The sequence below is a fragment of the Harpia harpyja genome, chromosome 7 (assembly GCF_026419915.1).
Source record: "Harpia harpyja isolate bHarHar1 chromosome 7, bHarHar1 primary haplotype, whole genome shotgun sequence".
Lineage (NCBI taxonomy): Eukaryota > Metazoa > Chordata > Aves > Accipitriformes > Accipitridae > Harpia > Harpia harpyja.
This window is the reverse complement of record NC_068946.1, coordinates 11,194,001-11,464,626: the sequence shown is the minus strand read 5'-3', so window position 1 is coordinate 11,464,626 and position 270,626 is coordinate 11,194,001.

The following is a 270,626-nucleotide window of genomic DNA, read 5'->3' as shown; positions in this document are numbered from 1 at the left end:
GCTGGGCCCTTCCTTGTGGGAGAAGGAGCCGGACGTTTGCCTTTTCGGCAAGAGGCTCTGCCGCGGCCGAGCGCCATGAGAAGCTGCGTCTCTGGGAAAGCCCAGATCCCCAGTGCTGTTGTGCCTGTAGATAGGGCGCCATGGTTAGGTGAAGAGCAGCAACAGCTTTCAGGGCTGGGCCCTTCCTTGTGGGAGAAGGAGCCGGACGTTTGCCTTTTCAGCAAGAGGCTCTGCCGCGGCCGAGCTGCATGAGATGTTGCGCCTCTGGGAAAGCCCAGATCCCCAGTGCTGTTGTACCTATAGATAGGGTGCCAAGGTTAGGTGAAGAGCAGCAACAGCTTTCAGGGCTGGGCCCTTCCCTTTGGAGAATGAGCCGGACGTTTGCCTTTTAGGCAAGAGGCTCTGCCGTGGCCGAGCACCATGAGAAGCTGCGTCTCTGAGAAAGCCCAGATCCCCAGTGCTGTTGTGCCTGTAGATAGGGCGCCAAGGCACCGTGTAGAGCAGCAACAGCTTTCAGGGCTGGGCCCTTCCCTCTGGGAGAAGGAGCCGGACGTTTGCCTTTTCGGCAAGAGGCTCTGCCGCGGCCGAGTGCCATGAGATGTTGCTTCTCTGGGAAAGCCCAGATCCCCAGTGCTGTTGTGCCTGTAGATAGGGCGCCAAGGCACCGTGAAGAGCAGCAACAGCTTTCAGGGCTGGGCCCTTCCTTGTGGGAGAAGGAGCCGGACGTTTGCCTTTTCGGCAAGAGGCTCTGCCGCGGCCGAGCGCCATGAGATGTTGAGTCTCTCGGAAAGCACAGATCCCCAGTGCTGTTGTGCCTGTAGATAGGGGGCCAAGGCACCGTGTAGAGCAGCAACAGTTTTCAGGGCTGGGCCCTTCCCTGTGGGAGAAGGAGCCGGATGATTGCCTTTTCGGCAAGAGGCTCTGCCGCGGCCGAGCACCAAGAGATGCTGCGTCTCTGGGAAGATACAGATCCCTAGTGCTGTTGTGCCTGTAGATAGGGCGCCAAGGCACCGTGAAGAACAGCAAGAGCTTTCAGGGCTGGGCCCTTCCCTGTGGGAGAAGGAGCCGGACGTTTGCCTTTTCGGCAAGAGGCTCTGCCGTAGCCGAGCGCCATGAGATGTTGAGTCTCTGGGAAAGCACAGATCCCCACTGCTGTTGTGCCTGTAGATAGGGCACCAAGGCACCGTGAAGAGCAGCAACAGCTTTCAGGGCTGGGCCCTTCCCTGTGGGAGAAGGAGCCGGACGTTTGCCTTTTCGGTTACAGGCTCTGCCGCGGCCGAGCGCTATGAGATTTTGCTTCTCTGGGAAAGCCCAGATCCCCAGTGCTGTTGTGCCTGTAGATAGGGTGCCAAGCTTAGGTGAAGAGCAGCAACAGCTTTCAGGGCTGGGCCCTTCCTTGTGGTAGAAGGAGCCGGACGTTTGCCTTTTCGGCAAGAGGCTCTGCCGTAGCCGAGCGCCATGAGATGTTGAGTCTCTGGGAAAGCACAGATCCCCACTGCTGTTGTGCCTGTAGATAGGGCACCAAGGCACCGTGAAGAGCAGCAACAGCTTTCAGGGCTGGGCCCTTCCCTGTGGGAGAATGAGCCGGACGTTTGCCTTTTCGGTTACAGGCTCTGCCGCGGCCGAGCGCTATGAGATTTTGCTTCTCTGGGAAAGCCCAGATCCCCAGTGCTGTTGTGCCTGTAGATAGGGTGCCAAGGTTAGGTGAAGAGCAGCAACAGCTTTCAGGGCTGGGCCCTTCCTTGTGGGAGAAGGAGCCGGACGTTTGCCTTTTCGGCAAGAGGCTCTGCCGCGGCCGAGCGCCATGAGAAGCTGCGTCTCTGGGAAAGCCCAGATCCCCAGTGCTGTTGTGCCTGTAGATAGGGCGCCATGGTTAGGTGAAGAGCAGCAACAGCTTTCAGGGCTGGGCCCTTCCTTGTGGGAGAAGGAGCCGGACGTTTGCCTTTTCAGCAAGAGGGTCTGCCGTGGCCGAGCACCATGAGAAGCTGCGTCTCTGAGAAAGCCCAGATCCCCAGTGCTGTTGTGCCTGTAGATAGGGCGCCAAGGCACCGTGTAGAGCAGCAACAGCTTTCAGGGCTGGGCCCTTCCCTCTGGGAGAAGGAGCCGGACGTTTGCCTTTTCGGCAAGAGGCTCTGCCGCGGCCGAGCGCCATGAGATGTTGAGTCTCTCGGAAAGCACAGATCCCCAGTGCTGTTGTGCCTGTAGATAGGGGGCCAAGGCACCGTGTAGAGCAGCAACAGTTTTCAGGGCTGGGCCCTTCCCTGTGGGAGAAGGAGCCGGATGATTGCCTTTTCGGCAAGAGGCTCTGCCGCGGCCGAGCACCAAGAGATGCTGCGTCTCTGGGAAGATACAGATCCCTAGTGCTGTTGTGCCTGTAGATAGGGCGCCAAGGCACCGTGAAGAAGAGCAAGAGCTTTCAGGGCTGGGCCCTTCCCTGTGGGAGAAGGAGCCGGACGTTTGCCTTTTCGGCAAGAGGCTCTGCCGTAGCCGAGCGCCATGAGATGTTGAGTCTCTGGGAAAGCACAGATCCCCACTGCTGTTGTGCCTGTAGATAGGGCACCAAGGCACCGTGAAGAGCAGCAACAGCTTTCAGGGCTGGGCCCTTCCCTGTGGGAGAAGGAGCCGGACGTTTGCCTTTTCGGTTACAGGCTCTGCCGCGGCCGAGCGCTATGAGATTTTGCTTCTCTGGGAAAGCCCAGATCCCCAGTGCTGTTGTGCCTGTAGATAGGGTGCCAAGGTTAGGTGAAGAGCAGCAACAGCTCTCAGGGCTGGGCCCTTCCTTGTGGGAGAAGGAGCCGGACGTTTGCCTTTTCGGCAAGAGGCTCTGCCGCGGCCGAGCGCCATGAGAAGCTGCGTCTCTGGGAAAGCCCAGATCCCCAGTGCTGTTGTGCCTGTAGATAGGGCGCCATGGTTAGGTGAAGAGCAGCAACAGCTTTCAGGGCTGGGCCCTTCCTTGTGGGAGAAGGAGCCGGACGTTTGCCTTTTCAGCAAGAGGCTCTGCCGCGGCCGAGCTGCATGAGATGTTGCGCCTCTGGGAAAGCCCAGATCCCCAGTGCTGTTGTACCTATAGATAGGGTGCCAAGGTTAGGTGAAGAGCAGCAACAGCTTTCAGGGCTGGGCCCTTCCTTGTGGGAGAATGAGCCGGACGTTTGCCTTTTAGGCAAGAGGCTCTGCCGTGGCCGAGCACCATGAGAAGCTGTGTCTCTGAGAAAGCCCAGATCCCCAGTGCTGTTGTGCCTGTAGATAGGGCAACAAGGCACCGTGTAGAGCAGCAACAGCTTTCAGGGCTGGGCCCTTCCCTCTGGGAGAAGGAGCCGGACGTTTGCCTTTTCGGCAAGAGGCTCTGCCGCGGCCGAGTGCCATGAGATGTTGCTTCTCTGGGAAAGCCCAGATCCCCAGTGCTGTTGTGCCTGTAGATAGGGCGCCAAGGCACCGTGAAGAGCAGCAACAGCTTTCAGGGCTGGGCCCTTCCTTGTGGGAGAAGGAGCCGGACGTTTGCCTTTTCGGCAAGAGGCTCTGCCGCGGCCGAGCGCCATGAGATGTTGAGTCTCTCGGAAAGCACAGATCCCCAGTGCTGTTGTGCCTGTAGATAGGGTGCCATGGTTAGGTGAAGAGCAGCAACAGCTTTCAGGGCTGGGCCCTTCCCTGTGGGAGAAGGAGCCGGACGTTTGACTTTTCGGCAAGAGGCTCTGCCGCGGCCGATCGCTATGGGATGTTGCGTCTCTGGGAAATCCCAGATCCCCAGTGCTGTTGTGCCTGTAGATAGGGCACCAAGGCACCGTGAAGAGCAGCAACAGCTTTCAGGGCTGGGCCCTTCCCTGTGGGAGAAGGAGCCGGACGTTTGCCTTTTCGGCAAGAGGCTCTGCCGCGGCCGAGCGCCATGAGATGTTGAGTCTCTGGGAAAGCCCAGGTCCCCAGTGCTGTTGTGCCTGTAGATAGGGCGCCAAGGCACCGTGAAGAGCAGCAAGAGCTTTCAGGGCTGGACCCTTCCCTATGGGAGAAGGAGCCGGACGTTTGCCTTTTCGGCAAGAGGCTCTGCCGTGGCCGAGCGCCATGAGATGTTGCTTCTCTGGGAAAGCCCAGATCCCCAGTGCTGTGGTGCCTGTAGATAGGGTGCCAAGGTTATGTGAAGAGCAGATACAGCTTTCAGGCCTGGGCTCTTCATACTGGGAGAAGGAGACGGACGTTTGCCTTTTAGGCAAGAGGCTCTGCCGTGCCCGAGCGCCATGAGAAGCTGCGTCTCTGAGAAAGCCCAGATCCCCAGTGCTGTTGTCCCTGTAGATAGGGCGCCAAGGCACCGTGAAGAGCAGCAACAGCTTTCAGGGCTGGGCCCTTCCCTCCTGGAGAAGGAGCCGGACGTTTGCCTTTTTGGCAAGAGGCTCTGCCGTGCCCGAGCGCCATGAGATGCTGCGTCTCTGAGAAAGCCCAGATCCCCAGTGCTGTTTTGCCTGTAGATAGGGCGCCAAGGCACCGTGAAGAGCAGCAACAGCTTTCAGGGCTGGGCCCTTCCTTGTGAGAGAAGGAGCCGGACGTTTGCCTTTTCGGCAAGAGGGTCTGCCGCGGCCGATCGCTATGGGATGTTCCGTCTCTGGGAAAACTCAGATCCCCAGTGCTGTTGTGCCTGTAGATAGGTACCGAGGCACCGTGAAGAGCAGCAACAGCTTTCAGGGCTGGGCCCTTCCCTGTGGGAGAAGGAGCCGGACGTTTGCCTTTTCGGCAAGAGGCTCTGCCGCGGCCGAGCGCCATGAGATGTTGAGTCTCTAAGAAAGCCCAGATCCCCAGTGCTGTTGAGCCTGTAGATAGGGCGCTAAGGCACCGTAAAGAGCAGCAACAGCTTTCAGGGCTGGGCCCTTCCTTGTGGGAGAAGGAGCCGGACGTTTGCCTTTTCGGCAAGAGGCTCTGCCACGGCCGAGCGCCATGAGATGTTGCGTCACTGGGAAAGCACAGATCCCCACTACTGTTGTGCCTGCAGATAGGGCGCCAAGGCACCATGAAGAGCAGCAACAGCTTTCAGGGCTGGGCCCTTCCTTGTGGGAGAAGGAGCCGGACGTTTGCCTTTTCAGCAAGAGGCTCTGCCGCGGCCGAGCGCCATGAGATGTTGCTTCTCTGGGAAAGCCCAGATACCCAGTGCTGTTGTGCCTGTAGATAGGGTGCCAAGGTTAGGTGAAGAGCAGAAACAGCTTTCAGGGCTGGGCCCTTCCCTGTGGGAGAAGGAGCCGGACGTTTGCCTTTTCGGCAAGAGGCTCTGCTGTGGCCGAACGCCATGAGATGCTGCGTCTCTGGGAAAGCACATATGCCCAGTGCTGTTGTGCCTGTAGATAGGGCGCCAAGGCACCGTGAAGAGCAGCAACAGCTTTCAGGGCTGGGCCCTTGCCTGTGGGAGAAGGAGCCGGATGTTTGCCTTTTCGGAAAGAGGCTCTGCCGAGGCAGAGCGCCATGAGATGTTGCGTCTCTGGGAAAGCCCAGATCCCCAGTGCTGTTGTGCCTGTAGATAGGGCGCCAAGGGACCGTGAAGAGCAGCAAGAGCTTTCAGGGCTGGGCCCTTCCCTGTGGGAGAAGGAGCCGGACGTTTGCCTTTTCGGCAAGAGGCTCTGCAACGGCCGAGCGCCATGAGATGTTGCTTCTCTGGGAAAGCCCAGATCCCCAGTGCTGTTGTGCCTGTAGATAGGGCGCCAAGGCACCGTGAAGAGCAGCAACAGCTTTCAGGGCTGGGCCCTTCCTTGTGGGAGAAGGAGCCGGACGTTTGCCTTTTCGGTTACAGGCTCTGCCGCGGCCGAGCGCTATGAGATTTTGCTTCTCTGGGAAAGCCCAGATCCCCAGTGCTGTTGTGCCTGTAGATAGGGTGCCAAGCTTAGGTGAAGAGCAGCAACAGCTTTCAGGGCTGGGCCCTTCCTTGTGGTAGAAGGAGCCGGACGTTTGCCTTTTCGGCAAGAGGCTCTGCCGTAGCCGAGCGCCATGAGATGTTGAGTCTCTGGGAAAGCACAGATCCCCACTGCTGTTGTGCCTGTAGATAGGGCACCAAGGCACCGTGAAGAGCAGCAACAGCTTTCAGGGCTGGGCCCTTCCCTGTGGGAGAATGAGCCGGACGTTTGCCTTTTCGGTTACAGGCTCTGCCGCGGCCGAGCGCTATGAGATTTTGCTTCTCTGGGAAAGCCCAGATCCCCAGTGCTGTTGTGCCTGTAGATAGGGTGCCAAGGTTAGGTGAAGAGCAGCAACAGCTTTCAGGGCTGGGCCCTTCCTTGTGGGAGAAGGAGCCGGACGTTTGCCTTTTCGGCAAGAGGCTCTGCCGCGGCCGAGCGCCATGAGAAGCTGCGTCTCTGGGAAAGCCCAGATCCCCAGTGCTGTTGTGCCTGTAGATAGGGCGCCATGGTTAGGTGAAGAGCAGCAACAGCTTTCAGGGCTGGGCCCTTCCTTGTGGGAGAAGGAGCCGGACGTTTGCCTTTTCAGCAAGAGGGTCTGCCGTGGCCGAGCACCATGAGAAGCTGCGTCTCTGAGAAAGCCCAGATCCCCAGTGCTGTTGTGCCTGTAGATAGGGCGCCAAGGCACCGTGTAGAGCAGCAACAGCTTTCAGGGCTGGGCCCTTCCCTCTGGGAGAAGGAGCCGGACGTTTGCCTTTTCGGCAAGAGGCTCTGCCGCGGCCGAGCGCCATGAGATGTTGAGTCTCTCGGAAAGCACAGATCCCCAGTGCTGTTGTGCCTGTAGATAGGGGGCCAAGGCACCGTGTAGAGCAGCAACAGTTTTCAGGGCTGGGCCCTTCCCTGTGGGAGAAGGAGCCGGATGATTGCCTTTTCGGCAAGAGGCTCTGCCGCGGCCGAGCACCAAGAGATGCTGCGTCTCTGGGAAGATACAGATCCCTAGTGCTGTTGTGCCTGTAGATAGGGCGCCAAGGCACCGTGAAGAAGAGCAAGAGCTTTCAGGGCTGGGCCCTTCCCTGTGGGAGAAGGAGCCGGACGTTTGCCTTTTCGGCAAGAGGCTCTGCCGTAGCCGAGCGCCATGAGATGTTGAGTCTCTGGGAAAGCACAGATCCCCACTGCTGTTGTGCCTGTAGATAGGGCACCAAGGCACCGTGAAGAGCAGCAACAGCTTTCAGGGCTGGGCCCTTCCCTGTGGGAGAAGGAGCCGGACGTTTGCCTTTTCGGTTACAGGCTCTGCCGCGGCCGAGCGCTATGAGATTTTGCTTCTCTGGGAAAGCCCAGATCCCCAGTGCTGTTGTGCCTGTAGATAGGGTGCCAAGGTTAGGTGAAGAGCAGCAACAGCTCTCAGGGCTGGGCCCTTCCTTGTGGGAGAAGGAGCCGGACGTTTGCCTTTTCGGCAAGAGGCTCTGCCGCGGCCGAGCGCCATGAGAAGCTGCGTCTCTGGGAAAGCCCAGATCCCCAGTGCTGTTGTGCCTGTAGATAGGGCGCCATGGTTAGGTGAAGAGCAGCAACAGCTTTCAGGGCTGGGCCCTTCCTTGTGGGAGAAGGAGCCGGACGTTTGCCTTTTCAGCAAGAGGCTCTGCCGCGGCCGAGCTGCATGAGATGTTGCGCCTCTGGGAAAGCCCAGATCCCCAGTGCTGTTGTACCTATAGATAGGGTGCCAAGGTTAGGTGAAGAGCAGCAACAGCTTTCAGGGCTGGGCCCTTCCTTGTGGGAGAATGAGCCGGACGTTTGCCTTTTAGGCAAGAGGCTCTGCCGTGGCCGAGCACCATGAGAAGCTGTGTCTCTGAGAAAGCCCAGATCCCCAGTGCTGTTGTGCCTGTAGATAGGGCAACAAGGCACCGTGTAGAGCAGCAACAGCTTTCAGGGCTGGGCCCTTCCCTCTGGGAGAAGGAGCCGGACGTTTGCCTTTTCGGCAAGAGGCTCTGCCGCGGCCGAGTGCCATGAGATGTTGCTTCTCTGGGAAAGCCCAGATCCCCAGTGCTGTTGTGCCTGTAGATAGGGCGCCAAGGCACCGTGAAGAGCAGCAACAGCTTTCAGGGCTGGGCCCTTCCTTGTGGGAGAAGGAGCCGGACGTTTGCCTTTTCGGCAAGAGGCTCTGCCGCGGCCGAGCGCCATGAGATGTTGAGTCTCTCGGAAAGCACAGATCCCCAGTGCTGTTGTGCCTGTAGATAGGGTGCCATGGTTAGGTGAAGAGCAGCAACAGCTTTCAGGGCTGGGCCCTTCCCTGTGGGAGAAGGAGCCGGACGTTTGACTTTTCGGCAAGAGGCTCTGCCGCGGCCGATCGCTATGGGATGTTGCGTCTCTGGGAAATCCCAGATCCCCAGTGCTGTTGTGCCTGTAGATAGGGCACCAAGGCACCGTGAAGAGCAGCAACAGCTTTCAGGGCTGGGCCCTTCCCTGTGGGAGAAGGAGCCGGACGTTTGCCTTTTCGGCAAGAGGCTCTGCCGCGGCCGAGCGCCATGAGATGTTGAGTCTCTGGGAAAGCCCAGGTCCCCAGTGCTGTTGTGCCTGTAGATAGGGCGCCAAGGCACCGTGAAGAGCAGCAAGAGCTTTCAGGGCTGGACCCTTCCCTATGGGAGAAGGAGCCGGACGTTTGCCTTTTCGGCAAGAGGCTCTGCCGTGGCCGAGCGCCATGAGATGTTGCTTCTCTGGGAAAGCCCAGATCCCCAGTGCTGTGGTGCCTGTAGATAGGGTGCCAAGGTTATGTGAAGAGCAGATACAGCTTTCAGGCCTGGGCTCTTCATACTGGGAGAAGGAGACGGACGTTTGCCTTTTAGGCAAGAGGCTCTGCCGTGCCCGAGCGCCATGAGAAGCTGCGTCTCTGAGAAAGCCCAGATCCCCAGTGCTGTTGTCCCTGTAGATAGGGCGCCAAGGCACCGTGAAGAGCAGCAACAGCTTTCAGGGCTGGGCCCTTCCCTCCTGGAGAAGGAGCCGGACGTTTGCCTTTTTGGCAAGAGGCTCTGCCGTGCCCGAGCGCCATGAGATGCTGCGTCTCTGAGAAAGCCCAGATCCCCAGTGCTGTTTTGCCTGTAGATAGGGCGCCAAGGCACCGTGAAGAGCAGCAACAGCTTTCAGGGCTGGGCCCTTCCTTGTGAGAGAAGGAGCCGGACGTTTGCCTTTTCGGCAAGAGGGTCTGCCGCGGCCGATCGCTATGGGATGTTCCGTCTCTGGGAAAACTCAGATCCCCAGTGCTGTTGTGCCTGTAGATAGGTACCGAGGCACCGTGAAGAGCAGCAACAGCTTTCAGGGCTGGGCCCTTCCCTGTGGGAGAAGGAGCCGGACGTTTGCCTTTTCGGCAAGAGGCTCTGCCGCGGCCGAGCGCCATGAGATGTTGAGTCTCTAAGAAAGCCCAGATCCCCAGTGCTGTTGAGCCTGTAGATAGGGCGCTAAGGCACCGTAAAGAGCAGCAACAGCTTTCAGGGCTGGGCCCTTCCTTGTGGGAGAAGGAGCCGGACGTTTGCCTTTTCGGCAAGAGGCTCTGCCACGGCCGAGCGCCATGAGATGTTGCGTCACTGGGAAAGCACAGATCCCCACTACTGTTGTGCCTGCAGATAGGGCGCCAAGGCACCATGAAGAGCAGCAACAGCTTTCAGGGCTGGGCCCTTCCTTGTGGGAGAAGGAGCCGGACGTTTGCCTTTTCAGCAAGAGGCTCTGCCGCGGCCGAGCGCCATGAGATGTTGCTTCTCTGGGAAAGCCCAGATACCCAGTGCTGTTGTGCCTGTAGATAGGGTGCCAAGGTTAGGTGAAGAGCAGAAACAGCTTTCAGGGCTGGGCCCTTCCCTGTGGGAGAAGGAGCCGGACGTTTGCCTTTTCGGCAAGAGGCTCTGCTGTGGCCGAACGCCATGAGATGCTGCGTCTCTGGGAAAGCACATATGCCCAGTGCTGTTGTGCCTGTAGATAGGGCGCCAAGGCACCGTGAAGAGCAGCAACAGCTTTCAGGGCTGGGCCCTTGCCTGTGGGAGAAGGAGCCGGATGTTTGCCTTTTCGGAAAGAGGCTCTGCCGAGGCAGAGCGCCATGAGATGTTGCGTCTCTGGGAAAGCCCAGATCCCCAGTGCTGTTGTGCCTGTAGATAGGGCGCCAAGGGACCGTGAAGAGCAGCAAGAGCTTTCAGGGCTGGGCCCTTCCCTGTGGGAGAAGGAGCCGGACGTTTGCCTTTTCGGCAAGAGGCTCTGCAACGGCCGAGCGCCATGAGATGTTGCTTCTCTGGGAAAGCCCAGATCCCCAGTGCTGTTGTGCCTGTAGATAGGGCGCCAAGGCACCGTGAAGAGCAGCAACAGCTTTCAGGGCTGGGCCCTTCCTTGTGGGAGAAGGAGCCGGACGTTTGCCTTTTCGGCAAGAGGCTCTGCCGTGGCCGAGCGCCATGAGATGCTCCGTCTCTGAGAAAGCCCAGATCCAAAGTGCTGTTTTGCCTGTAGATAGGGCGCCAAGGCACCGTGAAGAGCAGCAAGAGCTTTCAGGGCTGGGCCCTTCCCTGTGGGAGAAGGAGCCGGACATTTGCCTTTTCGGCAAGAGGGTCTGCCGCGGCCGATCGCTATGGGATGTTGCGTCTCTGGGAAAACTCAGATCCCCAGTGCTGTTGTGCCTGTAGATAGGGCGCCAAGGCACCGTGAAGAGCAGCAACAGCTTTCAGGGCTGGGCCCTTCCCTGTGGAGAAGGAGCCGGACGTTTGCCTTTTCGGCAAGAGGCTCTGCCACGGCCGAGCGCCATGAGATGTTGCGTCACTGGGAAAGCACAGATCCCCACTAATGTTGTGCCTGTAGATAGGGCGCCAAGGCACCGTGAAGAGCAGCAACAGCTTTCAGGGCTGGGCCCTTCCCTGTGGGAGAAGGAGCCGGACGTTTGCCTTTTCGGATACAGGCTCTGCCGCGGCCGAGCGCCATGAGATTTTGCTTCTCTGGGAAAGCCCAGATCCCCAGTGCTGTTGTGCCTGTAGATAGGGCGCCAAGGCACCGTGAAGAGCAGCAAGAGCTTTCAGGGCTGGGCCCTTCCCTGTGGGAGAAGGAGCCGGACGTTTGCCTTTTCGGCAAGAGGCTCTGCCGCGGCCGAGCGCCATGAGATGTTGAGTCTCTCGGAAAGCACAGATCCCCAGTGCTGTTGTGCCTGTAGATAGGGGGCCAAGGCACCGTGTAGAGCAGCAACAGTTTTCAGGGCTGGGCCCTTCCCTGTGGGAGAAGGAGCCGGATGATTGCCTTTTCGGCAAGAGGCTCTGCCGCGGCCGAGCACCAAGAGATGCTGCGTCTCTGGGAAGATACAGATCCCTAGTGCTGTTGTGCCTGTAGATAGGGCGCCAAGGCACCGTGAAGAACAGCAAGAGCTTTCAGGGCTGGGCCCTTCCCTGTGGGAGAAGGAGCCGGACGTTTGCCTTTTCGGCAAGAGGCTCTGCAGTAGCCGAGCGCCATGAGATGTTGAGTCTCTGGGAAAGCACAGATCCCCACTGCTGTTGTGCCTGTAGATAGGGCACCAAGGCACCGTGAAGAGCAGCAACAGCTTTCAGGGCTGGGCCCTTCCCTGTGGGAGAAGGAGCCGGACGTTTGCCTTTTCGGTTACAGGCTCTGCCGCGGCCGAGCGCTATGAGATTTTGCTTCTCTGGGAAAGCCCAGATCCCCAGTGCTGTTGTGCCTGTAGATAGGGTGCCAAGGTTAGGTGAAGAGCAGCAACAGCTTTCAGGGCTGGGCCCTTCCTTGTGGGAGAAGGAGCCGGACGTTTGCCTTTTCGGCAAGAGGCTCTGCCGTAGCCGAGCGCCATGAGATGTTGAGTCTCTGGGAAAGCACAGATCCCCAGTGCTGTTGTGCCTGTAGATAGGGCACCAAGGCACCGTGAAGAGCAGCAACAGCTTTCAGGGCTGGGCCCTTCCCTGTGGGAGAATGAGCCGGACGTTTGCCTTTTCGGTTACAGGCTCTGCCGCGGCCGAGCGCTATGAGATTTTGCTTCTCTGGGAAAGCCCAGATCCCCAGTGCTGTTGTGCCTGTAGATAGGGTGCCAAGGTTAGGTGAAGAGCAGCAACAGCTTTCAGGGCTGGGCCCTTCCTTGTGGGAGAAGGAGCCGGACGTTTGCCTTTTCGGCAAGAGGCTCTGCCGCGGCCGAGCGCCATGAGAAGCTGCGTCTCTGGGAAAGCCCAGATCCCCAGTGCTGTTGTGCCTGTAGATAGGGCACCACGGCACCGTGAAGAGCAGCAACAGCTTTCAGGGCTGGGCCCTTCCCTTTGGAGAATGAGCCGGACGTTTGCCTTTTAGGCAAGAGGCTCTGCCGTGGCCGAGCACCATGAGAAGCTGCGTCTCTGAGAAAGCCAGATCCCCAGTGCTGTTGTGCCTGTAGATAGGGCGCCAAGGCACCGTGTAGAGCAGCAACAGCTTTCAGGGCTGGGCCCTTCCCTCTGGGAGAAGGAGCCGGACGTTTGCCTTTTCGGCAAGAGGCTCTGCCGCGGCCGAGTGCCATGAGATGTTGCTTCTCTGGGAAAGCCCAGATCCCCAGTGCTGTTGTGCCTGTAGATAGGGCGCCAAGGCACCGTGAAGAGCAGCAACAGCTTTCAGGGCTGGGCCCTTCCTTGTGGGAGAAGGAGCCGGACGTTTGCCTTTTCGGCAAGAGGCTCTGCCGCGGCCGAATGCCATGAGATGCTGCGTCTCTGAGAAAGCCCAGATCCCCAGTGCTGTTTTGCCTGTAGATAGGGCACCAAGGCACCGTGAAGAGCAGCAAGAGCTTTCAGGGCTGGGCCCTTCCTTGTGAGAGAAGGAGCCGGACGTTTGCCTTTTCGGCAAGAGGCTCTGCCGCGGCCGATCGCTATGGGATGTTGCGTCTCTGGGAAAACTCAGATCCCCAGTGCTGTTGTGCCTGTAGATAGGGACCAAGGCACCGTGAAGAGCAGCAACAGCTTTCAGGGCTGGGCCCTTCCCTGTGGGAGAAGGAGCCGGACGTTTGCCTTTTCGGCAACAGGCTCTGCCGCGGCCGAGCGCCATGAGATGTTGAGTCTCTAAGAAAGCCCAGTTCCCCAGTGCTGTTCAGCCTGTACATAGGGCGCCAAGGCACCGTGTAGAGCAGCAACAGCTTTCAGGGCTGGGCCCTTCCCTGTGGGAGAAGGACCTGGACGTTTGCCTTTTCGGCAAGAGGGTCTGCCACGGCCAAGCGCCATGAGATGTTGCGACTCTGGGAAAGCCCAGATCCCCAGTGCTGTTGTGCCTGTAGATAGGGCGCCAAGGCACCGTGAAGAGCAGCAAGGGCTTTCAGGGCTGCGCCCTTCCTTGTGGGAGAAGGAGCCGGACGTTTGCCTTTTCGGCAAGAGGCTCTGCCACGGCCGAGCGCCATGAGATGTTGCGTCACTGGGAAAGCACAGATCCCCAGTGCTGTTGTGCCTGTAGATAGGGCGCCAAGGGACCGTGAAGAGCAGCAACAGCTTTCAGGGCTGGGCCCTTCCCTCCTGGAGAAGGAGCCGGACGTTTGCCTTTTCAGCAAGAGGCTCTGCCGCGGCCGAGCGCCATGAGATGTTGAGTCTCTCGGAAAGCACAGATCCCCAGTGCTGTTGTGCCTGTAGATAGGGGGCCAAGGCACCGTGTAGAGCAGCAACAGTTTTAAGGGCTGGGCCCTTCCCTGTGGGAGAAGGAGCCGGATGATTGCCTTTTCGGCAAGAGGCTCTGCCGCGGCCGAGCACCAAGAGATGCTGCGTCTCTGGGAAGACACAGATCCCTAGTGCTGTTGTGCCTGTAGATAGGGGGCCAAGGCACCGTGAAGAACAGCAAGAGCTTTCAGGGCTGGGCCCTTCCCTGTGGGAGAAGGAGCCGGACGTTTGCCTTTTCGGCAAGAGGATCTGCCGTAGCCAAGCGCCATGAGATGTTGAGTCTCTGGGAAAGCACAGATCCCCACTGCTGTTGTGCCTGTAGATAGGGCACCAAGGCACCGTGAAGAGCAGCAACAGCTTTCAGGGCTGGGCCCTTCCCTGTGGGAGAAGGAGCCGGACGTTTGCCTTTTCGGTTACAGGCTCTGCCGCGGCCGAGCGCTATGAGATTTTGCTTCTCTGGGAAAGCCCAGATCCCCAGTGCTGTTGTGCCTGTAGATAGGGTGCCAAGGCACCGTGAAGAGCAGCAACAGCTTTCAGGGCTGGGCCCTTCCTTGTGGGAGAAGGAGCCGGACGTTTGCCTTTTCGGCAAGAGGCTCTGCCGTGCCCGAGCGCCATCAGAAGCTGCGTCTCTGGGAAAGCCCAGATCCCCAGTGCTGTTGTGCCTGTAGATAGGGCGCCATGGTTAGGTGAAGAGCAGCAACAGCTTTCAGGGCTGGGCCCTTCCTTGTGGGAGAAGGAGCCGGACGTTTGCCTTTTCAGCAAGAGGCTCTGCCGCGGCCGAGCTGCATGAGATGTTGCGCCTCTGGGAAAGCCCAGATCCCCAGTGCTGTTGTGCCTATAGATAGGGTGACAAGGTTAGGTGAAGAGCAGCAACAGCTTTCAGGGCTGGGCCCTTCCTTGTGGGAGAAGGAGACGGACTTTTGCCTTTTAGGCAAGAGGCTCTGCCGCGGCCGAGCGCCATGAGATTTTGAGTCTCTGGGAAAGCCCAGATCCCCAGTGCTGTTGTGCCTGTAGATAGGGCGCCAAGGCACCGTGTAGAGCATCAACAGCTTTCAGGGCTGGGCCCTTCCCTCTGGGAGAAGGAGCCGGACGTTTGCCTTTTCGGCAAGAGGCTCTGCCGCGGCCGAGTGCCATGAGATGTTGCTTCTCTGGGAAAGCCCAGATCCCCAGTGCTGTTGTGCCTGTAGATAGGGCGCCAAGGCACCGTGAAGAGCAGCAACAGCTTTCAGGGCTGGGCCCTTCCTTGTGGGAGAATGAGCCGGACGTTTGCCTTTTCGGCAAGAGGCTCTGCCGTGGCCGAGCGCCATGAGATGCTGCGTCTCTGAGAAAGCCCAGATCCCCAGTGCTGTTGTGCCTGTAGATAGGGCGCCAAGGCACCGTGAAGAGCAGCAAGAGCTTTCAGGGCTGGGCCCTTCCTTGTGAGAGAAGGAGCCGGACGTTTGCCTTTTCGGCAAGAGGCTCTGCCACGGCCGAGCGCCATGAGATGTTGAGTCTCTAAGAAAGCCCAGATCCCCAGTGCTGTTGAGCCTGTAGATAGGGCGCCAAGGCACCGTGTAGAGCAGCAACAGCTTTCAGGGCTGGGCCCTTCCCTGTGGGAGAAGGAGCCGGACGTTTGCCTTTTCGGCAAGAGGCTCTGCCACGGCCGAGCGCCAATGGATGTTGAGTATCTAAGAAAGCCCACATCCCCAGTGCTGTTGAGCCTGTAGATAGGGCGCCAAGGCATCGTGTAGAGCAGCAACAGCTTTCAGGGCTGGGCCCTTCCCTGTGGGAGAAGGAGCCGGACGTTTGCCTTTTCGGCAAGAGGCTCTGCCACGGCCGAGCGCGATGAGATGTTGCGTCTCTGGGAAAGCCCAGATCCCCAGTGCTGTTGTGCCTGTAGATAGGGCGCCAAGGCACCGTGAAGAGCAGCAACAGCTTTCAGGGCTGGGCCATTCCCTGTGGGAGAAGGAGCCGGACGTTTGCCTTTTCGGCAAGAGGCTCTGCCGCGGCCGAGCGCCATGAGATGTTGCGTCTCTAAGAAAGCCCAGATCCCCAGTGCTGTTGAGCCTGTAGATAGGGCGCTAAGGCACCGTGAAGAGCAGCAACAGCTTTCAGGGCTGGGCCCTTCCCTGTGGGAGAAGGAGCCGGACGTTTGCCTTTTCGGTTACAGGCTCTGCCGCGGCCGAGCGCTATGAGATTTTGCTTCTCTGGGAAAGCCCAGATCCCCAGTGCTGTTGTGCCTGTAGATAGGGTGCCAAGGCACCGTGAAGAGCAGCAACAGCTTTCAGGGCTGGGCCCTTCCTTGTGGGAGAAGGAGCCGGACGTTTGCCTTTTCGGCAAGAGGCTCTGCCGTGCCCGAGCGCCATCAGAAGCTGCGTCTCTGGGAAAGCCCAGATCCCCAGTGCTGTTGTGCCTGTAGATAGGGCGCCATGGTTAGGTGAAGAGCAGCAACAGCTTTCAGGGCTGGGCCCTTCCTTGTGGGAGAAGGAGCCGGACGTTTGCCTTTTCAGCAAGAGGCTCTGCCGCGGCCGAGCTGCATGAGATGTTGCGCCTCTGGGAAAGCCCAGATCCCCAGTGCTGTTGTGCCTATAGATAGGGTGACAAGGTTAGGTGAAGAGCAGCAACAGCTTTCAGGGCTGGGCCCTTCCTTGTGGGAGAAGGAGCCGGACTTTTGCCTTTTAGGCAAGAGGCTCTGCCGCGGCCGAGCGCCATGAGATTTTGAGTCTCTGGGAAAGCCCAGATCCCCAGTGCTGTTGTGCCTGTAGATAGGGCGCCAAGGCACTGTGTAGAGCATCAACAGCTTTCAGGGCTGGGCCCTTCCCTCTGGGAGAAGGAGCTGGACGTTTGCCTTTTCGGCAAGAGGCTCTGCCGCGGCCGAGTGCCATGAGATGTTGCTTCTCTGGGAAAGCCCAGATCCCCAGTGCTGTTGTGCCTGTAGATAGGGCGCCAAGGCACCGTGAAGAGCAGCAACAGCTTTCAGGGCTGGGCCCTTCCTTGTGGGAGAATGAGCCGGACGTTTGCCTTTTCGGCAAGAGGCTCTGCCGTGGCCGAGCGCCATGAGATGCTGCGTCTCTGAGAAAGCCCAGATCCCCAGTGCTGTTTTGCCTGTAGATAGGGCGCCAAGGCACCGTGAAGAGCAGCAAGAGCTTTCAGGGCTGGGCCCTTCCTTGAGAGAGAAGGAGCCGGACGTTTGCCTTTTCGGCAAGAGGCTCTGCCACGGCCGAGCGCCATGAGATGTTGAGTCTCTAAGAAAGCCCAGATCCCCAGTGCTGTTGAGCCTGTAGATAGGGCGCCAAGGCACCGTGTAGAGCAGCAACAGCTTTCAGGGCTGGGCCCTTCCCTGTGGGAGAAGGAGCCGGACGTTTGCCTTTTCGGCAAGAGGCTCTGCCACGGCCGAGCGCCAATGGATGTTGAGTATCTAAGAAAGCCCACATCCCCAGTGCTGTTGAGCCTGTAGATAGGGCGCCAAGGCATCGTGTAGAGCAGCAACAGCTTTCAGGGCTGGGCCCTTCCCTGTGGGAGAAGGAGCCGGACGTTTGCCTTTTCGGCAAGAGGCTCTGCCACGGCCGAGCGCGATGAGATGTTGCGTCTCTGGGAAAGCCCAGATCCCCAGTGCTGTTGTGCCTGTAGATAGGGCGCCAAGGCACCGTGAAGAGCAGCAACAGCTTTCAGGGCTGGGCCATTCCCTGTGGGAGAAGGAGCCGGACGTTTGCCTTTTCGGCAAGAGGCTCTGCCGCGGCCGAGCGCCATGAGATGTTGCGTCTCTAAGAAAGCCCAGATCCCCAGTGCTGTTGAGCCTGTAGATAGGGCGCTAAGGCACCGTAAAGAGCAGCAACAGCTTTCAGGGCTGGGCCCTTCCCTCTGGGAGAAGGAGCCGGACGTTTGCCTTTTCGGCAAGAGGGTCTGCCGCGGCTGTGCGCCATGAGATGTTGCGTCTCTGAGAAAGCCCAGATCCCCAGTGCTGTTGTGCCTGTAGATAGGGCGCCAAGGCACCATGAAGAGCAGCAACAGCTTTCAGGGCTGGGCCCTTCCTTGTGGGAGAAGGAGCCGGACGTTTGCCTTTATGTTAGAGGTTCTGCCGCGGCCCGAGCACCATGAGAAGTTGCGTCTCTGGGAAAACACAGATCCCCAGTGCTGTTGTGCCTGTAGATAGGGCGCCAAGGCACCGTGAAGAGTAGCAAGAGCTTTCAGGGCTGGGCCCTTCCCTGTGGGAGAAGGAGCCGGATGTTTGCCTTTTCGGCAAGAGGCTCTGCCGCGGTCGAGCGCCATGAGATGTTGCTTCTCTGGGAAAGACCAGATCCCCAGTGCTGTTTTGCCTGTAGATAGGGCACCAAGGCACCGTGAAGAGCAGCAAGAGCTTTCAGGGCTGGGCCCTTCCTTGTGAGAGAAGGAGCCGGACGTTTGCCTTTTCGGTTACAGGCTCTGCCGCGGCCCGAGCGCTATGAGATTTTGCTTCTCTGGGAAAGCCCAGATCCCCAGTGCTGTTGTGCCTGTAGATAGGGTGCCAAGGTTAGGTGAAGAGCAGCAACAGCTTTCAGGGCTGGGCCCTTCCCTTTGGAGAATGAGCCGGACGTTTGCCTTTTAGGCAAGAGGCTCTGCCGTGGCCGAGCACCATGAGATGTTGCGTCTCTGAGAAAGCCCAGATCCCCAGTGCTGTTGTGCCTGTAGATAGGGTGCCAAGGCACCGTGTAGAGCAGCAACAGCTTTCAGGGCTGGGCCCTTCCCTCTGGGAGAAGGAGCCGGACGTTTGCCTTTTCGGCAAGAGGCTCTGCCGCGGCCGAGTGCCATGAGATGTTGCTTCTCTGGGAAAGCCCAGATCCCCAGTGCTGTTGTGCCTGTAGATAGGGCGCCAAGGCACCGTGAAGAGCAGCAACAGCTTTCAGGGCTGGGCCCTTCCTTGTGGGAGAAGGAGCCGGACGTTTGCCTTTTCGGCAAGAGGCTCTGCCGCGGCCGAGTGCCATGAGATGCTGCGTCTCTGAGAAAGCCCAGATCCCCAGTGCTGTTTTGCCTGTAGATAGGGCACCAAGGCACCGTGAAGAGCAGCAAGAGCTTTCAGGGCTGGGCCCTTCCTTGTGAGAGAAGGAGCCGGACGTTTGCCTTTTCGGCAAGAGGCTCTGCCGCGGCCGATCGCTATGGGATGTTGCGTCTCTGGGAAAACTCAGATCCCCAGTGCTGTTGTGCCTGTAGATAGGGACCAAGGCACCGTGAAGAGCAGCAACAGCTTTCAGGGCTGGGCCCTTCCCTGTGGGAGAAGGAGCCGGACGTTTGCCTTTTCGGCAACAGGCTCTGCCGCGGCCGAGCGCCATGAGATGTTGAGTCTCTAAGAAAGCCCAGTTCCCCAGTGCTGTTGAGCCTGTAGATAGGGCGCCAAGGCACCGTGTAGAGCAGCAACAGCTTTCAGGGCTGGGCCCTTCCCTGTGGGAGAAGGACCTGGACGTTTGCCTTTTCGGCAAGAGGCTCTGCCGCGGCCGAGCACCAAGAGATGCTGCGTCTCTGGGAAGACACAGATCCCTAGTGCTGTTGTGCCTGTAGATAGGGGGCCAAGGCACCGTGAAGAACAGCAAGAGCTTTCAGGGCTGGGCCCTTCCCTGTGGGAGAAGGAGCCGGACGTTTGCCTTTTCGGCAAGAGGCTCTGCCGTAGCCAAGCGCCATGAGATGTTGAGTCTCTGGGAAAGCACAGATCCCCACTGCTGTTGTGCCTGTAGATAGGGCACCAAGGCACCGTGAAGAGCAGCAACAGCTTTCAGGGCTGGGCCCTTGCCTGTGGGAGAAGGAGCCGGACGTTTGCCTTTTCGGTTACAGGCTCTGCCGCGGCCGAGCGCTATGAGATTTTGCTTCTCTGGGAAAGCCCAGATCCCCAGTGCTGTTGTGCCTGTAGATAGGGTGCCAAGGTTAGGTGAAGAGCAGCAACAGCTTTCAGGGCTGGGCCCTTCCCTTTGGAGAATGAGCCGGACGTTTGCCTTTTAGGCAAGAGGCTCTGCCGTGGCCGAGCACCATGAGATGTTGCGTCTCTGAGAAAGCCCAGATCCCCAGTGCTGTTGTGCCTGTAGATAGGGTGCCAAGGCACCGTGTAGAGCAGCAACAGCTTTCAGGGCTGGGCCCTTCCCTCTGGGAGAAGGAGCCGGACGTTTGCCTTTTCGGCAAGAGGCTCTGCCGCGGCCGAGTGCCATGAGATGTTGCTTCTCTGGGAAAGCCCAGATCCCCAGTGCTGTTGTGCCTGTAGATAGGGCGCCAAGGCACCGTGAAGAGCAGCAACAGCTTTCAGGGCTGGGCCCTTCCTTGTGGGAGAAGGAGCCGGACGTTTGCCTTTTCGGCAAGAGGCTCTGCCGCGGCCGAGTGCCATGAGATGCTGCGTCTCTGAGAAAGCCCAGATCCCCAGTGCTGTTTTGCCTGTAGATAGGGCACCAAGGCACCGTGAAGAGCAGCAAGAGCTTTCAGGGCTGGGCCCTTCCTTGTGAGAGAAGGAGCCGGACGTTTGCCTTTTCGGCAAGAGGCTCTGCCGCGGCCGATCGCTATGGGATGTTGCGTCTCTGGGAAAACTCAGATCCCCAGTGCTGTTGAGCCTGTAGATAGGGCGCCAAGGCACCGTGTAGAGCAGCAACAGCTTTCAGGGCTGGGCCCTTCCCTGTGGGAGAAGGACCTGGACGTTTGCCTTTTCGGCAAGAGGCTCTGCCGCGGCCGAGCACCAAGAGATGCTGCGTCTCTGGGAAGACACAGATCCCTAGTGCTGTTGTGCCTGTAGATAGGGGGCCAAGGCACCGTGAAGAACAGCAAGAGCTTTCAGGGCTGGGCCCTTCCCTGTGGGAGAAGGAGCCGGACGTTTGCCTTTTCGGCAAGAGGCTCTGCCGTAGCCAAGCGCCATGAGATGTTGAGTCTCTGGGAAAGCACAGATCCCCACTGCTGTTGTGCCTGTAGATAGGGCACCAAGGCACCGTGAAGAGCAGCAACAGCTTTCAGGGCTGGGCCCTTGCCTGTGGGAGAAGGAGCCGGACGTTTGCCTTTTCGGTTACAGGCTCTGCCGCGGCCGAGCGCTATGAGATTTTGCTTCTCTGGGAAAGCCCAGATCCCCAGTGCTGTTGTGCCTGTAGATAGGGTGCCAAGGCACCGTGAAGAGCAGCAACAGCTTTCAGGGCTGGGCCCTTCCTTGTGGGAGAAGGAGCCGGACGTTTGCCTTTTCGGCAAGAGGCTCTGCCGTGCCCGAGTGCCATCAGAAGCTGCGTCTCTGGGAAAGCCCAGATCCCCAGTGCTGTTGTGCCTGTAGATAGGGCGCCATGGTTAGGTGAAGAGCAGCAACAGCTTTCAGGGCTGGGCCCTTCCTTGTGGGAGAAGGAGCTGGACGTTTGCCTTTTCAGCAAGAGGCTCTGCCGCGGCCGAGCTGCATGAGATGTTGCGCCTCTGGGAAAGCCCAGATCCCCAGTGCTGTTGTGCCTATAGATAGGGTGCCAAGGTTAGGTGAAGAGCAGCAACAGCTTTCAGGGCTGGGCCCTTCCTTGTGGGAGAAGGAGCCGGACGTTTGCCTTTTCGGAAAGAGGCTCTGCCGTGCCCGAGCGCCATGAGAAGCTGCGTCTCTGAGAAAGCCCAGATCCCCAGTGCTGTTGTGCCTGTAGATAGGGCACCAAGGCACAGTGAAGAGCAGCAAGAGCTTTCAGGGCTGGGCCCTTCCCTGTGGGAGAAGGAGCCGGACGTTTGCCTTTTCGGCAAGAGGCTCTGCCGCGGCCGAGCGCCATGAGATTTTGAGTCTCTGGGAAAGCCCAGATCCCCAGTGCTGTTGTGCCTGTAGATAGGGCGCCAAGGCACCGTGTAGAGCATCAACAGCTTTCAGGGCTGGGCCCTTCCCTCTGGGAGAAGGAGCTGGACGTTTGCCTTTTCGGCAAGAGGCTCTGCCGCGGCCGAGTGCCATGAGATGTTGCTTCTCTGGGAAAGCCCAGATCCCCAGTGCTGTTGTGCCTGTAGATAGGGCGCCAAGGCACCGTGAAGAGCAGCAACAGCTTTCAGGGCTGGGCCCTTCCTTGTGAGAGAAGGAGCCGGACGTTTGCCTTTTCGGCAAGAGGCTCTGCCACGGCCGAGCGCCATGAGATGTTGCTTCTCTGGGAAAGCCCAGATCCCCAGTGCTGTTGAGCCTGTAGATAGGGCGCCAAGGCACCGTGTAGAGCAGCAACAGCTTTCAGGGCTGGGCCCTTCCCTGTGGGAGAAGGAGCCGGACGTTTGCCTTTTCGGCAAGAGGCTCTGCCACGGCCGAGCGCCATGAGATGTTGAGTCTCTAAGAAAGCCCACATCCCCAGTGCTGTTGAGCCTGTAGATAGGGCGCCAAGGCATCGTGTAGAGCAGCAACAGCTTTCAGGGCTGGGCCCTTCCCTGTGGGAGAAGGAGCCGGACGTTTGCCTTTTCGGCAAGAGGCTCTGCCACGGCCGAGCGCCATGAGATGTTGAGTCTCTAAGAAAGCCCACATCCCCAGTGCTGTTGAGCCTGTAGATAGGGCGCTAAGGCACCGTAAAGAGCAGCAACAGCTTTCAGGGCTGGGCCCTTCCCTCTGGGAGAAGGAGCCGGACGTTTGCCTTTTCGGCAAGAGGCTCTGCCACGGCCGAGCGCCATGAGATGTTGCGTCTCTAAGAAAGCCCACATCCCCAGTGCTGTTGAGCCTGTAGATAGGGCGCCAAGGCATCGTGTAGAGCAGCAACAGCTTTCAGGGCTGGGCCCTTCCCTGTGGGAGAAGGAGCCGGACGTTTGCCTTTTCGGCAAGAGGCTCTGCCACGGCCGAGCGCCATGAGATGTTGAGTCTCTAAGAAAGCCCACATCCCCAGTGCTGTTGAGCCTGTAGATAGGGCGCCAAGGCACCGTGTAGAGCAGCAACAGCTTTCAGGGCTGGGCCCTTCCCTGTGGCAGAAGGAGCCGGACGTTTGCCTTTTCGGCAAGAGGCTCTGCCACGGCCGAGCGCCATGAGATGTTGCGTCTCTGGGAAAGCCCAGATCCCCAGTGCTGTTGTGCCTGTAGATAGGGTGCAAAGGTTAGGTGAAGAGCAGCAACAGCTTTCAGGGCTGGGCCCTTCCTTGTGGGAGAAGGAGCCGGACGTTTGCCTTTTCGGCAAGAGGCTATGCCGCGGCCGATCGCTAAGGGATGTTGCGTCTCTGGGAAAACTCAGATCCCCAGTGCTGTTGTGCCTGTAGATAGGGCACCAAGGCACCGTGAAGAGCAGCAACAGCTTTCAGGGCTGGGCCCTTCCCTGTGGGAGAAGGAGCCGGACGTTAACCTTTTCGGCAAGAGGCTCTGCCGCGGCCGAGCGCCATGAGATGTTGAGTCTCTAAGAAAGCCCAGATGCCCAGTGCTGTTGTGCCTGTAGATAGGGTGCCAAGGTTAGGTGAAGAGCAGCAACAGCTTTCAGGGCTGGGCCCTTCCCTGTGGGAGAAGGAGCCGGACGTTTGCCTTTTCGGCAAGAGGCTCTGCCGCGGCCGAGCGCCATGAGATGCTGCATCTCTGGGAAAGCACAGATGCCCAGTGCTGTTGTGCCTGTAGACAGGGTGCCAAGGTTAGGTGAAGAGCAGCAAGAGCTTTCAGGGCTGGGCCCTTCCTTGTGGGACAAGGAGCCGGATGTTTGCCTTTTCGGTTAGAGGCTCTGCCGCGGCCTAGTGCCATGAGATGTTGCGTCTCTGGGAAAGCCCAGATCCCCAGTGCTGTTGTGCCTGTAGATAGGGCACCAAGGCACCGTGAAGAGCAGCAACAGCTTTCAGGGCTGGGCCCTTCCCTGTGGGAGAAGGAGCCGGACGTTTGCCTTTTCGGCAAGAGGCTCTGCCGAGGCAGAGCGCCATGAGATGTTGCTTCTCTGGGAAAGCCCAGATCCCCAGTGCTGTTGTGCCTGTAGATAGGGCGCCAAGGGACCGTGGAAGAGCAGCAAGAGATTTCAGGGCTGGGCCCTTCCCTGTGGGAGAAGGAGACGGACGTTTGCCTTTTCGGCAAGAGGCTCTGCCGTGGCCGAGCGCCATGAGATGCTGTGTCTCTGAGAAAGCCCAGATCCCCAGTGCTGTTTTGCCTGTAGATAGGGTGCCAAGGCACCGTGAAGAGCAGCAACAGCTTTCAGGGCTGGGCCCTTCCCTGTGGGAGAAGGAGCCGGACGTTTGCCTTTTCGGCAAGAGGCTCTGCCGCGGTCGAGCGCCATGAGATGTTGCTTCTCTGGGAAAGACCAGATCCCCAGTGCTGTTGTGCCTGTAGATAGGGCGCCAAGGCACCGTGAAGAGCAGCAACAGCTTTCAGGGCTGGGCCCTTCCCTATGGGAGAAAGAGCCAGACGTTTGCCTTTTAGGCAAGAGGCTCTGCCGCGGCCGAGCGCCATGAGATGTTGCTTCTCTGGGAAAGCCCAGATGCCCAGTGCTGTTGTGCCTGTAGATAGGGCGCCAAGGCACCATGAAGAGCAGCAACAGCTTTCAGGGCTGGGCCCTTCCTTGTGGGAGAAGGAGCCGGACGTTTGCGTTTTCGGCAAGAGGCTCTGCCGCGGCCGAGCGCCATGAGATGTTGCGTCACTGGGAAAGCACAGATCCCCACTACTGTTGTGCCTGTAGATAGAGTGCCAAGGGAACGTGAAGAGCAGCAAGAGCTTTCAGGGCTGGGCCCTTCCCTGTGGGAGAAGGAGCCGGACGTTTGCCTTTTAGGCAAGAGGCTCTGCCGCGGCCGAACGCCATGACATTTTGAGTCTCTGGGAAAGCCCAGATCCCCAGTGCTGTTGTGCCTGTAGATAGGGCGCCAAGGCACCGTGTAGAGCAGCAACAGCTTTCAGGGCTGGGCCCTTCCCTCTGGGAGAAGGAGCCGGACGTTTGCCTTTTCGGCAAGAGGCTCTGCCGCGGCCGAGCGCCATGAGATGTTGCTTCTCTTGGAAAGCCCAGATCCCCAGTGCTGTTGTGCCTGTAGATAGGGCGCCAAGGCACCGTGAAGAGCAGCAAGAGCTTTCAGGGCTGGGCCCTTCCTTTTGGGAGAAGGAGCCGGACGTTTGCCTTTTCGGCAAGAGGCTCTGCCGCGGCCGAGCGCCATGAGATGTTGAGTCTCTAAGAAAGCCCAGATCCCCAGTGCTGTTGTGCCTGTAGATTGGGCGCCAAGGCACCGTGTAGAGCAGCAAGAGCTTTCAGGGCTGGGCCCTTCCCTGTGGCAGAAGCAGCCGGACGTTTGCCTTTTCGGCAAGAGGCTCTGCCACGGCCGAGCGCCATGAGATGTTGCTTCTCTGGGAAAGCCCAGATCCCCAGTGCTGTTGTGCCTGTAGATAGGGTGCAAAGGTTAGGTGAAGAGCAGCAACAGCTTTCAGGGCTGGGCCCTTCCTTGTGGGAGAAGGAGCCGGACGTTTGCCTTTTCGGAAAGAGGCTCTGCCGTGGCCGAGCGCCATGAGATGCTGCGTCTCTGAGAAAGCTCAGATCCCCAGTGCTGTTTTGCCTGTAGATAGGGCGCCAAGGCACCGTGAAGAGCAGCAAGAGCTTTCAGGGCTGGGCCCTTCCTTGTGAGAGAAGGAGACGGACGTTTGCCTTTTCGGCAAGAGGCTCTGCCGCGGCCGAGCGCCATGAGATGTTGAGTCTCTAAGAAAGCCCAGTTCCCCAGTGCTCTTGAGCCTGTAGATAGGGCGCCAAGGCACCGTGTAGAGCAGCAACAGCTTTCAGGGCTGCGCCCTTCCCTGTGGGAGAAGGAGCCGGACGTTTGCCTTTTCGGCAAGAGGCTCTGCCACGGCCGAGCGCCATGAGATGTTGCGTCTCTGGGAAAGCACAGATGCCCAGTGCTGTTGTGCCTGTAGATAGGGTGCCAAGGTTAGGTGAAGAGCAGCAACAGCTTTCAGGGCTGGGCACTTCCTTGTGGGAGAAGGAGCCGGACGTTTGACTTTTCCGGAAGAGGCGGCCGAGCGCCATGAGATGTTGCGTCTCTGGGAAAGCCCAGATCCCCAGTGCTGTTGTGCCTGTAGATAGGGCACCAAGGCACCGTGAAGAGCATCAACAGCTTTCAGGGCTGGGCACTTCCTTGTGGGAGAAGGAGCCGGACGTTTGACTTTTCCGGAAGAGGCGGCCGAGCGCCATGAGATGTTGCGTCTCTGGGAAAGCCCAGATCCCCAGTGCTGTTGTGCCTGTAGATAGGGCGCCAAGGCACCGTGAAGAGCAGCAACAGCTTTCAGGGCTGGGCCCTTCCTTGTGGGAGAATGAGCCAGAAGTTTGCCTTTTCGGCAAGAGGCTCTGCCGCGGCCGAGCGCCATGAGATCTTGCGTCTCTGGGAAAACACAGATCCCCAGTGCTGTTGTGCCTGTAGATATGGCGCCAAGGCACTGTGAAGAGCAGCAAGAGCTTTCAGGGCTGGGCCCTTCCCTGTGGGAGAAGGAGCCGGACGTTTGCCTTTTCGGCAAGAGGCTCTGCCGCGGCCGAGCGCCATGGGATGTTGCGTCTCTGGGAAAGCCCAGACCACCAGTGCTGTTGTGCCTGTAGATAGGGCACCAAGGCACCGTGAAGAGCAGCAACAGCTTTCAGGGCTGGGCCATTCTCTTTGGCAGAAGGAGCCGGACGTTTGGCTTTTCGGCAAGAGGCTCTGCCGCGGCCGAGCACCATGAGATGTTGCGTCTCTAGGAAAGCCCAGATCCCCAATGCTGTTGTGCCTGTAGATAGGGCACCATGCCACCGTGAAGAGCAGCAACAGCTTTCAGGCCTGGGCCCTTCCCTGTGTCAGAAGGAGCCGGACATTTGACTATTCGGCAAGAGGGTCTGCCGCGGCCGAGCACCATGAGATGTTGCGTCTCTGGCAAAGCCCAGATCCCCAGAGCTGTTGTGCCTGTAGATAGGGCGCCAAGGCACCGTGAAGAGCAGCAAGAGTTTTTAGGGCTGGGCCCTTGCCTGTGGGAAAAGGAGCCGGACGTTTGCATTTTCGGCAAGAGTTTCTGCCGCGCCGAGCGCCATGAGATGTTGCTTCTCTGGGAAAGCCCAGATCCCCAGTGCTGTTGTGCCTGTAGATAGAGCGCTAAGGCACCGTGAAGAGCAGCAAGAGCTTTCAGGGCTGGGCCCTTGCCTGTGGGAGAAGGAGCCGGACGTTTGCCTTTTCCGCAAGAGGGTCTGCCTCGGCCGAGCGCGGTGAGATGTTGCGTCTCTGGGAAAGCTCAGACCCCCAGTGCTGTTGTGCCTGTAGATAGGGCGCCAAGGTTATGTTAAGAGCAGAAACAGCTTTCAGGCCTGGGCCCTTACCTGTGGGAGAAGGACCGGACGTTTGCCTTTTCGGAAAGAGGCTCTGCCGCTGCCGAGCGCCATGAGATGTTGCTTCTCTGGGAAAGCCCAGATCCCCACTGCTGTTGTGCCTGTAGATAGGGCACCAAGGCACGGTGAAGAGCAGCAACAGCTTTCAGGGCTGGGCCCTTCCCTCTGGGAGAAGGAGCCGGACGTTTGCCTTTTCGGCAAGAGGCTCTGCCGCGGCCGAGCGCCATGAGATGTTGCGTCTCTGGGAAAGCCCAGATCCCCAGTGCTGTTGTGCCTGTAGATAGGGCGCCAAGGCACTGTGAAGAGCAGCAACAGCTTTCAGGGCTGGGCCCTTCCTTGTGGGAAAAGGAGCCGGACGTTTGCCTTTTACGTTAGAGGTTCTGCCGCAGCCGAGCGCCATGTGATGTTGCGTCTCTGGGAAAGCCCAGATCCCCAGTGCTGTTGTGCCTGTAGATAGGGCGCCAAGGCACCGTGAACAGCAGCAACAGCTTTCAGGGCTGGGCCATTCCTTGTGGGAAAAGGAGCCGGACGTTTGCCTTTTAGGTTAGAGGCTCTGCCGCGGCCGAGCGCCATGAGATGTTGCTTCTCTGGGAAAGCCCAGATCCCCAGTGCTGTTGTGCCTGTAGATAGGGCGCCAAGGCACCGTGAAGAGCAGCAAGAGCTTTCAGGGCTGGGCCCTTCCCTGTGTCAGAAGGAGCCGGACGTTTGTGTTTTCCGCAAGAGAGCTTGCCGCGGCCGAGCGCCATGAGATGTTGCGTCTGTGGGAAAGCCCAGATCCCCAGTGCTGTTGTGCCTGTAGATAGGGCGCCAAGGCACCGTGAAGAGCAGCAACAGCTTTCAGGGCTGGGCCCTTCCTTGAGGGAGAAGGAGCCAGAAGTTTGCCTTTTCGGCAAGAGGCTCTGCCGCGGCCGAGCGCCATGAGATCTTGCGTCTCTGGGAAAACACAGATCCCCAGTGCTGTTGTGCCTGTAGATATGGCGCCAAGGCACTGTGAAGAGCAGCAAGAGCTTTCAGGGCTGGGCCCTTCCCTGTGGGAGAAGGAGCCGGACGTTTGCCTTTTCGGCAAGAGGCTCTGCCGCGGCCGAGCGCCATGGGATGTTGCGTCTCTGGGAAAGCCCAATCCACCAGTGCTGTTGTTCCTGTAGATAGGGCGCTAAGGCACCTTGAAGAGCAGCAACAGCTTTCAGGGCTGGGCCCTTCCCTGTGGGAAAAGGAGCTGGTTGTTTGCCTTTTTGTCAAGAGGCTCTGCCGCGGCCGAGCGCCATGGGATGTTGCGTCTCTGGGAAAGCCCAGATGCCCAGTGCTGTTGTGCCTGTAGATAGGGCGCCAAGGCACTCTGAAGAGCAGCAACAGCTTTCAGGCCTGGGCCCTTCCCTGTGTCAGAAGGAGCCGGACATTTGACTTTTCCGCAAGCGGTACTGCCGCGGCCGAGCGCCATGAGATGTTGCTTCTCTGGGAAAGCCCAGATCCCCAGTGCTGTTGTGCCTGTAGATAGGGCGCTAAGATACCGTGAAGAGCAGCAACAGCTTTCAGGCCTGGGCCCTTACCTGTGGGAGAAGGAGCCGGATGTTTGCCTTTTCGGCAAGAGGTTCGGCCGCGGCCCGAGCGCCATGTGATGTTGCTTCTCTGGGAAAGCCCAGATCCCCAGTGCTGTTGTGCCTGTAGATAGGGCGCCAAGGCACCGAGAACAGCAGCAACAGCTTTCAGGGCTGGGCCCTTCCCTGTGGGAGAAGGAGCCGGACGTTTGACTTTTCCGCAAGAGGGTCTGCCTCGGCCGAGCGCGGTGAGATGTTGCGTCTCTGGGAAAGCCCAGACCACCAGTGCTGTTGTGCCTGTAGATAGGGCAGCAAGGTTAGGTGAAGAGCAGCAACAAAATTCAGGACTCGGCCCTTCCCTGTGGGAGAAGGAGCCGGACGTTTGCCTTTTCGGCAAGAGGCTCTGCCACGGCCGAGCGCCATGAGATGTTGCTTCTCTGGGAAAGCCCAGATCCCCAGTGCTGTTGTGCCTGTAGATAGGGCAGCAAGGTTAGGTGAAGAGTAGCAAGAGCTTTCAGGGCTGGGCCCTTCCCTGTGGGAGAATGAGCCGGACGTTTGCCTTTTCGGCAAGAGGCTCTGCCGCGGCCGAGCGCCATGAGATGTTGCGTCTCTGGGAAAACACAGATGCCCAGTGCTGTTGTGCCTTTAGATATGGCGCCAAGGCACTGTGAAGAGCAGCAAGAGCTTTCAGGGCTGGGCCCTTCCCTGTGGGAGAAGGAGCCGGACGTTTGCCTTTTTGGCAAGAGGTTCTGCCGCGGCCGAGCGCCATGGGATGTTGCGTCTCTGGGAAAGCCCAGACCACCAGTGCTGTTGTGCCTGTAGATAGGGCACCAAGGCACCGTGAAGTGCAGCAACAGCTTTCAGGGCCGGGCCATTCCCTTTGGCAGAAGGAGCCGGACGTTTGACTTTTCGGCAAGAGGCTCTGCCGCGGCCGATCACCATGAGATGTTGCGTCTCTAGGAAAGCCCAGAACCCCAGTGCTGTTGTGCCTGTAGATAGGGCACCATGGCACCGTGAAGAGCAGCAAGAGCTTTGAGGGCTGGGCCCTTCCCTGTGGGAGAAGGAGCCGGACGTTTGCCTTTTCCGCAAGAGGCTCTGCCGCGGCCGAGCGCCATGAGATGTTGCTTCTCTGGGAAAGCCCAGACCACCAGTGCTGTTGTGCCTGTAGATAGGGCGCTAAGGCACCGTGAAGTGCAGCAACAGCTTTCAGGGCCGGGCCATTCCCTTTGGCAGAAGGAGCCGGACGTTTGCCTTTTCGGCAAGAGGCTCTGCCGCGGCCGATCACCATGAGATGTTACGTCTCTAGGAAAGCCCAGATGCCCAGTGCTGTTGTGCCTGTAGATAGGGCACCATGGCACCGTGAAGAGCAGCAAGAGCTTTGAGGGCTGGGCCCTTCCCTGTGGGAGAAGGAGCCGGACGTTTGCCTTTTCCGCAAGAGGCTCTGCCACGGCCGAGCGCCATGAGATGTTGCTTCTCTGGGAAAGCCCAGATCCCCAGTGCTGTTGTGCCTGTAGATAGGGTGCCAAGGCACCGTGAAGAGCATCAAGAGCTTTCAGTGCTGGGCACTTCCCTGTGGGAGAAGGAGCCGGACGTTTGCCTTTTCGGCAAGAGGCCCTGCCGCGGCCGAGCCCCATGGGATGTTGCTTCTCTGGGAAAGCCGAGATTCCCAGTGCTGTTGTGCCTGTAGATAGGGCACCAAGGCACCGTGAAGAGCAGCAACAGCTTTCAGGGCTGGGCCCTTCCCTGTGGGAGAAGGAGCCGGACGTTTGCCTTTTCGGCAAGAGGCTCTGCCGCGGCCGAGCGCCATGAGATGCTGCGTCTCTGGGAAAGCCCAGATCCCCAGTGCTGTTGTGCCTGTAGACAGGGTACCAAGGCACCGTGAAGAGCAGCAACAGCTTTCAGGGCTGGGCCCTTCCCTGTGGGAGAAGGAGCCGGACATTTGTCTTTTCGGCAAGAGGCTCTTCCGCGGCCGAGCGCCATGAGATGTTGCTTCTCTGGTAAAGCACAGATCCCCAGTGCTGTTGTGCCTGTAGATAGGGCGCCAAGGTTAGGTGAACAGCAGCAACAGCTTTCAGGGCTGGGCCCTTCCCTGTGGGAGAAGGAGCCGCACTTTTGCTTTTTCGGTTAGAGGCTCTGCCACAGGCGAGCGCCATGATATGTTGCTTCTCTGGGAAAGCCCAGATCCCCAGTGCTGTTGTGCCTGTAGATAGGGCGCCAAGGTTAGGTGAAGAGCAGCAACAGCTTTCAGGGCTGGGCCCTTCCCTGAGGGAGAAGGAGCCGGACGTTTGCCTTTTCGGCAAGAGGCTCTGCCGCGGCCGAGCGCCATAAGATGTTGCTTCTCTGGGAAAGCACAGATCACCAGTGCTGTTGTGCCTGTAGATAGGGCAACAAGGCACCGTGTAGAGCAGCAACAGCTTTCAGGGCTGGGCCCTTCCTTGTGGGAGAAGGAGCCGGACGTTTGCCTTTTCGGCAAGAGGCTCTGCCGCTGCTGAGCACCATGGGATGTTGCGTCTCTGGGAAAGCCCAGACCCCCGGTGCTGTTGTGCCTGTAGATAGGGTGCCAAGGTACCGTGAAGAGCAGCAACAGCTTTCAGGGCTGGGCCCTTCCCTGTGGGAGAAGGAGCCGGACGTTTGCCTTTTCGGCAAGAGGCTCTGCCGCGGCCGAGCGCCATGAGATGTTGCTTCTCTGGGAAAGCCCAGATCCCCACTGCTGTTGTGCCTGTAGATAGGGCGCCAAGGCACCGTGAAGAGCAGCAACAGCTTTCAGGGCTGGGCCCTTCCCTGTGGGAGAATGAGCCGGACGTTTGCCTTTTAGGCAAGAGGCTCTGCCGCAGCCGAGCGCCATGAGATGTTGCTTCTCTGGGAAAACACAGATCCCCTGTGCTGTTGTGCCTGTAGATAGGGTGCTAAGGCACCGTGAAGAGCAGCAACAGCTTTCAGGGCTGGGCCCTTCCCTGTGGGAGAAGGAGCCGGACGTTTGCCTTTTCGGCAAGAGGCTCTGCCGCGGCCGTGCGCCATGAGATGTTGCTTCTCTGGGAAAGCCCAGATCCCCACTGCTGTTGTGCCTGTAGATAGGGTGCCAAGGTTAGGTGAAGAGCAGCAACAGCTTTCAGGGCTGGGCCCTTCCCTGTGGGAGAAGGAGCCGGACGTTTGCCTTTTCGGCAAGAGGCTCTGCCGCGGCCGAGCGCCATGAGATGCTGCGTCTCTGGGAAAGCCCAGATCCCCAGTGCTGTTGTGCCTGTAGATAGGGTACCAAGGCACCGTGAAGAGCAGCAACAGCTTTCAGGGCTGGGCCCTTCCCTGTGGGAGAAGGAGCCGGACGTTTGCCTTTTCGGCAAGAGGCTCTGCCGCGGCCGAGCGCCATGAGATGTTGCTTCTCTGGGAAAGCACAGATCCCCAGTACTGTTGTGCCTGTAGATAGGGCAGCAAGGTTAGGTGAAGAGCAGCAACAGGATTCAGGACTCGGCCCTTCCTTGTGGGAGAAGGAGCCGGACGTTTGCCTTTTCGGCAAGAGGCTCTGCCACGGCCGAGCGCCATGAGATGTTGCTTCTCTGGGAAAGCCCAGACCCCCAGGGCTGTTGTGCCTGTAGATAGGGCAGCAATGTTAGGTGAAGAGTAGCAAGAGCTTTCAGGGCTGGGCCTCTCCCTGTGGGAGAAGGAGCCGGACGTTTGCCTTTTCGGCAAGAGGCTCTGCCGCGGCCGAGCGCCATGAGATGTTGCTTCTCTGGGAAAGCCCAGATCTCCACTGCTGTTGTGCCTGTAGATAGGGCGCCAAGGCACCGTGAAGAGCAGCAAGAGCTTTCAGGGCTGGGCCCTTCCCTGTGGCAGAAGGAACCGGACGTTTGCCTTTTCGGCAAGAGGCTATGCCGCGGCCGAGCGCCATGAGATGTTGCTTCTCTGGGAAAGCCCAGATCCGCAGTGCTGTTGTGCCTGTAGATAGGGCGCCAAGGCACCGTGAAGAGCAGCAAGAGCTTTCAGGGCTGGGCCCTTCCCTGTGGGAGAAGGAGCCGGACGTTTGCCTTTTCGGCAAGAGGCCCTGCCGCGGCCGAGTGCCATGAGATGTTGCTTCTCTGGGAAAGCCGAGATTCCCAGTGCTGTTGTGCCTGTAGATAGGGCACCAAGGCACCGTGAAGAGCAGCAACAGCTTTCAGGGCTGGGCCCTTCCTTGTGGGAGAAGGAGCCGGACGTTTGCCTTTTCGGCAAGAGGCTCTGCCGCGGCCGAGCGCCATGAGATGTTGCTTCTCTGGGAAAACACAGATCCCCAGTGCTGTTGTGCCTGTAGATAGGGTGCTAAGGCACCGTGAAGAGCAGCAACAGCTTTCAGGGCTGGGCCCTTCCCTGTGGGAGAAGGAGCCGGACGTTTGCCTTTTCGGCAAGAAGCTCTGCCGCGGCCGAGCGCCATGAGATGTTGCTTCTCTGGGAAAGTCCAGATCCCCACTGCTGTTGTGCCTGTAGATAGGGCGCCATGGGACCGTGAAGAGCAGCAACACCTTTCACGGCTGGGCCCTTCCCTGTGGGAGAAAGAACCGGACGTTTGCCTTTTCGGCAAGAGGCTCTGCCGCGGCCGAGCGCCATGAGATGCTGCGTCTCTGGGAAAGCCCAGATCCCCAGTGCTGTTGTGCCTGTAGGTAGGGTACGAAGGCACCGTGAAGAGCAGCAACACCTTTCACGGCTGGGCCCTTCCCTGTGGCAGAAGGAGCCGGACATTTGTCTTTTCGGCAAGAGGCTCTTCCGCGGCCGAGCGCCATGAGATGTTGCTTCTCTGGGAAAGCCCAGATCTCCACTGCTGTTGTGCCTGTAGATAGGGCAGCAAGGTTAGGTGACGAGCAGCAAGAGCTTTCAGGGCTGGGCCTCTCCCTGTGGGAGAAGGAGCCGGACGTTTGCCTTTTCGGCAAGAGGCTCTGCCGCGGCCGAGCGCCATGAGATGTTGCTTCTCTGGGAAAGCCCAGATCCCCAGTGCTGTTGTGCCTGTAGATAGGGCAGCAAGGCACCGTGAAGAGCAGCAAGAGCTTTCAGGGCTGGGCCCTTCCCTGTGGGAGAAGGAGCCGGACGTTTGCCTTTTCGGCAAGAGGCTCTGCCGCGGCCGAGCGCCATGAGATGTTGCTTCTCTGGGAAAGCCCAGATCTCCACTGCTGTTGTGCCTGTAGATAGGGTGCCAAGGCACCGTGAAGAGCAGCAAGAGCTTTCAGGGCTGGGCCCTTCCCTGTGGCAGAAGGAACCGGACGTTTGCCTTTTCGGCAAGAGGCTCTGCCGCGGCAGAGCGCCATGAGATGTTGCTTCTCTGGGAAAGCCCAGATCCCCACTGCTCTTGATCCTGTAGATAGGGTGCCAAGGTTGGGTGAAGAGAAGCAACAGCTTTCAGGGCTGGGCCCTTACCTGTGGGAGAAGGAGCCGGACGTTTGCCTTTTCGGCAAGAGGCTCTGCCGCGGCCGAGTGCCATGAGATGTTGCTTCTCTGGGAAAGCCGAGATCCCCACTGCTGTTGTGCCTGTAGATAGGGCGCCATGGGACCGTGAAGAGCAGCAACACCTTTCACGGCTGGGCCCTTCCCTGTGGCAGAAGGAGCCGGACATTTTTCTTTTCGGCAAGAGGCTCTTCCGCGCCGAGCGCCATGAGATGTTGCTTTTCTGGGAAAGCACAGATCCCCAGTGCTGTTGTGCCTGTAGATAGGGCGCCAAGGCACCGTGAAGAGCAGCAACAGCTTTCAGGGCTGGGCCCTTCCCTGTGGGAGAAGGAGCCGGACGTTTGCCTTTTCGGCAAGAGGCTCTGCCGCGGCCGAGTGCCATGAGATGTTGCTTCTCTGGGAAAGCCCAGATCCCCAGTGCTGTTGTGCCTGTAGATAGGGCGCCAAGGCACCGTGAAGAGCAGCAACAGCTTTCAGGGCTGGGCCTCTCCCTGTGGGAGAAGGAGCCGGACGTTTGCCTTTTCCGCAAGAGGCTCTGCCGCGGCCGAGCGCCATGAGATGTTGCTTCTCTGGGAAAGCCCAGATCCCCAGTGCTGTTGTGCCTGTAGATAGGGCGCCAAGGCACCGTGAAGAGCAGCAACAGCTTTCAGGGCTGGGCCCTTCCTTGTGGGAAAAGGAGCCGGACGTTTGCCTTTTAGGTTAGAGGTTCTGCCGCAGCCGAGCGCCATGTGATGTTGCGTCTCTGGGAAAGCCCAGATCCCCAGTGCTGTTGTGCCTGTAGATAGGGCGCCAAGGCACCGTGAACAGCAGCAACAGCTTTCAGGGCTGGGCCATTCCTTGTGGGAAAAGGAGCCGGACGTTTGCCTTTTAGGTTAGAGGTTGTGCCGCAGCCAAGCGCCATGTGATGTTGCGTCTCTGGGAAAACACAGATCCCCAGTGCTGTTGTGCCTGTAGATAGGGCGCCAAGGCACCGTGAAGAGCAGCAAGAGCTTTCAGGGCTGGGCCCTTCCCTGTGGGAGAAAGAGCCGGACGTTTGCCTTTTCGGCAAGAGGCTCTGCCGCGACAGAGCGCCATGAGATGTTGCTTCTCTGGGAAAGCCCAGATCCCCACTGCTGTTGTGCCTGTAGATAGGGCGCCAAGGCACCGTGAAGAGCAGCAACAGCTTTCAGGGCTGGGCCCTTCCCTGTGGGAGAAGGAGCCGGACGATTGCCTTTTCGGCAAGAGGCTCTGCCGCGGCCGAGCGCCATGAGATGCTGCGTCTCTGGGAAAGCCCAGACCACCAGTGCTGTTGTGCCTGTAGATAGGGCACTAAGGCACCGTGAAGAGCAGCAACAGCTTTCAGGCCTGGGCCCTTCCCTGTGTCAGAAGGAGCCGGACGTTTGACTTTTCCGCAACAGAGCTTGCCGCGGCCGAGCGCCATGAGATGTTGCGTCTGTGGGAAAGCCCAGATCCCCAGTGCTGTTGTGCCTGTAGATAGGGCGCCAAGGCACCGTGAAGAGCAGCAACAGCTTTCAGGGCTGGGCCCTTCCTTGTGGGAGAAGGAGCCAGAAGTTTGCCTTTTCGGCAAGAGGCTCTGCCGCGGCCGAGCGCCATGAGATGTTGCGTCTCTGGGAAAACACAGATGCCCAGTGCTGTTGTGCCTTTATATATGGCGCCAAGGCACTGTGAAGAGCAGCAAGAGCTTTCAGGGCTGGGCCCCTTCCCTGTGGGAGAAGGAGCCGGACGTTTGCCTTTTTGGCAAGAGGCTCTGCCGCGGCCGAGTGCCATGGGATGTTGCGTCTCTGGGAAAGCCCAGACCACCAGTGCTGTTGTGCCTGTAGATAGGGCACCAAGGCACCGTGAAGTGCAGCAACAGCTTTCAGGGCCGGGCCATTCCCTTTGGCAGAAGGAGCCGGACGTTTGCCTTTTCGGCAAGAGGCTCTGCCGCGGCCGATCACCATGAGATGTTGCGTCTCTAGGAAAGCCCAGATCCCCAGTGCTGTTGTGCCTGTAGATAGGGCACCATGGCACCGTGAAGAGCAGCAAGAGCTTTGAGGGCTGGGCCCTTCCCTGTGGGAGAAGGAGCCGGACGTTTGCCTTTTCCGCAAGAGGCTCTGCCGCGGCCGAGCGCCATGAGATGTTGCTTCTCTGGGAAAGCCCAGACCACCAGTGCTGTTGTGCCTGTAGATAGGGCGCTAAGGCACCGTGAAGTGCAGCAACAGCTTTCAGGGCCGGGCCATTCCCTTTGGCAGAAGGAGCCGGACGTTTGCCTTTTTGGCAAGAGGCTCTGCCGCGGCCGAGCGCCATGAGATGTTGCTTCTCTGGGAAAGCCGAGATCCCCACTGCTGTTGTGCCTGTAGATAGGGCGCCATGGGACCGTGAAGAGCAGCAACACCTTTCACGGCTGGGCCCTTCCCTGTGGCAGAAGGAGCCGGACATTTGTCTTTTCGGCAAGAGGCTCTTCCGCGCCGAGCGCCATGAGATGTTGCTTTTCTGGGAAAGCACAGATCCCCAGTGCTGTTGTGCCTGTAGATAGGGCGCCAAGGCACCGTGAAGAGCAGCAAGAGCTTTCAGGGCTGGGCCCTTCCCTGTGGGAGAAGGAGCCGGACGTTTGCCTTTTCGGCAAGAGGCTCTGCCGCGGCCAAGCGCCATGAGATGTTGCTTCTCTGGGAAAGCCCAGATCCCCACTGCTGTTGTGCCCGTAGATAGGGCGCCAAGGCATCGTGAAGAGCAGCAACAGCTTTCAGGGCTGGGCCCTTCCCTGTGGGAGAAGGAGCCGGACGTTTGCCTTTTCGGCAAGAGGCTCTGCCGCGGCCGAGTGCCATGAGATGTTGCTTCTCTGGGAAAGCCCAGATCCCCAGTGCTGTTGTGCCTGTAGATAGGGCGCCAAGGCACCGTGAAGAGCAGCAACAGCTTTCAGGGCTGGGCCTCTCCCTGTGGGAGAAGGAGCCGGACGTTTGCCTTTTAGGTTAGAGGTTCTGCCGCAGCCGAGCGCCATGTGATGTTGCGTCTCTGGGAAAGCCCAGATCCCCAGTGCTGTTGTGCCTGTAGATAGGGCGCCAAGGCACCGTGAAGAGCAGCAACAGCTTTCAGGGCTGGGCCATTCCTTGTGGGAAAAGGAGCCGGACGTTTGCCTTTTAGGTTAGAGGTTGTGCCGCAGCCGAGCGCCATGTGATGTTGCGTCTCTGGGAAAACACAGATCCCCAGTGCTGTTGTGCCTGTAGATAGGGCGCCAAGGCACCGTGAAGAGCAGCAACAGCTTTCAGGGCTGGGCCCTTCCCTGTGGGAGAAGGAGCCGGTTGTTTGCCTTTTCGGCAAGAGGCTCTGCCGCGGCCGAGCGCCATGAGATGTTGCTTCTCTGGGAAAGCCCAGATCCCCACTGCTGTTGTGCCTGTAGATAGGGCGCCAAGGCACCGTGAAGAGCAGCAACAGCTTTCAGGGCTGGGCCCTTCCCTGTGGGAGAAGGAGCCAGACGATTGCCTTTTCGGCAAGAGGCTCTGCCGCGGCCGAGCGCCATGAGATGCTGCGTCTCTGGGAAAGCCCAGACCACCAGTGCTGTTGTGCCTGTAGATAGGGCACTAAGGCACCGTGAAGAGCAGCAACAGCTTTCAGGCCTGGGCCCTTCCCTGTGTCAGAAGGAGCCGGACGTTTGACTTTTCCGCAACAGAGCTTGCCGCGGCCGAGCGCCATGAGATGTTGCGTCTGTGGGAAAGCCCAGATCCCCAGTGCTGTTGTGCCTGTAGATAGGGCGCCAAGGCACCGTGAAGAGCAGCAACAGCTTTCAGGGCTGGGCCCTTCCTTGTGGGAGAAGGAGCCAGAAGTTTGCCTTTTCGGCAAGAGGCTCTGCCGCGGCCGAGCGCCATGAGATGTTGCGTCTCTGGGAAAACACAGATGCCCAGTGCTGTTGTGCCTGTAGATAGGGTGCCAAGGCACCGTGAAGAGCAGCAAGAGCTTTCAGGGCTGGGCCCTTCCCTGTGGCAGAAGGAACCGGACGTTTGCCTTTTCGGCAAGAGGCTCTGCCGCGGCAGAGCGCCATGAGATGTTGCTTCTCTGGGAAAGCCCAGATCCCCACTGCTCTTGATCCTGTAGATAGGGTGCCAAGGTTGGGTGAAGAGAAGCAACAGCTTTCAGGGCTGGGCCCTTACCTGTGGGAGAAGGAGCCGGACGTTTGCCTTTTCGGCAAGAGGCTCTGCCGCGGCCGAGCGCCATGAGATGTTGCTTCTCTGGGAAAGCCGAGATCCCCACTGCTGTTGTGCCTGTAGATAGGGCGCCATGGGACCGTGAAGAGCAGCAACACCTTTCACGGCTGGGCCCTTCCCTGTGGCAGAAGGAGCCGGACATTTTTCTTTTCGGCAAGAGGCTCTTCCGCGGCCAAGCGCCATGAGATGTTGCGTCTCTGGGAAAGTCCAGATCCCCACTGCTGTTGTGCCTGTAGATAGGGCGCCAAGGCACCGTGAAGAGCAGCAACAGCTTTCAGGGCTGGGCCCTTCCCTGTGGGAGAAGGAGCCGGACGTTTGCCTTTTCGGCAAGAGGCTCTGCCGCGGCCGAGTGCCATGAGATGTTGCTTCTCTGGGAAAGCCCAGATCCCCAGTGCTGTTGTGCCTGTAGATAGGGCGCCAAGGCACCGTGAAGAGCAGCAACAGCTTTCAGGGCTGGGCCTCTCCCTGTGGGAGAAGGAGCCGGACGTTTGCCTTTTCCGCAAGAGGCTCTGCCGCGGCCGAGCGCCATGAGATGTTGCTTCTCTGGGAAAGCCCAGATCCCCAGTGCTGTTGTGCCTGTAGATAGGGCGCCAAGGCACCGTGAAGAGCAGCAACAGCTTTCAGGGCTGGGCCCTTCCTTGTGGGAAAAGGAGCCGGACGTTTGCCTTTTAGGTTAGAGGTTCTGCCGCAGCCGAGCGCCATGTGATGTTGCGTCTCTGGGAAAGCCCAGATCCCCAGTGCTGTTGTGCCTGTAGATAGGGCGCCAAGGCACCGTGAACAGCAGCAACAGCTTTCAGGGCTGGGCCATTCCTTGTGGGAAAAGGAGCCGGACGTTTGCCTTTTAGGTTAGAGGTTGTGCCGCAGCCGAGCGCCATGTGATGTTGCGTCTCTGGGAAAACACAGATCCCCAGTGCTGTTGTGCCTGTAGATAGGGCGCCAAGGCACCGTGAAGAGCAGCAACAGCTTTCAGGGCTGGGCCCTTCCCTGTGGGAGAAGGAGCCGGTTGTTTGCCTTTTCGGCAAGAGGCTCTGCCGCGGCCGAGCGCCATGAGATGTTGCTTCTCTGGGAAAGCCCAGATCCCCACTGCTGTTGTGCCTGTAGATAGGGCGCCAAGGCACCGTGAAGAGCAGCAACAGCTTTCAGGGCTGGGCCCTTCCCTGTGGGAGAAGGAGCCGGACGATTGCCTTTTCGGCAAGAGGCTCTGCCGCGGCCGAGCGCCATGAGATGCTGCGTCTCTGGGAAAGCCCAGACCACCAGTGCTGTTGTGCCTGTAGATAGGGCACTAAGGCACCGTGAAGAGCAGCAACAGCTTTCAGGCCTGGGCCCTTCCCTGTGTCAGAAGGAGCCGGACGTTTGACTTTTCCGCAACAGAGCTTGCCGCGGCCGAGCGCCATGAGATGTTGCGTCTGTGGGAAAGCCCAGATCCCCAGTGCTGTTGTGCCTGTAGATAGGGCGCCAAGGCACCGTGAAGAGCAGCAACAGCTTTCAGGGCTGGGCCCTTCCTTGTGGGAGAAGGAGCCAGAAGTTTGCCTTTTCGGCAAGAGGCTCTGCCGCGGCCGAGCGCCATGAGATGTTGCGTCTCTGGGAAAACACAGATGCCCAGTGCTGTTGTGCCTTTATATATGGCGCCAAGGCACTGTGAAGAGCAGCAAGAGCTTTCAGGGCTGGGCCCTTCCCTGTGGGAGAAGGAGCCGGACGTTTGCCTTTTTGGCAAGAGGCTCTGCCGCGGCCGAGTGCCATGGGATGTTGCGTCTCTGGGAAAGCCCAGACCACCAGTGCTGTTGTGCCTGTAGATAGGGTGCCATGGCACCGTGAAGAGCAGCAAGAGCTTTGAGGGCTGGGCCCTTCCCTGTGGGAGAAGGAGCCGGACGTTTGCCTTTTCCGCAAGAGGCTCTGCCGCGGCCGAGCGCCATGAGATGTTGCTTCTCTGGGAAAGCCCAGACCACCAGTGCTGTTGTGCCTGTAGATAGGGCGCTAAGGCACCGTGAAGTGCAGCAACAGCTTTCAGGGCCGGGCCATTCCCTTTGGCAGAAGGAGCCGGACGTTTGCCTTTTCGGCAAGAGGCTCTGCCGCGGCCGAGCGCCATGAGATGTTGCTTCTCTGGGAAAGCCCAGATCCCCAGTGCTGTTGTGCCTGTAGATAGGGCAGCAAGGTTAGTTGAAGAGCAGCAAGAGCTTTCAGGGCTGGGCCTCTCCCTGTGGGAGAAGGAGCCGGACGTTTGCCTTTTCGGCAAGAGGCTCTGCCGCGGCCGATCGCCATGAGATGTTGCTTCTCTGGGAAAGCCCAGATCTCCACTGCTGTTGTGCCTGTAGATAGGGTGCCAAGGCACCGTGAAGAGCATCAAGAGCTTTCAGGGCTGGGCACTTCCCTGTGGGAGAATGAGCCGGACGTTTGCCTTTTCGGCAAGAGGCCCTGCCGCGGCCGAGCGCCATGAGATGTTGCTTCTCTGGGAAAGCACAGATCCCCAGTGCTTTTGTGCCTGTAGATAGGGCACCAAGGCACCGTGAAGAGCAGCAACAGCTTTAAGGGCTGGGCCCTTCCTTGTGGGAGAAGGAGCCGGACGTTTGCCTTTTCGGCAAGAGGCTCTGCCGCGGCCGAGCGCCATGAGATGTTGCGTCTCTGGGAAAGCCCAGATCCCCTGTGCTGTTGTGCCTGTAGATAGGGTGCTAAGGCACCGTGAAGAGCAGCAACAGCTTTCAGGGCTGGGCCCTTCCCTGTGGGAGAAGGAGCCGGACGTTTGCCTTTTCGGCAAGAGGCTCTGCCGCGGCCGAGCGCCATGAGATGCTGCGTCTCTGGGAAGACACAGATCCCCAGTGCTGTTGTGCCTGTAGATAGGGTACCAAGGCACCGTGAAGAGCAGCAACAGCTTTCAGGGCTGGGCCCTTCCCTGTGGGAGAAGGAGAAGGACATTTGTCTTTTCGGCAAGAGGCTCTTCCGCGGCCGAGCGCCATGAGATGTTGCTTCTCTGGTAAAGCACAGATCCCCACTGCTGTTGTGCCTGTAGATAGGGCGCCAAGGCACCGTGAAGAGCAGCAACAGCTTTCAGGGCTGGGCCCTTCCCTGTGGGAGAAGGAGCCGGACGATTGCCTTTTCGGCAAGAGGCTCTGCCACAGGCGAGCGCCATGAGATGTTGCTTCTCTGGGAAAGCCCAGATCCCCAGTGCTGTTGTGCCTGTAGATAGGGCGCCAAGGTTAGGTGAAGAGCAGCAACAGCTTTCAGGGCTGGGCCCTTCCCTGTGGGAGAAGGAGCCGGACGTTTGCCTTTTCGGCAAGAGGCTCTGCCGCGGCCGAGCGCCATGAGATGTTGCGTCTCTGGGAAAGTCCAGATCCCCAGTGCTGTTGTGCCTGTAGATAGGGCGCCAAGGCACCGTGAAGAGCAGCAACAGCTTTCAGGGCTGGGCCCTTCCCTGTGGGAGAAGGAGCCGGACGTTTGCCTTTTCGGCAAGAGGCTCTGCCGCGGCCGAGCGCCATGAGATGTTGCTTCTCTGGGAAAGCCCAGATCCCCAGTGCTGTTGTGCCTGTAGATAGGGTGCCAAGGCACCGTGAAGAGCATCAAGAGCTTTCAGGGCTGGGCACTTCCCTGTGGGAGAATGAGCCGGACGTTTGCCTTTTCGGCAAGAGGCCCTGCCGCGGCCGAGCGCCATGGGATGTTGCTTCTCTGGGAAAGCCCAGATCCCCAGTGCTGTTGTGCCTGTAGATAGGGCACCAAGGCACCGTGAAGAGCAGCAACAGCTTTAAGGGCTGGGCCCTTCCTTGTGGGAGAAGGAGCCGGACGTTTGCCTTTTAGGCAAGAGGCTCTGCCGCGGCCGAGCGCCATGAGATGTTGCTTCTCTGGGAAAACACAGATCCCCAGTGCTGTTGTGCCTGTAGATAGGGTGCTAAGGCACCGTGAAGAGCAGCAACAGCTTTCAGGGCTGGGCCCTTCCCTGTGGGAGAAGGAGCCGGACGTTTGCGTTTTCGGCAAGAGGCTCTGCCGCGGCCGTGCGCCATGAGATGTTGCTTCTCTGGGAAAGCCCAGATCCCCACTGCTGTTGTGCCTGTAGATAGGGTACCAAGGCACCGTGAAGAGCAGCAACAGCTTTCAGGGCTGGGCCCTTCCCTGTGGGAGAAGGAGCCGGACGTTTGCCTTTTCGGCAAGAGGCTCTTCCGCGGCCGAGCGCCATGAGATGTTGCTTCTCTGGGAAAGCCCAGATCCCCAGTGCTGTTGTGCCTGTAGATAGGGCGCCAAGGCACTGTGAAGAGCAGCAAGAGCTTTCAGGGCTGGGCCCTTCCCTGTGGGAGAATGAGCCGGACGTTTGCCTTTTAGGCAAGAGGCTCTGCCGCGGCCGAGCGCCATGAGATGTTGCTTCTCTGGGAAAGCCCAGATCCCCAGTGCTGTTGTGCCTGTAGATAGGGCAGCAAGGTTAGGTGAAGAGTAGCAACAGCTTTCAGGGCTGGGCCTCTCCCTGTGGGAGAAGGAGCCGGACGTTTGCCTTTTCGGCAAGAGGCTCTGCCGCGGCCGAGCGCCATGAGATGTTGCTTCTCTGGGAAAGCCCAGATCCCCAGTGCTGTTGTGCCTGTAGATAGGGCGCCAAGGTTAGGTGAAGAGCAGCAAGAGCTTTCAGGGCTGGGCCCTTCCCTGTGGGAGAAGGAGCCGGACGTTTGCCTTTTCGGCAAGAGGCTCTGCCGCGGCCGAGCGCCATGAGATGTTGGTTCATTGGGAAAGCACAGATCCCCAGTGCTGTTGTGCCTGTAGATAGGGCGCCAAGGCACCGTGAAGAGCAGCAACAGCTTTCAGGGCTGGGCCCTTCCCTGTGGGAGAAGGAGCCGGACGTTTCCCTTTTCGGCAAGAGGCTCTGCCGCAGCCGAGCGCCATGAGATGTTGCGTCTCTGGGAAAGCCCAGATCCCCAGTGCTGTTGTGCCTGTAGATAGGGCGCCAAGGCACCGTGAAGAGCAGCAACAGCTTTCAGGGCTGGGCCCTTCCCTGTGGGAGAAGGAGCGGGACGTTTGCCTTTTCGGCAAGAGGCTCTGCCGCGGCCGAGCGCCATGAGATGTTGCTTCTCTGGGAAAGCCCAGATCCCCAGTGCTGTTGTGCCTGTACATAGGGCGCCAAGGTTAGGTGAAGAGCAGCAAGAGCTTTCAGGGCTGGGCCCTTCCCTGTGGGAGAAGGAGCCTGATGTTTGCCTTTTCTGCAAGAGGGTCTGCCGCGGCCGAGCGCCATGAGATGTTGGTTCATTGGGAAAGCAGAGATCCCCAGTGCTGTTGTGCCTGTAGATAGGGCGCCAAGGCACCGTGAAGAGCAGCAACAGCTTTCAGGGCTGGGCCCTTCCTTGTGGGAGACGGAGCCGGACGTTTCCCTTTTCGGCAAGAGGCTCTGCCGCAGCCGAGCGCCATGAGATGTTGCGTCTCTGGGAAAGCCCAGATCCCCAGTGCTGTTGTGCCTGTCGATAGGGCACCAAGGCACCGTGAAGAGCAGCAACAGCTTTCAGGGCTGGGCCCTTCCCTGTGGGAGAAGGAGCCGGACGTTTGCCTTTTCTGCAAGAGGCTCTGCCGCGGCCGAGCGCCATGAGATGTTGCGTCTCTGGGAAAGCCCAGATCCCCACTGCTGTTGTGCCTGTAGATAGGGCGCCAAGGCACCGTGAAGAGCAGCAACAGCTTTCAGGGCTGGGCCCTTCCCTGTGGGAGAAGGAGCCGGACGTTTGCTTTTCGGGAAGAGGCTCTTCCGCGCCGAGCGCCATGAGATGTTGCTTCTCTGGTAAAGCCCAGATCCCCAGTGCTGTTGTGCCTGTAGATAAGGCGCCAAGGTTAGGTGAACAGCAGCAACAGCTTTCAGGGCTGGGCCCTTCCCTGTGGGAGAAGGAGCCGCACTTTTCCTTTTTCGGTTAGAGGCTCTGCCACAGCCGAGCGCCATGATATGTTGCTTCTCTGGGAAAGCCCAGATCCCCAGTGCTGTTGTGCCTGTAGATAGGGCGCCAAGGCACCGTGAAGAGCAGCAACAGCTTTCAGGGCTGGGCCCTTCCCTGTGGGAGAAGGAGCGGGACGTTTGGCCTTTCGGCAAGAGGCTCTGCCGCGGCCGAGCGCCATGAGATGTTGCTTCTCTGGGAAAGCCCAGATCCCCAGTGCTGTTGTGCCTGTACATAGGGCGCCAAGCTTAGGTGAAGAGCAGCAAGAGCTTTCAGGGCTGGGCCCTTCCCTGTGGGAGAAGGAGCCTGACGTTTGCCTTTTCTGCAAGAGGGTCTGCCGCGGCCGAGCGCCATGAGATGTTGCGTCTCTGGGAAAGCCCAGATCCCCAGTGCTGTTGTGCCTGTAGATAGGGTGCCATGGGACCGTGAAGAGCAGCGACAGCTTTCAAGGCTGGGCCCTTCCCTGTGGGAGAAGGAATTGGACGTTTGCCTTTTCAGCAAGTGGCTCTGCCGCGACCGAGCGCCATGAGATGTTGGTTCACTGGGAAAGCACAGATCCGCAGTGCTGTTGTGCCTGTAGATAGGACGCTAAGACACCGTGAAGAGCAGCAACAGCTTTCAGGGCTGGGCCCTTCCCTGTGGGAGAAGGAGCCGGACGTTTGCCTTTTCGGCAAGAGGCTCTGCCGCGGCCGAGCGCCATGAGATGTTGCTTCTCTGGGAAAGCACAGATCCCCAGTACTGTTGTGCCTGTAGATAGGGCAGCAAGGTTAGGTGAAGAGCAGCAACAGGATTCAGGACTCGGCCCTTCCTTGTGGGAGAAGGAGCCGGACGTTTGCCTTTTCGGCAAGAGGCTCTGCCACGGCCGAGCGCCATGAGATGTTGCTTCTCTGGGAAAGCCCAGATCCCCAGTGCTGTTGTGCCTGTAGATAGGGCAGCAAGGTTAGGTGAAGAGTAGCAAGAGCTTTCAGGGCTGGGCCTCTCCCTGTGGGAGAAGGAGCCGGACGTTTGCCTTTTCGGCAAGAGGCTCTGCCGCGGCCGAGCCATGAGATGTTGCTTCTCTGGGAAAGCGCGGATCCCCAGTGCTGTTGTGCCTGTAGATAGGGCGCCAAGGCACCGTGAAGAGCAGCAAGAGCTTTCAGGGCTGGGCCCTTCCCTGTGGCAGAAGGAACCGGACGTTTGCCTTTTCGGCAAGAGGCTATGCCGCGGCCGAGCGCCATGAGATGTTGCTTCTCTGGGAAAGCCCAGATCCCCAGTGCTGTTGCGCCTGTAGATAGGGCGCCAAGGCACCGTGAAGAGCAGCAAGAGCTTTCAGGGCTGGGCCCTTCCCTGTGGGAGAATGAGCCGGACGTTTGCCTTTTCGTCAAGAGGTCCTGCCGCGGCCGAGTGCCATGAGATGTTGCTTCTCTGGGAAAGCCGAGATTCCCAGTGCTGTTGTGCCTGTAGATAGGGCACCAAGGCACCGTGAAGAGCAGCAACAGCTTTCAGGGCTGGGCCCTTCCCTGTGGGAGAAGGAGCCGGACGTTTGCCTTTTCGGCAAGAGGCTCTGCCGCGGCCGAGCGCCATGAGATGTTGCTTCTCTGGGAAAGTCCAGATCCCCACTGCTGTTGTGCCTGTAGATAGGGCGCCATGGGACCGTGAAGAGCAGCAAGAGCTTTCAGGGCTGGGCCCTTCCCTGTGGGAGAAAGAGCCGGACGTTTGCCTTTTCGGCAAGAGGCTCTGCCGCGGCCGAGCGCCATGAGATGCTGCGTCTCTGGGAAAGCCCAGATCCCCAGTGCTGTTGTGCCTGTAGGTAGGGTACGAAGGCACCGTGAAGAGCAGCAACACCTTTCACGGCTGGGCCCTTCCCTGTGGCAGAAGGAGCCGGACATTTGCCTTTTCGGCAAGAGGCTCTTCCGCGCCGAGCGCCATGAGATGTTGCTTTTCTGGGAAAGCACAGATCCCCAGTGCTGTTGTGCCTGTAGATAGGGCGCCAAGGCACCGTGAAGAGCAGCAACAGCTTTCAGGGCTGGGCCCTTCCCTGTGGGAGAAGGAGCCGGACGTTTGCCTTTTCGGCAAGAGGCTCTGCCGCGGCCGAGCGCCATGAGATGTTGCTTCTCTGGGAAAGCCCAGATCTCCACTGCTGTTGTGCCTGTAGATAGGGCGCCAAGGCACCGTGAAGAGCAGCAAGAGCTTTCAGGGCTGGGCCCTTCCCTGTGGCAGAAGGAACCGGACGTTTGCCTTTTCGGCAAGAGGCTATGCCGCGGCCGAGCGCCATGAGATGTTGCTTCTCTGGGAAAGCCCAGATCCCCAGTGCTGTTGTTCCTGTAGATAGGGCGCCAAGGCACCGTGAAGAGCAGCAAGAGCTTTCAGGGCTGGGCCCTTCCCTGTGGCAGAAGGAACCGGACGTTTGCCTTTTCGGCAAGAGGCTATGCTGCGGCCGATCGCCATGAGATGTTGCTTCTATGGGAAAGCCCAGACCCCCAGTGCTGTTGTGCCTGAAGATAGGGCGCCAAGGCACCGTGAAGAGCAGCAACAGCTTTCAGGGCTGGGCCCTTCCCTGTGGGAGAAGGAGCCGGACGTTTGCCTTTTCGGCAAGAGGCTCTGCCGCGGCCGAGCGCCATGAGATGTTGCGTCTCTGGGAAAGCACAGATGCCCAGTGCTGTTGTGCCTGTAGATAGGGCACCAAGGCACCGTGAAGAGCAGCAACAGCTTTCAGGGCTGGGGCCCTTCCCTGTAGGAGAAGGAGACGGACGTTTGCCTTTTTGGCAAGAGGCTCTGCCGCGGCCGAGCGCCATGAGATGTTGCTTCTCTGGGAAAGCCCAGATCCCCAGTGCTGTTGTGCCTGTAGATAGGGCGCCAAGGTTAGGTGAACAGCAGCAACAGCTTTCAGGGCTGGGCCCTTCCCTGTGGGAGAAGGAGCCGGACGTTTGCCTTTTCGGCAAGAGGCTCTGCCGCGGCCAAGCGCCATGAGATGTTGCGTCTCTGGGAAAGTCCAGATCCCCAGTGCTGTTGTGCCTGTAGATAGGGCGCCAAGGCACCGTGAAGAGCAGCAACAGCTTTCAGGGCTGGGCCCTTCCCTGTGGGAGAAGGAGCCGGACGTTTGCCTTTTCGGCAAGAGGCTCTGCCGCGACCGAGCGCCATGAGATGTTGCTTCTCTGGGAAAGCCCAGATCCCCAGTGCTGTTGTGCCTGTAGATAGGGCAGCAAGGTTAGGTGAAGAGCAGCAAGAGCTTTCAGGGCTGGGCCTCTCCCTGTGGGAGAAGGAGCCGGACGTTTGCCTTTTCGGCAAGAGGCTCTGCCGCGGCCGAGCGCCATGAGATGTTGCTTCTCTGGGAAAGCCCAGATCTCCACTGCTGTTGTGCCTGTAGATAGGGTGCCAAGGCACCGTGAAGAGCATCAAGAGCTTTCAGGGCTGGGCACTTCCCTGTGGGAGAATGAGCCGGACGTTTGCCTTTTCGGTAAGAGGCCCTGCCGCGGCCGAGTGCCATGGGATGTTGCTTCTCTGGGAAAGCCGAGATTCCCAGTGCTGTTGTGCCTGTAGATAGGGCACCAAGGCACCGTGAAGAGCAGCAACAGCTTTCAGGGCTGGGCCCTTCCTTGTGGGAGAAGGAGCCGGACGTTTTGCCTTTTCGGCAAGAGGCTCTGCCGCGGCCCGAGCGCCATGAGATGTTGCGTCTCTGGGAAAGCCCAGATCCCCTGTGCTGTTGTGCCTGTAGATAGGGTGCTAAGGCACCGTGAAGAGCAGCAACAGCTTTCAGGGCTGGGCCCTTCCCTGTGGGAGAAGGAGCCGGACGTTTGCCTTTTCGGCAAGAGGCTCTGCCGCGGCCGAGCGCCATGAGATGTTGCTTCGCTGGGAAAGCCCAGATCCCCAGTGCTGTTGTGCCTGTACATAGGGCGCCAAGGTTAAGTGAAGAGCAGCAAGAGCTTTCAGGGCTGGGCCCTTCCCTGTGGGAGAAGGAGCCTGACGTTTGCCTTTTCTGCAAGAGGGTCTGCCGCGGCCGAGCGCCATGAGATGTTGCTTCTCTGGGAAAGCCCAGATCCCCAGTGCTGTTGTGCCTGTAGATAGGGTGCCATGGGACCGTGAAGAGCAGCGACAGCTTTCAAGGCTGGGCCCTTCCCTGTGGGAGAAGGAATTGGACGTTTGCCTTTTCAGCAAGTGGCTCTGCCGCGACCGAGCGCCATGAGATGTTGGTTCACTGGGAAAGCACAGATCCGCAGTGCTGTTGTGCCTGTAGATAGGGCGCCAAGGCACCGTGAAGTGCAGCAACAGCTTTCAGGGCCGGGCCATTCCCTTTGGCAGAAGGAGCCGGACGTTTGCCTTTTCGGCAAGAGGCTCTGCCGCGGCCGATCACCATGAGATGTTGCGTCTCTAGGAAAGCCCAGATCCCCAGTGCTGTTGTGCCTGTAGATAGGGCACCATGGCACCGTGAAGAGCAGCAAGAGCTTTGAGGGCTGGGCCCTTGCCTGTGGGAAAAGGAGCTGGACGTTTGCCTTTTCGGCAAGAGGCTCTGCCGCGGCCGAGCGCCATGAGATGTTGCGTCTGTGGGAAAGCCCAGATCCCCAGTGCTGTTGTGCCTGTAGATAGGGCGCCAAGGCACTGTGAAGAGCTGCAACATCTTTCAGGACTCGGCCCTTCCTTGTGGGAGAAGGAGCCGGACGTTTGCCTTTTCGGCAAGAGGCTCTGCCACGGCCGAGCGCCATGAGATGTTGCTTCTCTGGGAAAGCCCAGATCCCCAGTGCTGTTGTGCCTGTAGATAGGGCAGCAAGGTTAGGTGAAGAGTAGCAACAGCTTTCAGGGCTGGGCCTCTCCCTGTGGGAGAAGGAGCCGGACGTTTGCCTTTTCGGCAAGAGGCTCTGCCGCGGCCGAGCGCCATGAGATGTTGCTTCTCTGGGAAAGCCCAGATCTCCACTGCTGTTGTGCCTGTAGATAGGGCGCCAAGGCACCGTGAAGAGCAGCAAGAGCTTTCAGGGCTGGGCCCTTCCCTGTGGCAGAAGGAACCGGACGTTTGCCTTTTCGGCAAGAGGCTATGCCGCGGCCGAGCGCCATGAGATGTTGCTTCTCTGGGAAAGCCCAGATCCCCACTGCTGTTGTGCCTGTAGATAGGGCGCCAAGGCACCGTGAAGAGCAGCAAGAGCTTTCAGGGCTGGGCCCTTCCCTGTGGCAGAAGGAACCGGACGTTTGCCTTTTCGGCAAGAGGCTATGCTGCGGCCGATCGCCATGAGATGTTGCTTCTATGGGAAAGCCCAGACCCCCAGTGCTGTTGTGCCTGAAGATAGGGCGCCAAGGCACCGTGAAGAGCAGCAAGAGCTTTCAGGGCTGGGCCCTTCCCTGTGGGAGAAGGAGCCGGACGTTTGCCTTTTCGGCAAGAGGCTCTGCCGCGGCCGAGCGCCATGAGATGTTGCGTCTCTGGGAAAGCACAGATCCCCAGTGCTGTTGTGCCTGTAGATAGGGCGCCAAGGTTAGGTGAACAGCAGCAACAGCTTTCAGGGCTGGGCCCTTCCCTGTGGGAGAAGGAGCCGGACGTTTGCCTTTTCGGCAAGAGGCTCTGCCGCGGCCAAGCGCCATGAGATGTTGCGTCTCTGGGAAAGTCCAGATCCCCAGTGCTGTTGTGCCTGTAGATAGGGCGCCAAGGCACCGTGAAGAGCAGCAACAGCTTTCAGGGCTGGGCCCTTCCCTGTGGGAGAAGGAGCCGGACGTTTGCCTTTTCGGCAAGAGGCTCTGCCGCGGCCGAGCGCCATGAGATGTTGCTTCTCTGGGAAAGCCCAGATCCCCAGTGCTGTTGTGCCTGTAGATAGGGCAGCAATGTTAGGTGAAGAGCAGCAAGAGCTTTCAGGGCTGGGCCTCTCCCTGTGGGAGAAGGAGCCGGACGTTTGCCTTTTCGGCAAGAGGCTCTGCCGCGGCCGAGCGCCATGAGATGTTGCTTCTCTGGGAAAGCCCAGATCTCCACTGCTGTTGTGCCTGTAGATAGGGTGCCAAGGCACCGTGAAGAGCATCAAGAGCTTTCAGGGCTGGGCACTTCCCTGTGGGAGAATGAGCCGGACGTTTGCCTTTTCGGCAAGAGGCCCTGCCGCGGCCGAGCGCCATGGGATGTTGCTTCTCTGGGAAAGCCGAGATTCCCAGTGCTGTTGTGCCTGTAGATAGGGCACCAAGGCACCGTGAAGAGCAGCAACAGCTTTAAGGGCTGGGCCCTTCCTTGTGGGAGAAGGAGCCGGACGTTTGCCTTTTCGGCAAGAGGCTCTGCCGCGGCCGAGCGCCATGAGATGTTGCGTCTCTGGGAAAGCCCAGATCCCCTGTGCTGTTGTGCCTGTAGATAGGGTGCTAAGGCACCGTGAAGAGCAGCAACAGCTTTCAGGGCTGGGCCCTTCCCTGTGGGAGAAGGAGCCGGACGTTTGCCTTTTCGGCAAGAGGCTCTGCCGCGGCCGAGCGCCATGAGATGTTGCTTCTCTGGGAAAGCCCAGATCCCCAGTGCTGTTGTGCCTGTACATAGGGCGCCAAGGTTAAGTGAAGAGCAGCAAGAGCTTTCAGGGCTGGGCCCTTCCCTGTGGGAGAAGGAGCCTGACGTTTGCCTTTTCTGCAAGAGGCTCTGCCGCGGCCGAGCGCCATGAGATGTTGCGTCTCTGGGAAAGCCCAGATCCCCAGTGCTGTTGTGCCTGTAGATAGGGTGCCATGGGACCGTGAAGAGCAGCGACAGCTTTCAAGGCTGGGCCCTTCCCTGTGGGAGAAGGAATTGGACGTTTGCCTTTTCAGCAAGTGGCTCTGCCGCGACCGAGCGCCATGAGATGTTGGTTCACTGGGAAAGCACAGATCCGCAGTGCTGTTGTGCCTGTAGATAGGACGCTAAGACACCGTGAAGAGCAGCAACAGCTTTCAGGGCTGGGCCCTTCCCTGTGGGAGAAGGAGCCGGACGTTTGCCTTTTCGGCAAGAGGCTCTGCCGCGGCCGAGCGCCATGAGATGTTCCGTCTCTGGGAAAGCACAGATCCCCAGTACTGTTGTGCCTGTAGATAGGGCAGCAAGGTTAGGTGAAGAGCAGCAACAGGATTCAGGACTCGGCCCTTCCTTGTGGGAGAAGGAGCCGGACGTTTCCCTTTTCGGCAAGAGGCTCTGCCACGGCCGAGCGCCATGAGATGTTGCTTCTCTGGGACAGCCCAGATCCCCAGTGCTGTTGTGCCTGTAGATAGGGCGCCAAGGCACCGTGAAGAGCATCAAGAGCTTTCAGGGCTGGGCCCTTCCCTGTGGCAGAAGGAACCGGACGTTTGCCGTTTCGGCAAGAGGCTATGCTGCGGCCGAGCGCCATGAGATGTTGCTTCTATGGGAAAGCCCAGACCCCCAGTGCTGTTGTGCCTGTAGATAGGGCGCCAAGGGACCGTGAAGAGCAGCAACAGCTTTCAGGGCTGGGCCCTTCCCTGTGGGAGAAGGAGCCGGACGTTTGCCTTTTTGGCAAGAGGCTCTGCCGCGGCCGAGCGCCATGAGATGTTGCGTCTCTGGGAAAGCCCAGACCCCCAGTGCTGTTGTGCCTGTAGATAGGGCGCCAAGGCACCGTGAAGAGCAGCAAGAGCTTTCAGGGCTGGGCCTTTCCCTGTGGGAGAAGGAGCCGGATGTTTGCCTTTTTGGCAAGAGGCTCTGCCGCGGCCGAGCGCCATGAGATGTTGCTTCTCTGGGAAAGCACAGATCCCCAGTGCTGTTGTGCCTGAAGATAGGGCACCAAGGCACCGTGAAGAGCAGCAAGAGCTTTCAGGGCTGGGCCCTTCCCTGTGGAAGAAGGAGCCGGACGTTTGCCTTTTCGGCAAGAGGCTCTGCCGCGGCCGAGCGCCATGAGGTGTTGCGTTCCTGGGAAAGCCCAGATCCCCAGTGCTGTTGTGCCTGTAGATAGGGCACCAAGGCACCGTGAAGAGCAGCAACAGCTTTCAGGGCTGGGCCCTTCCCTGTAGGAGAAGGAGACGGACGTTTGCCTTTTTGGCAAGAGGCTCTGCCGCGGCCGAGCGCCATGAGATGTTGCGTCTCTGGGAAAGCCCAGGTCCCCAGTGCTGTTGTGCCTGTAGATAGGGCAGCAAGGTTAGGTGAAGAGCAGCAAGAGCTTTCAGGGCTGGGCCTCTCCCTGTGGGAGAATGAGCAGACGTTTGCCATTTCGGCAAGAGGCTCTGCCGCGGCCGAGCGCCATGAGATGTTGCTTCTCTGGGAAAGCCCAGATCTCCACTGCTGTTGTGCCTGTAGATAGGGTGCCAAGGCACCGTGAAGAGCAGCAAGAGCTTTCAGGGCTGGGCCCTTCCCTGTGGCAGAAGGAACCGGACGTTTGCCTTTTCGGCAAGAGGCTATGCCGCGGCCGAGCGCCATGAGATGTTGCTTCTCTGGGAAAGCCCAGATCCCCAGTGCTGTTGTGCCTGTAGATAGGGCGCCAAGGCACCGTGAAGAGCAGCAAGAGCTTTCAGGGCTGGGCCCTTCCCTGTGGGAGAATGAGCCGGACGTTTGCCTTTTCGGCAAGAGGCCCTGCCGCGGCCGAGCGCCATGGGATGTTGCTTCTCTGGGAAAGCCGAGATTCCCAGTGCTGTTGTGCCTGTAGATAGGGTGCTAAGGCAACGTGAAGAGCATCAAGAGCTTTCAGGGCTGGGCCCTTCCCTGTGGGAGAAGGAGCCGGACGTTTGCCTTTTCGGCAAGAGGCTCTGCCGCGGCCGAGTGCCATGAGATGTTGCTTCTCTGGGAAAGCCCAGATCCCCACTGCTGTTGTGCCTGTAGATAGGGCGCCAAGGTTAGGTGAACAGCAGCAACAGCTTTCAGGGCTGGGCCCTTCCCTGTGGGAGAAGGAGCCGCACTTTTGCTTTTTCGGTTAGAGGCTCTGCCACAGCCGAGCACCATGATATGTTGCTTCTCTGGGAAAGCCCAGATCCCCAGTGCTGTTGTGCCTGTAGATAGGGCACCAAGGCACCGTGAAGAGCAGCAAGAGCTTTCAGGGCTGGGCCCTTCGCTGTGGGAGAAGGAGCCGGACGTTTGCCTTTTCGGCAAGAGGCTCTGCCGCGGCCGAGCGCCATGAGATGTTGCTTCTCTGGGAAAGCCCAGATCCCCAGTGCTGTTGTGTCTGTAGATAGGGCAGCAAGGTTAGGTGAAGAGCAGCAAGAGCTTTCAGGGCTGGGCCTCTCCCTGTGGGAGAAGGAGCCGGACGTTTGCCTTTTCGGCAAGAGGCTCTGCCGCGGCCGAGCGCCATGAGATGTTGCTTCTCTGGGAAAGCCCAGATCCCCAGTGCTGTTGTGCCTGTAGATAGGGTGCCAAGGCACCGTGAAGAGCAGCAAGAGCTTTCAGGGCTGGGCCCTTCCCTGTGGGAGAAGAAGCCGGACGTTTGCCTTTTTGGCAAGAGGCTCTGCCGCGGCCGAGCGCCATGAGATGTTGCTTCTCTGGGAAAGCCCAGATCTCCACTGCTGTTGTGCCTGTAGATAGGGCGCCAAGGCACCGTGAAGAGCATCAAGAGCTTTCAGGGCTGGGCCCTTCCCTGTGGGAGAAGGAGCCGGACGTTTGCCTTTTCGGCAAGAGGCCCTGCCGCGGCCGAGCGCCATGGGATGTTGCTTCTCTGGGAAAGCCGATATCCCCAGTGCTGTTGTGCCTGTAGATAGGGCACCAAGGCACCGTGAAGAGCAGCAACAGCTTTCAGGGCTGGGCCCTTCCTTGTGGGAGAAGGAGCCGGACGTTTGCCTTTTCGGCAAGAGGCCCTGCCGCGGCCGAGCGCCATGGGATGTTGCTTCTCTGGGAAAGCCGAGATTCCCAGTGCTGTTGTGCCTGTAGATAGGGTGCTAAGGCACCGTGAAGAGCAGCAAGAGCTTTCAGGGCTGGGCCCTTCGCTGTGGGAGAAGGAGCCGGACGTTTGCCTTTTCGGCAAGAGGCTCTGCCGCGGCCGAGCGCCATGAGATGTTGCTTCTCTGGGAAAGCCCAGATGCCCAGTGCTGTTTTGCCTGTAGATAGGGTGCCAAGGTTAGGTGAAGAGCAGCAAGAGCTTTCAGGGCTGGGCCTCTCCCTGTGGGAGAAGGAGCCGGACGTTTGCCTTTTCGGCAAGAGGCTCTGCCGCGGCCGAGCGCCATGAGATGTTGCTTCTCTGGGAAAGCCCAGATCTCCACTGCTGTTGTGCCTGTAGATAGGGTGCCAAGGCACCGGGAAGAGCATCAAGAGCTTTCAGGGCTGGGCCCTTCCCTGTGGGAGAATGAGCCGGACGTTTGCCTTTTCGGCAAGAGGCCCTGCCGCGGCCGAGCGCCATGGGATGTTGCTTCTCTGGGAAAGCCCAGATCCCCAGTGCTGTTGTGCCTGTAGATAGGGCACCAAGGCACCGTGAAGAGCAGCAAGAGCTTTCAGGGCTGGGCCCTTCCCTGTGGGAGAAGGAGCCAGACGTTTGCCTTTTCGGCAAGAGGCTCTGCCGCGGCCGTGCGCCATGAGATGTTGCTTCTCTGGGAAAGCCCAGATCCCCACTGCTGTTGTGCCTGTAGATAGGGTACCAAGGCACCGTGAAGAGCAGCAACAGCTTTCAGGGCTGGGCCCTTCCCTGTGGGAGAAGGAGCCGGACATTTGTCTTTTCGGCAAGAGGCTCTGCCGCGGCCGAGCGCCATGAGATGTTGCTTCTCTGGTAAAGCCCAGATCCCCAGTGCTGTTGTGCCTGTAGATAGGGCGCCAAGGTTAGGTGAACAGCAGCAACAGCTTTCAGGGCTGGGCCCTTCCCTGTGGGAGAAGGAGCCGCACTTTTGCTTTTTCGGTTAGAGGCTCTGCCACAGCCGAGCGCCATGATATGTTGCTTCTCTGGGAAAGCCCAGATCCCCAGTGCTGTTGTGCCTGTAGATAGGGCGCCAAGGCACCGTGAAGAGCAGCAACAGCTTTCAGGGCTGGGCCCTTCCCTGTGGCAGAAGGAGCCGGACGTTTGCCTTTTCGGCAAGAGGCTCTGCCGCGGCCAAGCGCCATGAGATGTTGCGCATCTGGGAAAGTCCAGATCCCCAGTGCTGTTGTGCCTGTAGATAGGGCGCCAAGGCACCGTGAAGAGCAGCAAGAGCTTTCAGGGCTGGGCCCTTCCCTGTGGGAGAAGGAGCCGGACGTTTGCCTTTTCGGCAAGAGGCTCTGCCCGCGGCCGAGCACCATGAGATGTTGCTTCTCTGGGAAAGCCCAGATCCCCACTGCTGTTGTGCCTGTAGATAGGGCGCCAAGGCACCGTGAAGAGCAGCAAGAGCTTTCAGGGCTGGGCCCTTCCCTGTGGGAGAAGGAGCCGGACGTTTGCCTTTTTGGCAAGAGGCTCTGCCGCGGCCGAGCGCCATGAGATGTTGCTTCTCTGGGAAAGCCCAGATCCCCAGTGCTGTTGTGCCTGTAGATAGGGCAGCAAGGTTAGGTGAAGAGCAGCAAGAGCTTTCAGGGCTGGGCTTCTCCCTGTGGGAGAAGGAGCCGGACGTTTGCCTTTTCGGCAAGAGGCTCTGCCGCGGCCGAGCGCCATGAGATGTTGCTTCTCTGGGAAAGCCCAGATCCCCAGTGCTGTTGTGCCTGTAGATAGGGTGCCAAGGCACCGTGAAGAGCAGCAAGAGCTTTCAGGGCTGGGCCCTTCCTTGTGGGAGAAGGAGCCGGACGTTTGCCTTTTCGGCAAGAGGCTCTGCCGCGGCCGAGCGCCATGAGATGTTGCGTCTCTGGGAAAGCACAGATCCCCAGTACTGTTGTGCCTGTAGATAGGGTGCTAAGGCACCGTGAAGAGCAGCAACAGCTTTCAGGGCTGGGCCCTTCCCTGTGGCAGAAGGAGCCGGACGTTTGCCTTTTCGGCAAGAGGCTCTGCCGCGGCCAAGCGCCATGAGATGTTGCGCATCTGGGAAAGTCCAGATCCCCAGTGCTGTTGTGCCTGTAGATAGGGCGCCAAGGCACCGTGAAGAGCAGCAAGAGCTTTCAGGGCTGGGCCCTTCCCTGTGGGAGAAGGAGCCGGACGTTTGCCTTTTCGGCAAGAGGCTCTGCCGCGGCCGAGCACCATGAGATGTTGCTTCTCTGGGAAAGCCCAGATCCCCACTGCTGTTGTGCCTGTAGATAGGGCGCCAAGGCACCGTGAAGAGCAGCAAGAGCTTTCAGGGCTGGGCCCTTCCCTGTGGGAGAAGGAGCCGGACGTTTGCCTTTTTGGCAAGAGGCTCTGCCGCGGCCGAGCGCCATGAGATGTTGCTTCTCTGGGAAAGCCCAGATCCCCAGTGCTGTTGTGCCTGTAGATAGGGCAGCAAGGTTAGGTGAAGAGCAGCAAGAGCTTTCAGGGCTGGGCTTCTCCCTGTGGGAGAAGGAGCCGACGTTTGCCTTTTCGGCAAGAGGCTCTGCCGCGGCCGAGCGCCATGAGATGTTGCTTCTCTGGGAAAGCCCAGATCCCCAGTGCTGTTGTGCCTGTAGATAGGGTGCCAAGGCACCGTGAAGAGCAGCAAGAGCTTTCAGGGCTGGGCCCTTCCTTGTGGGAGAAGGAGCCGGACGTTTGCCTTTTCGGCAAGAGGCTCTGCCGCGGCCGAGCGCCATGAGATGTTGCGTCTCTGGGAAAGCACAGATCCCCAGTACTGTTGTGCCTGTAGATAGGGTGCTAAGGCACCGTGAAGAGCAGCAACAGCTTTCAGGGCTGGGCCCTTCCCTGTGGGAGAAGGAGCCGGATGTTTGCCTTTTCGGCAAGAGGGTCTGCCGCGGCCGTGCGCCATGAGATGTTGCTTCTCTGGGAAAGCCCAGATGCCCAGTGCTGTTGTGCCTGTAGATAGGGCGCCAAGGCACCGTGAGAGCAGCAACAGCTTTCAGGGCTGGGCCCTTCCCTGTAGGAGAAGGAGCCGGACGTTTGCCTTTTCGGCAAGAGGCTCTGCCGCGGCCGAGCGCCATGAGATGTTGCGTCTCTGGGAAAGCCCAGGTCCCCTGTGCTGTTGTGCCTGTCGATAGTGTGCTAAGGCACCGTGAAGAGCAGCAACAGCTTTCAGGGCTGGGCCCTTCCCTGTGGGAGAAGGAGCCGGACGTTTGCCTTTTCGGCAAGAGGCTCTGCCGCGGCCGAGCGCCATGAGATGCTGCGTCTCTGGGAAAGCCCAGATCCCCAGTGCTGTTGTGCCTGTAGATAGGGTACCAAGGCACCGTGAAGAGCAGCAACAGCTTTCAGGGCTGGGCCCTTCCCTGTGGGAGAAGGAGCCGGACGTTTGCTTTTCGGGAAGAGGCTCTTCCGCGCCGAGCGCCATGAGATGTTGCTTCTCTGGTAAAGCCCAGATCCCCAGTGCTGTTGTGCCTGTAGATAAGGCGCCAAGGTTAGGTGAACAGCAGCAACAGCTTTCAGGGCTGGGCCCTTCCCTGTGGGAGAAGGAGCCGCACTTTTCCTTTTTCGGTTAGAGGCTCTGCCACAGCCGAGCGCCATGGGATGTTGCTTCTCTGGGAAAGCCCAGATCCCCAGTGCTGTTGTGCCTGTAGATAGGGCGCCAAGGCACCGTGAAGAGCAGCAACAGCTTTCAGGGCTGGGCCCTTCCCTGTGGGAGAAGGAGCCGGACGTTTGCCTTTTCGGCAAGAGGCTCTGCCGCGGCCGAGCGCCATGAGATGTTGCTTCTCAGGGAAAGCCCAGATCCCCAGTGCTGTTGTGCCTGTAGATAGGGCACCAAGGCACCGTGAAGAGCAGCAACAGCTTTCAGGGCTGGGCCCTTCCTTGTGGGAGAAGGAGCCGGACGTTTGCCTTTTCGGCAAGAGGCTCTGCCGCGGCCGAGCGCCATGAGATGTTGCTTCTCTGGGAAAGCCCAGATCCCCAGTGCTGTTGTGCCTGTACATAGGGCGCCAAGGTTAAGTGAAGAGCAGCAAGAGCTTTCAGGGCTGGGCCCTTCCCTGTGGGAGAAGGAGCCTGACGTTTGCCTTTTCTGCAAGAGGGTCTGCCGCGGCCGAGCGCCATGAGATGTTGCGTCTCTGGGAAAGCCCAGATCCCCAGTGCTGTTGTGCCTGTAGATAGGGTGCCATGGGACCGTGAAGAGCAGCGACAGCTTTCAGGGCTGGGCCCTTCCCTGTGGGAGAAGGAATTGGACGTTTGCCTTTTCAGCAAGTGGCTCTGCCGCGACCGAGCGCCATGAGATGTTGGTTCACTGGGAAAGCACAGATCCGCAGTGCTGTTGTGCCTGTAGATAGGACGCTAAGACACCGTGAAGAGCAGCAAGAGCTTTCAGGGCTGGGCCCTTCCCTGTGGGAGAAGGAGCCGGACGTTTGCCTTTTCGGCAAGAGGCTCTGCCGCGGCCGAGCGCCATGAGATGTTCCGTCTCTGGGAAAGCCCAGATCCCCAGTACTGTTGTGCCTGTAGATAGGGCAGCAAGGTTAGGTGAAGAGCAGCAACAGCTTTCAGGGCTGGGCCTCTCCCTGTGGGAGAAGGAGCCGGACGTTTGCCTTTTCGGCAAGAGGCTCTGCCGCGGCCGAGCGCCATGAGATGTTGCTTCTCTGGGAAAGCCCAGATCTCCACTGCTGTTGTGCCTGTAGATAGGGCTCCAAGGCACCGTGAAGAGCAGCAAGAGCTTTCAGGGCTGGGCCCTTCCCTGTGGCAGAAGGAACCGGACGTTTGCCTTTTCGGCAAGAGGCTATGCCGCGGCCGAGCGCCATGAGATGTTGCTTCTCTGGGAAAGCCCAGATCCCCAGTGCTGTTGTGCCTGTAGATAGGGCGCCAAGGCACCGTGAAGAGCAGCAAGAGCTTTCAGGGCTGGGCCCTTCCCTGTGGCAGAAGGAACCGGACGTTTGCCTTTTCGGCAAGAGGCTATGCTGCGGCCGAGCGCCATGAGATGTTGCTTCTATGGGAAAGCCCAGACCCCCAGGGCTGTTGTGCCTGTAGATAGGGCGCCAAGGGACCGTGAAGAGCAGCAACAGCTTTCAGGGCTGGGCCCTTCCCTGTGGGAGAAGGAGCCGGACGTTTGCCTTTTTGGCAAGAGGCTCTGCCGCGGCCGAGCGCCATGAGATGTTGCGTCTCTGGGAAAGCCCAGACCCCCAGTGCTGTTGTGCCTGTAGATAGGGCGCCAAGGCACCGTGAAGAGCAGCAACAGCTTTCAGGGCTGGGCCTTTCCCTGTGGGAGAAGGAGCCGGATGTTTGCCTTTTTGGCAAGAGGCTCTGCCGCGGCCGAGCGCCATGAGATGTTGCTTCTCTGGGAAAGCACAGATCCCCAGTGCTGTTGTGCCTGAAGATAGGGCGCCAAGGCACCGTGAAGAGCAGCAAGAGCTTTCAGGGCTGGGCCCTTCCCTGTGGAAGAAGGAGCCGGACGTTTGCCTTTTCGGCAAGAGGCTCTGCCGCGGCCGAGCGCCATGAGGTGTTGCGTTCCTGGGAAAGCCCAGATCCCCAGTGCTGTTGTGCCTGTAGATAGGTCGCCAAGGCACCGTGAAGAGCAGCAACAGCTTTCAGGGCTGGGCCCTTCCTTGTGGGAGAAGAAGACGCACGTTTGCCTATTCGACAAGAGGGTCTGCAGCGGCCGAGCGCCATGAGATGTTGCGTCTCTGGGAAGACACAGATCCCCAGTGCTGTTGTGCCTGAAGATAGGGCGCCAAGGCACCGTGAAGAGCAGCAACAGCTTTCAGGGCTGGGCCCTTCCCTGTGGGAGAAGGAGCCGGACGTTTGCCTTTTCGGCAAGAGGCTCTGCCGCGGCCGAGCGCCATGATATGTTGCGTCTCTGGGAAAGCACAGATCCCCAGTGCTGTTGTGCCTGTAGATAGGGCGCCAAGGCACCGTGAAGAGCAGCAACAGCTTTCAGGGCTGGGCCCTTCCCTGTAGGAGAAGGAGACGGACGTTTGCCTTTTCGGCAAGAGGCTCTGCCGCGGCCGAGCGCCATGAGATGCTGCGTCTCTGGGAAAGCCCAGGTCCCCAGTGCTGTTGTGCCTGTAGATAGGGCAGCAAGGTTAGGTGAAGAGCAGCAAGAGCTTTCAGGGCTGGGCCCTTCCCTGTGGGAGAATGAGCAGACGTTTGCCTTTTCGGCAAGAGGCTATGCCGCGGCCGAGCGCCATGAGATGTTGCTTCTCTGGGAAAGCCCAGATCCCCAGTGCTGTTGTGCCTGTAGATAGGGCGCCAAGGCACCGTGAAGAGCAGCAAGAGCTTTCAGGGCTGGGCCCTTCCCTGTGGGAGAATGAGCCGGACGTTTGCCTTTTCGGCAAGAGGCCCTGCCGCGGCCGAGCGCCATGGGATGTTGCTTCTCTGGGAAAGCCGAGATTCCCAGTGCTGTTGTGCCTGTAGATAGGGTGCTAAGGCAACGTGAAGAGCAGCAACAGCTTTCAGGGCTGGGCCCTTCCCTGTGGGAGAAGGAGCCGGACGTTTGCCTTTTCGGCAAGAGGCTCTGCCGTAGCCGAGTGCCATGAGATGTTGCTTCTCTGGGAAAGCCCAGATCCCCAGTGCTGTTGTGCCTGTAGATAGGGCGCCAAGGTTAGGTGAACAGCAGCAACAGCTTTCAGGGCTGGGCCCTTCCCTGTGGGAGAAGGAGCCGCACTTTTGCTTTTTCGGTTAGAGGCTCTGCCGCGGCCGAGCGCCATGAGATGTTGCTTCTCTGGGAAAGCCCAGATCCCCAGTGCTGTTGTGCCTGTAGATAGGGCACCAAGGCACCGTGAAGAGCAGGAAGAGCTTTCAGGGCTGGGCCCTTCGCTGTGGGAGAAGGAGCCGGACGTTTGCCTTTTCGGCAAGAGGCTCTGCCGCGGCCGAGCGCCATGAGATGTTGCTTCTCTGGGAAAGCCCAGATCCCCAGTGCTGTTGTGTCTGTAGATAGGGCAGCAAGGTTAGGTGAAGAGCAGCAAGAGCTTTCAGGGCTGGGCCTCTCCCTGTGGGAGAAGGAGCCGGACGTTTGCCTTTTCGGCAAGAGGCTCTGCCGCGGCCGAGCGCCATGAGATGTTGCTTCTCTGGGAAAGCCCAGATCCCCAGTGCTGTTGTGCCTGTAGATAGGGTGCCAAGGCACCGTGAAGAGCAGCAAGAGCTTTCAGGGCTGGGACCTTCCCTGTGGGAGAAGAAGCCGGACGTTTGCCTTTTTGGCAAGAGGCTCTGCCGCGGCCGAGCGCCATGAGATGTTGCGTCTCTGGGAAAGCCCAGACCCCCAGTGCTGTTGTGCCTGTAGATAGGGCGCCAAGGCACCGTGAAGAGCAGCAAGAGCTTTCAGGGCTGGGCCTTTCCCTGTGGGAGAAGGAGCCGGATGTTTGCCTTTTTGGCAAGAGGCTCTGCCGCGGCCGAGCGCCATGAGATGTTGCGTCTCTGGGAAAGCCCAGATCTCCACTGCTGTTGTGCCTGTAGATAGGGTGCCAAGGCACCGTGAAGAGCAGCAACAGCTTTCAGGGCTGGGCCTCTCCCTGTGGGAGAAGGAGCCGGACGTTTGCCTTTTCGGCAAGAGGCTCTGCCGCGGCCGAGCGCCATGAGATGTTGCTTCTCTGGGAAAGCCCAGATCTCCACTGCTGTTGTGCCTGTAGATAGGGCGCCAAGGCACCGTGAAGAGCATCAAGAGCTTTAAGGGCTGGGCCCTTCGCTGTGGGAGAAGGAGCCGGACGTTTGCCTTTTCGGCAAGAGGCCCTGCCGCGGCCGAGCGCCATGGGATGTTGCTTCTCTGGGAAAGCCGATATCCCCAGTGCTGTTGTGCCTGTAGATAGGGCACCAAGGCACCGTGAAGAGCAGCAACAGCTTTCAGGGCTGGGCCCTTCCCTGTGGGAGAAGGAGCCGGACGTTTGCCTTTTCGGCAAGAGGCTCTGCCGCGGCCGTGCGCCATGAGATGTTGCTTCTCTGGGAAAGCCCAGATCCCCACTGCTGTTGTGCCTGTAGATAGGGTACCAAGGCACCGTGAAGAGCAGCAACAGCTTTCAGGGCTGGGCCCTTCCCTGTGGGAGAAGGAGCCGGACGTTTGTCTTTTCGGCAAGAGGCTCTTCCGCGGCCGAGCGCCATGAGATGTTGCTTCTCTGGTAAAGCCCAGATCCCCAGTGCTGTTGTGCCTGTAGATAGGGCGCCAAGGTTAGGTGAACAGCAGCAACAGCTTTCAGGGCTGGGCCCTTCCCTGTGGGAGAAGGAGCCGCACTTTTGCTTTTTCGGTTAGAGGCTCTGCCACAGCCGAGCGCCATGATATGTTGCTTCTCTGGGAAAGCCCAGATCCCCAGTGCTGTTGTGCCTGTAGATAGGGCGCCAAGGCACCGTGAAGAGCAGCAAGAGCTTTCAGGGCTGGGCCCTTCCCTGTGGCAGAAGGAGCCGGACGTTTGCCTTTTCGGCAAGAGGCTCTGCCGCGGCCAAGCGCCATGAGATGTTGCGCATCTGGGAAAGTCCAGATCCCCAGTGCTGTTGTGCCTGTAGATAGGGCGCCAAGGCACCGTGAAGAGCAGCAAGAGCTTTCAGGGCTGGGCCCTTCCCTGTGGGAGAAGGAGCCGGACGTTTGCCTTTTCGGCAAGAGGCTCTGCCGCGGCCGAGCACCATGAGATGTTGCTTCTCTGGGAAAGCCCAGATCCCCAGTGCTGTTGTGCCTGTAGATAGGGTGCCAAGGCACCGTGAAAAGCAGCAAGAGCTTTCAGGGCTGGGCCCTTCCCTGTGGGAGAAGAAGCCGGACGTTTGCCTTTTTGGCAAGAGGCTCTGCCGCGGCCGAGCGCCATGAGATGTTGCGTCTCTGGGAAAGCCCAGATCCCCAGTGCTGTTGTGCCTGTAGATAGGGCGCCAAGGCACCGTGAAGAGCAGCAAGAGCTTTCAGGGCTGGGCCTCTCCCTGTGGGAGAAGGAGCCGGACGTTTGCCTTTTCGGCAAGAGGCTCTGCCGCGGCCGAGCGCCATGAGATGTTGCTTCTCTGGGAAAGCCCAGATCTCCACTGCTGTTGTGCCTGTAGATAGGGTGCCAAGGCACCGGGAAGAGCATCAAGAGCTTTCAGGGCTGGGCCCTTCCCTGTGGGAGAATGAGCCGGACGTTTGCCTTTTCGGCAAGAGGCCCTGCCGCGGCCGAGCGCCATGGGATGTTGCTTCTCTGGGAAAGCCCAGATCCCCAGTGCTGTTGTGCCTGTAGATAGGGCACCAAGGCACCGTGAAGAGCAGCAACAGCTTTCAGGGCTGGGCCCTTCCCTGTGGGAGAAGGAGCGGGACGTTTGGCCTTTCGGCAAGAGGCTCTGCCGCGGCCGTGCGCCATGAGATGTTGCTTCTCTGGGAAAGCCCAGATCCCCACTGCTGTTGTGCCTGTAGATAGGGTACCAAGGCACCGTGAAGAGCAGCAACAGCTTTCAGGGCTGGGCCCTTCCCTGTGGGAGAAGGAGCCGGACATTTGTCTTTTCGGCAAGAGGCTCTTCCGCGGCCGAGCGCCATGAGATGTTGCTTCTCTGGTAAAGCCCAGATCCCCAGTGCTGTTGTGCCTGTAGATAGGGCGCCAAGGTTAGGTGAACAGCAGCAACAGCTTTCAGGGCTGGGCCCTTCCCTGTGGGAGAAGGAGCCGCACTTTTGCTTTTTCGGTTAGAGGCTCTGCCACAGCCGAGCGCCATGATATGTTGCTTCTCTGGGAAAGCCCAGATCCCCAGTGCTGTTGTGCCTGTAGATAGGGCGCCAAGGCACCGTGAAGAGCAGCAAGAGCTTTCAGGGCTGGGCCCTTCCCTGTGGCAGAAGGAGCCGGACGTTTGCCTTTTCAGCAAGAGGCTCTGCCGCGGCCAAGCGCCATGAGATGTTGCGCATCTGGGAAAGTCCAGATCCCCAGTGCTGTTGTGCCTGTAGATAGGGCGCCAAGGCACCGTGAAGAGCAGCAACAGCTTTCAGGGCTGGGCCCTTCCCTGTGGGAGAAGGAGCCGGACGTTTGCCTTTTCGGCAAGAGGCTCTGCCGCGGCCGAGCACCATGAGATGTTGCTTCTCTGGGAAAGCCCAGATCCCCACTGCTGTTGTGCCTGTAGATAGGGCGCCAAGGCACCGTGAAGAGCAGCAAGAGCTTTCAGGGCTGGGCCCTTCCCTGTGGGAGAAGGAGCCGGACGTTTGCCTTTTCGGCAAGAGGCTCTGCCGCGAACGAGCGCCATGAGATGTTGCTTCTCTGGGAAAGCCCAGATCCCCAGTGCTGTTGTGCCTGTAGATAGGGCAGCAAGGTTAGGTGAAGAGCAGCAAGAGCTTTCAGGGCTGGGCTTCTCCCTGTGGGAGAAGGAGCCGGACATTTGTCTTTTCGGCAAGAGGCTATGCCGCGGCCGAGCGCCATGAGATGTTGCGTCTCTGGGAAAGCACAGATGCCCAGTGCTGTTGTGCCTGTAGATAGGGCGCCAAGGCACCGTGAGAGCAGCAAGAGCTTTCAGGGCTGGGCCTCTCCCTGTGGGAGAAGGAGCCGGACGTTTGCCTTTTCGGCAAGAGGCTATGCCGCGGCCGAGCGCCATGAGATGTTGCTTCTCTGGGAAAGCCCAGATCCCCAGTGCTGTTGTGCCTGTAGATAGGGCGCCAAGGCACCGTGAAGAGCAGCAAGAGCTTTCAGGGCTGGGCCCTTCCCTGTGGGAGAAGGAGCCGGACGTTTGCCTTTTCGGCAAGAGGCCCTGCCGCGGCCGAGCGCCATGGGATGTTGCTTCTCTGGGAAAGCCGAGATTCCCAGTGCTGTTGTGCCTGTAGATAGGGCACCAAGGCACCGTGAAGAGCAGCAACAGCTTTCAGGGCTGGGCCCTTCCTTGTGGGAGAAGGAGCCGGATGTTTGCCTTTTTGGCAAGAGGCCCTGCCGCGGCCGAGCGCCATGGGATGTTGCTTCTCTGGGAAAGCCGAGATTCCCAGTGCTGTTGTGCCTGTAGATAGGGTGCTAAGGCAACGTGAAGAGCAGCAACAGCTTTCAGGGCTGGGCCCTTCCCTGTGGGAGAAGGAGCCGGACGTTTGCCTTTTCCGCAAGAGGCTCTGCCGCGGCCGAGCGCCATGAGATGTTGCTTCTCTGGTAAAGCACAGATCCCCAGTGCTGTTGTGCCTGTAGATAGGGCGCCAATGTTAGGTGAACAGCAGCAATAGCTTTCAGGGCTGGGCCCTTCCCTGTGGGAGAAGGAGCCGCACTTTTGCTTTTTCGGTTAGAGGCTCTGCCACAGCCGAGTGCCATGATATGTTGCTTCTCTGGGAAATCCCAGATCCCCAGTGCTGTTGTGCCTGTAGATAGGGCACCAAGGCACCGTGAAGAGCAGCAAGAGCTTTCAGGGCTGGGCCCTTCGCTGTGGGAGAAGGAGCCGGACGTTTGCCTTTTCGGCAAGAGGCTCTGCCGCAGCCGAGCGCCATGAGATGTTGCGTCTCTGGGAAAGCCCAGATCCCCAGTGCTGTTGTGCCTGTAGATAGGGCACCAAGGCACCGTGAAGAGCAGCAAGAGCTTTCAGGGCTGGGCCCTTCCCTGTGGGAGAAGGAGCCGGACGTTTGCCTTTTCTGCAAGAGGCTCTGCCGCGGCCGAGCGCCATGAGATGTTGCGTCTCTGGTAAAGCACAGATCCCCAGTGCTGTTGTGCCTGTAGATAGGGCTCCAAGGCACCGTGAAGAGCAGCAACAGCTTTCAGGGCTGGGCCCTTCCCTGTGGGAGAAGGAGCCGGACGTTTGCTTTTCGGGAAGAGGCTCTTCCGCGCCGAGCGCCATGAGATGTTGCTTCTCTGGTAAAGCCCAGATCCCCAGTGCTGTTGTGCCTGTAGATAAGGCGCCAAGGTTAGGTGAACAGCAGCAACAGCTTTCAGGGCTGGGCCCTTCCTTGTGGGAGAAGAAGACGCACGTTTGCCTATTCGACAAGAGGGTCTGCCGCGGCCGAGCGCCATGAGATGTTGCGTCTCTGGGAAGACACAGATCCCCAGTGCTGTTGTGCCTGAAGATAGGGCGCCAAGGCACCGTGAAGAGCAGCAACAGCTTTCAGGGCTGGGCCCTTCCCTGTGGGAGAAGGAGCCGGACGTTTGCCTTTTCGGCAAGAGGCTCTGCCGCGGCCGAGCGCCATGAGATGTTGCGTCTCTGGGAAAGCACAGATGCCCAGTGCTGTTGTGCCTGTAGATAGGGCGCCAAGGCACCGTGAAGAGCAGCAACAGCTTTCAGGGCTGGGCCCTTCCCTGTAGGAGAAGGAGACGGACGTTTGCCTTTTCGGCAAGAGGCTCTGCCGCGGCCGAGCGCCATGAGATGTTGCGTCTCTGGGAAAGCCCAGGTCCCCAGTGCTGTTGTGCCTGTAGATAGGGCAGCAAGGTTAGGTGAAGAGCAGCAAGAGCTTTCAGGGCTGGGCCTCTCCCTGTGGGAGAAGGAGCCGGACGTTTGCCTTTTCGGCAAGAGGCTCTGCCGCGGCCGAGCGCCATGAGATGTTGCTTCTCTGGGAAAGCCCAGATCTCCACTGCTGTTGTGCCTGTAGATAGGGTGCCAAGGCACCGTGAAGAGCAGCAAGAGCTTTCAGGGCTGGGCCCTTCCCTGTGGCAGAAGGAACCGGACGTTTGCCTTTTCGGCAAGAGGCTATGCCGCGGCCGAGCGCCATGAGATGTTGCTTCTCTGGGAAAGCCCAGATCCCCAGTGCTGTTGTGCCTGTAGATAGGGCGCCAAGGCACCGTGAAGAGCAGCAAGAGCTTTCAGGCCTGGGCCCTTCCCTGTGGGAGAATGAGCCGGACGTTTGCCTTTTCGGCAAGAGGCCCTGCCGCGGCCGAGCGCCATGGGATGTTGCTTCTCTGGGAAAGCCGAGATTCCCAGTGCTGTTGTGCCTGTAGATAGGGTGCTAAGGCACCGTGAAGAGCAGGAAGAGCTTTCAGGGCTGGGCCCTTCGCTGTGGGAGAAGGAGCCGGACGTTTGCCTTTTCGGCAAGAGGCTCTGCCGCGGCCGAGCGCCATGAGATGTTGCTTCTCTGGGAAAGCCCAGATCCCCAGTGCTGTTGTGTCTGTAGATAGGGCAGCAAGGTTAGGTGAAGAGCAGCAAGAGCTTTCAGGGCTGGGCCTCTCCCTGTGGGAGAAGGAGCCGGACGTTTGCCTTTTCGGCAAGAGGCTCTGCCTCGGCCGAGCGCCATGAGATGTTGCTTCTCTGGGAAAGCCCAGATCCCCAGTGCTGTTGTGCCTGTAGATAGGGTGCCAAGGCACCGTGAAGAGCAGCAAGAGCTTTCAGGGCTGGGCCCTTCCCTGTGGGAGAAGAAGCCGGACGTTTGCCTTTTTGGCAAGAGGCTCTGCCGCGGCCGAGCGCCATGAGATGTTGCGTCTCTGGGAAAGCCCAGACCCCCAGTGCTGTTGTGCCTGTAGATAGGGCGCCAAGGCACCGTGAAGAGCAGCAAGAGCTTTCAGGGCTGGGCCTTTCCCTGTGGGAGAAGGAGCCGGATGTTTGCCTTTTTGGCAAGAGGCTCTGCCGCGGCCGAGCGCCATGAGATGTTGCGTCTCTGGGAAAGCACAGATCTCCACTGCTGTTGTGCCTGTAGATAGGGTGCCAAGGCACCGTGAAGAGCAGCAAGAGCTTTCAGGGCTGGGCCTCTCCCTGTGGGAGAAGGAGCCGGACGTTTGCCTTTTCGGCAAGAGGCTCTGCCGCGGCCGAGCGCCATGAGATGTTGCTTCTCTGGGAAAGCCCAGATCTCCACTGCTGTTGTGCCTGTAGATAGGGCGCCAAGGCACCGTGAAGAGCATCAAGAGCTTTAAGGGCTGGGCCCTTCGCTGTGGGAGAAGGAGCCGGACGTTTGCCTTTTCGGCAAGAGGCCCTGCCGCGGCCGAGCGCCATGGGATGTTGCTTCTCTGGGAAAGCCGATATCCCCAGTGCTGTTGTGCCTGTAGATAGGGCACCAAGGCACCGTGAAGAGCAGCAACAGCTTTCAGGGCTGGGCCCTTCCTTGTGGGAGAAGGAGCCGGACGTTTGCCTTTTCAGCAAGAGGCCCTGCCGCGGCCGAGCGCCATGGGATGTTGCTTCTCTGGGAAAGCCGAGATTCCCAGTGCTGTTGTGCCTGTAGATAGGGTGCTAAGGCACCGTGAAGAGCAGCAAGAGCTTTCAGGGCTGGGCCCTTCGCTGTGGGAGAAGGAGCCGGACGTTTGCCTTTTCGGCAAGAGGCTCTGCCGCGGCCGAGCGCCATGAGATGTTGCTTCTCTGGGAAAGCCCAGATCCCCAGTGCTGTTTTGCCTGTAGATAGGGTGCCAAGGTTAGGTGAAGAGCAGCAAGAGCTTTCAGGGCTGGGCCTCTCCCTGTGGGAGAAGGAGCCGGACGTTTGCCTTTTCGGCAAGAGGCTCTGCCGCGGCCGAGCGCCATGAGATGTTGCTTCTCTGGGAAAGCCCAGATCTCCACTGCTGTTGTGCCTGTAGATAGGGTGCCAAGGCACCGGGAAGAGCATCAAGAGCTTTCAGGGCTGGGCCCTTCCCTGTGGGAGAATGAGCCGGACGTTTGCCTTTTCGGCAAGAGGCCCTGCCGCGGCCGAGCGCCATGGGATGTTGCTTCTCTGGGAAAGCCCAGATCCCCAGTGCTGTTGTGCCTGTAGATAGGGCACCAAGGCACCGTGAAGAGCAGCAACAGCTTTCAGGGCTGGGCCCTTCCCTGTGGGAGAAGGAGCCGGACGTTTGCCTTTTCGGCAAGAGGCTCTGCCGCGGCCGTGCGCCATGAGATGTTGCTTCTCTGGGAAAGCCCAGATCCCCACTGCTGTTGTGCCTGTAGATAGGGTACCAAGGCACCGTGAAGAGCAGCAACAGCTTTCAGGGCTGGGCCCTTCCCTGTGGGAGAAGGAGCCGCACTTTTGCTTTTTCGGTTAGAGGCTCTGCCACAGCCGAGCGCCATGATATGTTGCTTCTCTGGGAAAGCCCAGATCTCCACTGCTGTTGTGCCTGTAGATAGGGTGCCAAGGCACCGTGAAGAGCAGCAAGAGCTTTCAGGGCTGGGCCTCTCCCTGTGGGAGAAGGAGCCGGACGTTTGCCTTTTTGGCAAGAGGCTCTGCCGCGGCCGAGCGCCATGAGATGTTGCTTCTCTGGGAAAGCCCAGATCTCCACTGCTGTTGTGCCTGTAGATAGGGCGCCAAGGCACCGTGAAGAGCATCAAGAGCTTTAAGGGCTGGGCCCTTCGCTGTGGGAGAAGGAGCCGGACGTTTGCCTTTTCGGCAAGAGGCCCTGCCGCGGCCGAGCGCCATGGGATGCTGCTTCTCTGGGAAAGCCGAGATTCCCAGTGCTGTTGTGCCTGTAGATAGGGTGCTAAGGCACCGTGAAGAGCAGCAAGAGCTTTCAGGGCTGGGCCCTTCGCTGTGGGAGAAGGAGCCGGACGTTTGCCTTTTCGGCAAGAGGCTCTGCCGCGGCCGAGCGCCATGAGATGTTGCTTCTCTGGGAAAGCCCAGATCCCCAGTGCTGTTTTGCCTGTAGATAGGGTGCCAAGGTTAGGTGAAGAGCAGCAAGATCTTTCAGGGCTGGGCCTCTCCCTGTGGGAGAAGGAGCCGGACGTTTGCCTTTTCGGCAAGAGGCTCTGCCGCGGCCGAGCGCCATGAGATGTTGCGTCTCTGGGAAAGCCCAGATCCCCAGTGCTGTTGTGCCTGTAGATAGGGCGCCAAGGCACCGGGAAGAGCATCAAGAGCTTTCAGGGCTGGGCCCTTCCCTGTGGGAGAATGAGCCGGACGTTTGCCTTTTCGGCAAGAGGCCCTGCCGCGGCCGAGCGCCATGGGATGTTGCTTCTCTGGGAAAGCCCAGATCCCCAGTGCTGTTGTGCCTGTAGATAGGGCACCAAGGCACCGTGAAGAGCAGCAACAGCTTTCAGGGCTGGGCCCTTCCCTGTGGGAGAAGGAGCCGGACGTTTGCCTTTTCGGCAAGAGGCTCTGCCGCGGCCGTGCGCCATGAGATGTTGCTTCTCTGGGAAAGCCCAGATCCCCACTGCTGTTGTGCCTGTAGATAGGGTACCAAGGCACCGTGAAGAGCAGCAACAGCTCTCAGGGCTGGGCCCTTCCCTGTGGGAGAAGGAGCCGGACATTTGTCTTTTCGGCAAGAGGCTCTTCCGCGGCCGAGCGCCATGAGATGTTGCTTCTCTGGTAAAGCCCAGATCCCCAGTGCTGTTGTGCCTGTAGATAGGGCGCCAAGGTTAGGTGAACAGCAGCAACAGCTTTCAGGGCTGGGCCCTTCCCTGTGGGAGAAGGAGCCGCACTTTTGCTTTTTCGGTTAGAGGCTCTGCCACAGCCGAGCGCCATGATATGTTGCTTCTCTGGGAAAGCCCAGATCCCCAGTGCTGTTGTGCCTGTAGATAGGGCGTCAAGGCACCGTGAAGAGCAGCAACAGCTTTCAGGGCTGGGCCCTTCCCTGTGGCAGAAGGAGCCGGACGTTTGCCTTTTCGGCAAGAGGCTCTGCCGCGGCGAAGCGCCATGAGATGTTGCGCATCTGGGAAAGTCCAGATCCCCAGTGCTGTTGTGCCTGTAGATAGGGCGCCAAGGCACCGTGAAGAGCAGCAACAGCTTTCAGGGCTGGGCCCTTCCCTGTGGGAGAAGGAGCCGGACGTTTGCCTTTTCGGCAAGAGGCTCTGCCGCGGCCGAGCACCATGAGATGTTGCTTCTCTGGGAAAGCCCAGATCCCCACTGCTGTTGTGCCTGTAGATAGGGCGCCAAGGCACCGTGAAGAGCAGCAAGAGCTTTCAGGGCTGGGCCCTTCCCTGTGGGAGAAGGAGCCGGACGTTTGCCTTTTTGGCAAGAGGCTCTGCCGCGAACGAGCGCCATGAGATGTTGCTTCTCTGGGAAAGCCCAGATCCCCAGTGCTGTTGTGCCTGTAGATAGGGCAGCAAGGTTAGGTGAAGAGCAGCAAGAGCTTTCAGGGCTGGGCTTCTCCCTGTGGGAGAAGGAGCCGGACATTTGTCTTTTCGGCAAGAGGCTATGCCGCGGCCGAGCGCCATGAGATGTTGCGTCTCTGGGAAAGCACAGATGCCCAGTGCTGTTGTGCCTGTAGATAGGGCGCCAAGGCACCGTGAAGAGCAGCAACAGCTTTCAGGGCTGGGCCCTTCCCTGTGGGAGAAGGAGCCGGACGTTTGCCTTTTCGGCAAGAGGCTCTGCCGCGGCCGAGCACCATGAGATGTTGCTTCTCTGGGAAAGCCCAGATCCCCACTGCTGTTGTGCCTGTAGATAGGGCGCCAAGGCACCGTGAGAGCAGCAAGAGCTTTCAGGGCTGGGCCCTTCCCTGTAGGAGAAGGAGCCGGACGTTTGCCTTTTCGGCAAGAGGCTATGCCGCGGCCGAGCGCCATGAGATGTTGCTTCTCTGGGAAAGCCCAGATCCCCAGTGCTGTTGTGCCTGTAGATAGGGCGCCAAGGCACCGTGAAGAGCAGCAAGAGCTTTCAGGGCTGGGCCCTTCCCTGTGGGAGAATGAGCCGGACGTTTGCCTTTTCGGCAAGAGGCCCTGCCGCGGCCGAGCGCCATGGGATGTTGCTTCTCTGGGAAAGCCGAGATTCCCAGTGCTGTTGTGCCTGTAGATAGGGCACCAAGGCACCGTGAAGAGCAGCAACAGCTTTCAGGGCTGGGCCCTTCCTTGTGGGAGAAGGAGCCGGACGTTTGCCTTTTTGGCAAGAGGCCCTGCCGCGGCCGAGCGCCATGGGATGTTGCTTCTCTGGGAAAGCCGAGATTCCCAGTGCTGTTGTGCCTGTAGATAGGGTGCTAAGGCAACGTGAAGAGCAGCAACAGCATTCAGGGCTGGGCCCTTCCCTGTGGGAGAAGGAGCCGGACGTTTGCCTTTTCCGCAAGAGGCTCTGCCGCGGCCGAGCGCCATGAGATGTTGCGTCTCTGAGAAAGCACAGATCCCCAGTGCTGTTGTGCCTGTAGATAGGGCGCCAATGTTAGGTGAACAGCAGCAACAGCTTTCAGGGCTGGGCCCTTCCCTGTGGGAGAAGGAGCCGCACTTTTGCTTTTTCGGTTAGAGGCTCTGCCACAGCCGAGTGCCATGATATGTTGCTTCTCTGGGAAATCCCAGATCCCCAGTGCTGTTGTGCCTGTAGATAGGGCACCAAGGCACCGTGAAGAGCAGCAAGAGCTTTCAGGGCTGGGCCCTTCGCTGTGGGAGAAGGAGCCGGACGTTTGCCTTTTCGGCAAGAGGCTCTGCCGCAGCCGAGCGCCATGAGATGTTGCGTCTCTGGGAAAGCCCAGATCCCCAGTGCTGTTGTGCCTGTAGATAGGGCACCAAGGCACCGTGAAGAGCAGCAAGAGCTTTCAGGGCTGGGCCCTTCCCTGTGGGAGAAGGAGCCGGACGTTTGCCTTTTCTGCAAGAGGCTCTGCCGCGGCCGAGCGCCATGAGATGTTGCGTCTCTGGTAAAGCACAGATCCCCAGTGCTGTTGTGCCTGTAGATAGGGCGCCAAGGCACCGTGAAGAGCAGCAACAGCTTTCAGGGCTGGGCCCTTCCCTGTGGGAGAAGGAGCCGGACGTTTGCTTTTCGGGAAGAGGCTCTTCCGCGCCGAGCGCCATGAGATGTTGCTTCTCTGGTAAAGCCCAGATCCCCAGTGCTGTTGTGCCTGTAGATAAGGCGCCAAGGTTAGGTGAACAGCAGCAACAGCTTTCAGGGCTGGGCCCTTCCCTGTGGGAGAAGGAGCCGCACTTTTCCTTTTTCGGTTAGAGGCTCTGCCACAGCCGAGCGCCATGAGATGTTGCTTCTCTGGGAAAACACAGATCCCCAGTGCTGTTGTGCCTGTAGATAGGGTGCTAAGGCACCGTGAAGAGCAGCAACAGCTTTCAGGGCTGGGCCCTTCCCTGTGGGAGAAGGAGCCGGACGTTTGCCTTTTCGGCAAGAGGCTCTGCCGCGGCAGAGCGCCATGAGATGTTGCTTCTCTGGGAAAGCCCAGATCCCCACTGCTCTTGATCCTGTAGATAGGGTGCCAAGGTTAGGTGAAGAGAAGCAACAGCTTTCAGGGCTGGGCCCTTCCCTGTGGGAGAAGGAGCCGGACGTTTGCCTTTTCGGCAAGAGGCTCTGCCGCGGCCGAGCGCCATGAGATGTTGCTTCTCTGGGAAAGTCCAGATCCCCACTGCTGTTGTGCCTGTATATAGGGCGCCATGGGACCGTGAAGAGCAGCAAGAGCTTTCAGGGCTGGGCCCTTCCCTGTGGGAGAAAGAGCCGGACGTTTGCCTTTTCGGCAAGAGGCTCTGCCGCGGCCGAGCGCCATGAGATGCTGCGTCTCTGGGAAAGCCCAGATCCCCAGTGCTGTTGTGCCTGTAGGTAGGGTACGAAGGCACCGTGAAGAGCAGCAACACCTTTCACGGCTGGGCCCTTCCCTGTGGCAGAAGGAGCCGGACATTTGTCTTTTCGGCAAGAGGCTCTGCCGCGGCCGAGCGCCATGAGATGTTGCTTCTCTGGGAAAGCCCAGATCCCCAGTGCTGTTGTGCCTGTAGATAGGTCGCCAAGGCACCGTGAAGAGCAGCAAGAGCTTTCAGGGCTGGGCCCTTCCCTGTGGGAGAAGGAGCCGGACGTTTGCCTTTTCGGCAAGAGGCTCTGCCGCGGCCGAGCGCCATGAGATGTTGCTTCTCTGGGAAAGCCCAGATCTCCACTGCTGTTGTGCCTGTAGATAGGGTGCCAAGGCACCGTGAAGAGCAGCAAGAGCTTTCAGGGCTGGGCCCTTCCCTGTGGCAGAAGGAACCGGACGTTTGCCTTTTCGGCAAGAGGCTCTGCCGCGGCCGAGCGCCATGAGATGTTGCTTCTCTGGGAAAGCCCAGATCCCCAGTGCTGTTGTGCCTGTAGATAGGGTGCTAAGGCACCGTGAAGAGCAGCAACAGCTTTCAGGGCTGGGCCCTTCCCTGTGGGAGAAGGAGCCGGACGTTTGCCTTTTCGGCAAGAGGCTCTGCCGCGGCAGAGCGCCATGAGATGTTGCTTCTCTGGGAAAGCCCAGATCCCCACTGCTCTTGATCCTGTAGATAGGGTGCCAAGGTTAGGTGAAGAGAAGCAACAGCTTTCAGGGCTGGGCCCTTCCCTGTGGGAGAAGGAGCCGGACGTTTGCCTTTTCGGCAAGAGGCTCTGCCGCGGCCGAGCGCCATGAGATGTTGCTTCTCTGGGAAAGTCCAGATCCCCACTGCTGTTGTGCCTGTAGATAGGGCGCCATGGGACCGTGAAGAGCAGCAAGAGCTTTCAGGGCTGGGCCCTTCCCTGTGGGAGAAAGAGCCGGACGTTTGCCTTTTCGGCAAGAGGCTCTGCCGCGGCCGAGCGCCATGAGATGCTGCGTCTCTGGGAAAGCCCAGATCCCCAGTGCTGTTGTGCCTGTAGGTAGGGTACGAAGGCACCGTGAAGAGCAGCAACACCTTTCACGGCTGGGCCCTTCCCTGTGGCAGAAGGAGCCGGACATTTGTCTTTTCGGCAAGAGGCTCTGCCGCGGCCGAGCGCCATGAGATGTTGCTTCTCTGGGAAAGCCCAGATCCCCAGTGCTGTTGTGCCTGTAGATAGGTCGCCAAGGCACCGTGAAGAGCAGCAAGAGCTTTCAGGGCTGGGCCCTTCCCTGTGGGAGAAGGAGCCGGACGTTTGCCTTTTCGGCAAGAGGCTCTGCCGCGGCCGAGCGCCATGAGATGTTGCTTCTCTGGGAAAGCCCAGATCTCCACTGCTGTTGTGCCTGTAGATAGGGTGCCAAGGCACCGTGAAGAGCAGCAAGAGCTTTCAGGGCTGGGCCCTTCCCTGTGGCAGAAGGAACCGGACGTTTGCCTTTTCGGCAAGAGGCTCTGCCGCGGCAGAGCGCCATGAGATGTTGCTTCTCTGGGAAAGCCCAGATCCCCACTGCTCTTGATCCTGTAGATAGGGTGCCAAGGTTAGGTGAAGAGAAGCAACAGCTTTCAGGGCTGGGCCCTTGCCTGTGGGAAAAGGAGCCGGACGTTTGCCTTTTCGGCAAGAGGGTCTGCCGCGGCCGAGCGCAATGAGATCTTGCGTCTCTAGGAAAGCCCATATCCCCAGTGCTGTTGTGCCTGTAGATAGGGCGCCAAGGCACCGTGAAGAGCAGCAACAGCTTTCAGGGCTGGGCCCTTCCTTGTGTGAGAATGTGCCGGACGTTTGCCTTTTAGGCAAGAGGCTCTGCCGCGGCCGAGCGCCATGAGATGTTGCGTCTCTGGGAAAGCACAGATGCCCAGTACTGTTGTGCCTGTAGATAGGGCGCCAAGGCAACGTGAAGAGCAGCAACAGCTTTCAGGGCTGGGCCCTTGCCTGTGGGAAAATGAGCCGGACGTTTGCCTTTTCGGCAAGAGGCTCTGCCGCGGCCGAGCGCCATGAGATGTTGCGTCTGTGGGAAAGCCCAGATCCCCAGTGCTGTTGTGCCTGTAGATAGGGCGCCAAGGCACCGTGAAGAGCAGCAGCAGCTTTCAGGGCTGGGCCCTTCCTTGTGGGAGAATGAGCCGGACGTTTGCCTTTTCGGCAACAGGCTCTGCCGCGGACGAGTGTCATGAGATGCTGAGTCTCTGAGATAGCCCAGATCCCCAGTGCTGTTGTGCCTGTAGATAGGGCGCCAAAGGCACCGTGAAGAGCAGCAAGAGCTTTCAGGGCTGGGCCCTTCCCTGTGGGAGAAGGAGCCGGACGTTTGCCTTTTCGGCAAGAGGCTCTGCCGCGGCCGAGCGCCATGAGATGAAGCGTCTCTGGGAAAACACAGATCCCCAGTGTTGTTGTGCCTGTAGATAGGGCGCCAAGGCACTGTGAAGAGCTGCAACATCTTTCAGGGCTGGGCCCTTCCCTGTGGCAGAAGGAGCCGGACGTTTGCCTTTTCTGCAATAGGCTCTGCCGCGGCTGAGCGCCATGAGATGTTGCTTCTCTGGGAAAGCCCAGATCCCCAGTGCTGTTGTGCCTGTAGATAGGGCAGCAATGTTAGGTGAAGAGTAGCAACAGCTTTCAGGGATGGGCCTCTCCCTGTGGGAGAAGGAGCCGGACGTTTGCCTTTTCTGCAAGAGGCTCTGCCGCGGCTGAGCGCCATGAGATGTTGCTTCTCTGGTAAAGCACAGATCCCCAGTGCTGTTGTGCCTGTAGATATGGCGCCAAGGTTAGGTGAACAGCAGCAAAAGCTTCCAGGGCTGGGCCCTTCCCTGTGGGAGAAGGAGCCGCACTTTTGTTTTTTTGGTTAGAGGCTCTGCCACAGCCGAGCGCCATGAGATGTTGCTTCTCTGGGAAAGCCCAGATCCCCAGTGCTGTTGTGCCTGTAGATAGGGCGCCAAGGCACCGTGAAGAGCAGCAAGAGCTTTCAGGGCTGGGCCCTTCCCTGTGGGAGAAGGAGCCGGACGTTTGCCTTTTCGGCAAGAGGCTCTGCCGCGGCCAAGCGCCATGAGATGTTGCGTCTCTGGGAAAGTCCAGATCCCCAGTGCTGTTGTGCCTGTAGATAGGGCGCCAAGGCACCGTGAAGAGCAGCAACAGCTTTCAGGGCTGGGCCCTTCCCTGTGGGAGAATGAGCCGGACGTTTGCCTTTTCGGCAAGAGGCCCTGCCGCGGCCGAGCGCCATGGGATGTTGCTTCTCTGGGAAAGCCCAGATCCCCAGTGCTGTTGTGCCTGTAGATAAGGTGCCAAGGTTAGGTGAAGAGCAGCAACAGCATTCAGGGCTGGGCCCTTCCCTGTGGGAGAAGGAGCCGGACGTTTGCCTTTTCGGCAAGAGGCTCTGCCGCGGCCGAGCGCCATGAGATGTTGCTTCTCTGGGAAAGCCCAGATCCCCAGTGCTGTTGTGCCTGTAGATAGGGCGCCAAGGTTAGGTGAACAGCAGCAACAGCTTTCAGGGCTGGGCCCTTCCCTGTGGGAGAAGGAGCCGCACTTTTGCTTTTTCGGTTAGAGGCTCTGCCACAGCCGAGCGCCATGATATGTTGCTTCTCTGGGAAAGCCCAGATCCCCAGTGCTGTTGTGCCTGTAGATAGGGCGCCAAGGCACCGTGAAGAGCAGCAAGAGCTTTCAGGGCTGGGCCCTTCCCTGTGGGAGAAGGAGCCGGACGTTTGCCTTTTCGGCAAGAGGCTCTGCCGCGGCCAAGCGCCATGAGATGTTGCGTCTCTGGGAAAGTCCAGATCCCCAGTGCTGTTGTGCCTGTAGATAGGGCGCCAAGGCACCGTGAAGAGCAGCAACAGCTTTCAGGGCTGGGCCCTTCCCTGTGGGAGAAGGAGCCGGACGTTTGCCTTTTCGGCAAGAGGCTCTGCCGCGGCCGAGCGCCATGAGATGTTGCTTCTCTGGGAAAGCCCAGATCCCCAGTGCTGTTGTGCCTGTAGATAGGGCAGCAAGGTTAGGTGAAGAGCAGCAAGAGCTTTCAGGGCTGGGCCTCTCCCTGTGGGAGAAGGAGCCGGACGTTTGCCTTTTCGGCAAGAGGCTCTGCCGCGGCCGAGCGCCATGAGATGTTGCTTCTCTGGGAAAGCCCAGATCTCCACTGCTGTTGTGCCTGTAGATAGGGTGCCAAGGCACCGTGAAGAGCATCAAGAGCTTTCAGGGCTGGGCACTTCCCTGTGGGAGAATGAGCCGGACGTTTGCCTTTTCGGCAAGAGGCCCTGCCGCGGCCGAGCGCCATGGGATGTTGCTTCTCTGGGAAAGCCGAGATTCCCAGTGCTGTTGTGCCTGTAGATAGGGCACCAAGGCACCGTGAAGAGCAGCAACAGCTTTCAGGGCTGGGCCCTTCCCTGTGGGAGAAGGAGCCGGACGTTTGCCTTTTCGGCAAGAGGCTCTGCCGCGGCCGAGCGCCATGAGATGCTGCGTCTCTGGGAAAGCCCAGATCCCCAGTGCTGTTGTGCCTGTAGATAGGGTACCAAGGCACCGTGAAGAGCAGCAACACCTTTCACGGCTGGGCCCTTCCCTGTGGCAGAAGGAGCCGGACGTTTGCTTTTCGGGAAGAGGCTCTTCCGCGCCGAGCGCCATGAGATGTTGCTTCTCTGGTAAAGCCCAGATCCCCAGTGCTGTTGTGCCTGTAGATAAGGCGCCAAGGTTAGGTGAACAGCAGCAACAGCTTTCAGGGCTGGGCCCTTCCCTGTGGGAGAAGGAGCCGCACTTTTCCTTTTTCGGTTAGAGGCTCTGCCACAGCCGAGCGCCATGATATGTTGCTTCTCTGGGAAAGCCCAGATCCCCAGTGCTGTTGTGCCTGTAGATAGGGCGCCAAGGCACCGTGAAGAGCAGCAACAGCTTTCAGGGCTGGGCCCTTCCCTGTGGGAGAAGGAGCCGGACGTTTGCTTTTCGGCAAGAGGCTCTGCCGCGGCCGAGCGCCATGAGATGTTGCTTCTCAGGGAAAGCCCAGATCCCCAGTGCTGTTGTGCCTGTAGATAGGGCACCAAGGCACCGTGAAGAGCAGCAAGAGCATTCAGGGCTGGGCCCTTCCTTGTGGGAGAAGGAGCCGGACGTTTGCCTTTTCGGCAAGAGGCTCTGCCGCGGCCGAGCGCCATGAGATGTTGCATCTCTGGGAAAGCCCATATCCGCAGTGCTGTTGTGCCTGTACATAGGGCGCCAAGGTTAAGTGAAGAGCAGCAAGAGCTTTCAGGGCTGGGCCCTTCCCTGTGGGAGAAGGAGCCTGACGTTTGCCTTTTCTGCAAGAGGCTCTGCCGCGGCCGAGCGCCATGAGATGTTGCGTCTCTGGGAAAGCCCAGATCCCCAGTGCTGTTGTGCCTGTAGATAGGGTGCCATGGGACCGTGAAGAGCAGCGACAGCTTTCAAGGCTGGGCCCTTCCCTGTGGGAGAAGGAATTGGACGATTGCCTTTTCAGCAAGTGGCTCTGCCGCGACCGAGCGCCATGAGATGTTGGTTCACTGGGAAAGCACAGATCCGCAGTGCTGTTGTGCCTGTAGATAGGACGCTAAGACACCGTGAAGAGCAGCAACAGCTTTCAGGGCTGGGCCCTTCCCTGTGGGAGAAGGAGCCGGACGTTTGCCTTTTCGGCAAGAGGCTCTGCCGCGGCCGAGCGCCATGAGATGTTCCGTCTCTGGGAAAGCACAGATCCCCAGTACTGTTGTGCCTGTAGATAGGGCAGCAAGGTTAGGTGAAGAGCAGCAACAGGATTCAGGACTCGGCCCTTCCTTGTGGGAGAAGGAGCCGGACGTTTGCCTTTTCGGCAAGAGGCTCTGCCACGGCCGAGCGCCATGAGATGTTGCTTCTCTGGGAAAGCCCAGATCCCCAGTGCTGTTGTGCCTGTAGATAGGGCAGCAAGGTTAGGTGAAGAGTAGCAACAGCTTTCAGGGCTGGGCCTCTCCCTGTGGGAGAAGGAGCTGGACGTTTGCCTTTTCGGCAAGAGGCTCTGCCGCGGCCGAGCGCCATGAGATGTTGCTTCTCTGGGAAAGCCCAGATCTCCACTGCTGTTGTGCCTGTAGATAGGGCGCCAAGGCACCGTGAAGAGCAGCAAGAGCTTTCAGGGCTGGGCCCTTCCCTGTGGCAGAAGGAACCGGACGTTTGCCTTTTCGGCAAGAGGCTATGCCGCGGCCGAGCGCCATGAGATGTTGCTTCTCTGGGAAAGCCCAGATCCCCAGTGCTGTTGTGCCTGTAGATAGGGCGCCAAGGCACTGTGAAGAGCAGCAAGAGCTTTCAGGGCTGGGCCCTTCCCTGCGGCAGAAGGAACCGGACGTTTGCCTTTTCGGCAAGAGGCTATGCTGCGGCCGAGCGCCATGAGATGTTGCTTCTATGGGAAAGCCCAGACCCCCAGTGCTGTTGTGCCTGTAGATAGGGCGCCAAGGGACCATGAAGAGCAGCAACAGCTTTCAGGGCTGGGCCCTTCCCTGTGGGAGAAGGAGCCGGACGTTTGCCTTTTTGGCAAGAGGCTCTGCCGCGGCCGAGCGCCATGAGATGTTGCGTCTCTGGGAAAGCCCAGACCCCCAGTGCTGTTGTGCCTGTAGATAGGGCGCCAAGGCACCGTGAAGAGCAGCAAGAGCTTTCAGGGCTGGGCCTTTCCCTGTGGGAGAAGGAGCCGGATGTTTGCCTTTTTGGCAAGAGGCTCTGCCGCGGCCGAGCGCCATGAGATGTTGCTTCTCTGGGAAAGCACAGATCCCCAGTGCTGTTGTGCCTGAAGATAGGGCGCCAAGGCACCGTGAAGAGCAGCAAGAGCTTTCAGGGCTGGGCCCTTCCCTGTGGAAGAAGGAGCCGGACGTTTGCCTTTTCGGCAAGAGTCTCTGCCGCGGCCGAGCGCCATGAGGTGTTGCGTTCCTGGGAAAGCCCAGATCCCCAGTGCTGTTGTGCCTGTAGATAGGTCGCCAAGGCACCGTGAAGAGCAGCAACAGCTTTCAGGGCTGGGCCCTTCCTTGTGGGAGAAGAAGACGCACGTTTGCCTATTCGACAAGAGGGTCTGCCGCGGCCGAGCGCCATGAGATGTTGCGTCTCTGGGAAGACACAGATCCCCAGTGCTGTTGTGCCTGAAGATAGGGCGCCAAGGCACCGTGAAGAGCAGCAACAGCTTTCAGGGCTGGGCCCTTCCCTGTGGGAGAAGGAGCCGGACGTTTGCCTTTTCGGCAAGAGGCTCTGCCGCGGCCGAGCGCCATGAGATGTTGCGTCTCTGGGAAAGCACAGATGCCCAGTGCTGTTGTGCCTGTAGATAGGGCACCAAGGCACCGTGAAGAGCAGCAACAGCTTTCAGGGCTGGGCCCTTCCCTGTAGGAGAAGGAGACGGACGTTTGCCTTTTTGGCAAGAGGCTCTGCCGCGGCCGAGCGCCATGAGATGTTGCGTCTCTGGGAAAGCCCAGGTCCCCAGTGCTGTTGTGCCTGTAGATAGGGCAGCAAGGTTAGGTGAAGAGCAGCAAGAGCTTTCAGGGCTGGGCCTCTCCCTGTGGGAGAATGAGCAGACGTTTGCCATTTCGGCAAGAGGCTCTGCCGCGGCCGAGCGCCATGAGATGTTGCTTCTCTGGGAAAGCCCAGATCTCCACTGCTGTTGTGCCTGTAGATAGGGTGCCAAGGCACCGTGAAGAGCAGCAAGAGCTTTCAGGGCTGGGCCCTTCCCTGTGGGAGAAGGAGCCGGACGTTTGCCTTTTCGGCAAGAGGCTCTGCCGCGGCCGAGCGCCATGAGATGTTGCTTCTCTGGGAAAGCCCAGATCCCCAGTGCTGTTGTGCCTGTAGATAGGGTGCCAAGGCACCGTGAAGAGCAGCAAGAGCTTTCAGGGCTGGGCCCTTCCCTGTGGGAGAAGAAGCCGGACGTTTGCCTTTTTGGCAAGAGGCTCTGCCGCGGCCGAGCGCCATGAGATGTTGCGTCTCTGGGAAAGCCCAGACCCCCAGTGCTGTTGTGCCTGTAGATAGGGCGCCAAGGCACCGTGAAGAACAGCAAGAGCTTTCAGGGCTGGGCCTTTCCCTGTGGGAGAAGGAGCCGGATGTTTGCCTTTTTGGCAAGAGGCTCTGCCGCGGCCGAGCGCCATGAGATGTTGCTTCTCTGGGAAAGCCCAGATCTCCACTGCTGTTGTGCCTGTAGATAGGGCGCCAAGGCACCGTGAAGAGCATCAAGAGCTTTCAGGGCTGGGCCCTTCCCTGTGGGAGAAGGAGCCGGACGTTTGCCTTTTCGGCAAGAGGCCCTGCCGCGGCCGAGCGCCATGGGATGTTGCTTCTCTGGGAAAGCCGATATCCCCAGTGCTGTTGTGCCTGTAGATAGGGCACCAAGGCACCGTGAAGAGCAGCAACAGCTTTCAGGGCTGGGCCCTTCCTTGTGGGAGAAGGAGCCGGACGTTTGCCTTTTCGGCAAGAGGCCCTGCCGCGGCCGAGCACCATGGGATGTTGCTTCTCTGGGAAAGCCGAGATTCCCAGTGCTGTTGTGCCTGTAGATAGGGTGCTAAGGCACCGTGAAGAGCAGCAAGAGCTTTCAGGGCTGGGCCCTTCGCTGTGGGAGAAGGAGCCGGACGTTTGCCTTTTCGGCAAGAGGCTCTGCCGCGGCCGAGCGCCATGAGATGTTGCTTCTCTGGGAAAGCCCAGATCCCCAGTGCTGTTTTGCCTGTAGATAGGGTGCCAAGGTTAGGTGAAGAGCAGCAAGAGCTTTCAGGGCTGGGCCTCTCCCTGTGGGAGAAGGAGCCGGACGTTTGCCTTTTCGGCAAGAGGCTCTGCCGCGGCCGAGCGCCATGAGATGTTGCTTCTCTGGGAAAGCCCAGATCTCCACTGCTGTTGTGCCTGTAGATAGGGTGCCAAGGCACCGGGAAGAGCATCAAGAGCTTTCAGGGCTGGGCCCTTCCCTGTGGGAGAATGAGCCGGACGTTTGCCTTTTCGGCAAGAGGCCCTGCCGTGGCCGAGCGCCATGGGATGTTGCTTCTCTGGGAAAGCCCAGATCCCCAGTGCTGTTGTGCCTGTAGATAGGGCACCAAGGCACCGTGAAGAGCAGCAACAGCTTTCAGGGCTGGGCCCTTCCCTGTGGGAGAAGGAGCCGGACGTTTGCCTTTTCGGCAAGAGGCTCTGCCGCGGCCGTGCGCCATGAGATGTTGCTTCTCTGGGAAAGCCCAGATCCCCACTGCTGTTGTGCCTGTAGATAGGGTACCAAGGCACCGTGAAGAGCAGCAACAGCTTTCAGGGCTGGGCCCTTCCCTGTGGGAGAAGGAGCCGGACATTTGTCTTTTCGGCAAGAGGCTCTTCCGCGGCCGAGCGCCATGAGATGTTGCTTCTCTGGTAAAGCCCAGATCCCCAGTGCTGTTGTGCCTGTAGATAGGGCGCCAAGGTTAGGTGAACAGCAGCAACAGCTTTCAGGGCTGGGCCCTTCCCTGTGGGAGAAGGAGCCGCACTTTTGCTTTTTCGGTTAGAGGCTCTGCCACAGCCGAGCGCCATGATATGTTGCTTCTCTGGGAAAGCCCAGATCCCCAGTGCTGTTGTGCCTGTAGATAGGGCGCCAAGGCACCGTGAAGAGCAGCAAGAGCTTTCAGGGCTGGGCCCTTCCCTGTGGCAGAAGGAGCCGGACGTTTGCCTTTTCGGCAAGAGGCTCTGCCGCGGCCAAGCGCCATGAGATGTTGCGCATCTGGGAAAGTCCAGATCCCCAGTGCTGTTGTGCCTGTAGATAGGGCGCCAAGGCACCGTGAAGAGCAGCAACAGCTTTCAGGGCTGGGCCCTTCCCTGTGGGAGAAGGAGCCGGACGTTTGCCTTTTCGGCAAGAGGCTCTGCCGCGGCCGAGCACCATGAGATGTTGCTTCTCTGGGAAAGCCCAGATCCCCACTGCTGTTGTGCCTGTAGATAGGGCGCCAAGGCACCGTGAAGAGCAGCAACAGCTTTCAGGGCTGGGCCCTTCCCTGTGGGAGAAGGAGCCGGACGTTTGCCTTTTTGGCAAGAGGCTCTGCCGCGAACGAGCGCCATGAGATGTTGCTTCTCTGGGAAAGCCCAGATCCCCAGTGCTGTTGTGCCTGTAGATAGGGCAGCAAGGTTAGGTGAAGAGCAGCAAGAGCTTTCAGGGCTGGGCTTCTCCCTGTGGGAGAAGGAGCCGGACGTTTGCCTTTTCGGCAAGAGGCTCTGCCGCGGCCGAGCGCCATGAGATGTTGCTTCTCTGGGAAAGCCCAGATCCCCAGTGCTGTTGTGCCTGTAGATAGGGTGCCAAGGCACCGTGAAGAGCAGCAAGAGCTTTCAGGGCTGGGCCCTTCCTTGTGGGAGAAGGAGCCGGACGTTTGCCTTTTCGGCAAGAGGCTCTGCCGCGGCCGAGCACCATGAGATGTTGCGTCTCTGGGAAAGCCCAGATCCCCAGTGCTGTTGTGCCTGAAGATAGGGCACCAAGGCACCGTGAAGAGCAGCAACAGCTTTCAGGGCTGGGCCCTTCCCTGTGGGAGAAGGAGCCGGACATTTGTCTTTTCGGCAAGAGGCTCTGCCGCGGCCGAGCGCCATGAGATGTTGCGTCTCTGGGAAAGCACAGATGCCCAGTGCTGTTGTGCCTGTAGATAGGGCGCCAAGGCACCGTGAGAGCAGCAACAGCTTTCAGGGCTGGGCCCTTCCCTGTAGGAGAAGGAGCCGGACGTTTGCCTTTTTGGCAAGAGGCTCTGCCGCGGCCGAGCGCCATGAGATGTTGCGTCTCTGGGAAAGCCCAGGTCCCCAGTGCTGTTGTGCCTGTAGATAGGGCAGCAAGGTTAGGTGAAGAGCAGCAAGAGCTTTCAGGGCTGGGCCCTTCCCTGTGGCAGAAGGAACCGGACGTTTGCCTTTTCGGCAAGAGGCTATGCCGCGGCCGAGCGCCATGAGATGTTGCTTCTCTGGGAAAGCCCAGATCCCCAGTGCTGTTGTGCCTGTAGATAGGGCGCCAAGGCACCGTGAAGAGCAGCAAGAGCTTTCAGGGCTGGGCCCTTCCCTGTGGGAGAATGAGCCGGACGTTTGCCTTTTCGGCAAGAGGCCCTGCCGCAGCCGAGCGCCATGGGATGTTGCTTCTCTGGGAAAGCCGAGATTCCCAGTGCTGTTGTGCCTGTAGATAGGGCACCAAGGCACCGTGAAGAGCAGCAACAGCTTTCAGGGCTGGGCCCTTCCTTGTGGGAGAAGGAGCCGGACGTTTGCCTTTTTGGCAAGAGGCTCTGCCGCGGCCGAGCGCCATGGGATGTTGCATCTCTGGGAAAGCCGAGATTCCCAGTGCTGTTGTGCCTGTAGATAGGGTGCTAAGGCAACGTGAAGAGCAGCAACAGCTTTCAGGGCTGGGCCCTTCCCTGTGGGAGAAGGAGCCGGACGTTTGCCTTTTCCGCAAGAGGCTCTGCCGCGGCCGAGCGCCATGAGATGTTGCTTCTCTGGTAAAGCACAGATCCCCAGTGCTGTTGTGCCTGTAGATAGGGCGCCAAGGTTAGGTGAACAGCAGCAACAGCTTTCAGGGCTGGGCCCTTACCTGTGGGAGAAGGAGCCGCACTTTTGCTTTTTCGGTTAGAGGCTCTGCCACAGCCGAGTGCCATGATATGTTGCTTCTCTGGGAAAGCCCAGATCCCCAGTGCTGTTGTGCCTGTAGATAGGGCACCAAGGCACCGTGAAGAGCAGCAAGAGCTTTCAGGGCTGGGCCCTTCGCTGTGGGAGAAGGAGCCGGACGTTTGCCTTTTCGGCAAGAGGCTCTGCCGCGGCCGAGCGCCATGAGATGTTGCTTCTCTGGGAAAGCCCAGATCCCCAGTGCTCTTGTGCCTGTAGATAGGGTGCCAAGGTTAGGTGAAGAGCAGCAACAGCATTCAGGGCTGGGCCCTTCCCTGTGGGAGAAGGAGCCGGACGTTTGCCTTTTCGGCAAGAGGCTCTGCCGCGGCCGAGCGCCATGAGATGCTGCGTCTCTGGGAAAGCCCAGATCCCCAGTGCTGTTGTGCCTGTAGATAGGGTACCAAGGCACCGTGAAGAGCATCAAGAGCTTTCAGGGCTGGGCCCTTCCCTGTGGGAGAAGGAGCCGGACGTTTGCCTTTTCGGCAAGAGGCCCTGCCGCGGCCGAGCGCCATGGGATGTTGCTTCTCTGGGAAAGCCGATATCCCCAGTGCTGTTGTGCCTGTAGATAGGGCACCAAGGCACCGTGAAGAGCAGCAAGAGCTTTCAGGGCTGGGCCTCTCCCTGTGGGAGAATGAGCCGGACGTTTGCCTTTTCGGCAAGAGGCCCTGCCGCGGCCGAGCGCCATGGGATGTTGCTTCTATGGGAAAGCCCAGACCCCCAGTGCTGTTGTGCCTGTAGATAGGGCGCCAAGGTTAGGTGAACAGCAGCAACAGCTTTCAGGGCTGGGCCCTTCCCTGTGGGAGAAGGAGCCACACTTTTGCTTTTTCGGTTAGAGGCTCTGCCACAGCCGAGCGCCATGATATGTTGCTTCTCTGGGAAAGCCCAGATCCCCAGTGCTGTTGTGCCTGTAGATAGGGCGCCAAGGCACCGTGAAGAGCAGCAAGAGCTTTCAGGGCTGGGCCCTTCCCTGTGGGAGAAGGAGCCGGACGTTTGCCTTTTCGGCAAGAGGCTCTGCCGCGGCCAAGCGCCATGAGATGTTGCGCATCTGGGAAAGTCCAGATCCCCAGTGCTGTTGTGCCTGTAGATAGGGCGCCAAGGCACCGTGAAGAGCAGCAACAGCTTTCAGGGCTGGGCCCTTCCCTGTGGGAGAAGGAGCCGGACGTTTGCCTTTTCGGCAAGAGGCTCTGCCGCGGCCGAGCACCATGAGATGTTGCTTCTCTGGGAAAGCCCAGATCCCCAGTGCTGTTGTGCCTGTAGATAGGGCGCCAAGGCACCGTGAAGAGCAGCAAGAGCTTTCAGGGCTGGGCCCTTCCCTGTGGGAGAAGGAGCCGGACGTTTGCCTTTTTGGCAAGAGGCTCTGCCGCGAACGAGCGCCATGAGATGTTGCTTCTCTGGGAAAGCCCAGATCCCCAGTGCTGTTGTGCCTGTAGATAGGGCAGCAAGGTTAGGTGAAGAGCAGCAAGAGCTTTCAGGGCTGGGCTTCTCCCTGTGGGAGAAGGAGCCGGACGTTTGCCTTTTCGGCAAGAGGCTCTGCCGCGGCCGAGCGCCATGAGATGTTGCTTCTCTGGGAAAGCCCAGATCCCCAGTGCTGTTGTGCCTGTAGATAGGGTGCTAAGGCACCGTGAAGAGCAGCAACAGCTTTCAGGGCTGGGCCCTTCCCTGTGGGAGAAGGAGCCGGACGTTTGCCTTTTCGGCAAGAGGCTCTGCCGCGGCCGTGCGCCATGAGATGTTGCTTCTCTGGGAAAGCCCAGATCCCCACTGCTGTTGTGCCTGTAGATAGGGTGCCAAGGTTAGGTGAAGAGCAGCAACAGCATTCAGGGCTGGGCCCTTCCCTGTGGGAGAAGGAGCCGGACGTTTGCCTTTTCGGCAAGAGGCTCTGCCGCGGCCGAGCGCCATGAGATGCTGCGTCTCTGGGAAAGCCCAGATCCCCAGTGCTGTTGTGCCTGAAGATAGGGCACCAAGGCACCGTGAAGAGCAGCAACAGCTTTCAGGGCTGGGCCCTTCCCTGTGGGAGAAGGAGCCGGACATTTGTCTTTTCGGCAAGAGGCTCTGCCGCGGCCGAGCGCCATGAGATGTTGCGTCTCTGGGAAAGCACAGATGCCCAGTGCTGTTGTGCCTGTAGATAGGGCGCCAAGGCACCGTGAGAGCAGCAACAGCTTTCAGGGCTGGGCCCTTCCCTGTAGGAGAAGGAGCCGGACGTTTGCCTTTTTGGCAAGAGGCTCTGCCGCGGCCGAGCGCCATGAGATGTTGCGTCTCTGGGAAAGCCCAGGTCCCCAGTGCTGTTGTGCCTGTAGATAGGGCAGCAAGGTTAGGTGAAGAGCAGCAAGAGCTTTCAGGGCTGGGCCCTTCCCTGTGGCAGAAGGAACCGGACGTTTGCCTTTTCGGCAAGAGGCTCTGCCGCGGCCGAGCGCCATGAGATGTTGCTTCTCTGGGAAAGCCCAGATCCCCAGTGCTGTTGTGCCTGTAGATAGGGCGCCAAGGCACCGTGAAGAGCAGCAACAGCTTTCAGGGCTGGGCCCTTCCCTGTGGGAGAATGAGCCGGACGTTTGCCTTTTCGGCAAGAGGCCCTGCCGCGGCCGAGCGCCATGGGATGTTGCTTCTCTGGGAAAGCCGAGATTCCCAGTGCTGTTGTGCCTGTAGATAGGGCAGCAAGGTTAGGTGAAGAGCAGCAACAGCTTTCAGGGCTGGGCCCTTCCTTGTGGGAGAAGGAGCCGGACGTTTGCCTTTTTGGCAAGAGGCCCTGCCGCGGCCGAGCGCCATGGGATGTTGCTTCTCTGGGAAAGCCGAGATTCCCAGTGCTGTTGTGCCTGTAGATAGGGTGCTAAGGCAACGTGAAGAGCAGCAACAGCTTTCAGGGCTGGGCCCTTCCCTGTGGGAGAAGGAGCCGGACGTTTGCCTTTTTGGCAAGAGGCTCTGCCGCGGCCGAGCGCCATGAGATGTTGCTTCTCTGGTAAAGCACAGATCCCCAGTGCTGTTGTGCCTGTAGATAGGGCGCCAAGGTTAGGTGAACAGCAGCAACAGCTTTCAGGGCTGGGCCCTTCCTTGTGGGAGAAGGAGCCGCACTTTTGCTTTTTCGGTTAGAGGCTCTGCCAGAGCCGAGTGCCATGATATGTTGCTTCTCTGGGAAAGCCCAGATCCCCAGTGCTGTTGTGCCTGTAGATAGGGCGCCAAGGCACCGTGAAGAGCAGCAAGAGCTTTCAGGGCTGGGCCCTTTGCTGTGGGAGAAGGAGCCGGACGTTTGCCTTTTCGGCAAGAGGCTCTGCCGCGGCCGAGCGCCATGAGATGTTGCTTCTCTGGGAAAGCCCAGATCCCCACTGCTGTTTTGCCTGTAGATAGGGTGCCAAGGTTAGGTGAAGAGCAGCCACAGCATTCAGGGCTGGGCCCTTCCCTGTGGGAGAAGGAGCCGGACGTTTGCCTTTTCGGCAAGAGGCTCTGCCGCGGCCGAGCGCCATGAGATGCTGCGTCTCTGGGAAAGCCCAGATCCCCAGTGCTGTTGTGCCTGTAGATAGGGTACCAAGGCACCGTGAAGAGCATCAAGAGCTTTCAGGGCTGGGCCCTTCCCTGTGGGAGAATGAGCCGGACGTTTGCCTTTTCGGCAAGAGGCCCTGCCGCGGCCGAGCGCCATGGGATGTTGCTTCTCTGGGAAAGCCCAGATCCCCAGTGCTGTTGTGCCTGTAGATAGGGTGCTAAGGCACCGTGAAGAGCAGCAACAGCTTTCAGGGCTGGGCCCTTCCCTGTGGGAGAAGGAGCCGGACGTTTGCCTTTTCGGCAAGAGGCTCTGCCGCGGCCGTGCGCCATGAGATGTTGCTTCTCTGGGAAAGCCCAGATCCCCACTGCTGTTGTGCCTGTAGATAGGGTGCCAAGGTTAGGTGAAGAGCAGCAACAGCATTCAGGGCTGGGCCCTTCCCTGTGGGAGAAGGAGCCGGACGTTTGCCTTTTCGGCAAGAGGCTCTGCCGCGGCCGAGCGCCATGAGATGCTGCGTCTCTGGGAAAGCCCAGATCCCCAGTGCTGTTGTGCCTGTAGATAGGGTACCAAGGTACCGTGAAGAGCAGCAACAGCTTTCAGGGCTGGGCCCTTCCCTGTGGGAGAAGGAGCCGGACATTTGACTTTTCGGCAAGAGGCTCTTCCGCGGCCGAGCGCCATGAGATGTTGCTTCTCTGGGAAAGCCCAGATCCCCAGTGCTGTTGTGCCTGTAGATAGGGCGCCAAGGTTAGGTGAAGAGCAGCAAGAGCTTTCAGGGCTGGGCCCTTCCCTGTGGGAGAAGGAGCCGGACGTTTGCCTTTTCGGCAAGAGGCTCTGCCGCGGCAAAGCGCCATGAGATGTTGCGCATCTGGGAAAGTCCAGATCCCCAGTGCTGTTGTGCCTGTAGATAGGGCGCCAAGGCACCGTGAAGAGCAGCAACAGCTTTCAGGGCTGGGCCCTTCCCTGTGGGAGAATGAGCCGGACGTTTGCCTTTTCGGCAAGAGGCTCTGCCGCGGCCGAGCACCATGAGATGTTGCTTCTCTGGGAAAGCCCAGATCCCCAGTGCTCTTGTGCCTGTAGATAGGGCGCCAAGGCACCGTGAAGAGCAGCAAGAGCTTTCAGGGCTGGGCCCTTCCCTGTGGGAGAAGGAGCCGGACGTTTGCCTTTTCGGCAAGAGGCTCTGCCGCGGCCGAGCGCCATGAGATGTTGCTTCTCTGGGAAAGCCCAGATCCCCAGTGCTGTTGTGCCTGTAGATAGGGCAGCAAGGTTAGGTGAAGAGCAGCAAGAGCTTTCAGGGCTGGGCCTCTCCCTGTGGGAGAAGGAGCCGGACGTTTGCCTTTTCGGCAAGAGGCTCTGCCGCGGCCGAGCGCCATGAGATGTTGCTTCTCTGGGAAAGCCCAGATCCCCAGTGCTGTTGTGCCTGTAGATAGGGTGCCAAGGCACCGTGAAGAGCAGCAAGAGCTTTCAGGGCTGGGCCCTTCCCTGTGGCAGAAGGAACCGGACGTTTGGCTTTTCGGAAAGAGGCTATGCTGCGGCCGAGCGCCATGAGATGTTGCTTCTCTGGGAAAGCCCAGATCCCCAGTGCTGTTGTGCCTGTAGATAGGGCACCAAGGCACCGTGAAGAGCAGCAAGAGCTTTCAGGGCTGGGCCCTTCCCTGTGGGAGAAGGAGCCGGACGTTTGCCTTTTCGGCAAGAGGCTCTGCCGCGGCCGAGCGCCATGAGATGTTGCTTCTCTGGGAAAGCCCAGATCCCCAGGCTGTTGTGCCTGTAGATAGGGCGCCAAGGTTAGGTGAAGAGCAGCAAGAGCTTTCAGGGCTGGGCCCTTCCCTGTGGGAGAAGGAGCCGGACGTTTGCCTTTTCGGCAAGAGGCTCTGCCGCGGCGAGCGCCATGAGATGTTGCGTCTCTGGGAAAGCCCAGACCACCAGTGCTGTTGTGCCTGTAGATAGGGCGCCAAGGGACCGTGAAGAGCAGCAACAGCTTTCAGGGCTGGGCCCTTCCCTGTGGGAGAAGGAGCCGGACGTTTGCCTTTTTGGCAAGAGGCTCTGCCGCGGCCGAGCGCCATGAGATGTTGCGTCTCTGGGAAAGCCCAGACCCCCAGTGCTGTTGTGCCTGAAGATAGGGCGCCAAGGCACCGTGAAGAGCAGCAAGAGCTTTCAGGGCTGGGCCCTTCCCTGTGGAAGAAGGAGCCGGACATTTGCCTTTTCGGCAAGAGGCTCTGCCGCGGCCGAGCGCCATGAGGTGTTGCGTTCCTGGGAAAGCCCAGATCCCCAGTGCTGTTGTGCCTGTAGATAGGGCGCCAAGGTTAGGTGAACAGCAGCAACAGCTTTCAGGGCTGGGCCCTTCCCTGTGGGAGAAGGAGCCGCACTTTTGCTTTTTCGATTAGAGGCTCTGCCACAGCCGAGCGCCATGATATGTTGCTTCTCTGGGAAAGCCCAGATCCCCAGTGCTGTTGTGCCTGTAGATAGGGCGCCAAGGCACCGTGAAGAGCAGCAAGAGCTTTCAGGGCTGGGCCCTTCCCTGTGGGAGAAGGAGCCGGACGTTTCCCTTTTCGGCAAGAGGCTCTGCCGCGGCCAAGCGCCATGAGATGTTGCGCATCTGGGAAAGTCCAGATCCCCAGTGCTGTTGTGCCTGTAGATAGGGCGCCAAGGCACCGTGAAGAGCAGCAAGAGCTTTCAGGGCTGGGCCCTTCCCTGTGGGAGAATGAGCCGGACGTTTGCCTTTTCGGCAAGAGGCTCTGCCGCGGCCGAGCACCATGAGATGTTGCTTCTCTGGGAAAGCCCAGATCCCCAGTGCTGTTGTGCCTGTAGATAGGGCACCAAGGCACCGTGAAGAGCAGCAAGAGCTTTCAGGGCTGGGCCCTTCCCTGTGGGAGAAGGAGCCGGACGTTTGCCTTTTCGGCAAGAGGCTCTGCCGCGGCCGAGCGCCATGAGATGTTGCGTCTCTGGGAAAGCACAGATGCCCAGTGCTGTTGTGCCTGTAGATAGGGTGCCAAGGTTAGGTGAAGAGCAGCAAGAGCTTTCAGGGCTGGGCCCTTCCCTGTGGGAGAAGGAGCCGGACGTTTGCCTTTTCGGCAAGAGGCTCTGCCGCGGCCGAGCGCCATGAGATGTTGCGTCTCTGGGAAAGCCCAGACCCCCAGTGCTGTTGTGCCTGTAGATAGGGCGCCAAGGGACCGTGAAGAGCAGCAACAGCTTTCAGGGCTGGGCCCTTCCCTGTGGGAGAAGGAGCCGGACGTTTGCCTTTTCGGCAAGAGGCTCTGCCGCGGCCGAGCGCCATGAGATGTTGGTTCTCTGGGAAAGCACAGATCCCCAGTGCTGTTGTGCCTGAAGATAGGGCGCCAAGGCACCGTGAAGAGCAGCAAGAGCTTTCAGGGCTGGGCCCTTCCCTGTGGAAGAAGGAGCCGGACATTTGCCTTTTCGGCAAGAGGCTCTGCCGCGGCCGAGCGCCATGAGGTGTTGCGTTCCTGGGAAAGCACAGATCCCCAGTGCTGTTGTGCCTGTAGATAGGTCGCCAAGGCACCGTGAAGAGCAGCAACAGCTTTCAGGGCTGGGCCCTTCCTTGTGGGAGAAGAAGACGCACGTTTGCCTATTCGACAAGAGGGTCTGCCGCGGCCGAGCGCCATGAGATGTTGCGTCTCTGGGAAGACACAGATCCCCAGTGCTGTTGTGCCTGAAGATAGGGCGCCAAGGGACCGTGAAGAGCAGCAACAGCTTTCAGGGCTGGGCCCTTCCTTGTGAGAGAAAGTGCCGGACGTTTGCCTTTTCGGCAAGAGGCTCTGCCGCGGCCGAGCGCCATGAGATGTTGCGTCTCTGGGAAAGCACAGATGCCCAGTGCTGTTGTGCCTGTAGATAGGGTACCAAGGCACCGTGAAGAGCAGCAAGAGCTTTCAGGGCTGGGCCCTTCCCTGTGGGAGAAGGAGCCGGACATTTGTCTTTTCGGCAAGAGGCTCTTCCGCGGCCGAGCGCCATGAGATGTTGCTTCTCTGGTAAAGCCCAGATCCCCAGTGCTGTTGTGCCTGTAGATAGGGCGCCAAGGTTAGGTGAACAGCAGCAACAGCTTTCAGGGCTGGGCCCTTCCCTGTGGGAGAAGGAGCCGCACTTTTGCTTTTTCGATTAGAGGCTCTGCCACAGCCGAGCGCCATGATATGTTGCTTCTCTGGGAAAGCCCAGATCCCCAGTGCTGTTGTGCCTGTAGATAGGGCGCCAAGGCACCGTGAAGAGCAGCAAGAGCTTTCAGGGCTGGGCCCTTCCCTGTGGGAGAAGGAGCCGGACGTTTGCCTTTTCGGCAAGAGGCTCTGCCGCGGCCAAGCGCCATGAGATGTTGCGCATCTGGGAAAGTCCAGATCCCCAGTGCTGTTGTGCCTGTAGATAGGGCGCCAAGGCACCGTGAAGAGCAGCAACAGCTTTCAGGGCTGGGCCCTTCCCTGTGGGAGAATGAGCCGGACGTTTGCCTTTTCGGCAAGAGGCTCTGCCGCGGCCGAGCGCCATGAGATGTTGCTTCTCTGGGAAAGCCCAGATCCCCAGTGCTGTTGTGCCTGTAGATAGGGTGCCAAGGCACCGTGAAGAGCAGCAAGAGCTTTCAGGGCTGGGCCCTTCCCTGTGGCAGAAGGAACCGGACGTTTGCCTTTTCGGCAAGAGGCTATGCCGCGGCCGAGCGCCATGAGATGTTGCTTCTCTGGGAAAGCCCGGATCCCCAGTGCTGTTGTGCCTGTAGATAGGGCACCAAGGCACCGTGAAGAGCAGCAAGAGCTTTCAGGGCTGGGCCCTTCCCTGTGGGAGAAGGAGCCGGACGTTTGCCTTTTCGGCAAGAGGCTCTGCCGCGGCCGAGCGCCATGAGATGTTGCTTCTCTGGGAAAGCCCAGATCCCCAGGCTGTTGTGCCTGTAGATAGGGCGCCAAGGTTAGGTGAAGAGCAGCAAGAGCTTTCAGGGCTGGGCCCTTCCCTGTGGGAGAAGGAGCCGGACGTTTGCCTTTTCGGCAAGAGGCTCTGCCGCGGCCGAGCGCCATGAGATGTTGCGTCTCTGGGAAAGCCCAGACCCCCAGTGCTGTTGTGCCTGTAGATAGGGCGCCAAGGGACCGTGAAGAGCAGCAACAGCTTTCAGGGCTGGGCCCTTCCCTGTGGGAGAAGGAGCCGGACGTTTGCCTTTTTGGCAAGAGGCTCTGCCGCGGCCGAGCGCCATGAGATGTTGCGTCTCTGGGAAAGCCCAGACCCCCAGTGCTGTTGTGCCTGTAGATAGGGCGCCAAGGCACCGTGAAGAGCAGCAAGAGCTTTCAGGGCTGGGCCCTTCCCTGTGGGAGAATGAGCCGGACGTTTGCCTTTTCGGCAAGAGGCTCTGCCGCGGCCGAGCGCCATGAGATGTTGCGTCTCTGGGAAAGCCCAGACCCCCAGTGCTGTTGTGCCTGTAGATAGGGCGCCAAGGGACCGTGAAGAGCAGCAACAGCTTTCAGGGCTGGGCCCTTCCCTGTGGGAGAAGGAGCCGGACGTTTGCCTTTTCGGCAAGAGGCTCTGCCGCGGCCGAGCGCCATGAGATGTTGCTTCTCTGGGAAAGCCCAGATCCCCAGTGCTGTTGTGCCTGTAGATAGGGCGCCAAGGCACCGTGAAGAGCAGCAAGAGCTTTCAGGGCTGGGCCCTTCCCTGTGGGAGAAAGAGCCGGACGTTTGCCTTTTCGGCAAGAGGCTCTGCCGCGGCCAAGCGCCATGAGATGTTGCGCATCTGGGAAAGCCCAGATCCCCAGTGCTGTTGTGCCTGTAGATAGGGCAGCAAGGTTAGGTGAAGAGCAGCAAGAGCTTTCAGGGCTGGGCCTCTCCCTGTGGGAGAAGGAGCCGGACGTTTGCCTTTTCGGCAAGAGGCTCTGGCGCGGCCGAGCGCCATGAGATGTTGCTTCTCTGGGAAAGCCCAGATCCCCAGTGCTGTTGTGCCTGTAGATAGGGTGCCAAGGCACCGTGAAGAGCAGCAAGAGCTTTCAGGGCTGGGCCCTTCCCTGTGGCAGAAGGAACCGGACGTTTGCCTTTTCGGCAAGAGGCTATGCCGCGGCCGAGCGCCATGAGATGTTGCTTCTCTGGGAAAGCCCGGATCCCCAGTGCTGTTGTGCCTGTAGATAGGGCACCAAGGCACCGTGAAGAGCAGCAAGAGCTTTCAGGGCTGGGCCCTTCCCTGTGGGAGAAGGAGCCGGACGTTTGCCTTTTCGGCAAGAGGCTCTGCCGCGGCCGAGCGCCATGAGATGTTGCTTCTCTGGGAAAGCCCAGATCCCCAGGCTGTTGTGCCTGTAGATAGGGCGCCAAGGTTAGGTGAAGAGCAGCAAGAGCTTTCAGGGCTGGGCCCTTCCCTGTGGGAGAAGGAGCCGGACGTTTGCCTTTTCGGCAAGAGGCTCTGCCGCGGCCGAGCGCCATGAGATGTTGCGTCTCTGGGAAAGCCCAGACCCCCAGTGCTGTTGTGCCTGTAGATAGGGCGCCAAGGGACCGTGAAGAGCAGCAACAGCTTTCAGGGCTGGGCCCTTCCCTGTGGGAGAAGGAGCCGGACGTTTGCCTTTTTGGCAAGAGGCTCTGCCGCGGCCGAGCGCCATGAGATGTTGCGTCTCTGGGAAAGCCCAGACCCCCAGTGCTGTTGTGCCTGAAGATAGGGCGCCAAGGCACCGTGAAGAGCAGCAAGAGCTTTCAGGGCTGGGCCCTTCCCTGTGGAAGAAGGAGCCGGACATTTGCCTTTTCGGCAAGAGGCTCTGCCGCGGCCGAGCGCCATGAGGTGTTGCGTTCCTGGGAAAGCCCAGATCCCCAGTGCTGTTGTGCCTGTAGATAGGGCGCCAAGGTTAGGTGAACAGCAGCAACAGCTTTCAGGGCTGGGCCCTGCCCTGTGGGAGAAGGAGCCGCACTTTTGCTTTTTCGATTAGAGGCTCTGCCACAGCCGAGCGCCATGATATGTTGCTTCTCTGGGAAAGCCCAGATCCCCAGTGCTGTTGTGCCTGTAGATAGGGCGCCAAGGCACCGTGAAGAGCAGCAAGAGCTTTCAGGGCTGGGCCCTTCCCTGTGGGAGAAGGAGCCGGACGTTTGCCTTTTCGGCAAGAGGCTCTGCCGCGGCCAAGCGCCATGAGATGTTGCGCATCTGGGAAAGTCCAGATCCCCAGTGCTGTTGTGCCTGTAGATAGGGCGCCAAGGCACCGTGAAGAGCAGCAACAGCTTTCAGGGCTGGGCCCTTCCCTGTGGGAGAAGGAGCCGGACGTTTGCCTTTTCGGCAAGAGGCTCTGCCGCGGCCGAGCGCCATGAGATGTTGCTTCTCTGGGAAAGCCCAGATCCCCAGGCTGTTGTGCCTGTAGATAGGGCGCCAAGGTTAGGTGAAGAGCAGCAAGAGCTTTCAGGGCTGGGCCCTTCTCTGTGGGAGAAGGAGCCGGACGTTTGCCTTTTCGGCAAGAGGCTCTGCCGCGGCCGAGCGCCATGAGATGTTGCGTCTCTGGGAAAGCCCAGACCCCCAGTGCTGTTGTGCCTGTAGATAGGGCGCCAAGGGACCGTGAAGAGCAGCAAGAGCTTTCAGGGCTGGGCCCTTCCCTGTGGGAGAAGGAGCCGGACGTTTGCCTTTTTGGCAAGAGGCTCTGCCGCGGCCGAGCGCCATGAGATGTTGCGTCTCTGGGAAAGCACAGACCCCCAGTGCTGTTGTGCCTGAAGATAGGGCGCCAAGGCACCGTGAAGAGCAGCAAGAGCTTTCAGGGCTGGGCCCTTCCCTGTGGAAGAAGGAGCCGGACATTTGCCTTTTCGGCAAGAGGCTCTGCCGCGGCCGAGCGCCATGAGGTGTTGCGTTCCTGGGAAAGCCCAGATCCCCAGTGCTGTTGTGCCTGTAGATAGGGCGCCAAGGTTAGGTGAACAGCAGCAACAGCTTTCAGGGCTGGGCCCTTCCCTGTGGGAGAAGGAGCCGCACTTTTGCTTTTTCGATTAGAGGCTCTGCCACAGCCGAGCGCCATGATATGTTGCTTCTCTGGGAAAGCCCAGATCCCCAGTGCTGTTGTGCCTGTAGATAGGGCGCCAAGGCACCGTGAAGAGCAGCAAGAGCTTTCAGGGCTGGGCCCTTCCCTGTGGGAGAAGGAGCCGGACGTTTGCCTTTTCGGCAAGAGGCTCTGCCGCGGCCAAGCGCCATGAGATGTTGCGCATCTGGGAAAGTCCAGATCCCCAGTGCTGTTGTGCCTGTAGATAGGGCGCCAAGGCACCGTGAAGAGCAGCAACAGCTTTCAGGGCTGGGCCCTTCCCTGTGGGAGAATGAGCCGGACGTTTGCCTTTTCGGCAAGAGGCTCTGCCGCGGCCGAGCGCCATGAGATGTTGCTTCTCTGGGAAAGCCCAGATCCCCAGTGCTGTTGTGCCTGTAGATAGGGCGCCAAGGCACCGTGAAGAGCAGCAAGAGCTTTCAGGGCTGGGCCCTTCCCTGTGGGAGAAGGAGCCGGACGTTTGCCTTTTCGGCAAGAGGCTCTGCCGCGGCCGAGCGCCATGAGATGTTGCTTCTCTGGGAAAGCCCAGATCCCCAGTGCTGTTGTGCTTGTAGATAGGGCAGCAAGGTTAGGTGAAGAGCAGCAAGAGCTTTCAGGGCTGGGCCTCTCCCTGTGGGAGAAGGAGCCGGACGTTTGCCTTTTCGGCAAGAGGCTCTGCCGCGGCCGAGCGCCATGAGATGTTGCTTCTCTGGGAAAGCCCAGATCCCCAGTGCTGTTGTGCCTGTAGATAGGGTGCCAAGGCACCGTGAAGAGCAGCAAGAGCTTTCAGGGCTGGGCCCTTCCCTGTGGCAGAAGGAACCGGACGTTTGCCTTTTCGGCAAGAGGCTCTGCCGCGGCCGAGCGCCATGAGATGTTGCTTCTCTGGGAAAGCCCAGATCCCCAGTGCTGTTGTGCCTGTAGATAGGGCGCCAAGGCACCGTGAAGAGCAGCAAGAGCTTTCAGGGCTGGGCCCTTCCCTGTGGGAGAAGGAGCCGGACGTTTGCCTTTTCGGCAAGAGGCTCTGCCGCGGCCGAGCGCCATGAGATGTTGCTTCTCTGGGAAAGCCCAGATCCCCAGGCTGTTGTGCCTGTAGATAGGGCGCCAAGGTTAGGTGAAGAGCAGCAAGAGCTTTCAGGGCTGGGCCCTTCCCTGTGGGAGAAGGAGCCGGACGTTTGCCTTTTCGGCAAGAGGCTCTGCCGCGGCCGAGCGCCATGAGATGTTGCGTCTCTGGGAAAGCCCAGACCCCCAGTGCTGTTGTGCCTGTAGATAGGGCGCCAGGGGACCGTGAAGAGCAGCAACAGCTTTCAGGGCTGGGCCCTTCCCTGTGGCAGAAGGAGCCGGACGTTTGCCTTTTTGGCAAGAGGCTCTGCCGCGGCCGAGCGCCATGAGATGTTGCGTCTCTGGGAAAGCCCAGACCCCCAGTGCTGTTGTGCCTGTAGATAGGGCGCCAAGGCACCGTGAAGAGCAGCAAGAGCTTTCAGGGCTGGGCCTTTCCCTGTGGGAGAAGGAGCTGGACGTTTGCCTTTTTGGCAAGAGGCTCTGCCGCGGCCGAGCGCCATGAGATGTTGGTTCTCTGGGAAAGCACAGATCCCCAGTGCTGTTGTGCCTGAAGATAGGGCGCCAAGGCACCGTGAAGAGCAGCAAGAGCTTTCAGGGCTGGGCCCTTCCCTGTGGAAGAAGGAGCCGGACATTTGCCTTTTCGGCAAGAGGCTCTGCCGCGGCCGAGCGCCATGAGGTGTTGCGTTCCTGGGAAAGCACAGATCCCCAGTGCTATTGTGCCTGTAGATAGGTCGCCAAGGCACCGTGAAGAGCAGCAACAGCTTTCAGGGCTGGGCCCTTCCTTGTGGGAGAAGAAGACGCACGTTTGCCTATTCGACAAGAGGGTCTGCCGCGGCCGAGCGCCATGAGATGTTGCGTCTCTGGGAAGACACAGATCCCCAGTGCTGTTGTGCCTGAAGATAGGGCGCCAAGGGACCGTGAAGAGCAGCAACAGCTTTCAGGGCTGGGCCCTTCCTTGTGAGAGAAAGTGCCGGACGTTTGCCTTTTCGGCAAGAGGCTCTGCCGCGGCCGAGCGCCATGAGATGTTGCGTCTCTGGGAAAGCACAGATGCCCAGTGCTGTTGTGCCTGTAGATAGGGCACCAAGGCACGGTGAAGAGCAGCAACAGCTTTCAGGGCTGGGCCCTTCCTTGTAGGAGAAGGAGCCGGACGTTTGCCTTTTTGGCAAGAGGCTCTGCCGCGGCCGAGCGCCATGAGATGTTGCGTCTCTGGGAAAGCCCAGGTCCCCAGTGCTGTTGTGCCTGTAGATAGGGCAGCAAGGTAAGGTGAAGAGCAGCAAGAGCTTTCAGGGCTGGGCCTCTCCCTGTGGGAGAATGAGCCGGACGTTTGCCATTTCGGCAAGAGGCTCTGCCGCGGCCGAGCGCCATGAGATGTTGCTTCTCTGGGAAAGCCCAGATCCCCAGTGCTGTTGTGCCTGTAGATAGGATACCAAGGCACCGTGAAGAGCAGCAACACCTTTCACGGCTGGGCCCTTCCCTGTGGCAGAAGGAGCCGGACATTTGTCTTTTCGGCAAGAGGCTCTTCCGCGCCGAGCGCCATGAGATGTTGCTTCTCTGGTAAAGCACAGATCCCCAGTGCTGTTGTGCCTGTAGATAGGGCGCCAAGGTTAGGTGAACAGCAGCAACAGCTTTCAGGGCTGGGCCCTTCCCTGTGGGAGAAGGAGCCGGACGTTTGCCTTTTCGGCAAGAGGCTCTGCCGCGGCCGAGCGCCATGAGATGTTGCTTCTCTGGGAAAGCCCAGATCTCCACTGCTGTTGTGCCTGTAGATAGGGTGCCAAGGCACCGTGAAGAGCAGCAAGAGCTTTCAGGGCTGGGCCCTTCCCTGTGGGAGAAGGAGCCGGACGTTTGCCTTTTCGGCAAGAGGCTCTGCCGCGGCCAAGCGCCATGGGATGTTGCGTCTCTGGGAAAGTCCAGATCCCCAGTGCTGTTGTGCCTGTAGATAGGGCGCCAAGGCACCGTGAAGAGCAGCAACAGCTTTAAGGGCTGGGCCCTTCGCTGTCGGAGAAGGAGCCGGACGTTTGCCTTTTCGGCAAGAGGCTCTGCCGCGGCCGAGCGCCATGAGATGTTGCTTCTCTGGGAAAGCCCAGATCCCCAGTGCTGTTTTGCCTGTAGATAGGGTGCCAAGGTTAGGTGAAGAGCAGCAAGAGCTTTCAGGGCCTGGCCTCTCCCTGTGGGAGAAGGAGCCGGACGTTTGCCTTTTCGGCAAGAGGCTCTGCCGCGGCCGAGCGCCATGAGATGTTGCTTCTCTGGGAAAGCCCAGATCTCCACTGCTGTTGTGCCTGTAGATAGGGTGCCAAGGCACCGTGAAGAGCATCAAGAGCTTTCAGGGCTGGGCCCTTCCCTGTGGGAGAATGAGCCGGACGTTTGCCTTTTCGGCAAGAGGCCCTGCCGCGGCCGAGCGCCATGGGATGTTGCTTCTCTGGGAAAGCCCAGATCCCCAGTGCTGTTGTGCCTGTAGATAGGGCGCCAAGGTTAGGTGAAGAGCAGCAACAGCTTTAAGGGCTGGGCCCTTCCCTGTGGCAGAAGGAGCCGGACGTTTGCCTTTTCGGCAAGAGGCTCTGCCGCGGCCGAGCGCCATGAGATGTTGCGTCTCTGGGAAAACACAGATCCCCAGTGCTGTTGTGCCTGTAGATAGGGCACTAAGGCACCGTGAAGAGCAGCAACAGCTTTCAGGGCTGGGCCCTTCCCTGTGGGAGAAGGAGCCGGACGTTTGCCTTTTCGGCAAGAGGCTCTGCCGCGGCCGTGCGCCATGAGATGTTGCTTCTCCGGGACAGCCCAGATCCCCAGTGCTGTTGTGCCTGTAGATAGGGTGCCAAGGTTAGGTGAAGAGCAGTAACAGCATTCAGGGCTGGGCCCTTCCCTGTGGGAGAAGGAGCCGGACGTTTGCCTTTTCGGCAAGAGGCTCTGCCGCGGCCGAGCGCCATGAGATGTTGCTTCTCTGGGAAAGCCCAGATCCCCAGTGCTGTTGTGCCTGTAGATAGGGCGCCTAGGCACCGTGAAGAGCAGCAAGAGCTTTCAGGTCTGGGCCCTTCCCTGTGGGAGAAGGAGCCGGACGTTTGCCTTTTCGGCAAGAGGCTCTGCCGCGGCCGAGCGCCATGAGATGTTGCTTCTCTGGGAAAGCCCAGATCCCCAGTGCTGTTGTGCCTGTAGATAGGGCAGCAAGGTTAGGTGAAGAGCAGCAAGAGCTTTCAGGGCTGGGCCTCTCCCTGTGGGAGAAGGAGCCGGACGTTTGCCTTTTCGGCAAGAGGCTCTGCCGCGGCCGAGCGCCATGAGATGTTGCTTCTCTGGGAAAGCCCAGATCCCCAGTGCTGTTGTGCCTGTAGATAGGGTGCCAAGGCACCGTGAAGAGCAGCAAGAGCTTTCAGGGCTGGGCCCTTCCTTGTAGGAGAAGGAGCCGGACGTTTGCCTTTTTGGCAAGAGGCTCTGCCGCGGCCGAGCGCCATGAGATGTTGCGTCTCTGGGAAAGCCCAGGTCCCCAGTGCTGTTGTGCCTGTAGATAGGGCAGCAAGGTTAGGTGAAGAGCAGCAAGAGCTTTCAGGGCTGGGCCTCTCCCTGTGGGAGAATGAGCCGGACGTTTGCCATTTCGGCAAGAGGCTCTGCCGCGGCCGAGCGCCATGAGATGTTGCTTCTCTGGGAAAGCCCAGATCTCCACTGCTGTTGTGCCTGTAGATAGGGTGCCAAGGCACCGTGAAGAGCAGCAACAGCTTTCAGGGCTGGGCCCTTCCCTGTGGCAGAAGGAACCGGACGTTTGCCTTTTCGGCAAGAGGCTATGCCGCGGCCGAGCGCCATGAGATGTTGCTTCTCTGGGAAAGCCCAGACCCCCAGTGCTGTTGTGCCTGTAGATAGGGCGCCAAGGCACCGTGAAGAGCAGCAAGAGCTTTCAGGGCTGGGCCCTTCCCTGTGGGAGAAGGAGCCGGACGTTTGCCTTTTTGGCAAGAGGCTCTGCCGCGGCCGAGCGCCATGAGATGTTGCTTCTCTGGGAAAGCACAGATCCCCAGTGCTGTTGTGCCTGAAGATAGGGCGCCAAGGCACCGTGAAGAGCAGCAAGAGCTTTCAGGGCTGGGCCCTTCCCTGTGGAAGAAGGAGCCGGACATTTGCCTTTTCGGCAAGAGGCTCTGCCGCGGCCGAGCGCCATGAGGTGTTGCGTTCCTGGGAAAGCACAGATCCCCAGTGCTGTTGTGCCTGTAGATAGGTCGCCAAGGCACCGTGAAGAGCAGCAACAGCTTTCAGGGCTGGGCCCTTCCTTGTGGGAGAAGAAGACGCACGTTTGCCTATTCGACAAGAGGGTCTGCCGCGGCCGAGCGCCATGAGATGTTGCGTCTCTGGGAAGACACAGATCCCCAGTGCTGTTGTGCCTGAAGATAGGGCGCCAAGGGACCGTGAAGAGCAGCAACAGCTTTCAGGGCTGGGCCCTTCCTTGTGAGAGAAAGTGCCGGACGTTTGCCTTTTCGGCAAGAGGCTCTGCCGCGGCCGAGCGCCATGAGATGTTGCGTCTCTGGGAAAGCACAGATGCCCAGTGCTGTTGTGCCTGTAGATAGGGCACCAAGGCACCGTGAAGAGCAGCAACAGCTTTCAGGGCTGGGCCCTTCCTTGTAGGAGAAGGAGCCGGACGTTTGCCTTTTTGGCAAGAGGCTCTGCCGCGGCCGAGCGCCATGAGATGTTGCGTCTCTGGGAAAGCCCAGGTCCCCAGTGCTGTTGTGCCTGTAGATAGGGCAGCAAGGTTAGGTGAAGAGCAGCAAGAGCTTTCAGGGCTGGGCCTCTCCCTGTGGGAGAATGAGCCGGACGTTTGCCATTTCGGCAAGAGGCTCTGCCGCGGCCGTGCGCCATGAGATGTTGCTTCTCTGGGAAAGCCCAGATCCCCAGTGCTGTTGTGCCTGTAGATAGGGTACCAAGGCACCGTGAAGAGCAGCAACACCTTTCACGGCTGGGCCCTTCCCTGTGGCAGAAGGAGCCGGACATTTGTCTTTTCGGCAAGAGGCTCTTCCGCGCCGAGCGCCATGAGATGTTGCTTCTCTGGTAAAGCACAGATCCCCAGTGCTGTTGTGCCTGTAGATAGGGCGCCAAGGTTATGTGAACAGCAGCAACAGCTTTCAGGGCTGGGCCCTTCCCTGTGGGAGAAGGAGCCGCACTTTTGCTTTTTCGGTTAGAGGCTCTGCCACAGCCGAGCGCCATGATATGTTGCTTCTCTGGGAAAGCCCAGATCCCCAGTGCTGTTGTGCCTGTAGATAGGGCGCCAAGGCACCGTGAAGAGCAGCAAGAGCTTTCAGGGCTGGGCCCTTCCCTGTGGGAGAAGGAGCCGGACGTTTGCCTTTTCGGCAAGAGGCTCTGCCGCGGCCAAGCGCCATGAGATGTTGCGTCTCTGGGAAAGTCCAGATCCCCAGTGCTGTTGTGCCTGTAGATAGGGCGCCAAGGCACCGTGAAGAGCAGCAACAGCTTTCAGGGCTGGGCCCTTCGCTGTCGGAGAAGGAGCCGGACGTTTGCCTTTTCGGCAAGAGGCTCTGCCGCGGCCGAGCGCCATGAGATGTTGCTTCTCTGGGAAAGCCCAGATCCCCAGTGCTGTTTTGCCTGTAGATAGGGTGCCAAGGTTAGGTGAAGAGCAGCAAGAGCTTTCAGGGCTGGGCCTCTCCCTGTGGGAGAAGGAGCCGGACGTTTGCCTTTTCGGCAAGAGGCTCTGCCGCGGCCGAGCGCCATGAGATGTTGCTTCTCTGGGAAAGCCCAGATCTCCACTGCTGTTGTGCCTGTAGATAGGGTGCCAAGGCACCGTGAAGAGCATCAAGAGCTTTCAGGGCTGGGCCCTTCCCTGTGGGAGAAAGAGCCGGACGTTTGCCTTTTCGGCAAGAGGCCCTGCCGCGGCCGAGCGCCATGGGATGTTGCTTCTCTGGGAAAGCCCAGATCCCCAGTGCTGTTGTGCCTGTAGATAGGGCGCCAAGGTTAGGTGAAGAGCAGCAACAGCTTTAAGGGCTGGGCCCTTCCTTGTGGGAGAAGGAGCCGGACGTTTGCCTTTTCGGCAAGAGGCTCTGCCGCGGCCGAGCGCCATGAGATGTTGCGTCTCTGGGAAAACACAGATCCCCAGTGCTGTTGTGCCTGTAGATAGGGCACTAAGGCACCGTGAAGAGCAGCAACAGCTTTCAGGGCTGGGCCCTTCCCTGTGGGAGAAGGAGCCGGACGTTTGCCTTTTCGGCAAGAGGCTCTGCCGCGGCCGTGCGCCATGAGATGTTGCTTCTCTGGGACAGCCCAGATCCCCAGTGCTGTTGTGCCTGTAGATAGGGTGCCAAGGTTAGGTGAAGAGCAGTAACAGCATTCAGGGCTGGGCCCTTCCCTGTGGGAGAAGGAGCCGGACGTTTGCCTTTTCGGCAAGAGGGTCTTCCGCGGCCGAGCGCCATGAGATGTTGCTTCTCTGGTAAAGCCCAGATCCCCAGTGCTGTTGTGCCTGTAGATAGGGCGCCAAGGTTAGGTGAACAGCAGCAACAGCTTTCAGGGCTGGGCCCTTCCCTGTGGGAGAAGGAGCCGCACTTTTGCTTTTTCGGTTAGAGGCTCTGCCACAGACGAGCGCCATGATATGTTGCTTCTCTGGGAAAGCGCAGATCCCCAGTGCTGTTGTGCCTGTAGATAGGGCGCCAAGGCACCGTGAAGAGCAGCAAGAGCTTTCAGGGCTGGGCCCTTCCCTGTGGGAGAAGGAGCCGGACGTTTGCCTTTTCGGCAAGAGGCTCTGCCGCGGCCGAGCGCCATGAGATGTTGCTTCTCTGGGAAAGCCCAGATCCCCAGTGCTGTTGTGCCTGTAGATAGGGCGCCAAGGCACCGTGAAGAGCAGCAAGAGCATTCAGGGCTGGGCCCTTCCCTGTGGGAGAATGAGCCGGACGTTTGCCTTTTTGGCAAGAGGCCCTGCCGCGGCCGAGCGCCATGGGATGTTGCTTCTCTGGGAAAGTCCAGATCCCCAGTGCTGTTGTGCCTGTAGATAGGGCGCCATGGGACCGTGAAGAGAAGCAAGAGCTTTCAGGGCTGGGCCCTTCCCTGTGGGAGAAAGAGCCGGACGTTTGCCTTTTCCGCAAGAGGCTCTGCCGCGGCCGAGCGCCATGAGATGCTGCGTCTCTGGGAAAGCCCAGATCTCCACTGCTGTTGTGCCTGTAGATAGGGTGCCAAGGCACCGTGAAGAGCATCAAGAGCTTTCAGGGCTGGGCCCTTCCCTGTGGGAGAATGAGCCGGACGTTTGCCTTTTCGGCAAGAGGCCCTGCCGCGGCCGAGCGCCATGGGATGTTGCTTCTCTGGGAAAGCCCAGATCCCCAGTGCTGTTGTGCCTGTAGATAGGGCGCCAAGGTTAGGTGAAGAGCAGCAACAGCTTTAAGGGCTGGGCCCTTCCTTGTGGGAGAAGGAGCCGGACGTTTGCCTTTTCGGCAAGAGGCTCTGCCGCGGCCGAGCGCCATGAGATGTTGCGTCTCTGGGAAAACACAGATCCCCAGTGCTGTTGTGCCTGTAGATAGGGCACTAAGGCACCGTGAAGAGCAGCAACAGCTTTCAGGGCTGGGCCCTTCCCTGTGGGAGAAGGAGCCGGACGTTTGCCTTTTCGGCAAGAGGCTCTGCCGCGGCCGTGCGCCATGAGATGTTGCTTCTCTGGGACAGCCCAGATCCCCAGTGCTGTTGTGCCTGTAGATAGGGTGCCAAGGTTAGGTGAAGAGCAGTAACAGCATTCAGGGCTGGGCCCTTCCCTGTGGGAGAAGGAGCCGGACGTTTGCCTTTTCGGCAAGAGGCTCTGCCGCGGCCGAGCGCCATGAGATGTTGCTTCTCTGGGAAAGCCCAGATCTCCACTGCTGTTGTGCCTGTAGATAGGGCGCCAAGGCACCGTGAAGAGCAGCAAGAGCATTCAGGGCTGGGCCCTTCCCTGTGGGAGAAAGAGCCGGACGTTTGCCTTTTCGGCAAGAGGCTCTGCCGCGGCCGAGCGCCATGAGATGTTGCTTCTCTGGGAAAGCCCAGATCTCCACTGCTGTTGTGCCTGTAGATAGGGTGCCAAGGCACCGTGAAGAGCATCAAGAGCTTTCAGGGCTGGGCCCTTCCCTGTGGGAGAATGAGCCGGACGTTTGCCTTTTCGGCAAGAGGCCCTGCCGCGGCCGAGCGCCATGGGATGTTGCTTCTCTGGGAAAGCCCAGATCCCCAGTGCTGTTGTGCCTGTAGATAGGGCGCCAAGGTTAGGTGAAGAGCAGCAACAGCTTTAAGGGCTGGGCCCTTCCTTGTGGGAAAAGGAGCCGGACGTTTGCCTTTTCGGCAAGAGGCTCTGCCGCGGCCGAGCGCCATGAGATGTTGCGTCTCTGGGAAAACACAGATCCCCAGTGCTGTTGTGCCTGTAGATAGGGCACTAAGGCACCGTGAAGAGCAGCAACAGCTTTCAGGGCTGGGCCCTTCCCTGTGGGAGAAGGAGCCGGACGTTTGCCTTTTCGGCAAGAGGCTCTGCCGCGGCCGTGCGCCATGAGATGTTGCTTCTCTGGGACAGCCCAGATCCCCAGTGCTGTTGTGCCTGTAGATAGGGTGCCAAGGTTAGGTGAAGAGCAGCAACAGCATTCAGGGCTGGGCCCTTCCCTGTGGGAGAAGGAGCCGGACGTTTGCCTTTTCGGCAAGAGGCTCTGCCGCGGCCGAGCGCCATGAGATGTTGCTTCTCTGGGAAAGCCCAGATCCCCAGTGCTGTTGTGCCTGTAGATAGGGCGCCAAGGCACCGTGAAGAGCAGCAAGAGCATTCAGGGCTGGGCCCTTCCCTGTGGGAGAATGAGCCGGACGTTTGCCTTTTCGGCAAGAGGCCCTGCCGCGGCCGAGCGCCATGGGATGTTGCTTCTCTGGGAAAGTCCAGATCCCCAGGCTGTTGTGCCTGTAGATAGGGCGCCATGGGACCGTGAAGAGAAGCAAGAGCTTTCAGGGCTGGGCCCTTCCCTGTGGGAGAAAGAGCCGGACGTTTGCCTTTTCCGCAAGAGGCTCTGCCGCGGCCGAGCGCCATGAGATGCTGCGTCTCTGGGAAAGCCCAGATCCCCAGTGCTGTTGTGCCTGTAGATAGGGTACCAAGGCACCGTGAAGAGCAGCAACACCTTTCACGGCTGGGCCCTTCCCTGTGGGAGAAGGAGCCGGACATTTGTCTTTTCGGCAAGAGGCTCTTCCGCGCCGAGCGCCATGAGATGTTGCTTCTCTGGTAAAGCACAGATCCCCAGTGCTGTTGTGCCTGTAGATAGGGCGCCAAGGTTAGGTGAACAGCAGCAACAGCTTTCAGGGCTGGGCCCTTCCCTGTGGGAGAAGGAGCCGCACTTTTGCTTTTTCGGTTAGAGGCTCTGCCACAGCCGAGCGCCATGATATGTTGCTTCTCTGGGAAAGCCCAGATCCCCAGTGCTGTTGTGCCTGTAGATAGGGCGCCAAGGCACCGTGAAGAGCAGCAAGAGCTTTCAGGGCTGGGCCCTTCCCTGTGGGAGAAGGAGCCGGACGTTTGCCTTTTCGGCAAGAGGCTCTGCCGCGGCCAAGCGCCATGAGATGTTGCGTCTCTGGGAAAGTCCAGATCCCCAGTGCTGTTGTGCCTGTAGATAGGGCGCCAAGGCACCGTGAAGAGCACCAACAGCTTTCAGGGCTGGGCCCTTCGCTGTCGGAGAAGGAGCCGGACGTTTGCCTTTTCGGCAAGAGGCTCTGCCGCGGCCGAGCGCCATGAGATGTTGCTTCTCTGGGAAAGCCCAGATCCCCAGTGCTGTTTTGCCTGTAGATAGGGTGCCAAGGTTAGGTGAAGAGCAGCAAGAGCTTTCAGGGCTGGGCCTCTCCCTGTGGGAGAAGGAGCCGGACGTTTGCCTTTTCGGCAAGAGGCTCTGCCGCGGCCGAGCGCCATGAGATGTTGCTTCTCTGGGAAAGCCCAGATCTCCACTGCTGTTGTGCCTGTAGATAGGGTGCCAAGGCACCGTGAAGAGCATCAAGAGCTTTCAGGGCTGGGCCCTTCCCTGTGGGAGAATGAGCCGGACGTTTGCCTTTTCGGCAAGAGGCCCTGCCGCGGCCGAGCGCCATGGGATGTTGCTTCTCTGGGAAAGCCCAGATCCCCAGTGCTGTTGTGCCTGTAGATAGGGCGCCAAGGTTAGGTGAAGAGCAGCAACAGCTTTAAGGGCTGGGCCCTTCCTTGTGGGAGAAGGAGCCGGACGTTTGCCTTTTCGGCAAGAGGCTCTGCCGCGGCCGAGCGCCATGAGATGTTGCGTCTCTGGGAAAACACAGATCCCCAGTGCTGTTGTGCCTGTAGATAGGGCACTAAGGCACCGTGAAGAGCAGCAACAGCTTTCAGGGCTGGGCCCTTCCCTGTGGGAGAAGGAGCCGGACGTTTGCCTTTTCGGCAAGAGGCTCTGCCGCGGCCGTGCGCCATGAGATTTTGCTTCTCTGGGACAGCCCAGATCCCCAGGCTGTTGTGCCTGTAGATAGGGTGCCAAGGTTAGGTGAAGAGCAGTAACAGCATTCAGGGCTGGCCCTTCCCTGTGGGAGAAGGAGCCGGACGTTTGCCTTTTCAGCAAGAGGCTCTTCCGCGGCCGAGCGCCATGAGATGTTGCTTCTCTGGTAAAGCCCAGATCCCCAGTGCTGTTGTGCCTGTAGATAGGGCGCCAAGGTTAGGTGAACAGCAGCAACAGCTTTCAGGGCTGGGCCCTTCCCTGTGGGAGAAGGAGCCGCACTTTTGCTTTTTCGGTTAGAGGCTCTGCCACAGCCGAGCGCCATGATATGTTGCTTCTCTGGGAAAGCCCAGATCCCCAGTGCTGTTGTGCCTGTAGATAGGGCGCCAAGGCACCGTGAAGAGCAGCAAGAGCTTTCAGGGCTGGGCCCTTCCCTGTGGGAGAAGGAGCCGGACGTTTGCCTTTTCGGCAAGAGGCTCTGCCGCGGCCGAGCGCCATGAGATGTTGCTTCTCTGGGAAAGCCCAGATCCCCAGTGCTGTTGTGCCTGTAGATAGGGCGCCTAGGCACCGTGAAGAGCAGCAAGAGCTTTCAGGGCTGGGCCCTTCCCTGTGGGAGAAGGAGCCGGACGTTTGCCTTTTCGCAAGAGGCTCTGCCGCGGCCGAGCGCCATGAGATGTTGCTTCTCTGGGAAAGCCCAGATCCCCAGTGCTGTTGTGCCTGTAGATAGGGCAGCAAGGTTAGGTGAAGAGCAGCAAGAGCTTTCAGGGCTGGGCCTCTCCCTGTGGGAGAAGGAGCCGGACGTTTGCCTTTTCGGCAAGAGGCTCTGCCGCGGCCGAGCGCCATGAGATGTTGCTTCTCTGGGAAAGCCCAGATCCCCAGTGCTGTTGTGCCTGTAGATAGGGTGCCAAGGCACCGTGAAGAGCAGCAAGAGCTTTCAGGGCTGGGCCCTTCCCTGTGGCAGAAGGAACCGGACGTTTGCCTTTTCGGCAAGAGGCTATGCCGCGGCCGAGCGCCATGAGATGTTGCTTCTCTGGGAAAGCCCAGATCCCCAGGCTGTTGTGCCTGTAGATAGGGCGCCAAGGTTAGGTGAAGAGCAGCAAGAGCTTTCAGGGCTGGGCCCTTCCCTGTGGGAGAAGGAGCCGGACGTTTGCCTTTTCGGCAAGAGGCTCTGCCGCGGCCGAGCGCCATGAGATGCTGCGTCTCTGGGAAAGCCCAGATCCCCAGTGCTGTTGTGCCTGTAGATAGGGTACCAAGGCACCGTGAAGAGCAGCAACAGCTTTCAGGGCTGGGCCCTTCCCTGTGGGAGAAGGAGCCGGACATTTGTCTTTTCAGCAAGAGGCTCTTCCGCGGCCGAGCGCCATGAGATGTTGCTTCTCTGGTAAAGCCCAGATCCCCAGTGCTGTTGTGCCTGTAGATAGGGCGCCAAGGTTAGGTGAACAGCAGCAACAGCTTTCAGGGCTGGGCCCTTCCCTGTGGGAGAAGGAGCCGCACTTTTGCTTTTTCGGTTAGAGGCTCTGCCACAGCCGAGCGCCATGATATGTTGCTTCTCTGGGAAAGCCCAGATCCCCAGTGCTGTTGTGCCTGTAGATAGGGCGCCAAGGCACCGTGAAGAGCAGCAAGAGCTTTCAGGGCTGGGCCCTTCCCTGTGGGAGAAGGAGCCGGACGTTTGCCTTTTCGGCAAGAGGCTATGCCGCGGCCGAGCGCCATGAGATGTTGCTTCTCTGGGAAAGCCCAGATCCCCAGGCTGTTGTGCCTGTAGATAGGGCGCCAAGGTTAGGTGAAGAGCAGCAAGAGCTTTCAGGGCTGGGCCCTTCCCTGTGGGAGAAGGAGCCGGACGTTTGCCTTTTCGGCAAGAGGCTCTGCCGCGGCGAGCGCCATGAGATGTTGCGTCTCTGGGAAAGCCCAGACCCCCAGTGCTGTTGTGCCTGTAGATAGGGCACCAAGGCACCGTGAAGAGCAGCAACATCTTTCAGGGCTGGGCCTTTCCCTGTGGGAGAAGGAGCCGGATGTTTGCCTTTTTGGCAAGAGGCTCTGCCGCGGCCGAGCGCCATGAGATGTTGCTTCTCTGGGAAAGCACAGATCCCCAGTGCTGTTGTGCCTGAAGATAGGGCACCAGGGCACCGTGAAGAGCAGCAAGAGCTTTCAGGGCTGGGCCCTTCCCTGTGGAAGAAGGAGCCGGACATTTGCCTTTTCGGCAAGAGGCTCTGCCGCGGCCGAGCGCCATGAGGTGTTGCGTTCCTGGGAAAGCACAGATCCCCAGTGCTGTTGTGCCTGTAGATAGGTCGCCAAGGCACCGTGAAGAGCAGCAACAGCTTTCAGGGCTGGGCCCTTCCTTGTGGGAGAAGAAGACGCACGTTTGCCTATTCGACAAGAGGGTCTGCCGCGGCCGAGCGCCATGAGATGTTGCGTCTCTGGGAAGACACAGATCCCCAGTGCTGTTGTGCCTGAAGATAGGGCGCCAAGGGACCGTGAAGAGCAGCAACAGCTTTCAGGGCTGGGCCCTTCCTTGTGAGAGAAATTGCCGGACGTTTGCCTTTTCGGCAAGAGGCTCTGCCGCGGCCGAGCGCCATGAGATGTTGTGTCTCTGGGAAAGCACAGATGCCCAGTGCTGTTGTGCCTGTAGATAGGGCACCAAGGCACCGTGAAGAGCAGCAACAGCTTTCAGGGCTGGGCCCTTCCCTGTAGGAGAAGGAGCCGGACGTTTGCCTTTTTGGCAAGAGGCTCTGCCGCGGCCGAGCGCCATGAGATGTTGCGTCTCTGGGAAAGCCCAGGTCCCCAGTGCTGTTGTGCCTGTAGATAGGGCACCAAGGCACCATGAAGAGCAGCAACAGCTTTCAGGGCTGGGCCCTTCCCTGTGGGAGAAGGATTCGCACGTTTGCCTTTTCGGCAAGAGGGTCTTCCACGGCTGAGCGCCATGAGATGTTGAGTCTCTGGGAAAGCCCAGATGCCCAGTGCTGTTGTGCCTGTAGATAGGGCACCATGGCACCGTGAAAAGCAGCAACAGCTTTCTGGGCTGGGCACTTCATGTGGGAGAAGGAGCCGGACGTTTGCCTTTTCGGCAAGAGGGTCTGCTGTGGACGAGTGCCATGAGATGTTGCTTCTCTGGGAAAGCACAGATGCCCCCAGTGCTGTTGTGCCTGTAGATAGGGCACCAAGGCACCGTGAAGAGCAGCAACAGCTTTCAGGGCTGGGCACTTGCCTGTGGGAGAAGGAGCCGGACGTTTGCCTTTTTGGCAAGAGGCTCTGCCGCGGCCGAGCGCCATGAGATGTTGCTTCTCTGGGAAAGCCCAGATCCCCAGTGCTGTTGTGCCTGTAGATAGGGCGCCAAGGCACCGTGAAGAGCAGCAACAGCTTTCAGGGCTGGGCCCTTCCCTGTGGGAGAAGGAGCCGGACGTTTGCCTTTTCGGCAAGAGGCTCTGCCACGGCCGAGCGCCATGAGATGTTGCTTCTCTGGGAAAGCCCAGATCCCCAGTGCTGTTGTGCCTGTAGATAGGGCAGCAAGGTTAGGTGAAGAGCAGCAACAGCTTTCAGGGCTGGGCCTCTCCCTGTGGGAGAAGGAGCCGGACGTTTGCTTTTCGGCAAGAGGCTCTGCCGCGGCCGAGCGCCATGAGATGTTGCTTCTCTGGGAAAGCCCAGATCCCCAGTGCTGTTGTGCCTGTAGATAGGGCACCAAGAGACCGTGAAGAGCAGCAAGAGCTTTCAGGGCTGGGCCCTTCCCTGTGGGAGAAGGAGCCGGACGTTTGCCTTTTCTGCAAGAGGTTCTGCCGCGGCCGAGCGCCATGAGATGTTGCTTCTCTGGGAAAGCCCAGATCCCCAGTGCTGTTGTGCCTGTAGATAGGGCGCCAAGGCACCGTGAAGATCAGCAACAGCTTTCAGGGCTGGGCCCTTCCCTGTGGGAGAAGGAGCCGGACGTTTGCCTTTTTGGCAAGACGTTCTGCCGCGGCCGAGCGCCATGAGATGTTGGTTCTCTGGGAAAGCACAGATCCCCAGTGCTGTTGTGCCTGAAGATAGGGCGCCAAGGCACCGTGAAGAGCAGCAAGAGCTTTCAGGGCTGGGCCCTTCCCTGTGGAAGAAGGAGCCGGACATTTGCCTTTTCGGAAAGAGGCTCTGCCGCGGCCGAGCGCCATGAGATGTTGCGTCTCTGGGAATGCCGAGATCCCCAGTGCTGTTGTGCCTGTAGATAGGGCGCCAAGGCACCGTGAAGAGCAGCAACAGCTTTCAGGGCTGGGCCCTTCCCTGTGGGAGAAGGAGCCAGACGTTTGCCTTTTCGGCAAGAGGCTCTGCCGCGGCCGAGCGCCATGAGATGTTGCGTCTCTGGGAAAGCCCAGAACCCCAGTGCTGTTGTGCCTGTAGATAGGGCGCCAAGGCACCGTGGAGAGCAGCAAGAGCTTTCAGGGCTGGGCCCTTCCCTGTGGGAGAAGGAGCCGGACGTTTGCCTTTTCGGCAAGAGGCTCTGCCGCGGGCCGAGCGCCATGAGATGTTGGTTCTCTGGGAAAGCACAGATCCCCAGTGCTGTTGTGCCTATAGATAGGGCAACAAGGCACCGTGAAGAGCAGCAACAGCTTTCAGGGCTGGGCCCTTCCTTGTGGGAGAATGAGCCGGACGTTTGCCTTTTCGGCAAGAGGCTCTGCCGCTGCTGAGCACCATGGGATGTTGCGTCTCTGGGAAAGCCCAGACCCCCGGTGCTGTTGTGCCTGTAGATAGGGTGCCAAGGCACCGTGAAGAGCAGCAAGAGCTTTCAGGGCTGGGCCCTTCCCTGTGGGAGAAGGAGCCGGACGTTTGCCTTTTCGGCAAGAGGCTCTGCCGCGGCCGATCGCCATGAGTTGTTGCTTATCTTGGAAAGCCAAGATCCCCAGTGCTGTTGTGCCTGCAGATAGGGTGCTAAGGCACCGTGAAGAGCAGCAACAGCTTTCAGGGCTGGGCCCTTCCTTGTGGGAGAAGGAGCCGGACGTTTGCCTTTTCGGCAAGAGGCTCTGCCGCGGCCGAGCGCCATGGGATGTTGCGTCTCTGGGAAAGCCCAGAACCCCAGTGCTCTTGTGCCTGTAGATAGGGTGCCATGGGACCGTGAAGAGCAGCGACAGCTTTCAGGGCTGGGCCCTTCCCTGTGGGAGAAGGAGCCGGACGTTTGCCTTTTCAGCAAGTGGATCTGCCGCGGCCGAGCGCCATGAGATTTTGTTTCTCTGGGAAAACACAGATCCGCAGTGCTGTTGTGCCTGTAGATAGGGCGCTAAGGCACCGTGAAGAGCAGCAACAGCTTTCAGGGCTGGGCCCTTCCCTGTGGGAGAAGGAGGCAGACGTTTGCCTTTTTGGCAAGAGGCTCTGCCGCGGCCGAGCGCCATGAGATGTTGCGTCTCTGGGAAAGCCCAGATCCCCAGTGCTGTTGTGCCTGTAGATAGGGCGCCAAGGCATCGTGAAGAGCAGCAACAGCTTTCAGGGCTGGGCCCTTCCCTGTGGCAGAAGGAGCCGCACATTTGCCTTTTCGGAAAGAGGCTCTGCCGCTGCCGAGCGCCTTGAGATGTTGCGTCTCTGGGAAAGACCAGATCCCCAGTGCTGTTGTGCCTGTAGATAGGGCGCCAAGGCACCGTGAAGAGCAGCAAGAGCTTTCAGGGCTGAGCCCTTCCATGTGGGAGAATGAGCCGGACGTTTGCCTTTTAGGCAAGAGGCTCTGCCGCGGCCGAGCGCCATGAGATGTTGCTTCTCTGGGAAAGCCCAGATCCCCAATGCTGTTGTGCCTGTAGATAGGGCGCCAAGGCACCGTGAAGAGCAGCAAGAGCTTTCAGGGCTGGGCCCTTCCATGTGGGAGAATGAGCCGGACGTTTGCCTTTTAGGCAAGAGGCTCTGCCGCGGCCGAGCGCCATGAGATGTTGCTTCTCTGGGAAAGCCCAGATCCCCAGTGCTGTTGTGCCTGTAGATAGGGCAGCAAGGTTAGGTGAAGAGTAGCAACAGCTTTCAGGGCTGGGCCTCTCCCTGTGGGAGAAGGAGCCGGACGTTTGCCTTTTCTGCAAGAGGCTCTGCCGCGGCCGAGCGCCATGAGATGTTGCTTCTCTGGGAAAGCCCAGATCCCCAGTGCTGTTGTGCCTGTAGATAGGGCACCAAGGCACCGTGAAGAGCAGCAAGAGCTTTCAGGGCTGGGCCCTTCCCTGTGGGAGAAGGAGCCGCACTTTTGCTTTTTCGGTTAGAGGCTCTGCCACGGCCGAGCGCCATGAGATGTTGCGTCTCTGGGAAAGACCAGATCCCCAGTGCTGTTGTGCCTGTAGATAGGGCGCCAAGGCACCGTGAAGAGCAGCAACAGCTTTCAGGGCTGGGCCCTTCCCTGTAGGAGAAGGAGCCGGACGTTTGCCTTTTTGGCAAGAGGCTCTGCCGCGGCCGAGCGCCATGAGATGTTGCGTCTCTGGGAAAGCCCAGGTCCCCAGTGCTGTTGTGCCTGTAGATAGGGCACCAAGGCACCATGAAGAGCAGCAACAGCTTTCAGGGCTGGGCCCTTCCCTGTGGGAGAAGGAGCCGGACGTTTGCCTTTTCGGCAAGAGGGTCTTCCACGGCCGAGCGCCATGAGATGTTGCGTCTCTGGAAAAGCCCAGACCACCAGGGCTGTTGTGCCTGTAGATAGGGCACCATGGCACCGTGAAAAGCAGCAACAGCTTTCAGGGCTGGGCCCTTCCCTGTGGGAGAAGGAGCCGGACGTTTGCCTTTTCGGCAAGAGGCTCTGCCGTGGCCGAGCGCCATGAGATGTTGCGTCTCTGGGAAAGCACAGATCCGCAGTGCTGTTGTGCCTGTAGATAGGTGTCCAAGGCACCGTGAAGAGCAGCAATAGCTTTCAGGGCTTGGCTCTTCCCTGTGGGAGAAGGAGCCGGACGTTTGCCTTTTCGGCAAGAGGCTCTGCCGCGGCCGAACGCCATGAGTTGTTGCTTCTCTTGGAAAGCCGAGATCCCCAGTGCTGTTGTGCCTGCAGATAGGGTGCTAAGGCACCGTGAAGAGCAGCAACAGCTTTCAGGGCTGGGCCCTTCCCTGTGGGAGAATGTGCCAGACGTTTGCCTTTTCGGCAAGTGGCTCTGCCGCGGCCGAGCGCCATGAGATGTTGCGTCTCTGGGAAAGCCCAGATCCCCAGTGCTGTTGTGCCTGTAGATAGGGCGCCAAGGCACCGTGAAGAGCAGCAACAGCTTTCTGGGCTGGGCCCTTCCTTGTGGGAGAAGGAGCCGGACGTTTGCCTTTTCGGCAAGAGACTCTGCCGCGGCCGAGCGCCATGAGATGTTGCGTCTCTGGGAAAGCCCAGACCCCCAGTGCTGTTGTGCCTGTAGATAGGGCACCAAGGCACCGTGAAGAGCAGCGACAGCTTTCAGGGCTGGGCCCTCCCTGTGGGAGAAGGAGCTGGACGTTTGCCTTTTCAGCAAGAGGCTCTGCCGCGGCCGAGCGCCATGAGATGTTGGTTCACTGGGAAAGCACAGATCCGCAGTGCTGTTGTGCCTGTAGATAGGACGCTAAGGCACAGTGAACAGCAGCAACAGCTTTCAGGGCTGGGCCCTTCCCTGTGGGAGAATGAGCCGGACGTTTGCCTTTTCGGCAAGAGGCTCTGCCGCGGCCGAGCGCCATGAGATGTTGCTTCTCTGGGAAAGCCCAGATCCCCAGTGCTGTTGTGCCTGTAGATAGGGCGCCAAGGCACCGTGAAGAGCAGCAACAGCTTTCAGGGCTGGGCCCTTCCCTGTGGGAGAAGGAGCCGGACGTTTGCCTTTTCGGCAAGAGGCTCTGCCGCGGCCGAGCGCCATGAGATGTTGCTTCTCTGGGAAAGCCCAGATCCCCAGTGCTGTTGTGCCTGTAGATAGGGCAGCAAGGTTAGGTGAAGAGCAGCAACAGCTTTCAGGGCTGGGCCTCTCCCTGTGGGAGAAGGAGCCGGACGTTTGCTTTTCGGCAAGAGGCTCTGCCGCGGCCGAGCGCCATGAGATGTTGCTTCTCTGGGAAAGCCCAGATCCCCAGTGCTGTTGTGCCTGTAGATAGGGCACCAAGAGACCGTGAAGAGCAGCAAGAGCTTTCAGGGCTGGGCCCTTCCCTGTGGGAGAAGGAGCCGGACGTTTGCCTTTTCTGCAAGAGGTTCTGCCGCGGCCGAGCGCCATGAGATGTTGCTTCTCTGGGAAAGCCCAGATCCCCAGTGCTGTTGTGCCTGTAGATAGGGCGCCAAGGCACCGTGAAGAGCAGCAAGAGCTTTCAGGGCTGGGCCCTTCCTTGTGGGAGAAGGAGCCGGACGTTTGCCTTTTTGGCAAGACGTTCTGCCGCGGCCGAGCGCCATGAGATGTTGGTTCTCTGGGAAAGCACAGATCCCCAGTGCTGTTGTGCCTGAAGATAGGGCGCCAAGGCACCGTGAAGAGCAGCAAGAGCTTTCAGGGCTGGGCCCTTCCCTGTGGAAGAAGGAGCCGGACATTTGCCTTTTCGGCAAGAGGCTCTGCCGCGGCCGAGTGCCATGAGATGTTGCGTCTCTGGGAATGCCCAGACCCCCAGTGCTGTTGTGCCTGTAGATAGGGCAGCAAGGTTAGGTGAAGAGCAGCAAGAGCTTTCAGGGCTGGGCCCTTCCTTGTGGGATAAGGAGCCGGACGTTTGCCTTTTCGGCAAGAGGCTCTGCCGCGGCTGAGCGCCATGAGATGTTGCGTCTCTGGGAAAGCCCAGACCCCCAGTGCTGTTGTGCCTGTAGATAGGGCGCCAAGGCACCGTGAAGAGCAGCAACAGCTTTCAGGGCTGGGCCCTTCCCTGTGGGAGAAGGAGCCGGACGTTTGCCTTTTTGGCAAGAGGCTCTGCCGCGGCCAAGCGCCATGAGATGTTGGTTGTCTGGGAAAGCACAGATCCCCAGTGCTGTTGTGCCTGTAGATACGTCGCCAAGGCACCGTGAAGAGCAGCAACAGCTTTCAGGGCTGGGCCCTTCCCTGTGGAAGAAGGAGCCAGACGTTTGCCTTTTCGGCAAGAGGCTCTGCCGCTGCTGAGCACCATGGGATGTTGCGTCTCTGGGAAAGCCCAGACCCCCGGTGCTGTTGTTCCTGTAGATAGGGTGCCAAGGCACCGTGAAGAGCAGCAAGAGCTTTCAGGGCTGGGCCCTTCCCTGTGGGAGAAGGAGCCGGACGTTTGCCTTTTCGGCAAGAGGCTCTGCCGCGGCCGATCGCCATGAGTTGTTGCTTCTCTTGGAAAGCCGAGATCCCCAGTGCTCTTGTGCCTGTAGATAGGGCGCCAAGGCACCATGAAGAGCAGCAACAGCTTTCAGGGCTGGGCCCTTCCCTGTGGGAGAAGGAGCCGGACGTTTGCCTTTTCGGCAAGAGGCTCTGCCGCGGCCGAGCGCCATGAGATGTTGCATCTCTGGGAAAGCCCAGATCCCCAGTGCTGTTGTGCCTGTAGATAGGGCGCCAATCACCGTGAAGAGCAGCAACAGCTTTCAGGGCTGGGCCCTTCGCTGTGGGAGAAGGAGCCAGACGTTTGCCTTTTCGGCAAGTGGATCTGCCGCGGCCGAGCGCCATGAGATTTTGTTTCTCTGGGAAAACACAGATCCGCAGTGCTGTTGTGCCTGTAGATAGGGCGCTAAGGCACCGTGAAGAGCAGCAACAGCTTTCAGGGCTGGGCCCTTCCCTGTGGGAGAAGGAGGCAGACGTTTGCCTTTTTGGCAAGAGGCTCTGCCGCGGCCGAGCGCCATGAGATGTTGCGTCTCTGGGAAAGCCCAGATCCCCAGTGCTGTTGTGCCTGTAGATAGGGCGCTAAGGCACCGTGAAGAGCAGCAACAGCTTTCAGGGCTGGGCCCTTCCCTGTGGGAGAAGGAGGCAGACGTTTGCCTTTTTGGCAAGAGGCTCTGCCGCGGCCGAGCGCCATGAGATGTTGCTTCTCTGGGAAAGCCCAGATCCCCAGTGCTGTTGTGCCTGTAGATAGGGCAGCAAGGTTAGGTGAAGAGCAGCAAGAGCTTTCAGGGCTGGGCCTCTCCCTGTGGGAGAAGGAGCCGGACGTTTGCCTTTTCGGCAAGAGGCTCTGCCGCGGCCGAGCGCCATGAGATGTTGCTTCTCTGGGAAAGCCCAGATCCCCAGTGCTGTTGTGCCTGTAGATAGGGCACCAAGAGACCGTGAAGAGCAGCAAGAGCTTTCAGGGCTGGGCCCTTCCCTGTGGGAGAAGGAGCCGGACGATTGCCTTTTCTGGAAGAGGTTCTGCCGCGGCCGAGCGCCATGAGATGTTGCTTCTCTGGGAAAGCCCAGATCCCCAGTGCTGTTGTGCCTGTAGATAGGGCGCCAAGGCACTGTGAAGAGCTGCAACATCTTTCAGGGCTGGGCCCTTCCCTGTGGCAGAAGGAGCCGGACGTTTGCCTTTTCTGCAAGAGGCTCTGCCGCGGCCGAGCGCCATGAGATGTTGCGTCTCTGGGAAAGCCCAGATCCCCAGTGCTGTTGTGCCTGTAGATAGGGCGCCAAGGCACCGTGAAGAGCAGCAAGAGCTTTCAGGGCTGGGCCCTTCCCTGTGGGAGAATGAGCCGGACGTTTGCCTTTTAGGCAAGAGGCTCTGCCGCGGCCGAGCGCCATGAGATGTTGCTTCTCTGGGAAAGCCCAGATCCCCAGTGCTGTTGTGCCTGTAGATAGGGCAGCAAGGTTAGGTGAAGAGTAGGAACAGCTTTCAGGGCTGGGCCTCTCCCTGTGGGAGAAGGAGCCGGACGTTTGCCTTTTCTGCAAGAGGCTCTGCCGCGGCCGAGCGCCATGAGATGTTGCTTCTCTGGGAAAGCCCAGATCCCCAGTGCTGTTGTGCCTGTAGATAGGGTGCCAAGGCACCGTGAAGAGCAGCAAGAGCTTTCAGGGCTGGGCCCTTCCCTGTGGGAGAAGGAGCCGGACGTTTGCCTTTTCGGCAAGAGGCTCTGCCGCGGCCGAGCGCCATGAGATGTTGGTTCATTGGGAAAGCACAGATCCCCAGTGCTGTTGTGCCTGTAGATAGGGCGCCAAGGCACCGTGAAGAGCAGCAAGAGCTTTCAGGGCTGGGCCCTTCCCTGTGGGAGAAGGAGCCGCACTTTTGCTTTTTCGGTTAGAGGCTCTGCCGCGGCCGAGCGCCATGAGATGTTGCGTCTCTGGGAAAGCCCAGATCCCCAGTGCTGTTGTGCCTGTAGATAGGGCGCCATGGGACCGTGAAGAGCAGCAACAGCTTTCAGGGCTGGGCCCTTCCCTGTGGGAGAAGGAGCCGGACGTTTGCCTTTTCGGCAAGAGGCTCTGCCGCGGCCGAGCGCCATGAGATGTTGCTTCTCTGGGAAAGCCCAGATCCCCACTGCTGTTGTGCCTGTAGATAGGGTGCCAAGGCACCGTGAAGAGCCGCAACAGCTTTCAGGGCTGGGCCCTTCCCTGTGGGAGAAGGAGCCAGACGTTTGCCTTTTCGGAAAGAGGCTCTGCCGCGGCCAAGCGCCATGAGATGATGCTTCTCTGGTAAAGCACAGATCCCCAGTGCTGTTGTGCCTGTAGATAGGGCGCCAAGGTTAGGTGAACAGCAGCAACAGCTTTCAGGGCTGGGCCGTTCCCTGTGGGAGAAGGAGCCGCACTTTTGCTTTTTCGGTTAGAGGCTCTGCCACAGCCGAGCGCCATGATATGTTGCTTCTCTGGGAAAGCCCAGATCCCCAGTGCTGTTGTGCCTGTAGATAGGGCGCCAAGGCACCGTGAAGAGCAGCAAGAGCTTTCAGGGCTGGGCCCTTCCCTGTGGGAGAAGGAGCCGGACGTTTGCCTTTTCGGCAAGAGGCTCTGCCGCGGCCGAGCGCCATGAGATGTTGCTTCTCTGGGAAAGCCCAGATCCCCAGTGCTGTTGTGCCTGTATATAGGGCACCAAGGCACCGTGAAGAGCAGCAACAGCTTTCAGGGCTGGGCCCTTCCCTGTGGGAGAAGGAGTCGGACGTTTGCCTTTTCTGCAAGAGGCTCTGCCGCGGCCGAGCTCCATGAGATGTTGCTTCTCTGGGAAAGCCCAGATCCCCAGTGCTGTTGTGCCTGTAGATAGGGCGCCAAGGCACCATGAAGAGCAGCAAGAGCTTTCAGGGCTGGGCCCTTCCCTGTGGGAGAAGGAGCCGCACTTTTGCTTTTTCGGTTAGAGGCTCTGCCGCGGCCGAGCGCCATGAGATGTTGCGTCTCTGGGAAAGCCCAGATCCCCAGTGCTGTTGTGCCTGTAGATAGGGCGCCATGGGACCGTGAAGAGCAGCAACAGCTTTCAGGGCTGGGCCCTTCCCTGTGGGAGAAGGAGCCGGACGTTTGCCTTTTCGGCAAGAGGCTCTGCCGCGGCCGAGCGCCATGAGATGTTGCTTCTCTGGGAAAGCCCAGATCCCCACTGCTGTTGTGCCTGTAGATAGGGTGCCAAGGCACCGTGAAGAGCCGCAACAGCTTTCAGGGCTGGGCCCTTCCCTGTGGGAGAAGGAGCCGGACGTTTGCCTTTTCGGCAAGAGGCTCTGCCGCGGCCAAGCGCCATGAGATGATGCTTCTCTGGTAAAGCCCAGATCCCCAGTGCTGTTGTGCCTGTAGATAGGGCGCCAAGGTTAGGTGAACAGCAGCAACAGCTTTCAGGGCTGGGCCCTTCCCTGTGGGAGAAGGAGCCGCACTTTTGCTTTTTCGCTTAGAGGCTCTGCCACAGCCGAGCGCCATGATATGTTGCTTCTCTGGGAAAGCCCAGATCCCCAGTGCTGTTGTGCCTGTAGATAGGGCGCCAAGGCACCGTGAAGAGCAGCAAGAGCTTTCAGGGCTGGGCCCTTCCCTGTGGGAGAAGGAGCCGGACGTTTGCCTTTTCGGCAAGAGGCTCTGCCGCGGCCCAGCGCCATGAGATGTTGCGTCTCTGGGAAAGCCCAGATCCCCACTGCTGTTGTGCCTGTAGATAGGGCAGCAAGGTTAGGTGAAGAGCAGCAAGAGCTTTCAGGGCTGGGCCTCTCCCTGTGGGAGAAGGAGCCGGACGTTTGCCTTTTCGGCAAGAGGCTCTGCCGCGGCCGAGCGCCATGAGATGTTGCTTCTCTGGGAAAGCCCAGATCTCCACTGCTGTTGTGCCTGTAGATAGGGTGCCAAGGCACCGTGAAGAGCAGCAAGAGCTTTCAGGGCTGGGCCCTTCCCTGTGGCAGAAGGAACCGGACGTTTGCCTTTTCGGCAAGAGGCTATGCCGCGGCCGAGCGCCATGAGATGTTGCTTCTCTGGGAAAGCCCAGATCCCCAGTGCTGTTGTGCCTGTAGATAGGGCGCCAAGGCACCGTGAAGAGCAGCAAGAGCTTTCAGGGCTGGGCCCTTCCCTGTGGGAGAAGGAGCCGGACGTTTGCCTTTTCGGCAAGAGGCTCTGCCGGGGCCGAGCGCCATGAGATGTTGCTTCTCTGGGAAAGCCCAGATCCGCAGTGCTGTTGTGCCTGTAGATAGGGCAGCAAGGTTAGGTGAAGAGCAGCAAGAGCTTTCTGGGCTGGGCCCTTCCCTGTGGGAGAAGGAGCCGGACGTTTGCCTTTTCGGCAAGAGGCTCTGCCGCGGCCGAGCGCCATGAGATGTTGGTTCTCTGGGAAAGCCCAGATCTCCACTGCTGTTGTGCCTGTAGATAGGGTGCCAAGGCACCGTGAAGAGCAGCAACAGCTTTCAGGGCTGGGCCCTTCCTTGTGGGAGAAGGAGCCGGACGTTTCCCTTTTCGGCAAGAGGCTCTGCCGCGGCCGAGCGCCATGAGATGTTGCGTCTCTGGGAAAGCCCAGATCCCCAGTGCTGTTGTGCCTGTAGATAGGGTGCCATGGGACCGTGAAGAGCAGCGACAGCTTTCAGGGCTGGGCCCTTCCCTGTGGGAGAAGGAATTGGACGTTTGCCTTTTCAGCAAGTGGCTCTGCCGCGGCCGAGCGCCATGAGATGTTGGTTCACTGGGAAAGCACAGATCCGCAGTGCTGTTTTGCCTGTAGATAGGACGCTAAGACACCGTGAAGAGCAGCAAGAGCTTTCAGGGCTGGGCCCTTCCCTGTGGGAGAAGGAGCCGGACGTTTGCCTTTTCGGCAAGAGGCTCTGCCGCGGCGGAGCGCCATGAGATGTTGCGTCTCTGGGAAAGCACAGATCCCCAGTACTGTTGTGCCTGTAGATAGGACAGCAAGGTTAGGTGAAGAGCAGCAACAGGATTCAGGGCTCGGCCCTTCCTTGTGGGAGAAGGAGCCGGACGTTTGCCTTTTCGGCAAGAGGCTCTGCCGCGGCCGAGCGCCATGAGATGTTGCTTCTCTGGGAAAGCCGAGATCCCCAGTGCTGTTGTGCCTGTATATAGGGCACCAAGGCACCGTGAAGAGCAGCAACAGCTTTCAGGGCTGGGCCCTTCCCTGTGGGAGAAGGAGCCGGACGTTTGCCTTTTCTGCAAGAGGCTCTGCCGCGGCCGAGCGCCATGAGATGTTGCGTCTCTGGGAAAGCCCAGATCCCCAGTGCTGTTGTGCCTGTAGATAGGGCGCCAAGGCACCGTGAAGAGCAGCAAGAGCTTTCAGGGCTGGGCCCTTCCCTGTGGGAGAAGGAGCCGCACTTTTGCTTTTTCGGTTAGAGGCTCTGCCGCGGCCGAGCGCCATGAGATGTTGCGTCTCTGGGAAAGCCCAGATCCCCAGTGCTGTTGTGCCTGTAGATAGGGCGCCATGGGACCGTGAAGAGCAGCAACAGCTTTCAGGGCTGGGCCCTTCCCTGTGGGAGAAGGAGCCGGACGTTTGCCTTTTTGGCAAGAGGCTCTGCCGCGGCCAAGCGCCATGAGATGATGCTTCTCTGGTAAAGCACAGATCCCCAGTGCTGTTGTGCCTGTAGATAGGGCGCCAAGGTTAGGTGAACAGCAGCAACAGCTTTCAGGGCTGGGCCCTTCCCTGTGGGAGAAGGAGCCGCACTTTTGCTTTTTCGGTTAGAGGCTCTGCCACAGCCGAGCGCCATGATATGTTGCTTCTCTGGGAAAGCCCAGATCCCCAGTGCTGTTGTGCCTGTAGATAGGGCGCCAAGGCACCGTGAAGAGCAGCAAGAGCTTTCAGGGCTGGGCCCTTCCCTGTGGCAGAAGGAGCCGGACGTTTGCCTTTTCGGCAAGAGGCTCTGCCGCGGCCAAGCGCCATGAGATGTTGCGTCTCTGGGAAAGTCCAGATCCCCAGTGCTGTTGTGCCTGTAGATAGGGCGCCAAGGCACCGTGAAGAGCAGCAACAGCTTTCAGGGCTGGGCCCTTCCCTGTGGGAGAAGGAGCCGGACGTTTGCCTTTTCGGCAAGAGGCTCTGCCGCGGCCGAGCGCCATGAGATGTTGCTTCTCTGGGAAAGCCCAGATCCCCAGTGCTGTTGTGCCTGTAGATAGGGCAGCAAGGTTAGGTGAAGAGCAGCAAGAGCTTTCAGGGCTGGGCCTCTCCCTGTGGGAGAAGGAGCCGGACGTTTGCCTTTTCGGCAAGAGGCTCTGCCGCGGCCGAGCGCCATGAGATGTTGCTTCTCTGGGAAAGCCCAGATCTCCACTGCTGTTGTGCCTGTAGATAGGGTGCCAAGGCACCGTGAAGAGCAGCAAGAGCTTTCAGGGCTGGGCCCTTCCCTGTGGCAGAAGGAACCGGACGTTTGCCTTTTCGGCAAGAGGCTCTGCCGCGGCCGAGCGCCATGAGATGTTGCTTCTCTGGGAAAGCCCAGATCTCCACTGCTGTTGTGCCTGTAGATAGGGTGCCAAGGCACCGTGAAGAGCAGCAAGAGCTTTCAGGGCTGGGCCCTTCCCTGTGGCAGAAGGAACCGGACGTTTGCCTTTTCGGCAAGAGGCTATGCCGCGGCCGAGCGCCATGAGATGTTGCTTCTCTGGGAAAGCCCAGATCCCCAGTGCTGTTGTGCCTGTAGATAGGGCACCAAGGCACCGTGAAGAGCAGCAAGAGCTTTCAGGGCTGGGCCCTTCCCTGTGGGAGAAGGAGCCGGACGTTTGCCTTTTCGGCAAGAGGCTCTGCCGCGGCCGAGCGCCATGAGATGTTGCTTCTCTGGGAAAGCCCAGATCCCCAGTGCTGTTGTGCCTGTAGATAGGGCAGCAAGGTTAGGTGAAGAGCAGCAAGAGCTTTCAGGGCTGGGCCTCTCCCTGTGGGAGAAGGAGCCGGACGTTTGCCTTTTCGGCAAGAGGCTCTGCCGCGGCCGAGCGCCATGAGATGTTGCTTCTCTGGGAAAGCCCAGATCCCCAGTGCTGTTGTGCCTGTAGATAGGGTGCCAAGGCACCGTGAAGAGCAGCAAGAGCTTTCAGGGCTGGGCCCTTCCCTGTGGCAGAAGGAACCGGACGTTTGCCTTTTCGGCAAGAGGCTATGCCGCGGCCGAGCGCCATGAGATGTTGCTTCTCTGGGAAAGCCCAGATCCCCAGTGCTGTTGTGCCTGTAGATAGGGCGCCAAGGCACCGTGAAGAGCATCAAGAGCTTTCAGGGCTGGGCCCTTCCCTGTGGGAGAAGGAGCCGGACGTTTGCCTTTTCGGCAAGAGGCCCTGCCGCGGCCGAGCGCCATGGGATGTTGCTTCTCTGGGAAAGCCGAGATTCCCAGTGCTGTTGTGCCTGTTGATAGGGCACCAAGGCACCGTGAAGAGCAGCAACAGCTTTAAGGGCTTGGCCCTTCCTTGTGGGAGAAGGAGCCGGATGTTTGCCTTTTCGGCAAGAGGCTCTGCCGCGGCCGAGCGCCATGAGATGTTGCGTCTCTGGGAAAGCCCAGATCCCCAGTGCTGTTGTGCCTGTAGATAGGGTGCTAAGGCACCGTGAAGAGCAGCAACAGCTTTCAGGGCTGGGCCCTTCCCTGTGGGAGAAGGAGCCGGACGTTTGCCTTTTTGGCAAGAGGCTCTGCCGCGGCCGAGCGCCATGAGATGTTGCTTCTCTGGGAAAGCCCAGATCCCCACTGCTGTTGTGCCTGTAGATAGGGTGCCAAGGTTAGGTGAAGAGCAGCAAGAGCTTTCAGGGCTGGGCCCTTCCCTGTGGGAGAAGGAGCCGGACGTTTGCCTTTTCGGCAAGAGGCTCTGCCGCGGCCGAGCGCCATGAGATGATGCTTCTCTGGGAAAGTCCAGATCCCCACTGCTGTTGTGCCTGTAGATAGGGCGCCATGGGACCGTGAAGAGCAGCAAGAGCTTTCAGGGCTGGGCCCTTCCCTGTGGGAGAAAGAGCCGGACGTTTGCCTTTTCCGCAAGAGGCTCTGCCGCGGCCGAGCGCCATGAGATGCTGCGTCTCTGGGAAAGCCCAGATCCCCAGTGCTGTTGTGCCTGTAGATAGGGTGCCAAGGCACCGTGAAGAGCAGCAACACCTTTCACGGCTGGGCCCTTCCCTGTGGCAGAAGGAGCCGGACATTTGTCTTTTCGGCAAGAGGCTCTTCCGCGGCCGAGCGCCATGAGATGTTGCTTCTCTGGTAAAGCACAGATCCCCAGTGCTGTTGTGCCTGTAGATAGGGCGCCAAGGTTAGGTGAACAGCAGCAACAGCTTTCAGGGCTGGGCCCTTCCCTGTGGGAGAAGGAGCCGCACTTTTGCTTTTTCGGTTAGAGGCTCTGCCACAGCCGAGCGCCATGATATGTTGCTTCTCTGGGAAAGCCCAGATCCCCAGTGCTGTTGTGCCTGTAGATAGGGCGCCAAGGCACCGTGAAGAGCAGCAAGAGCTTTCAGGGCTGGGCCCTTCCCTGTGGGAGAAGGAGCCGGACGTTTGCCTTTTCGGCAAGAGGCTCTGCCGCGGCCAAGCGCCATGAGATGTTGCGTCTCTGGGAAAGTCCAGATCCCCAGTGCTGTTGTGCCTGTAGATAGGGCGCCAAGGCACCGTGAAGAGCAGCAACAGCTTTCAGGGCTGGGCCCTTCCCTGTGGGAGAATGAGCCGGACGTTTGCCTTTTCGGCAAGAGGCTCTGCCGCGGCCGAGCACCATGAGATGTTGCTTCTCTGGGAAAGCCCAGATCCCCAGTGCTGTTGTGCCTGTAGATAGGGCGCCAAGGCACCGTGAAGAGCAGCAAGAGCTTTCAGGGCTGGGCCCTTCCCTGTGGGAGAAGGAGCCGGACGTTTGCCTTTTCGGCAAGAGGCTCTGCCGCGGCCGAGCGCCATGGGATGTTGCTTCTCTGGGAAAGTCCAGATCCCCACTGCTGTTGTGCCTGTAGATAGGGCGCCATGGGACAGTGAACAGCAGCAACAGCTTTCAGGGCTCGCCCTTCCTTGTGGGAGAATGAGCCGGACGTTTGCCTTTTCGGCAAGAGGCTCTGCCACGGCCGAGCACCATGAGATGTTGCGTCTCTGGGAAAGCACAGATCCCCAGTGCTGTTGTGCTTGTAGATAGGGCACCAAGGCACTGTGAGGAGCAGCAACAGCTTTCAGGGCTGGGCCCTTCCCTGTGGAAGAAGGAGCCGGACATTTGCCTTTTCGGAAAGCGGCTCTGCCACGGCCGAGCGCCATGAGATGTTGCTTCTCTGGGAAAGCCGAGATCCCCAGTGCTGTTGTGCCTGTAGATAGGGCAGCAAGGTTAGGTGAAGAGCAGCAAGAGCTTTCAGGGCTGGGCCCTTCCCTGTGGGAGAAGGAGCCGGACGTTTGCCTTTTCGGCAAGAGGCTCTGCCGCGGCCGAGCGCCATGAGATGTTGCTTCTCTGGGAAAGCCCAGATCTCCACTGCTGTTGTGCCTGTAGATAGGGTGCCAAGGCACCGTGAAGAGCAGCAACAGCTTTCAGGGCTGGGCCCTTCCCTGTGGCAGAAGGAACCGGACGTTTGCCTTTTCGGCAAGAGGCTATGCCGCGGCCGAGCGCCATGAGATGTTGCTTCTCTGGGAAAGCCCAGATCCCCAGTGCTGTTGTGCCTGTAGATAGGGCAGCAAGGTTAGGTGAAGAGCAGCAAGAGCTTTCAGGGCTGGGCCTCTCCCTGTGGGAGAAGAAGCCGGACGTTTGCCTTTTCGGCAAGAGGCTCTGCCGCGGCCGAGCGCCATGAGATGTTGCTTCTCTGGGAAAGCCCAGATCCCCAGTGCTGTTGTGCCTGTAGATAGGGCGCCAAGGCACCGTGAAGAGCAGCAAGAGCTTTCAGGGCTGGGCCCTTCCCTGTGGGAGAATGAGCCGGACGTTTGCCTTTTCGGCAAGAGGCTCTGCCGCGGCCAAGCGCCATGAGATGTTGCGTCTCTGGGAAAGTCCAGATCCCCAGTGCTGTTGTGCCTGTAGATAGGGCGCCAAGGTTAGGTGAAGAGCAGCAACAGCTTTCAGGGTTGGGCCCTTCCCTGTGGGAGAAGGAGCCGGACGTTTGCCTTTTCGGCAAGAGGCTCTGCCGCGGCCGAGCGCCATGAGATGTTGCTTCTCTGGGAAAGCCCAGATCCCCACTGCTGTTGTGCCTGTAGATAGGGCAGCAAGGTTAGGTGAAGAGCAGCAAGAGCTTTCAGGGCTGGGCCTCTCCCTGTGGGAGAAGGAGCCGGACGTTTGCCTTTTCGGCAAGAGGCTCTGCCGCGGCCGAGCGCCATGAGATGTTGCTTCTCTGGGAAAGCCCAGATCTCCACTGCTGTTGTGCCTGTAGATAGGGTGCCAAGGCACCGTGAAGAGCAGCAAGAGCTTTCAGGGCTGGGCCCTTCCCTGTGGCAGAAGGAACCGGACGTTTGCCTTTTCGGCAAGAGGCTATGCCGCGGCCGAGCGCCATGAGATGTTGCTTCTCTGGGAAAGCCCAGATCCCCAGTGCTGTTGTGCCTGTAGATAGGGCACCAAGGCACCGTGAAGAGCAGCAAGAGCTTTCAGGGCTGGGCCCTTCCCTGTGGGAGAAGGAGCCGGACGGTTGCCTTTTCGGCAAGAGGCTCTGCCGCGGCCGAGCGCCATGAGATGTTGCTTCTCTGGGAAAGCCCAGATCCCCAGTGCTGTTGTGCCTGTAGATAGGGCAGCAAGGTTAGGTGAAGAGCAGCAAGAGCTTTCAGGGCTGGGCCTCTACCTGTGGGAGAAGAAGCCGGACGTTTGCCTTTTCGGCAAGAGGCTCTGCCGCGGCCGAGCGCCATGAGATGTTGCTTCTCTGGGAAAGCCCAGATCTCCACTGCTGTTGTGCCTGTAGATAGGGTGCCAAGGCACCGTGAAGAGCAGCAAGAGCTTTCAGGGCTGGGCCCTTCCCTGTGGCAGAAGGAGCCGGACATTTGCCTTTTCGGCAAGAGGCTCTGCCGCGGCCGAGCGCCATGAGATGTTGCTTCTCTGGGAAAGCCCAGATCCCCAGTGCTGTTGTGCCTGTAGATAGGGCGCCAAGGCACCGTGAAGAGCATCAAGAGCTTTCAGGGCTGGGCCCTTCCCTGTGGAAGAAGGAGCCGGACATTTGCCTTTTCGGAAAGCGGCTCTGCCACGGCCGAGCGCCATGAGATGTTGCTTCTCTGGGAAAGCCGAGATCCCCAGTGCTGTTGTGCCTGTAGATAGGGCAGCAAGGTTAGGTGAAGAGCAGCAAGAGCTTTCAGGGCTGGGCCCTTCCCTGTGGGAGAAGGAGCCGGACGTTTGCCTTTTCGGCAAGAGGCTCTGCCGCGGCCGAGCGCCATGAGATGTTGCTTCTCTGGGAAAGCCCAGATCTCCACTGCTGTTGTGCCTGTAGATAGGGTGCCAAGGCACCGTGAAGATCAGCAAGAGCTTTCAGGGCTGGGCCCTTCCCTGTGGCAGAAGGAACCGGACGTTTGCCTTTTCGGCAAGAGGCTATGCCGCGGCCGAGCGCCATGAGATGTTGCTTCTCTGGGAAAGCCCAGATCCCCAGTGCTGTTGTGCCTGTAGATAGGGCAGCAAGGTTAGGTGAAGAGCAGCAAGAGCTTTCAGGGCTGGGCCTCTCCCTGTGGGAGAAGAAGCCGGACGTTTGCCTTTTCGGCAAGAGGCTCTGCCGCGGCCGAGCGCCATGAGATGTTGCTTCTCTGGGAAAGCCCAGATCTCCACTGCTGTTGTGCCTGTAGATAGGGTGCCAAGGCACCGTGAAGAGCAGCAAGAGCTTTCAGGGCTGGGCCCTTCCCTGTGGCAGAAGGAACCGGACGTTTGCCTTTTCGGCAAGAGGCTCTGCCGCGGCCGAGCGCCATGAGATGTTGCTTCTCTGGGAAAGCCCAGATCCCCAGTGCTGTTGTGCCTGTAGATAGGGCGCCAAGGCACCGTGAAGAGCATCAAGAGCTTTCAGGGCTGGGCCCTTCCCTGTGGGAGAAGGAGCCGGACGTTTGCCTTTTCGGCAAGAGGCCCTGCCGCGGCCGAGCGCCATGGGATGTTGCTTCTCTGGGAAAGCCGAGATTCCCAGTGCTGTTGTGCCTGTAGATAGGGCACCAAGGCACCGTGAAGAGCAGCAACAGCTTTAAGGGCTGGGCCCTTCCTTGTGGGAGAAGGAGCCGGACGTTTGCCTTTTCGGCAAGAGGCTCTGCCGCGGCCGAGCGCCATGAGATGTTGCGTCTCTGGGAAAGCCCAGATCCCCAGTGCTGTTGTGCCTGTAGATAGGGTGCTAAGGCACCGTGAAGAGCAGCAAGAGCTTTCAGGGCTTGGCCCTTCCCTGTGGGAGAAGGAGCCGGACGTTTGCCTTTTCGGCAAGAGGCTCTGCCGCGGCCGAGCGCCATGAGATGTTGCTTCTCTGGGAAAGCCCAGATCCCCAGTGCTGTTGTGCCTGTAGATAGGGTGCCAAGGTTAGGTGAAGAGCAGCAACAGCTTTCAGGGCTGGGCCCTTCCCTGTGGGAGAAGGAGCCGGACGTTTGCCTTTTAGGCAAGAGGCTCTGCCGCGGCCGAGCGCCATGAGATGATGCTTCTCTGGGAAAGTCCAGATCCCCACTGCTGTTGTGCCTGTAGATAGGGCGCCATGGGACCGTGAAGAGCAGCAAGAGCTTTCAGGGCTGGGCCCTTCCCTGTGGGAGAAAGAGCCGGACGTTTGCCTTTTCCGCAAGAGGCTCTGCCGCGGCCGAGCGCCATGAGATGCTGCGTCTCTGGGAAAGCCCAGATCCCCAGTGCTGTTGTGCCTGTAGATAGGGTACCAAGGCACCGTGAAGAGCAGCAACACCTTTCACGGCTGGGCCCTTCCCTGTGGCAGAAGGAGCCGGACATTTGTCTTTTCGGCAAGAGGCTCTTCCGCGGCCGAGCGCCATGAGATGTTGCTTCTCTGGTAAAGCACAGATCCCCAGTGCTGTTGTGCCTGTAGATAGGGCGCCAAGGTTAGGTGAACAGCAGCAACAGCTTTCAGGGCTGGGCCCTTCCCTGTGGGAGAAGGAGCCGCACTTTTGCTTTTTCGGTTAGAGGCTCTGCCACAGCCGAGCGCCATGATATGTTGCTTCTCTGGGAAAGCCCAGATCCCCAGTGCTGTTGTGCCTGTAGATAGGGCGCCAAGGCACCGTGAAGAGCAGCAAGAGCTTTCAGGGCTGGGCCCTTCCCTGTGGGAGAAGGAGCCGGACGTTTGCCTTTTCGGCAAGAGGCTCTGCCGCGGCCAAGCGCCATGAGATGTTGCGTCTCTGGGAATGTCCAGATCCCCAGTGCTGTTGTGCCTGTAGATAGGGCGCCAAGGCACCGTGAAGAGCAGCAACAGCTTTCAGGGCTGGGCCCTTCCCTGTGGGAGAAGGAGCCGGACGTTTGCCTTTTCGGCAAGAGGCTCTGCCGCGGCCGAGCACCATGAGATGTTGCTTCTCTGGGAAAGCCCAGATCCCCAGTGCTGTTGTGCCTGTAGATAGGGCGCCAAGGCACCGTGAAGAGCAGCAAGAGCTTTCAGGGCTGGGCCCTTCCCTGTGGGAGAAGGAGCCGGACGTTTGCCTTTTCGGCAAGAGGCTCTGCCGCGGCCGAGCGCCATGAGATGTTGCTTCTCTGGGAAAGCCCAGATCCCCAGTGCTGTTGTGCCTGTAGATAGGGCAGCAAGGTTAGGTGAAGAGCAGCAAGAGCTTTCAGGGCTGGGCCTCTCCCTGTGGGAGAAGGAGCCGGACGTTTGCCTTTTCGGCAAGAGGCTCTGCCGCGGCCGAGCGCCATGAGATGTTGCTTCTCTGGGAAAGTCCAGATCCCCACTGCTGTTGTGCCTGTAGATAGGGCGCCATGGGACCGTGAAGAGCAGCAACACCTTTCAGGGCTGGGCCCTTCCCTGTGGCAGAAGGAGCCGGACATTTGTCTTTTCGGCAAGAGGCTCTGCCGTGGCCGAGCGCCATGAGATGTTTCTTCTCTGGTAAAGCACAGATCCCCAGTGCTGTTGTGCCTGTAGATAGGGCGCCAAGGTTAGGTGAACAGCAGCAAGAGCTTTCAGGGCTGGGCCCTTCCCTGTGGGAGAAGGAGCCGCACTTTTGCTTTTTCGGTTAGAGGCTCTGCCACAGCCGAGCGCCATGATATGTTGCTTCTCTGGGAAAGCCCAGATCCCCAGTGCTGTTGTGCCTGTAGATAGGGCGCCAAGGCACCGTGAAGAGCAGCAAGAGCTTTCAGGGCTGGGCCCTTCCTTGTGGGAGAAGGAGCCGGACATTTGTCTTTTCGGCAAGAGGCTCTTCCGCGGCCGAGCGCCATGAGATGTTGCTTCTCTGGTAAAGCACAGATCCCCAGTGCTGTTGTGCCTGTAGATAGGGCGCCAAGGCACCGTGAAGAGCAGCAACAGCTTTCAGGGCTGGGCCCTTCCCTGTGGGAGAATGAGCCGGACGTTTGCCTTTTCGGCAAGAGGCTCTGCCGCGGCCGAGCACCATGAGATGTTGCTTCTCTGGGAAAGCCCAGATCCCCAGTGCTGTTGTGCCTGTAGATAGGGCGCCAAGGCACCGTGAAGAGCAGCAAGAGCTTTCAGGGCTGGGCCCTTCCCTGTGGGAGAAGGAGCCGGACGTTTGCCTTTTCGGCAAGAGGCTCTGCCGTGGCCGAGCGCCATGAGATGTTGCTTCTCTGGGAAAGCCCAGATCCCCAGTGCTGTTGTGCCTGTAGATAGGGCAGCAAGGTTAGGTGAAGAGCAGCAAGAGCTTTCAGGGCTGGGCCTCTCCCTGTGGGAGAAGGAGCCGGACGTTTGCCTTTTCGGCAAGAGGCTCTGCCGCGGCCGAGCGCAATGAGATGTTGCTTCTCTGGGAAAGCCCAGGTCTCCACTGCTGTTGTGCCTGTAGATAGGGTGCCAAGGCACCGTGAAGAGCAGCAAGAGCTTTCAGGGCTGGGCCCTTCCCTGTGGCAGAAGGAGCCGGACGTTTGCCTTTTCGGCAAGAGGCTCTGCCGCGGCCGAGCGCCATGAGATGTTGCTTCTCTGGGAAAGCCCAGATCCCCAGGCTGTTGTGCCTGTAGATAGGGCGCCAAGGTTAGGTGAAGAGCAGCAAGAGCTTTCAGGGCTGGGCCCTTCCCTGTGGGAGAAGGAGCAGGACGTTTGCCTTTTCGGCAAGAGGCTCTTCCGCGGCCGAGCGCCATGAGATGTTGCGTCTCTGGAAAGCCCAGATCCCCAATGCTGTTGTGCCTGTAGATAGGGCGCCAAGGCACCGTGAAGAGCAGCAACAGCTTTCAGGGCTGGGCCCTCCCTGTGGGAGAAGGAGCCGCACTTTTGCTTTTTCGGTTAGAGGCTCTGCCGCGGCCGAGCGCCATGAGATGTTGCGTCTCTGGGAAAGCCCAGATCCCCAGTGCTGTTGTGCCTGTAGATAGGGCGCCAAGACACCGTGAACAGCAAGCAACAGCTTTCAGGGCTGGGCCCTTCCCTGTGGGAGAAGGAGCCGGACGTTTGCCTTTTCGGCAAGAGGCTCTGCCACAGCCGAGCGCCATGAGATGTTGCTTCTCTGGGAAAGCCCAGATCCCCACTGCTGTTGTGCCTGTAGATAGGGCACCAAGGCACCGTGAAGAGCAGCAAGAGCTTTCAGGGCTGGGCTCTTCCCTGTGGGAGAAGGAGCCGGACGTTTGCCTTTTCGGCAAGAGGCTCTGCCGCGGCCGAGCGCCATGAGATGTTGCTTCTCTGGGAAAGCCCAGATCCCCAGGCTGTTGTGCCTGTAGATAGGGCGCCAAGGCACCATGAAGAGCAGCAAGAGCTTTCAGGGCTGGGCCCTTCTCTGTGGGAGAAGGAGCCGGACGTTTGCCTTTTCGGCAAGAGGCTCTTCCGCGGCCGAGCGCCATGAGATGTTGCGTCTCTGGGAAAGCCCAGATCCCCAATGCTGTTGTGCCTGTAGATAGGGCGCCAAGGCACCGTGAAGAGCAGCAACAGCTTTCAGGGCTGGGCCCTTCCCTGTGGGAGAAGGAGCCGCACTTTTGCTTTTTCGGTTAGAGGCTCTGCCGCGGCCGAGCGCCATGAGATGTTGCGTCTCTGGGAAAGCCCAGATCCCCAGTGCTGTTGTGCCTGTAGATAGGGCGCCAAGACACCGTGAACAGCAGCAACAGCTTTCAGGGCTGGGCCCTTCCCTGTGGGAGAAGGAGCCGGACGTTTGCCTTTTCGGCAAGAGGCTCTGCCGCGAACGAGCGCCATGGGATGTTGCTTCTCTGGGAAAGTCCAGATCCCCACTGCTGTTGTGCCTGTAGATAGGGCGCCAAGGCACCGTGAAGAGCAGCAAGAGCTTTCAGGCCTGGGCCCTTCCTTGTGGGAGAAGGAGCCGGACGTTTGCCTTTTCGGCAAGAGGCTCTGCCGCGGCCGAGCGCCATGAGATGTTGCTTCTCTGGGAAAGCCGAGATCCCCAGTGCTGTTGTGCCTGTAGATAGGGCACCAAGGTTAGGTGAAGAGCAGCAACAGCTTACAGGGCTGGGCCCTTCCCTGTGGCAGAAGGAGCCGGACGTTTGCCTTTTCGGCAAGAGGCCCTGCCGCGGCCGAGCGCCATGGGATGTTGCTTCTCTGGGAAAGCCGAGATTCCCAGTGCTGTTGTGCCTGTAGATAGGGCGCCAAGGTTAGGTGAAGAGCAGCAAGAGCTTTCAGGGCTGGGCCCTTCCCTGTGGGAGAAGGAGCCGGACGTTTGCCTTTTCGGCAAGAGGCTCTGCCGCGACCGAGCACCATGAGATGTTGCGTCTCTGGGAAAACACAGATCCCCAGTGCTGTTGTGCCTGTAGATAGGGTGCTAAGGCACCGTGAAGAGCAGCAACAGCTTTCAGGGCTGGGCCCTTCCCTGTGGGAGAAGGAGCCGGACGTTTGCCTTTTCGGCAAGAGGCTCTGCCGCGGCCGAGCGCCATGAGATGATGCTTCTCTGGGAAAGTCCAGATTGCACTGCTGTTGTGCCTGTAGATAGAGCGCCATGGGACCGTGAAGAGCAGCACGAGCTTTCAGGGCTGGGCCCTTCCCTGTGGGAGAAAGAGCCGGACGTTTGCCTTTTCCGCAAGAGGCTCTGCCGCGGCCGAGCGCCATGAGATGCTGCGTCTCTGGGAAAGCCCAGATCCCCAGTGCTGTTGTGCCTGTAGATAGGGTACGAAGGCACCGTGAAGAGCAGCAACACCTTTCACGGCTGGGCCCTTCCCTGTGGCAGAAGGAGCCGGACATTTGTCTTTTCGGCAAGAGGCTCTTCCGCGGCCGAGCGCCATGAGATGTTGCTTCTCTGGTAAAGCACAGATCCCCAGTGCTGTTGTGCCTGTAGATAGGGCGCCAAGGTTAGGTGAACAGCAGCAACAGCTTTCAGGGCTGGGCCCTTCCCTGTGGGAGAAGGAACCGGACGTTTGCTTTTTCGGATAGAGGCTCTGCCACAGCCGAGCGCCATGATATGTTGCTTCTCTGGGAAAGCCCAGATCCCCAGTGCTGTTGTGCCTGTAGATAGGGCGCCAAGGCACCGTGAAGAGCAGCAAGAGCTTTCAGGGCTGGGCCCTTCCCTGTGGGAGAAGGAGCCGGACGTTTGCCTTTTCGGCAAGAGGCTCTGCCGCGGCCAAGCGCCATGAGATGTTGCGTCTCTGGGAATGTCCAGATCCCCAGTGCTGTTGTGCCTGTAGATAGGGCGCCAAGGCACCGTGAAGAGCAGCAACAGCTTTCAGGGCTGGGCCCTTCCCTGTGGGAGAAGGAGCCGGACGTTTGCCTTTTCGGCAAGAGGCTCTGCCGCGGCCGAACACCATGAGATGTTGCTTCTCTGGGAAAGTCCAGATCCCCAGTGCTGTTGTGCCTGTAGATAGGGCGCCAAGGCACCGTGAAGAGCAGCAAGAGCTTTCAGGGCTGGGCCCTTCCCTGTGGGAGAAGGAGCCGGACGTTTGCCTTTTCGGCAAGAGGCTCTGCCGCGGCCGAGCGCCATGAGATGTTGCTTCTCTGGGAAAGCCCAGATCCCCACTGCTGTTGTGCCTGTAGATAGGGCAGCAAGGTTAGGTGAAGAGCACAAGAGCTTTCAGGGCTGGGCCTCTCCCTGTGGGAGAAGGAGCCGGACGTTTGCCTTTTCGGCAAGAGGCTCTGCCGCGGCCGAGCGCCATGAGATGTTGCTTCTCTGGGAAAGTCCAGATCCCCACTGCTGTTGTGCCTGTAGATAGGGCGCCATGGGACCGTGAAGAGCAGCAACACCTTTCAGGGCTGGGCCCTTCCCTGTGGCAGAAGGAGCCGGACATTTGTCTTTTTCGGCAAGAGGCTCTGCCCGTGGCCGAGCGCCATGAGATGTTTCTTCTCTGGTAAAGCACAGATCCCCAGTGCTGTTGTGCCTGTAGATAGGGCAGCAAGGTTAGGTGAACAGCAGCAAGAGCTTTCAGGGCTGGGCCCTTCCCTGTGGGAGAAAGAGCCGCACTTTTGCTTTTTCGGTTAGAGGCTCTGCCGCGGCCGAGCGCCATGAGATGTTGCTTCTCTGGGAAAGCCCAGATCCCCAGTGCTGTTGTGCCTGTAGATAGGGCGCCAAGGCACCGTGAAGAGCAGCAAGAGCTTTCAGGGCTGGGCCCTTCCCTGTGGCAGAAGGAGCCGGACATTTGTCTTTTCGGCAAGAGGCTCTGCCGCGGCCGAGCGCCATGAGATGTTGCTTCTCTGGTAAAGCACAGATCCCCAGTGCTGTTGTGCCTGTAGATAGGGCGCCAAGGCACCGTGAAGAGCAGCAACAGCTTTCAGGGCTGGGCCCTTCCCTGTGGGAGAATGAGCCGGACGTTTGCCTTTTCGGCAAGAGGCTCTGCCGCGGCCGAGCACCATGAGATGTTGCTTCTCTGGGAAAGCCCAGATCCCCAGTGCTGTTGTGCCTGTAGATAGGGCGCCAAGGCACCGTGAAGAGCAGCAACAGCTTTCAGGGCTGGGCCCTTCCCTGTGGGAGAAGGAGCCGGACGTTTGCCTTTTCGGCAAGAGGCCTCTGCCGTGGCCGAGCGCCATGAGATGTTGCTTCTCTGGGAAAGCCCAGATCCCCAGTGCTGTTGTGCCTGTAGATAGGGCAGCAAGGTTAGGTGAAGAGCAGCAAGAGCTTTCAGGGCTGGGCCTCTCCCTGTGGGAGAAGGAGCCGGACGTTTGCCTTTTCGGCAAGAGGCTCTGCCGCGGCCGAGCGCAATGAGATGTTGCTTCTCTGGGAAAGCCCAGATCTCCAGTGCTGTTGTGCCTGTAGATAGGGCGCCAAGGCACCGTGAAGAGCAGCAAGAGCTTTCAGGGCTGGGCCCTTCCCTGTGGCAGAAGGAGCCGGACGTTTGCCTTTTCGGCAAGAGGCTCTGCCGCGGCCGAGCGCCATGAGATGTTGCTTCTCTGGGAAAGCCCAGATCCCCAGGCTGTTGTGCCTGTAGATAGGGCGCCAAGGTTAGGTGAAGAGCAGCAAGAGCTTTCAGGGCTGGGCCCTTCCCTGTGGGAGAAGGAGTCGGACGTTTGCCTTTTCGGCAAGAGGCTCTTCCGCGGCCGAGCGCCATGAGATGTTGCGTCTCTGGGAAAGCCCAGATCCCCAATGCTGTTGTGCCTGTAGATAGGGCGCCAAGGCACCGTGAAGAGCAGCAACAGCTTTCAGGGCTGGGCCCTTCCCTGTGGGAGAAGGAGCCGCACTTTTGCTTTTTCGGTTAGAGGCTCTGCCGCGGCCGAGCGCCATGAGATGTTGCGTCTCTGGGAAAGCCCAGATCCCCAGTGCTGTTGTGCCTGTAGATAGGGCGCCAAGACACCGTGAACAGCAGCAAGAGCTTTCAGGGCTGGGCCCTTCCCTGTGGGAGAAGGAGCCGGACGTTTGCCTTTTCGGCAAGAGGCTCTGCCACAGCCGAGCGCCATGAGATGTTGCTTCTCTGGGAAAGCCCAGATCCCCACTGCTGTTGTGCCTGTAGATAGGGCACCAAGGCACCGTGAAGAGCAGCAAGAGCTTTCAGGGCTGGGCCCTTCCCTGTGGGAGAAGGAGCCGGACGTTTGCCTTTTCGGCAAGAGGCTCTGCCGCGGCCGAGCGCCATGAGATGTTGCTTCTCTGGGAAAGCCCAGATCCCCAGGCTGTTGTGCCTGTAGATAGGGCGCCAAGGTTAGGTGAAGAGCAGCAAGAGCTTTCAGGGCTGGGCCCTTCTCTGTGGGAGAAGGAGCCGGACGTTTGCCTTTTCGGCAAGAGGCTCTTCCGCGGCCGAGCGCCATGAGATGTTGCGTCTCTGGGAAAGCCCAGATCCCCAATGCTGTTGTGCCTGTAGATAGGGCGCCAAGGCACCGTGAAGAGCAGCAACAGCTTTCAGGGCTGGGCCCTTCCCTGTGGGAGAAGGAGCCGCACTTTTGCTTTTTCGGTTAGAGGCTCTGCCGCGGCCGAGCGCCATGAGATGTTGCGTCTCTGGGAAAGCCCAGATCCCCAGTGCTGTTGTGCCTGTAGATAGGGCGCCAAGGCACCGTGAAGAGCAGCAAGAGCTTTCAGGGCTGGGCCCTTCCCTGTGGGAGAAGGAGCCGGACGTTTGCCTTTTCGGCAAGAGGCTCTGCCGCGGCCGAGCGCCATGAGATGTTGCTTCTCTGGGAAAGCCGAGATCCCCAGTGCTGTTGTGCCTGTAGATAGGGCAGCAAGGTTAGGTGAAGAGCAGCAACAGCTTACAGGGCTGGGCCCTTCCCTGTGGCAGAAGGAGCCGGATGTTTGCCTTTTCGGCAAGAGGCCCTGCCGCGGCCGAGCGCCATGGGATGTTGCTTCTCTGGGAAAGCCGAGATTCCCAGTGCTGTTGTGCTGTATATAGGGCGCCAAGGTTAGGTGAAGAGCAGCAAGAGCTTTCAGGGCTGGGCCCTTCCCTGTGGGAGAAGGAGCCGGACGTTTGCCTTTTCGGCAAGAGGCTCTGCCGCGACCGAGCACCATGAGATGTTGCGTCTCTGGGAAAACACAGATCCCCAGGGCTGTTGTGCCTGTAGATAGGGTGCTAAGGCACCGTGAAGAGCAGCAACAGCTTTCAGGGCTGGGCCCTTCCCTGTGGGAGAAGGAGCCGGACGTTTGCCTTTTCGGCAAGAGGCTCTGCCGCGGCCGAGCGCCATGAGATGATGCTTCTCTGGGAAAGTACAGATCCCCACTGCTGTTGTGCCTGTAGATAGAGCGCCAAGGCACCGTGAAGAGCAGCAAGAGCTTTCAGGGCTGGGCCCTTCCCTGTGGGAGAAGGAGCCGGACGTTTGCCTTTTCGGCAAGAGGCTCTGCCGCGGCCGTGCGCCATGAGATGTTGCTTCTCTGGGACAGCCCAGATCCCCAGTGCTGTTGTGCCTGTAGATAGGGTGCCAAGGTTAGGTGAAGAGCAGTAACAGCATTCAGGGCTGGGCCCTTCCCTGTGGGAGAAGGAGCCGGACGTTTGCCTTTTCGGCAAGAGGGTCTTCCGCGGCCGAGCGCCATGAGATGTTGCTTCTCTGGTAAAGCACAGATCCCCAGTGCTGTTGTGCCTGTAGATAGGGCGCCAAGGTTAGGTGAACAGCAGCAACAGCTTTCAGGGCTGGGCCCTTCCCTGTGGGAGAAGGAGCCGCACTTTTGCTTTTTTCGGTTAGAGGCTCTGCCACAGCCGAGCGCCATGATAGGTTGCTTCTCTGGGAAAGCCCAGATCCCCAGTGCTGTTGTGCCTGTAGATAGGGCGCCAAGGCACCGTGAAGAGCAGCAACAGCTTTCAGGGCTGGGCCCTTCCCTGTGGGAGAATGAGCCGGACGTTTGCCTTTTCGGCAAGAGGCTCTGCCGCGGCCGAGCACCATGAGATGTTGCTTCTCTGGGAAAGCCCAGATCCCCAGTGCTGTTGTGCCTGTAGATAGGGCGCCAAGGCACCGTGAAGAGCAGCAAGAGCTTTCAGGGCTGGGCCCTTCCCTGTGGGAGAAGGAGCCGGACGTTTGCCTTTTCGGCAAGAGGCTCTGCCGCGGCCGAGCGCCATGAGATGTTGCTTCTCTGGGAAAGCCCAGATCCCCAGTGCTGTTGTGCCTGTAGATAGGGCAGCAAGGTTAGGTGAAGAGCAGCAAGAGCTTTCAGGGCTGGGCCCTTCCCTGTGGGAGAAGGAGCCGGACGTTTGCCTTTTCGGCAAGAGGCTCTGCCGCGGCCGAGCGCCATGAGATGTTGCTTCTCTGGGAAAGCCCAGATCCCCAGTGCTGTTGTGCCTGTAGATAGGGCGCCAAGGCACCGTGAAGAGCAGCAAGAGCTTTCAGGGCTGGGCCCTTCCCTGTGGCAGAAGGAACCGGACGTTTGCCTTTTCGGCAAGAGGCTCTGCCGCGGCCGAGCGCCATGAGATGTTGCTTCTCTGGGAAAGCCCAGATCCCCAGTGCTGTTGTGCCTGTAGATAGGGCACCAAGGCACCGTGAAGAGCAGCAAGAGCTTTCAGGGCTGGGCCCTTCCCTGTGGGAGAAGGAGCCGGACGTTTGCCTTTTCGGCAAGAGGCTCTGCCGCGGCCGAGCGCCATGAGATGTTGCTTCTCTGGGAAAGCCCAGATTCCCAGGCTGTTGTGCCTGTAGATAGGGCGCCAAGGTTAGGTGAAGAGCAGCAAGAGCTTTCAGGGCTGGGCCCTTCCCTGTGGGAGAAGGAGCCGGACGTTTGCCTTTTCGGCAAGAGGCTCTGCCGCGGCCGAGCGCCATGAGATGTTGCGTCTCTGGGAAAGCCCAGATCCCCAATGCTGTTGTGCCTGTAGATAGGGCGCCAAGGCACCGTGAAGAGCAGCAACAGCTTTCAGGGCTGGGCCCTTCCCTGTGGGAGAAGGAGCCGCACTTTTGCTTTTTCGGTTAGAGGCTCTGCCGCGGCCGAGCGCCATGAGATGTTGCGTCTCTGGGAAAGCCCAGATCCCCAGTGCTGTTGTGCCTGTAGATAGGGCGCCAAGACACCGTGAACAGCAGCAACAGCTTTCAGGGCTGGGCCCTTCCCTGTGGGAGAAGGAGCCGGACGTTTGCCTTTTCGGCAAGAGGCTCTGCCGCGGCCGAGCGCCATGGGATGTTGCTTCTCTGGGAAAGCCCAGATCCCCAGTGCTGTTGTGCCTGTAGATAGGGCGCCATGGGACAGTGAACAGCAGCAACAGCTTTCAGGGCTGGGCCCTTCCCTGTGGGAGAAAGAGCCGGACGTTTGCCTTTTCGGCAAGAGGCTCTGCCGCGGCCGAGCGCCATGAGATGTTGCGTCTCTGGGAAAGCCCAGACCCCCAGGGCTGTTGTGCCTGTAGATAGGGCGCCAAGGCACTGTGAAGAGCAGCAACAGCTTTCAGGGCTGGGCCCTTCCTTGTGGGAGAAGGAGCCGGACGTTTGCCTTTTCGGCAAGAGGCTCTGCCACGGCAGAGCACCATGAGATGTTGCGTCTGTGGGAAAGCACAGATCCCCAGGGCTGTTGTGCCTGTAGATAGGGCACCAAGGCACCGTGAAGAGCAGCAAGAGCTTTCAGGGCTGGGCCCTTCCCTGTGGGAGAAGGAGCCGGACGTTTGCCTTTTCGCCAAGAGGCTCTGCCGCGGCCGAGCGCCATGAGATGTTGCTTCTCTGGGAAAGCCCAGATCCCCAGTGCTGTTGTGCCTGTAGATAGGGCAGCAAGGTTAGGTGAAGAGCAGCAAGAGCTTTCAGGGCTGGGCCTCTCCCTGTGGGAGAAGGAGCCGGACGTTTGCCTTTTCGGCAAGAGGCTCTGCCGCGGCCGAGCGCCATGAGATGTTGCTTCTCTGGGAAAGCCCAGATCCCCAGTGCTGTTGTGCCTGTAGATAGGGCGCCAAGGCACCGTGAAGAGCAGCAAGAGCTTTCAGGGCTGGGCCCTTCCCTGTGGCAGAAGGAACCGGACGTTTGCCTTTTCGGCAAGAGGCTCTGCCGCGGCCGAGCGCCATGAGATGTTGCTTCTCTGGGAAAGCCCAGATCCCCAGTGCTGTTGTGCCTGTAGATAGGGCACCAAGGCACCGTGAAGAGCAGCAAGAGCTTTCAGGGCTGGGCCCTTCCCTGTGGGAGAAGGAGCCGGACGTTTGCCTTTTCGGCAAGAGGCTCTGCCGCGGCCGAGCGCCATGAGATGTTGCTTCTCTGGGAAAGCCCAGATTCCCAGGCTGTTGTGCCTGTAGATAGGGCGCCAAGGTTAGGTGAAGAGCAGCAAGAGCTTTCAGGGCTGGGCCCTTCCCTGTGGGAGAAGGAGCCGGACGTTTGCCTTTTCGGCAAGAGGCTCTTCCGCGGCCGAGCGCCATGAGATGTTGCGTCTCTGGGAAAGCCCAGATCCCCAATGCTGTTGTGCCTGTAGATAGGGCGCCAAGGCACCGTGAAGAGCAGCAACAGCTTTCAGGGCTGGGCCCTTCCCTGTGGGAGAAGGAGCCGCACTTTTGCTTTTTCGGTTAGAGGCTCTGCCGCGGCCGAGCGCCATGAGATGTTGCGTCTCTGGGAAAGCCAGATCCCCAGTGCTGTTGTGCCTGTAGATAGGGCGCCAAGACACCGTGAAGAGCAGCAACAGCTTTCAGGGCTGGGCCCTTCCCTGTGGGAGAAGGAGCCGGACGTTTGCCTTTTCGGCAAGAGGCTCTGCCGCGGCCGAGCGCCATGGGATGTTGCTTCTCTGGGAAAGTCCAGATCCCCACTGCTGTTGTGCCAGTAGATAGGGCGCCATGGGACAGTGAACAGCAGCAACAGCTTTCAGGGCTGGGCCTTCCCTGTGGGAGAAAGAGCCGGACGTTTGCCTTTTCGGCAAGAGGCTCTGCCGCGGCCGAGCGCCATGAGATGTTGCGTCTCTGGGAAAGCCCAGACCCCCAGGGCTGTTGTGCCTGTAGATAGGGCGCCAAGGCACTGTGAAGAGCAGCAACAGCTTTCAGGGGCTGGGCCCTTCCTTGTGGGAGAAGGAGCCGGACGTTTGCCTTTTCGGCAAGAGGCTCTGCCACGGCAGAGCACCATGAGATGTTGCGTCTGTGGGAAAGCACAGATCCCCAGGGCTGTTGTGCCTGTAGATAGGGCACCAAGGCACTGTGAGGAGCAGCAAGAGCTTTCAGGCCTGGGCCCTTCCCTGTGGAAGAAAGAGCCGGACATTTGCCTTTTCGGAAAGCGCTCTGCCACGGCCGAGCGCCATGAGATGTTGCTTCTCTGGGAAAGCCGAGATTCCCAGTGCTGTTGTGCCTGTAGATAGGGCGCCAAGGCACCGTGAAGAGCAGCAAGAGCTTTCAGGGCTGGGCCCTTCCTTGTGGGAGAAGGAGCCGGACGTTTGCCTTTTCGGCAAGAGGCTCTGCCGCGGCCGAGCGCCATGAGATGTTGCTTCTCTGGGAAAGCCGAGATCCCCAGTGCTGTTGTGCCTGTAGATAGGGCAGCAAGGTTAGGTGAAGAGCAGCAACAGCTTACAGGGCTGGGCCCTTCCCTGTGGCAGAAGGAGCCGGACGTTTGCCTTTTCGGCAAGAGGCCCTGCCGCGGCCGAGCGCCATGGGATGTTGCTTCTCTGGGAAAGCCGAGATTCCCAGTGCTGTTGTGCCTGTAGATAGGGCGCCAAGGTTAGGTGAAGAGCAGCAAGAGCTTTCAGGGCTGGGCCCTTCCCTGTGGGAGAAGGAGCCGGACGTTTGCCTTTTCGGCAAGAGGCTCTGCCGCGACCGAGCGCCATGAGATGTTGCGTCTCTGGGAAAACACAGATCCCCAGTGCTGTTGTGCCTGTAGATAGGGTGCTAAGGCACCGTGAAGAGCAGCAACAGCTTTCAGGGCTGGGCCCTTCCCTGTGGGAGAAGGAGCCGGACGTTTGCCTTTTCGGCAAGAGGCTCTGCCGCGGCCGAGCGCCATGAGATGATGCTTCTCTGGGAAAGTCCATATCCCCACTGCTGTTGTGCCTGTAGATAGAGCGCCATGGGACCGTGAAGAGCAGCAACACCTTTCACGGCTGGGCCCTTCCCTGTGGGAGAAAGAGCCGGACGTTTGCCTTTTCCGCAAGAGGCTCTGCCGCGGCCGAGCGCCATGAGATGCTGCGTCTCTGGGAAAGCCCAGATCCCCAGTGCTGTTGTGCCTGTAGATAGGGTACCAAGGCACCGTGAAGAGCAGCAACACCTTTCACGGCTGGGCCCTTCCCTGTGGCAGAAGGAGCCGGACATTTGTCTTTTCGGCAAGAGGCTCTTCCGCGGCCGAGCGCCATGAGATGTTGCTTCTCTGGTAAAGCACAGATCCCCAGTGCTGTTGTGCCTGTAGATAGGGCACCAAGGTTAGGTGAACAGCAGCAACAGCTTTCAGGGCTGGGCCCTTCCCTGTGGGAGAAGGAGCCGCACTTTTGCTTTTTCGGTTAGAGGCTCTGCCACAGCCGAGCGCCATGATATGTTGCTTCTCTGGGAAAGCCCAGATCCCCAGTGCTGTTGTGCCTGTAGATAGGGCGCCAAGGCACCGTGAAGAGCAGCAAGAGCTTTCAGGGCTGGGCCCTTCCCTGTGGGAGAAGGAGCCGGACGTTTGCCTTTTCGGCAAGAGGCTATGCCGCGGCCGAGCGCCATGAGATGTTGCTTCTCTGGGAAAGCCCAGATCCCCAGTGCTGTTGTGCCTGTAGATAGGGCAGCAAGGTTAGGTGAAGAGCAGCAAGAGCTTTCAGGGCTGGGCCTCTCCCTGTGGGAGAAGGAGCCGGACGTTTGCCTTTTCGGCAAGAGGCTCTGCCGCGGCCGAGCGCCATGAGATGTTGCTTCTCTGGGAAAGCCCAGATCCCCAGTGCTGTTGTGCCTGTAGATAGGGCGCCAAGGCACCGTGAAGAGCAGCAAGAGCTTTCAGGGCTGGGCCCTTCCCTGTGGCAGAAGGAACCGGACGTTTGCCTTTTCGGCAAGAGGCTCTGCCGCGGCCGAGCGCCATGAGATGTTGCTTCTCTGGGAAAGCCCAGATCCCCAGTGCTGTTGTGCCTGTAGATAGGGCACCAAGGCACCGTGAAGAGCAGCAAGAGCTTTCAGGGCTGGGCCCTTCCCTGTGGGAGAAGGAGCCGGACGTTTGCCTTTTCGGCAAGAGGCTCTGCCGCGGCCGAGCGCCATGAGATGTTGCTTCTCTGGGAAAGCCCAGATTCCCAGGCTGTTGTGCCTGTAGATAGGGACGCTAAGGCACAGTGAACAGCAGCAACAGCTTTCAGGGCTGGGCCCTTCCCTGTGGGAGAAGGAGCCGGACGTTTGCCTTTTCGGCAAGAGGCTCTTCCGCGGCCGAGCGCCATGAGATGTTGCGTCTCTGGGAAAGCCCAGATCCCCAATGCTGTTGTGCCTGTAGATAGGGCGCCAAGGCACCGTGAAGAGCAGCAACAGCTTTCAGGGCTGGGCCCTTCCCTGTGGGAGAAGGAGCCGCACTTTTGCTTTTCGGTTAGAGGCTCTGCCGCGGCCGAGCGCCATGAGATGTTGCGTCTCTGGGAAAGCCCAGATCCCCAGTGCTGTTGTGCCTGTAGATAGGGCACCAAGACACCGTGAACAGCAGCAACAGCTTTCAGGGCTGGGCCCTTCCCTGTGGGAGAAGGAGCCGGACGTTTGCCTTTTCGGCAAGAGGCTCTGCCGCGGCCGAGCGCCATGGGATGTTGCTTCTCTGGGAAAGTCCAGATCCCCACTGCTGTTGTGCCTGTAGATAGGGCGCCATGGGACAGTGAACAGCAGCAAGAGCTTTCAGGCCTGGGCCCTTCCTTGTGGGAGAAGGAGCCGGACGTTTGCCTTTTCGGCAAGAGGCTCTGCCGCGGCCGAGCGCCATGAGATGTTGCTTCTCTGGGAAAGCCGAGATCCCCAGTGCTGTTGTGCCTGTAGATAGGGCACCAAGGTTAGGTGAAGAGCAGCAACAGCTTACAGGGCTGGGCCCTTCCCTGTGGCAGAAGGAGCCGGACGTTTGCCTTTTCGGCAAGAGGCCCTGCCGCGGCCCAGCGCCATGGGATGTTGCTTCTCTGGGAAAGCCGAGATTCCCAGTGCTGTTTTGCCTGTAGATAGGGCGCCAAGGTTAGGTGAAGAGCAGCAAGAGCTTTCAGGGCTGGGCCCTTCCCTGTGGGAGAAGGAGCCGGACGTTTGCCTTTTCGGCAAGAGGCTCTGCCGCGACCGAGCACCATGAGATGTTGCGTCTCTGGGAAAACACAGATCCCCAGTGCTGTTGTGCCTGTAGATAGGGTGCTAAGGCACCGTGAAGAGCAGCAACAGCTTTCAGGGCTGGGCCCTTCCCTGTGGCAGAAGGAGCCGGACGTTTGCCTTTTCGGCAAGAGGCTCTGCCGCGGCCGAGCGCCATGAGATGATGCTTCTCTGGGAAAGTCCAGATCCCCACTGCTGTTGTGCCTGTAGATAGAGCGCCATGGGACCATGAATAGCAGCAAGAGCTTTCAGGGCTGGGCCCTTCCCTGTGGGAGAAAGAGCCGGACGTTTGCCTTTTCCGCAAGAGGCTCTGCCGCGGCCGAGCGCCATGAGATGCTGCGTCTCTGGGAAAGCCCAGATCCCCAGTGCTGTTGTGCCTGTAGATAGGGTACCAAGGGACCGTGAAGAGCAGCAACACCTTTCACGGCTGGGCCCTTCCCTGTGGCAGAAGGAGCCGGACATTTGTCTTTTCGGCAAGAGGCTCTTCCGCGGCCGAGCGCCATGAGATGTTGCTTCTCTGGTAAAGCACAGATCCCCAGTGCTGTTGTGCCTGTAGATAGGGCGCCAAGGTTAGGTGAACAGCAGCAACAGCTTTCAGGGCTGGGCCCTTCCCTGTGGGAGAAGGAGCCGCACTTTTGCTTTTTCGGTTAGAGGCTCTGCCACAGCCGAGCGCCATGAGATGTTGCTTCTCTGGGAAAGCCCAGATCCCCAGTGCTGTTGTGCCTGTAGATAGGGCGCCAAGGCACCGTGAAGAGCAGCAACAGCTTTCAGGGCTGGGCCCTTCCCTGTGGGAGAATGAGCCGGACGTTTGCCTTTTCTGCAATAGGCTCTGCCGCGGCCGAGCACCATGAGATGTTGCGTCTCTGGGAAAACACAGATCCCCAGTGCTGTTGTGCCTGTAGATAGGGTGCTAAGGCACCGTGAAGAGCAGCAACAGCTTTCAGGGCTGGGCCCTTCCCTGTGGGAGAAGGAGCCGGACGTTTGCCTTTTCGGCAAGAGGCTCTGCCGCGGCCGAGCGCCATGAGATGATGCTTCTCTGGGAAAGTCCATATCCCCACTGCTGTTGTGCCTGTAGATAGAGCGCCATGGGACCGTGAAGAGCAGCAACACCTTTCACGGCTGGGCCCTTCCCTGTGGGAGAAAGAGCCGGACGTTTGCCTTTTCCGCAAGAGGCTCTGCCGCGGCCGAGCGCCATGAGATGCTGCGTCTCTGGGAAAGCCCAGATCCCCAGTGCTGTTGTGCCTGTAGATAGGGTACCAAGGCACCGTGAAGAGCAGCAACACCTTTCACGGCTGGGCCCTTCCCTGTGGCAGAAGGAGCCGGACATTTGTCTTTTCGGCAAGAGGCTCTTCCGCGGCCGAGCGCCATGAGATGTTGCTTCTCTGGTAAAGCACAGATCCCCAGTGCTGTTGTGCCTGTAGATAGGGCACCAAGGTTAGGTGAACAGCAGCAACAGCTTTCAGGGCTGGGCCCTTCCCTGTGGGAGAAGGAGCCGCACTTTTGCTTTTTCGGTTAGAGGCTCTGCCACAGCCGAGCGCCATGATATGTTGCTTCTCTGGGAAAGCCCAGATCCCCAGTGCTGTTGTGCCTGTAGATAGGGCGCCAAGGCACCGTGAAGAGCAGCAAGAGCTTTCAGGGCTGGGCCCTTCCCTGTGGGAGAAGGAGCCGGACGTTTGCCTTTTCGGCAAGAGGCTATGCCGCGGCCGAGCGCCATGAGATGTTGCTTCTCTGGGAAAGCCCAGATCCCCAGTGCTGTTGTGCCTGTAGATAGGGCAGCAAGGTTAGGTGAAGAGCAGCAAGAGCTTTCAGGGCTGGGCCTCTCCCTGTGGGAGAAGGAGCCGGACGTTTGCCTTTTCGGCAAGAGGCTCTGCCGCGGCCGAGCGCCATGAGATGTTGCTTCTCTGGGAAAGCCCAGATCCCCAGTGCTGTTGTGCCTGTAGATAGGGCGCCAAGGCACCGTGAAGAGCAGCAAGAGCTTTCAGGGCTGGGCCCTTCCCTGTGGCAGAAGGAACCGGACGTTTGCCTTTTCGGCAAGAGGCTCTGCCGCGGCCGAGCGCCATGAGATGTTGCTTCTCTGGGAAAGCCCAGATCCCCAGTGCTGTTGTGCCTGTAGATAGGGCACCAAGGCACCGTGAAGAGCAGCAAGAGCTTTCAGGGCTGGGCCCTTCCCTGTGGGAGAAGGAGCCGGACGTTTGCCTTTTCGGCAAGAGGCTCTGCCGCGGCCGAGCGCCATGAGATGTTGCTTCTCTGGGAAAGCCCAGATTCCCAGGCTGTTGTGCCTGTAGATAGGACGCTAAGGCACAGTGAACAGCAGCAACAGCTTTCAGGGCTGGGCCCTTCCCTGTGGGAGAAGGAGCCGGACGTTTGCCTTTTCGGCAAGAGGCTCTTCCGCGGCCGAGCGCCATGAGATGTTGCGTCTCTGGGAAAGCCCAGATCCCCAATGCTGTTGTGCCTGTAGATAGGGCGCCAAGGCACCGTGAAGAGCAGCAACAGCTTTCAGGGCTGGGCCCTTCCCTGTGGGAGAAGGAGCCGCACTTTTGCTTTTTCGGTTAGAGGCTCTGCCGCGGCCGAGCGCCATGAGATGTTGCGTCTCTGGGAAAGCCCAGATCCCCAGTGCTGTTGTGCCTGTAGATAGGGCACCAAGACACCGTGAACAGCAGCAACAGCTTTCAGGGCTGGGCCCTTCCCTGTGGGAGAAGGAGCCGGACGTTTGCCTTTTCGGCAAGAGGCTCTGCCGCGGCCGAGCGCCATGGGATGTTGCTTCTCTGGGAAAGTCCAGATCCCCACTGCTGTTGTGCCTGTAGATAGGGCGCCATGGGACAGTGAACAGCAGCAAGAGCTTTCAGGCCTGGGCCCTTCCTTGTGGGAGAAGGAGCCGGACGTTTGCCTTTTCGGCAAGAGGCTCTGCCGCGGCCGAGCGCCATGAGATGTTGCTTCTCTGGGAAAGCCGAGATCCCCAGTGCTGTTGTGCCTGTAGATAGGGCACCAAGGTTAGGTGAAGAGCAGCAACAGCTTACAGGGCTGGGCCCTTCCCTGTGGCAGAAGGAGCCGGACGTTTGCCTTTTCGGCAAGAGGCCCTGCCGCGGCCCAGCGCCATGGGATGTTGCTTCTCTGGGAAAGCCGAGATTCCCAGTGCTGTTTTGCCTGTAGATAGGGCGCCAAGGTTAGGTGAAGAGCAGCAAGAGCTTTCAGGGCTGGGCCCTTCCCTGTGGGAGAAGGAGCCGGACGTTTGCCTTTTCGGCAAGAGGCTCTGCCGCGACCGAGCACCATGAGATGTTGCGTCTCTGGGAAAACACAGATCCCCAGTGCTGTTGTGCCTGTAGATAGGGTGCTAAGGCACCGTGAAGAGCAGCAACAGCTTTCAGGGCTGGGCCCTTCCCTGTGGCAGAAGGAGCCGGACGTTTGCCTTTTCGGCAAGAGGCTCTGCCGCGGCCGAGCGCCATGAGATGATGCTTCTCTGGGAAAGTCCAGATCCCCACTGCTGTTGTGCCTGTAGATAGAGCGCCATGGGACCATGAATAGCAGCAAGAGCTTTCAGGGCTGGGCCCTTCCCTGTGGGAGAAAGAGCCGGACGTTTGCCTTTTCCGCAAGAGGCTCTGCCGCGGCCGAGCGCCATGAGATGCTGCGTCTCTGGGAAAGCCCAGATCCCCAGTGCTGTTGTGCCTGTAGATAGGGTACCAAGGGACCGTGAAGAGCAGCAACACCTTTCACGGCTGGGCCCTTCCCTGTGGCAGAAGGAGCCGGACATTTGTCTTTTCGGCAAGAGGCTCTTCCGCGGCCGAGCGCCATGAGATGTTGCTTCTCTGGTAAAGCACAGATCCCCAGTGCTGTTGTGCCTGTAGATAGGGCGCCAAGGTTAGGTGAACAGCAGCAACAGCTTTCAGGGCTGGGCCCTTCCCTGTGGGAGAAGGAGCCGCACTTTTGCTTTTTCGGTTAGAGGCTCTGCCACAGCCGAGCGCCATGAGATGTTGCTTCTCTGGGAAAGCCCAGATCCCCAGTGCTGTTGTGCCTGTAGATAGGGCGCCAAGGCACCGTGAAGAGCAGCAACAGCTTTCAGGGCTGGGCCCTTCCCTGTGGGAGAATGAGCCGGACGTTTGCCTTTTCTGCAATAGGCTCTGCCGCGGCCGAGCACCATGAGATGTTGCTTCTCTGGGAAAGCCCAGATCCCCAGTGCTGTTGTGCCTGTAGATAGGGCGCCAAGGCACCGTGAAGAGCAGCAAGAGCTTTCAGGGTTGGGCCCTTCCCTGTGGGAGAAGGAGCCGGACGTTTGCCTTTTCGGCATGAGGCTCTGCCGCGGCCGAGCGCCATGAGATGTTGCTTCTCTGGGAAAGCCCAGATCCCCAGTGCTGTTGTGCCTGTAGATAGGGCAGCAAGGTTAGGTGAAGAGCAGCAAGAGCTTTCAGGGCTGGGCCTCTCCCTGTGGGAGAAGGAGCCGGACGTTTGCCTTTTCGGCAAGAGGCTCTGCCGCGGCCGAGCGCCATGAGATGTTGCTTCTCTGGGAAAGCCCAGATCCCCAGTGCTGTTGTGCCTGTAGATAGGGCGCCAAGGCACCGTGAAGAGCAGCAAGAGCTTTCAGGGCTGGGCCCTTCCCTGTGGCAGAAGGAACCGGACGTTTGCCTTTTCGGCAAGAGGCTCTGCCGCGGCCGAGCGCCATGGGATTTTGCTTCTCTGGGAAAGTCCAGATCCCCACTGCTGTTGTGCCTGTAGATAGGGCGCCATGGGACAGTGAACAGCAGCAACAGCTTTCAGGGCTGGGCCCTTCCTTGTGGGAGAATGAGCCGGACGTTTGCCTTTTCGGCAAGAGGCTCTGCCACGGCAGAGCACCATGAGATGTTGCGTCTGTGGGAAAGCACAGATCCCCAGTGCTGTTGTGCCTGTAGATAGGGCGCCAAGGTTAGGTGAACAGCAGCAACAGCTTTCAGGGCTGGGCCCTTCCCTGTGGGAGAAGGAGCCGCACTTTTGCTTTTTCGGTTAGAGGCTCTGCCACAGCCGAGCGCCATGATATGTTGCTTCTCTGGGAAAGCCCAGATCCCCAGTGCTGTTGTGCCTGTCGATAGGGCGCCAAGGCACCGTGAAGAGCAGCAACAGCTTTCAGGGCTGGGCCCTTCCCTGTGGGAGAATGAGCCGGACGTTTGCCTTTTCTGCAAGAGGCTCTGCCGCGGCCGAGCACCATGAGATGTTGCTTCTCTGGGAAAGCCCAGATCCCCAGTGCTGTTGTGCCTGTAGATAGGGCGCCAAGGCACCGTGAAGAGCAGCAAGAGCTTTCAGGGCTGGGCCCTTCCCTGTGGGAGAAGGAGCCGGACGTTTGCCTTTTCGGCAAGAGGCTCTGCCGCGGCCGAGCGCCATGAGATGTTGCTTCTCTGGGAAAGCCCAGATCCCCAGTGCTGTTGTGCCTGTAGATAGGGCAGCAAGGTTAGGTGAAGAGCAGCAAGAGCTTTCAGGGCTGGGCCTCTCCCTGTGGGAGAAGGAGCCGGACGTTTGCCTTTTCGGCAAGAGGCTCTGCCGCGGCCGAGCGCCATGAGATGTTGCTTCTCTGGGAAAGCCCAGATCCCCAGTGCTGTTGTGCCTGTAGATAGGGCGCCAAGGCACCGTGAAGAGCAGCAAGAGCTTTCAGGGCTGGGCCCTTCCCTGTGGCAGAAGGAACCGGACGTTTGCCTTTTCGGCAAGAGGCTCTGCCGCGGCCGAGCGCCATGAGATGTTGCTTCTCTGGGAAAGCCCAGATCCCCAGTGCTGTTGTGCCTGTAGATAGGGCACCAAGGCACCGTGAAGAGCAGCAAGAGCTTTCAGGGCTGGGCCCTTCCCTGTGGGAGAAGGAGCCGGACGTTTGCCTTTTCGGCAAGAGGCTCTGCCGCGGCCGAGCGCCATGAGATGTTGCTTCTCTGGGAAAGCCCAGATCCCCAGGCTGTTGTGCCTGTAGATAGGGCGCCAAGGTTAGGTGAAGAGCAGCAAGAGCTTTCAGGGCTGGGCCCTTCCCTGTGGGAGAAGGAGCCGGACGTTTGCCTTTTCGGCAAGAGGCTCTTCCGCGGCCGAGCGCCATGAGATGTTGCGTCTCTGGGAAAGCCCAGATCCCCAATGCTGTTGTGCCTGTAGATAGGGCGCCAAGGCACCGTGAAGAGCAGCAACAGCTTTCAGGGCTGGGCCCTTCCCTGTGGGAGAAGGAGCCGCACTTTTGCTTTTTCGGTTAGAGGCTCTGCCGCGGCCGAGCGCCATGAGATGTTGCGTCTCTGGGAAAGCCCAGATCCCCAGTGCTGTTGTGCCTGTAGATAGGGCGCCAAGACACCGTGAACAGCAGCAACAGCTTTCAGGGCTGGGCCCTTCCCTGTGGGAGAAGGAGCCGGACGTTTGCCTTTTCGGCAAGAGGCTCTGCCGCGGCCGAGCGCCATGGGATGTTGCTTCTCTGGGAAAGTCCAGATCCCCACTGCTGTTGTGCCTGTAGATAGGGCGCCATGGGACAGTGAACAGCAGCAACAGCTTTCAGGGCTGGGCCCTTCCCTGTGGGAGAAAGAGCCGGACGTTTGCCTTTTCGGCAAGAGGCTCTGCCGCGGCCGAGCGCCATGAGATGTTGCGTCTCTGGGAAAGCCCAGATCCCCAGTGCTGTTGTGCCTGTAGATAGGGCGCCAAGACACCGTGAACAGCAGCAACAGCTTTCAGGGCTGGGCCCTTCCCTGTGGGAGAAGGAGCCGGACGTTTGCCTTTTCGGCAAGAGGCTCTGCCGCGGCCGAGCGCCATGGGATTTTGCTTCTCTGGGAAAGTCCAGATCCCCACTGCTGTTGTGCCTGTAGATAGGGCGCCATGGGACAGTGAACAGCAGCAACAGCTTTCAGGGCTGGGCCCTTCCTTGTGGGAGAATGAGCCGGACGTTTGCCTTTTCGGCAAGAGGCTCTGCCACGGCAGAGCACCATGAGATGTTGCGTCTGTGGGAAAGCACAGATCCCCAGTGCTGTTGTGCCTGTAGATAGGGCGCCAAGGTTAGGTGAACAGCAGCAACAGCTTTCAGGGCTGGCCCTTCCCTGTGGGAGAAGGAGCCGCACTTTTGCTTTTTCGGTTAGAGGCTCTGCCACAGCCGAGCGCCATGATATGTTGCTTCTCTGGGAAAGCCCAGATCCCCAGTGCTGTTGTGCCTGTCGATAGGGCGCCAAGGCACCGTGAAGAGCAGCAACAGCTTTCAGGGCTGGGCCCTTCCTGTGGGAGAATGAGCCGGACGTTTGCTTTTCTGCAAGAGGCTCTGCCGCGGCCGAGCACCATGAGATGTTGCTTCTCTGGGAAAGCCCAGATCCCCAGTGCTGTTGTGCCTGTAGATAGGCGCCAAGGCACCGTGAAGAGCAGCAAGAGCTTTCAGGGCTGGGCCCTTCCCTGTGGGAGAAGGAGCCGGACGTTTGCCTTTTCGGCAAGAGGCTCTGCCGCGGCCGAGCGCCATGATATGTTGCTTCTCTGGGAAAGCCCAGATCCCCAGTGCTGTTGTGCCTGTAGATAGGGCAGCAAGGTTAGGTGAAGAGCAGCAAGAGCTTTCAGGGCTGGGCCTCTCCCTGTGGGAGAAGGAGCCGGACGTTTGCCTTTTCGGCAAGAGGCTCTGCCGCGGGCCGAGCGCCATGAGATGTTGCTTCTCTGGGAAAGCCCAGATCCCCAGTGCTGTTGTGCCTGTAGATAGGGCGCCAAGGCACCGTGAAGAGCAGCAAGAGCTTTCAGGGCTGGGCCCTTCCCTGTGGCAGAAGGAACCGGACGTTTGCCTTTTCGGCAAGAGGCTCTGCCGCGGCCGAGCGCCATGAGATGTTGCTTCTCTGGGAAAGCCCAGATCCCCAGTGCTGTTGTGCCTGTAGATAGGGCACCAAGGCACCGTGAACAGCAGCAACAGCTTTCAGGGCTGGGCCCTTCCCTGTGGGAGAAGGAGCCGGACGTTTGCCTTTTCGGCAAGAGGCTCTGCCGCGGCCGAGCGCCATGAGATGTTGCTTCTCTGGGAAAGCCCAGATCCCCAGGCTGTTGTGCCTGTAGATAGGGCGCCAAGGTTAGGTGAAGAGCAGCAAGAGCTTTCAGGGCTGGGCCCTTCCCTGTGGGAGAAGGAGCCGGACGTTTGCCTTTTCGGCAAGAGGCTCTTCCGCGGCCGAGCGCCATGAGATGTTGCGTCTCTGGGAAAGCCCAGATCCCCAATGCTGTTGTGCCTGTAGATAGGGCGCCAAGGCACCGTGAAGAGCAGCAACAGCTTTCAGGGCTGGGCCCTTCCCTGTGGGAGAAGGAGCCGCACTTTTGCTTTTTCGGTTAGAGGCTCTGCCGCGGCCGAGCGCCATGAGATGTTGCGTCTCTGGGAAAGCCCAGATCCCCAGTGCTGTTGTGCCTGTAGATAGGGCGCCAAGACACCGTGAACAGCAGCAACAGCTTTCAGGGCTGGGCCCTTCCCTGTGGGAGAAGGAGCCGGACGTTTGCCTTTTCGGCAAGAGGCTCTGCCGCGGCCGAGCGCCATGGGATGTTGCTTCTCTGGGAAAGTCCAGATCCCCACTGCTGTTGTGCCTGTAGATAGGGCGCCATGGGACAGTGAACAGCAGCAACAGCTTTCAGGGCTGGGCCCTTCCCTGTGGGAGAAAGAGCCGGACGTTTGCCTTTTCGGCAAGAGGCTCTGCCGCGGCCGAGCGCCATGAGATGTTGCGTCTCTGGGAAAGCCCAGATTCCCAGGCTGTTGTGCCTGTAGATAGGGCGCCAAGGCACTGTGAAGAGCAGCAAGAGCTTTCAGGGCTGGGCCCTTCCTTGTGGGAGAATGAGCCGGACGTTTGCCTTTTCGGCAAGAGGCTCTGCCACGGCAGAGCACCATGAGATGTTGCGTCTGTGGGAAAGCACAGATCCCCAGGGCTGTTGTGCCTGTAGATAGGGCACCAAGGCACTGTGAGGAGAAGCAACAGCTTTCAGGCCTGGGCCCTTCCCTGTGGAAGAAAGAGCCGGACATTTGCCTTTTCGGAAAGCGGCTCTGCCACGGCCGAGCGCCATGAGATGTTGCTTCTCTGGGAAAGCCGAGATTCCCAGTGGTGTTGTGCCTGTAGATAGGGCACCAAGGCACCGTGAAGAGCAGCAACAGCTTTCAGGGCTGGGCCCTTCATTGTGGGAGAAGGAGCAGGACGTTTGCCTTTTCGGCAAGAGGCTCTGCCGCGGCCGAGCGCCATGAGATGTTGCATCTCTGGGAAAGCACAGATCCCCAGTGCTGTTGTGCCTGTAGATAGGGCACCAAGGCACCGTGAAGAGCAGCAAGAGCTTTCAGGCCTGGGCCCTTCCTTGTGGGAGAAGGAGCCGGACGTTTGCCTTTTCGGCAAGTGGCTCTGCCGCGGCCGAGCGCCATGAGATGTTGCTTCTCTGGGAAAGCCGAGATCCCCAGTGCTGTTGTGCCTGTAGATAGGGCACCAAGGTTAGGTGAAGAGCAGCAACAGCTTACAGGGCTGGGCCCTTCCCTGTGGCAGAAGGAGCCGGACGTTTGCCTTTTCGGCAAGAGGCCCTGCCGCAGCCGAGCGCCATGGGATGTTGCTTCTCTGGGAAAGCCGAGATTCCCAGTGCTGTTGTGCCTGTAGATAGGGCGCCAAGGCAGCGTGAAGAGCAGCAACAGCTTTCAGGGCTGGGCCCTTCCCTGTGGGAGAAGGAGCCGGACGTTTGCCTTTTCGGCAAGAGGCTCTGCCGCGGCCGTGCGCCATGAGATGTTGCTTCTCTGGGAAAGCCCAGATCCCCAGTGCTGTTGTGCCTGTAGATGGGGTGCCAAGGTTAGGTGAAGAGCAGCAACAGCTTTCAGGGCTGGGCCCTTCCCTGTGGGAGAAGGAGCCGGACGTTTGCCTTTTCGGTTAGAGGCTCTGCCACAGCCGAGCGCCATGATATGTTGCTTCTCTGGGAAAGCCCAGATCCCCAGTGCTGTTGTGCCTGTAGATAGGGCGCCAAGGCACCGTGAAGAGCAGCAAGAGCTTTCAGGGCTGGGCCCTTCCCTGTGGCAGAAGGAGCCGGACGTTTGCCTTTTCGGCAAGAGGCTCTGCCGCGGCCGAGCGCCATGAGATGTTGCGTCTCTGGGAAAGCCCAGATCCCCAGTGCTGTTGTGCCTGTAGATAGGGCGCCAAGGCACCGTGAAGAGCAGCAAGAGCTTTCAGGGCTGGGCCCTTCCCTGTGGGAGAAGGAGCCGGACGTTTGCCTTTTCGGCAAGAGGCTCTGCCGCGGCCGAGCGCCATGAGATGTTGCTTCTCTGGGAAAGCCCAGATCCCCAGTGCTGTTGTGCCTGTAGATAGGGCAGCAAGGTTAGGTGAAGAGCAGCAAGAGCTTTCAGGGCTGGGTCTCTCCCTGTGGGAGAAGGAGCCGGACGTTTGCCTTTTCGGCAAGAGGCTCTGCCGCGGCCAAGCGCCATGAGATGTTGCTTCTCTGGGAAAGCCCAGATCTCCACTGCTGTTGTGCCTGTAGATAGGGTGCCAAGGCACCGTGAAGAGCAGCAAGAGCTTTCAGGGCTGGGCCCTTCCCTGTGGCAGAAGGAACCGGACGTTTGCCTTTTCGGCAAGAGGCTCTGCCGCGGCCGAGCGCCATGAGATGTTGCTTCTCTGGGAAAGCCCAGATCCCCAGTGCTGTTGTGCCTGTAGATAGGGTACCAAGGCACCGTGAAGAGCAGCAACACCTTTCACGGCTGGGCCCTTCCCTGTGGGAGAAGGAGCCGGACATTTGACTTTTCTGCAAGAGGCTCTTCCGCGGCCAAGCGCCATGAGATGTTGCATCTCTGGGAAAGCACAGATCCCCAGTGCTGTTGTGCCTGTAGATAGGGCGCCAAGGTTAGGTGAACAGCAGCAATAGCTTTCAGGGCTGGGCCCTTCCCTGTGGGAGAAGGAGCCGCACTTTTGCTGTTTCGGTTAGAGGCTCTGCCATGGCCGAGCGCCATGAGATGTTGCTTCTCTGGGAAAGCCCAGATCCCCAGTGCTGTTGTGCCTGTAGATAGGGCGCCAAGGCACCGTGAAGAGCAGCAAGAGCTTTCAGGGCTGGGCCCTTCCCTGTGGGAGAAGGAGCCGGACGTTTGCCTTTTCGGCAAGAGGCCCTGCCGCGGCCGAGCGCCATGGGATGTTGCTTCTCTGGGAAAGCCGAGATTCCCAGTGCTGTTGTGCCTGTAGATAGGGCACCAAGGCACCGTGAAGAGCAGCAACAGCTTTCAGGGCTGGGCCCTTCATTGTGGGAGAAGGAGCAGGACGTTTGCCTTTTCGGCAAGAGGCTCCGCCGCGGCCGAGCGCCATGAGATGTTGCATCTCTGGGAAAGCACAGATCCCCAGTGCTGTTGTGCCTGTAGATAGGGCGCCAAGGCACCGTGAAGAGCAGCAAGAGCTTTCAGGCCTGGGCCCTTCCTTGTGGGAGAAGGAGCCGGACGTTTGCCTTTTCGGCAAGAGGCTCTGCCGCGGCCGAGCGCCATGAGATGTTGCTTCTCTGGGAAAGCCCAGATCCCCAGTGCTGTTGTGCCTGTAGATAGGGCACCAAGGTTAGGTGAAGAGCAGCAACAGCTTACAGGGCTGGGCCCTTCCCTGTGGGAGAAGGAGCCGGACGTTTGCCTTTTCGGCAAGAGGCCCTGCCGCGGCCGAGCGCCATGGGATGTTGCTTCTCTGGGAAAGCCGAGATTCCCAGTGCTGTTGTGCCTGTAGATAGGGCGCCAAGGCACCGTGAAGAGCAGCAACAGCTTTCAGGGCTGGGCCCTTCCCTGTGGGAGAAGGAGCCGGACGTTTGCCTTTTCGGCAAGAGGCTCTGCCGCGGCCGAGCACCATGAGATGTTGCGTCTGTGGGAAAACACAGATCCCCAGTGCTGTTGTGCCTGTAGATAGGGTGCTAAGGCACCGTGAAGAGCAGCAACAGCTTTCAGGGCTGGGCCCTTCCCTGTGGGAGAAGGAGCCGGACGTTTGCCTTTTCGGCAAGAGGCTCTGCCGCGGCCGTGCGCCATGAGATGTTGCTTCTCTGGGAAAGCCCAGATCCCCAGTGCTGTTGTGCCTGTAGATGGGGTGCCAAGGTTAGGTGAAGAGCAGCAAGAGCTTTCAGGGCTGGGCCCTTCCCTGTGGGAGAAGGAGCCGCACTTTTGCTTTTTCGGTTAGAGGCTCTGCCACAGCCGAGCGCCATGATATGTTGCTTCTCTGGGAAAGCCCAGATCCCCAGTGCTGTTGTGCCTGTAGATAGGGCGCCAAGGCACCGTGAAGAGCAGCAAGAGCTTTCAGGGCTGGGCCCTTCCCTGTGGGAGAAGGAGCCGGACGTTTGCCTTTTCGGCAAGAGGCTCTGCCGCGGCCAAGCGCCATGAGATGTTGCGTCTCTGGGAAAGTCCAGATCCCCAGTGCTGTTGTGCCTGTAGATAGGGCGCCAAGGCACCGTGAAGAGCAGCAAGAGCTTTCAGGGCTGGGCCCTTCCCTGTGGGAGAAGGAGCCGGACGTTTGCCTTTTTGGCAAGAGGCTCTGCCGCGGCCGAGCGCCATGAGATGTTGCTTCTCTGGGAAAGCCCAGATCCCCAGTGCTGTTGTGCCTGTAGATAGGGCAGCAAGGTTAGGTGAAGAGCAGCAAGAGCTTTCAGGGCTGGGCCTCTCCCTGTGGGAGAAGGAGCCGGACGTTTGCCTTTTCGGCAAGAGGCTCTGCCGCGGCCGAGCGCCATGAGATGTTGCTTCTCTGGGAAAGCCCAGATCTCCACTGCTGTTGTGCCTGTAGATAGGGTGCCAAGGCACCGTGAAGAGCAGCAAGAGCTTTCAGGGCTGGGCCCTTCCCTGTGGGAGAAGGAACCGGACGTTTGCCTTTTCGGCAAGAGGCTCTGCCGCGGCCGAGCGCCATGAGATGTTGCTTCTCTGGGAAAGCCCAGATCCCCAGTGCTGTTGTGCCTGTAGATAGGGTACCAAGGCACCGTGAAGAGCAGCAACACCTTTCACGGCTGGGCCCTTCCCTGTGGGAGAAGGAGCCGGACATTTGCCTTTTCTGCAAGAGGCTCTTCCGCGGCCAAGCGCCATGATATGTTGCGTCTCTGGGAAAGTCCAGATCCCCAGTGCTGTTGTGCCTGTAGATAGGGTGCCATGGGACCGTGAAGAGCAGCAACAGCTTTCAGGGCTGGGCCCTTCCCTTTGGGAGAAAGAGCCGGACGTTTGCCTTTTCGGCAAGAGGCCCTGCCGCGGCCGAGCGCCATGAGATGTTGCGTCTCTGGGAAAGCCCAGACGCCCAGTGCTGTTGTGCCTGTAGATAGGGTGCCAAGGCACCGTGAAGAGCAGCAAGAGCTTTCAGGTCTGGGCCCTTCCCTGTGGGAGAAGGAGCCGGACGTTTGCCTTTTCGGCAAGAGGTTCTGACGCGGCCCGAGCGCCATGAGATGCTTCGTCTCTGGGAAAGCCCAGATCCCCAGTGCTGTTGTGCCTGTAGATAGGGTACCAAGGCACCGTGAAGAGCAGCAACAGCTTTCAGGGCTGGGCCCTTCCCTGTGGGAGAAGGAACCTCACTTTTGCTTTTTCGGTTAGAGGCTCTGCCGCGGCCGAGCGCCATGAGATGTTGCTTCTCTGGGAAAGCCCAGATCCCCAGTGCTGTTGTGCCTGTAGATAGGGCGCCAAGGCACCGTGAAGAGCAGCAAGAGCTTTCAGGGCTGGGCCCTTCCCTGTGGGAGAAGGAGCCGGACGTTTGCCTTTTCGGCAAGAGGCTCTGCCGCGGCCGAGCGCCATGGGATGTTGCTTCTCTGGGAAAGCCCAGATCCCCAGTGCTGTTGTGCCTGTAGATAGGGTGCCAAGGCACCGTGAAGAGCAGCAACAGCTTTCAGGGCTGGGCCCTTCCCTGTGGGAGAAGGAGCCGGACGTTTGCCTTTTCGGCAAGAGGCTCTGCCGCGGCCGAGCGCCATGAGATGTTGCGTCTCTGGGAAAGCCCAGATTCCCAGTGCTGTTGTGCCTGTAGATAGGACAGCAAGGTTAGGTGAAGAGCAGCAACAGGATTCAGGGCTGGGCCCTTCCTTGTGGGTGAATGAGCCGGACGTTTGCCTTTTCGGCAAGAGGCTCTGCCGCGGATGAGCGCCATGAGATGTTGCGTCTCTGGGAAAGCCCAGATCCGCAGTGCTGTTGTGCCTGTAGATAGGGCGCCAAGGCACCGTGAAGAGCAGCAACAGCTTTCAGGGCTGGGCTCTTCCTTGTGGGAGAAGGAGCCGGACGTTTGCCTTTTCGGCAAGAGGCTCTGCCGCGGCTGAGCGCCATGGGATGTTGCATCTCTGGGAAAGCCCAGACCCCCAGTGCTGTTGTGCCTGTAGATAGGGCGCCAAGGCACCGTGAAGAGCAGCAACAGCTTTCAGGGCTGGGCCCTTCCCTGTGGGAGAAGGAGCCGGACGTTTGCCTTTTCGGCAAGAGGGTCTGCCGCGGCCGAGCGCCATGAGAGGTTGAATCTCTGGGAAAGCACAGATCCCCAGTGCTGTTGTGCCTGTAGATAGGGCGCCAAGGCACCGTGAAGAGCAGCAAGAGCTTTCAGGGCTGGGCCCTTCCTTGTGGGAGAAGGAGCCGGACGTTTGCCTTTTCGGCAAGAGGCTCTGCCGCGGCCGAGCGCCATGAGATGTTGCTTCTCTGGGAAAGCCGAGATCCCCAGTGCTGTTGTGCCTGTAGACAGGGCACCAAGGCACCGTGAAGAGCAGCAACAGCTTTCAGGGCGGGGCCTTTCCCTGTGGGAGAATGAGCCAGACGTTTGCCTTTTCGGCAAGAGGCTCTGCCGCGGCTGAGCTCCATGAGATGTTGCGTCTCTGGAAAGCACAGATCCCCAGTGCTGTTGTGCCTGAAGATAGGGCGCCAAGGCACCGTGAAGAGCAGCAAGAGCTTTCAGGGCTGGGCCCTTCCCTGTGGGAGAAGGAGCCGGACATTTGCCTTTTCCGCAAGAGGCTCTGCCGCGGCCGAGCGCCATGAGATGATGCTTCTCTGGGAAAGTCCAGATCCCCACTGCTGTTGTGCCTGTAGATAGGGCGCCATGGGACCATGAACAGCAGCAAGAGCTTTCAGGGCTGGGCCCTTCCCTGTGGGAGAAGGAGCCGGACGTTTGCCTTTTCGGCAAGAGGCTCTGCCGCGGCCGAGCGCCATGGGATGTTGCTTCTCTGGGAAAGCCCAGATCCCCAGTGCTGTTGTGCCTGTAGATAGGGTGCCAAGGCACCGTGAAGAGCAGCAACAGCTTTCAGGGCTGGGCCCTTCCCTGTGGGAGAAGGAGCCGGACGTTTGCCTTTTCGGCAAGAGGCTCTGCCGCGGCCGAGCGCCATGAGATGTTGCTTCTCTGGGAAAGCACAGATCCCCAGTGCTGTTGTGCCTGTAGATAGGGCGCCAAGGTTAGGTAAACAGCAGCAACAGCTTTCAGGGCTGGGCCCTTCCCTGTGGGAGAAGGAGCCGCACTTTTGCTTTTTCGGTTAGAGGCTCTGCCACGGCCGAGCGCCATGAGATGTTGCTTCTCTGGGAAAGCCCAGATCCCCAGTGCTGTTGTGCCTGTAGATAGGGCGCCAAGACACCGTGAACAGCAGCAACAGCTTTCAGGGCTGGGCCCTTCCCTGTGGGAGAAGGAGCCGCACTTTTGCTTTTTCGGTTAGAGGCTCTGCCGCGGCCGAGCGCCATGAGATGTTGCGTCTCTGGGAAAGCCCAGATCCCCAGTGCTGTTGTGCCTGTAGATAGGGCGCCAAGACACCGTGAACAGCAGCAACAGCTTTCAGGGCTGGGCCCTTCCCTGTGGGAGAATGAGCCGGACGTTTGCCTTTTCGGCAAGAGGCTCTGCCGCGGCCGAGCGCCATGGGATGTTGCTTCTCTGGGAAAGTCCAGATCCCCACTGCTGTTGTGCCTGTAGATAGGGCGCCATGGGACAGTGAACAGCAGCAACAGCTTTCAGGGCTGGGCCCTTCCCTGTGGGAGAAAGAGCCGGACGTTTGCCTTTTCGGCAAGAGGCTCTGCCGCGGCCGAGCGCCATGAGATGTTGCGTCTCTGGGAAAGCCCAGACACCCAGGGCTGTTGTGCCTGTAGATAGGGCGCCAAGGCACTGTGAAGAGCAGCAACACCTTTCAGGGCTGGGCCCTTCCTTGTGGGAGAATGAGCCGGACGTTTGCCTTTTCGGCAAGAGGCTCTGCCACGGCCGAGCACCATGAGATGTTGCGTCTGTGGGAAAGCACAGATCCCCAGTGCTGTTGTGCCTGTAGATAGGGCACCAAGGCACTGTGAGGAGCAGCAACAGCTTTCAGGGCTGGGCCCTTCCCTGTGGAAGAAAGAGCCGGACATTTGCCTTTTCGGAAAGCGGCTCTGCCACGGCCGAGCGCCATGAGATGTTGCTTCTCTGGGAAAGCCGAGATTCCCAGTGCTGTTGTGCCTGTAGATAGGGCACCAAGGCACCGTGAAGAGCAGCAACAGCTTTCAGGGCTGGGCCCTTCATTGTGGGAGAAGGAGCAGGACGTTTGCCTTTTCGGCAAGAGGCTCCGCCGCGGCCGAGCGCCATGAGATGTTGCATCTCTGGGAAAGCACAGATCCCCAGTGCTGTTGTGCCTGTAGATAGGGCGCCAAGGCACCGTGAAGAGCAGCAAGAGCTTTCAGGCCTGGGCCCTTCCTTGTGGGAGAAGGAGCCGGACGTTTGCCTTTTCGGCAAGAGGCTCTGCCGCGGCCGAGCGCCATGAGATGTTGCTTCTCTGGGAAAGCCGAGATCCCCAGTGCTGTTGTGCCTGTAGATAGGGCACCAAGGTTAGGTGAAGAGCAGCAACAGCTTACAGGGCTGGGCCCTTCCCTGTGGCAGAAGGAGCCGGACGTTTGCCTTTTCGGCAAGAGGCCCTGCCGCGGCCGAGCGCCATGGGATGTTGCTTCTCTGGGAAAGCCGAGATTCCCAGTGCTGTTGTGCCTGTAGATAGGGCGCCAAGGCACCGTGAAGAGCAGCAACAGCTTTCAGGGCTGGGCCCTTCCCTGTGGGAGAAGGAGCCGGACGTTTGCCTTTTCGGCAAGAGGCTCTGCCGCGGCCGAGCACCATGAGATGTTGCGTCTCTGGGAAAACACAGATCCCCAGTGCTGTTGTGCCTGTAGATAGGGTGCTAAGGCACCGTGAAGAGCAGCAACAGCTTTCAGGGCTGGGCCCTTCCCTGTGGGAGAAGGAGCCGGACGTTTGCCTTTTCGGCAAGAGGCTCTGCCGCGGCCGTGCGCCGAGATGTTGCTTCTCTGGGAAAGCCCAGATCCCCAGTGCTGTTGTGCCTGTAGATGGGGTGCCAAGGTTAGGTGAAGAGCAGCAACAGCTTTCAGGGCTGGGCCCTTCCCTGTGGGAGAAGGAGCCGCACTTTTGCTTTTTCGGTTAGAGGCTCTGCCACAGCCGAGCGCCATGATATGTTGCTTCTCTGGGAAAGCCCAGATCCCCAGTGCTGTTGTGCCTGTAGATAGGGTGCCAAGGCACCGTGAAGAGCAGCAAGAGCTTTCAGGGCTGGGCCCTTCCCTGTGGCAGAAGGAGCCGGACGTTTGCCTTTTCGGCAAGAGGCTCTGCCGCGGCCAAGCGCCATGAGATGTTGCGTCTCTGGGAAAGTCCAGATCCCCAGTGCTGTTGTGCCTGTAGATAGGGCGCCAAGGCACCGTGAAGAGCAGCAAGAGCTTTCAGGGCTGGGCCCTTCCCTGTGGGAGAAGGAGCCGGACGTTTGCCTTTTCGGCAAGAGGCTCTGCCGCGGCCGAGCACCATGAGATGTTGCTTCTCTGGGAAAGCCCAGATCCCCAGTGCTGTTGTGCCTGTAGATAGGGCGCCAAGGCACCGTGAAGAGCAGCAAGAGCTTTCAGGGCTGGGCCCTTCCCTGTGGGAGAAGGAGCCGGACGTTTGCCTTTTCGGCAAGAGGCTCTGCCGCGGCCGAGCGCCATGAGATGTTGCTTCTCTGGGAAAGCCCAGATCCCCAGTGCTGTTGTGCCTGTAGATAGGGTACCAAGGCACCGTGAAGAGCAGCAACACCTTTCACGGCTGGGCCCTTCCCTGTGGCAGAAGGAGCCGGACATTTGCCTTTTCTGCAAGAGGCTCTTCCGCGGCCAAGCGCCATGAGATGTTGCATCTCTGGGAAAGCACAGATCCCCAGTGCTGTTGTGCCTGTAGATAGGGCGCCAAGGTTAGGTGAACAGCAGCAATAGCCTTCAGGGCTGGGCCCTTCCCTGTGGGAGAAGGAGCCGCACTTTTGCTTTTTCGGTTAGAGGCTCTGCCATGGCCGAGCGCCATGAGATGTTGCTTCTCTGGGAAAGCCCAGATCCCCAGTGCTGTTGTGCCTGTAGATAGGGCGCCAAGGCACCGTGAAGAGCAGCAAGAGCTTTCAGGGCTGGGCCCTTCCCTGTGGGAGAAGGAGCCGGACGTTTGCCTTTTCGGCAAGAGGCTCTGCCGCGGCCAAGCGCCATGATATGTTGCGTCTCTGGGAAAGTCCAGATCCCCAGTGCTGTTGTGCCTGTAGATAGGGCGCCATGGGACCGTGAAGAGCAGCAACAGCTTTCAGGGCTGGGCCCTTCCCTTTGGGAGAAAGAGCCGGACGTTTGCCTTTTCGGCAAGAGGCTCTGCCGCGGCCGAGCGCCATGGGATGTTGCTTCTCTGGGAAAGCCGAGATTCCCAGTGCTGTTGTGCCTGTAGATAGGGTGCCAAGGCACCGTGAAGAGCAGCAACAGCTTTCAGGGCTGGGCCCTTCCTTGTGGGAGAAGGAGCTGGACGTTTGCCTTTTCGGCAAGAGGCTCTGCCGCGGCCGAGCGCCATGGGATGTTGCGTCTCTGGGAAAACACAGATCCCCAGTGCTGTTGTGCCTGTAGATAGGGCGCCAAGGCACCGTGAAGAGCAGCAACAGCTTTCAGGGCTGGGCCCTTCCCTGTGGGAGAAGGAGCCGGACGTTTGCCTTTTCGGCAAGAGGCTCTGCCGCGGCCGAGCGCCATGAGATGTTGCGTCTCTGGGAAAACACAGATCCCCAGTGCTGTTGTGCCTGTAGATAGGGTGCTAAGGCACCGTGAAGAGCAGCAACAGCTTTCAGGGCTGGGCCCTTCCCTGTGGGAGAAGGAGCCGGACGTTTGCCTTTTCGGCAAGAGGCTCTGCCGCGGCCGTGCGCCGAGATGTTGCTTCTCTGGGAAAGCCCAGATCCCCAGTGCTGTTGTGCCTGTAGATGGGGTGCCAAGGTTAGGTGAAGAGCAGCAACAGCTTTCAGGGCTGGGCCCTTCCCTGTGGGAGAAGGAGCCGCACTTTTGCTTTTTCGGTTAGAGGCTCTGCCACAGCCGAGCGCCATGATATGTTGCTTCTCTGGGAAAGCCCAGATCCCCAGTGCTGTTGTGCCTGTAGATAGGGCGCCAAGGCACCGTGAAGAGCAGCAAGAGCTTTCAGGGCTGGGCCCTTCCCTGTGGCAGAAGGAGCCGGACGTTTGCCTTTTCGGCAAGAGGCTCTGCCGCGGCCAAGCGCCATGAGATGTTGCGTCTCTGGGAAAGTCCAGATCCCCAGTGCTGTTGTGCCTGTAGATAGGGCGCCAAGGCACCGTGAAGAGCAGCAAGAGCTTTCAGGGCTGGGCCCTTCCCTGTGGGAGAAGGAGCCGGACGTTTGCCTTTTCGGCAAGAGGCTCTGCCGCGGCCGAGCACCATGAGATGTTGCTTCTCTGGGAAAGCCCAGATCCCCAGTGCTGTTGTGCCTGTAGATAGGGCGCCAAGGCACCGTGAAGAGCAGCAAGAGCTTTCAGGGCTGGGCCCTTCCCTGTGGGAGAAGGAGCCGGACGTTTGCCTTTTCGGCAAGAGGCTCTGCCGCGGCCGAGCGCCATGAGATGTTGCTTCTCTGGGAAAGCCGAGATCCCCAGTGCTGTTGTGCCTGTAGATAGGGCAGCAAGGTTAGGTGAAGAGCAGCAAGAGCTTTCAGGGCTGGGCCTCTCCCTGTGGGAGAAGGAGCCGGACGTTTGCCTTTTCAGCAAGAGGCTCTGCCGCGGCCGAGCGCCATGAGATGTTGCTTCTCTGGGAAAGCCCAGATCTCCACTGCTGTTGTGCCTGTAGATAGGGTGCCAAGGCACCGTGAAGAGCAGCAAGAGCTTTCAGGGCTGGGCCCTTCCCTGTGGCAGAAGGAACCGGACGTTTGCCTTTTCGGCAAGAGGCTTTGCCACGGCCGAGCGCCATGAGATGTTGCTTCTCTGGGAAAGCCCAGATCCCCAGTGCTGTTGTGCCTGTAGATAGGGTACCAAGGCACCGTGAAGAGCAGCAACAGCTTTCAGGGCTGGGCCCTTCCCTGTGGCAGAAGGAGCCGGACATTTGCCTTTTCGGCAAGAGGCTCTTCCGCGGCCAAGCGCCATGAGATGTTGCATCTCTGGGAAAGCACAGATCCCCAGTGCTGTTGTGCCTGTAGATAGGGCGCCAAGGTTAGGTGAACAGCAGCAATAGCTTTCAGGGCTGGGCCCTTCCCTGTGGGAGAAGGAGCCGCACTTTTGCTTTTTCGGTTAGAGGCTCTGCCATGGCCGAGCGCCATGAGATGTTGCTTCTCTGGGAAAGCCCAGATCCCCAGTGCTGTTGTGCCTGTAGATAGGGCGCCAAGGCACCGTGAAGAGCAGCAAGAGCTTTCAGGGCTGGGCCCTTCCCTGTGGGAGAAGGAGCCGGACGTTTGCCTTTTCGGCAAGAGGCTCTGCCGCGGCCGAGCGCCATGATATGTTGCGTCTCTGGGAAAGTCCAGATCCCCAGTGCTGTTGTGCCTGTAGATAGGGCGCCATGGGACCGTGAAGAGCAGCAAGAGCTTTCAGGGCTGGGCCCTTCCCTGTGGGAGAAAGAGCCGGACGTTTGCCTTTTCGGCAAGAGGCCCTGCCGCGGCCGAGCGCCATGGGATGTTGCTTCTCTGGGAAAGCCGAGATTCCCAGTGCTGTTGTGCCTGTAGATAGGGTGCCAAGGCACCGTGAAGAGCAGCAACAGCTTTCAGGGCTGGGCCCTTCCTTGTGGGAGAAGGAGCTGGACGTTTGCCTTTTCGGCAAGAGGCTCTGCCGCGGCCGAGCGCCATGAGATGTTGCGTCTCTGGGAAAACACAGATCCCCAGTGCTGTTGTGCCTGTAGATAGGGTGCCAAGGCACCGTGAAGAGCAGCAAGAGCTTTCAGGGCTGGGCCCTTCCCTGTGGGAGAAGGAGCCGCACTTTTGCTTTTTCGGTTAGAGGCTCTGCCACGGCTGAGCGCCATGAGATGTTGCATCTCTGGGAAAGCACAGATCCCCAGTGCTGTTGTGCCTGTAGATAGGGCGCCAAGGCACCGTGAAGAGCAGCAAGAGCTTTCAGGGCTGGGCCCTTCCCTGTGGGAGAAGGAGCCGGACGTTTGCCTTTTCGGCAAGAGGCTCTGCCGCGGCCGAGCGCCATGGGATGTTGCTTCTCTGGGAAAGCCCAGATCCCCAGTGCTGTTGTGCCTGTAGATAGGGCGCCAAGGCACCGTGAAGAGCAGCAACAGCTTTCAGGGCTGGGCCCTTCCCTGTGGGAGAAGGAGCCGGACGTTTGCCTTTTCGGCAAGAGGCTCTGCCGCTCCCGAGCGCCATGATATGTTGCGTCTCTGGGAAAGCCCAGATCCGCAGTGCTGTTGTGCCTGTAGATAGGGCGCCAAGGCACCGTGAAGAGCAGCAACAGCTTTCAGGGCTGGGCCCTTCCCTGTGGGAGAAGGAGCCGGACGTTTGCCTTTTCGGCAATAGGCTCTGCCGCGGCCGAGCACCATGAGATTTTGCTTCTCTGGGAAAGCCCAGATCCCCAGTGCTGTTGTGCCTGTAGATAGGGCAGCAAGGTTAGGTGAAGAGCAGCAAGAGCTTTCAGGGCTGGGCCTCTGCCTGTGGGAGAAGGAGCCGGACGTTTGCCTTTTCGGCAAGAGGCTCTGCTGCGTCCGAGCGCCATGAGATGTTGCGTCTCTGGGAAAGCCCAGATCCCCAGTGCTGTTGTGCCTGTAGATAGGGCACCAAGGCACCGTGAAGAGCAGCAACAGCTTTCAGGGCTGGGCCCTTCCCTGTGGGAGAATGAGCCGGACGTTTGCCTTTTCGGCAAGAGGCTCTGCCGCGGCCGAGCACCATGAGATGTTGCTTCTCTGGGAAAGCCCAGATCCCCAGTGCTGTTGTGCCTGTAGATAGGGCGCCAAGGCACCGTGAAGAGCAGCAAGAGCTTTCAGGGCTGGGCCCTTCCCTGTGGGAGAAGGAGCCGGACGTTTGCCTTTTCGGCAAGAGGCTCTGCCGCGGCCGAGCGCCATGAGATGTTGCTTCTCTGGGAAAGCCCAGATCCCCAGTGCTGTTGTGCCTGTAGATAGGGCGCCAAGGCACCGTGAAGAGCAGCAAGAGCTTTCAGGGCTGGGCCCTTCCCTGTGGGAGAAAGAGCCGGACGTTTGCCTTTTCCGCAAGAGGCTCTGCCGCGACAGAGCGCCATGAGATGTTGCGTCTCTGGGAAAGCACAAATCCCCAGTGCTGTTGTGCCTGTAGATAGGGCGCCAAGGCACCGTGAAGAGCAGCAAGAGCTTTCAGGTCTGGGCCCTTCCCTGTGGGAGAAAGAGCCGGACGTTTGCCTTTTCGGCAAGAGGCTCTGCCGCGGCCGAGCACCATGAGATGTTGCTTCTCTGGGAAAGCCCAGATCCCCAGTGCTGTTGTGCCTGTAGATAGGGCGCCAAGGCACCGTGAAGAGCAGCAACAGCTTTCAGGGCTGGGCCCTTCCCTGTGGGAGAAGGAGCCGGACGTTTGCCTTTTCGGCAAGAGGCTCTGCCGCGGCCGAGCGCCATGATATGTTGCGTCTCTGGGAAAGTCCAGATCCCCAGTGCTGTTGTGCCTGTAGATAGGGCGCCATGGGACCGTGAAGAGCAGCAAGAGCTTTCAGGGCTGGGCCCTTCCCTGTGGGAGAAAGAGCCGGACGTTTGCCTTTTCGGCAAGAGGCCCTGCCGCGGCCGAGCGCCATGGGATGTTGCTTCTCTGGGAAAGCCGAGATTCCCAGTGCTGTTGTGCCTGTAGATAGGGTGCCAAGGCACCGTGAAGAGCAGCAACAGCTTTCAGGGCTGGGCCCTTCCTTGTGGGAGAAGGAGCTGGACGTTTGCCTTTTCGGCAAGAGGCTCTGCCGCGGCCGAGCGCCATGAGATGTTGCGTCTCTGGGAAAACACAGATCCCCAGTGCTGTTGTGCCTGTAGATAGGGTGCCAAGGCACCGTGAAGAGCAGCAAGAGCTTTCAGGGCTGGGCCCTTCCCTGTGGGAGAAGGAGCCGCACTTTTGCTTTTTCGGTTAGAGGCTCTGCCACGGCTGAGCGCCATGAGATGTTGCATCTCTGGGAAAGCACAGATCCCCAGTGCTGTTGTGCCTGTAGATAGGGCGCCAAGGCACCGTGAAGAGCAGCAAGAGCTTTCAGGGCTGGGCCCTTCCCTGTGGGAGAAGGAGCCGGACGTTTGCCTTTTCGGCAAGAGGCTCTGCCGCGGCCGAGCGCCATGGGATGTTGCTTCTCTGGGAAAGCCCAGATCCCCAGTGCTGTTGTGCCTGTAGATAGGGCGCCAAGGCACCGTGAAGAGCAGCAACAGCTTTCAGGGCTGGGCCCTTCCCTGTGGGAGAAGGAGCCGGACGTTTGCCTTTTCGGCAAGAGGCTCTGCCGCTCCCGAGCGCCATGATATGTTGCGTCTCTGGGAAAGCCCAGATCCGCAGTGCTGTTGTGCCTGTAGATAGGGCGCCAAGGCACCGTGAAGAGCAGCAACAGCTTTCAGGGCTGGGCCCTTCCCTGTGGGAGAAGGAGCCGGACGTTTGCCTTTTCGGCAATAGGCTCTGCCGCGGCCGAGCACCATGAGATTTTGCTTCTCTGGGAAAGCCCAGATCCCCAGTGCTGTTGTGCCTGTAGATAGGGCAGCAAGGTTAGGTGAAGAGCAGCAAGAGCTTTCAGGGCTGGGCCTCTGCCTGTGGGAGAAGGAGCCGGACGTTTGCCTTTTCGGCAAGAGGCTCTGCTGCGTCCGAGCGCCATGAGATGTTGCGTCTCTGGGAAAGCCCAGATCCCCAGTGCTGTTGTGCCTGTAGATAGGGCACCAAGGCACCGTGAAGAGCAGCAACAGCTTTCAGGGCTGGGCCCTTCCCTGTGGGAGAATGAGCCGGACGTTTGCCTTTTCGGCAAGAGGCTCTGCCGCGGCCGAGCACCATGAGATGTTGCTTCTCTGGGAAAGCCCAGATCCCCAGTGCTGTTGTGCCTGTAGATAGGGCGCCAAGGCACCGTGAAGAGCAGCAAGAGCTTTCAGGGCTGGGCCCTTCCCTGTGGGAGAAGGAGCCGGACGTTTGCCTTTTCGGCAAGAGGCTCTGCCGCGGCCGAGCGCCATGAGATGTTGCTTCTCTGGGAAAGCCCAGATCCCCAGTGCTGTTGTGCCTGTAGATAGGGCGCCAAGGCACCGTGAAGAGCAGCAAGAGCTTTCAGGGCTGGGCCCTTCCCTGTGGGAGAAAGAGCCGGACGTTTGCCTTTTCCGCAAGAGGCTCTGCCGCGACAGAGCGCCATGAGATGTTGCGTCTCTGGGAAAGCACAAATCCCCAGTGCTGTTGTGCCTGTAGATAGGGCGCCAAGGCACCGTGAAGAGCAGCAAGAGCTTTCAGGTCTGGGCCCCTTCCCTGTGGGAGAAAGAGCCGGACGTTTGCCTTTTCGGCAAGAGGCTCTGCCGCGGCCGAGCACCATGAGATGTTGCTTCTCTGGGAAAGCCCAGATCCCCAGTGCTGTTGTGCCTGTAGATAGGGCGCCAAGGCACCGTGAAGAGCAGCAAGAGCTTTCAGGGCTGGGCCCTTCCCTGTGGGAGAAGGAGCCGGACGTTTGCCTTTTCGGCAAGAGGCTCTGCCGCGGCCGAGCGCCATGAGATGTTGCTTCTCTGGGAAAGCCCAGATCCCCAGTGCTGTTGTGCCTGTAGATAGGGTACCAAGGCACCGTGAAGAGCAGCAACACCTTTCACGGCTGGGCCCTTCCCTGTGGCAGAAGGAGCCGGACATTTGCCTTTTCTGCAAGAGGCTCTTCCGCGGCCAAGCGCCATGAGATGTTGCATCTCTGGGAAAGCACAGATCCCCAGTGCTGTTGTGCCTGTAGATAGGGCGCCAAGGTTAGGTGAACAGCAGCAATAGCCTTCAGGGCTGGGCCCTTCCCTGTGGGAGAAGGAGCCGCACTTTTGCTTTTTCGGTTAGAGGCTCTGCCATGGCCGAGCGCCATGAGATGTTGCTTCTCTGGGAAAGCCCAGATCCCCAGTGCTGTTGTGCCTGTAGATAGGGCGCCAAGGCACCGTGAAGAGCAGCAAGAGCTTTCAGGGCTGGGCCCTTCCCTGTGGGAGAAGGAGCCGGACGTTTGCCTTTTCGGCAAGAGGCTCTGCCGCGGCCAAGCGCCATGATATGTTGCGTCTCTGGGAAAGTCCAGATCCCCAGTGCTGTTGTGCCTGTAGATAGGGCGCCATGGGACCGTGAAGAGCAGCAACAGCTTTCAGGGCTGGGCCCTTCCCTTTGGGAGAAAGAGCCGGACGTTTGCCTTTTCGGCAAGAGGCTCTGCCGCGGCCGAGCGCCATGGGATGTTGCTTCTCTGGGAAAGCCGAGATTCCCAGTGCTGTTGTGCCTGTAGATAGGGTGCCAAGGCACCGTGAAGAGCAGCAACAGCTTTCAGGGCTGGGCCCTTCCTTGTGGGAGAAGGAGCTGGACGTTTGCCTTTTCGGCAAGAGGCTCTGCCGCGGCCGAGCGCCATGGGATGTTGCGTCTCTGGGAAAACACAGATCCCCAGTGCTGTTGTGCCTGTAGATAGGGCGCCAAGGCACCGTGAAGAGCAGCAACAGCTTTCAGGGCTGGGCCCTTCCCTGTGGGAGAAGGAGCCGGACGTTTGCCTTTTCGGCAAGAGGCTCTGCCGCGGCCGAGCGCCATGAGATGTTGCGTCTCTGGGAAAACACAGATCCCCAGTGCTGTTGTGCCTGTAGATAGGGTGCTAAGGCACCGTGAAGAGCAGCAACAGCTTTCAGGGCTGGGCCCTTCCCTGTGGGAGAAGGAGCCGGACGTTTGCCTTTTCGGCAAGAGGCTCTGCCGCGGCCGTGCGCCGAGATGTTGCTTCTCTGGGAAAGCCCAGATCCCCAGTGCTGTTGTGCCTGTAGATGGGGTGCCAAGGTTAGGTGAAGAGCAGCAACAGCTTTCAGGGCTGGGCCCTTCCCTGTGGGAGAAGGAGCCGCACTTTTGCTTTTTCGGTTAGAGGCTCTGCCACAGCCGAGCGCCATGATATGTTGCTTCTCTGGGAAAGCCCAGATCCCCAGTGCTGTTGTGCCTGTAGATAGGGCGCCAAGGCACCGTGAAGAGCAGCAAGAGCTTTCAGGGCTGGGCCCTTCCCTGTGGCAGAAGGAGCCGGACGTTTGCCTTTTCGGCAAGAGGCTCTGCCGCGGCCAAGCGCCATGAGATGTTGCGTCTCTGGGAAAGTCCAGATCCCCAGTGCTGTTGTGCCTGTAGATAGGGCGCCAAGGCACCGTGAAGAGCAGCAAGAGCTTTCAGGGCTGGGCCCTTCCCTGTGGGAGAAGGAGCCGGACGTTTGCCTTTTCGGCAAGAGGCTCTGCCGCGGCCGAGCACCATGAGATGTTGCTTCTCTGGGAAAGCCCAGATCCCCAGTGCTGTTGTGCCTGTAGATAGGGCGCCAAGGCACCGTGAAGAGCAGCAAGAGCTTTCAGGGCTGGGCCCTTCCCTGTGGGAGAAGGAGCCGGACGTTTGCCTTTTCGGCAAGAGGCTCTGCCGCGGCCGAGCGCCATGAGATGTTGCTTCTCTGGGAAAGCCGAGATCCCCAGTGCTGTTGTGCCTGTAGATAGGGCAGCAAGGTTAGGTGAAGAGCAGCAAGAGCTTTCAGGGCTGGGCCTCTCCCTGTGGGAGAAGGAGCCGGACGTTTGCCTTTTCAGCAAGAGGCTCTGCCGCGGCCGAGCGCCATGAGATGTTGCTTCTCTGGGAAAGCCCAGATCTCCACTGCTGTTGTGCCTGTAGATAGGGTGCCAAGGCACCGTGAAGAGCAGCAAGAGCTTTCAGGGCTGGGCCCTTCCCTGTGGGAGAAGGAGCCGGACGTTTGCCTTTTCGGCAAGAGGCTCTGCCGCGAACGAGCGCCATGAGATGTTGCTTCTCTGGGAAAGCCCAGATCCCCAGTGCTGTTGTGCCTGTAGATAGGGTACCAAGGCACCGTGAAGAGCAGCAACAGCTTTCAGGGCTGGGCCCTTCCCTGTGGCAGAAGGAGCCGGACATTTGCCTTTTCGGCAAGAGGCTCTTCCGCGGCCAAGCGCCATGAGATGTTGCATCTCTGGGAAAGCACAGATCCCCAGTGCTGTTGTGCCTGTAGATAGGGCGCCAAGGTTAGGTGAACAGCAGCAATAGCTTTCAGGGCTGGGCCCTTCCCTGTGGGAGAAGGAGCCGCACATTTGCTTTTTCGGTTAGAGGCTCTGCCATGGCCGAGCGCCATGAGATGTTGCTTCTCTGGGAAAGCCCAGATCCCCAGTGCTGTTGTGCCTGTAGATAGGGCGCCAAGGCACCGTGAAGAGCAGCAAGAGCTTTCAGGGCTGGGCCCTTCCCTGTGGGAGAAGGAGCCGGACGTTTGCCTTTTCGGCAAGAGGCTCTGCCGCGGCCGAGCGCCATGATATGTTGCGTCTCTGGGAAAGTCCAGATCCCCAGTGCTGTTGTGCCTGTAGATAGGGCGCCATGGGACCGTGAAGAGCAGCAAGAGCTTTCAGGGCTGGGCCCTTCCCTGTGGGAGAAAGAGCCGGACGTTTGCCTTTTCGGCAAGAGGCCCTGCCGCGGCCGAGCGCCATGGGATGTTGCTTCTCTGGGAAAGCCGAGATCTCCACTGCTGTTGTGCCTGTAGATAGGGTGCCAAGGCACCGTGAAGAGCAGCAAGAGCTTTCAGGGCTGGGCCCTTCCCTGTGGCAGAAGGAACCGGACGTTTGCCTTTTCGGCAAGAGGCTTTGCCACGGCCGAGCGCCATGAGATGTTGCTTCTCTGGGAAAGCCCAGATCCCCAGTGCTGTTGTGCCTGTAGATAGGGTACCAAGGCACCGTGAAGAGCAGCAACAGCTTTCAGGGCTGGGCCCTTCCCTGTGGCAGAAGGAGCCGGACATTTGCCTTTTCGGCAAGAGGCTCTTCCGCGGCCAAGCGCCATGAGATGTTGCATCTCTGGGAAAGCACAGATCCCCAGTGCTGTTGTGCCTGTAGATAGGGCGCCAAGGTTAGGTGAACAGCAGCAATAGCTTTCAGGGCTGGGCCCTTCCCTGTGGGAGAAGGAGCCGCACTTTTGCTTTTTCGGTTAGAGGCTCTGCCATGGCCGAGCGCCATGAGATGTTGCTTCTCTGGGAAAGCCCAGATCCCCAGTGCTGTTGTGCCTGTAGATAGGGCGCCAAGGCACCGTGAAGAGCAGCAAGAGCTTTCAGGGCTGGGCCCTTCCCTGTGGGAGAAGGAGCCGGACGTTTGCCTTTTCGGCAAGAGGCTCTGCCGCGGCCGAGCGCCATGATATGTTGCGTCTCTGGGAAAGTCCAGATCCCCAGTGCTGTTGTGCCTGTAGATAGGGCGCCATGGGACCGTGAAGAGCAGCAAGAGCTTTCAGGGCTGGGCCCTTCCCTGTGGGAGAAAGAGCCGGACGTTTGCCTTTTCGGCAAGAGGCCCTGCCGCGGCCGAGCGCCATGGGATGTTGCTTCTCTGGGAAAGCCGAGATTCCCAGTGCTGTTGTGCCTGTAGATAGGGTGCCAAGGCACCGTGAAGAGCAGCAACAGCTTTCAGGGCTGGGCCCTTCCTTGTGGGAGAAGGAGCTGGACGTTTGCCTTTTCGGCAAGAGGCTCTGCCGCGGCCGAGCGCCATGAGATGTTGCGTCTCTGGGAAAACACAGATCCCCAGTGCTGTTGTGCCTGTAGATAGGGTGCCAAGGCACCGTGAAGAGCAGCAAGAGCTTTCAGGGCTGGGCCCTTCCCTGTGGGAGAAGGAGCCGCACTTTTGCTTTTTCGGTTAGAGGCTCTGCCACGGCTGAGCGCCATGAGATGTTGCATCTCTGGGAAAGCACAGATCCCCAGTGCTGTTGTGCCTGTAGATAGGGCGCCAAGGCACCGTGAAGAGCAGCAAGAGCTTTCAGGGCTGGGCCCTTCCCTGTGGGAGAAGGAGCCGGACGTTTGCCTTTTCGGCAAGAGGCTCTTCCGCGGCCGAGCGCCATGGGATGTTGCTTCTCTGGGAAAGCCCAGATCCCCAGTGCTGTTGTGCCTGTAGATAGGGCGCCAAGGCACCGTGAAGAGCAGCAACAGCTTTCAGGGCTGGGCCCTTCCCTGTGGGAGAAGGAGCCGGACGTTTGCCTTTTCGGCAAGAGGCTCTGCCGCTCCCGAGCGCCATGATATGTTGCGTCTCTGGGAAAGCCCAGATCCGCAGTGCTGTTGTGCCTGTAGATAGGGCGCCAAGGCACCGTGAAGAGCAGCAACAGCTTTCAGGGCTGGGCCCTTCCCTGTGGGAGAAGGAGCCGGACGTTTGCCTTTTCGGCAATAGGCTCTGCCGCGGCCGAGCACCATGAGATTTTGCTTCTCTGGGAAAGCCCAGATCCCCAGTGCTGTTGTGCCTGTAGATAGGGCAGCAAGGTTAGGTGAAGAGCAGCAAGAGCTTTCAGGGCTGGGCCTCTGCCTGTGGGAGAAGGAGCCGGACGTTTGCCTTTTCGGCAAGAGGCTCTGCTGCGTCCGAGCGCCATGAGATGTTGCGTCTCTGGGAAAGCCCAGATCCCCAGTGCTGTTGTGCCTGTAGATAGGGCACCAAGGCACCGTGAAGAGCAGCAACAGCTTTCAGGGCTGGGCCCTTCCCTGTGGGAGAATGAGCCGGACGTTTGCCTTTTCGGCAAGAGGCTCTGCCGCGGCCGAGCACCATGAGATGTTGCTTCTCTGGGAAAGCCCAGATCCCCAGTGCTGTTGTGCCTGTAGATAGGGCGCCAAGGCACCGTGAAGAGCAGCAAGAGCTTTCAGGGCTGGGCCCTTCCCTGTGGGAGAAGGAGCCGGACGTTTGCCTTTTCGGCAAGAGGCTCTGCCGCGGCCAAGCGCCATGAGATGTTGCTTCTCTGGGAAAGCCCAGATCCCCAGTGCTGTTGTGCCTGTAGATAGGGTACCAAGGCACCGTGAAGAGCAGCAACACCTTTCACGGCTGGGCCCTTCCCTGTGGCAGAAGGAGCCGGACATTTGCCTTTTCTGCAAGAGGCTCTTCCGCGGCCGAGCGCCATGAGATGTTGCTTCTCTGGGAAAGCCCAGATCCCCAGTGCTGTTGTGCCTGTAGATAGGGCACCAAGGCACCGTGAAGAGCAGCAAGAGCTTTCAGGGCTGGGCCCTTCCCTGTGGGAGAAGGAGCCGGACGTTTGCCTTTTCGGCAAGAGGCTCTGCCGCGGCCGAGCACCATGAGATGTTGCGCATCTGGGAAAGCCCAGATCCCCAGTGCTGTTGTGCCTGTAGATAGGGCGCCAAGGCACCGTGAAGAGCAGCAAGAGCTTTCAGGGCTGGGCCCTTCCCTGTGGGAGAAGGAGCCGGACGTTTGCCTTTTCGGCAAGAGGCTCTGCCGCGGCCGAGCGCCATGAGATGTTGCTTCTCTGGGAAAGCCCAGATCCCCAGTGCTGTTGTGCCTGTAGATAGGGCAGCAAGGTTAGGTGAAGAGCAGCAAGAGCTTTCAGGGCTGGGCCTCTCCCTGTGGGAGAAGGAGCCGGACGTTTGCCTTTCCGGCAAGAGGCTCTGCCGCGGCCGAGCGCCATGAGATGTTGCTTCTATGGGAAAGCCCAGATCTCCACTGCTGTTGTGCCTGTAGATAGGGTGCCAAGGCACCGTGAAGAGCAGCAAGAGCTTTCAGGGCTGGGCCCTTCCCTGTGGCAGAAGGAGCCGGACGTTTGCCTTTTCGGCAAGAGGCTCTGCCGCGGCCGAGCGCCATGAGATGTTGCTTCTCTGGGAAAGCACAGATCCCCAGTGCTGTTGTGCCTGTAGATAGGGCGCCAAGGCACCGTGAAGAGCAGCAAGAGCATTCAGGGCTGGGCCCTTCCCTGTGGGAGAAGGAGCCGGACGTTTGCCTTTTCGGCAAGAGGCTCTGCCGCGGCCGAGCGCCATGAGATGTTGCGTCTCTGGGAAAGCCCAGATCCCCAGTGCTGTTGTGCCTGTAGATAGGGCGCCAAGGCACCGTGAAGAGCAGCAACAGCTTTCAGGGCTGGGCCCTTCCCTGTGGGAGAAGGAGCCGCACTTTTGCTTTTTCGGTTAGAGGCTCTGCCGCGGCCGAGCGCCATGAGATGTTGCGTCTCTGGGAAAGCCCAGATCCCCAGTGCTGTTGTGCCTGTAGATAGGGCGCCAAGACACCGTGAACAGCAGCAACAGCTTTCAGGGCTGGGCCCTTCCCTGTGGGAGAAGGAGCCGGACGTTTGCCTTTTCGGCAAGAGGCTCTGCCGCGGCCGAGCGCCATGGGATGTTGCTTCTCTGGGAAAGTCCAGATCCCCACTGCTGTTGTGCCTGTAGATAGGGCGCCATGGGACAGTGAACAGCAGCAACAGCTTTCAGGGCTGGGCCCTTCCCTGTGGGAGAAAGAGCCGGACATTTGCCTTTTCTGCAAGAGGCTCTGCCGCGGCCGAGCGCCATGAGATGTTGCGTCTCTGGGAAAGCCCAGACCCCCAGTGCTGTTGTGCCTGTAGATAGGGTGCCAAGGCACCGTGAAGAGCAGCAACAGCTTTCAGGGCTGGGCCCTTCCCTGTGGCAGAAGGAGCCAGACGTTTGCCTTTTCGGCAAGAGGCTCTGCCGCGGCCGAGCGCCATGAGATGTTGCTTCTCTGGGAAAACACAGATCCCCAGTGCTGTTGTGCCTGTAGATAGGACAGCAAGGTTAGGTGAAGAGCAGCAACAGGATTCAGGGCTGGGCCCTTCCTTGTGGGTGAATGAGCCGGACGTTTGCCTTTTCGGCAAGAGGCTCTGCCGCTCCCGAGCGCCATGATATGTTGCGTCTCTGGGAAAGCCCAGATCCGCAGTGCTGTTGTGCCTGTAGATAGGGCGCCAAGGCACCGTGAAGAGCAGCAACAGCTTTCAGGGCTGGGCTCTTCCTTGTGGGAGAAGGAGCCGGACGTTTGCCTTTTCGGCAAGAGGCTCTGCCCGCGGCTGAGCGCCATGAGATGTTGCATCTCTGGGAAAGCACAGACCCCCAGTGCTGTTGTGCCTGTAGATAGGGCGCCAAGGCACCGTGAAGAGCAGCAAGAGCTTTCAGGGCTGGGCCCTTCCCTGTGGGAGAAGGAGCCGGACGTTTGCCTTTTCGGCAAGAGGGTCTGCCGCGGCCGAGCGCCATGAGATGTTGCATCTCTGGGAAAGCACAGATCCCCAGTGCTGTTGTGCCTGTAGATAGGGCGCCAAGGCACCGTGAAGAGCAGCAACAGCTTTCAGGGCTGGCCCCTCCTTGTGGGAGAAGGAGCCGGACGTTTGCCTTTTCGGCAAGAGGCTCTGCCGCGGCCGAGCGCCATGAGATGTTGCTTCTCTGGGAAAGCCCAGATCCCCAGTGCTGTTGTGCCTGTAGATAGGGCACCAAGGCACCGTGAAGAGCAGCAACAGCTTTCAGGGCTGGGCCTTTCCCTGTGGGAGAATGAGCCAGACGTTTGCTTTTTCGGCAAGAGGCTCTGCCGCGGCCGAGCTCCATGAGATGTTGCGTCTCTGGAAAGCACAGATCCCCAGTGCTGTTGTGCCTGAAGATAGGGCGCCAAGGCACCGTGAAGAGCAGCAAGAGCTTTCAGGGCTGGGCCCTTCCCTGTGGGAGAAGGAGCCGGACATTTGCCTTTTCGGCAAGAGGCTCTGCCGCGGCCGAGCGCCATGAGATGTTGCGTCTCTGGGAAAGCACAGATCCCCAGTGCTGTTGTGCCTGTAGATAGGACAGCAAGGTTAGGTGAAGAGCAGCAAGAGCTTTCAGGGCTGGGCCCTTCCCTGTGGGAGAATGAGCCGGACGTTTGCCTTTTCGGCAAGAGGCTCTGCCGCGGCCGAGCGCCATGAGATGTTGCTTCTCTGGGAAAGCCCAGATCCCCACTGCTGTTGTGCCTGTAGATAGGGCGCCATGGGACCGTGAACAGCAGCAAGAGCTTTCAGGGCTGGGCCCTTCCCTGTGGGAGAAAGAGCCGGACGTTTGCCTTTTCCGCAAGAGGCTCTGCCGCGACAGAGCGCCATGAGATGTTGCGTCTCTGGGAAAGCACAAATCCCCAGTGCTGTTGTGCCTGTAGATAGGGCGCCAAGGCACCGTGAAGAGCAGCAAGAGCTTTCAGGTCTGGGCCCTTCCCTGTGGGAGAAGGAGCCGGACGTTTGCCTTTTCGGCAAGAGGTTCTGCTGCAGTCGAGCGCCATGAGATGCTGCGTCTCTGGGAAAGCCCAGATCCCCAGTGCTGTTGTGCCTGTAGATAGGGTACCAAGGCACCGTGAAGAGCAGCAACACCTTTCACGGCTGGGCCCTTCCCTGTGGCAGAAGGAGCCGGACATTTGCCTTTTCTGCAAGAGGCTCTTCCGCGGCCGAGCGCCATGAGATGTTGCTTCTCTGGGAAAGCCCAGATCCCCAGTGCTGTTGTGCCTGTAGATAGGGCACCAAGGCACCGTGAAGAGCAGCAAGAGCTTTCAGGGCTGGGCCCTTCCCTGTGGGAGAAGGAGCCGGACGTTTGCCTTTTCGGCAAGAGGCTCTGCTGCGGCCGAGCACCATGAGATGTTGCTTCTCTGGGAAAGCCCAGATCCCCAGTGCTGTTGTGCCTGTAGATAGGGCGCCAAGGCACCGTGAAGAGCAGCAACAGCTTTCAGGGCTGGGCCCTTCCCTGTGGGAGAAGGAGCCGGACGTTTGCCTTTTCGGCAAGAGGCTCTGCCGCGGCCGAGCGCCATGAGATGTTGCTTCTCTGGGAAAGCCCAGATCCCCAGTGCTGTTGTGCCTGTAGATAGGGCAGCAAGGTTAGGTGAAGAGCAGCAAGAGCTTTCAGGGCTGGGCGTCTCCCTGTGGGAGAAGGAGCCGGACGTTTGCCTTTCCGGCAAGAGGCTCTGCCGCGGCCGAGCGAGATGAGATGTTGCTTCTCTGGGAAAGCACAGATCCCCAGTGCTGTTGTGCCTGTAGATAGGGCGCCAAGGCACCGTGAAGAGCAGCAACAGCTTTCAGGGCTGGGCCCTTCCCTGTGGGAGAAAGAGCCGGACATTTGCCTTTTCTGCAAGAGGCTCTGCCGCGGCCGAGCGCCATGAGATGTTGCGTCTCTGGGAAAGCCCAGACCCCCAGTGCTGTTGTGCCTGTAGATAGGGTGCCAAGGCACCGTGAAGAGCAGCAACAGCTTTCAGGGCTGGGCCCTTCCCTGTGGCAGAAGGAGCCAGACGTTTGCCTTTTCGGCAAGAGGCTCTGCCGCGGCCGAGCGCCATGAGATGTTGCTTCTCTGGGAAAACACAGATCCCCAGTGCTGTTGTGCCTGTAGATAGGACAGCAAGGTTAGGTGAAGAGCAGCAACAGGATTCAGGGCTGGGCCCTTCCTTGTGGGTGAATGAGCCGGACGTTTGCCTTTTCGGCAAGAGGCTCTGCCGCTCCCGAGCGCCATGATATGTTGCGTCTCTGGGAAAGCCCAGATCCGCAGTGCTGTTGTGCCTGTAGATAGGGCGCCAAGGCACCGTGAAGAGCAGCAACAGCTTTCAGGGCTGGGCTCTTCCTTGTGGGAGAAGGAGCCGGACGTTTGCCTTTTCGGCAAGAGGCTCTGCCGCGGCTGAGCGCCATGAGATGTTGCATCTCTGGGAAAGCACAGACCCCCAGTGCTGTTGTGCCTGTAGATAGGGCGCCAAGGCACCGTGAAGAGCAGCAAGAGCTTTCAGGGCTGGGCCCTTCCCTGTGGGAGAAGGAGCCGGACGTTTGCCTTTTCGGCAAGAGGGTCTGCCGCGGCCGAGCGCCATGAGATGTTGCATCTCTGGGAAAGCACAGATCCCCAGTGCTGTTGTGCCTGTAGATAGGGCGCCAAGGCACCGTGAAGAGCAGCAACAGCTTTCAGGGCTGGCCCCTCCTTGTGGGAGAAGGAGCCGGACGTTTGCCTTTTCGGCAAGAGGCTCTGCCGCGGCCGAGCGCCATGAGATGTTGCTTCTCTGGGAAAGCCGAGATCCCCAGTGCTGTTGTGCCTGTAGATAGGGCACCAAGGCACCGTGAAGAGCAGCAACAGCTTTCAGGGCTGGGCCTTTCCCTGTGGGAGAATGAGCCAGACGTTTGCTTTTTCGGCAAGAGGCTCTGCCGCGGCCGAGCTCCATGAGATGTTGCGTCTCTGGAAAGCACAGATCCCCAGTGCTGTTGTGCCTGAAGATAGGGCGCCAAGGCACCGTGAAGAGCAGCAAGAGCTTTCAGGGCTGGGCCCCTTCCCTGTGGGAGAAGGAGCCGGACATTTGCCTTTTCGGCAAGAGGCTCTGCCGCGGCCGAGCGCCATGAGATGTTGCGTCTCTGGGAAAGCACAGATCCCCAGTGCTGTTGTGCCTGTAGATAGGACAGCAAGGTTAGGTGAAGAGCAGCAAGAGCTTTCAGGGCTGGGCCCTTCCCTGTGGGAGAATGAGCCGGACGTTTGCCTTTTCGGCAAGAGGCTCTGCCGCGGCCGAGCGCCATGAGATGTTGCTTCTCTGGGAAAGCCCAGATCCCCAGTGCTGTTGTGCCTGTAGATAGGGCGCCATGGGACCGTGAACAGCAGCAAGAGCTTTCAGGGCTGGGCCCTTCCCTGTGGGAGAAAGAGCCGGACGTTTGCCTTTTCCGCAAGAGGCTCTGCCGCGACAGAGCGCCATGAGATGTTGCGTCTCTGGGAAAGCACAAATCCCCAGTGCTGTTGTGCCTGTAGATAGGGCGCCAAGGCACCGTGAAGAGCAGCAAGAGCTTTCAGGTCTGGGCCCTTCCCTGTGGGAGAAGGAGCCGGACGTTTGCCTTTTCGGCAAGAGGCTCTGCTGCAGTCGAGCGCCATGAGATGCTGCGTCTCTGGGAAAGCCCAGATCCCCAGTGCTGTTGTGCCTGTAGATAGGGTACCAAGGCACCGTGAAGAGCAGCAACACCTTTCACGGCTGGGCCCTTCCCTGTGGCAGAAGGAGCCGGACATTTGCCTTTTCTGCAAGAGGCTCTTCCGCGGCCGAGCGCCATGAGATGTTGCTTCTCTGGGAAAGCCCAGATCCCCAGTGCTGTTGTGCCTGTAGATAGGGCACCAAGGCACCGTGAAGAGCAGCAAGAGCTTTCAGGGCTGGGCCCTTCCCTGTGGGAGAAGGAGCCGGACGTTTGCCTTTTCGGCAAGAGGCTCTGCTGCGGCCGAGCACCATGAGATGTTGCTTCTCTGGGAAAGCCCAGATCCCCAGTGCTGTTGTGCCTGTAGATAGGGCGCCAAGGCACCGTGAAGAGCAGCAAGAGCTTTCAGGGCTGGGCCCTTCCCTGTGGGAGAAGGAGCCGGACGTTTGCCTTTTCGGCAAGAGGCTCTGCCGCGGCCGAGCGCCATGAGATGTTGCTTCTCTGGGAAAGCCCAGATCCCCAGTGCTGTTGTGCCTGTAGATAGGGCAGCAAGGTTAGGTGAAGAGCAGCAAGAGCTTTCAGGGCTGGGCGTCTCCCTGTGGGAGAAGGAGCCGGACGTTTGCCTTTCCGGCAAGAGGCTCTGCCGCGGCCGAGCGAGATGAGATGTTGCTTCTCTGGGAAAGCACAGATCCCCAGTGCTGTTGTGCCTGTAGATAGGGCGCCAAGGCACCGTGAAGAGCAGCAAGAGCATTCAGGGCTGGGCCCTTCCCTGTGGGAGAAGGAGCCGGACGTTTGCCTTTTCGGCAAGAGGCTCTGCCGCGGCCGAGCGCCATGAGATGTTGCGTCTCTGGGAAAGCCCAGATCCCCAGTGCTGTTGTGCCTGTAGATAGGGCGCCAAGGCACCGTGAAGAGCAGCAACAGCTTTCAGGGCTGGGCCCTTCCCTGTGGGAGAAGGAGCCGCACTTTTGCTTTTTCGGCAAGAGGCTCTGCCGCGGCCGAGCGCCATGAGATGTTGCGTCTCTGGGAAAGCCCAGATCCCCAGTGCTGTTGTGCCTGTAGATAGGGCGCCAAGACACCGTGAACAGCAGCAAGAGCTTTCAGGGCTGGGCCCTTCCCTGTGGGAGAAGGAGCCGGACGTTTGCCTTTTCGGCAAGAGGCTCTGCCGCGGCCGAGCGCCATGGGATGTTGCTTCTCTGGGAAAGTCCAGATCCCCACTGCTGTTGTGCCTGTAGATAGGGCGCCATGGGACAGTGAACAGCAGCAACAGCTTTCAGGGCTGGGCCCTTCCCTGTGGGAGAAAGAGCCGGACGTTTGCCTTTTCTGCAAGAGGCTCTGCCGCGGCCGAGCGCCATGAGATGTTGCGTCTCTGGGAAAGCCCAGACCCCCAGTGCTGTTGTGCCTGTAGATAGGGTGCCAAGGGACCGTGAAGAGCAGCAACAGCTTTCAGGGCTGGGCCCTTCCCTGTGGCAGAAGGAGCCAGACGTTTGCCTTTTCGGCAAGAGGCTCTGCCGCGGCCGAGCGCCATGAGATGTTGCTTCTCTGGGAAAACACAGATCCCCAGTGCTGTTGTGCCTGTAGATAGGACAGCAAGGTTAGGTGAAGAGCAGCAACAGGATTCAGGGCTGGGCCCTTCCTTGTGGGTGAATGAGCCGGACGTTTGCCTTTTCAGCAAGAGGCTCTGCCGCGGCCGAGCGCCATGATATGTTGCGTCTCTGGGAAAGCACAGATCCCCAGTGCTGTTGTGCCTGTAGATAGGACGCTAAGGCACCGTGAAGAGCAGCAACAGCTTTCAGGGCTGGGCCCTTCCCTGTGGGAGAAGGAGCCGGACGTTTGCCTTTTCGGCAAGAGGCTCTGCCGCGGCCGAGCACCATGAGATTTTGCTTCTCTGGGAAAGCCCAGATCCCCAGTGCTGTTGTGCCTGTAGATAGGGCGCCAAGGCACCGTGAAGAGCAGCAAGAGCTTTCAGGGCTGGGCCCTTCCCTGTGGGAGAAGGAGCCGGACGTTTGCCTTTTCGGCAAGAGGCTCTGCCGCGGCCAAGCGCCATGATATGTTGCGTCTCTGGGAAAGTCCAGATCCCCAGTGCTGTTGTGCCTCTAGATAGGGCGCCATGGGACCCTGAAGAGCAGCAACAGCTTTCAGGGCTGGGCCCTTCCCTTTGGGAGAAAGAGCCGGACGTTTGCCTTTTCGGCAAGAGGCTCTGCCGCGGCCGAGCGCCATGGGATGTTGCTTCTCTGGGAAAGCCGAGATTCCCAGTGCTGTTGTGCCTGTAGATAGGGTGCCAAGGCACCGTGAAGAGCAGCAACAGCTTTCAGGGCTGGGCCCTTCCTTGTGGGAGAAGGAGCTGGACCTTTGCCTTTTCGGCAAGAGGCTCTGCCGCGGCCGAGCGCCATGGGATGTTGCGTCTCTGGGAAAACACAGATCCCCAGTGCTGTTGTGCCTGTAGATAGGGCGCCAAGGCACCGTGAAGAGCAGCAACAGCTTTCAGGGCTGGGCCCTTCCCTGTGGCAGAAGGAGCCGGACGTTTGCCTTTTCGGCAAGAGGCTCTGCCGTGGCCGAGCGCCATGAGATGTTGCGTCTCTGGGAAAACACAGATCCCCAGTGCTGTTGTGCCTGTAGATAGGGTGCTAAGGCACCGTGAAGAGCAGCAACAGCTTTCAGGGCTGGGCCCTTCCCTGTGGGAGAAGGAGGCAGACGTTTGCCTTTTCGGCAAGAGGCTCTGCCGCGGCCGTGCGCCGAGATGTTGCTTCTCTGGGAAAGCCCAGATCCCCAGTGCTGTTGTGCCTGTAGATGGGGTGCCAAGGTTAGGTGAAGAGCAGCAACAGCTTTCAGGGCTGGGCCCTTCCCTGTGGGAGAAGGAGCCGCACTTTTGCTTTTTCGGTTAGAGGCTCTGCCACAGCCGAGCGCCATGATATGTTGCTTCTCTGGGAAAGCCCAGATCCCCAGTGCTGTTGTGCCTGTAGATAGGGCGCCAAGGCACCGTGAAGAGCAGCAAGAGCTTTCAGGGCTGGGCCCTTCCCTGTGGCAGAAGGAGCCGGACGTTTGCCTTTTCGGCAAGAGGCTCTGCCGCGGCCAAGCGCCATGAGATGTTGCGTCTCTGGGAAAGTCCAGATCCCCAGTGCTGTTGTGCCTGTAGATAGGGCGCCAAGGCACCGTGAAGAGCAGCAAGAGCTTTCAGGGCTGGGCCCTTCCCTGTGGGAGAAGGAGCCGGACGTTTGCCTTTTCGGCAAGAGGCTCTGCCGCGGCCGAGCGCCATGAGATGTTGCTTCTCTGGGAAAGCCGAGATCCCCAGTGCTGTTGTGCCTGTAGATAGGGAAGCAAGGTTAGGTGAAGAGCAGCAAGAGCTTTCAGGGCTGGGCCTCTCCCTGTGGGAGAAGGAGCCGGACGTTTGCCTTTTCAGCAAGAGGCTCTGCCGCGGCCGAGCGCCATGAGATGTTGCTTCTCTGGGAAAGCCCAGATCTCCACTGCTGTTGTGCCTGTAGATAGGGTGCCAAGGCACCGTGAAGAGCAGCAAGAGCTTTCAGGGCTGGGCCCTTCCCTGTGGCAGAAGGAACCGGACGTTTGCCTTTTCGGCAAGAGGCTTTGCCACGGCCGAGCGCCATGAGATGTTGCTTCTCTGGGAAAGCCCAGATCCCCAGTGCTGTTGTGCCTGTAGATAGGGTACCAAGGCACCGTGAAGAGCAGCAACAGCTTTCAGGGCTGGGCCCTTCCCTGTGGCAGAAGGAGCCGGACATTTGCCTTTTCTGCAAGAGGCTCTTCCGCGGCCAAGCGCCATGAGATGTTGCATCTCTGGGAAAGCACAGATCCCCAGTGCTGTTGTGCCTGTAGATAGGGCGCCAAGGTTAGGTGAACAGCAGCAATAGCTTTCAGGGCTGGGCCCTTCCCTGTGGGAGAAGGAGCCGCACTTTTGCTTTTTCGGTTAGAGGCTCTGCCATGGCCGAGCGCCATGAGATGTTGCTTCTCTGGGAAAGCCCAGATCCCCAGTGCTGTTGTGCCTGTAGATAGGGCGCCAAGGCACCGTGAAGAGCAGCAAGAGCTTTCAGGGCTGGGCCCTTCCCTGTGGGAGAAGGAGCCGGACGTTTGCCTTTTCGGCAAGAGGCTCTGCCGCGGCCGAGCGCCATGATATGTTGCGTCTCTGGGAAAGTCCAGATCCCCAGTGCTGTTGTGCCTGTAGATAGGGCGCCATGGGACCGTGAAGAGCAGCAAGAGCTTTCAGGGCTGGGCCCTTCCCTGTGGGAGAAAGAGCCGGACGTTTGCCTTTTCGGCAAGAGGCCCTGCCGCGGCCGAGCGCCATGGGATGTTGCTTCTCTGGGAAAGCCGAGATTCCCAGTGCTGTTGTGCCTGTAGATAGGGCACCAAGGCACCGTGAAGAGCAGCAACAGCTTTCAGGGCTGGGCCCTTCCTTGTGGGAGAAGGAGCTGGACGTTTGCCTTTTCGGCAAGAGGCTCTGCCGCGGCCGAGCGCCATGAGATGTTGCGTCTCTGGGAAAACACAGATCCCCAGTGCTGTTGTGCCTGTAGATAGGGTGCCAAGGCACCGTGAAGAGCAGCAAGAGCTTTCAGGGCTGGGCCCTTCCCTGTGGGAGAAGGAGCCGCACTTTTGCTTTTTCGGTTAGAGGCTCTGCCACGGCTGAGCGCCATGAGATGTTGCATCTCTGGGAAAGCACAGATCCCCAGTGCTGTTGTGCCTGTAGATAGGGCGCCAAGGCACCGTGAAGAGCAGCAAGAGCTTTCAGGGCTGGGCCCTTCCCTGTGGGAGAAGGAGCCGGACGTTTGCCTTTTCGGCAAGAGGCTCTGCCGCGGCCGAGCGCCATGGGATGTTGCTTCTCTGGGAAAGCCCAGATCCCCAGTGCTGTTGTGCCTGTAGATAGGGCGCCAAGGCACCGTGAAGAGCAGCAACAGCTTTCAGGGCTGGGCCCTTCCCTGTGGGAGAAGGAGCCGGACGTTTGCCTTTTCGGCAAGAGGCTCTGCCGCGGCCGAGCGCCATGAGATGTTGCGTCTCTGGGAAAGCCCAGATCCCCAGTGCTGTTGTGCCTGTAGATAGGACAGCAAGGTTAGGTGAAGAGCAGCAGCAGGATTCAGGGCTGGGCCCTTCCTTGTGGGTGAATGAGCCGGACGTTTGCCTTTTCGGCAAGAGGCTCTGCCGCTCCCGAGCGCCATGATATGTTGCGTCTCTGGGAAAGCCCAGATCCGCAGTGCTGTTGTGCCTGTAGATAGGGCGCCAAGGCACCGTGAAGAGCAGCAACAGCTTTCAGGGCTGGGCCCTTCCCTGTGGGAGAAGGAGCCGGACGTTTGCCTTTTCGGCAATAGGCTCTGCCGCGGCCGAGCACCATGAGATTTTGCTTCTCTGGGAAAGCCCAGATCCCCAGTGCTGTTGTGCCTGTAGATAGGGCAGCAAGGTTAGGTGAAGAGCAGCAAGAGCTTTCAGGGCTGGGCCTCTGCCTGTGGGAGAAGGAGCCGGACGTTTGCCTTTTCGGCAAGAGGCTCTGCTGCGTCCGAGCGCCATGAGATGTTGCGTCTCTGGGAAAGCCCAGATCCCCAGTGCTGTTGTGCCTGTAGATAGGGCACCAAGGCACCGTGAAGAGCAGCAACAGCTTTCAGGGCTGGGCCCTTCCCTGTGGGAGAAGGAGCCGCACTTTTGCTTTTTCGGTTAGAGGCTCTGCCGCGGCCGAGCGCCATGAGATGTTGCTTCTCTGGGAAAGCCCAGATCCCCAGTGCTGTTGTGCCTGTAGATAGGGCGCCAAGGCACCGTGAAGAGCAGCAAGAGCTTTCAGGGCTGGGCCCTTCCCTGTGGGAGAAGGAGCCGGACGTTTGCCTTTTCGGCAAGAGGCTCTGCCGCGGCCAAGCGCCATGGGATGTTGCTTCTCTGGGAAAGCCCAGATCCCTTCCCTGTGGGAGAATGAGCCGGACGTTTGCCTTTTCGGCAAGAGGCTCTGCCGCGGCCGAGCACCATGAGATGTTGCTTCTCTGGGAAAGCCCAGATCCCCAGTGCTGTTGTGCCTGTAGATAGGGCGCCAAGGCACCGTGAAGAGCAGCAAGAGCTTTCAGGGCTGGGCCCTTCCCTGTGGGAGAAGGAGCCGGACGTTTGCCTTTTCGGCAAGAGGCTCTGCCGCGGCCGAGCGCCATGAGATGTTGCTTCTCTGGGAAAGCCCAGATCCCCAGTGCTGTTGTGCCTGTAGATAGGGCGCCATGGGACCGTGAACAGCAGCAAGAGCTTTCAGGGCTGGGCCCTTCCCTGTGGGAGAAAGAGCCGGACGTTTGCCTTTTCCGCAAGAGGCTCTGCCGCGACAGAGCGCCATGAGATGTTGCGTCTCTGGGAAAGCACAAATCCCCAGTGCTGTTGTGCCTGTAGATAGGGCGCCAAGGCACCGTGAAGAGCAGCAAGAGCTTTCAGGTCTGGGCCCTTCCCTGTGGGAGAAGGAGCCGGACGTTTGCCTTTTCGGCAAGAGGTTCTGCTGCAGCCGAGCGCCATGAGATGCTGCGTCTCTGGGAAAGCCCAGATCCCCAGTGCTGTTGTGCCTGTAGATAGGGTACCAAGGCACCGTGAAGAGCAGCAACACCTTTCACGGCTGGGCCCTTCCCTGTGGCAGAAGGAGCCGGACATTTGCCTTTTCTGCAAGAGGCTCTTCCGCGGCCGAGCGCCATGAGATGTTGCTTCTCTGGGAAAGCACAGATCCCCAGTGCTGTTGTGCCTGTAGATAGGGCGCCAAGGTTAGGTGAACAGCAGCAACAGCTTTCAGGGCTGGGCCCTTCCCTTTGGGAGAAGGAGCCGCACTTTTGCTTTTTCGGTTAGAGGCTCTGCCACGGCCGAGCGCCATGAGATGTTGCTTCTCTGGGAAAGCCCAGATCCCCAGTGCTGTTGTGCCTGTAGATAGGGCACCAAGGCACCGTGAAGAGCAGCAAGAGCTTTCAGGGCTGGGCCCTTCCCTGTGGGAGAAGGAGCCGGACGTTTGCCTTTTCGGCAAGAGGCTCTGCCGCGGCCGAGCACCATGAGATGTTGCTTCTCTGGGAAAGCCCAGATCCCCAGTGCTGTTGTGCCTGTAGATAGGGCGCCAAGGCACTGTGAAGAGCAGCAAGAGCTTTCAGGGCTGGGCCCTTCCCTGTGGGAGAAGGAGCCGGACGTTTGCCTTTTCGGCAAGAGGCTCTGCCGCGGCCGAGCGCCATGAGATGTTGCTTCTCTGGGAAAGCCCAGATCCCCAGTGCTGTTGTGCCTGTAGATAGGGCAGCAAGGTTAGGTGAAGAGCAGCAAGAGCTTTCAGGGCTGGGCCTCTCCCTGTGGGAGAAGGAGCCGGACGTTTGCCTTTCCGGCAAGAGGCTCTGCCGCGGCCGAGCGCCATGAGATGTTGCTTCTATGGGAAAGCCCAGATCTCCACTGCTGTTGTGCCTGTAGATAGGGTGCCAAGGCACCGTGAAGAGCAGCAAGAGCTTTCAGGGCTGGGCCCTTCCCTGTGGCAGAAGGAGCCGGACGTTTGCCTTTTCGGCAAGAGGCTCTGCCGCGGCCGAGCGCCATGAGATGTTGCTTCTCTGGGAAAGCACAGATCCCCAGTGCTGTTGTGCCTGTAGATAGGGCGCCAAGGCACCGTGAAGAGCAGCAAGAGCATTCAGGGCTGGGCCCTTCCCTGTGGGAGAAGGAGCCGGACGTTTGCCTTTTCGGCAAGAGGCTCTGCCGCGGCCGAGCGCCATGAGATGTTGCGTCTCTGGGAAAGCCCAGATCCCCAGTGCTGTTGTGCCTGTAGATAGGGCGCCAAGGCACCGTGAAGAGCAGCAACAGCTTTCAGGGCTGGGCCCTTCCCTGTGGGAGAAGGAGCCGCACTTTTGCTTTTTCGGTTAGAGGCTCTGCCGCGGCCGAGCGCCATGAGATGTTGCGTCTCTGGGAAAGCCCAGATCCCCAGTGCTGTTGTGCCTGTAGATAGGGCGCCAAGACACCGTGAACAGCAGCAACAGCTTTCAGGGCTGGGCCCTTCCCTGTGGGAGAAGGAGCCGGACGTTTGCCTTTTCGGCAAGAGGCTCTGCCGCGGCCGAGCGCCATGGGATGTTGCTTCTCTGGGAAAGTCCAGATCCCCACTGCTGTTGTGCCTGTAGATAGGGCGCCATGGGACAGTGAACAGCAGCAACAGCTTTCAGGGCTGGGCCCTTCCCTGTGGGAGAAAGAGCCGGACATTTGCCTTTTCTGCAAGAGGCTCTGCCGCGGCCGAGCGCCATGAGATGTTGCGTCTCTGGGAAAGCCCAGACCCCCAGTGCTGTTGTGCCTGTAGATAGGGTGCCAAGGCACCGTGAAGAGCAGCAACAGCTTTCAGGGCTGGGCCCTTCCCTGTGGCAGAAGGAGCCAGACGTTTGCCTTTTCGGCAAGAGGCTCTGCCGCGGCCGAGCGCCATGAGATGTTGCTTCTCTGGGAAAACACAGATCCCCAGTGCTGTTGTGCCTGTAGATAGGACAGCAAGGTTAGGTGAAGAGCAGCAACAGGATTCAGGGCTGGGCCCTTCCTTGTGGGTGAATGAGCCGGACGTTTGCCTTTTCAGCAAGAGGCTCTGCCGCTCCCGAGCGCCATGATATGTTGCGTCTCTGGGAAAGCCCAGATCCGCAGTGCTGTTGTGCCTGTAGATAGGGCGCCAAGGCACCGTGAAGAGCAGCAACAGCTTTCAGGGCTGGGCCCTTCCCTGTGGGAGAAGGAGCCGGACGTTTGCCTTTTCGGCAAGAGGCTCTGCCGCGGCTGAGCGCCATGAGATGTTGCATCTCTGGGAAAGCACAGACCCCCAGGGCTGTTGTGCCTGTAGATAGGGCGCCAAGGCACCGTGAAGAGCAGCAAGAGCTTTCAGGGCTGGGCCCTTCCCTGTGGGAGAAGGAGCCGGACGTTTGCCTTTTCGGCAAGAGGGTCTGCCGCGGCCGAGCGCCATGAGATGTTGCATCTCTGGGAAAGCACAGATCCCCAGTGCTGTTGTGCCTGTAGATAGGGCGCCAAGGCACCGTGAAGAGCAGCAACAGCTTTCAGGGCTGGCCCCTCCTTGTGGGAGAAGGAGCCGGACGTTTGCCTTTTCGGCAAGAGGCTCTGCCGCGGCCGAGCGCCATGAGATGTTGCTTCTCTGGGAAAGCCGAGATCCCCAGTGCTGTTGTGCCTGTAGATAGGGCACCAAGGCACCGTGAAGAGCAGCAACAGCTTTCAGGGCTGGGCCTTTCCCTGTGGGAGAATGAGCCAGACGTTTGCTTTTTCGGCAAGAGGCTCTGCCGCGGCCGAGCTCCATGAGATGTTGCGTCTCTGGAAAGCACAGATCCCCAGTGCTGTTGTGCCTGAAGATAGGGCGCCAAGGCACCGTGAAGAGCAGCAAGAGCTTTCAGGGCTGGGCCCTTCCCTGTGGGAGAAGGAGCCGGACATTTGCCTTTTCGGCAAGAGGCTCTGCCGCGGCCGAGCGCCATGAGATGTTGCGTCTCTGGGAAAGCACAGATCCCCAGTGCTGTTGTGCCTGTAGATAGGACAGCAAGGTTAGGTGAAGAGCAGCAAGAGCTTTCAGGGCTGGGCCCTTCCCTGTGGGAGAATGAGCCGGACGTTTGCCTTTTCGGCAAGAGGCTATGCCGCGGCCGAGCACCATGAGATGTTGCTTCTCTGGGAAAGCCCAGATCCCCAGTGCTGTTGTGCCTGTAGATAGGGCGCCAAGGCACCGTGAAGAGCAGCAAGAGCTTTCAGGGCTGGGCCCTTCCCTGTGGGAGAAGGAGCCGGACGTTTGCCTTTTCGGCAAGAGGCTCTGCCGCGGCCGAGCGCCATGAGATGTTGCTTCTCTGGGAAAGCCCAGATCCCCAGTGCTGTTGTGCCTGTAGATAGGGCGCCATGGGACCGTGAACAGCAGCAAGAGCTTTCAGGGCTGGGCCCTTCCCTGTGGGAGAAAGAGCCGGACGTTTGCCTTTTCCGCAAGAGGCTCTGCCGCGGCCGAGCGCCATGAGATGTTGCTTCTCTGGGAAAGCCCAGATCCCCAGTGCTGTTGTGCCTGTAGATAGGGCAGCAAGGTTAGGTGAAGAGCAGCAAGAGCTTTCAGGGCTGGGCCTCTCCCTGTGGGAGAAGGAGCCGGACGTTTGCCTTTCCGGCAAGAGGCTCTGCCGCGGCCGAGCGCCATGAGATGTTGCTTCTATGGGAAAGCCCAGATCTCCACTGCTGTTGTGCCTGTAGATAGGGTGCCAAGGCACCGTGAAGAGCAGCAAGAGCTTTCAGGGCTGGGCCCTTCCCTGTGGCAGAAGGAGCCGGACGTTTGCCTTTTCGGCAAGAGGCTCTGCCGCGGCCGAGCGCCATGAGATGTTGCTTCTCTGGGAAAGCACAGATCCCCAGTGCTGTTGTGCCTGTAGATAGGGCGCCAAGGCACCGTGAAGAGCAGCAAGAGCATTCAGGGCTGGGCCCTTCCCTGTGGGAGAAGGAGCCGGACGTTTGCCTTTTCGGCAAGAGGCTCTGCCGCGGCCGAGCGCCATGAGATGTTGCGTCTCTGGGAAAGCCCAGATCCCCAGTGCTGTTGTGCCTGTAGATAGGGCGCCAAGGCACCGTGAAGAGCAGCAACAGCTTTCAGGGCTGGGCCCTTCCCTGTGGGAGAAGGAGCCGCACTTTTGCTTTTTCGGTTAGAGGCTCTGCCGCGGCCGAGCGCCATGAGATGTTGCGTCTCTGGGAAAGCCCAGATCCCCAGTGCTGTTGTGCCTGTAGATAGGGCGCCAAGACACCGTGAAGAGCAGCAACAGCTTTCAGGGCTGGGCCCTTCACTGTGGGAGAAGGAGCCGGACGTTTGCCTTTTCGGCAAGAGGCTCTGCCGCGGCCGAGCGCCATGAGATGTTGTGTCTCTGGGAAAGCCCAGATCCCCACTGCTGTTGTGCCTGTAGATAGGGCGCCATGGGACAGTGAACAGCAGCAACAGCTTTCAGGGCTGGGCCCTTCCCTGTGGGAGAAAGAGCCGGACATTTGCCTTTTCTGCAAGAGGCTCTGCCGCGGCCGAGCGCCATGAGATGTTGCGTCTCTGGGAAAGCCCAGACCCCCAGTGCTGTTGTGCCTGTAGATAGGGTGCCAAGGCACCGTGAAGAGCAGCAACAGCTTTCAGGGCTGGGCCCTTCCCTGTGGCAGAAGGAGCCAGACGTTTGCCTTTTCGGCAAGAGGCTCTGCCGCGGCCGAGCGCCATGAGATGTTGCTTCTCTGGGAAAACACAGATCCCCAGTGCTGTTGTGCCTGTAGATAGGACAGCAAGGTTAGGTGAAGAGCAGCAACAGGATTCAGGGCTGGGCCCTTCCTTGTGGGTGAATGAGCCGGACGTTTGCCTTTTCAGCAAGAGGCTCTGCCGCTCCCGAGCGCCATGATATGTTGCGTCTCTGGGAAAGCCCAGATCCGCAGTGCTGTTGTGCCTGTAGATAGGGCGCCAAGGCACCGTGAAGAGCAGCAACAGCTTTCAGGGCTGGGCTCTTCCTTGTGGGAGAAGGAGCCGGACGTTTGCCTTTTCGGCAAGAGGCTCTGCCGCGGCTGAGCGCCATGAGATGTTGCATCTCTGGGAAAGCACAGACCCCCAGTGCTGTTGTGCCTGTAGATAGGGCGCCAAGGCACCGTGAAGAGCAGCAAGAGCTTTCAGGGCTGGGCCCTTCCCTGTGGGAGAAGGAGCCGGACGTTTGCCTTTTCGGCAAGAGGGTCTGCCGCGGCCGAGCGCCATGAGATGTTGCATCTCTGGGAAAGCACAGATCCCCAGTGCTGTTGTGCCTGTAGATAGGGCGCCAAGGCACCGTGAAGAGCAGCAACAGCTTTCAGGGCTGGCCCCTCCTTGTGGGAGAAGGAGCCGGACGTTTGCCTTTTCGGCAAGAGGCTCTGCCGCGGCCGAGCGCCATGAGATGTTGCTTCTCTGGGAAAGCCGAGATCCCCAGTGCTGTTGTGCCTGTAGATAGGGCACCAAGGCACCGTGAAGAGCAGCAACAGCTTTCAGGGCTGGGCCTTTCCCTGTGGGAGAATGAGCCAGACGTTTGCTTTTTCGGCAAGAGGCTCTGCCGCGGCCGAGCTCCATGAGATGTTGCGTCTCTGGAAAGCACAGATCCCCAGTGCTGTTGTGCCTGAAGATAGGGCGCCAAGGCACCGTGAAGAGCAGCAAGAGCTTTCAGGGCTGGGCCCTTCCCTGTGGGAGAAGGAGCCGGACATTTGCCTTTTCGGCAAGAGGCTCTGCCGCGGCCGAGCGCCATGAGATGTTGCGTCTCTGGGAAAGCACAGATCCCCAGTGCTGTTGTGCCTGTAGATAGGACAGCAAGGTTAGGTGAAGAGCAGCAAGAGCTTTCAGGGCTGGGCCCTTCCCTGTGGGAGAATGAGCCGGATGTTTGCCTTTTCGGCAAGAGGCTCTGCCGCGGCCGAGCACCATGAGATGTTGCTTCTCTGGGAAAGCCCAGATCCCCAGTGCTGTTGTGCCTGTAGATAGGGCGCCAAGGCACCGTGAAGAGCAGCAAGAGCTTTCAGGGCTGGGCCCTTCCCTGTGGGAGAAGGAGCCGGACGTTTGCCTTTTCGGCAAGAGGCTCTGCCGCGGCCGAGCGCCATGAGATGTTGCTTCTCTGGGAAAGCCCAGATCCCCAGTGCTGTTGTGCCTGTAGATAGGGCGCCATGGGACCGTGAACAGCAGCAAGAGCTTTCAGGGCTGGGCCCTTCCCTGTGGGAGAAAGAGCCGGACGTTTGCCTTTTCCGCAAGAGGCTCTGCCGCGACAGAGCGCCATGAGATGTTGCGTCTCTGGGAAAGCACAAATCCCCAGTGCTGTTGTGCCTGTAGATAGGGCGCCAAGGCACCGTGAAGAGCAGCAAGAGCTTTCAGGTCTGGGCCCTTCCCTGTGGGAGAAGGAGCCGGACGTTTGCCTTTTCGGCAAGAGGTTCTGCTGCAGTCGAGCGCCATGAGATGCTGCGTCTCTGGGAAAGCCCAGATCCCCAGTGCTGTTGTGCCTGTAGATAGGGTACCAAGGCACCGTGAAGAGCAGCAACACCTTTCACGGCTGGGCCCTTCCCTGTGGCAGAAGGAGCCGGACATTTGCCTTTTCTGCAAGAGGCTCTTCCGCGGCCGAGCGCCATGAGATGTTGCTTCTCTGGGAAAGCCCAGATCCCCAGTGCTGTTGTGCCTGTAGATAGGGCACCAAGGCACCGTGAAGAGCAGCAAGAGCTTTCAGGGCTGGGCCCTTCCCTGTGGGAGAAGGAGCCGGACGTTTGCCTTTTCGGCAAGAGGCTCTGCTGCGGCCGAGCACCATGAGATGTTGCTTCTCTGGGAAAGCCCAGATCCCCAGTGCTGTTGTGCCTGTAAATAGGGCGCCAAGGCACCGTGAAGAGCAGCAAGAGCTTTCAGGGCTGGGCCCTTCCCTGTGGGAGAAGGAGCCGGACGTTTGCCTTTTCGGCAAGAGGCTCTGCCGCGGCCGAGCGCCATGAGATGTTGCTTCTCTGGGAAAGCCCAGATCCCCAGTGCTGTTGTGCCTGTAGATAGGGCAGCAAGGTTAGGTGAAGAGCAGCAAGAGCTTTCAGGGCTGGGCGTCTCCCTGTGGGAGAAGGAGCCGGACGTTTGCCTTTCCGGCAAGAGGCTCTGCCGCGGCCGAGCGAGATGAGATGTTGCTTCTCTGGGAAAGCACAGATCCCCAGTGCTGTTGTGCCTGTAGATAGGGTGCCAAGGCACCGTGAAGAGCAGCAAGAGCATTCAGGGCTGGGCCCTTCCCTGTGGGAGAAGGAGCCGGACGTTTGCCTTTTCGGCAAGAGGCTCTGCCGCGGCCGAGCGCCATGAGATGTTGCGTCTCTGGGAAAGCCCAGATCCCCAGTGCTGTTGTGCCTGTAGATAGGGCGCCAAGGCACCGTGAAGAGCAGCAACAGCTTTCAGGGCTGGGCCCTTCCCTGTGGGAGAAGGAGCCGCACTTTTGCTTTTTCGGTTAGAGGCTCTGCCGCGGCCGAGCGCCATGAGATGTTGCGTCTCTGGGAAAGCCCAGATCCCCAGTGCTGTTGTGCCTGTAGATAGGGCGCCAAGACACCGTGAACAGCAGCAACAGCTTTCAGGGCTGGGCCCTTCCCTGTGGGAGAAGGAGCCGGACGTTTGCCTTTTCGGCAAGAGGCTCTGCCGCGGCCGAGCGCCATGGGATGTTGCTTCTCTGGGAAAGTCCAGATCCCCACTGCTGTTGTGCCTGTAGATAGGGCGCCATGGGACAGTGAACAGCAGCAACAGCTTTCAGGGCTGGGCCCTTCCCTGTGGGAGAAAGAGCCGGACGTTTGCCTTTTCTGCAAGAGGCTCTGCCGCGGCCGAGCGCCATGAGATGTTGCGTCTCTGGGAAAGCCCAGACCCCCAGTGCTGTTGTGCCTGTAGATAGGGTGCCAAGGGACCGTGAAGAGCAGCAACAGCTTTCAGGGCTGGGCCCTTCCCTGTGGCAGAAGGAGCCAGACGTTTGCCTTTTCGGCAAGAGGCTCTGCCGCGGCCGAGCGCCATGAGATGTTGCTTCTCTGGGAAAACACAGATCCCCAGTGCTGTTGTGCCTGTAGATAGGACAGCAAGGTTAGGTGAAGAGCAGCAACAGGATTCAGGGCTGGGCCCTTCCTTGTGGGTGAATGAGCCGGACGTTTGCCTTTTCAGCAAGAGGCTCTGCCGCGGCCGAGCGCCATGATATGTTGCGTCTCTGGGAAAGCACAGATCCCCAGTGCTGTTGTGCCTGTAGATAGGACGCTAAGGCACCGTGAAGAGCAGCAACAGCTTTCAGGGCTGGGCCCTTCCCTGTGGGAGAAGGAGCCGGACGTTTGCCTTTTCGGCAAGAGGCTCTGCCGCGGCCGAGCACCATGAGATTTTGCTTCTCTGGGAAAGCCCAGATCCCCAGTGCTGTTGTGCCTGTAGATAGGGCAGCAAGGTTAGGTGAAGAGCAGCAAGAGCTTTCAGGGCTGGGCCTCTCCCTGTGGGAGAAGGAGCCGGACGTTTGCCTTTTCGGCAAGAGGCTCTGCCGCGGCCGAGCGCCATGAGATGTTGCGTCTCTGGGAAAGCCCAGATCCCCACTGCTGTTGTGCCTGTAGATAGGGCACCATTGGGACAGTGAACAGCAGCAACAGCTTTCAGGGCTGGGGCCTTCCCTGTGGGAGAATGAGCCGGACATTTGCCTTTTCGGGAAGAGGCTCTGCCGCGGCCGAACGCCATGAGATGTTGCGTCTCTGGGAAAGCCCAGACCCCCAGGGCTGTTGTGCTTGTAGATAGGGCGCCAAGGCACCGTGAAGAGCAGCAACAGCTTTCAGGGCTGGGCCCTTCCCTGTGGGAGAATGAGCCGGACGTTTGCCTTTTCGGCAAGAGGCTCTGCCGCGGCCGAGCGCCATGAGATGCTGCGTCTCTGGGAAAGCCCAGATCCCCAGTGCTGTTGTGCCTGTAGATAGGGTACCAAGGCACCGTGAAGAGCAGCAACACCTTTCACGGCTGGGCCCTTCCCTGTGGCAGAAGGAGCCGGACATTTGCCTTTTCTGCAAGAGGCTCTTCCGCGGCCGAGCGCCATGAGATGTTGCTTCTCTGGGAAAGCACAGATCCCCAGTGCTGTTGTGCCTGTAGATAGGGCGCCAAGGTTAGGTGAACAGCAGCAACAGCTTTCAGGGCTGGGCCCTTCCCTTTGGGAGAAGGAGCCGCACTTTTGCTTTTTCGGTTAGAGGCTCTGCCACGGCCGAGCGCCATGAGATGTTGCTTCTCTGGGAAAGCCCAGATCCCCAGTGCTGTTGTGCCTGTAGATAGGGCACCAAGGCACCGTGAAGAGCAGCAAGAGCTTTCAGGGCTGGGCCCTTCCCTGTGGGAGAAGGAGCCGGACGTTTGCCTTTTCGGCAAGAGGCTCTGCCGCGGCCGAGCACCATGAGATGTTGCTTCTCTGGGAAAGCCCAGATCCCCAGTGCTGTTGTGCCTGTAGATAGGGCGCCAAGGCACCGTGAAGAGCAGCAAGAGCTTTCAGGGCTGGGCCCTTCCCTGTGGGAGAAGGAGCCGGACGTTTGCCTTTTCGGCAAGAGGCTCTGCCGCGGCCGAGCGCCATGAGATGTTGCTTCTCTGGGAAAGCCCAGATCCCCAGTGCTGTTGTGCCTGTAGATAGGGCAGCAAGGTTAGGTGAAGAGCAGCAAGATCTTTCAGGGCTGGGCCTCTCCCTGTGGGAGAAGGAGCCGGACGTTTGCCTTTCCGGCAAGAGGCTCTGCCGCGGCCGAGCGCCATGAGATGTTGCTTCTATGGGAAAGCCCAGATCTCCACTGCTGTTGTGCCTGTAGATAGGGTGCCAAGGCACCGTGAAGAGCAGCAAGAGCTTTCAGGGCTGGGCCCTTCCCTGTGGGAGAAGGAGCCGGACGTTTGCCTTTTCGGCAAGAGGCTCTGCCGCGGCCGAGCGCCATGAGATGTTGCTTCTCTGGGAAAGCACAGATCCCCAGTGCTGTTGTGCCTGTAGATAGGGCGCCAAGGCACCGTGAAGAGCAGCAAGAGCATTCAGGGCTGGGCCCTTCCCTGTGGGAGAAGGAGCCGGACGTTTGCCTTTTCGGCAAGAGGCTCTGCCGCGGCCGAGCGCCATGAGATGTTGCGTCTCTGGGAAAGCCCAGATCCCCAGTGCTGTTGTGCCTGTAGATAGGGCGCCAAGGCACCGTGAAGAGCAGCAACAGCTTTCAGGGCTGGGCCCTTCCCTGTGGGAGAAGGAGCCGCACTTTTGCTTTTTCGGTTAGAGGCTCTGCCGCGGCCGAGCGCCATGAGATGTTGCGTCTCTGGGAAAGCCCAGATCCCCAGTGCTGTTGTGCCTGTAGATAGGGCGCCAAGACACCGTGAAGAGCAGCAACAGCTTTCAGGGCTGGGCCCTTCACTGTGGGAGAAGGAGCCGGACGTTTGCCTTTTCGGCAAGAGGCTCTGCCGCGGCCGAGCGCCATGAGATGTTGCTTCTCTGGGAAAGTCCAGATCCCCACTGCTGTTGTGCCTGTAGATAGGGCGCCATGGGACAGTGAACAGCAGCAACAGCTTTCAGGGCTGGGCCCTTCCCTGTGGGAGAAAGAGCCGGACATTTGCCTTTTCTGCAAGAGGCTCTGCCGCGGCCGAGCGCCATGAGATGTTGCGTCTCTGGGAAAGCCCAGACCCCCAGTGCTGTTGTGCCTGTAGATAGGGTGCCAAGGCACCGTGAAGAGCAGCAACAGCTTTCAGGGCTGGGCCCTTCCCTGTGGCAGAAGGAGCCAGACGTTTGCCTTTTCGGCAAGAGGCTCTGCCGCGGCCGAGCGCCATGAGATGTTGCTTCTCTGGGAAAACACAGATCCCCAGTGCTGTTGTGCCTGTAGATAGGACAGCAAGGTTAGGTGAAGAGCAGCAACAGGATTCAGGGCTGGGCCCTTCCTTGTGGGTGAATGAGCCGGACGTTTGCCTTTTCAGCAAGAGGCTCTGCCGCTCCCGAGCGCCATGATATGTTGCGTCTCTGGGAAAGCCCAGATCCGCAGTGCTGTTGTGCCTGTAGATAGGGCGCCAAGGCACCGTGAAGAGCAGCAACAGCTTTCAGGGCTGGGCTCTTACTTGTGGGAGAAGGAGCCGGACGTTTGCCTTTTCGGCAAGAGGCTCTGCCGCGGCTGAGCGCCATGAGATGTTGCATCTCTGGGAAAGCACAGACCCCCAGTGCTGTTGTGCCTGTAGATAGGGCGCCAAGGCACCGTGAAGAGCAGCAAGAGCTTTCAGGGCTGGGCCCTTCCCTGTGGGAGAAGGAGCCGGACGTTTGCCTTTTCGGCAAGAGGGTCTGCCGCGGCCGAGCGCCATGAGATGTTGCATCTCTGGGAAAGCACAGATCCCCAGTGCTGTTGTGCCTGTAGATAGGGCGCCAAGGCACCGTGAAGAGCAGCAACAGCTTTCAGGGCTGGCCCCTCCTTGTGGGAGAAGGAGCCGGACGTTTGCCTTTTCGGCAAGAGGCTCTGCCGCGGCCGAGCGCCATGAGATGTTGCTTCTCTGGGAAAGCCGAGATCCCCAGTGCTGTTGTGCCTGTAGATAGGGCACCAAGGCACCGTGAAGAGCAGCAACAGCTTTCAGGGCTGGGCCTTTCCCTGTGGGAGAATGAGCCAGACGTTTGCTTTTTCGGCAAGAGGCTCTGCCGCGGCCGAGCTCCATGAGATGTTGCGTCTCTGGAAAGCACAGATCCCCAGTGCTGTTGTGCCTGAAGATAGGGCGCCAAGGCACCGTGAAGAGCAGCAACAGCTTTCAGGGCTGGGCCCTTCCCTGTGGCAGAAGGAGCCGGACGTTTGCCTTTTCGGCAAGAGGCTCTGCCGCGGCCGAGCGCCATGAGATGTTGCGTCTCTGGGAAAGCACAGATCCCCAGTGCTGTTGTGCCTGTAGATAGGACAGCAAGGTTAGGTGAAGAGCAGCAAGAGCTTTCAGGGCTGGGCCCTTCCCTGTGGGAGAATGAGCCGGACGTTTGCCTTTTCGGCAAGAGGCTCTGCCGCGGCCGAGCACCATGAGATGTTGCTTCTCTGGGAAAGCCCAGATCCCCAGTGCTTTTCTGCCTGTAGATAGGGCGCCAAGGCACCGTGAAGAGCAGCAAGAGCTTTCAGGGCTGGGCCCTTCCCTGTGGGAGAAGGAGCCGGACGTTTGCCTTTTCGGCAAGAGGCTCTGCCGCGGCCGAGCGCCATGAGATGTTGCTTCTCTGGGAAAGCCCAGATCCCCAGTGCTGTTGTGCCTGTAGATAGGGCGCCATGGGACCGTGAACAGCAGCAAGAGCTTTCAGGGCTGGGCCCTTCCCTGTGGGAGAAAGAGCCGGACGTTTGCCTTTTCCGCAAGAGGCTCTGCCGCGACAGAGCGCCATGAGATGTTGCGTCTCTGGGAAAGCACAAATCCCCAGTGCTGTTGTGCCTGTAGATAGGGTGCCAAGGCACCGTGAAGAGCAGCAAGAGCTTTCAGGTCTGGGCCCTTCCCTGTGGGAGAAGGAGCCGGACGTTTGCCTTTTCGGCAAGAGGTTCTGCTGCAGTCGAGCGCCATGAGATGCTGCGTCTCTGGGAAAGCCCAGATCCCCAGTGCTGTTGTGCCTGTAGATAGGGTACCAAGGCACCGTGAAGAGCAGCAACACCTTTCACGGCTGGGCCCTTCCCTGTGGCAGAAGGAGCCGGACATTTGCCTTTTCTGCAAGAGGCTCTTCCGCGGCCGAGCGCCATGAGATGTTGCTTCTCTGGGAAAGCCCAGATCCCCAGTGCTGTTGTGCCTGTAGATAGGGCACCAAGGCACCGTGAAGAGCAGCAAGAGCTTTCAGGGCTGGGCCCTTCCCTGTGGGAGAAGGAGCCGGACGTTTGCCTTTTCGGCAAGAGGCTCTGCTGCGGCCGAGCACCATGAGATGTTGCTTCTCTGGGAAAGCCCAGATCCCCAGTGCTGTTGTGCCTGTAGATAGGGCGCCAAGGCACCGTGAAGAGCAGCAAGAGCTTTCAGGGCTGGGCCCTTCCCTGTGGGAGAAGGAGCCGGACGTTTGCCTTTTCGGCAAGAGGCTCTGCCGCGGCCGAGCGCCATGAGATGTTGCGTCTCTGGGAAAGCCCAGATCCCCAGTGCTGTTGTGCCTGTAGATAGGGCAGCAAGGTTAGGTGAAGAGCAGCAAGAGCTTTCAGGGCTGGGCGTCTCCCTGTGGGAGAAGGAGCCGGACGTTTGCCTTTCCGGCAAGAGGCTCTGCCGCGGCCGAGCGAGATGAGATGTTGCTTCTCTGGGAAAGCACAGATCCCCAGTGCTGTTGTGCCTGTAGATAGGGCGCCAAGGCACCGTGAAGAGCAGCAAGAGCATTCAGGGCTGGGCCCTTCCCTGTGGGAGAAGGAGCCGGACGTTTGCCTTTTCGGCAAGAGGCTCTGCCGCGGCCGAGCGCCATGAGATGTTGCGTCTCTGGGAAAGCCCAGATCCCCAGTGCTGTTGTGCCTGTAGATAGGGCGCCAAGGCACCGTGAAGAGCAGCAACAGCTTTCAGGGCTGGGCCCTTCCCTGTGGGAGAAGGAGCCGCACTTTTGCTTTTTCGGTTAGAGGCTCTGCCGCGGCCGAGCGCCATGAGATGTTGCGTCTCTGGGAAAGCCCAGATCCCCAGTGCTGTTGTGCCTGTAGATAGGGCGCCAAGACACCGTGAACAGCAGCAACAGCTTTCAGGGCTGGGCCCTTCCCTGTGGGAGAAGGAGCCGGACGTTTGCCTTTTCGGCAAGAGGCTCTGCCGCGGCCGAGCGCCATGGGATGTTGCTTCTCTGGGAAAGTCCAGATCCCCACTGCTGTTGTGCCTGTAGATAGGGCGCCATGGGACAGTGAACAGCAGCAACAGCTTTCAGGGCTGGGCCCTTCCCTGTGGGAGAAAGAGCCGGACGTTTGCCTTTTCTGCAAGAGGCTCTGCCGCGGCCGAGCGCCATGAGATGTTGCGTCTCTGGGAAAGCCCAGACCCCCAGTGCTGTTGTGCCTGTAGATAGGGTGCCAAGGGACCGTGAAGAGCAGCAACAGCTTTCAGGGCTGGGCCCTTCCCTGTGGCAGAAGGAGCCAGACGTTTGCCTTTTCGGCAAGAGGCTCTGCCGCGGCCGAGCGCCATGAGATGTTGCTTCTCTGGGAAAACACAGATCCCCAGTGCTGTTGTGCCTGTAGATAGGACAGCAAGGTTAGGTGTAGAGCAGCAACAGGATTCAGGGCTGGGCCCTTCCTTGTGGGTGAATGAGCCGGACGTTTGCCTTTTCAGCAAGAGGCTCTGCCGCGGCCGAGCGCCATGATATGTTGCGTCTCTGGGAAAGCACAGATCCCCAGTGCTGTTGTGCCTGTAGATAGGACGCTAAGGCACCGTGAAGAGCAGCAACAGCTTTCAGGGCTGGGCCCTTCCCTGTGGGAGAAGGAGCCGGACGTTTGCCTTTTCGGCAAGAGGCTCTGCCGCGGCCGAGCACCATGAGATTTTGCTTCTCTGGGAAAGCCCAGATCCCCAGTGCTGTTGTGCCTGTAGATAGGGCAGCAAGGTTAGGTGAAGAGCAGCAAGAGCTTTCAGGGCTGGGCCTCTCCCTGTGGGAGAAGGAGCCGGACGTTTGCCTTTTCGGCAAGAGGCTCTGCCGCGGCCGAGCGCCATGAGATGTTGCGTCTCTGGGAAAGCCCAGATCCCCACTGCTGTTGTGCCTGTAGATAGGGCACCATGGGACAGTGAACAGCAGCAACAGCTTTCAGGGCTGGGGCCTTCCCTGTGGGAGAATGAGCCGGACATTTGCCTTTTCGGGAAGAGGCTCTGCCGCGGCCGAACGCCATGAGATGTTGCGTCTCTGGGAAAGCCCAGACCCCCAGGGCTGTTGTGCTTGTAGATAGGGCGCCAAGGCACCGTGAAGAGCAGCAACAGCTTTCAGGGCTGGGCCCTTCCCTGTGGGAGAATGAGCCGGACGTTTGCCTTTTCGGCAAGAGGCTCTGCCGCGGCCGAGCGCCATGAGATGTTGCGTCTCTGGGAAAGCACAGATCCCCAGTGCTGTTGTGCCTGTAGATAGGACGCTAAGGCACCGTGAAGAGCAGCAACAGCTTTCAGGGCTGGGCCCTTCCCTGTGGGAGAAGGAGCCGGACGTTTGCCTTTTCGGCAAGAGGGTCTGCCGCGGCCGAGCACCATGAGATTTTGCTTCTCTGGGAAAGCCCAGATCCCCAGTGCTGTTGTGCCTGTAGATAGGGCAGCAAGGTTAGGTGAAGAGCAGCAACAGCTTTCAGGGCTGGGCCCTTCCCTGTGGGAGAAGGAGCCGGACGTTTGCCTTTTCGGCAAGAGGCTCTGCCGCGGCCGTGCGCCATGAGATGTTGCTTCTATGGGAAAGCCCAGATCCCCAGTGCTGTTGTGCCTGTAGATAGGGTGCCAAGGCACCGTGAAGAGCAGCAACAGCTTTCAGGGCTGGGCTCTTCCCTGTGGCAGAAGGAACCGGACGTTTGCCTTTTCGGCAAGAGGCTCTGCCGCGGCAGAGCGCCATGAGATGTTGCTTCTCTGGGAAAGCCCAGATCCCCAGTGCTGTTGTGCCTGTAGATAGGGCTCCAAGGTTAGGTGAAGAGCAGCAGGAGCTTTCAGGGCTGGGCCCTTCCCTGTGGGAGAAGGAGCCGGACGTTTGCCTTTTCGGCAAGAGGCTCTGCCGCGGCCGAGCGCCATGAGATGATGCTTCTCTGGGAAAGTCCAGATCCCCACTGCTGTTGTGCCTGTAGATAGGGCGCCATGGGACCGTGAACAGCAGCAAGAGCTTTCAGGGCTGGGCCCTTCCCTGTGGGAGAAAGAGCCGGACGTTTGCCTTTTCCGCAAGAGGCTCTGCCGCGACAGAGCGCCATGAGATGTTGCGTCTCTGGGAAAGCACAAATCCCCAGTGCTGTTGTGCCTGTAGATAGGGCGCCAAGGCACCGTGAAGAGCAGCAAGAGCTTTCAGGTCTGGGCCCTTCCCTGTGGGAGAAGGAGCCGGACGTTTGCCTTTTCTGCAAGAGGTTCTGCCGCAGCCGAGCGCCATGAGATGCTGCGTCTCTGGGAAAGCCCAGATCCCCAGTGCTGTTGTGCCGGTAGATAGGGTACCAAGGCACCGTGAAGAGCAGCAACACCTTTCACGGCTGGGCCCTTCCCTGTGGCAGAAGGAGCCGGACATTTGCCTTTTCTGCAAGAGGCTCTTCCGCGGCCGAGCGCCATGAGATGTTGCTTCTCTGGGAAAGCACAGATCCCCAGTGCTGTTGTGCCTGTAGATAGGGCGCCAAGGTTAGGTGAACAGCAGCAACAGCTTTCAGGGCTGGGCCCTTCCCTGTGGGAGAAGGAGCCGCACTTTTGCTTTTTCGGTTAGAGGCTCTGCCACGGCCGAGCGCCATGAGATGTTGCTTCTCTGGGAAAGCCCAGATCCCCAGTGCTGTTGTGCCTGTAGATAGGGCGCCAAGGCACCGTGAAGAGCAGCAAGAGCTTTCAGGGCTGGGCCCTTCCCTGTGGGAGAAGGAGCCGGACGTTTGCCTTTTCGGCAAGAGGCTCTGCCGCGGCCGAGCACCATGAGATGTTGCTTCTCTGGGAAAGCCCAGATCCCCAGTGCTGTTGTGCCTGTAGATAGGGCGCCAAGGCACCGTGAAGAGCAGCAAGAGCTTTCAGGGCTGGGCCCTTCCCTGTGGGAGAAGGAGCCGGACGTTTGCCTTTTCGGCAAGAGGCTCTGCCGCGGCTGAGCGCCATGAGATGTTGCTTCTCTGGGAAAGCCCAGATCCCCAGTGCTGTTGTGCCTGTAGATAGGGCGCCAAGGCACCGTGAAGAGCAGCAAGAGCTTTCAGGGCTGGGCCTCTCCCTGTGGGAGAAGGAGCCGGACGTTTGCCTTTTCGGCAAGAGGCTCTGCCGCGGCCGAGCGCCATGAGATGTTGCTTCTATGGGAAAGCCCAGATCTCCACTGCTGTTGTGCCTGTAGATAGGGTGCCAAGGCACCGTGAAGAGCAGCAAGAGCTTTCAGGGCTGGGCCCTTCCCTGTGGCAGAAGGAGCCGGACGTTTGCCTTTTCGGCAAGAGGCTCTGCGCCGCGGCCGAGCGCCATGAGATGTTGCTTCTCTGGGAAAGCACAGATCCCCAGTGCTGTTGTGCCTGTAGATAGGGCGCCAAGGCACCGTGAAGAGCAGCAAGAGCTTTCAGGGCTGGGCCCTTCCCTGTGGGAGAAGAGCCGGACGTTTGCCTTTTCGGCAAGAGGCTCTTCCGCGGCCGAGCGCCATGAGATGTTGCGTCTCTGGGAAAGCCCAGATCCCCAGTGCTGTTGTGCCTGTAGATAGGGCGCCAAGGCACCGTGAAGAGCAGCAACAGCTTTCAGGGCTGGGCCCTTCCCTGTGGGAGAATGAGCCGGACGTTTGCCTTTTCGGCAAGAGGCTCTGCCGCGGCCGAGCGCCATGGGATGTTGCTTCTCTGGGAAAGTCCAGATCCCCACTGCTGTTGTGCCTGTAGATAGGGCGCCATGGGACAGTGAACAGCAGCAACAGCTTTCAGGGCTGGGCCTTCCCTGTGGGAGAAAGAGCCGGACGTTTGCCTTTTCTGCAAGAGGCTCTGCCGCGGCCGAGCGCCATGAGATGTTGCGTCTCTGGGAAAGCCCAGACCCCCAGTGCTGTTGTGCCTGTAGATAGGGTGCCAAGGGACCGTGAAGAGCAGCAACAGCTTTCAGGGCTGGGCCCTTCCCTGTGGCAGAAGGAGCCAGACGTTTGCCTTTTCGGCAAGAGGCTCTGCCGCGGCCGAGCGCCATGAGATGTTGCTTCTCTGGGAAAACACAGATCCCCAGTGCTGTTGTGCCTGTAGATAGGACAGCAAGGTTAGGTGAAGAGCAGCAACAGGATTCAGGGCTGGGCCCTTCCTTGTGGGTGAATGAGCCGGACGTTTGCCTTTTCAGCAAGAGGCTCTGCCGCTCCCGAGCGCCATGATATGTTGCGTCTCTGGGAAAGCCCAGATCCGCAGTGCTGTTGTGCCTGTAGATAGGGCGCCAAGGCACCGTGAAGAGCAGCAACAGCTTTCAGGGCTGGGCTCATCCTTGTGGGAGAAGGAGCCGGACGTTTGCCTTTTCGGCAAGAGGCTCTGCCGCGGCTGAGCGCCATGGGATGTTGCATCTCTGGGAAAGCACAGACCCCCAGTGCTGTTGTGCCTGTAGATAGGGCGCCAAGGCACCGTGAAGAGCAGCAACAGCTTTCAGGGCTGGGCCCTTCCCTGTGGGAGAAGGAGCCGGACGTTTGCCTTTTCTGCAAGAGGCTCTGCCGCGGCCGAGCGCCATGAGATGTTGCATCTCTGGGAAAGCCGAGATCCCCAGTGCTGTTGTGCCTGTAGATAGGGCGCCAAGGCATCGTGAAGAGCAGCAACAGCTTTCAGGGCTGGGCCCTTCCCTGTGGGAGAATGAGCGGACGTTTGCCTTTTCGGCAAGAGGCTCTGCCGCGGCCGAGCGCCATGAGATGTTGCGTCTCTGGGAAAGCCCAGATCCCCAGTGCTGTTGTGCCTGTAGATAGGGCACCAAGGCACCGTGAAGAGCAGCAACAGCTTTCAGGGCTGGGCCCTTCCATGTGGGAGAAGGAGCCACACTTTTGCTTTGTCGGTTAGAGGCTCTGCCGCGGCCGAGCGCCATGAGATGTTGCGTCTCTGGGAAAGCCCAGATCCCCAGTGCTGTTGTGCCTGTAGATAGGGCGCCAAGGCACCGTGAAGAGCAGCAACAGCTTTCAGGGCTGGGCCCTTCCCTGTGGGAGAAAGAGCCGGACGTTTGCCTTTTCGGCAAGAGGTTCTGCCGCAGCCGAGCGCCATGGGATGTTGCTTCTCTGGGAAAGCCCAGATCCCCACTGCTGTTGTGTCTGTGGATAGGGTGCCAAGGCACCGTGAAGAGCAGCAACAGCTTTCAGGGCTGGGCCCTTCCTTGTGGGAGAAGGAGCCGGACGTTTGCCTTTTCGGCAAGAGGCTCTGCCGCGGCCGAGCGCCATGAGATGTTGCTTCTCTGGGAAAGCCGAGATCCCCAGTGCTGTTGTGCCTGTAGATAGGGCACCAAGGCACCGTGAAGAGCGGCAACAGCTTTCAGGGCTGGGCCCTTCCCTGTGGGAGAAGGAGCCAGACGTTTGCCTTTTTGGCAGAGGCTCTGCCGCGGCCGAGCGCCATGAGATGTTGTTTGTCTGGGAAAGCCGAGATCCCCAGTGCTGTTGTGCCTGTAGATAGGACAGCAAGGTTAGGTGAAGAGCAGCAACAAGATTCAGGGCTGGGCCCTTCCTTGTGGGTGAATGAGCCGGACGTTTGCCTTTTCGGCAAGAGGCTCTTCCGCGGCCCGAGCGCCATGAGATGTTGCGTCTCTGGGAAAGCCCAGATCCCCAGTGCTGTTGTGCCTGTAGATAGGGCGCCAAGGCACCGTGAAGAGCAGCAACAGCTTTCAGGGCTGGGCCCTTCCCTGTGGGAGAAGGAGCCGCACTTTTGCTTTTTCGGTTAGAGGCTCTTCCGCGGCGAGCGCCATGAGATGTTGCGTCTCTGGGAAAGCCCAGACCCCCAGGGCTGTTGTGCCTGTAGATAGGGCGCCAAGGGCACCGTGAAGAGCAGCAACAGCTTTCAGGGCTGGGCCCTTCCCTGTGGGAGAAGGAGCCGGACGTTTGCCTTTTCTGCAAGAGGCTCAGCCGCGGCCGAGCGCCATGAGATGTTGCTTCTCTGGGAAAGCCCAGATCCCCAGTGCTGTTGTGCCTGTAGATAGGGCGCCAAGGCACCGTGAAGAGCAGCAACAGCTTTCAGGGCTGGGCCCTTCCCTGTGGCAGAAGGAGCCGGACGTTTGCCTTTTCGGCAAGAGGCTCTGCCGCGGCCGAGCACCATGAGATGTTGCGTCTCTGGGAAAGCACAGATCCCCAGTGCTGTTGTGCCTGTAGATAGGACGCTAAGGCACCGTGAAGAGCAGCAAGAGCTTTCAGGGCTGGGCCCTTCCCAGTGGCAGAAGGAGCCGGACATTTGCCTTTTCGGCAAGAGGCTCTGCCGCGGCCGAGCACCATGAGATTTTGCATCTCTGGGAAAGCCCAGATCCCCAGTGCTGTTGTGCCTGTAGATAGGGCAGCAAGGTTAGGTGAAGAGCAGCAAGAGCTTTCAGGGCTGGGCCTCTCCCTGTGGGAGAAGGAGCCGGACGTTTGCCTTTTCGGCAAGAGGCTCTGCCGCGGCCGAGCGCCATGAGATGTTGCTTCTCTGGGAAAGCCCAGATCCCCACTGCTGTTGTGTCTGTGGATAGGGTGCCAAGGCACCGTGAAGAGCAGCAACAGCTTTCAGGCTGGGCCCTTCCATGTGGGAGAAGGAGCCGCACTTTTGCTTTTTCGGTTAGAGGCTCTGCCGCGGCCGAGCGCCATGAGATGTTGCGTCTCTGGGAAAGCCCAGATCCCCAGTGCTGTTGTGCCTGTAGATAGGGCGCCAAGGCACCGTGAAGAGCAGCAACAGCTCTCAGGGCTGGGCCCTTCCCTGTGGGAGAAGGAGCCGGACGTTTGCCTTTTCGGCAAGAGGCTCTGCCGCAGCCGAGCGCCATGGGATGTTGCTTCTCTGGGAAAGCCCAGATCCCCACTGCTGTTGTGTCTGTGGATAGGGTGCCAAGGCACCGTGAAGAGCAGCAACAGCTTTCAGGGCTGGGCCCTTCCTTGTGGGTGAATGAGCCGGACGTTTGCCTTTTCGGCAAGAGGCTCTGCCGCGGCCGAGCGCCATGAGATGTTGCGTCTCTGGGAAAGCCCAGATCCCCAGTGCTGTTGTGCCTGTAGATAGGACAGCAAGGTTAGGTGAAGAGCAGCAACAGGATTCAGGGCTGGGCCCTTCCTTGTGGGTGAATGAGCCGGACGTTTGCCTTTTCGGCAAGAGGCTCTGCCCGCTTCCGAGCGCCATGATATGTTGCGTCTCTGGGAAAGCCCAGATCCGCAGTGCTGTTGTGCCTGTAGATAGGGCGCCAAGGCACCGTGAAGAGGCAGCAACAGCTTTCAGGGCTGGGCTCTTCCTTGTGGGAGAAGGAGCCGGACGTTTGCCTTTTCGGCAAGAGCGCTGCCGCGGCTGAGCGCCATGGGATGTTGCATCTCTGGGAAAGCCCAGACCCCCAGTGCTGTTGTGCCTGTAGATAGGGCGCCAAGGCACCGTGAAGAGCAGCAACAGCTTTCAGGGCTGGGCCCTTCCCTGTGGGAGAAGGAGCCAGACGTTTGTCTTTTCGGCAAGAGGGTCTGCCGCGGCCGAGCGCCTTGAGAGGTTGCATCTCTGGGAAAGCACAGATCCCCAGTGCTGTTGTGCCTGTAGATAGGGCGCCAAGGCACCGTGAAGAGCAGCAAGAGCTTTCAGGGCTGGGCCCTTCCTTGTGGGAGAAGGAGCCGGACGTTTGCCTTTTCGGCAAGAGGCTCTGCCGCGGCCGAGCGCCATGAGATGTTGCTTCTCTGGGAAAGCCGAGATCCCCAGTGCTGTTGTGCCTGTAGATAGGGCACCAAGGCACCGTGAAGAGCAGCAACAGCTTTCAGGGCTGGGCCTTTCCCTGTGGGAGAATGAGCCAGACGTTTGCCTTTTCGGCAAGAGGCTCTGCCGCGGCCGAGCGCCATGAGATGTTGCGTCTCTGGAAAGCACAGATCCCCAGTGCTGTTGTGCCTGAAGATAGGGCGCCAAGGCACCGTGAAGAGCAGCAAGAGATTTCAGGGCTGGGCCCTTCCCTGTGGGAGAAGGAGCCGGACATTTGCCTTTTCGGCAAGAGGCTCTGCCAGCGGCCGAGCGCCATGAGATGTTGCGTCTCTGGGAAAGCACAGATCCCCAGTGCTGTTGTGCCTGTAGATAGGACAGCAAGGTTAGGTGAAGAGCAGCAAGAGCTTTCAGGGCTGGGCCCTTCCTTGTGGGTGAATGAGCCGGACGTTTGCCTTTTCGGCAGGAGGCTCTGCCCGCGGTCGAGCACCATGAGATGTTGCGTCTCTGGGAAAGCCCAGATCCCCAGTGCTGTTGTGCCTGTAGATAGGGCGCCAAGGCACCGTGAAGAGCGGCAACAGCTTTCAGGTCTGGGCCCTTCCCTGTGGGAGAAGGAGCCAGACGTTTGCCTTTTCGGCAAGAGGCTCTGCCGCGGCCAAGCGCCATGAGATGTTGCTTCTCTGGGAAAGCCGAGATCCCCAGTGCTGTTGTGCCTGTAGATAGGACAGCAAGGTTAGGTGAAGAGCAGCAACAGGATTCAGGGCTGGGCCCTTCCTTGTGGGTGAATGAGCCGGACGATTGCCTTTTCGGCAAGAGGCTCTTCCGCGGCCGAGCGCCATGAGATGTTGCGTCTCTGGGAAAGCCCAGATCCCCAGTGCTGTTGTGCCTGTAGATAGGGCGCCAAGGCACCGTGAAGAGCAGCAACAGCTTTCAGGGCTGGGCCCTTCCCTGTGGGAGAAGGGAGCCGCACTTTTGCTTTTTCGGTTAGAGGCTCTGCCACGGCCGAGCGCCATGAGATGTTGCGTCTCTGGAAAGCCCAGATCCCCAGTGCTGTTTGTGCCTGTAGATAGGGCGCCAAGGCACCGTGAAGGGCAGCAACAGCTTTCAGGGCTGGGCCCTTCCCTGTGGGAGAAAGAGCCGGACGTTTGCCTTTTCGGCAAGAGGCTCTGCCGCGGCCGAGCGCCATGAGATGTTGCGTCTCTGGGAAAGCCCAGACCCCCAGGGCTGTTGTGCCTGTAGATAGGGCGCCAAGGCACCGTGAAGAGCAGCAACAGCTTTCAGGGCTGGGCCCTTCCCTGTGGGAGAAGGAGCCGGACGTTTGCCTTTTCTGCAAGAGGCTCAGCCGCGGCCGAGCGCCATGAGATGTTGCTTCTCTGGGAAAGCCCAGATCCCCAGTGCTGTTGTGCCTGTAGATAGGGCGCCAAGGCACCGTGAAGAGCAGCAACAGCTTTCAGGGCTGGGCCCTTCCCTGTGGCAGAAGGAGCCGGACGTTTGCCTTTTCGGCAAGAGGCTCTGCCGCGGCCGAGCACCATGAGATGTTGCGTCTCTGGGAAAGCACAGATCCCCAGTGCTGTTGTGCCTGTAGATAGGACGCTAAGGCACCGTGAAGAGCAGCAAGAGCTTTCAGGGCTGGGCCCTTCCCTGTGGCAGAAGGAGCCGGACATTTGCCTTTTCGGCAAGAGGCTCTGCCGCGGCCGAGCACCATGAGATTTTGCTTCTCTGGGAAAGCCCAGATCCCCAGTGCTGTTGTGCCTGTAGATAGGGCAGCAAGGTTAGGTGAAGAGCAGCAAGAGCTTTCAGGGCTGGGCCTCTCCCTGTGGGAGAAGGAGCCGGACGTTTGCCTTTTCGGCAAGAGGCTCTGCCGCGGCCGAGCGCCATGAGATGTTGCTTTCTCTGGGAAAGCCCAGATCCCCACTGCTGTTGTGTCTGTGGATAGGGTGCCAAGGCACCGTGAAGAGCAGCAACAGCTTTCAGGGCTGGGCCCTTCCATGTGGGAGAAGGAGCCGCACTTTTGCTTTTTCGGTTAGAGGCTCTGCCGCGGCCGAGCGCCATGAGATGTTGCGTCTCTGGGAAAGCCCAGATCCCCAGTGCTGTTGTGCCTGTAGATAGGGCGCCAAGGCACCGTGAAGAGCAGCAACAGCTCTCAGGGCTGGGCCCTTCCCTGTGGGAGAAGGAGCCGGACGTTTGCCTTTTCGGCAAGAGGCTCTGCCGCAGCCGAGCGCCATGGGATGTTGCTTCTCTGGGAAAGCCCAGATCCCCACTGCTGTTGTGTCTGTGGATAGGGTGCCAAGGCACCGTGAAGAGCAGCAACAGCTTTCAGGGCTGGGCCCTTCCTTGTGGGTGAATGAGCCGGACGTTTGCCTTTTCGGCAAGAGGCTCTGCCGCGGCCGAGCGCCATGAGATGTTGCGTCTCTGGGAAAGCCCAGATCCCCAGTGCTGTTGTGCCTGTAGATAGGACAGCAAGGTTAGGTGAAGAGCAGCAACAGGATTCAGGGCTGGGCCCTTCCTTGTGGGTGAATGAGCCGGACGTTTGCCTTTTCGGCAAGAGGCTCTGCCGCTTCCGAGCGCCATGATATGTTGCGTCTCTGGGAAAGCCCAGATCCGCAGTGCTGTTGTGCCTGTAGATAGGGCGCCAAGGCACCGTGAAGAGCAGCAACAGCTTTCAGGGCTGGGCTCTTCCTTGTGGGAGAAGGAGCCGGACGTTTGCCTTTTCGGCAAGAGGCTCTGCCGCGGCTGAGCGCCATGGGATGTTGCATCTCTGGGAAAGCCCAGACCCCCAGTGCTGTTGTGCCTGTAGATAGGGCGCCAAGGCACCGTGAAGAGCAGCAACAGCTTTCAGGGCTGGGCCCTTCCCTGTGGGAGAAGGAGCCAGACGTTTGTCTTTTCGGCAAGAGGGTCTGCCGCGGCCGAGCGCCATGAGAGGTTGCATCTCTGGGAAAGCACAGATCCCCAGTGCTGTTGTGCCTGTAGATAGGGCGCCAAGGCACCGTGAAGAGCAGCAAGAGCTTTCAGGGCTGGGCCCTTCCTTGTGGGAGAAGGAGCCGGACGTTTGCCTTTTCGGCAAGAGGCTCTGCCGCGGCCGAGCGCCATGAGATGTTGCTTCTCTGGGAAAGCCGAGATCCCCAGTGCTGTTGTGCCTGTAGATAGGGCACCAAGGCACCGTGAAGAGCAGCAACAGCTTTCAGGGCTGGGCCTTTCCCTGTGGGAGAATGAGCCAGACGTTTGCCTTTTCGGCAAGAGGCTCTGCCGCGGCCGAGCGCCATGAGATGTTGCGTCTCTGGAAAGCACAGATCCCCAGTGCTGTTGTGCCTGAAGATAGGGCGCCAAGGCACCGTGAAGAGCAGCAAGAGATTTCAGGGCTGGGCCCTTCCCTGTGGGAGAAGGAGCCGGACATTTGCCTTTTCGGCAAGAGGCTCTGCCGCGGCCGAGCGCCATGAGATGTTGCGTCTCTGGGAAAGCACAGATCCCCAGTGCTGTTGTGCCTGTAGATAGGACAGCAAGGTTAGGTGAAGAGCAGCAAGAGCTTTCAGGGCTGGGCCCTTCCTTGTGGGTGAATGAGCCGGACGTTTGCCTTTTCGGCAGGAGGCTCTGCCGCGGTCGAGCACCATGAGATGTTGCGTCTCTGGGAAAGCCCAGATCCCCAGTGCTGTTGTGCCTGTAGATAGGGCGCCAAGGCACCGTGAAGAGCGGCAACAGCTTTCAGGTCTGGGCCCTTCCCTGTGGGAGAAGGAGCCAGACGTTTGCCTTTTCGGCAAGAGGCTCTGCCGCGGCCAAGCGCCATGAGATGTTGCTTCTCTGGGAAAGCCGAGATCCCCAGTGCTCTTGTGCCTGTAGATAGGACAGCAAGGTTAGGTGAAGATCAGCAACAGGATTCAGGGCTGGGCCCTTCCTTGTGGGTGAATGAGCCGGACGTTTGCCTTTTCGGCAAGAGGCTCTGCCGCGGCCGAGCGCCATGGGATGTTGCTTCTCTGGGAAAGTCCAGATCCCCACTGCTGTTGTGCCTGTAGATAGGGTGCCATGGGACAGTGAACAGCAGCAACAGCTTTCAGGGCTGGGCCCTTCCTTGTGGGAGAAGGAGCCGGACGTTTGCCTTTTCGGCAAGAGGCTCTGCCGCGGCCGAGCGCCATGAGATGTTGCGTCTCTGGGAAAGCCCAGATCCCCAGTGTTGTTGTGCCTGTAGATAGGGCGCCAAGGCACCGTGAAGGGCAGCAACAGCTTTTCAGGGCTGGGCCCTTCCCTGTGGGAGAAGGAGCCGCACTTTTGCTTTTTCTGTTAGAGGCTCTGCCGCGGCCGAGCGCCATGAGATGTTGCGTCTCTGGGAAAGCCCAGATCCCCAGTGCTGTTGTGCCTGTAGATAGGGCGCCAAGACACCGTGAAGAGCAGCAACAGCTTTCAGGGCTGGGCCCTTCCCTGTGGGAGAAGGAGCCGGACGTTTGCCTTTTCGGCAAGAGGCTCTGCCGCGGCCGAGCGCCATGGGGATGTTGCTTCTCTGGGAAAGTCCAGATCCCCACTGCTGTTGTGCCTGTAGATAGGGCGCCATGGGACAGTGAACAGCAGCAACAGCTTTCAGGGCTGGGGCCTTCCCTGTGGGAGAAAGAGCCGGACGTTTGCCTTTTCGGCAAGAGGCTCTGCCGCGGCCGAACGCCATGAGATGTTGCGTCTCTGGGAAAGCCCAGACCCCCAGGGCTGTTGTGCCTGTAGATAGGGCGCCAAGGCACCGTGAAGAGCAGCAACAGCTTTCAGGGCTGGGCCCTTCCCTGTGGGAGAATGAGCCGGACGTTTGCCTTTTCTGCAAGAGGCTCTGCCGCGGCCGAGCGCCATGAGATGTTGCTTCTCTGGGAAAGCCGAGATCCCCAGTGCTGTTGTGCCTGTAGATAGGGCGCCAAGGCACCGTGAAGAGCAGCAACAGCTTTCAGGGCTGGGCCCTTCCCTGTGGGAGAATGAGCCGGACGTTTGCCTTTTCGGCAAGAGGCTCTGCCGCGGCCGAGCGCCATGAGATGTTGCATCTCTGGGAAAGCACAGATCCCCAGTGCTGTTGTGCCTGTAGATAGGACGCTAAGGCACCGTGAAGAGCAGCAACAGCTTTCAGGGCTGGGCCCTTCCCTGTGGGAGAAGGAGCCGGACGTTTGCCTTTTCGGCAAGAGGCTCTGCCGCGGCCGAGCACCATGAGATTTTGCTTCTCTGGGAAAGCCCAGATCCCCAGTGCTGTTGTGCCTGTAGATAGGGCAGCAAGGCTAGGTGAAGAGCAGCAAGAGCTTTCAGGGCTGGGCCCTTCCCTGTGGGAGAAGGAGCCGGACGTTTGCCTTTTCGGCAAGAGGCTCTGCTGCGTCCGAGCGCCATGAGATGTTGCGTCTCTGGGAAAGCCCAGATCCCCACTGCTGTTGTGCCTGTAGATAGGGCGCCATGGGACAGTGAACAGCAGCAACAGCTTTCAGGGCTGGGGCCTTCCCTGTGGGAGAAAGAGCCGGACGTTTGCCTTTTCGGCAAGAGGCTCTGCCGCGGCCGAGCGCCATGAGATGTTGCGTCTCTGGGAAAGCCCAGACCCCCAGGGCTGTTGTGCCTGTAGATAGGGCGCCAAGGCACCGTGAAGAGCAGCAACAGCTTTCAGGGCTGGGCCCTTCCCTGTGGGAGAATGAGCCGGACGTTTGCCTTTTCGGCAAGAGGCTCTGCCGCGGCCGAGCGCCATGAGATGTTGCGTCTCTGGGAAAGCACAGATCCCCAGTGCTGTTGTGCCTGTAGATAGGACGCTAAGGCACCGTGAAGAGCAGCAACAGCTTTCAGGGCTGGGCCCTTCCCTGTGGCAGAAGGAGCCGGTCGTTTGCCTTTTCGGCAAGAGGCTCTGCCGCGGCCGAGCACCATGAGATTTTGCTTCTCTGGGAAAGCCCAGATCCCCAGTGCTGTTGTGCCTGTAGATAGGGCAGCAAGGTTAGGTGAAGAGCAGCAAGAGCTTTCAGGGCTGGGCGTCTCCCTGTGGGAGAAGGAGCCGGACGTTTGCCTTTTCGGCAAGAGGCTCTGCTGCATCCGAGCGCCATGAGATGTTGCGTCTCTGGGAAAGCCCAGATCCCCAGTGCTGTTGTGCCTGTAGATAGGGCACCAAGGCACCGTGAAGAGCAGCAAGAGCTTTCAGGGCTGGGCCCTTCCATGTGGGAGAAGGAGCCGCACTTTTACTTTTTCGGTTAGAGGCTCTGCCGCGGCCGAGCGCCATGAGATGTTGCGTCTCTGGGAAAGCACAGATCCCCAGTGCTGTTGTGCCTGTAGATAGGGCGCCAAGGCACCGTGAAGAGCAGCAACAGCTTTCAGGGCTGGGCCCTTCCCTGTGGGAGAAGGAGCCGGACGTTTGCCTTTTCGGCAAGAGGTTCTGCCGCAGCCGAGCGCCATGGGATGTTGCTTCTTTGGGAAAGCCCAGATCCCCACTGCTGTTGTGTCTGTGGATAGGGTACCAAGGCACCGTGAAGAGCAGCAACAGCTTTCAGGGCTGGGCCCTTCCCTGTGGCAGAAGGAGCCGGACATTTGCCTTTTCTGCAAGAGGCTCTGCCGCGGCCGAGCGCCATGAGATGTTGCTTCTCTGGGAAAGCACAGATCCCCAGTGCTGTTGTGCCTGTAGATAGGGCGCCAAGGTTAGGTGAACAGCAGCAACAGCTTTCAGGGCTGGGCCCTTCCCTGTGGGAGAAGGAGCCGCACTTTTGCCTTTTCGGCAAGAGGCTCTGCCACGGCCGAGCGCCATGAGATGTTGCTTCTCTGGGAAAGCCCAGATCCCCAGTGCTGTTGTGCCTGTAGATAGGGCGCCAAGGCACCGTGAAGAGCAGCAAGAGCTTTCAGGGCTGGGCCCTTCCCTGTGGGAGAAGGAGCCGGACGTTTGCCTTTTCGGCAAGAGGCTCTGCCGCGGCCAAGCGCCATGGGATGTTGCTTCTCTGGGAAAGCCCAGATCCCCAGTGCTGTTGTGCCTGTAGATAGGGCGCCAAGGCACCGTGAAGAGCAGCAACAGCTTTCAGGGCTGGGCCCTTCCCTGTGGGAGAATGAGCCGGACGTTTGCCTTTTCGGCAAGAGGCTCTGCCGCGGCCGAGCACCATGAGATGTTGCTTCTCTGGGAAAGCCCAGATCCCCAGTGCTGTTGTGCCTGTAGATAGGGCGCCAAGGCACCGTGAAGAGCAGCAAGAGCTTTCAGGGCTGGGCCCTTCCCTGTGGGAGAAGGAGCCGGACGTTTGCCTTTTCGGCAAGAGGCTCTGCCGCGGCCGAGCGCCATGAGATGTTGCTTCTCTGGGAAAGCCCAGATCCCCAGTGCTGTTGTGCCTGTAGATAGGGCGCCATGGGACCGTGAACAGCAGCAAGAGCTTTCAGGGCTGGGCCCTTCCCTGTGGGAGAAAGAGCCGGACGTTTGCCTTTTCCGCAAGAGGCTCTGCCGCGACAGAGCGCCATGAGATGTTGCGTCTCTGGGAAAGCACAAATCCCCAGTGCTGTTGTGCCTGTAGATAGGGCGCCAAGGCACCGTGAAGAGCAGCAAGAGCTTTCAGGTCTGGGCCCTTCCCTGTGGGAGAAGGAGCCGGACGTTTGCCTTTTCGGCAAGAGGTTCTGCCGCAGCCGAGCGCCATGAGATGCTGCGTCTCTGGGAAAGCCCAGATCCCCAGTGCTGTTGTGCCTGTAGATAGGGTACCAAGGCACCGTGAAGAGCAGCAACACCTTTCACGGCTGGGCCCTTCCCTGTGGCAGAAGGAGCCGGACATTTGCCTTTTCTGCAAGAGGCTCTTCCGCGGCCGAGCGCCATGAGATGTTGCTTCTCTGGGAAAGCCCAGATCCCCAGTGCTGTTGTGCCTGTAGATAGGGCGCCAAGGTTAGGTGAACAGCAGCAACAGCTTTCAGGGCTGGGCCCTTCCCTGTGGGAGAAGGAGCCGCACTTTTGCTTTTTCGGTTAGAGGCTCTGCCACGGCCGAGCGCCATGAGATGTTGCTTCTCTGGGAAAGCCCAGATCCCCACTGCTGTTGTGCCTGTAGATAGGGCGCCAAGGCACCGTGAAGAGCAGCAAGAGCTTTCAGGGCTGGGCCCTTCCCTGTGGGAGAAGGAGCCGGACGTTTGCCTTTTCGGCAAGAGGCTCTGCCGCGGCCAAGCGCCATGGGATGTTGCTTTTCTGGGAAAGCCCAGATCCCCAGTGCTGTTGTGCCTGTAGATAGGGCGCCAAGGCACCGTGAAGAGCAGCAACAGCTTTCAGGGCTGGGCCCTTCCCTGTGGGAGAATGAGCCGGACGTTTGCCTTTTCGGCAAGAGGCTCTGCCGCGGCCGAGCACCATGAGATGTTGCTTCTCTGGGAAAGCCCAGATCCCCAGTGCTGTTGTGCCTGTAGATAGGGCGCAAGGCACCGTGAAGAGCAGCAAGAGCTTTCAGGGCTGGGCCCTTCCCTGTGGGAGAAGGAGCCGGACGTTTGCCTTTTCGGCAAGAGGCTCTGCCGCGGCCGAGCGCCATGAGATGTTGCTTCTCTGGGAAAGCCCAGATCCCCAGTGCTGTTGTGCCTGTAGATAGGGCAGCAAGGTTAGGTGAAGAGCAGCAACAGCTTTCAGGGCTGGGCCTCTCCCTGTGGGAGAAGGAGCCGGACGTTTGCCTTTCCGGCAAGAGGCTCTGCCGCGGCCGAGCGCCATGAGATGTTGCATCTCTGGGAAAGCCCAGATCTCCACTGCTGTTGTGCCTGTAGATAGGGTGCCAAGGCACCGTGAAGAGCAGCAAGAGCTTTAAGGGCTGGGCCCTTCCCTGTGGCAGAAGGAGCCGGACGTTTGCCTTTTCGGCAAGAGGCTCTGCCGCGGCCGAGCGCCATGAGATGTTGCTTCTCTGGGAAAGCACAGATCCCCAGTGCTGTTGTGCCTGTAGATAGGGCGCCAAGGCACCGTGAAGAGCAGCAAGAGCTTTCAGGGCTGGGCCCTTCCCTGTGGGAGAAGGAGCCGGACGTTTGCCTTTTCGGCAAGAGGCTCTTCCGCGGCCGAGCGCCATGATATGTTGCGTCTCTGGGAAAGCCCAGATCCCCAGTGCTGTTGTGCCTGTAGATAGGGCGCCAAGGCACCGTGAAGAGCAGCAACAGCTTTCAGGGCTGGGCCCTTCCCTGTGGGAGAAGGAGCCGCACTTTTGCTTTTTCGGCAAGAGGCTCTGCCGCGGCCGAGCGCCATGAGATGTTGAGTCTCTGGGAAAGCCCAGATCCCCAGTGCTGTTGTGCCTGTAGATAGGGCGCCAAGACACCGTGAAGAGCAGCAACAGCTTTCAGGGCTGGGCCCTTCCCTGTGGGAGAAGGAGCCGCACTTTTGCTTTTTCGGCAAGAGGCTCTTCCGCGGCCGAGCGCCATGAGATGTTGCTTCTCTGGGAAAACACAGATCCCCAGTGCTGTTGTGCCTGTAGATAGGACAGCAAGGTTAGGTGAAGAGCAGCAACAGGATTCAGGGCTGGGCCCTTCCTTGTGGGTGAATGAGCCGGACGTTTGCCTTTTCAGCAAGAGGCTCTGCCGCTCCCGAGCGCCATGATATGTTGCGTCTCTGGGAAAGCCCAGATCCGCAGTGCTGTTGTGCCTGTAGATAGGGCGCCAAGGCACCGTGAAGAGCAGCAACAGCTTTCAGGGCTGGGCTCTTCCTTGTGGGAGAAGGAGCCGGACGTTTGCCTTTTCGGCAAGAGGCTCTGCCGCGGCTGAGCGCCATGGGATGTTGCATCTCTGGGAAAGCACAGACCCCCAGTGCTGTTGTGCCTGTAGATAGGGCGCCATGGGACAGTGAACAGCAGCAACAGCTTTCAGGGCTGGGGCCTTCCCTGTGGGAGAAAGAGCCGGACGTTTGCCTTTTCGGCAAGAGGCTCTGCCGCGGCCGAACGCCATGAGATGTTGCGTCTCTGGGAAAGCCCAGACCCCCAGGGCTGTTGTGCCTGTAGATAGGGCGCCAAGGCACCGTGAAGAGCAGCAACAGCTTTCAGGGCTGGGCCCTTCCCTGTGGGAGAATGAGCCGGACGTTTGCCTTTTCGGCAAGAGGCTCTGCCGCGGCCGAGCGCCATGAGATGTTGCGTCTCTGGGAAAGCACAGATCCCCAGTGCTGTTGTGCCTGTAGATAGGACGCTAAGGCACCGTGAAGAGCAGCAACAGCTTTCAGGGCTGGGCCCTTCCCTGTGGCAGAAGGAGCCGGTCGTTTGCCTTTTCGGCAAGAGGCTCTGCCGCGGCCGAGCACCATGAGATTTTGCTTCTCTGGGAAAGCCCAGATCCCCAGTGCTGTTGTGCCTGTAGATAGGGCAGCAAGGTTAGGTGAAGAGCAGCAAGAGCTTTCAGGGCTGGGCCTCTCCCTGTGGGAGAAGGAGCCGGACGTTTGCCTTTTCGGCAAGAGGCTCTGCTGCATCCGAGCGCCATGAGATGTTGCGTCTCTGGGAAAGCCCAGATCCCCAGTGCTGTTGTGCCTGTAGATAGGGCACCAAGGCACCGTGAAGAGCAGCAACAGCTTTCAGGGCTGGGCCCTTCCATGTGGGAGAAGGAGCCGCACTTTTACTTTTTCGGTTAGAGGCTCTGCCGCGGCCGAGCGCCATGAGATGTTGCGTCTCTGGGAAAGCACAGATCCCCAGTGCTGTTGTGCCTGTAGATAGGGCGCCAAGGCACCGTGAAGAGCAGCAACAGCTTTCAGGGCTGGGCCCTTCCCTGTGGGAGAAGGAGCCGGACGTTTGCCTTTTCGGCAAGAGGTTCTGCCGCAGCCGAGCGCCATGGGATGTTGCTTCTTTGGGAAAGCCCAGATCCCCACTGCTGTTGTGTCTGTGGATAGGGTACCAAGGCACCGTGAAGAGCAGCAACAGCTTTCAGGGCTGGGCCCTTCCCTGTGGCAGAAGGAGCCGGACATTTGCCTTTTCTGCAAGAGGCTCTGCCGCGGCCGAGCGCCATGAGATGTTGCTTCTCTGGGAAAGCACAGATCCCCAGTGCTGTTGTGCCTGTAGATAGGGCGCCAAGGTTAGGTGAACAGCAGCAACAGCTTTCAGGGCTGGGCCCTTCCCTGTGGGAGAAGGAGCCGCACTTTTGCCTTTTCGGCAAGAGGCTCTGCCACGGCCGAGCGCCATGAGATGTTGCTTCTCTGGGAAAGCCCAGATCCCCAGTGCTGTTGTGCCTGTAGATAGGGCGCCAAGGCACCGTGAAGAGCAGCAAGAGCTTTCAGGGCTGGGCCCTTCCCTGTGGGAGAAGGAGCCGGACGTTTGCCTTTTCGGCAAGAGGCTCTGCCGCGGCCAAGCGCCATGGGATGTTGCTTCTCTGGGAAAGCCCAGATCCCCAGTGCTGTTGTGCCTGTAGATAGGGCGCCAAGGCACCGTGAAGAGCAGCAACAGCTTTCAGGGCTGGGCCCTTCCCTGTGGGAGAATGAGCCGGACGTTTGCCTTTTCGGCAAGAGGCTCTGCCGCGGCCGAGCACCATGAGATGTTGCTTCTCTGGGAAAGCCCAGATCCCCAGTGCTGTTGTGCCTGTAGATAGGGCGCCAAGGCACCGTGAAGAGCAGCAAGAGCTTTCAGGGCTGGGCCCTTCCCTGTGGGAGAAGGAGCCGGACGTTTGCCTTTTCGGCAAGAGGCTCTGCCGCGGCCGAGCGCCATGAGATGTTGCTTCTCTGGGAAAGCCCAGATCCCCAGTGCTGTTGTGCCTGTAGATAGGGCGCCATGGGACCGTGAACAGCAGCAAGAGCTTTCAGGGCTGGGCCCTTCCCTGTGGGAGAAAGAGCCGGACGTTTGCCTTTTCCGCAAGAGGCTCTGCCGCGACAGAGCGCCATGAGATGTTGCGTCTCTGGGAAAGCACAAATCCCCAGTGCTGTTGTGCCTGTAGATAGGGCGCCAAGGCACCGTGAAGAGCAGCAACAGCTTTCAGGGCTGGGCCCTTCCCTGTGGGAGAAGGAGCCGGACGTTTGCCTTTTCGGCAAGAGGTTCTGCCGCAGCCGAGCGCCATGAGATGCTGCGTCTCTGGGAAAGCCCAGATCCCCAGTGCTGTTGTGCCTGTAGATAGGGTACCAAGGCACCGTGAAGAGCAGCAACACCTTTCACGGCTGGGCCCTTCCCTGTGGCAGAAGGAGCCGGACATTTGCCTTTTCTGCAAGAGGCTCTTCCGCGGCCGAGCGCCATGAGATGTTGCTTCTCTGGGAAAGCACAGATCCCCAGTGCTGTTGTGCCTGTAGATAGGGCGCCAAGGTTAGGTGAACAGCAGCAACAGCTTTCAGGGCTGGGCCCTTCCCTGTGGGAGAAGGAGCCGCACTTTTGCTTTTTCGGTTAGAGGCTCTGCCACGGCCGAGCGCCATGAGATGTTGCTTCTCTGGGAAAGCCCAGATCCCCAGTGCTGTTGTGCCTGTAGATAGGGCGCCAAGGCACCGTGAAGAGCAGCAAGAGCTTTCAGGGCTGGGCCCTTCCCTGTGGGAGAAGGAGCCGGACGTTTGCCTTTTCGGCAAGAGGCTCTGCCGCGGCCAAGCGCCATGGGATGTTGCTTTTCTGGGAAAGCCCAGATCCCCAGTGCTGTTGTGCCTGTAGATAGGGCGCCAAGGCACCGTGAAGAGCAGCAACAGCTTTCAGGGCTGGGCCCTTCCCTGTGGGAGAATGAGCCGGACGTTTGCCTTTTCGGCAAGAGGCTCTGCCGCGGCCGAGCACCATGAGATGTTGCTTCTCTGGGAAAGCCCAGATCCCCAGTGCTGTTGTGCCTGTAGATAGGGCGCAAGGCACCGTGAAGAGCAGCAAGAGCTTTCAGGGCTGGGCCCTTCCCTGTGGGAGAAGGAGCCGGACGTTTGCCTTTTCGGCAAGAGGCTCTGCCGCGGCCGAGCGCCATGAGATGTTGCTTCTCTGGGAAAGCCCAGATCCCCAGTGCTGTTGTGCCTGTAGATAGGGCAGCAAGGTTAGGTGAAGAGCAGCAACAGCTTTCAGGGCTGGGCCTCTCCCTGTGGGAGAAGGAGCCGGACGTTTGCCTTTCCGGCAAGAGGCTCTGCCGCGGCCGAGCGCCATGAGATGTTGCATCTCTGGGAAAGCCCAGATCTCCACTGCTGTTGTGCCTGTAGATAGGGTGCCAAGGCACCGTGAAGAGCAGCAAGAGCTTTAAGGGCTGGGCCCTTCCCTGTGGCAGAAGGAGCCGGACGTTTGCCTTTTCGGCAAGAGGCTCTGCCGCGGCCGAGCGCCATGAGATGTTGCGTCTCTGGGAAAGCCCAGATCCCCAGTGCTGTTGTGCCTGTAGATAGGGCGCCAAGGCACCGTGAAGAGCAGCAACAGCTTTCAGGGCTGGGCCCTTCCCTGTGGGAGAAGGAGCCGCACTTTTGCTTTTTCGGCAAGAGGCTCTGCCGCGGCCGAGCGCCATGAGATGTTGAGTCTCTGGGAAAGCCCAGATCCCCAGTGCTGTTGTGCCTGTAGATAGGGCGCCAAGACACCGTGAAGAGCAGCAACAGCTTTCAGGGCTGGGCCCTTCCCTGTGGGAGAAGGAGCCGCACTTTTGCTTTTTCGGCAAGAGGCTCTTCCGCGGCCGAGCGCCATGAGATGTTGCTTCTCTGGGAAAACACAGATCCCCAGTGCTGTTGTGCCTGTAGATAGGACAGCAAGGTTAGGTGAAGAGCAGCAACAGGATTCAGGGCTGGGCCCTTCCTTGTGGGTGAATGAGCCGGACGTTTGCCTTTTCAGCAAGAGGCTCTGCCGCTCCCGAGCGCCATGATATGTTGCGTCTCTGGGAAAGCCCAGATCCGCAGTGCTGTTGTGCCTGTAGATAGGGCGCCAAGGCACCGTGAAGAGCAGCAACAGCTTTCAGGGCTGGGCTCTTCCTTGTGGGAGAAGGAGCCGGACGTTTGCCTTTTCGGCAAGAGGCTCTGCCGCGGCTGAGCGCCATGGGATGTTGCATCTCTGGGAAAGCACAGACCCCCAGTGCTGTTGTGCCTGTAGATAGGGCGCCATGGGACAGTGAACAGCAGCAACAGCTTTCAGGGCTGGGGCCTTCCCTGTGGGAGAAAGAGCCGGACGTTTGCCTTTTCGGCAAGAGGCTCTGCCGCGGCCGAACGCCATGAGATGTTGCGTCTCTGGGAAAGCCCAGACCCCCAGGGCTGTTGTGCCTGTAGATAGGGCGCCAAGGCACCGTGAAGAGCAGCAACAGCTTTCAGGGCTGGGCCCTTCCCTGTGGGAGAATGAGCCGGACGTTTGCCTTTTCGGCAAGAGGCTCTGCCGCGGCCGAGCGCCATGAGATGTTGCGTCTCTGGGAAAGCACAGATCCCCAGTGCTGTTGTGCCTGTAGATAGGACGCTAAGGCACCGTGAAGAGCAGCAACAGCTTTCAGGGCTGGGCCCTTCCCTGTGGCAGAAGGAGCCGGTCGTTTGCCTTTTCGGCAAGAGGCTCTGCCGCGGCCGAGCACCATGAGATTTTGCTTCTCTGGGAAAGCCCAGATCCCCAGTGCTGTTGTGCCTGTAGATAGGGCAGCAAGGTTAGGTGAAGAGCAGCAAGAGCTTTCAGGGCTGGGCCTCTCCCTGTGGGAGAAGGAGCCGGACGTTTGCCTTTTCGGCAAGAGGCTCTGCTGCATCCGAGCGCCATGAGATGTTGCGTCTCTGGGAAAGCCCAGATCCCCAGTGCTGTTGTGCCTGTAGATAGGGCACCAAGGCACCGTGAAGAGCAGCAACAGCTTTCAGGGCTGGGCCCTTCCATGTGGGAGAAGGAGCCGCACTTTTACTTTTTCGGTTAGAGGCTCTGCCGCGGCCGAGCGCCATGAGATGTTGCGTCTCTGGGAAAGCACAGATCCCCAGTGCTGTTGTGCCTGTAGATAGGGCGCCAAGGCACCGTGAAGAGCAGCAACAGCTTTCAGGGCTGGGCCCTTCCCTGTGGGAGAAGGAGCCGGACGTTTGCCTTTTCGGCAAGAGGTTCTGCCGCAGCCGAGCGCCATGGGATGTTGCTTCTTTGGGAAAGCCCAGATCCCCACTGCTGTTGTGTCTGTGGATAGGGTACCAAGGCACCGTGAAGAGCAGCAACAGCTTTCAGGGCTGGGCCCTTCCCTGTGGCAGAAGGAGCCGGACATTTGCCTTTTCTGCAAGAGGCTCTGCCGCGGCCGAGCGCCATGAGATGTTGCTTCTCTGGGAAAGCACAGATCCCCAGTGCTGTTGTGCCTGTAGATAGGGCGCCAAGGTTAGGTGAACAGCAGCAACAGCTTTCAGGGCTGGGCCCTTCCCTGTGGGAGAAGGAGCCGCACTTTTGCCTTTTCGGCAAGAGGCTCTGCCACGGCCGAGCGCCATGAGATGTTGCTTCTCTGGGAAAGCCCAGATCCCCAGTGCTGTTGTGCCTGTAGATAGGGCGCCAAGGCACCGTGAAGAGCAGCAAGAGCTTTCAGGGCTGGGCCCTTCCCTGTGGGAGAAGGAGCCGGACGTTTGCCTTTTCGGCAAGAGGCTCTGCCGCGGCCAAGCGCCATGGGATGTTGCTTCTCTGGGAAAGCCCAGATCCCCAGTGCTGTTGTGCCTGTAGATAGGGCGCCAAGGCACCGTGAAGAGCAGCAACAGCTTTCAGGGCTGGGCCCTTCCCTGTGGGAGAATGAGCCGGACGTTTGCCTTTTCGGCAAGAGGCTCTGCCGCGGCCGAGCACCATGAGATGTTGCTTCTCTGGGAAAGCCCAGATCCCCAGTGCTGTTGTGCCTGTAGATAGGGCGCCAAGGCACCGTGAAGAGCAGCAAGAGCTTTCAGGGCTGGGCCCTTCCCTGTGGGAGAAGGAGCCGGACGTTTGCCTTTTCGGCAAGAGGCTCTGCCGCGGCCGAGCGCCATGAGATGTTGCTTCTCTGGGAAAGCCCAGATCCCCAGTGCTGTTGTGCCTGTAGATAGGGCGCCATGGGACCGTGAACAGCAGCAAGAGCTTTCAGGGCTGGGCCCTTCCCTGTGGGAGAAAGAGCCGGACGTTTGCCTTTTCCGCAAGAGGCTCTGCCGCGACAGAGCGCCATGAGATGTTGCGTCTCTGGGAAAGCACAAATCCCCAGTGCTGTTGTGCCTGTAGATAGGGCGCCAAGGCACCGTGAAGAGCAGCAACAGCTTTCAGGGCTGGGCCCTTCCCTGTGGGAGAAGGAGCCGGACGTTTGCCTTTTCGGCAAGAGGTTCTGCCGCAGCCGAGCGCCATGAGATGCTGCGTCTCTGGGAAAGCCCAGATCCCCAGTGCTGTTGTGCCTGTAGATAGGGTACCAAGGCACCGTGAAGAGCAGCAACACCTTTCACGGCTGGGCCCTTCCCTGTGGCAGAAGGAGCCGGACATTTGCCTTTTCTGCAAGAGGCTCTTCCGCGGCCGAGCGCCATGAGATGTTGCTTCTCTGGGAAAGCACAGATCCCCAGTGCTGTTGTGCCTGTAGATAGGGCGCCAAGGTTAGGTGAACAGCAGCAACAGCTTTCAGGGCTGGGCCCTTCCCTGTGGGAGAAGGAGCCGCACTTTTGCTTTTTCGGTTAGAGGCTCTGCCACGGCCGAGCGCCATGAGATGTTGCTTCTCTGGGAAAGCCCAGATCCCCAGTGCTGTTGTGCCTGTAGATAGGGCGCCAAGGCACCGTGAAGAGCAGCAAGAGCTTTCAGGGCTGGGCCCTTCCCTGTGGGAGAAGGAGCCGGACGTTTGCCTTTTCGGCAAGAGGCTCTGCCGCGGCCAAGCGCCATGGGATGTTGCTTTTCTGGGAAAGCCCAGATCCCCAGTGCTGTTGTGCCTGTAGATAGGGCGCCAAGGCACCGTGAAGAGCAGCAACAGCTTTCAGGGCTGGGCCCTTCCCTGTGGGAGAATGAGCCGGACGTTTGCCTTTTCGGCAAGAGGCTCTGCCGCGGCCGAGCACCATGAGATGTTGCTTCTCTGGGAAAGCCCAGATCCCCAGTGCTGTTGTGCCTGTAGATAGGGCGCAAGGCACCGTGAAGAGCAGCAAGAGCTTTCAGGGCTGGGCCCTTCCCTGTGGGAGAAGGAGCCGGACGTTTGCCTTTTCGGCAAGAGGCTCTGCCGCGGCCGAGCGCCATGAGATGTTGCTTCTCTGGGAAAGCCCAGATCCCCAGTGCTGTTGTGCCTGTAGATAGGGCAGCAAGGTTAGGTGAAGAGCAGCAACAGCTTTCAGGGCTGGGCCTCTCCCTGTGGGAGAAGGAGCCGGACGTTTGCCTTTCCGGCAAGAGGCTCTGCCGCGGCCGAGCGCCATGAGATGTTGCATCTCTGGGAAAGCCCAGATCTCCACTGCTGTTGTGCCTGTAGATAGGGTGCCAAGGCACCGTGAAGAGCAGCAAGAGCTTTAAGGGCTGGGCCCTTCCCTGTGGCAGAAGGAGCCGGACGTTTGCCTTTTCGGCAAGAGGCTCTGCCGCGGCCGAGCGCCATGAGATGTTGCTTCTCTGGGAAAGCACAGATCCCCAGTGCTGTTGTGCCTGTAGATAGGGCGCCAAGGCACCGTGAAGAGCAGCAAGAGCTTTCAGGGCTGGGCCCTTCCCTGTGGGAGAAGGAGCCGGACGTTTGCCTTTTCGGCAAGAGGCTCTTCCGCGGCCGAGCGCCATGATATGTTGCGTCTCTGGGAAAGCCCAGATCCCCAGTGCTGTTGTGCCTGTAGATAGGGCGCCAAGGCACCGTGAAGAGCAGCAACAGCTTTCAGGGCTGGGCCCTTCCCTGTGGGAGAAGGAGCCGCACTTTTGCTTTTTCGGCAAGAGGCTCTGCCGCGGCCGAGCGCCATGAGATGTTGAGTCTCTGGGAAAGCCCAGATCCCCAGTGCTGTTGTGCCTGTAGATAGGGCGCCATGGGACAGTGAACAGCAGCAACAGCTTTCAGGGCTGGGCCCTTCCCTGTGGGAGAAGGAGCCGGACGTTTGCCTTTTCGGCAAGAGGCTCTGCCGCGGCCGAGCGCCATGGGATGTTGCTTCTCTGGGAAAGTCCAGATCCCCACTGCTGTTGTGCCTGTAGATAGGGTGCCAAGGCACCGTGAAGAGCAGCAACAGCTTTCAGGGCTGGGCCCTTCCCTGTGGCAGAAGGAGCCAGACGTTTGCCTTTTTGGCAAGAGGCTCTTCCGCGGCCGAGCGCCATGAGATGTTGCTTCTCTGGGAAAACACAGATCCCCAGTGCTGTTGTGCCTGTAGATAGGACAGCAAGGTTAGGTGAAGAGCAGCAACAGGATTCAGGGCTGGGCCCTTCCTTGTGGGTGAATGAGCCGGACGTTTGCCTTTTCAGCAAGAGGCTCTGCCGCTCCCGAGCGCCATGATATGTTGCGTCTCTGGGAAAGCCCAGATCCGCAGTGCTGTTGTGCCTGTAGATAGGGCGCCAAGGCACCGTGAAGAGCAGCAACAGCTTTCAGGGCTGGGCTCTTCCTTGTGGGAGAAGGAGCCGGACGTTTGCCTTTTCGGCAAGAGGCTCTGCCGCGGCTGAGCGCCATGGGATGTTGCATCTCTGGGAAAGCACAGACCCCCAGTGCTGTTGTGCCTGTAGATAGGGCACCAAGGCACCGTGAAGAGCAGCAACAGCTTTCAGGGCTGGGCCCTTCCCTGTGGGAGAAGGAGCCGGACGTTTGCCTTTTCGGCAAGAGGGTCTGCCGCGGCCGAGCGCCATGAGATGTTGCTTCTCTGGGAAAGCCCAGATCCCCAGTGCTGTTGTGCCTGTAGATAGGGCGCCATGGGACCGTGAACAGCAGCAAGAGCTTTCAGGGCTGGGCCCTTCCCTGTGGGAGAAAGAGCCGGACGTTTGCCTTTTCCGCAAGAGGCTCTGCCGCGACAGAGCGCCATGAGATGTTGCGTCTCTGGGAAAGCACAAATCCCCAGTGCTGTTGTGCCTGTAGATAGGGCGCCAAGGCACCGTGAAGAGCAGCAAGAGCTTTCAGGTCTGGGCCCTTCCCTGTGGGAGAAGGAGCCGGACGTTTGCCTTTTCGGCAAGAGGTTCTGCCGCAGCCGAGCGCCATGAGATGCTGCGTCTCTGGGAAAGCCCAGATGCCCAGTGCTGTTGTGCCTGTAGATAGGGTACCAAGGCACCGTGAAGAGCAGCAACACCTTTCACGGCTGGGCCCTTCCCTGTGGCAGAAGGAGCCGGACATTTGCCTTTTCTGCAAGAGGCTCTTCCGCGGCCGAGCGCCATGAGATGTTGCTTCTCTGGGAAAGCACAGATCCCCAGTGCTGTTGTGCCTGTAGATAGGGCGCCAAGGTTAGGTGAACAGCAGCAACAGCTTTCAGGGCTGGGCCCTTCCCTGTGGGAGAAGGAGCCGCACTTTTGCTTTTTCGGTTAGAGGCTCTGCCACGGCCGAGCGCCATGAGATGTTGCTTCTCTGGGAAAGCCCAGATCCCCAGTGCTGTTGTGCCTGTAGATAGGGCGCCAAGGCACCGTGAAGAGCAGCAAGAGCTTTCAGGGCTGGGCCCTTCCCTGTGGGAGAAGGAGCCGGACGTTTGCCTTTTCGGCAAGAGGCTCTGCCGCGGCCAAGCGCCATGGGATGTTGCTTTTCTGGGAAAGCCCAGATCCCCAGTGCTGTTGTGCCTGTAGATAGGGCGCCAAGGCACCGTGAAGAGCAGCAACAGCTTTCAGGGCTGGGCCCTTCCCTGTGGGAGAATGAGCCGGACGTTTGCCTTTTCGGCAAGAGGCTCTGCCGCGGCCGAGCACCATGAGATGTTGCTTCTCTGGGAAAGCCCAGATCCCCAGTGCTGTTGTGCCTGTAGATAGGGCGCCAAGGCACCGTGAAGAGCAGCAAGAGCTTTCAGGGCTGGGCCCTTCCCTGTGGGAGAAGGAGCCGGACGTTTGCCTTTTCGGCAAGAGGCTCTGCCGCGGCCGAGCGCCATGAGATGATGCTTCTCTGGGAAAGCCCAGATCCCCAGTGCTGTTGTGCCTGTAGATAGGGCAGCAAGGTTAGGTGAAGAGCAGCAAGAGCTTTCAGGGCTGGGCCTCTCCCTGTGGGAGAAGGAGCCGGACGTTTGCCTTTCCGGCAAGAGGCTCTGCCGCGGCCGAGCGCCATGAGATGTTGCTTCTATGGGAAAGCCCAGATCTCCACTGCTGTTGTGCCTGTAGATAGGGTGCCAAGGCACCGTGAAGAGCAGCAAGAGCTTTCAGGGCTGGGCCCTTCCCTGTGGCAGAAGGAGCCGGACGTTTGCCTTTTCGGCAAGAGGCTCTGCCGCGGCCGAGCGCCATGAGATGTTGCTTCTCTGGGAAAGCACAGATCCCCAGTGCTGTTGTGCCTGTAGATAGGGCGCCAAGGCACCGTGAAGAGCAGCAACAGCTTTCAGGGCTGGGCCCTTCCCTGTGGGAGAAGGAGCCGGACGTTTGCCTTTTCGGCAAGAGGCTCTTCCGCGGCCGAGCGCCATGATATGTTGCGTCTCTGGGAAAGCCCAGATCCCCAGTGCTGTTGTGCCTGTAGATAGGGCGCCAAGGCACCGTGAAGAGCAGCAACAGCTTTCAGGGCTGGGCCCTTCCCTGTGGGAGAAGGAGCCGCAGTTTTGCTTTTTCGGTTAGAGGCTCTGCCGCGGCCGAGCGCCATGAGATGTTGAGTCTCTGGGAAAGCCCAGATCCCCAGTGCTGTTGTGCCTGTAGATAGGGCGCCAAGACACCGTGAACAGCAGCAACAGCTTTCAGGGCTGGGCCCTTCCCTGTGGGAGAAGGAGCCGGACGTTTGCCTTTTCGGCAAGAGGCTCTGCCGCGGCCGAGCGCCATGGGATGTTGCTTCTCTGGGAAAGTCCAGATCCCCACTGCTGTTGTGCCTGTAGATAGGGCGCCATGGGACAGTGAACAGCAGCAACAGCTTTCAGGGCTGGGCCCTTCCCTGTGGGAGAAAGAGCCGGACGTTTGCCTTTTCTGCAAGAGGCTCTGCCGCGGCCGAGCGCCATGAGATGTTGCGTCTCTGGGAAAGCCCAGACCCCCACTGCTGTTGTGCCTGTAGATAGGGTGCCAAGGCACCGTGAAGAGCAGCAACAGCTTTCAGGGCTGGGCCCTTCCCTGTGGGAGAAGGAGCCAGACGTTTGCCTTTTCGGCAAGAGGCTCTTCCGCGGCCGAGCGCCATGAGATGTTGCTTCTCTGGGAAAACACAGATCCCCAGTGCTGTTGTGCCTGTAGATAGGACAGCAAGGTTAGGTGAAGAGCAGCAACAGGATTCAGGGCTGGGCCCTTCCTTGTGGGTGAATGAGCCGGACGTTTGCCTTTTCAGCAAGAGGCTCTGCCGCTCCCGAGCGCCATGATATGTTGCGTCTCTGGGAAAGCCCAGATCCGCAGTGCTGTTGTGCCTGTAGATAGGGCGCCAAGGCACCGTGAAGAGCAGCAACAGCTTTCAGGGCTGGGCTCTTCCTTGTGGGAGAAGGAGCCGGACGTTTGCCTTTTCGGCAAGAGGCTCTGCCGCGGCTGAGCGCCATGGGATGTTGCATCTCTGGGAAAGCACAGATCCCCAGTGCTGTTGTGCCTGTAGATAGGGCACCAAGGCACCGTGAAGAGCAGCAACAGCTTTCAGGGCTGGGCCCTTCCCTGTGGGAGAAGGAGCCGGACGTTTGCCTTTTCGGCAAGAGGGTCTGCCGCGGCCGAGCGCCATGAGATGTTGCATCTCTGGGAAAGCACAGATCCCCAGTGCTGTTGTGCCTGTAGATAGGGCGCCAAGGCACCGTGAAGAGCAGCAAGAGCTTTCAGGGCTGGGCCCTTCCCTGTGGGAGAAGGAGCCGGACATTTGCCTTTTCGGCAAGAGGCTCTTCCGCGGCCGAGCGCCATGAGATGTTGCGTCTCTGGGAAAGCACAGATCCCCAGTGCTGTTGTGCCTGTAGATAGGACAGCAAGGTTAGGTGAAGAGCAGCAAGAGCTGTCAGGGCTGGGCCCTTCCTTGTGGGTGAATGAGCCGGACGTTTGCCTTTTCGGCAAGAGGCTCTGCCGCGGTCGAGCACCATGAGATGTTGCGTCTCTGGGAAAGCCCAGATCCCCAGTGCTGTTGTGCCTGTAGATAGGGCACCAAGGCACCGTGAAGAGCGGCAACAGCTTTCAGGGCTGGGCCCTTCCCTGTGGGAGAAGGAGCCAGACGTTTGCCTTTTCGGCAAGAGGCTCTGCCGCGGCCGAGCGCCATGAGATGTTGTTTCTCTGGGAAAGCCGAGATCCCCAGTGCTCTTGTGCCTGTAGATAGGACAGCAAGGTTAGGTGAAGAGCAGCAACAGGATTCAGGGCTGGGCCCTTCCTTGTGGGTGAATGAGCCGGACGTTTGCCTTTTCGGCAAGAGGCTCTTCCGCGGCCGAGCGCCATGAGATGTTGCGTCTCTGGGAAAGCCCAGATCCCCAGTGCTGTTGTGCCTGTAGATAGGGCGCCAAGGCACCGTGAAGAGCAGCAACAGCTTTCAGGGCTGGGCCCTTCCCTGTGGGAGAAGGAGCCGCACTTTTGCTTTTTCGGTTAGAGGCTCTGCCGCGGCCGAGCGCCATGAGATGTTGCGTCTCTGGGAAAGCCCAGATCCCCAGTGCTGTTGTGCCTGTAGATAGGGCGCCAAGACACCGTGAAGAGCAGCAACAGCTTTCAGGGCTGGGCCCTTCCCTGTGGCAGAAAGAGCCGGACGTTTGCCTTTTCGGCAAGAGGCTCTGCCGCGGCCGAGCGCCATGGGATGTTGCTTCTCTGGGAAAGTCCAGATCCCCACTGCTGTTGTGCCTGTAGATAGGGTGCCATGGGACAGTGAACAGCAGCAACAGCTTTCAGGGCTGGGCCCTTCCTTGTGGGAGAAGGAGCCGGACGTTTGCCTTTTCGGCAAGAGGCTCTGCCGCGGCCGAGCGCCATGAGATGTTGCGTCTCTGGGAAAGCCCAGATCCCCAGTGCTGTTGTGCCTGTAGATAGGGCGCCAAGGCACCGTGAAGGGCAGCAACAGCTTTCAGGGCTGGGCCCTTCCCTGTGGGAGAAGGAGCCGCACTTTTGCTTTTTTGGTTAGAGGCTCTGCCGCGGCCGAGCGCCATGAGATGTTGCGTCTCTGGGAAAGCCCAGATCCCCAGTGCTGTTGTGCCTGTAGATAGGGCGCCAAGACACCGTGAAGAGCAGCAAGAGCTTTCAGGGCTGGGCCCTTCCCTGTGGGAGAAGGAGCCGGACGTTTGCCTTTTCGGCAAGAGGCTCTGCCGCGGCCGAGCGCCATGGGATGTTGCTTCTCTGGGAAAGTCCAGATCCCCACTGCTGTTGTGCCTGTAGATAGGGCGCCATGGGACAGTGAACAGCAGCAACAGCTTTCAGGGCTGGGCCCTTCCCTGTGGCAGAAGGAGCCGGACGTTTGCCTTTTCGGCAAGAGGCTCTGCCGCGGCCGAGCACCATGAGATTTTGCTTCTCTGGGAAAGCCCAGATCCCCAGTGCTGTTGTGCCTGTAGATAGGGCAGCAAGGTTAGGTGAAGAGCAGCAAGAGCTTTCAGGGCTGGGCCTCTCCCTGTGGGAGAAGGAGCCGGACGTTTGCCTTTTCGGCAAGAGGCTCTGCTGCATCCGAGCGCCATGAGATGTTGCGTCTCTGGGAAAGCCCAGATCCCCAGTGCTGTTGTGCCTGTAGATAGGGCACCAAGGCACCGTGAAGAGCAGCAACAGCTTTCAGGGCTGGGCCCTTCCATGTGGGAGAAGGAGCCGCACATTTGCTTTTTCGGTTAGAGGCTCTGCCGCGGCCGAGCGCCATGAGATGTTGCGTCTCTGGGAAAGCACAGATCCCCAGTGCTGTTGTGCCTGTAGATAGGGCGCCAAGGCACCGTGAAGAGCAGCAACAGCTTTCAGGGCTGGGCCCTTCCCTGTGGGAGAAGGAGCCGGACGTTTGCCTTTTCGGCAAGAGGTTCTGCCGCAGCCGAGCGCCATGGGATGTTGCTTCTTTGGGAAAGCCCAGATCCCCACTGCTGTTGTGTCTGTGGATAGGGTACCAAGGCACCGTGAAGAGCAGCAACAGCTTTCAGGGCTGGGCCCTTCCCTGTGGCAGAAGGAGCCGGACATTTGCCTTTTCTGCAAGAGGCTCTTCCGCGGCCGAGCGCCATGAGATGTTGCTTCTCTGGGAAAGCACAGATCCCCAGTGCTGTTGTGCCTGTAGATAGGGCGCCAAGGTTAGGTGAACAGCAGCAACAGCTTTCAGGGCTGGGCCCTTCCCTGTGGGAGAAGGAGCCGCACTTTTGCCTTTTCGGCAAGAGGCTCTGCCACGGCCGAGCGCCATGAGATGTTGCTTCTCTGGGAAAGCCCAGATCCCCAGTGCTGTTGTGCCTGTAGATAGGGCGCCAAGGCACCGTGAAGAGCAGCAAGAGCTTTCAGGGCTGGGCCCTTCCCTGTGGGAGAAGGAGCCGGACGTTTGCCTTTTCGGCAAGAGGCTCTGCCGCGGCCAAGCGCCATGGGATGTTGCTTCTCTGGGAAAGCCCAGATCCCCAGTGCTGTTGTGCCTGTAGATAGGGCGCCAAGGCACCGTGAAGAGCAGCAACAGCTTTCAGGGCTGGGCCCTTCCCTGTGGGAGAATGAGCCGGACGTTTGCCTTTTCGGCAAGAGGCTCTGCCGCGGCCGAGCACCATGAGATGTTGCTTCTCTGGGAAAGCCCAGATCCCCAGTGCTGTTGTGCCTGTAGATAGGGTGCCAAGGCACCGTGAAGAGCAGCAATAGCTTTCAGGGCTGGGCCCTTCCCTGTGGGAGAAGGAGCCGGACGTTTGCCTTTTCGGCAAGAGGCTCTTCCGCGGCCGAGCGCCATGAGATGTTGCTTCTCTGGGAAAGCCCAGACCCCCAGGGCTGTTGTGCCTGTAGATAGGGCGCCATGGGACCGTGAAGAGCAGCAAGAGCTTTCAGGGCTGGGCCCTTCCCTGTGGGAGAAAGAGCCGGACGTTTGCCTTTTCGGCAAGAGGCTCTGCCGCGACAGAGCGCCATGAGATGTTGCTTCTCTGGGAAAGCCGAGATCCCCAGTGCTCTTGTGCCTGTAGATAGGACAGCAAGGTTAGGTGAAGATCAGCAACAGGATTCAGGGCTGGGCCCTTCCTTGTGGGTGAATGAGCCGGACGTTTGCCTTTTCGGCAAGAGGCTCTGCCGCGGCCGAGCGCCATGGGATGTTGCTTCTCTGGGAAAGTCCAGATCCCCACTGCTGTTGTGCCTGTAGATAGGGTGCCATGGGACAGTGAACAGCAGCAACAGCTTTCAGGGCTGGGCCCTTCCTTGTGGGAGAAGGAGCCGGACGTTTGCCTTTTCGGCAAGAGGCTCTGCCGTGGCCGAGCGCCATGAGATGTTGCGTCTCTGGGAAAGCCCAGATCCCCAGTGCTGTTGTGCCTGTAGATAGGGCGCCAAGGCACCGTGAAGGGCAGCAACAGCTTTCAGGGCTGGGCCCTTCCCTGTGGGAGAAGGAGCCGCACTTTTGCTTTTTTGGTTAGAGGCTCTGCCGCGGCCGAGCGCCATGAGATGTTGCGTCTCTGGGAAAGCCCAGATCCCCAGTGCTGTTGTGCCTGTAGATAGGGCGCCAAGACACCGTGAAGAGCAGCAACAGCTTTCAGGGCTGGGCCCTTCCCTGTGGGAGAAGGAGCCGGACGTTTGCCTTTTCGGCAAGAGGCTCTGCCGCGGCCGAGCGCCATGGGATGTTGCTTCTCTGGGAAAGTCCAGATCCCCACTGCTGTTGTGCCTGTAGATAGGGCGCCATGGGACAGTGAACAGCAGCAACAGCTTTCAGGGCTGGGCCCTTCCCTGTGGGAGAAGGAGCCGGACGTTTGCCTTTTCTGCAAGAGGCTCTGCCGCGGCCGAGCGCCATGAGATGTTGCTTCTCTGGGAAAGCCGAGATCCCCAGTGCTGTTGTGCCTGTAGATAGGGCGCCAAGGCACCGTGAAGAGCAGCAACAGCTTTCAGGGCTGGGCCCTTCCCTGTGGGAGAATGAGCCGGACGTTTGCCTTTTCGGCAAGAGGCTCTGCCGCGGCCGAGCGCCATGAGATGTTGCATCTCTGGGAAAGCACAGATCCCCAGTGCTGTTGTGCCTGTAGATAGGACGCTAAGGCACCGTGAAGAGCAGCAACAGCTTTCAGGGCTGGGCCCTTCCCTGTGGGAGAAGGAGCCGGACGTTTGCCTTTTCGGCAAGAGGCTCTGCCGCGGCCGAGCACCATGAGATTTTGCTTCTCTGGGAAAGCCCAGATCCCCAGTGCTGTTGTGCCTGTAGATAGGGCAGCAAGGCTAGGTGAAGAGCAGCAAGAGCTTTCAGGGCTGGGCGTCTCCCTGTGGGAGAAGGAGCCGGACGTTTGCCTTTTCGGCAAGAGGCTCTGCTGCGTCCGAGCGCCATGAGATGTTGCGTCTCTGGGAAAGCCCAGATCCCCACTGCTGTTGTGCCTCTAGATAGGGCGCCATGGGACAGTGAACAGCAGCAACAGCTTTCAGGGCTGGGGCCTTCCCTGTGGGAGAAAGAGCCGGACGTTTGCCTTTTCGGCAAGAGGCTCTGCCGCGGCCGAACGCCATGAGATGTTGCGTCTCTGGGAAAGCCCAGACCCCCAGGGCTGTTGTGCCTGTAGATAGGGCGCCAAGGCACCGTGAAGAGCAGCAACAGCTTTCAGGGCTGGGCCCTTCCCTGTGGGAGAATGAGCCGGACGTTTGCCTTTTCGGCAAGAGGCTCTGCCGCGGCCGAGCGCCATGAGATGTTGCGTCTCTGGGAAAGCACAGATCCCCAGTGCTGTTGTGCCTGTAGATAGGACGCTAAGGCACCGTGAAGAGCAGCAACAGCTTTCAGGGCTGGGCCCTTCCCTGTGGCAGAAGGAGCCGGACGTTTGCCTTTTCGGCAAGAGGCTCTGCCGCGGCCGAGCACCATGAGATTTTGCTTCTCTGGGAAAGCCCAGATCCCCAGTGCTGTTGTGCCTGTAGATAGGGCAGCAAGGTTAGGTGAAGAGCAGCAAGAGCTTTCAGGGCTGGGCCTCTCCCTGTGGGAGAAGGAGCCGGACGTTTGCCTTTTCGGCAAGAGGCTCTGCTGCATCCGAGCGCCATGAGATGTTGCGTCTCTGGGAAAGCCCAGATCCCCAGTGCTGTTGTGCCTGTAGATAGGGCACCAAGGCACCGTGAAGAGCAGCAACAGCTTTCAGGGCTGGGCCCTTCCATGTGGGAGAAGGAGCCGCACATTTGCTTTTTCGGTTAGAGGCTCTGCCGCGGCCGAGCGCCATGAGATGTTGCGTCTCTGGGAAAGCACAGATCCCCAGTGCTGTTGTGCCTGTAGATAGGGCGCCAAGGCACCGTGAAGAGCAGCAACAGCTTTCAGGGCTGGGCCCTTCCCTGTGGGAGAAGGAGCCGGACGTTTGCCTTTTCGGCAAGAGGTTCTGCCGCAGCCGAGCGCCATGGGATGTTGCTTCTTTGGGAAAGCCCAGATCCCCACTGCTGTTGTGTCTGTGGATAGGGTACCAAGGCACCGTGAAGAGCAGCAACAGCTTTCAGGGCTGGGCCCTTCCCTGTGGCAGAAGGAGCCGGACATTTGCCTTTTCTGCAAGAGGCTCTTCCGCGGCCGAGCGCCATGAGATGTTGCTTCTCTGGGAAAGCACAGATCCCCAGTGCTGTTGTGCCTGTAGATAGGGCGCCAAGGTTAGGTGAACAGCAGCAACAGCTTTCAGGGCTGGGCCCTTCCCTGTGGGAGAAGGAGCCGCACTTTTGCCTTTTCGGCAAGAGGCTCTGCCACGGCCGAGCGCCATGAGATGTTGCTTCTCTGGGAAAGCCCAGATCCCCAGTGCTGTTGTGCCTGTAGATAGGGCGCCAAGGCACCGTGAAGAGCAGCAATAGCTTTCAGGGCTGGGCCCTTCCCTGTGGGAGAAGGAGCCGGACGTTTGCCTTTTCGGCAAGAGGCTCTGCCGCGACAGAGCGCCATGAGATGTTGCATCTCTGGGAAAGCACAGATCCCCAGTGCTGTTGTGCCTGTAGATAGGACGCTAAGGCACCGTGAAGAGCAGCAACAGCTTTCAGGGCTGGGCCCTTCCCTGTGGGAGAAGGAGCCGGACGTTTGCCTTTTCGGCAAGAGGCTCTGCCGCGGCCGAGCACCATGAGATTTTGCTTCTCTGGGAAAGCCCAGATCCCCAGTGCTGTTGTGCCTGTAGATAGGGCAGCAAGGCTAGGTGAAGAGCAGCAAGAGCTTTCAGGGCTGGGCGTCTCCCTGTGGGAGAAGGAGCCGGACGTTTGCCTTTTCGGCAAGAGGCTCTGCTGCGTCCGAGCGCCATGAGATGTTGCGTCTCTGGGAAAGCCCAGATCCCCACTGCTGTTGTGCCTCTAGATAGGGCGCCATGGGACAGTGAACAGCAGCAACAGCTTTCAGGGCTGGGGCCTTCCCTGTGGGAGAAAGAGCCGGACGTTTGCCTTTTCGGCAAGAGGCTCTGCCGCGGCCGAACGCCATGAGATGTTGCGTCTCTGGGAAAGCCCAGACCCCCAGGGCTGTTGTGCCTGTAGATAGGGCGCCAAGGCACCGTGAAGAGCAGCAACAGCTTTCAGGGCTGGGCCCTTCCCTGTGGGAGAATGAGCCGGACGTTTGCCTTTTCGGCAAGAGGCTCTGCCGCGGCCGAGCGCCATGAGATGTTGCGTCTCTGGGAAAGCACAGATCCCCAGTGCTGTTGTGCCTGTAGATAGGACGCTAAGGCACCGTGAAGAGCAGCAACAGCTTTCAGGGCTGGGCCCTTCCCTGTGGCAGAAGGAGCCGGACGTTTGCCTTTTCGGCAAGAGGCTCTGCCGCGGCCGAGCACCATGAGATTTTGCTTCTCTGGGAAAGCCCAGATCCCCAGTGCTGTTGTGCCTGTAGATAGGGCAGCAAGGTTAGGTGAAGAGCAGCAAGAGCTTTCAGGGCTGGGCCTCTCCCTGTGGGAGAAGGAGCCGGACGTTTGCCTTTTCGGCAAGAGGCTCTGCTGCATCCGAGCGCCATGAGATGTTGCGTCTCTGGGAAAGCCCAGATCCCCAGTGCTGTTGTGCCTGTAGATAGGGCACCAAGGCACCGTGAAGAGCAGCAACAGCTTTCAGGGCTGGGCCCTTCCATGTGGGAGAAGGAGCCGCACATTTGCTTTTTCGGTTAGAGGCTCTGCCGCGGCCGAGCGCCATGAGATGTTGCGTCTCTGGGAAAGCACAGATCCCCAGTGCTGTTGTGCCTGTAGATAGGGCGCCAAGGCACCGTGAAGAGCAGCAACAGCTTTCAGGGCTGGGCCCTTCCCTGTGGGAGAAGGAGCCGGACGTTTGCCTTTTCGGCAAGAGGTTCTGCCGCAGCCGAGCGCCATGGGATGTTGCTTCTTTGGGAAAGCCCAGATCCCCACTGCTGTTGTGTCTGTGGATAGGGTACCAAGGCACCGTGAAGAGCAGCAACAGCTTTCAGGGCTAGGCCCTTCCCTGTGGCAGAAGGAGCCGGACATTTGCCTTTTCTGCAAGAGGCTCTTCCGCGGCCGAGCGCCATGAGATGTTGCTTCTCTGGGAAAGCACAGATCCCCAGTGCTGTTGTGCCTGTAGATAGGGCGCCAAGGTTAGGTGAACAGCAGCAACAGCTTTCAGGGCTGGGCCCTTCCCTGTGGGAGAAGGAGCCGCACTTTTGCCTTTTCGGCAAGAGGCTCTGCCACGGCCGAGCGCCATGAGATGTTGCTTCTCTGGGAAAGCCCAGATCCCCAGTGCTGTTGTGCCTGTAGATAGGGCGCCAAGGCACCGTGAAGAGCAGCAAGAGCTTTCAGGGCTGGGCCCTTCCCTGTGGGAGAAGGAGCCGGACGTTTGCCTTTTCGGCAAGAGGCTCTGCCGCGGCCAAGCGCCATGGGATGTTGCTTCTCTGGGAAAGCCCAGATCCCCAGTGCTGTTGTGCCTGTAGATAGGGCGCCAAGGCACCGTGAAGAGCAGCAACAGCTTTCAGGGCTGGGCCCTTCCCTGTGGGAGAATGAGCCGGACGTTTGCCTTTTCGGCAAGAGGCTCTGCCGCGGCCGAGCACCATGAGATGTTGCTTCTCTGGGAAAGCCCAGATCCCCAGTGCTGTTGTGCCTGTAGATAGGGCGCCAAGACACCGTGAAGAGCAGCAACAGCTTTCAGGGCTGGGCCCTTCCCTGTGGGAGAAGGAGCCGGACGTTTGCCTTTTCGGCAAGAGGCTCTTCCGCGGCCGAGCGCCATGAGATGTTGCTTCTCTAGGAAAGCCCAGATCCCCAGTGCTGTTGTGCCTGTAGATAGGGCGCCATGGGACCGTGAACAGCAGCAAGAGCTTTCAGGGCTGGGCCCTTCCCTGTGGGAGAAAGAGCCGGACGTTTGCCTTTTCGGCAAGAGGCTCTGCCGCGACAGAGCGCCATGAGATGTTGCTTCTCTGGGAAAGCACAAATCCCCAGTGCTGTTGTGCCTGTAGATAGGGCGCCAAGGCACCGTGAAGAGCAGCAAGAGCTTTCAGGTCTGGGCCCTTCCCTGTGGGAGAAGGAGCCGGACGTTTGCCTTTTCGGCAAGAGGTTCTGCCGCAGCCGAGCGCCATGAGATGCTGCGTCTCTGGGAAAGCCCAGATCCCCAGTGCTGTTGTGCCTGTAGATAGGGTACCAAGGCACCGTGAAGAGCAGCAACACCTTTCACGGCTGGGCCCTTCCCTGTGGCAGAAGGAGCCGGACATTTGCCTTTTCTGCAAGAGGCTCTTCCGCGGCCGAGCGCCATGAGATGTTGCTTCTCCGGGAAAGCACAGATCCCCAGTGCTGTTGTGCCTGTAGATAGGGCGCCAAGGTTAGGTGAACAGCAGCAACAGCTTTCAGGGCTGGGCCCTTCCCTGTGGGAGAAGGAGCCGCACTTTTGCTTTTTCGGTTAGAGGCTCTGCCACGGCCGAGCGCCATGAGATGTTGCTTCTCTGGGAAAGCCCAGATCCCCAGTGCTGTTGTGCCTGTAGATAGGGCGCCAAGGCACCGTGAAGAGCAGCAAGAGCTTTCAGGGCTGGGCCCTTCCCTGTGGCAGAAGGAGCCGGACGTTTGCCTTTTCGGCAAGAGGCTCTGCCGCGGCCAAGCGCCATGGGATGTTGCTTTTCTGGGAAAGCCCAGATCCCCAGTGCTGTTGTGCCTGTAGATAGGGCGCCAAGGCACCGTGAAGAGCAGCAACAGCTTTCAGGGCTGGGCCCTTCCCTGTGGGAGAATGAGCCGGACGTTTGCCTTTTCGGCAAGAGGCTCTGCCGCGGCCGAGCGCCATGAGATGTTGCTTCTCTGGGAAAGCCCAGATCCCCAGTGCTGTTGTGCCTGTAGATAGGGCGCCAAGACACCGTGAACAGCAGCAACAGCTTTCAGGGCTGGGCCCTTCCCTGTGGGAGAAGGAGCCGGACGTTTGCCTTTTCGGCAAGAGGCTCTGCCGCGGCCGAGCGCCATGGGATGTTGCTTCTCTGGGAAAGTCCAGATCCCCACTGCTGTTGTGCCTGTAGATAGGGCGCCATGGGACAGTGAACAGCAGCAACAGCTTTCAGGGCTGGGCCCTTCCCTGTGGGAGAATGAGCCGGACGTTTGCCTTTTCTGCAAGAGGCTCTGCCGCGGCCGAGCGCCATGAGATGTTGCGTCTCTGGGAAAGCCCAGACCCCCAGTTCTGTTGTGCCTGTAGATAGGGTGCCAAGGGACCGTGAAGAGCAGCAACAGCTTTCAGGGCTGGGCCCTTCCCTGTGGCAGAAGGAGCCAGACGTTTGCCTTTTCGGCAAGAGGCTCTTCCGCGGCCGAGCGCCATGAGATGTTGCTTCTCTGGGAAAACACAGATCCCCAGTGCTGTTGTGCCTGTAGATAGGACAGCAAGGTTAGGTGAAGAGCAGCAACAGGATTCAGGGCTGGGCCCTTCCTTGTGGGTGAATGAGCCGGACGTTTGCCTTTTCAGCAAGAGGCTCTGCCGCTCCCGAGCGCCATGATATGTTGCGTCTCTGGGAAAGCCCAGATCCGCAGTGCTGTTGTGCCTGTAGATAGGGCGCCAAGGCACCGTGAAGAGCAGCAACAGCTTTCAGGGCTGGGCTCTTCCTTGTGGGAGAAGGAGCCGGACGTTTGCCTTTTCGGCAAGAGGCTCTGCCGCGGCTGAGCGCCATGGGATGTTGCATCTCTGGGAAAGCACAGACCCCCAGTGCTGTTGTGCCTGTAGATAGGGCGCCAAGGCACCGTGAAGAGCAGCAACAGCTTTCAGGGCTGGGCCCTTCCCTGTGGGAGAAGGAGCCGGACGTTTGCCTTTTCGGCAAGAGGGTCTGCCGCGGCCGAGCGCCATGAGATGTTGCATCTCTGGGAAAGCACAGATCCCCACTGCTGTTGTGCCTGTAGATAGGGCGCCAAGGCACCGTGAAGAGCAGCAAGAGCTTTCAGGGCTGGGCCCTTCCCTGTGGGAGAAGGAGCCGGACATTTGCCTTTTCGGCAAGAGGCTCTGCCGCGGCCGAGCGCCATGAGATGTTGCGTCTCTGGGAAAGCACAGATCCCCAGTGCTGTTGTGCCTGTAGATAGGACAGCAAGGTTAGGTGAAGAGCAGCAAGAGCTTTCAGGGCTGGGCCCTTCCTTGTGGGTGAATGAGCCGGACGTTTGCCTTTTCGGCAAGAGGCTCTGCCGCGGTCGAGCACCATGAGATGTTGCGTCTCTGGGAAAGCCCAGATCCCCAGTGCTGTTGTGCCTGTAGATAGGGCGCCAAGGCACCGTGAAGAGCGGCAACAGCTTTCAGGGCTGGGCCCTTCCCTGTGGGAGAAGGAGCCGGACGTTTGCCTTTTCGGCAAGAGGCTCTGCCGCGGCCGAGCGCCATGAGATGTTGTTTCTCTGGGAAAGCCGAGATCCCTAGTGCTCTTGTGCCTGTAGATAGGACAGCAAGGTTAGGTGAAGAGCAGCAACAGGATTCAGGGCTGGGCCCTTCCTTGTGGGTGAATGAGCCGGACGTTTGCCTTTTCGGCAAGAGGCTCTTCCGCGGCCGAGCGCCATGAGATGTTGCGTCTCTGGGAAAGCCCAGATCCCCAGTGCTGTTGTGCCTGTAGATAGGGCGCCAAGACACCGTGAACAGCAGCAACAGCTTTCAGGGCTGGGCCCTTCCCTGTGGGAGAAGGAGCCGGACGTTTGCCTTTTCGGCAAGAGGCTCTGCCGCGGCCGAGCGCCATGGGATGTTGCTTCTCTGGGAAAGTCCAGATCCCCACTGCTGTTGTGCCTGTAGATAGGGCGCCATGGGACAGTGAACAGCAGCAACAGCTTTCAGGGCTGGGCCCTTCCCTGTGGGAGAAAGAGCCGGACGTTTGCCTTTTCTGCAAGAGGCTCTGCCGCGGCCGAGCGCCATGAGATGTTGCGTCTCTGGGAAAGCCCAGACCCCCAGTGCTGTTGTGCCTGTAGATAGGGTGCCAAGGGACCGTGAAGAGCAGCAACAGCTTTCAGGGCTGGGCCCTTCCCTGTGGCAGAAGGAGCCAGACGTTTGCCTTTTCGGCAAGAGGCTCTGCCGCGGCCGAGCGCCATGAGATGTTGCTTCTCTGGGAAAACACAGATCCCCAGTGCTGTTGTGCCTGTAGATAGGACAGCAAGGTTAGGTGAAGAGCAGCAAGAGCTTTCAGGGCTGGGCCCTTCCTTGTGGGTGAATGAGCCGGACGTTTGCCTTTTCGGCAAGAGGCTCTGCCGCGGTCGAGCACCATGAGATGTTGCGTCTCTGGGAAAGCCCAGATCCCCAGTGCTGTTGTGCCTGTAGATAGGGCGCCAAGGCACCGTGAAGAGCGGCAACAGCTTTCAGGGCTGGGCCCTTCCCTGTGGGAGAAGGAGCCGGACGTTTGCCTTTTCGGCAAGAGGCTCTGCCGCGGCCGAGCGCCATGAGATGTTGTTTCTCTGGGAAAGCCGAGATCCCTAGTGCTCTTGTGCCTGTAGATAGGACAGCAAGGTTAGGTGAAGAGCAGCAACAGGATTCAGGGCTGGGCCCTTCCTTGTGGGTGAATGAGCCGGACGTTTGCCTTTTCGGCAAGAGGCTCTTCCGCGGCCGAGCGCCATGAGATGTTGCGTCTCTGGGAAAGCCCAGATCCCCAGTGCTGTTGTGCCTGTAGATAGGGCGCCAAGACACCGTGAACAGCAGCAACAGCTTTCAGGGCTGGGCCCTTCCCTGTGGGAGAAGGAGCCGGACGTTTGCCTTTTCGGCAAGAGGCTCTGCCGCGGCCGAGCGCCATGGGATGTTGCTTCTCTGGGAAAGTCCAGATCCCCACTGCTGTTGTGCCTGTAGATAGGGCGCCATGGGACAGTGAACAGCAGCAACAGCTTTCAGGGCTGGGCCCTTCCCTGTGGGAGAAAGAGCCGGACGTTTGCCTTTTCTGCAAGAGGCTCTGCCGCGGCCGAGCGCCATGAGATGTTGCGTCTCTGGGAAAGCCCAGACCCCCAGTGCTGTTGTGCCTGTAGATAGGGTGCCAAGGGACCGTGAAGAGCAGCAACAGCTTTCAGGGCTGGGCCCTTCCCTGTGGCAGAAGGAGCCAGACGTTTGCCTTTTCGGCAAGAGGCTCTGCCGCGGCCGAGCGCCATGAGATGTTGCTTCTCTGGGAAAACACAGATCCCCAGTGCTGTTGTGCCTGTAGATAGGACAGCAAGGTTAGGTGAAGAGCAGCAAGAGCTTTCAGGGCTGGGCCCTTCCTTGTGGGTGAATGAGCCGGACGTTTGCCTTTTCGGCAAGAGGCTCTGCCGCGGTCGAGCACCATGAGATGTTGCGTCTCTGGGAAAGCCCAGATCCCCAGTGCTGTTGTGCCTGTAGATAGGGCGCCAAGGCACCGTGAAGAGCGGCAACAGCTTTCAGGGCTGGGCCCTTCCCTGTGGGAGAAGGAGCCAGACGTTTGCCTTTTCGGCAAGAGGCTCTGCCGCGGCCGAGCGCCATGAGATGTTGTTTCTCTGGGAAAGCCGAGATCCCCAGTGCTCTTGTGCCTGTAGATAGGACAGCAAGGTTAGGTGAAGAGCAGCAACAGGATTCAGGGCTGGGCCCTTCCTTGTGGGTGAATGAGCCGGACGTTTGCCTTTTCGGCAAGAGGCTCTTCCGCGGCCGAGCGCCATGAGATGTTGCGTCTCTGGGAAAGCCCAGATCCCCAGTGCTGTTGTGCCTGTAGATAGGGCGCCAAGGCACCGTGAAGAGCAGCAACAGCTTTCAGGGCTGGGCCCTTCCCTGTGGGAGAAGGAGCCGCACTTTTGCTTTTTCGGTTAGAGGCTCTGCCGCGGCCGAGCGCCATGAGATGTTGCGTCTCTGGGAAAGCCCAGATCCCCAGTGCTGTTGTGCCTGTAGATAGGGCGCCAAGGCACCGTGAAGAGCAGCAACAGCTTTCAGGGCTGGGCCCTTCCCTGTGGGAGAAAGAGCCGGACGTTTGCCTTTTCGGCAAGAGGCTCTGCCGCGGCCGAGCGCCATGAGATGTTGCGTCTCTGGGAAAGCCCAGACCCCCAGGGCTGTTGTGCCTGTAGATAGGGCGCCAAGGCACCGTGAAGAGCAGCAACAGCTTTCAGGGCTGGGCCCTTCCCTGTGGGAGAAGGAGCCGGACGTTTGCCTTTTCGGCAAGAGGCTCTGCCGCGGCCGAGCGCCATGAGATGTTGCTTCTCTGGGAAAGCACAGATCCCCAGTGCTGTTGTGCCTGTAGATAGGGCGCCAAGGCACCGTGAAGAGCAGCAAGAGCTTTAAGGGCTGGGCCCTTCCCTGTGGGAGAATGAGCCGGACGTTTGCCTTTTCAGCAAGAGGCTCTGCCGCGGCCGAGCGCCATGAGATGTTGCGTCTCTGGGAAAGCACAGATCCCCAGTGCTGTTGTGCCTGTAGATAGGACGCTAAGGCACCGTGAAGAGCAGCAACAGCTTTCAGGGCTGGGCCCTTCCCTGTGGGAGAAGGAGCCGGACGTTTGCCTTTTCGGCAAGAGGCTCTGCCGCGGCCGAGCACCATGAGATTTTGCTTCTCTGGGAAAGCCCAGATCCCCAGTGCTGTTGTGCCTGTAGATAGGGCAGCAAGGTTAGGTGAAGAGCAGCAAGAGCTTTCAGGGCTGGGCCTCTCCCTGTGGGAGAAGGAGCCGGACGTTTGCCTTTTCGGCAAGAGGCTCTGCCGCGGCCGAGCGCCATGAGATGTTGCGTCTCTGGAAAGCACAGATCCCCAGTGCTGTTGTGCCTGAAGATAGGGCGCCAAGGCACCGTGAAGAGCAGCAAGAGCTTTCAGGGCTGGGTCCTTCCCTGTGGGAGAAGGAGCCGGACATTTGCCTTTTCGGCAAGAGGCTCTGCTGCGGCCGAGCGCCATGAGATGTTGCGTCTCTGGGAAAGCCCAGATCCGCAGTGCTGTTGTGCCTGTAGATAGGGCGCCAAGGCACCGTGAAGAGCAGCAACAGCTTTCAGGGCTGGGCCCTTCCCTGTGGGAGAAGGAGCCGGACGTTTGCCTTTTCGGCAAGAGGCTCTGCCGCGGCCGAGCTCCATGAGATGTTGCGTCTCTGGAAAGCACAGATCCCCAGTGCTGTTGTGCCTGTAGATAGGACAGCAAGGTTAGGTGAAGAGCAGCAAGAGCTTTCAGGGCTGGGCCCTTCCTTGTGGGTGAATGAGCCGGACGTTTGCCTTTTCGGCAAGAGGCTCTGCCGCGGTCGAGCACCATGAGATGTTGCGTCTCTGGGAAAGCCCAGATCCCCAGTGCTGTTGTGCCTGTAGATAGGGCGCCAAGGCACCGTGAAGAGCGGCAACAGCTTTCAGGGCTGGGCCCTTCCCTGTGGGAGAAGGAGCCAGACGTTTGCCTTTTCGGCAAGAGGCTCTGCCGCGGCCGAGCGCCATGAGATGTTGCTTCTCTGGGAAAGCCCAGATCCCCAGTGCTGTTGTGCCTGTAGATAGGGCGCCAAGGCACCGTGAAGACCAGCAACAGCTTTCAGGGCTGGGCCCTTCCCTGTGGGAGAATGAGCCGGACGTTTGCCTTTTCAGCAAGAGGCTCTGCCGCGGCCGAGCGCCATGAGATGTTGCGTCTCTGGGAAAGCACAGATCCCCAGTGCTGTTGTGCCTGTAGATAGGGTGCTAAGGCACCGTGAAGAGCAGCAACAGCTTTCAGGGCTGGGCCCTTCCTTGTGGGAGAAGGAGCCGGACGTTTGCCTTTTCGGCAAGAGGCTCTGCCGCGGCCGTGCACCATGAGATTTTGCTTCTCTGGGAAAGCCCAGATCCCCAGTGCTGTTGTGCCTGTAGATAGGGCAGCAAGGTTAGGTGAAGAGCAGCAAGAGCTTTCAGGGCTGGGCCTCTCCCTGTGGGAGAAGGAGCCGGACGTTTGCCTTTTCTGCAAGAGGCTCTGCCGCGGCCGAGCGCCATGAGATGTTGCGTCTCTGGGAAAGCCCAGATCCCCACTGCTGTTGTGCCTGTAGATAGGGCGCCATGGGACAGTGAACAGCAGCAACAGCTTTCAGGGCTGGGGCCTTCCCTGTGGGAGAAAGAGCCGGACATTTGCCTTTTCGGCAAGAGGCTCTGCCGGGGCCGAACGCCATGAGATGTTGCGTCTCTGGGAAAGCCCAGACCCCCAGGGCTGTTGTGCCTGTAGATAGGGCGCCAAGGCACCGTGAAGAGCAGCAAGAGCTTTCAGGGCTGGGCCCTTCCCTGTGGGAGAAGGAGCCGGACATTTGCCTTTTCGGCAAGAGGCTCTGCCGCGGCCGAGCGCCATGAGATGTTGCGTCTCTGGGAAAGCACAGATCCCCAGTGCTGTTGTGCCTGTAGATAGGACAGCAAGGTTAGGTGAAGAGCAGCAAGAGCTTTCAGGGCTGGGCCCTTCCTTGTGGGTGAATGAGCCGGACGTTTGCCTTTTCGGCAAGAGGCTCTGCCGCGGTCGAGCACCATGAGATGTTGCGTCTCTGGGAAAGCCCAGATCCCCAGTGCTGTTGTGCCTGTAGATAGGGCGCCAAGGCACCGTGAAGAGCGGCAACAGCTTTCAGGGCTGGGCCCTTCCCTGTGGGAGAAGGAGCCGGACGTTTGCCTTTTCGGCAAGAGGCTCTGCCGCGGCCGAGCGCCATGAGATGTTGTTTCTCTGGGAAAGCCGAGATCCCTAGTGCTCTTGTGCCTGTAGATAGGACAGCAAGGTTAGGTGAAGAGCAGCAACAGGATTCAGGGCTGGGCCCTTCCTTGTGGGTGAATGAGCCGGACGTTTGCCTTTTCGGCAAGAGGCTCTTCCGCGGCCGAGCGCCATGAGATGTTGCGTCTCTGGGAAAGCCCAGATCCCCAGTGCTGTTGTGCCTGTAGATAGGGCGCCAAGACACCGTGAACAGCAGCAACAGCTTTCAGGGCTGGGCCCTTCCCTGTGGGAGAAGGAGCCGGACGTTTGCCTTTTCGGCAAGAGGCTCTGCCGCGGCCGAGCGCCATGGGATGTTGCTTCTCTGGGAAAGTCCAGATCCCCACTGCTGTTGTGCCTGTAGATAGGGCGCCATGGGACAGTGAACAGCAGCAACAGCTTTCAGGGCTGGGCCCTTCCCTGTGGGAGAAAGAGCCGGACGTTTGCCTTTTCTGCAAGAGGCTCTGCCGCGGCCGAGCGCCATGAGATGTTGCGTCTCTGGGAAAGCCCAGACCCCCAGTGCTGTTGTGCCTGTAGATAGGGTGCCAAGGGACCGTGAAGAGCAGCAACAGCTTTCAGGGCTGGGCCCTTCCCTGTGGCAGAAGGAGCCAGACGTTTGCCTTTTCGGCAAGAGGCTCTGCCGCGGCCGAGCGCCATGAGATGTTGCTTCTCTGGGAAAACACAGATCCCCAGTGCTGTTGTGCCTGTAGATAGGACAGCAAGGTTAGGTGAAGAGCAGCAACAGGATTCAGGGCTGGGCCCTTCCTTGTGGGTGAATGAGCCGGACGTTTGCCTTTTCAGCAAGAGGCTCTGCCGCGGTCGAGCACCATGAGATGTTGCGTCTCTGGGAAAGCCCAGATCCGCAGTGCTGTTGTGCCTGTAGATAGGGCGCCAAGGCAGCGTGAAGAGCAGCAACAGCTTTCAGGGCTGGGCTCTTCCCTGTGGGAGAAGGAGCCGGACGTTTGCCTTTTCGGCAAGAGGCTCTGCCGCGGCTGAGCGCCATGGGATGTTGCATCTCTGGGAAAGCACAGACCCCCAGTGCTGTTGTGCCTGTAGATAGGGCGCCAAGGCACCGTGAAGAGCAGCAACAGCTTTCAGGGCTGGGCCCTTCCCTGTGGGAGAAGGAGCCGGACGTTTGCCTTTTCGGCAAGAGGGTCTGCCGCGGCCGAGCGCCATGAGATGTTGCATCTCTGGGAAAGCACAGATCCCCACTGCTGTTGTGCCTGTAGATAGGGCGCCAAGGCACCGTGAAGAGCAGCAACAGCTTTCAGGGCTGGGCCCTTCCCTGTGGGAGAAGGAGCCGGACATTTGCCTTTTCGGCAAGAGGCTCTGCCGCGGCCAAGCGCCATGAGATGTTGCGTCTCTGGGAAAGCACAGATCCCCAGTGCTGTTGTGCCTGTAGATAGGACAGCAAGGTTAGGTGAAGAGCAGCAAGAGCTTTCAGGGCTGGGCCCTTCCTTGTGGGTGAATGAGCCGGACGTTTGCCTTTTCGGCAAGAGGCTCTGCCGCGGTCGAGCACCATGAGATGTTGCGTCTCTGGGAAAGCCCAGATCCCCAGTGCTGTTGTGCCTGTAGATAGGGCGCCAAGGCACCGTGAAGAGCGGCAACAGCTTTCAGGGCTGGGCCCTTCCCTGTGGGAGAAGGAGCCAGACGTTTGCCTTTTCGGCAAGAGGCTCTGCCGCGGCCGAGCGCCATGAGATGTTGTTTCTCTGGGAAAGCCGAGATCCCCAGTGCTCTTGTGCCTGTAGATAGGACAGCAAGGTTAGGTGAAGAGCAGCAACAGGATTCAGGGCTGGGCCCTTCCTTGTGGGTGAATGAGCCGGACGTTTGCCTTTTCGGCAAGAGGCTCTTCCGCGGCCGAGCGCCATGAGATGTTGCGTCTCTGGGAAAGCCCAGATCCCCAGTGCTGTTGTGCCTGTAGATAGGGCGCCAAGGGACCGTGAAGAGCAGCAACAGCTTTCAGGGCTGGGCCCTTCCCTGTGGGAGAAGGAGCCGCACTTTTGCTTTTTCGGTTAGAGGCTCTGCCGCGGCCGAGCGCCATGAGATGTTGCGTCTCTGGGAAAGCCCAGATCCCCAGTGCTGTTGTGCCTGTAGATAGGGCGCCAAGGCACCGTGAAGAGCAGCAACAGCTTTCAGGGCTGGGCCCTTCCCTGTGGGAGAAAGAGCCGGACGTTTGCCTTTTCGGCAAGAGGCTCTGCCGCGGCCGAGCGCCATGAGATGTTGCGTCTCTGGGAAAGCCCAGACCCCCAGGGCTGTTGTGCCTGTAGATAGGGCGCCAAGGCACCGTGAAGAGCAGCAACAGCTTTCAGGGCTGGGCCCTTCCCTGTGGGAGAAGGAGCCGGACGTTTGCCTTTTCGGCAAGAGGCTCTGCCGCGGCCGAGCGCCATGAGATGTTGCTTCTCTGGGAAAGCACAGATCCCCAGTGCTGTTGTGCCTGTAGATAGGGCGCCAAGGCACCGTGAAGAGCAGCAAGAGCTTTAAGGGCTGGGCCCTTCCCTGTGGGAGAATGAGCCGGACGTTTGCCTTTTCAGCAAGAGGCTCTGCCGCGGCCGAGCGCCATGAGATGTTGCGTCTCTGGGAAAGCACAGATCCCCAGTGCTGTTGTGCCTGTAGATAGGACGCTAAGGCACCGTGAAGAGCAGCAACAGCTTTCAGGGCTGGGCCCTTCCCTGTGGGAGAAGGAGCCGGACGTTTGCCTTTTCGGCAAGAGGCTCTGCCGCGGCCGAGCACCATGAGATTTTGCTTCTCTGGGAAAGCCCAGATCCCCAGTGCTGTTGTGCCTGTAGATAGGGCAGCAAGGTTAGGTGAAGAGCAGCAAGAGCTTTCAGGGCTGGGCCTCTCCCTGTGGGAGAAGGAGCCGGACGTTTGCCTTTTCGGCAAGAGGCTCTGCCGCGGCCGAGCGCCATGAGATGTTGCGTCTCTGGAAAGCACAGATCCCCAGTGCTGTTGTGCCTGAAGATAGGGCGCCAAGGCACCGTGAAGAGCAGCAAGAGCTTTCAGGGCTGGGCCCTTCCCTGTGGGAGAAGGAGCCGGACATTTGCCTTTTCGGCAAGAGGCTCTGCTGCGGCCGAGCGCCATGAGATGTTGCGTCTCTGGGAAAGCCCAGATCCGCAGTGCTGTTGTGCCTGTAGATAGGGCGCCAAGGCACCGTGAAGAGCAGCAACAGCTTTCAGGGCTGGGCCCTTCCCTGTGGGAGAAGGAGCCGGACGTTTGCCTTTTCGGCAAGAGGCTCTGCCGCGGCCGAGCTCCATGAGATGTTGCGTCTCTGGAAAGCACAGATCCCCAGTGCTGTTGTGCCTGTAGATAGGACAGCAAGGTTAGGTGAAGAGCAGCAAGAGCTTTCAGGGCTGGGCCCTTCCTTGTGGGTGAATGAGCCGGACGTTTGCCTTTTCGGCAAGAGGCTCTGCCGCGGTCGAGCACCATGAGATGTTGCGTCTCTGGGAAAGCCCAGATCCCCAGTGCTGTTGTGCCTGTAGATAGGGCGCCAAGGCACCGTGAAGAGCGGCAACAGCTTTCAGGGCTGGGCCCTTCCCTGTGGGAGAAGGAGCCAGACGTTTGCCTTTTCGGCAAGAGGCTCTGCCGCGGCCGAGCGCCATGAGATGTTGCTTCTCTGGGAAAGCCCAGATCCCCAGTGCTGTTGTGCCTGTAGATAGGGCGCCAAGGCACCGTGAAGACCAGCAACAGCTTTCAGGGCTGGGCCCTTCCCTGTGGGAGAATGAGCCGGACGTTTGCCTTTTCAGCAAGAGGCTCTGCCGCGGCCGAGCGCCATGAGATGTTGCGTCTCTGGGAAAGCACAGATCCCCAGTGCTGTTGTGCCTGTAGATAGGGTGCTAAGGCACCGTGAAGAGCAGCAACAGCTTTCAGGGCTGGGCCCTTCCTTGTGGGAGAAGGAGCCGGACGTTTGCCTTTTCGGCAAGAGGCTCTGCCGCGGCCGTGCACCATGAGATTTTGCTTCTCTGGGAAAGCCCAGATCCCCAGTGCTGTTGTGCCTGTAGATAGGGCAGCAAGGTTAGGTGAAGAGCAGCAAGAGCTTTCAGGGCTGGGCCTCTCCCTGTGGGAGAAGGAGCCGGACGTTTGCCTTTTCTGCAAGAGGCTCTGCCGCGGCCGAGCGCCATGAGATGTTGCGTCTCTGGGAAAGCCCAGATCCCCACTGCTGTTGTGCCTGTAGATAGGGCGCCATGGGACAGTGAACAGCAGCAACAGCTTTCAGGGCTGGGGCCTTCCCTGTGGGAGAAAGAGCCGGACATTTGCCTTTTCGGCAAGAGGCTCTGCCGGGGCCGAACGCCATGAGATGTTGCGTCTCTGGGAAAGCCCAGACCCCCAGGGCTGTTGTGCCTGTAGATAGGGCGCCAAGGCACCGTGAAGAGCAGCAACAGCTTTCAGGGCTGGGCCCTTCCCTGTGGCAGAAGGAGCCGGACGTTTGCCTTTTCGGCAAGAGGCTCTGCCGCGGCCGAGCGCCATGAGATGTTGCGTCTCTGGGAAAGCACAGATCCCCAGTGCTGTTGTGCCTGTAGATAGGACGCTAAGGCACCGTGAAGAGCAGCAACAGCTTTCAGGGCTGGGCCCTTCCCTGTGGGAGAAGGAGCCGGACGTTTGCCTTTTCGGCAAGAGGCTCTGCCGCGGCCGAGCACCATGAGATTTTGCTTCTCTGGGAAAGCCCAGATCCCCAGTGCTGTTGTGCCTGTAGATAGGGCAGCAAGGTTAGGTGAAGAGCAGCAAGAGCTTTCAGGGCTGGGCCTCTCCCTGTGGGAGAAGGAGCCAGACGTTTGCCTTTTCGGCAAGAGGCTCTGCTGCGTCCGAGCGCCATGAGATGTTGCGTCTCTGGGAAAGCCCAGATCCCCAGTGCTGTTGTGCCTGTAGATAGGGCACCAAGGCACCGTGAAGAGCAGCAACAGCTTTCAGGGCTGGGCCCTTCCCTGTGGGAGAAGGAGCCGCACTTTTGCTTTTTCGGTTAGAGGCTCTGCCGCGGCCGAGCGCCATGAGATGTTGCGTCTCTGGGAAAGCCCAGATCCCCAGTGCTGTTGTGCCTGTAGATAGGGCGCCAAGGCACCGTGAAGAGCAGCAACAGCTTTCAGGGCTGGGCCCTTCCCTGTGGGAGAAGGAGCCGGACGTTTGCCTTTTCGGCAAGGGGTTCTGCCGCAGCCAAGCGCCATGGAATGTTGCTTCTCTGGGAAAGCCCAGATCCCCACTGCTGTTGTGCCTGTAGATAGGGCGCCAAGGCACCGTGAAGAGCAGCAACAGCTTTCAGGGCTGGGCCCTTCCCTGTGGGAGAAGGAGCCGGACGTTTGCCTTTTCGGCAAGAGGCTCTGCCGCGGCCGAGCGCCATGAGATGTTGCTTCTCTGGGAAAGCCGAGATCCCCAGTGCTGTTGTGCCTGTAGATAGGGCGCCAAGGCACCGTGAAGAGCAGCAACAGCTTTCAGGGCTGGGCCCTTCCCTGTGGGAGAAGGAGCCGGACGTTTGCCTTTTCTGCAAGAGGCTCTGCCGCGGCCGAGCGCCATGAGATGTTGCTTCTCTGGGAAAGCACAGATCCCCAGTGCTGTTGTGCCTGTAGATAGGGCGCCAAGGCACCGTGAAGAGCAGCAAGAGCTTTAAGGGCTGGGCCCTTCCCTGTGGGAGAATGAGCCGGACGTTTGCCTTTTCGGCAAGAGGCTCTGCCGCGGCCGAGCGCCATGAGATGTTGCGTCTCTGGGAAAGCACAGATCCCCAGTGCTGTTGTGCCTGTAGATAGGACGCTAAGGCACCGTGAAGAGCAGCAACAGCTTTCAGGGCTGGGCCCTTCCCTGTGGGAGAAGGAGCCGGACGTTTGCCTTTTCGGCAAGAGGCTCTGCCGCGGCCGAGCACCATGAGATTTTGCTTCTCTGGGAAAGCCCAGATCCCCAGTGCTGTTGTGCCTGTAGATAGGGCAGCAAGGTTAGGTGAAGAGCAGCAAGAGCTTTCAGGGCTGGGCCTCTCCCTGTGGGAGAAGGAGCCGGACGTTTGCCTTTTCGGCAAGAGGCTCTGCCGCGGCCGAGCGCCATGAGATGTTGCGTCTCTGGAAAGCACAGATCCCCAGTGCTGTTGTGCCTGAAGATAGGGCGCCAAGGCACCGTGAAGAGCAGCAAGAGCTTTCAGGGCTGGGCCCTTCCCTGTGGGAGAAGGAGCCGGACATTTGCCTTTTCGGCAAGAGGCTCTGCTGCGGCCGAGCGCCATGAGATGTTGCGTCTCTGGGAAAGCCCAGATCCGCAGTGCTGTTGTGCCTGTAGATAGGGCGCCAAGGCACCGTGAAGAGCAGCAACAGCTTTCAGGGCTGGGCCCTTCCCTGTGGGAGAAGGAGCCGGACGTTTGCCTTTTCGGCAAGAGGCTCTGCCGCGGCCGAGCTCCATGAGATGTTGCGTCTCTGGAAAGCACAGATCCCCAGTGCTGTTGTGCCTGTAGATAGGACAGCAAGGTTAGGTGAAGAGCAGCAAGAGCTTTCAGGGCTGGGCCCTTCCTTGTGGGTGAATGAGCCGGACGTTTGCCTTTTCGGCAAGAGGCTCTGCCACGGTCGAGCACCATGAGATGTTGCGTCTCTGGGAAAGCCCAGATCCCCAGTGCTGTTGTGCCTGTAGATAGGGCGCCAAGGCACCGTGAAGAGCGGCAACAGCTTTCAGGGCTGGGCCCTTCCCTGTGGGAGAAGGAGCCAGACGTTTGCCTTTTCGGCAAGAGGCTCTGCCGCGGCCGAGCGCCATGAGATGTTGTTTCTCTGGGAAAGCCGAGATCCCCAGTGCTCTTGTGCCTGTAGATAGGACAGCAAGGTTAGGTGAAGAGCAGCAACAGGATTCAGGGCTGGGCCCTTCCTTGTGGGTGAATGAGCCGGACGTTTGCCTTTTCGGCAAGAGGCTCTTCCGCGGCCGAGCGCCATGAGATGTTGCGTCTCTGGGAAAGCCGAGATCCCCAGTGCTGTTGTGCCTGTAGGTAGGGCGCCAAGGCACCGTGAAGAGCAGCAACAGCTTTCAGGGCTGGGCCCTTCCCTGTGGGAGAAGGAGCCGCACTTTTGCTTTTTCGGTTAGAGGCTCTGCCGCGGCCGAGCGCCATGAGATGTTGCTTCTCTGGGAAAGCCCAGATCCCCAGTGCTGTTGTGCCTGTAGATAGGGCGCCAAGGCACCGTGAAGAGCAGCAACAGCTTTCAGGGCTGGGCCCTTCCCTGTGGGAGAATGAGCCGGACGTTTGCCTTTTCAGCAAGAGGCTCTGCCGCGGCCGAGCGCCATGAGATGTTGCGTCTCTGGGAAAGCACAGATCCCCAGTGCTGTTGTGCCTGTAGATAGGGTGCTAAGGCACCGTGAAGAGCAGCAACAGCTTTCAGGGCTGGGCCCTTCCTTGTGGGAGAAGGAGCCGGACGTTTGCCTTTTCGGCAAGAGGCTCTGCCGCGGCCGAGCACCATGAGATTTTGCTTCTCTGGGAAAGCCCAGATCCCCAGTGCTGTTGTGCCTGTAGATAGGGCAGCAAGGTTAGGTGAAGAGCAGCAAGAGCTTTCAGGGCTGGGCCTCTCCCTGTGGGAGAAGGAGCCGGACGTTTGCCTTTTCGGCAAGAGGCTCTGCCGCGGCCGAGCGCCATGAGATGTTGCGTCTCTGGGAAAGCCCAGATCCCCACTGCTGTTGTGCCTGTAGATAGGGCGCCATGGGACAGTGAACAGCAGCAACAGCTTTCAGGGCTGGGCCCTTCCCTGTGGCAGAAGGAGCCGGACGTTTGCCTTTTCGGCAAGAGGCTCTGCCGCGGCCGAACGCCATGAGATGTTGCGTCTCTGGGAAAGCCCAGACCCCCAGGGCTGTTGTGCCTGTAGATAGGGCGCCAAGGCACCGTGAAGAGCAGCAACAGCTTTCAGGGCTGGGCCCTTCCCTGTGGCAGAAGGAGCCGGACGTTTGCCTTTTCGGCAAGAGGCTCTGCCGCGGCCGAGCGCCATGAGATGTTGCGTCTCTGGGAAAGCACAGATCCCCAGTGCTGTTGTGCCTGTAGATAGGACGCTAAGGCACCGTGAAGAGCAGCAACAGCTTTCAGGGCTGGGCCCTTCCCTGTGGGAGAAGGAGCCGGACGTTTGCCTTTTCGGCAAGAGGCTCTGCCGCGGCCGAGCACCATGAGATTTTGCTTCTCTGGGAAAGCCCAGATCCCCAGTGCTGTTGTGCCTGTAGATAGGGCAGCAAGGTTAGGTGAAGAGCAGCAAGAGCTTTCAGGGCTGGGCCTCTCCCTGTGGGAGAAGGAGCCAGACGTTTGCCTTTTCGGCAAGAGGCTCTGCTGCGTCCGAGCGCCATGAGATGTTGCGTCTCTGGGAAAGCCCAGATCCCCAGTGCTGTTGTGCCTGTAGATAGGGCACCAAGGCACCGTGAAGAGCAGCAACAGCTTTCAGGGCTGGGCCCTTCCATGTGGGAGAAGGAGCCGCACTTTTGCTTTTTCGGTTAGAGGCTCTGCCGCGGCCGAGCGCCATGAGATGTTGCGTCTCTGGGAAAGCCCAGATCCCCAGTGCTGTTGTGCCTGTAGATAGGGCGCCAAGGCACCGTGAAGAGCAGCAACAGCTTTCAGGGCTGGGCCCTTCCCTGTGGGAGAAGGAGCCGGACGTTTGCCTTTTCGGCAAGAGGTTCTGCCGCAGCCAAGCGCCATGGAATGTTGCTTCTCTGGGAAAGCCCAGATCCCCACTGCTGTTGTGCCTGTAGATAGGGCGCCAAGGCACCGTGAAGAGCAGCAACAGCTTTCAGGGCTGGGCCCTTCCCTGTGGGAGAAGGAGCCGGACGTTTGCCTTTTCTGCAAGAGGCTCTGCCGCGGCCGAGCGCCATGAGATGTTGCTTCTCTGGGAAAGCCGAGATCCCCAGTGCTGTTGTGCCTGTAGATAGGGCGCCAAGGCACCGTGAAGAGCAGCAACAGCTTTCAGGGCTGGGCCCTTCCCTGTGGGAGAATGAGCCGGACGTTTGCCTTTTCGGCAAGAGGCTCTGCCGCGGCCGAGCGCCATGAGATGTTGCGTCTCTGGGAAAGCACAGATCCCCAGTGCTGTTGTGCCTGTAGATAGGGCAGCAAGGTTAGGTGAAGAGCAGCAAGAGCTTTCAGGGCTGGGCCTCTCCCTGTGGGAGAAGGAGCCGGACGTTTGCCTTTTCGGCAAGAGGCTCTGCCGCGGCCGAGCGCCATGAGATGTTGCGTCTCTGGGAAAGCCCAGATCCCCAGTGCTGTTGTGCCTGTAGATAGGGCGCCATGGGAGAGTGAACAGCAGCAACAGCTTTCAGGGCTGGGGCCTTCCCTGTGGGAGAAAGAGCCGGACGTTTGCCTTTTCGGCACGAGGCTATGCCGCGGCCGAAAGCCATGAGATGTTGCGTCTCTGGGAAAGCCCAGACCCCCAGGGCTGTTGTGCCTGTAGATAGGGCGCCAAGGCACCGTGAAGAGCAGCAACAGCTTTCAGGGCTGGGCCCTTCCCTGTGGGAGAATGAGCCGGACGTTTGCCTTTTCGGCAAGAGGCTCTGCCGCGGCCGAGCGCCATGAGATGTTGCGTCTCTGGGAAAGCACAGATCCCCAGTGCTGTTGTGCCTGTAGATAGGATGCTAAGGCACCGTGAAGAGCAGCAACAGCTTTCAGGGCTGGGCCCTTCCCTGTGGGAGAAGGAGCCGGACGTTTGCCTTTTCGGCAAGAGGCTCTGCCGCGGCCGAGCACCATGAGATTTTGCTTCTCTGGGAAAGCCCAGATCCCCAGTGCTGTTGTGCCTGTAGATAGGGCAGCAAGGTTAGGTGAAGAGCAGCAAGAGCTTTCAGGGCTGGGCCTCTCCCTGTGGGAGAAGGAGCCGGACGTTTCCCTTTTCGGCAAGAGGCTCTTCCGCGGCCGAGCGCCATGAGATGTTGCTTCTCTGGGAAAACACAGATCCCCAGTGCTGTTGTGCCTGTAGATAGGGTGCTAAGGCACCGTGAAGAGCAGCAACAGCTTTCAGGGCTGGGCCCTTCCCTGTGGGAGAAGGAGCCGGACGTTTGCCTTTTCGGCAAGAGGCTCTGCCGCGGCCGTGCGCCATGAGATGTTGCTTCTATGGGAAAGCCCAGATCCCCAGTGCTGTTGTGCCTGTAGATAGGGTGCCAAGGCACCGTGAAGAGCAGCAACAGCTTTCAGGGCTGGGCCCTTCCCTGTGGCAGAAGGAGCCGGACGTTTGCCTTTTCGACAAGAGGCTCTGCCGCGGCAGAGCGCCATGAGATGTTGCTTCTCTGGGAAAGCCCAGATCCCCAGTGCTGTTGTGCCTGCAGATAGGGCGCCAAGGTTAGGTGAAGTGCAGGAACAGCTTTCAGGGCTGGGCCCTTCCCTGTGGGAGAAGGAGCCGGACGTTTGCCTTTTCGGCAAGAGGCTCTGCCGCGGCCGAGCGCCATGAGATGATGCTTCTCTGGGAAAGTCCAGATCCCCACTGCTGTTGTGCCTGTAGATAGGGCGCCATGGGACCGTGAACAGCAGCAAGAGCTTTCAGGGCTGGGCCCTTCCCTGTGGGAGAAAGAGCCGGACGTTTGCCTTTTCCGCAAGAGGCTCTGCCGCGACAGAGCGCCATGAGATGTTGCGTCTCTGGGAAAGCACAAATCCCCAGTGCTGTTGTGCCTGTAGATAGGGCGCCAAGGCACCGTGAAGAGCAGCAAGAGCTTTCAGGTCTGGGCCCTTCCCTGTGGGAGAAGGAGCCGGACGTTTGCCTTTTCGGCAAGAGGTTCTGCCGCAGCCGAGCGCCATGAGATGCTGCGTCTCTGGGAAAGCCCAGATGCCCAGTGCTGTTGTGCCTGTAGATAGGGTGCTAAGGCACCGTGAAGAGCAGCAACACCTTTCACGGCTGGGCCCTTCCCTGTGGCAGAAGGAGCCGGACATTTGCCTTTTCTGCAAGAGGCTCTTACGCGGCCGAGCGCCATGAGATGTTGCTTCTCTGGGAAAGCACAGATCCCCAGTGCTGTTGTGCCTGTAGATAGGGCGCCAAGGTTAGGTGAACAGCAGCAACAGCTTTCAGGGCTGGGCCCTTCCCTGTGGGAGAAAGAGCCGGACGTTTGCCTTTTCGGCAAGAGGCTCTGCCGCGGCCGAGCGCCATGAGATGTTGCGTCTCTGGGAAAGCCCAGACCCCCAGGGCTGTTGTGCCTGTAGATAGGGCGCCAAGGCACCGTGAAGAGCAGCAACAGCTTTCAGGGCTGGGCCCTTCCCTGTGGGAGAAGGAGCCGGACGTTTGCCTTTTCTGCAAGAGGCTCTGCCGCGGCCGAGCGCCATGAGATGTTGCTTCTCTGGGAAAGCCCAGATCCCCAGTGCTGTTTTGCCTGTAGATAGGGCGCCAAGGCACCGTGAAGAGCAGCAAGAGCTTTCAGGGCTGGGCCCTTCCCTGTGGGAGAATGAGCCGGACGTTTGCCTTTTCAGCAAGAGGCTCTGCCGCGGCCGAGCGCCATGAGATGTTGCGTCTCTGGGAAAGCACAGATCCCCAGTGCTGTTGTGCCTGTAGATAGGGTGCTAAGGCACCGTGAAGAGCAGCAACAGCTTTCAGGGCTGGGCCCTTCCTTGTGGGAGAAGGAGCCGGACGTTTGCCTTTTCGGCAAGAGGCTCTGCCGCGGCCGAGCACCATGAGATTTTGCTTCTCTGGGAAAGCCCAGATCCCCAGTGCTGTTGTGCCTGTAGATAGGGCAGCAAGGTTAGGTGAAGAGCAGCAAGAGCTTTCAGGGCTGGGCCTCTCCCTGTGGGAGAAGGAGCCGGACGTTTGCCTTTTCGGCAAGAGGCTCTGCCGCGGCCGAGCGCCATGAGATGTTGCGTCTCTGGGAAAGCCCAGATCCCCACTGCTGTTGTGCCTGTAGATAGGGCGCCATGGGACAGTGAACAGCAGCAACAGCTTTCAGGGCTGGGCCCTTCCCTGTGGGAGAAAGAGCCGGACGTTTGCCTTTTCGGCAAGAGGCTCTGCCGCGGCCGAACGCCATGAGATGTTGCGTCTCTGGGAAAGCCCAGACCCCCAGGGCTGTTGTGCCTGTAGATAGGGCGCCAAGGCACCGTGAAGAGCAGCAACAGCTTTCAGGGCTGGGCCCTTCCCTGTGGCAGAAGGAGCCGGACGTTTGCCTTTTCGGCAAGAGGCTCTGCCGCGGCCGAGCGCCATGAGATGTTGCGTCTCTGGGAAAGCACAGATCCCCAGTGCTGTTGTGCCTGTAGATAGGACGCTAAGGCACCGTGAAGAGCAGCAACAGCTTTCAGGGCTGGGCCCTTCCCTGTGGGAGAAGGAGCCGGACGTTTGCCTTTTCGGCAAGAGGCTCTGCCGCGGCCGAGCACCATGAGATTTTGCTTCTCTGGGAAAGCCCAGATCCCCAGTGCTGTTGTGCCTGTAGATAGGGCAGCAAGGTTAGGTGAAGAGCAGCAAGAGCTTTCAGGGCTGGGCCTCTCCCTGTGGGAGAAGGAGCCAGACGTTTGCCTTTTCGGCAAGAGGCTCTGCTGCGTCCGAGCGCCATGAGATGTTGCGTCTCTGGGAAAGCCCAGATCCCCAGTGCTGTTGTGCCTGTAGATAGGGCACCAAGGCACCGTGAAGAGCAGCAACAGCTTTCAGGGCTGGGCCCTTCCATGTGGGAGAAGGAGCCGCACTTTTGCTTTTTCGGTTAGAGGCTCTGCCGCGGCCGAGCGCCATGAGATGTTGCGTCTCTGGGAAAGCCCAGATCCCCAGTGCTGTTGTGCCTGTAGATAGGGCGCCAAGGCACCGTGAAGAGCAGCAACAGCTTTCAGGGCTGGGCCCTTCCCTGTGGGAGAAGGAGCCGGACGTTTGCCTTTTCGGCAAGAGGCTCTGCCGCAGCCAAGCGCCATGGAATGTTGCTTCTCTGGGAAAGCCCAGATCCCCACTGCTGTTGTGCCTGTAGATAGGGCGCCAAGGCACCGTGAAGAGCAGCAACAGCTTTCAGGGCTGGGCCCTTCCCTGTGGGAGAAGGAGCCGGACGTTTGCCTTTTCTGCAAGAGGCTCTGCCGCGGCCGAGCGCCATGAGATGTTGCTTCTCTGGGAAAGCCGAGATCCCCAGTGCTGTTGTGCCTGTAGATAGGGCGCCAAGGCACCGTGAAGAGCAGCAACAACTTTCAGGGCTGGGCCCTTCCCTGTGGGAGAATGAGCCGGACGTTTGCCTTTTCGGCAAGAGGCTCTGCCGCGGCCGAGCGCCATGAGATGTTGCGTCTCTGGGAAAGCACAGATCCCCAGTGCTGTTGTGCCTGTAGATAGGGTGCTAAGGCACCGTGAAGAGCAGCAACAGCTTTCAGGGCTGGGCCCTTCCCTGTGGGAGAAGGAGCCGGACGTTTGCCTTTTCGGCAAGAGGCTCTGCCGCGGCCGAGCACCATGAGATTTTGCTTCTCTGGGAAAGCCCAGATCCCCAGTGCTGTTGTGCCTGTAGATAGGGCAGCAAGGTTAGGTGAAGAGCAGCAAGAGCTTTCAGGGCTGGGCCTCTCCCTGTGGGAGAAGGAGCCGGACGTTTGCCTTTTCGGCAAGAGGCTCTGCCGCGGCCGAGCGCCATGAGATGTTGCGTCTCTGGGAAAGCCCAGATCCCCAGTGCTGTTGTGCCTGTAGATAGGGCGCCATGGGAGAGTGAACAGCAGCAACAGCTTTCAGGGCTGGGGCCTTCCCTGTGGGAGAAAGAGCCGGACGTTTGCCTTTTCGGCACGAGGCTCTGCCGCGGCCGAACGCCATGAGATGTTGCGTCTCTGGGAAAGCCCAGACCCCCAGGGCTGTTGTGCCTGTAGATAGGGCGCCAAGGCACCGTGAAGAGCAGCAACAGCTTTCAGGGCTGGGCCCTTCCCTGTGGGAGAATGAGCCGGACGTTTGCCTTTTCGGCAAGAGGCTCTGCCGCGGCCGAGCACCATGAGATGTTGCGTCTCTGGGAAAGCACAGATCCCCAGTGCTGTTGTGCCTGTAGATAGGACGCTAAGGCACCGTGAAGAGCAGCAACAGCTTTCAGGGCTGGGCCCTTCCCTGTGGGAGAAGGAGCCGGACGTTTGCCTTTTCGGCAAGAGGCTCTGCCGCGGCCGAGCACCATGAGATTTTGCTTCTCTGGGAAAGCCCAGATCCCCAGTGCTGTTGTGCCTGTAGATAGGGCAGCAAGGTTAGGTGAACAGCAGCAAGAGCTTTCAGGGCTGGGCCTCTCCCTGTGGGAGAAGGAGCCGGACGTTTGCCTTTTCGGCAAGAGGCTCTGCTGCGTTCGAGCGCCATGAGATGTTGCGTCTCTGGGAAAGCCCAGATCCCCAGTGCTGTTGTGCCTGTAGATAGGGCACCAAGGCACCGTGAAGAGCAGCAACAGCTTTCAGGGCTGGGCCCTTCCATGTGGGAGAAGGAGCCGCACTTTTGCTTTTTCGGTTAGAGGCTCTGCCGCGGCCGAGCGCCATGAGATGTTGCGTCTCTGGGAAAGCCCAGATCCCCAGTGCTGTTGTGCCTGTAGATAGGGCGCCAAGGCACCGTGAAGAGCAGCAACAGCTTTCAGGGCTGGGCCCTTCCCTGTGGGAGAAGGAGCCGGACGTTTGCCTTTTCGGCAAGAGGTTCTTGCGCAGCCGAGCGCCATGGGATGTTGCTTCTCTGGGAAAGCCCAGATCCCCAGGCTGTTGTGCCTGTAGATAGGGCGCCAAGGTTAGGTGAACAGCAGCAACAGCTTTCAGGGCTGGGCCCTTCCCTGTGGGAGAAGGAGCCGCACTTTTGCTTTTTCGGTTAGAGGCTCTGCCACGGCCGAGCGCCATGAGATGTTGCTTCTCTGGGAAAGCCCAGATCCCCAGTGCTGTTGTGCCTGTAGATAGGGCGCCAAGGCACCGTGAAGAGCAGCAAGAGCTTTCAGGGCTGGGCCCTTCCCTGTGGGAGAAGGAGCCGGACGTTTCCCTTTTCGGCAAGAGGCTCTTCCGCGGCCGAGCGCCATGAGATGTTGCTTCTCTGGGAAAACACAGATCCCCAGTGCTGTTGTGCCTGTAGATAGGGTGCTAAGGCACCGTGAAGAGCAGCAACAGCTTTCAGGGCTGGGCCCTTCCCTGTGGGAGAAGGAGCCGGACGTTTGCCTTTTCGGCAAGAGGCTCTGCCGCGGCCGTGCGCCATGAGATGTTGCTTCTATGGGAAAGCCCAGATCCCCAGTGCTGTTGTGCCTGTAGATAGGGTGCCAAGGCACCGTGAAGAGCAGCAACAGCTTTCAGGGCTGGGCCCTTCCCTGTGGCAGAAGGAGCCGGACGTTTGCCTTTTCGGCAAGAGGCTCTGCCGCGGCAGAGCGCCATGAGATGTTGCTTCTCTGGGAAAGCCCAGATCCCCAGTGCTGTTGTGCCTGTAGATAGGGCGCCAAGGTTAGGTGAAGTGCAGCAACAGCTTTCAGGGCTGGGCCCTTCCCTGTGGGAGAAGGAGCCGGACGTTTGCCTTTTCGGCAAGAGGCTCTGCCGCGGCCGAGCGCCATGAGATGATGCTTCTCTGGGAAAGTCCAGATCCCCACTGCTGTTGTGCCTGTAGATAGGGCGCCATGGGACCGTGAACAGCAGCAAGAGCTTTCAGGGCTGGGCCCTTCCCTGTGGGAGAAAGAGCCGGACGTTTGCCTTTTCCGCAAGAGGCTCTGCCGCGACAGAGCGCCATGAGATGTTGCTTCTCTGGGAAAGCACAGATCCCCAGTGCTGTTGTGCCTGTAGATAGGGCGCCAAGGTTAGGTGAACAGCAGCAACAGCTTTCAGGGCTGGGCCCTTCCCTGTGGGAGAAGGAGCCGCAATTTTGCTTTTTCGGTTAGAGGCTCTGCCACGGCCGAGCACCATGAGATGTTGCTTCTCTGGGAAAGCCCAGATCCCCAGTGCTGTTGTGCCTGTAGATAGGGCGCCAAGGCACCGTGAAGAGCAGCAAGAGCTTTCAGGGCTGGGCCCTTCCCTGTGGGAGAAGGAGCCGGACGTTTGCCTTTTCGGCAAGAGGCTCTGCCGCGGCCGAGCGCCATGAGATGTTGCGTCTCTGGGAAAGCCCAGATCCCCAGTGCTGTTGTGCCTGTAGATAGGGCGCCAAGGCACCGTGAAGAGCAGCAAGAGCTTTCAGGGCTGGGCCCTTCCCTGTGGGAGAAGGAGCCGGACGTTTGCCTTTTCGGCAAGAGGCTCTGCCGCGGCCGAGCGCCATGAGATGTTGCTTCTCTGGGAAAGCCCAGATCCCCAGTGCTGTTGTGCCTGTAGATAGGGCAGCAAGGTTAGGTGAAGAGCAGCAAGAGCTTTCAGGGCTGGGCCTCTCCCTGTGGGAGAAGGAGCCGGACGTTTGCCTTTTCGGCAAGAGGCTCTGCCGCGGCCGAGCGCCATGAGATGTTGCTTCTATGGGAAAGCCCAGATCTCCACTGCTGTTGTGCCTGTAGATAGGGTGCCAAAGCACCGTGAAGAGCAGCAAGAGCTTTCAGGGCTGGGCCCTTCCCTGTGGCAGAAGGAGCCGGACTTTTGCCTTTTCGGCAAGAGGCTCTGCCGCGGCCGAGCGCCATGAGATGTTGCTTCTCTGGGAAAGCACAAACCCCCAGTGCTGCTGTGCCTGTAGATAGGGCGCCAAGGCACCGTGAAGAGCAGCAAGAGCTTTCAGGGCTGGGCCCTTCCCTGTGGGAGAAGGAGCCGGACGTTTGCCTTTTCGGCAAGAGGCTCTTCCGCGGCCGAGCGCCATGAGATGTTGCGTCTCTGGGAAAGCCCAGATCCCCAGTGCTGTTGTGCCTGTAGATAGGGCGCCAAGGCACCGTGAAGAGCAGCAAGAGCTTTCAGGGCTGGGCCCTTCCCTGTGGGAGAAGGAGCCGCACTTTTGCTTTTTCGGTTAGAGGCTCTGCCGCGGCCGAGCGCCATGAGATGTTGCGTCTCTGGGAAAGCACAGATCCCCAGTGCTGTTGTGCCTGTAGATAGGGCGCCAAGACACTGTGAACAGCAGCAACAGCTTTCAGGGCTGGGCCCTTCCCTGTGGGAGAAGGAGCCGGACGTTTGCCTTTTCGGCAAGAGGCTCTGTCGCGGCCGAGCGCCATGAGATGTTGAGTCTCTGGGAAAGTCCAGATCCCCACTGCTGTTGTGCCTGTAGATAGGGCGCCATGGGACAGTGAACAGCAGCAACAGCTTTCAGGGCTGGGCCCTTCCCTGTGGGAGAAAGAGCCGGACGTTTGCCTTTTCTGCAAGAGGCTCTGCCGCGGCCGAGCGCCATGAGATGTTGCGTCTCTGGGAAAGCCCAGACCCCCAGTGCTGTTGTGCCTGTAGATAGGGTGCCAAGGGACCGTGAAGAGCAGCAACAGCTTTCAGGGCTGGGCCCTTCCCTGTGGCAGAAGGAGCCAGACGTTTGCCTTTTCGGCAAGAGGCTCTGCCGCGGCCGAGCGCCATGAGATGTTGCTTCTCTGGGAAAACACAGATCCCCAGTGCTGTTGTGCCTGTAGATAGGACAGCAAGGTTAGGTGAAGAGCAGCAACAGGATTCAGGGCTGGGCCCTTCCTTGTGGGTGAATGAGCCGGACGTTTGCCTTTTCAGCAAGAGGCTCTGCCGCTCCCGAGCGCCATGATATGTTGCGTCTCTGGGAAAGCCCAGATCCGCAGTGCTGTTGTGCCTGTAGATAGGGCGCCAAGGCACCGTGAAGAGCAGCAACAGCTTTCAGGGCTGGGCTCTTCCTTGTGGGAGAAGGAGCCGGACGTTTGCCTTTTCGGCAAGAGGCTCTGCCGCGGCTGAGCGCCATGGGATGTTGCATCTCTGGGAAAGCACAGACCCCCAGTGCTGTTGTGCCTGTAGATAGGGCACCAAGGCACCGTGAAGAGCAGCAACAGCTTTCAGGGCTGGGCCCTTCCCTGTGGGAGAAGGAGCCGGACGTTTGCCTTTTCGGCAAGAGGGTCTGCCGCGGCCGATAGCCATGAGATGTTGCGTCTCTGGGAAAGCCCAGATCCCCAGTGCTGTTGTGCCTGTAGATAGGGCGCCAAGGCACCGTGAAGAGCGGCAACAGCTTTCAGGGCTGGGCCCTTCCCTGTGGGAGAAGGAGCCGGACGTTTGCCTTTTCTGCAAGAGGCTCTGCCGCGGCCGAGCGCCATGAGATGTTGCTTCTCTGGGAAAGCCGAGATCCCCAGTGCTGTTGTGCCTGTAGATAGGGCGCCAAGGCACCGTGAAGAGCAGCAACAGCTTTCAGGGCTGGGCCCTTCCCTGTGGGAGAATGAGCCGGACGTTTGCCTTTTCGGCAAGAGGCTCTGCCGCGGCCGAGCGCCATGAGATGTTGCGTCTCTGGGAAAGCACAGATCCCCAGTGCTGTTGTGCCTGTAGATAGGACGCTAAGGCACCGTGAAGAGCAGCAACAGCTTTCAGGGCTGGGCCCTTCCCTGTGGCAGAAGGAGCCGGACGTTTGCCTTTTCGGCAAGAGGCTCTGCCGCGGCCGAGCACCATGAGATTTTGCTTCTCTGGGAAAGCCCAGATCCCCAGTGCTGTTGTGCCTGTAGATAGGGCAGCAAGGTTAGGTGAAGAGCAGCAACAGCTTTCAGGGCTGGGCCTCTCCCTGTGGGAGAAGGAGCCGGACGTTTGCCTTTTCGGCAAGAGGCTCTGCCGCGGCCGAGCGCCATGAGATGTTGCGTCTCTGGGAAAGCCCAGATCCCCAGTGCTGTTGTGCCTGTAGATAGGGCACCAAGGCACCGTGAAGAGCAGCAACAGCTTTCAGGGCTGGGCCCTTCCATGTGGGAGAAGGAGCCGCACTTTTGCTTTTTCGGTTAGAGGCTCTGCCGCGGCCGAGCGCCATGAGATGTTGCGTCTCTGGGAAAGCCCAGATCCCCAGTGCTGTTGTGCCTGTAGATAGGGCGCCAAGGCACCGTGAAGAGCAGCAACAGCTTTCAGGGCTGGGCCCTTCCCTGTGGGAGAAGGAGCCGGACGTTTGCCTTTTCGGCAAGAGGTTCTTGCGCAGCCGAGCGCCATGGGATGTTGCTTCTCTGGGAAAGCCCAGATCCCCAGGCTGTTGTGCCTGTAGATAGGGCGCCAAGGTTAGGTGAACAGCAGCAACAGCTTTCAGGGCTGGGCCCTTCCCTGTGGGAGAAGGAGCCGCACTTTTGCTTTTTCGGTTAGAGGCTCTGCCACGGCCGAGCGCCATGAGATGTTGCTTCTCTGGGAAAGCCCAGATCCCCAGTGCTGTTGTGCCTGTAGATAGGGCGCCAAGGCACCGTGAAGAGCAGCAAGAGCTTTCAGGGCTGGGCCCTTCCCTGTGGGAGAAGGAGCCGGACGTTTCCCTTTTCGGCAAGAGGCTCTTCCGCGGCCGAGCGCCATGAGATGTTGCTTCTCTGGGAAAACACAGATCCCCAGTGCTGTTGTGCCTGTAGATAGGGTGCTAAGGCACCGTGAAGAGCAGCAACAGCTTTCAGGGCTGGGCCCTTCCCTGTGGGAGAAGGAGCCGGACGTTTGCCTTTTCGGCAAGAGGCTCTGCCGCGGCCGTGCGCCATGAGATGTTGCTTCTATGGGAAAGCCCAGATCCCCAGTGCTGTTGTGCCTGTAGATAGGGTGCCAAGGCACCGTGAAGAGCAGCAACAGCTTTCAGGGCTGGGCCCTTCCCTGTGGCAGAAGGAGCCGGACGTTTGCCTTTTCGGCAAGAGGCTCTGCCGCGGCAGAGCGCCATGAGATGTTGCTTCTCTGGGAAAGCCCAGATCCCCAGTGCTGTTGTGCCTGTAGATAGGGCGCCAAGGTTAGGTGAAGTGCAGCAACAGCTTTCAGGGCTGGGCCCTTCCCTGTGGGAGAAGGAGCCGGACGTTTGCCTTTTCGGCAAGAGGCTCTGCCGCGGCCGAGCGCCATGAGATGATGCTTCTCTGGGAAAGTCCAGATCCCCACTGCTGTTGTGCCTGTAGATAGGGCGCCATGGGACCGTGAACAGCAGCAAGAGCTTTCAGGGCTGGGCCCTTCCCTGTGGGAGAAAGAGCCGGACGTTTGCCTTTTCCGCAAGAGGCTCTGCCGCGACAGAGCGCCATGAGATGTTGCGTCTCTGGGAAAGCACAAATCCCCAGTGCTGTTGTGCCTGTAGATAGGGCGCCAAGGCACCGTGAAGAGCAGCAAGAGCTTTCAGGTCTGGGCCCTTCCCTGTGGGAGAAGGAGCCGGACGTTTGCCTTTTCGGCAAGAGGTTTTGCCGCAGCCGAGCGCCATGAGATGCTGCGTCTCTGGGAAAGCCCAGATGCCCAGTGCTGTTGTGCCTGTAGATAGGGTACCAAGGCACCGTGAAGAGCAGCAACACCTTTCACGGCTGGGCCCTTCCCTGTGGCAGAAGGAGCCGGACATTTGCCTTTTCTGCAAGAGGCTCTTCCGCGGCCGAGCGCCATGAGATGTTGCTTCTCTGGGAAAGCACAGATCCCCAGTGCTGTTGTGCCTGTAGATAGGGCGCCAAGGTTAGGTGAACAGCAGCAACAGCTTTCAGGGCTGGGCCCTTCCCTGTGGGAGAAGGAGCCGCACTTTTGCTTTTTCGGTTAGAGGCTCTGCCACGGCCGAGCACCATGAGATGTTGCTTCTCTGGGAAAGCCCAGATCCCCAGGGCTGTTGTGCCTGTAGATAGGGCGCCAAGGCACCGTGAAGAGCAGCAAGAGCTTTCAGGGCTGGGCCCTTCCCTGTGGGAGAAGGAGCCGGACGTTTGCCTTTTCGGCAAGAGGCTCTGCCGCGGCCGAGCACCATGAGATGTTGCGTCTCTGGGAAAGCCCAGATCCCCAGTGCTGTTGTGCCTGTAGATAGGGCACCAAGGCACCGTGAAGAGCAGCAAGAGCTTTCAGGGCTGGGCCCTTCCCTGTGGGAGAAGGAGCCGGACGTTTGCCTTTTCGGCAAGAGGCTCTGCCGCGGCCGAGCGCCATGAGATGTTGCTTCTCTGGGAAAGCCCAGATCCCCAGTGCTGTTGTGCCTGTAGATAGGGCAGCAAGGTTAGGTGAAGAGCAGCAAGAGCTTTCAGGGCTGGGCCTCTCCCTGTGGGAGAAGGAGCCGGACGTTTGCCTTTTCGGCAAGAGGCTCTGCCGCGGCCGAGCGCCATGAGATGTTGCTTCTATGGGAAAGCCCAGATCTCCACTGCTGTTGTGCCTGTAGATAGGGTGCCAAGGCACCGTGAAGAGCAGCAAGAGCTTTCAGGGCTGGGCCCTTCCCTGTGGCAGAAGGAGCCGGACGTTTGCCTTTTCGGCAAGAGGCTCTGCCGCGGCCGAGCGCCATGAGATGTTGCTTCTCTGGGAAAGCCCAGACCCCCAGTGCTGTTGTGCCTGTAGATAGGGCGCCAAGGCACCGTGAAGAGCAGCAAGAGCTTTCAGGGCTGGGCCCTTCCCTGTGGGAGAAGGAGCCGGACGTTTGCCTTTTCGGCAAGAGGCTCTGCCGCGGCCGAGCGCCATGAGATGTTGCGTCTCTGGGAAAGCCCAGATCCCCAGTGCTGTTGTGCCTGTAGATAGGGCGCCAAGGCACCGTGAAGAGCAGCAACAGCTTTCAGGGCTGGGCCCTTCCATGTGGGAGAAGGAGCCGCACTTTTGCTTTTTCGGTTAGAGGCTCTGCCGCGGCCGAGCGCCATGAGATGTTGCGTCTCTGGGAAAGCCCAGATCCCCAGTGCTGTTGTGCCTGTAGATAGGGCGCCAAGGCACCGTGAAGAGCAGCAACAGCTTTCAGGGCTGGGCCCTTCCCTGTGGGAGAAGGAGCCGGACGTTTGCCTTTTCTGCAAGAGGCTCTGCCGCGGCCGAGCGCCATGAGATGTTGCTTCTCTGGGAAAGCCGAGATCCCCAGTGCTGTTGTGCCTGTAGATAGGGCGCCAAGGCACCGTGAAGAGCAGCAACAGCTTTCAGGGCTGGGCCCTTCCCTGTGGGAGAATGAGCCGGACGTTTGCCTTTTCGGCAAGAGGCTCTGCCGCGGCCGAGCGCCATGAGATGTTGCGTCTCTGGGAAAGCACAGATCCCCAGTGCTGTTGTGCCTGTAGATAGGGTGCTAAGGCACCGTGAAGAGCAGCAACAGCTTTCAGGGCTGGGCCCTTCCCTGTGGGAGAAGGAGCCGGACGTTTGCCTTTTCGGCAAGAGGCTCTGCCGCGGCCGAGCACCATGAGATTTTGCTTCTCTGGGAAAGCCCAGATCCCCAGTGCTGTTGTGCCTGTAGATAGGGCAGCAAGGTTAGGTGAAGAGCAGCAAGAGCTTTCAGGGCTGGGCCTCTCCCTGTGGGAGAAGGAGCCGGACGTTTGCCTTTTCGGCAAGAGGCTCTGCCGCGGCCGAGCGCCATGAGATGTTGCGTCTCTGGGAAAGCCCAGATCCCCAGTGCTGTTGTGCCTGTAGATAGGGCGCCATGGGAGAGTGAACAGCAGCAACAGCTTTCAGGGCTGGGGCCTTCCCTGTGGGAGAAAGAGCCGGACGTTTGCCTTTTCGGCACGAGGCTCTGCCGCGGCCGAACGCCATGAGATGTTGCGTCTCTGGGAAAGCCCAGACCCCCAGGGCTGTTGTGCCTGTAGATAGGGCGCCAAGGCACCGTGAAGAGCAGCAACAGCTTTCAGGGCTGGGCCCTTCCCTGTGGGAGAATGAGCCGGACGTTTGCCTTTTCGGCAAGAGGCTCTGCCGCGGCCGAGCACCATGAGATGTTGCGTCTCTGGGAAAGCACAGATCCCCAGTGCTGTTGTGCCTGTAGATAGGACGCTAAGGCACCGTGAAGAGCAGCAACAGCTTTCAGGGCTGGGCCCTTCCCTGTGGGAGAAGGAGCCGGACGTTTGCCTTTTCGGCAAGAGGCTCTGCCGCGGCCGAGCACCATGAGATTTTGCTTCTCTGGGAAAGCCCAGATCCCCAGTGCTGTTGTGCCTGTAGATAGGGCAGCAAGGTTAGGTGAAGAGCAGCAAGAGCTTTCAGGGCTGGGCCTCTCCCTGTGGGAGAAGGAGCCGGACGTTTGCCTTTTCGGCAAGAGGCTCTGCTGCGTTCGAGCGCCATGAGATGTTGCGTCTCTGGGAAAGCCCAGATCCCCAGTGCTGTTGTGCCTGTAGATAGGGCACCAAGGCACCGTGAAGAGCAGCAACAGCTTTCAGGGCTGGGCCCTTCCATGTGGGAGAAGGAGCCGCACTTTTGCTTTTTCGGTTAGAGGCTCTGCCGCGGCCGAGCGCCATGAGATGTTGCGTCTCTGGGAAAGCCCAGATCCCCAGTGCTGTTGTGCCTGTAGATAGGGCGCCAAGGCACCGTGAAGAGCAGCAACAGCTTTCAGGGCTGGGCCCTTCCCTGTGGGAGAAGGAGCCGGACGTTTGCCTTTTCGGCAAGAGGTTCTTGCGCAGCCGAGCGCCATGGGATGTTGCTTCTCTGGGAAAGCCCAGATCCCCAGGCTGTTGTGCCTGTAGATAGGGCGCCAAGGTTAGGTGAACAGCAGCAACAGCTTTCAGGGCTGGGCCCTTCCCTGTGGGAGAAGGAGCCGCACTTTTGCTTTTTCGGTTAGAGGCTCTGCCACGGCCGAGCGCCATGAGATGTTGCTTCTCTGGGAAAGCCCAGATCCCCAGTGCTGTTGTGCCTGTAGATAGGGCGCCAAGGCACCGTGAAGAGCAGCAAGAGCTTTCAGGGCTGGGCCCTTCCCTGTGGGAGAAGGAGCCGGACGTTTCCCTTTTCGGCAAGAGGCTCTTCCGCGGCCGAGCGCCATGAGATGTTGCTTCTCTGGGAAAACACAGATCCCCAGTGCTGTTGTGCCTGTAGATAGGGTGCTAAGGCACCGTGAAGAGCAGCAACAGCTTTCAGGGCTGGGCCCTTCCCTGTGGGAGAAGGAGCCGGACGTTTGCCTTTTCGGCAAGAGGCTCTGCCGCGGCCGTGCGCCATGAGATGTTGCTTCTATGGGAAAGCCCAGATCCCCAGTGCTGTTGTGCCTGTAGATAGGGTGCCAAGGCACCGTGAAGAGCAGCAACAGCTTTCAGGGCTGGGCCCTTCCCTGTGGCAGAAGGAGCCGGACGTTTGCCTTTTCGGCAAGAGGCTCTGCCGCGGCAGAGCGCCATGAGATGTTGCTTCTCTGGGAAAGCCCAGATCCCCAGTGCTGTTGTGCCTGTAGATAGGGCGCCAAGGTTAGGTGAAGTGCAGCAACAGCTTTCAGGGCTGGGCCCTTCCCTGTGGGAGAAGGAGCCGGACGTTTGCCTTTTCGGCAAGAGGCTCTGCCGCGGCCGAGCGCCATGAGATGATGCTTCTCTGGGAAAGTCCAGATCCCCACTGCTGTTGTGCCTGTAGATAGGGCGCCATGGGACCGTGAACAGCAGCAAGAGCTTTCAGGGCTGGGCCCTTCCCTGTGGGAGAAAGAGCCGGACGTTTGCCTTTTCCGCAAGAGGCTCTGCCGCGACAGAGCGCCATGAGATGTTGCTTCTCTGGGAAAGCACAGATCCCCAGTGCTGTTGTGCCTGTAGATAGGGCGCCAAGGTTAGGTGAACAGCAGCAACAGCTTTCAGGGCTGGGCCCTTCCCTGTGGGAGAAGGAGCCGCAATTTTGCTTTTTCGGTTAGAGGCTCTGCCACGGCCGAGCACCATGAGATGTTGCTTCTCTGGGAAAGCCCAGATCCCCAGTGCTGTTGTGCCTGTAGATAGGGCGCCAAGGCACCGTGAAGAGCAGCAACAGCTTTCAGGGCTGGGCCCTTCCCTGTGGCAGAAGGAGCCAGACGTTTGCCTTTTCTGCAAGAGGCTCTGCCGCGGCCGAGCGCCATGAGATGTTGCGTCTCTGGGAAAGCCCAGACCCCCAGTGCTGTTGTGCCTGTAGATAGGGTGCCAAGGGACCGTGAAGAGCAGCAACAGCTTTCAGGGCTGGGCCCTTCCCTGTGGCAGAAGGAGCCAGACGTTTGCCTTTTCGGCAAGAGGCTCTGCCGCGGCCGAGCGCCATGAGATGTTGCTTCTCTGGGAAAACACAGATCCCCAGTGCTGTTGTGCCTGTAGATAGGACAGCAAGGTTAGGTGAAGAGCAGCAACAGGATTCAGGGCTGGGCCCTTCCTTGTGGGTGAATGAGCCGGACGTTTGCCTTTTCAGCAAGAGGCTCTGCCGCTCCCGAGCGCCATGATATGTTGCGTCTCTGGGAAAGCCCAGATCCGCAGTGCTGTTGTGCCTGTAGATAGGGCGCCAAGGCACCGTGAAGAGCAGCAACAGCTTTCAGGGCTGGGCTCTTCCTTGTGGGAGAAGGAGCCGGACGTTTGCCTTTTCGGCAAGAGGCTCTGCCGCGGCTGAGCGCCATGGGATGTTGCATCTCTGGGAAAGCACAGACCCCCAGTGCTGTTGTGCCTGTAGATAGGGCACCAAGGCACCGTGAAGAGCAGCAACAGCTTTCAGGGCTGGGCCCTTCCCTGTGGGAGAAGGAGCCGGACGTTTGCCTTTTCGGCAAGAGGGTCTGCCGCGGCCGATAGCCATGAGATGTTGCGTCTCTGGGAAAGCCCAGATCCCCAGTGCTGTTGTGCCTGTAGATAGGGCGCCAAGGCACCGTGAAGAGCGGCAACAGCTTTCAGGGCTGGGCCCTTCCCTGTGGGAGAAGGAGCCGGACGTTTGCCTTTTCTGCAAGAGG